This window comes from Rhineura floridana, chromosome 7 (genome assembly GCF_030035675.1).
Source record: "Rhineura floridana isolate rRhiFlo1 chromosome 7, rRhiFlo1.hap2, whole genome shotgun sequence".
Classification (NCBI taxonomy): Eukaryota; Metazoa; Chordata; class Lepidosauria; order Squamata; family Rhineuridae; genus Rhineura; species Rhineura floridana.
The window spans coordinates 138,164,087-138,452,444 of NC_084486.1; the positions used below are offsets into that span (position 1 = coordinate 138,164,087).

General features: G+C 42.9%; 1 protein-coding gene, 1 non-coding gene and 1 pseudogene across 9 annotated transcripts; 2 read left to right on the top strand and 1 right to left on the bottom strand.

Moving 5' to 3' along the window:
• Positions 1-5,069: 5,069 nt before the first annotated feature.
• Positions 5,070-235,627, bottom strand: TBL1XR1 (TBL1X/Y related 1). 8 transcript variants are annotated; one of them, XM_061637358.1, is made up of 16 exons: positions 235,058-235,627; positions 126,689-126,754; positions 58,714-58,816; positions 40,112-40,242; positions 36,582-36,801; positions 32,803-32,935; positions 31,094-31,235; positions 28,912-28,975; positions 28,650-28,747; positions 27,118-27,178; positions 25,415-25,536; positions 23,729-23,803; positions 21,013-21,140; positions 18,432-18,597; positions 14,679-14,780; positions 5,070-12,934 (listed from the first exon to the last, which is right to left on the bottom strand). In XM_061637358.1, the coding sequence occupies exons 3-16, from the start codon at positions 58,769-58,771 to the stop codon at positions 12,908-12,910; spliced, it is 1,527 nt and encodes a 508-aa protein (XP_061493342.1). In that variant the 5' UTR covers positions 58,772-58,816; positions 126,689-126,754; positions 235,058-235,627; the 3' UTR covers positions 5,070-12,907. The 8 variants fall into 8 exon arrangements, with proteins under 8 accessions (XP_061493342.1, XP_061493335.1, XP_061493337.1 ...); XM_061637351.1 differs by having other exon boundaries at positions 40,112-40,257; positions 235,058-235,626; XM_061637353.1 differs by lacking the exon at positions 235,058-235,627 and adding an exon at positions 234,400-234,816 and having other exon boundaries at positions 40,112-40,257.
• LOC133389810 (5S ribosomal RNA) lies at positions 232,102-232,220 on the top strand (annotated as a pseudogene).
• Positions 235,628-264,740: 29,113 nt separating the features above from the next.
• On the top strand, positions 264,741-264,859 carry LOC133389913 (5S ribosomal RNA). The gene has a single exon (XR_009764220.1). It is a non-coding gene; the product is annotated as a 5S ribosomal RNA (ribosomal RNA).
• The last annotated feature ends 23,499 nt before the right edge of the window (positions 264,860-288,358 follow it).

Consider the following 288,358-nt stretch of genomic DNA (forward strand, 5'->3'; position numbering starts at 1 on the left):
AGTGGTCACACAAATGCTCTATGGCGCAGAAGTTTGGGGGTCTGATATAGATATCATAAAAACCCTGGAAATAGCACAGAATAATTTCCCCCGAAAACTATATTCTCTTCCACCAGGAATTCCAGCAGCTTTTCCGAGAACTGAATCTGGTTGGCCGTCAATAAAGATAAAAGCGGAGTGGCTACAGTTAAATTATCTTAAATGAATAGCCACTCTGACAAATGAACGCCTGCCAGCATTGTGCTACATGTAGATGAATAATAACCAAAACTGGAAGTTAATGTCCCACAGGCTCTTAAATAGTTACCATCTTCCTGAGTTGAATTCCCTCCTGGGTATGGATAAGAGGCACCTAAGGGACTGGCTCTTCTGGATTGATGCCAGAAGGGATTTGCAATTAATTAAGACCTCCAGATTCTCTCCATGGTTAGCTTCTGTGAAAACAGAACACTTTAGAGCCAGTTACTTGACAAAATTAATGCCAGTCTCCCTAAGAAATGCTTTTATGGAACTACGTTTCCAAGTTATGCCAACTGTGGACGCTACCAAAAGGTGCCATTTGAAAACAGATTGTGTATCTGTGACCAAGCCCAGGTGGAGGACATTGTTCATTACATGTTAACATGCCCCCTCTGTGGGCACCCAAGAGAGAGATTCCTGAAACCTCTATTGTCTCAGGGAAGCAGGAATCCCTTAGTAGAATTAGTACAGTATCTCCTGAGTGATACTAACAGCCATGTGACTCACAAAGTGGCTTTTTTTGCTCTCACTGCAAAAAACATAAATTAGATAAAATAGCAATAAACTGCTGGGGTGATTCTGATCTTTAAATTGTGCTAGCCGACCCTAAGTCTGAAATTTTTATAATATAGGTCGCAACAACCTGTTCTTTGTATATTTTATATATCTCTGTTTGTTTTATATTTCACGTTTTTACATTTTAATGTATTTTAAGGTATTTGTCATGGCCTTTGGCTAGTACAATAAATATTTTTGGACTTGGACTAGTAAACAGTCTATAAATGGAAACAAGCCAGTCGGTATGTAAATGCAGGTCAATTACATATAAAGTGGAGTAGGGGAGAGATTTCAAGAAAAAAAATGGGTGCCTGGAATAGGCACGCCTTTTCCACAGTCTCCTTCCCCACTCACTGTCTCTTAACATCACTTTTTACTCAGGCAGGATAGTGACAGAGGATATGGTTCAAATGACGAGGAAGGGGACTTTGTGTTATGAGCCCCATGGATAGAGTATGGGATGGGAAGAATGGGGAGGAGTTGGACTACAGGAAGAAGGCACCAGTGACGTGCCTACAGGCGCACTGGGGACTGCAAGTCCCCACACTGCAGCCAGTGACAGTTCTGCCCTTATAGATCCCATTGCCAGCAAGGAAGCCCAACCCAGCCCTCCACCTACCTTTCACCCCCTTCCTTAGCCTGCTCTGCCATCACCACCACACAGCCCCCCTCCTGTTGGGGAGAAGTTTGCTGAGGCAGTCCAGCCATCTTTGCCTTGGACTTAGAGGCTGTGGAGCTGGCAATCCCAATGAGCCCTCACTGTCCCTCTGCGGAGGAGTGCTCACCTGTGCACAGGCTCTCTGCAGTGACACGCAGTCCTTGGAAGTAGGGTGCCTGCCCACCCTTACTTAAGGATGGTAAGGAGCCATGTCTAGTTGCTGCGAGAAGATCTTAGTGCTGTGTAATAATGCCTTATTAATCCTAGTAGTGATGCTGAATCCTATGTAACCTGCAAGCCGATTCATGAAGGGCTCTGAATGGAAACTTTCTATTAAGACTACTGAAGAAAAGCACACCTCCGCATCTGTGCCTGATTTCAGTGGGTTCGGGTAGAACACTTTGGGTAAACATTAGGAAAAATTTCGTGATGGTATGTGACAGTGAACAGACTGCCATGGAAGGTGGTGGGATCTCCTCTGTTAAGAGATTTTTAAGTAGAGGCTGAGTGGTCACTTATCAGGGATACTATAGCAAAGGATTTCCTCCATTGTTGAAAAAATGGACTGCCTTCAAGTCGATTCTGACTTATGGGCAACCCTATGAATAGGCTTTTCATGGTAAGCAGTATTCAGAGGGGTTTTACCATTGCCTTCCTCTGAGGCTGAGAGGCAGTGAGTGACCCAAGGACACCCAGTGACCTTCATGGCTGTGTAGGGATTCAAACCCTGGTCTCCCAGTTCATAGTCCAACACCTTAACCACTACACCACACTGGCTCTCTCCTCCATTGTTAGGGGGTATGAATAATGTTCATTGATGCTCTTTCCAACTCAGGCCAATGGCCCATCTAGTCCAGCATTCTGTTCTCTGCCAACCAGATTCTAGGAAAGCCGTGTGCAAGTCATGTAGGAAGAAGTAGGGAGGTCTTTAATGAAATGCACAAGCCCTACTCGCTGACCCTTTCATTTCTAGCCAAATCATGCCCCACCCTGTAACCTTGAAGTAGCTATGGGGATTGCCACAAATGGTAAGGGGGCTGCCTCCCTGTCATTCAGTCACTGGAAAATAATAACCAGAGAGGCTGTGAGAGAGGGTTGGAGCAGAGCTACACTCAGGGAGATGGGTCTGCTATCATCATCATAATCTCTAATTTGGCCTTCACACATACACACAGTTTAGCCTTCCAAACAGCTTTGGAAGCCAAATTGCACCATCTGCAAAGTAGTGAAGCACAAGTGATCATTATGTGTCTAATGAGATCCAAAAGCCACCTTTGCCGAAATACTAAACTCAGATCATTAAAAAGATGAGAGGGAGCAATATTTCAGGAGAATCACACCAGCAGCTTTTGAAGAAGAAAATAGTCTGCTAATAACCCTGAGATTTCCTCCCTCATAGAATGAGATTAATTATTGCTAAATAAAGGTTTAAGCACAATTCAAAAGATGTTAACAGCCTTTGCAACCTTCTCCCTACAAGAGAACTAAAAGAAGTGTGTGTGGTGTCCATGTGTATGCTCACACTCATGGGGGTGATCTTGTGACTTGTAAGAAGTTTGATTTGACCCTTTAAAGTGGCAAATAATAAAAGCCCTGGGTTCTTGTAACACTGTGTTGAATTGGTTTAAATTAGCTGCTCCTGTGCTAAATTCAGTGCCTATCTGATCACTATGAGCAAAAACAGAGCCCCAGCTGATGAAGCAGCATGGCCCCAGTGACAAAGCATCAAGGCAACAAGCGAGTTAGGCAGCTGGGAAGGAACGTGCAAAAATAACACTCATTTATTAAAACATCAGTTAAACTGCAACAAGGGCACAGTAAAGACACTTTGTGCTAAGGGCTCAATCCCAGTTGGGTAAATCCTGCAAAAACATAGCTTAGATTAGGACCTTCTGATCTAATAGGCTGCACCAGCAATTGGGAAAAGGAGTCTATAAGGGCATCGAGTCCAACCCTCTGATCAATGCAGGAATCCAACTGAAAGCATCCCTGAAAGGTGGCTGTCCAGCTGCCTCTTGAATGTCTCTAGTGTTGGAGAACCCACCACATCCTTAGGTAATTGGTTCCATTGTTTCAACGCTCTAACAGTTAGGAAGATATTATTCTGGGGAGGGGATGACTACTGGTAGAGTGGGTAATCCGATCATTGGGAATATAGATAGCTGGTTTGGTGGTGTGCAGACTGCATTGTGACTTACCTGTCTGGCACAAAGGTTGCAGATATCACACATTGTCTAGATAGCCTGGTAGATTGTGCTGGGGAGGAGTCAGTGGTTGTGGTGCATGTAGACACCAGTGTTATAGGTAAATGTAGTTGAGACGCAATGTTGTGGGGAAATGGAAGTGAAACTGAAAGCCAGAACCTTCAAGGTAGTGTTCTCTGAAATACCTCAGCTGAGAATCTCAGTGCTCAAACAATGGTGTTGGGATGAGGGGTTTGGATTCGTTAGGCACAGAGGAACAATGTGGCCCACTTGAATCAGAATGGAACCAGATTGTTGGTGCTTCAAATCACAAAGGTGCCACAGCAACTTTTCCAGTGCTCGTTGGGGGAAAGCCATCACTGGAATAAATTGGGTGAAAATGTTTATGAGTGTCCAAATGGGAGGGGTACAACTAGGCGATGAAAGTGCAGGGATGGATGGACACAACACACACACTAGTATCTGAAGTCAAAAGTCAAGGCAGAAGTCAAACATGTCTTGCTACGGACATTTAATATATCCCACCTGCCCACAGGCCTCTGTGTGGGCCACAAAAGAGAAACTTGTGGTTAAAGTAACCACATTTCTATACTACAAGGATCATGATGGGAAGGCACGACAGAGTGGAACACATACTTTGCAAGTAGAAGATCCCAGACATCTCCGACTAAGGGATCTTTACTGAGTAGCAGGACTGGACAAGTCCTACAGTATGAGGTCTTGGAGAGTCACTATTAAGAGTAGACAATACTGGTCTTACACTGACCAGTAGTTTGACTTGACATAACACAATTTATTTCATGAGGCCAGGGACATTAAAACAGCCAATTCCCGCAATCAGAGTCATTCAGATTCTTTTATGCTCTGGTACAATATGCAAATATCAAATGTTGGGAACTTATCTGCCAATTAATAAAATCTTGTTTATTGCTATGTTTTTAGTGTGTTTTGTTTTAACATTGTGAAAGTTGCTTGGGACCTTCAGGTATCAAGCAACTAATAAATCTAATAATAATCTTCAGAAGCCCTCTGTATATTCTGGTGGCAAGGTGGATGATGACCAGACAGGCTTCTCTGTGGTGGTGTCCAAACTATGGAACTATCCATTGATATTATTAAATTGATATCTTGCTCTTCCTTCCAAAGGGAGGCCAGTATAGTCACCTGACACCATGTTTGGTTACCTTTTAGGTGTCAGTCAAAGCCCATCCCATTCTGTAACAGTATTTAAGATCCTGGTGTTTTTGTGAAGTTTGTTTCTGGATTTTTTTAGTTCAGTATTGTCTTTTATTGTTTTATTTGATAGGAGAGCTTCCTGGAGGGTGTTCATGTTGGAAGGTGAGGTATACTTTTTACAGGCAAATAAAACTGAAAATGCAACTGAATGTTAAAAGACCATACAGCCAGCATCGTATCAAAATATATTTTATTCTGGACCTCTTTCAGATCTGATTCAAATTACACTTGTCAGAGCAATACAATGCAAAGGGGAAACTGCAACAGAAAAAAAGAGATGTGCCTTCGGGTTTAAGAAAGGGCCATTGAAAAGACAAAACTCATTGTGATGTGGAACCAAAGTACATCATTAACATGGGTCCAGGACAGTATAGAACATCTATATCAGTCTTCTTTAGACAATAAATCATGAAAACTGAACAATAAAAAGTCTTTCTGAACAAGTAAAAAAGAAACAAAAACCTGTCACATGGGCTGGTTTTACACTTGTACAACATTTGTAAATTTAACTGGATATATAACTGAAGAAGTGATGTAGACATTTTTATCCAGTGCTATAGGTAGGCTCACAGAAGTAGACCCAAAATATTTGCAACTCCAAATCGGAACCTCTTTATTTTTTTACAACTACAAAGTCAAAAGTCAGGAGAGAGAGAAGGGGGGAGGAGAGTTTACTTTTGTATTATAGGTGACTGACTTACTTCCCGCAGCCTGTTGAGAAATGAGATTGTGAAGCACACAGGAGAAGCAACCACAAACCAATTCAATTTCCTGAATTTATCCACAAATGCAACCCCCCCCAAAAAAAAACATTAGGGGAAACATTCAGGCTTAGTCGCAATTTTTAGTGGACCACTCTTGCATCACTGAACCCTGCAGTTGTCAAGAACCTGCTGTCTTCACGGGTCTGACAGTTCAACAGTGCCAGTTCATATAGAGGATAAGCCTGGAACAAATTTCAGAACCCTTCTTCCTTAGCAGTTAAGGCTCTGATATCAAACCTTTGCTGCTGTCCTCCAAACCCAGAGGCTTATCTAGAAAATGACTGAGGTTCAGTTTGTGTATATGAATTCGGAAAGGCAGGAAAGCTTTTAAATGGCATGCTTTTAAATCCAGCATGGAAAGAAGTTATGGGGTAGCGGAGGGCGGGACGGGATGGGACTGTATGTGCATTGGATGCACATCCATTCTCCCTTTAAACCTCCAATAGGCAATCTCTCCGACGTGTTGTCCATGTGCCACAATGCTGCCCCCCTCTGGAAAATACATGAAATGAACTCCCTTTCTACTGATTCTGGAAGTAATTTCTAAATCAAGCCAAATGAGTCTGTTAAGCAAGTTTCCATATTTCCTTGCTCAGCCAAAGCAAAATTGGCTCACTGCTGAAGGTCAACCTTTGTGGTGCTTTTATTTCAAGTTCTCTCTCATCTATAGTTGGTGGAGGTCAGTCAAGTTCCACAATATATATTTTCCTTTGAAATGAATGGAAGATCAGCAGAATTTCTAACCGTGAGACTGTGCATCAGGATCCTCTTTTTTTCTTTTCTTTAAGAGAGAGTAACAAAACCTATTTTGCAATGCTGTATTTTTTCTCTCCTAGAAAGTTTTTAAATGCATTCATGTTATATGTAGTAGTCACAAAAAAGAAAACATAAAACTGCCTGAAGTTTACATACACTTGTTTCAATTCTTAAATGCCCTACCAGTGTAGAAAGCAGTAAATAAAATTAAAATTGTACAAATCTTTGGTCTTTTCAGTTGCATTAAACTTACCTTTTAAAAAACCAAAACCCCACTATATTTTAAATTCCCCACATCATCCAAGAGAGTGATGCATTTATATTACGAACCTAAGTGTGGCAATCTGGAAGCAGATTTCCAGATATAGGTTTAGAGTTGCAGGCCTTGAGTGAATTTAGACTATTCAAAACCCATATTAGGCCAATATAGTCATTTAAGAGAATCAAAATAAATGTATTGTGCTTATGTGGATTTCCCCCCCGTTTATGGGCCAAGGCAACTATCTTTACCTTTAGAATATTAATTAGCCAATTAAGCACTGTCATATTCTTTTTGGCAATAGGAGACCCTGAACAGCTTTTCCTCAGTGACAACTGGTGGCTCCATGTCAGGGGAGCAGTGGAATCTGCTCCAGGTTTTAGGCCAACCTTTCAAGGTTTGAAAGTTCATATTAAAACTCACGAGTGGATTCCGCTGCCCCACTGACAGGGTGCCACCATCCGCCACTGACATAGCAAAGCAGAGACTGAAATATTTTTAGCCACATCCTCACTGCTGAGTATATTCGTGCCATTGGGGCTCACTCTCAGGAGCAAGTCCACAGAATTGCCCCATTCAGTTTTTACAACCATCCTCATGATGGTTTGGCTGAAACTTGCCACATATTTCCTGTCTGCCTTTCTCTGTGCAGCACATATCAAAACAATGCTCCAACTTTTTTTTTTTACAAGAGAAAACTCTCAACCTTAATATGTGGTAACAAAATGCCTTAGAACTGGATTTGGAATGCTCATTCCTAAAATGAGATTTCATGACATGCACACAGAGCATTTGTGGTAATGATGTTGCTTTTTCAGTCTGTTGCATGGACTTTCTTCCAAAAGATGCTACAAAAGACTGTCAGGGCAGAAGTGCAGGTAGTCACAGCAAGTGCATACCCAAGACTGTGTGTAGAGATAATGTGAGTACAGGTGCATTTACAGGGTAGAATTGGTGGGGAAAAGGGTGATTGACTCTTCCTGTCTTTGTCAATTCTTCCCTGCAAAGGTCTGAGGCTGTACCCCAAACCCCACCCCAGGTGGGTACTTCTGGAACAGAATGGTGCAAGGGGGCATTTACAGGGGAGGATCAGTGGATGGTTGGACCTGCAAAAGTCCCCCACATCCATGTTCACATTATAAAACTCAGGGCTGGGAGCCCATAATGCATAGGCCTGACCTAAGACGACCAGATAACAATGAGGGTGGAATAGATTTTCCTGCCTGGCATTCCTCTATATAACAATTGGCACTTGAGAGGTTTCTTCTGATCATGCTAACCTGTCCTTTTCTCCCTCTTTTAAAAACACCATATTTTACATGTGTTTCATACTAGAAATGAGAAGAAAGTTCAGAACTGGAGCAGCACTGTGGCACACTGATAAAAAGGACAGCAGCGACAGGACAGTCAAGTTTTGGGCTGAGGTTAAAGTAACCCATACCTGCAGGCCTAAGAGACTGCAACAATATGAGGGCAATTTCCCTGCCCCTTATCACAAAAACTGCACCAATATGCCATTTTTCAAAAGGAGTTTGCACTATGGGCTATAGTGGGATGGAGAGACTGCAATGTCAAGAAAAGTGGTCGGGGGCGGGGCGGAGGGAAGGCCCATGGTGTAAACATATCTGATAAATGTGATTCTCTGAAGTGTAGCCAAAGGCCACAATTCTACTGTGTACTCTTGACAGCCACAACTTCAGTAGGCATAAACACATAGTACTCGGGGCAAGCTTGCAATTCAGTTGTTTGGCCCATGCAAATAGAGCTCCCTCTTGCCTTGTGTGTGGCTTTGCAGTCTGGGATCCAGCTCACGTATCTCGAGAGAGAGAGAGAGCGATTGAGCATCTGGCCCACAAAAAAAAGACAACAACTTTGAATCATATTAAAAGCAAAAAGCAGGGAAAGGAAATCAGCCCAGGATTTAGTGGTAATGAAGCCTTAATAATGTCCTATATGCTATATCATACTTAAAGGCTAGAATCAAATCACAGAACAAAAAAGCAGCTAAAAGATTGCAAAACCAGAAATGTGAGCGTTGCTGTGGAATCTTGCAGCTGTGTCAAGAGTTCAACTCCATCACTGTTTTTATACACTTTTTTTAAAAGTCTGCTGAAACATCCGTTCTATAGCTTGTATGAAAAAACGAACAGACTGTCCATATCAAAATACAAAAGTACTATCAAGAATCACCTCTGACTTTGTTTTTTAAAGATTTAAGTTCAGTGCAATTGACATTTGCGTTGCTAAAGAAAAAAAATGCCGTTTAAATATATTCAAAATAAAAATCCCCCAAAACACATTTGTGTCTATTCCTAGGAGCACAGTTTAAAATTATTGCACAGAATTTTTAAAATTTTTTTACATTTTTAAAACCTTTTTAAAATTATTTTAATAATGACAGAGGTCAGCCACAATTCTGGACCTCCAGCAATAGAAAGCAAGATTATTATTATTGTTTCAAGTGCCAGATACTCAACAGGTTAAATTTCTTATATATTGTAATTCACAGGGAAATTGTCCTGAACTTTTTGAGTCTCTTCCCAAACCCTACAAACAGCTGGCAGGGAGCCATATCAGACGACTGATTCCTTTTATGGGTATAAATCTTCCTTCTGCTTGTTTTGTATTAAGATTATAATATCCCATTAGTAATAACTTGAGTGTACGTATTAAAAGTAGGCTAAAAAGCCATGCCATATAAGGCTGAGCTGAACTCTACTTGCCTCAAAATGTGGTTTCATGTGCATAGAGAAACACCAGAAATCAATGCTTTTTTGAAAAAAGGTTCTTAGGGGGGAAAAGTCTAATAAGCTGCATTCTCTTAGTTAGATGAACCTACAATGAACTATAAAGCAGGTATGGGTAATCTGTGGCCCTCCAGATGATGTTGAGACTCCAACTCCCATTAGCCCCATCCAGCATGGTCAGCTGTCATGGATGATGGGAGTTGTAGTCTGACATTAGACACAGGTTCCCCACTCTGGTTATGAAGGGTGGAGCCATGTGCAACAAAGAAAATTGGGCTCTTAGCACAAGACTGCCAATATGGGGAGAATTCCTGTTCTCTCTCCATAGTGTCGTAGCTCTCATCCTGGTTTTTGATCAACTGAACTAGGTTATAATGCCCATTTCCCTGACTGCCAATAAAGTGGAGCAGAGAAAAGTACATTGTAATGGTGTTGGGACGCAAGTTTAGTTGACCAACCTCCCCTTCCCCAGTCTAGCAGTAGCCTCCCTCCAGCCTGATGCCCTGTAGATCTACAACTCCCATCACCTGCAGCCTGTGTTTTATAGCATCTCTTGGATGAAAGATCTGCAGGTCCCCAGGCTGGGGGAAGGCTAAAGAAGACACTAGACAGGTGAAGGGAACCCAACATGGGGCTCCTGTTTTCAGAGTCAACCCTCTGCTCTTTGTTACATGTCCTTCTGCCCATATAAAGGGGGACAGGAGGAATCCACCAGGATCTGAAGCCTAGTATTTGTTCAGCTATGTCGCTGTGATTGAAATGCTGATATATTTAAAAAATATATCTTTGCAAAGCTATTGACTATAAATCACTCTTTTCAATAAAAAAGGGTGAAATGTTAAAACACTCTCTTAAAAAAAATAACCCACTGGGAGCTGCATGGAACATGATGCATCAAACAGCATTGGCAGAAATCTGCCTTCATGCTATTACTTTCTCAAAACAGAGACACTGCTACTGGCATTATATTTAATCAAACATGTGAGCAGACCAGTTTGCCAGAGTCACCTCTTGCTAGGAAGGAAGGAAAGCGATACTTGAGATTAGAAATAAAGAAACACACTATTAGTAGTGATCATATTTTCCACCCCCCTCTAAACACAAATAGCAGCTTAAATAGTATCCTAATTTTGGGGGGTGGGAAAACTCACAAGCACAAACAAAAATTATGAGATGGCAGCAGCAGGTGAGATTAGTGCAAGACATTTGTCTTTTATAGAAGTTGAATTGCTCAGTATTGAAATAAGACTTGAAGCAAGTCATTTGTTGTCAGATACTCTCCCCCCCCCGCTTTCTTTCAAAACTAAGGCCACATCCGCACCATTCATTTAAAGCACAATTATACCACTTAAACAGTCGTCGTGTTCCCCAAAGGATCCTGGGAACTATAGTTGGTTAAAGGCACTGAGAGTTGTTAGGAGACCCCCAATTCCCCTCACAGAGCTACAATTCCTAGAGTTTATCAATCCTTCCTCACAGGAAATTCTTGGAATTGCAGCTCTATGAGAAAAGCAGGTGTCTCCCAACAACTCTCAGCACCTTTAACAAACCACAGTTCTCAGGATGCTTTGGGGGAAGCCACGACAATTTTAAAGTGGTATAATAGTGCTTTAAACGTATAGTGTACATGTGGCCTAGAAGGGGCACAGTTCATTGGGAACTTTACCAACACAGGATTGGTTGGGCACAGGGACAAAACTGGTCTTCCTCTTCCTCATTTCAATGCATTTTGTATGGACAATGTTTCTAGCTGGATAGTACCTTAAGCAAGCAAATTGCTTACCTCACTCCAGAAGCTTTAGCTAAGAGATGTCAAAAATATTTCAGGTTTTTTAAAATATATTTTTGTATGAAGGGGGGCAGGGTGCCCCAACTCATAATACTTTGAATTAATTTGGAATGTGTTAAAAAATAGACACCCCAGTATCAATAGACAAAACTTGCCCAGAAGCTGAACCAGAATTTGCCCAGATGAATTTAAACATGAGCCAAGCAATTCCTTTTTTTCCAGCATTTAGTTCTATTTCACAGCAAGTCACAACTGGACTCTGACTATAGCAATGGTTTCAAAGAAACATAAGCTATACCCTAAGCATAGTGCTTAGTGCCATGCTGATGTTTGGAATGCACATGCAGTGGTGGAATCAGGACTGGAAGATGGGCCAGTGCAATCCTTGCAGAGAGTACATATTGGGCATATATGTAATGGCTGTGCCTATGTGTAGGCCCCTACGCAAATATAAAACCTTAACACACAAATATCATGAGGTGGGGCAAATGGCATAATCCTGATCCCTCCATTCTGTGCATGTGTTCCAAACTAAGAGAGTATTTTTCTTCTTGCACGCTCTTATGTTTTTAAAACTTTTTGTACCCTTTTACGGTTGCCTGAAATGTCTCGGGAACAGTTGCTTTTTGGAAAGCTCACTAGCCACTCACCCAGGACTAAAGGATCTTATCATGTAAAGAAATGTCAAACTTCATGTTAGGTTCTGCATTGCCTTCTAACTCCCCACCTAAGCTGTGAACAGATTAACCACAATGACTTCTAAATGTCTACACTTTTAAAACAACACATTCAGAAGGAACTGCTGCTAAAAGCCCCCCCCCCCGCAATTCTGAGTGAAGAGGACCACTTCCACCACCCATACCACAAAAACAGATGCATGCCCATCTTCTCTGAGTATCAGTAAAATCAAGGGAGACTGGTGGTTCCAATGTCAGTGGGGCAGTGAATCCGCTGAGGGTTTTAGCCCAACTTTGGAGAGCTCCTTGGAAGGTCGGACTAAAACCCATAGCAGATGCACTGCCCAAATACATTGGAGCCACCAGTCTCCACTGAGTAAAATACAAACAAGAGGACTGGCAGAGCTGGGGTGGGGGGTGCGGGCAGGGGGAGGAGGTTAAAAAGCAATGAACAAACTACTTTTGCAGGAGCCTGCAAGACCCTTTTCCCTGTACACAAAAATTGCATCACCAACCAAGAAAGAAAGCCAAAAAAATCAGAAGGGAGGAGGGAAGCGGGTGGGGGATCCAATCTTATATAGCTTTAAGAAGGGAAGAGATGCAGGAAGGAGGAGTGGGGCATGGGGCAGCCATCTGTAACTTCCCCCAGTTTGGTACACACAATGGGCTCTTCCTCTACAGTTACGTTTCTCTCTCTCTCTCTCTTTTGTCCCGTTTGCTTTTTCCATTTCCAAAAATGCTTACATGTTATATTTGGGGGAGGGGGGCACAGCAGATTCCAGCACTTGGTGAACAGGCTTCACAAGCTGTGACAAAACTCTTGTCATCTTCTTCATGGTGTAATCGTTTTGTTTGTTTTTTGCTTTTAATACACAGTATATGTATATAATTCTTTCGGGTTTGGCTGTAGTGGACTGGCCATGGTTCAGTTGGGACTATAGCAGTACTTGGATCAAGGGGGACAGTCAATTTGGCTATGTACACATTCATAGTCGGTCCATGGCTTCCAACTAGTAGCGCTATTTCCGTAGGTCTAGTACACAAACCTGCAAGTGAGAGGAGAGAGAAGGGGTGGGCAGGGAAAGGTGCCATGTTTAGAAATATGTGCTCAGTAGACTACTCTGCAAGTACACAAAGAACATTATTAGATACATACATACAATGGAAGAGAGACCCATAGCTTCTAGCCATTTTAGCTAGCACTGTAGCATCCATGTTTGGACAGACAGAATACTTCTGATCCACGGATGCTGGGGAATCACAACAGGATGAACGCTGTCGTCATACCCAACTTGAGAATTTCTCCTTGACCTACATGCACTCTCTCCCTCTCACAGCAAACGTAGCCAAGGCACCGGGAAACATGGGTTGCATCCGATGTAGTGCTAAGTTAAAGTCACTTAATGGTATAGTTGTTTTGCACCCATGGAATGTTGCTGCACAAGAGAATGCATAAGTACAGTAGGCTGCAGGTAACTTTGTTGCACAGATTGCCCAATCTGTTGCGCAATTAATTTCTGCTAGGGCAGGTGCTGTGTTGGATTCCTCTGCTGCACATTGTTAAAACTCACCCAACCACCAGTGCAAGAGCCTGTGGGCTAGTGGGCAGTGAATGTTGGGTACAGCCCAACAGCATACCTGTGAGGACCCCAAGGTTTGTAGAAGTCCTAAAAGATGGGTGGGGGTAGGTGGCAAATAAGAGAGAAACCCCTCTCCCCTCCCCAAAAAAAACCCCCAGTCCAAGGAGGATTGAGCATGCTCAGTGTCCACAGAATGCCAAGTGTCTTTTGGGAGGAAAAGGAAAACTTGGAAGGGGAACGAAGGGGAAGAAGTCGTGGCTGACTGACATCCTGAACTTTAGCGCCCCACATTTTTGTTGCAGATCCCTCTTGTCATACACAATACTGAGCTAATTCACAGATCCTGGTGCTGAACCTGGATGTGTTTGTTTCTGTTTTAACCCAACACCACCACAGAAATCTCACCAAGAGCTGAGAAATCCCTGGGGCCCTTCTGTGGTTATATGTGCTCCACGGAGGCACCGTTTCTTCTGTTTCAAAGTTAATAGACCTTTTTGCTCAGTCTTCACCATGCTGGCATACAATCATGAGAATCTCGTAAGAATGATTGGAAATTCTCGCTTTGGGCTGAGGTTTCTTCGTTAGAAACAAGCACATTTGAACTCTCTGTCAAATCTGAATGAGCATAGCAAATGGCAGGTTCTTTTATTTTGTAAGATACTGGGTGTGGGGGTAGAATAACTGAAACATATTTTGGGCTTTCAGGGGTGGACTACAAGAAGCCGTCAGAAAGACCTGGGGAAGGGACATAACTCAGTGGTAGAGCATCTACCTTGCTCGCAGGCAGGGCTGGGAGAGACTCCGTCTGAAAACCTGGAGAGCTGCTGCCAGTCAGTGTAGACCATACCAAGCTAGATGGACCCAATAGTCTGATTCGGAAGAAGGCAGCTTCCTAAGACCAGTCAGAGTCTCTGCTCAAACTGGAAGCCTTTTATAGCCCTTTCTGTTTAGGAGGCCCCAATAGCCAACCTAGATGGGTGGAGCCAGTCCAAAGCCTGACAACACTTCACCGCCAAGGGAGATGTTCATTTATTCATCTACTTATTTTACAAAGTGCTGTGCCAAGCTGCAGCCTCATCTGATTTGTCATGCAGCAACAGGTCTTCCAGCTTGTACTAACAATCCCACAACTCCAAGCCTGCTCGGGTATTCCTTTGGAGTGGCATATTACAAGAGGAACAAGCATGAGATGATGTGCTGTTCTACTTACTGAACCATCTGAAGCACTCGCTCCAACTTTGTCTCCTGCTGCATTCCAGCAAACCTCAAATATGCCTCCTGTTCCCCGATAGCTATGCACTAGAGCACCCGTCTAGAAAAGGAAAAGGGGGGGGAAACAGAAAGCAATTAGAATATATTATCCCCACTCCCACCACCATCATTATTAATATATGTACCAGCTGATCTTCAAAACAAAGTACATTCGAAACACTTTTTTTCCTGTGCAAGATCCAGTTCTTCAATATTAAGGAGTGGAGGGATGATATTGGAGTAATGCACAGATGTCTCATTCCTTGCAGTGCCTCTCTGTGCCTGGCAGGGGAGGGAGGACAGTGGACAGCATTCAACTAAATAGTTGTGCTAGCGTAAGGGTTAGAGCTAGTGCAATGGCATTCCCCTCTGCACGCACCACACGTTATCCCCAAATCTGTTATAGAGGGTTGGGGAACCCGCAGAACATATTTAGGATGTATGCAAGGGAAGGGGGGGAATGTTCCACTGTGCACGGAGAAATCTTTGCACTGGTGGAACAATGTGCTTAGCGCTACGTTGAGTACAACCCTGTGAGAGAAAACTGAACACTCAGAGGTTCCCTCCATTTGCAAATGTTATGCCATTGTGCAGGGAGGGATTGTGCCCAGCCTTAGAATTACAATAGAACAAAACAGCATAATCAAAAGAGATTGATGTAAGAGGACCTTACATCAGTGGTACATGCTCTGGTAACCTCACGTTTGGATTACTGTAATGCGCTTTACGTAGGGCTACCTTTGAAGACAGTTCGGAAGCTACAACTAGTGCAAAATGCGGCGGCCAGACTGCTGACAAGGACCAAGCGGTCCGAGCATATAACACCTGTTCTGGCCAGCTTGCACTGGTTGCCAATATGTTTCCGGGCTAGATTCAAAGTGTTGGTATTAACCTATAAAGCCTTATACGGTGCGGGACCACAATACCTTGTGGAACGCCTCTTCCGATATGAACCGGCCCGTGCACTACGTTCTGCTACGAAGGCCCTCCTCCGGGTTCCAACTCACAGGGAGGCCCGGAGGGTGATGACAAGATCTAGGGCCTTCTCAGTGGTGGCCCCCGAACTATGGAACAGTCTCCCCGAGGAAGTATGCCTGGCGCCGACTCTGCTCTCCTTCTGGCGCCAGGTCAAAACCTTCCTATTCTCTGAAGCATTTTAAGTTACACTGATTTACTTTTTAAAATGTTTATTGTATTGGATTGATGATTGTATTTTAGTATTATTTTGTTATTCATTGTATTTTTATGCTATTTTATGTTCACCGCCCAGAGAGCTATTGCTAGTCGGGCGGTATATATATATATATATATATATATATATATATATATATATATATATATATATATATATATATATATATATAATAAATAAATAAATAAATAAATAATTGCCTAAAAAGGACTAGGAAGCAATATAATCAAGGCTCAGGGAGTAATAGTCATGGCTGCTTTTGCATGTAATGCTAACCCATGCTTACAGTTTAAACTTTAGCACCACACGGATGGGCATCCACAAGCCCAAGTGAAGCCTTGGGTTCATGTGCTTCCTCTTTGCCTCCTGCTTGGAGAAGAGGGAAACAGGAAGTGCACGAGTCCAAGATTTTGCTTGGGCTTATCCATGTAGTGCTAAACCACAGTTTGGTGAAGTGGTGGGGAACCTTTGGTCCTCGAGATGTCATTGGGCTCCAACTCCTATCAGCCCCAGCCAGCCTGGCCAACGGTCAGGATTAGTGGGAATTGTATTCCAGCAACATCTGGAGGGCTAAAGGTTTCCCATCCCTGGTTTAGTTTCACTTGGGTGGGTTAGGTTTTTATTATTATTGTTGAGATTTTTAATGTTTTAATGTATTTGTATGTTTTTATTTTGTACGTCGCCCAGAGTGGATGGACAGCCAGCCAGATGGGCGACTAATAAATTTAATAAATAAATAAATAAATAAAACATGTGAACCAGGCCATTCCATGCTTTTAGGCCTGGGGGCAAGAGGATTTTGATATAAAATGCATTCAGTTTCTGGCCAACATTATGCATGCAGGTTGTCAGGAAGACGTATCTGTGCATGAAGTACCAGATAATAGGAGCCACCACAGAGCAGGCCCTTTTGTATGTCCTACTTGATATTACTTAAGTAAATTGAGAGATAGAAACCAAAGCCACCACTGCTGATCACAAGGAAGGAGAAAAACAAATGGAACGTACTCTCCAAGCTATGCAGAGCCCAGCCTGTTTACTGCTCTGAACTTGGCCCCAGAACCAAATTGGAAAGCAGTCCAGATGAGCTAAAACTGAGCTACATGCTCTCTCGTAGCAAACCACGTTTCTGCTTTACTTGAATTTCTAAAATGTCTTCAAGAGACGCCACTCATTATAAGGCTGCCCTGGACTCCTGCTGGGAGGAAGGGCTGGATATAAACAAACAAACAAATCCAGCCAGTAGATGGTGATCTCCAGCATAGTCCCAGGGGACAAAAAGAAGATATGCAGAATGCAATTCTTTCTGATTCCTCAAAAAACTCCTTTTACAGGGTCACTTCTGGCATACCATTGAATTGATGGAGACTTTTAAAAGCAGTAACATGAATAAAGTTACATGGGAATTAGTAACCTGAGGCTATATTTGTGACCAAGATCTAATGGATATTTAGGATACCGTTTTATGAACCCATCTGGTTACTGTAAAAAGCCATTTTGTGCCTTAGATGTATCATGTTCAGTGTTATGATGAACTTATGTTTGGTTTTATGATTAATTTTTATTGTTTTTCTCAGTATGGTTTGTTTTTATGTACACTGCTTAGAAATGCTAACAATTAAGTGGTAGATAAGTGCCATAAATAAATAAATATCTTAAAAACATAGTTTGCAGAACAGGCAACTGTTGCTTTTGATGACCCCTTAGATGATTTCCTTAGATGACCCTGTTTGTTCAGACACTCTTAGAAGCGAGGCAGAACTCGCAGCTACTTCCTACATTTCAAAAGGAACCCTGCACTTGGCAATTCTCTCTCTCTCTCTATTTCAATCCCAAATGTTGGGAAGACCTTCGGTACAAAGAAGAGGAGATGGTGGGAGAAAGGAAATGAAACACACAAGGTCCCATGGCATGCAAGAGTGATTTTGTATGAATGGTCAGGCCTGCTGGCAAAAGAAGGGCTTGAGGGCAATGAAGAACCATGTTGCCTATCACCAGGACTTCCCATTATAGAAGGAAAGAAAGACCCAAACATCTTGAAAGGCATCATCATAATCATCACTTTGTGTACTGCCTTCAAGTCGATTCTGACTTATGGCGACCCTACGAATAGGGATTTCATGAGGCTGAGAGGCAGTGACTGGCCCAAGGTCACCCAGTGAGCTTCATGGCTATATGGGGATTCGAACCCTGGTCTCCCAGGTCGTAGTCCAACACCTTAACCACTACACCACACTGGCTCTATCAGAAACTTCTAGCATAATTAACCCTGATGGCTATGTTCTCCCTGCGCTGCCAGGGACAGTATGGTTCTGAATGCCAGTTGCTGAAAACTGCAGGAGAGAAGTGCTGTTGCACTCAGGTCCTGCCTGCAGGCTTCTCACAGGCATCGGGTGAGGGTTGGGCACTGTGATAACAGGACGCTGAACTATAGATGGGCCACTGGCCTGATCCAGCAGGCTAGTGTTATGTTCTTACATAACAAACAATTAAAAAGCACCATCACCCAAGTAGGCATACCTGCGTATTCCAGATGTGTACACATTTGTCGAATGAGCCACTGGCCAGGTACCTGCCATCAGGACTGAAAGCTACACTGTACACAGGTTCTTGATGTTTCGTCAAAGTGTGGATGCAGATCCCTCTATCTACATCCCATAACCGAACTGTAGAATCAAAGGATGCACTACCAAGAAGGAAAAGAACAGGAAAGCAATTATTATCAATTTAATGTTGACATTTTAATAGGCCTATAGCAATAGTGATTTATAAAACAAAATGTACTGATTAAGAGTGGAGGAAGAAGAACAAAAGAACGAGGAAAATAAAACTAAAATAAAATCAAGGAGTGCTGCAGCAAACTTGCTTTAAAAGTGCGGACCTTTCATAATCAGGGCTGTGCAAAGTCTATGCCATTTATTTTTTTAAAAATACAAAAAACCCTCTGACTCTAGGGGTGGCATCCAACTAAACAGTTCCCTCTCTTCTTGTCATGTGCACCCTGCAGCAGATTTAGGTAGTTGCAGAGGAAGATGAGAGGGCAGGGAAGTTCTACTGTGTAGTTAAAACTCCCGATGCTCCTAGGAACTGTTTTGTTGGATACTGTCCTGGGAAAGTGACACGGCATTGCCAGTGGTGGCTCCTCATTTGTGGAATGCCCTCCTCAATGCATCTGTCTCCATCGCTAGTGACTTTCAAGAGGAAGTTGAAAACATTCATGTTTATGCAGGCATTTGATGGCTGAAGGGGACTGTTCCTGGCCTCCTGGAGATTACTGGATGGAAGAATGTTCATAAAGTGTAAATGGGTTTTAGAATATTTTAAACTGTTTTGAGAATGCTTTCCTTTTCATTGCTGGTAAGTTGTTTTGTTATGTTTGCCGCCCTGGGCTTCTTCGGGGGGGGGGGGGATATAAATTTAATAAATAAAGAAATGGCTCAGTGTAAAGCCACATATTTTGCACGTGTAAGGTCTCAGTTCCAATGTCCAGGCTCCTGGTTAAAGAGGTCTCAGGTAGCAAATCAAGAGTAGGCAGTTCTAGGCCAAATGGTTTCTATGGGAGACAGAACTCCTTAATCCTTAGTTGCTGTTGGCTTTAAATGGAGCTCAGCGAGCAGAACAGGGAAAGGGTCCTGGCTGAGACCTTGAGAGAGGCACTATCTATTGTACTGTGTTAAATGGACCAATGGACTGGTGCCATATAAGGTCCTCTCATATGTTCAAAGCTTCATTTTGAGATTACTATTTGGGGGAGGGAGTGCATGCGTCCATGCACCTATTTATTTTATTAGTACATTTATATACCACCTTGCCTCCTAGGTGCTCAAGGTAGCATACAAACATGGTCTCTCCTCCTCCCAATTTTATCCTCACAACCACCCTGTTAGGTAGGTTAGGCTGAAAGACAGTGACTGGCCCAAGGCCACCCAGTGAGCTTCATGGCAGAACAGGGAATTGAACCTTGGTCTCCCAGGTCCTAGTCTGATACTCTAACCACAGTCCCACACTGGAGACATCAAAACCAAGTGGCATAGTTGTTGCTTTTTGCTAAGCAAGAAAACCCTGGAAAACCTGGTTTCCCCTTGCTTTGGTTCTGACACTTTACCAGGCACTCTTGAGTAATTTTAGGTTGTGTTTACATTATTTCAATGTTGCATTTTAAAGCTGTTGTAACCTGCCTTGGGATCTTTGGGTGAAGGACAGGTAATTAACATTTCAAACTTCAGGGCTAGAAACTATTACTATTATTAATCAATATTATGTATAAACATTAAAATTTTCATTATTATCAACATCAACAGCAAAAGACAGTTGAGTTTCTTAGCAGCAACCAGCATGTGTAATTATGTGCTGTGGCATGTAATTGTCTATAGAACACAGCTATATTACTATTGTTATAGAGAACTCAGTTTTACTACAATTAAATCTATACATCTGGATTTCTTTGGGCCAGTTGGTACTTATGTAGGCTGTGGCTACTGTAGCATATACACCTGGAAGTACACCAGCAGTATTCTGAGAAAAGATATAGGATATCTCGCCCTGGGGCACTCCTGCATTTGGTCACATTCACACCACACATTTAAAGCGCATGGCTTTCCCCAAAGAATGCTGGGAACTGTAGTTTGTTAAGGATGCTGGGAACTGTAGCTCTGTGAGCGATAAACTACAGTTGTCAGGATTCTTTGGGGGAAGCCATGTGCTTTAATTGTACGGTGGGGGTGTGACCTTCAAAACAGTATGAGCTTGTAGCCTGCAGAGTTCATCCTCTAAAGAAGAGCACTGAGCATGGCTTCTCAGAACATGAAAAGGGGATGAGGCGGGATGCAACTCAAGTCCCACCATAATTTTCCAGGTGGTTCTTCAGATCTTTGTGCAGTTAGCAGGAAGATCAGAAGGTTTTTAAAAAGTGTTCAACTGAATGAGCTTAGAAACCTTCCTGTGAGTGGGACCCCTGGCTGACTGCACATAAATATAAAGAGCAGTCTGCATGCCAGGGCACATTAGGAGTGAGACCTACATGTGCCATGCCCCTGCCCCATCCTCAGTTTAACCCTTCACATGTTGAGAATGAAGTTTGGAGACCTGCTGTCAATATTACCTTGCTAACATAAGATTGGCGTTTGGGTTGTTTGTTCCTGGCCCTGTAGGACTCCATTTGATAGTATAAATTTCTTTGTTGTGTGCTTGTAAATCGTGGACACAACTATCTTGTTTCATACTCCAAATCTAGAAGAGGTCAAAAACAGAAAAGAAAAGGTAAACTGTTGAAAAACACAATGATACCTACTGACTTTTATGCAAAGGGTTTCCCTTCAAATATTGCAATTCTCTTGCTTCCACCAAGCAAAAACAGCAGTTTTTCTTTTTCAAATAAACTCAAATTTCAAGCCTTAGATGTAGATGACAGTACTAGGAATGAAAGAGATACACATCCATATATATACTTAAAAGGAGGGGCTTCCAGTAGGTCAACATTAGTTACCAGGAAAAGAGAACACACAGGAGAAGAAAAGTTAAGGTACTTTGCTCCAGAAGTTTCAGCCCAATTCACATGTAAACTTAGCACAGGAGCTGCAGATGCTCAGCCATATGAAGACGATCTGCATGCAGAAGATTTCCACAGCATAAAATACTGAAGAAGCCTTGTCATGTAGGAGTGGAAGAAACTGCCAAAGATGCAGAAAGGTGCTCCCTGTAGATGGCTTCCCACCTGCAGCAAACTCCAGATGTTTGTATTTGAAGGGGTTGCTACGCTGCTTGTGCAAATGGGATGAGAATGTGCTTTTGTATGATGAAGATTAAAAAAAAAATCCAGTGCGCGGTAACAATACTGCAGGGTGTCCCTCTCCGAAAGCCTGGAGAGCTGCTGCCTGCCATTGGAATAGCCAATGTGGTGCCCTCTAGATGCTGGACTACAGCTCCGATCATCCTTGACTACGCTAGCTGGGGCTGATAAAGTCAACAATGGGGTGGATGGCATCCAAAAGCAGCAGGAGGAAGGAGGAGAGGAAACCCCAAGATGCCGAAAAAAGAAATTCTTGAGTAGGAAATCCAATTAGATTTATTAAAAAGGAAGAAGCCCAACGCGTTTCAGCCACTCAAGACTTGGCCTTCGTCAGGGGATAACAAATCTAAAATGTCTATCTTGAACTGTTTTATATGCAGAATGTGCATGTAATCTCTACACCGATTCTGTGCAATAGGTTAATTTCCTATGTACATTCTGCATATAAAACAGTTCAAGATAGACATTTTAGATTCATTATCCCCTGACGAAGGCCAAGTCTTGAGTGGCTGAAACGCGTTGGGCTTCTTCCTTTTTAATAAATCTAATTGGATTTCCTACTCAAGAATTTCTTTTTTCGGCATCTTGGGGTTCCCCCTCCTCCTTCCTCTTGCTGATGAAGTCCAACAACATCTGGAGGGTACCATATTGGCTATGCCTTGGACTGTGGACAAATACTGAGCTAAATGGAAGAAAAACAACAACCAATGAAGCTGAGTGTTGGAAGATTCAGGACAGACATACAAAGTACTTCTTCACACAGCACACAGTTAAACTATGGAATTCGCTCCTGCAAGAGGCAATGATAGATACCAACTTGAATGGCTTTAAAAGAGGATGAAACAAATTCACGGAGCATAAGGCTATCAATGGCTATGCTCTGACACCACAGTCGGAGGCAGTATGCTTCCGAATACCAGTTTCTGGAAGCTGCAGGAGGGGGAGAGCTGAGGTCCTGCTTGCAGGCTTCCCATGGGTATCTGGGTAGCTACTGCGAGAACAGGATGCTGGACTAGATGGGCCAGTGGCCTGATCCAGCAGGCTCTTCTTATGTTTTTATGACCCATGGTCTGACACGGCATAAATGCCAAGTTCCTCTGTTCCTCTTGTCGCAGACCCTGAGCCTTCTGAGCAGCGACAATCCCTTTTCTGCATCTGACAGAGTAACAGCTCACTGGGGGCAGTAACTAGGGGCTACACAGTAGGAAAACATGTTACCACAACAAAACCAAGTCACATAAGGGCTTGGCATGGTTTGATTCCCATTTCCAAGTGTTTTATAAACTCAGCAAGGTGAAGCAAGTCAATTGAAATGACTGGCCATAGGGGTAGCAACAAAGAAAAGAAAGCCTGTTTTCATGCAACACTAAATCAAGACATGGAACAACATAACGAGGGCTCAGCTTGCTGGGATTGTCACTAGCATAGATGGCTTCAGAAGCAAACTCAGAGGACAGGCTTCTCAACTGGCCAAGAATCATCCATTATCCAATGGCCACTATTGGAGACTGACTTGACGGGATCCTGGGCTGGTCCAGCAAGACGTTTCTTGTGGCATTAAAGAACACTAAGTCCTATTTTGCCATAAAAATGTCACCAATCAAAGAATGCCAAAGCTGTCTTGGAAACATACACCACATTCACATCATCCATTTATTCTACTATTATTCTGCTTTAAACAGTCATGGCTTCCCCAAAGAATCCTGAGAAGTGTAGTTTGTGAAGGGTGCTGAGAGCTGTTAGGAAACCACTATTCCCCCCCACAGATAATTCCCAGAGTTCTCTAGGAAGAGGGACTAACTATTAAAACATTCTGACAATTGTAGCTCTGTGAGGCGAATAGGATTCATAACTCTCAGCATCTTTAACAAACTACACATCCCAGGATTCTGTGGGGGAAGCCATGACTGTTTAAAGTGGAAAAAGTGTGGATGTGGCCATAGCGATTTACACCACCTAAGAATGTGACTGGGAAAGTGCAGCATAAAATGTTTATTACAGACTGAGACTACCAAGCATTGTAATTTACCTTTAAAGTCATGTCATCAGAACAAGATGCCAGAAGATTACCAGTGGGGTCCCATTTGATTGCGTTAACTTCATTCTGAAATGGAAGAGCAAGAGTGAAGTTGATGTCTCCATTTTCTCTATGTGGAGAACAGCGAATTAGAAGGCAGGCTCTCCCAACTCTGTAACAACATGGCAAGCAAATTAAGCAAAGGGAGACATTGTTGAAATATGATGGAGCATGCCAGGCTTGAAATTATTCAGAGACGGGATGGACACAGCAGGCTCCATTGGGTTTGACTATTGCATCCTTACTGGGCATACAATTGCAGGGTAAGGACCCAACATCACTACAGATTTTAAGAACACATACTAAAAAAATTAAGTCCCATTCCATTTAGTAGAATGTAATTTGGAGTAAATGTGCTTAACAGTGGACTCCAAGGGCCCATTTTCTCATGTGTCCCAACCAGAGCTTGGAAAAGTTACTTTTTTGACTACAACTCCCATTAGCCCCAGCCAGCATGGCCACTGGATTGGGCTGATGGGAGTTGTAGTTCAAAAAAGTAACTTTTCCAAGCTCTGGTCCCAACACAATCTCTAGGAACGAACAATGCCTTAATAGCACCATGTTTTGTGTAACAAGGATGCATAGATGGCAGTCAACACAACAGCTTATATGGTGCACACAGCTTCTGCCTCCCCCAACAACTGGCTGATCTCATATTAGGATCTAATAACTTATGCTGTATGAAGTTGAAGCTGAATTTGCCTACGGCAATTTACTTGCATTACTCTGTAATGTTTGAAATATTACTTTCTGAACACTTGCATATTTTCTATATTTTAATGTATTTGTTATGACCTTCGTCTAGCACAAAAAAATTATTATTACTCTAACTTATGCTGTTATTATTTATTACATTTATTAGTTGCCTTCCCCTCCCCCCAGAAAGGGGAACTCAAAGCAACTTATTTATTTATTTAATTTGTATCCCGGCCTTCCTCCCAGCAGGAGCCCAGGGTGGCAAACAAAGCACCAAAAAACTTTAAAACTTCATAAAAACAGATCTTAAAATACATTCATACAAAACACCATTAAAAACAATAAAAAAAAACCTTAGAAAAGGGTTAAAAACATTATTAAAAAAACATATTAAACAATTCTGACACAGATGCAGACTGGGATAGGTCACAACTTAAAAGGCTTGTTGAAAGAGGAAAGTCTTCAAAAGGTGCCGAAAAGATAGCAGAGATGGCACCTGCCTAATATTCAAACTTACCAAAACAGATATTAAAAACAAGTGTAAAAACAGCCTAAAATGCTCACTGATAGTATATATAACAGAGCAGATCCATCTCAACCCCACCCCACTAAAAGACAAGCAGAAAATTAAGGTCCAAAGGCCTGTGTGAAGAGGAGTGTTTTTGTCTGGTGCCAGGACTGTTAGGTATGCATAACTTCCAAAAAAACCCAAGTCTCTTTCTTATGATCTCACTTGAAACTTGGCGATCACATGGGAATTGTGGCTTGAGACTTAAAGTCCTTCCTAGGTTTAATGTATGGTGCTGCGCTGGGGTTACACAGCAGTGCAGAAAGCCCTGATCTCCAGTGGAAGGATCATGCCTCTTCACTCTGCTCCATTATGTGCAGCTGACACTGGATAAGTGGAACACAGCTTGGGGCTGGGGAAAAGATTATACTTACTGTGTGGCCCTGGAAGGTTTTGATGGGCTTATCTTGGCCTAGTTTACAGACATGAATACACATATCTGTGCTACAGGAGGCAAAGGTGTTGTTGCTCTGCCAGTCAACATCTAACGCTGGTGCTGTTGATGAAAAGAAGAAAAAAGAATTACGAAGAAAATTCTCTTCCTCCCTGTGTTTATGAGCAAATGGCATCAAGGAAGTGACTGGCCAGGAGAGTGGAAAGTAAAATCCAGAGTGGATTGGAGGCAGTATACTCTGAACAGCTGCAAAGAGACATTTTTGCACATGCCTGCAATCCTTTGAAGGATTAATGGCTTTGTGTCTTCATAGCCCCTCTTGCCACGTTGCAAGCCTTGGAGCATGTGAGGGTAGTATAGAAGAGATTGTTGTTATTATTATTATTTAAATTTATGCCCCACCATTCCTCCCAGAAGGAGCCCAGGGCAGCTAACAAAAACACTCTAAAACATCTTAAAAACAGATTTTAAAATATATTAAAACACCTTTAAAAACTTATTAAAACAAAACATCTTTAAAACATCTTTTAAAAACATCTTAAAAAGTGATTCCAAGATAGACACAGACTGGGATAAGGTCTCTGCGTAAAAGGCTTGTTGAAAGAGGAAGGTCTTCAGTAGGCACCGAAAAGATGCAGAGACGGCACCTGCCTAATATTTAAGGGGAGGGAATTCCAAAGGGTAGGTGCTACCACACTAAAGATGGAACGGACCTCCTGATAAGATGATATCTGCAGAAGGCCCTTACCTGCACAGCACAGTGATCGTATAAGGGGTAAGATGGTCTTTCAGGTATCCTGGTCCTAAGCTGCATAGGGCTTTGTACACCAAAACCAGAACCTTGAACTTGGCCCGGTTCCCTGGGCTATGCTAGCCCCTGGTTTCTCCTGTGCAAGACCCTTGGTGGAACACGGGGGCAGTGGCAACAGTGAACTCTTACAGTGCTAGAGGCCTCTGGCTACTTCTAGAGTGGGCCACAGAACTTGTCACATTGTGGAGAAGGCCTGGCTCTATTCCTGTAAGGCTTCCACCCTAGCCAACCTCTGGGGTTCACCCAAAGTGCCACCTGAGGTGGAATTTGGAACCATCCTCAGTGTGCAAATGGGCAATCCAGGTTCAAACAACTGCTCAGCCATAAAGCTCAGTGGAAACATTTGAGGAGATATTGCCCAGCCTAACCTACTGCTCAAGACTGATGACATTTTAAGGGGGAGAAAGGAAGGAAGAAACTTCATATAATTACTCTCAAATGGTATCATTAGACGAGAGGTCAAGACAAGATGTGCCATCTACTACAACAGGCTGCTAAAAGCAATGCAAACTGGAGATTTAACCAAGTGAGGAGAAAGACAAAGATACCCTGGCCGGCTCCAGCTGGAAGATAAGTGGGCCAAGGGAGGAAGGGCTCTGAATTAACATGGCAGTGATTCAGGATTTAACTAGGTTTTTCAGTCTGCAACTTTTTAAAAGCTGAACCAACTGAAATAAAAGGCACAAGGGATGGTGCAGTGAATATATCTTCTTCTCATTGTGTAGCAAAGGTATTTTGGGCACAGTCCTGTTTTAAAAAACAGAATAATCCTGGTTTTAATTACGATTAAGTGAGCCTTAAAAGCATTGCCTTCCATTGTTAATTGTCCCTTCCCCTGTTTTTCGAAGGGAATTGGTTCTTTGAATACATACCAGAATGGAAAGGAAACTGCTGTTTGGCTTCTCCAGTATGTGCATCCCAAATAATTGTGGTCTGAATAAAATAAAAAGAACAAAAGACCGTAAAATTGCTTTAAAGATCTCACTCATTGCTAAAATTTGCTAGACCAACATATTTAAATAGTGAACCTACAAAACATACAGTCCTGAATAGTGTCCCTAGCAAATGTTTATCTACCAGTAAGGTACAGGTTTACATGTTTGTATTATTGGAAGGCAGTTCCTAATATCCATCTTATTGCTTCATACTCCCCTAATTAGCCCATATTTGAGGAGAGATATTTATCTGCAGATTGCAATGTCTCCCTTCAGTTACCACTTCATGCCAAACACATTATTCTAAATGCGCGTAACTCACACCGATGGATATCTCTCCTTCACCCCCAAAGTAGCTTCAGCAGTGAGTTGAAGCAGTATTCAATCCTTTCTTCACCAGCTGCTTATCCACGTCAAATTATACACAAACTCCTTTCCCTTGTACAAGGTACAAAACATGTTTGCCTTTGCTGTGACATATCATTACCAGAAAGCCTCCATGTCTACAGGATTAGGAGCTCCTGCAAACATGGCGACTCCTGGCCATGACTTCTCTTTCAGTTTCCAAGAAATTGGAAGCAACAAGTTTTAGATTTGTGTGCTTGCTTCCCAACCCTTCTTCTCAACACAGAGAAAAATAAAGCAGAGACTAGCCTTGTCAAAGCAACCCCATGGGCACGTATAGTTTGCAAAGTTATGTCTGAATGGATTTCCCAGGATGTGGGGACATGGCTTTTGCAATTTCTTGTATTTAAAATTATTTTTGTTATTGTTGATAAATCATCATCATCATCATCATCATCATCTACTACCCAGTTAACTGAGACCACCTTTTTAACTGGTCAAAGGGTTTTTAAGTGATTCATCAAACCAATAAATCAACTAAATGTTTAATCATTTAAGTATTCATTTAAAACTGCATGAATGTGACATCTTGCACATTTGCTACCATGAGCATCTTACGCGTACTCTTGGTCAGGGAGAGGAGACCAATGGCATTTCCCTGCTGAGTGCACGCTGTATAGCAAAGTTGACATTCCTGCTGTGCAATGCAAGAAATAGCCCTTAAGGGAGTAAGGAGAAATCCAAGAGGACATCCTACGTAAACACAAAATTTTCACTTGTCCATATATCTGTCCATACGTTTTTCTGCTCTTGTCTGTTGCTGCTCCAGTCATGACAATGTTCACATGCTCTTCCGAGTTTGACAGTTTTTCCACCCTAATACAGGAGCGTAGTGTGATTTCCACTCGTAGAAGGAATCACATCTGTTGTCTGTACTGCATACAAATCACCTGCTATATTAAGTACCTGATCAAGTCACTGTCAGAGACTGTTATTTCTGAACTCAGACAGACTCTCTCATGGCTTTACTGTCTTTTTGCTGCTAGCAAAAATCTGCAACTGTTTGATACCTCATAATTTAACCTTGCAACGATACATTTTAAATAAACCAGATGCCTTCTCACCTTATCCACGCCTGCGCTTAAAATGAAGTTGCCTTTCTTGTTCCATTTTAATGCAAATATGGGACCTTTATGTTGCCCTAACGTGCTGGCGAGATTACCTAAACAACGAAAGCATTTATTACTATTTTAAAAGGGGGGGGGGGGAATAACAAACAAACTGCATAACTGAAAACAATATGCATAAAATTAAAAAAAAATTAAAGTACTGTATATTACGCTATGTATGAAAAAAGGAGAGTACTGAAAAGGTGTGTGCTCTCACCATCTTTCGTCCATATCCTTGCGAATCCGTCGTATGACCCCGTTGCTAGTAGTGTACCTTCGCTCTGAGGGACAAGAGTTAAGGTCATTATGCTACTTATGCCCGAGGACCAGGGGTTCCCAAACTTTTTCCCCTCGCAGAACACTTGAAAATTGCTGATGGTCTTCACAGATCACTTAATGATTTTTCTGCCTGTTGTAGCAATTGTAGCGAGCTGTACTACATGCTGCATATTCTTAATTCTATTTTGATTACTTCTTTTATTTCTTACATATTGTATTTAACATGTTACAATCTGAATTCCATAGAACCACATCCCAGGGAGCAAACTCCTTCACAGAGCATGTTCTCTTATATGAATATAAACTGAGAATGCAAGATTATGCACACCCTAGTAGTGAGTAAGCTCCACTGAACTTAGAGGGACTTGCTTACTACACTTCAGACTGTCCTATGAATAATGCAATTGCATGCCATCTAGCCCAGCCTCCATGAAGGTACTCAATTCCCTCCAAAAATTGACAATAGTGGTTTTCCTGTTTCCCCGGGCAGGCTGCACATTCCCCCTGTGATGTCAGTGCTTCTTGAGCAAACACAGCTAATCTTGATGCAGGGTTGCTCTTGGCCCTGTGGAACTCTCTGGAGGAATGTTGCTTGTCTTGCTAATAAAACTCTTATTTCTTCCCTTGAAATATCTTGGATTTTTTCCCAGAGCAAAGGGCCTTTGAAACACACCTTGAAATTGCATTTTAGACAAAATGTGGTGGCAACCCTAATTCTGCTAACAAATGATGCAAATTTATCACAGTGCACTGCAGGTGGTGCTTTGATGCTGGAACAGTCTTTGCTCAGGAAGTGTCCATTCAACCCCTTTCCTCCTCATCCCTCAAACCAAACAACTAAGGTTTTCCTCTCAAAATCTGCTACACCCAAGACGTTCCTGAGATATTAGCTAGCCATACCTTAATACTTCTAGGGAAAGAACATCCCAAAACTAATTAATTGCTGTTATAGTTAGGAAGCTTCTTCTTATGTTTCATTCTACAGAGAAAAATTGGGGGCAGGGGTGTGCAGCCATTGTGCTAGCTTCCGGAAAGGTGGGTCACTGTTGCTTACCAGGAGGATGAAGGGGGAGGCTTGCACGATGCAACAATACCGGCAGGAGCTCCAGATTGGCTCCACCGGTGCATTTGAACCACCCTGACCTCCCCACCCCTCTCACTTGTGGTAAACAATGGTGACCCACCTGCTGGTAAGCTAGTGTAGTGGGTCCTGCCAACCTGCTCCTGATTATTAACCTTTTTTGTGGTTTAATCCACCATTTTTTCTTGCCTTCTCTTTAGTAGAGCTTTACCAATTGCTCCCTATTTTTCCTTCTAATAGCTTTTTCAGAATGATCAACATGTTGTCCAAAGTCTATTCTGATACTATTTCAGTGTGGGTCTTTCTTGCACAAACTTGGGGGGAGGGGAAATCTGTTCATGGACTCTGCACCAATATGCCTTTGTTCCATCTAGAACAGGGCTGGGAAACCGGTGGCCCTCCAGATGTTGCTGGACTACATTTCCCATCACCCCTGACCATTGGCCATGCTGCTAGCACTGATATGTGTTGCAGTCCAGCAACATCTCAACGGAGCCCCTGACCCATACCCTTTGGTTTCTCTTGGTACTGGTTTTTGTTGCTAAATTAGGACTATTATAAACAAAGCTTATTTGCAACTGAACTTAATCTTTTAGATTTCCTTCACTGGTTGTCCACTGCCATTCCAGAGAGCTAATATAAATGCTTGCAAGGACTGTGCATGTCTATTAAGACTTTACAACTCCAACACGCTATCACAAGGCACATTTTAAAGTATGCTGAGCTTTGAAACCTCTTTGTTGCACAGAACAGAGAACTGATGTGTTTCTTGAACCAGTCTGAAGCCCTGCTGGGCTTGCACAACCAGTGATCCAGTCTCTCGGATAATGTCCCCGATACACAAAATGCTGACATTTCAGAAGATATCTGCTTTACCAGTCACTATGTGCTTTGGTGATAGCAAAGCAGCAACAAAAGGGATGCTGACAACTCACAATTCAGAAACATCTCCCCATGAACATCCCCCATAACTTCAAGTGTTGGAACTGAAAATTGGATTTTCCCAAGTATATTTGGAACACCTGAAGCTTCTGCTTACATTCCAGTCTAGGGATGTCACATCTTTGTTGCTTGGTACATCTTGGCCCCCTTCTCGTATACAGTGCCGAAGGACCAGTTGTGTGGATCCACTGGTACTGTTTTCACTAAGGTTCCATATTCTTGCCGTTGAATCTCCCGATCTGCAAAATAAACAGGTTCCTTTTTGAGCCAATAATTTATCACCACCACCACCACCACAGGGAGTTCACCATCACCAATCTGCATGAAGAAAAGTTATGGGTAGCACTGTCCGGTTACAACTATTCCAAACATAAGAGTGTTTTTATTACCAAGACTTCAATCAGGTTTTGCATTTCCCCTCTCTATGCAAGAATTTACACAGCCCTCATTTTGTTGGCTCAAATGATGATGTTTCTACAGTCCTAAAAATAGCATGCTTTACCGCTTACCCCACTGCAAAGAGCCAAGAAACTACATTTATTTATGCCAAAGCAAACACAAAAATGTACTTTAAACACAGTTGTCCATGCTTTATCATCTCCATTGTTGAATTCAAAAGTCATATTCCTAGGGCCTTGGGAGAAGGACTGTGCTGCTATTAAGGTATCCACAAGTGGAGGATACCAAACAACTTCCTGTGGTGCAAAATAAATAGGGACAACTGGCAAATAAACTAGTACTATGGCAAAAGCTGTCCTCCAATTTTTCAAAATATTTCTTCCCCTGTGAGAAAGGCTTCTATTTTTCTCTTTCATTCTCTGGGAGCTTTTGAGTTGCTCCAGAATTTTGGTGGGTATAGGGTGGAGTGTACATGAAATGGCTGTGGGTGTTTTTCTTTCTCTTAAATGTGTTTTCAGCACTCTGTAGCCTCCCCAGCTGCCCAATCTGAAAAATCTGCACGTGAGGAGTTACCTCATGATGTCTTCTCCTGAGCTTTAATTGAAGCACAGAAAGTTGTGGAGTGCCTCAGAGCAGCAGGCTCGCTGATTTTGTTTTTTAAAGGAAGTCCTTTTGTGTGTTTTTTTTTGGGGGGGGGTCTGCACCAATTATGTTAAAAAGAGAAAGACTTTTTAAAAAGAATGAACTGCTGTAAGGTGGACAGTAGTCAGCCTCCTCACCTTACTGTGCTAACAGGAAAGCCCACCTGAGGACATCCTGTGTTTTCAGGAAATGTAAGCACACAGAAAGGCTGCAAAGTACAGACCACTACAGAGCACCTTTGTAGAATGAAAGGACACCCCTTGGCCACCTGGAACGTACGGTTAAGAGTATCAAAAAAGCTGCACTCATAAGGGTTTCTCAGAAATTCTCTCTCCTCTTTGATAATTTTCAAATGCAATTTCTGTTCTCATTAATTGGTTGAAAAAGGGATGTGTGTGCGGGGAAAATGTGGGAGAATTTTTCAGCACAGCACTAAAATAAACAGACATGGGACATCCGTGGCAGTCTCAGAAAGATTTAGTGGAGCTAGCAGAGTGACACTAGTATCTTTATAAAATATCTACAAAAAAGATGGAGGACAGGGTGCCACCATATTGTGGGTTAATGTCGCAAGAGATGACAACTAAGGGAGTTCACTCCACCAAAGAAAAACTAGATGGGAATCCCATCAGATTACAAGTGGACAGCCCACACAGCTTAGTTGTCTCAGAGTGCTAACCTTCCCCCAGGTTGTGCCTGTGATGTTATGTGATGATTTACAACCAGAGTAAAGAACAATTTCAGATTTCTGTAGGAGAAACATACCCTGAGGCCAGAAGGTCGCTAACAGGGTTCCATGCGCAGATGAATACTTCAGATTCATGGCCACGAAGCACCACTGCTTTGTTAGAAGGGATTTCAACATCACCGTCCACTTCCATCATATCTGTGTGATTATCTGCATAACAACAACAGAAAATTGATTAGTTATTATTGAGCCACTTGCTCCTTTGTGTCCTGCTTTGGCCCACAGGACCAGTGATGATGCTTCACCTCGGTTGCCTGGAACATCTCTGCCCCGACCCCACCACCTTCTTATATATAGTGCAGATGGGCCAAATCCACTGGCATCGTTTTCAGCAGTTACTAGGTGGTGAGGAGGGCAGCACTGCTTACCTGACCTCCCATCACTGGTATCACTACACTTACTGGGAGGTCAGCATGATGCAAACGACCTGGCAGAGCCAATCTGGTGCTCACACGGTGCCAATTTCCCCTCACCTCTCCTGGCAAGCACAGTGATGTCAAGGCAAGTGCCTCCACCCCCACCCCCACTGACTGCTAGTGGTTCCATATTCTTGCCATCGACTCTGAGCACATGTTCTCTCCTGTTGGGCCCTTCTCTCTTCTGTGGCCCTTTTGCCTCCCTAGATTATTGGGCTTTCTGATACATGCACCTACATCTGAGCATCAGAAATGATGCATTCTTTCTATACGCTGGGGCAACCAAGCTGTTTTCAAAGTGCTCAACCTGGAATTGGGCCCTGGAATTGGACAGCCAGTGTAGTGCAGTGGACAGAACACTGGAACTTAGATTGGGGAGATGTGGATTCAAATCCCTTACCTGGCCATGAAGATAAGAGCAATATTAGGCTACAGATACACTAGCTACTTCAAAAGCAGCCAGACTTTTTCCTCTGGCTTCAGTTTAAAATGTGTTTGCCCCTGGTTTGCACAGGTCTCTTCCCCACTGGGGATCAGACATTTTAGGACCATCCGCAGCAAAGCGTTGGGCCAATTACTGTCTCTGCCCAACCTACAGCAAAGTTGTAGCTGCTTCATTGGTGACAGCATGGAGTGGCAACAGAGTTGATCTACTAAACACTGTGCCCCTACCTTCCCAACCAACTGCTCCCAGTGGTGGTACATGCCCTGGTCTCCTCTCGCCTAGACTACTGTAATGCGCTCTATGTGGGGTTACCCTTGAAAACGGTCCGGAAACTGCAACTGGTACAGAATGCGGCGGCTTGCCTGATTAAGGGCAGCCGCTGGCGAGATCACATTACTCCAGTGCTGAAGGAGTTGCACTGGTTACCAGTTGCTTTCCAGGCCCAATTCAAGGTGTTGGTTTTGACCTTTAAAACCCTGCACGGTTTCTGCCCAGTCTATATAAAAGAGCGCCTCCAACATCATCTGCAATGCCACTCAACAAGATCAGCCTCAAAAGACCTTCTCTCCATCCCACCAGTTAAAACAGCTAGACTGGTGAGGACTAGGGAGAGGGCTTTTTCAATTGTGGCCCCCACTCTGTGGAATTCCCTCCCAAATGATCTCCGCCATGCCCCCTCTATGATGAGCTTCCGACAGGCCTTGAAGACCTGGCTCTTCAGGCAGGCTTTTGGGGTGGGTTAGGTTTTACTATTATTGTTGAGATTTTTAATGTTTTAATGTATTTCTATGTTTTTATTTTGTACGTCGCCCAGATGGCTGGACAGCCAGCCAGATGGGCGACTAATAAATTTAATTAATTAATTAATTAATTAAGCAAGCAAGCAAGCAAGCAAGCAAGCTGATTTCACAGAGAAACACAATGGCACTGCATTTCCTCGGGTTTTGGAGTAAAAAGGGGTGTCTGACTAGCATTCTGTGTTTCTGACTTCATAAAAGAGAGTTGGAGACATACTGAAACCAGTACAACTGCAAGTGTGTCTCTACCCTTAGACCGGTCACTATCTCTCACTTTTGGAAAGAAAATCATAATCAATCTATATTTCCCTGTCAGATTAACATTCTATGTTAACCTCAGCAGTTCAAAGCTAGTGCCAGCACTTTTCTGATAATTCAAAAGGAAATTAAAACACCAAAAAAAATCACATCAAATTAAGTCAAGGGAGATGAAGGCAAGGTAAGTTATTATTAGCATACTCAATCCATTGTACATTTTTGAGACCTATGTCATGCACAACCTCTGCACGTCTGCTGTCTAATTTAAGAGTGATCTTTCTGCACATGTGCAAAAGCACACACACAGGAGTGGGGGGGGCAGCGGAAGGGCCACCCCAGCATCACTGGCTTTGACTACAGCAGCTACGTAAATACTTCTTTCGGTGAAGACAGACAGCAAGCCAATATCATTTGCCTTTTCAGCCAGCAGGGGTGGCTGGCACATCACTTTCTCATTACATCAGTAGCCTGGATTTCTAGCATAAGCTGCAACTCACAGCTAACAAGCATCCCTCTCCCCCCGGCTTTTAAATCCAAACATGGAAAGGAATGAAGACATTGGTTTTAAAAAGAACGTGTGTTTCCACAGGTTTCCATGTACAAGATAAAATGTTAACTTTGCAAAACCAACACAAATAATAGCCGTGTGTTGGAAAAATACTTCAGGACAGAGTTTGGCTCACAGTCTACCTTCTATCACCAGTGGACTGCAAACTATTTTCCAAGGTACTGCTGGCATGTTGCTGGGATTCCTGCATATAATGCTGCGCTAGACAGACCCTGTTCTGATCCTGCAATTTTCAAGCAAGAGTGAACTCAGGATCACTTATTTACTTTTGTCTCAGCTGGTGACAGGCGAGTATGCACTCTCACACTGTAAATCTAAAATAAATTAGTAGACCACAGGGATGCTAGTAAATAAGGAACAGGCCATGCAAGATGGAACTCAACAAAACCTGAATTTAGGATTTTGACTGCGTTTCCCATCTCTATTCACTTTTAAAAAAACTTGTAGGACAGAAGATCACTTTGCACAGACAGGAGCTGCATCCCAACTCTCCTAGAGGACACATTTCACGAATAATGCTCTGTGTGCATAGTCCTTCAATTAATACAGCAGCAGCTACCCAGAAGCCCCCTCATCGATGATCAAACAGTGGATAAGTATTATGGATCAGTCTGGTAATTACTAGCAACAGCGCAAGGATGGAAGGCTGACTGACATGACAACCCAGTTCCCAGTCCTGGGGGAATGATCCAGGAGGAGGCAAGATCAGTGGAAACGGGTGGCTCCTATGTCAGTGGGGCAGTGGATCTGCTCTGGCTTTTAGTCCGAACTTTCAAGGAGCTGTTCACCAGAAAAAAAAAAAAGAAGCCCTCAAAAAATGGCACCAAAGGAGCAGCAGTGAGGGGTCATTAACAGCTGAGAACTGTTGCAAATAAAAGTGCGTGACTGGGGAACAAGACATTTCAAGCTCCCCCCCCAACCCCCCCCCCCCACATCCATTCCAAATGCTTACAGACAATTCAGTGCGGCTCTATCCCGGACAGCAAACACAATCAGTTACTTGAATAATGAGAAACAGCATACAGTAGGGCCCCGCTTACCGGCGCTTCACTTACCGGCGTTCTGCTATTGCGGCGGCTTTCAATTCCCCACTTTAAAGCCAGTTTTGCGTTTTTGCGGCATTTTCGCACAACGCACCCATTATTCTCAATGCTTTCCACTTTACGGCAATTTCCGCTTTACGGCAGCAGTCCGGAACGGAACCTGCCGTATAAGTGGGGCCCACCTGTACTGATATATTGCATGTAGACTGCTTTCCATGAAATTTACAACTTAACAGTAACAGCAAAACTATGTGACCCTTCTTACTTACTTGCTATAGTGTGTGCTCCATTTTCTTCTCCGTTTGCAGTATTTTCACCATTTTTCGCAGACCCCTGCTGGTTGGTTGGAGCTGCTGCTGCTGCTGCAGCTGCCTGCTGCTGTGCAAGTTTGTCTCTATAGGCCTGCTGTCTTGTCTGTACCACATCGGGCATTACGGCGTCTATCAACGAGAGAGACTCTATCGGCCGACCATCAAACAAAGTACCATCCTAATTTGGAGAGCAGGGGTGTGGGAGGCAGATCAGAGAGAAAAAGCAGATTTTTAATGACAGGTGAAATTTCCAACAAGTATCTCAGGATAACAAATACCTCAGGATAAGAGCATAAAACTTGCATTTATTATTAATTATAACTTCTATAGAACTTTGCAAAGTACTCTGTGCAGTAGTCAGTCTTTTTGTCTTTTTCATTCAGATACCACCAACCCTTCCAACCCCGTTATTTCTCAACCCTTTTAAGAAGAATTTTAGGAGTAACGGCAGAGTTCATATGCAGGTCAACTGAGCACTTAAATTACTCTCTAGTATTTTGACTATGAACAAATGAAGTTATCTTACACAGAGTCAGTCCATTGCTCAGTATTGTCTACTCTGGCTCCAACATCACCTGAAGGGCAACAAGTTTCCTTTCCTTTACCTAGGGGTTGCCAAATGGTAGAGTAGGCCACATAAGGTCCATGTGTCATGTCCAGTTCACTCAGGTTGCAGAAGGGCCATAGCTCAGTGGTAGAGCAACTGCTTGCAGGCAGAAGGCCCCAGGTTCAATCCCCAGCATCTTCAGGTAGGGCTGGGAGCGTACCCAGCCTGGAACCCTGGAGAGCCATTGCCAGTCAGTGTAGACAATACTGAGTTGGATGGACCAATGATCTGACTCGGTATAAGGCAACTTCCTATGTTTCTTATGTCTTTCCCCCAGAAAATACTAACAAAAATACTACCCTACACTCAGTGGGTGGCCTCGGAACCTCTGGGCCTCCACATGTTGTTGGGCTCCAACTCCCATCAGTCCCAGCCATCATGGCCAAAGATCAGGGATGAAGGGATTGGTAGTTCAGCAACACCAGGAGGGCCAAAGGTTCCCCAGCTTGGTCTTAAAGCTAAAAAGAAGTGAAGCTATCCAAGGCCATCAGATTAGATAAGATTTTTCAGGCTCTCAACTTCTATTGGATCATTCTCCCTACCCTTGGGAACTGGATCGTCATGTTAGTCAGCCCTCCAGACTGGTGCTGCTGCTAGTAAACACCAGGTTAATGTTCATCCACTATTTGATCAGAGATGAGGGAGCTGACCTGATGTGTATTACCAGGCCATGGATGGATGGATCTGACAGGGCCAGACTTGATCCAGCTCTATCTGCCTGGCTTCTTAGCGCAGGGACTAAGACGTTTTCTCTTAGGCTCCTGCCCTGGATTTAAGATCATCTACCGCTAGTCTCCTCTGCGTGCCTGGAATTAAAGATGTCAGACTGACAGGCATGCATGAGAGAGCCTTTTTAGTTGTGGCTCCTAGGCTTTGGAATTCACTGCCTCAAGAAGCCCGTTCTGCTCCTTCCCTGATGGTTTTCCAGAAACTTGTAAAAACTATCCTGTTCCAGAGGGCCTTTGAGAGAGTCTGATGGGTGAGTTTGACACTGTTTCTACATTTTTAATTTTCTCTTTTTAAATTTTTATCTTGTGGCTTTTACTATTATCTCCCCATATTTGTACTCATATATATACATGTAGGTTTCTGAGTTTGTTTGTATATTTATGCTTATTATTGTATTGTATGTATTTTAAATAATTGTATTTTATATATTTTAACTTACTGTTTTATTCTGTATAATTTTATTGTGTGAGTGCGATTTTATTGTAAGCCGCCCTCAGTGCCCCATTGTGGGGTAGAAGGGCGGGATAGAAATATTTTAAATAAATAAATTTTCATGAAAAATATCTAGGCATGTATTAAAGGGCAAAATAATGCAAATAAATTTGCTTTTGCAATTCAGAAATGGCCTCATGAAATCTTCCTGCGTATACATATCTTTTGGTTTATTTTTAGATGCTCAGGGAATTCCTTGTGATGGGCAGCCTCCCTCATTTATTCTCCATGCTTCCCTTGGACTCATGTCCTTCCCAGATATTTCTTTTCACTGAAAGCTGTGAATGCTCTCTTTCTTCCCATTCAAAGGGAAAGGAGAGGGATATCAAAAGATGATGGAAATGGCTGCTGGGCCTCAACTGACACACTGAAAAGGCTCCTCGTGCAAGACCAAGGGACAACCTGGATTACCAAGCAGAATTAAGGGACCTGATAAAACACCCACTTGGCAGGCAAATGGCTGAAGTAAACAACTGCAAGGCCTCACATCAAAATTTTCCCATCTTGGGAATAGGAGGGAAATAATTTGTTTGGGGATTGTTTTTTTTAAAAAAATCTTCATATGGAAAGGTTAGTTACAAAGGAGTAGGACAAAGTGCATAGATTCCCATTAGACTGGAAAAGCCAAGGAGGAACATAATTACAGTAAGCCATCTTTGCAGAGGCAAGGAACTTTTTTCAGTCCAGGAGATGCACGCAGAGGTGGGCATGGCCCAAGGCAAAAGAGGGTGTGGGTAAAGCAATGGATGTGCTTCTTACCTTTGTACAGTAGTGTACTTCCAACCAGACAACAAACCAGAGATTTTTACACATTCTCTCTCCTCCCCCTCCCTCCAGGCAAGCAAGAGGCATTATCCCAGAGTAAGGACACACCAGGCAAAAGCACTCAAGGAAGGAGTGGAGCAGGGCTGGTGAGGGATGCAGCCTGGGAAGTGTCCCAAAGGCCACATTCAGTCCCCAGGCCTGAGGTTCCCCACTCCTGCCTATGGGACAAATCAGGGTATACATTCAGAATAAATATGCCTTTACAAAAGACTAGGCAGATTATTGCACCAAATGAGAGGAAACTGAAATCACAGTGTCCTCAAATATGCCTCTCCTGCTCCATTGGCTCATTAGGGTTGTTGAATGCCCACAGGATGACCTGTCTGCTTGACGTCTCAGATAGCAATACCCTGAATAAAGTGTATTGTGACAGAGAGTTGAAACTATCTGGATGCTGCATTTCACTCTTTTACAGGTTAGGAGTCCTCCTCATGAAAACTCTCTTAACTTTCTTAGGCTTGCCCAGAACCGCATCACACAAGTTCTAATCACATGAATACCAGAAGAACTTTAATATATGATCTCTGGATTACAGCAGTCTGATAAAGTAAGACTGTTTTGAGGAAGCACGCCACTATGCATCAAACATGGCAACAAATGGCTGCCCTGATTGAACCCCACACATATCTTCATAATATTCCAGTATTCTTCAGCGAGAAAACGTCTGGCAAACACAAACAACAGAAGATCCAGCATAATAATAAACAAACAAAGCAGGAAAGTCAAGAAGGAGGGGGGTGGGGAAGACTGGCAGATATGCCCAACATAATAAACATTTTCTGTAGATCTATGAAAGTATATGAAATTGCCTACAGATGACAAGAGATCGCCTTACCTCATTAATACTGACTTCTGCCTCTACATACTGCAAGCCTTTCTGGATGATGGAAATCAAGGCAGCTGGGGGCACCAGAGCACCGTTGATGTTAGACTGGCTGATATGGCTCTCAATACCAAAGGTAAATGCTGAATGAGAAAACCCTAAAGACAAGGGGGAGGTTATAAGGATGTGTTCATTCACACAAGGAATGTTACATTGCCAGGCTGAGGCCAGCAACAGCTTTGCCTAGAGGAAAAAAAATTAAGGACTGGCAGCTCTGTGCCTTGTCATCCTTCACTTTATTGCACTCTGAAAAGTGGCCTGACTACAGCCCACAAAAACTTATGCCATAAGAAATCTGATAGTATTTGAAGGTGCCACAAAACACTGTTCTTTTTGCCACAATAAACTGACATGGCTACCCTTCTGGAAACTAAAACTTGATTTTGGGCCCTCCTGGTTATTATGGACTGCTGCGAGTTTCACTGTTTTCTACGGTTTGTTTATATTTTATGGCATTTTAGGGGGCAAACCAAATCCCCACTCTGCTCCACCCAGAACAGCTCTGCCGGCCTCTGCCAGTGGAGCTCCCCACTCCATCTACACTGTGCTTCCTGCTGGTGGCAACCTGCAAAAAGCCCCCACTGCTGTCACTTGATTGCACTGGGCCTGATCGTTACTTGCTATGCCACCTCCAAGATAGCATAGCCCAGGACTGGTTTTTGCCTCTCCCTGGCTGGCACGAGTGACAGAACTCCAGATGTGGCAGTGGCTGTGCTGCTCCATCATGCTCAGCCCACTGCCCAGCTGGGGTTTGGATGGATAGTGAAAAGTGCAGTGCACTTTTCACTATCTATCCAGGATCAGCTGAGTTCTCCCTAGCCCTTGCAGCCCCTCTGTCATTATGGTTCTTCCCCACGTTTCATTCTAGTTAAGGGGCTGCTGATGTCTAGTAAGCCACAACTTTCCATGGTCTCTCCCAAATCCTTATTGGTTTTCTCACCAAATACTCCTGCTTCCCTTGAGCTCCTAAATCAAACCCACCTCCTGGTTTCAGACGCCTCGTCCCCATTGTAAATGTGCATAGCGCTCAAACAACGTGATCAAATACAGTTGAGTTGCTGCAAAACAGTGTTTCTACCAACATACAGCTGAGAGCATTTTAAATCCCGTTTGTAATTGACAAGACTTCAGCAGCCTGAATAGTTCAATGGACTGTGACCAATGCTTCAGGTTGCAATGTACAAATGACCCGAGGTAATAGATCTGCAATGCATGCAAGGGCTCCCCATGCACACATATGACCAATCTCTTCTGTGACTGTAGGAAAGCTTTGCTTGCTTAATGGAGAATCCCCATTTGAGCCCAAGAATAGCCGTAGGTTGGTGTCCAAAGCACAGCTTTGGGTGGATATAATTTAACCCAGTTAGCAGTTGATCCTAATGAGGTATCCGGAGCACAGTCTTGTCATGTTTTATTGGATGAGTTTCAGTTGGCTCAGCTCGAGGATGTGGACAAGGTACTTGGAACAGGTGCGTGCAACCACTTCTGTACTAGATCCTTGCCCCTCCTGGCTAATAAAAACTAGCAGGGCTGGAACAGCTGGCTGGGCCAGGGAAGTGAGAAACACCTCTTTACGAGAGGGAGTGGTCCCTAGCTGTCTAAGAGGCAGTAGTGAGACCACTTCTGAAAAAACCTTCCTTGGACCCAGAAGACCTTAATAGCTACAGACCAGTAGCGAATGTTCCATTCCTGGGCAAGATCTTGGAACGAGTGGTTGCTGCCCAGCTCCAGGCGCTACTGGATGAAACCGATTATCTAGATCCATTTCAATCGGGTTTTAGGCCCGGTTTTAGCACTGAGACAGCCTTGGTCGCCCTGTACGATGACTTATGTCGGGAGAGGGACGGAGGGAGTGTAACTGTTGATTCTCCTTGATCTCTCAGCGGCTTTTGATACCATCGACCATGGTATCCTTCTGGAGAGGCTCGTGGAGTTGGGAGTTGGGGGCACTGCTTGGCAGTGGTTCCGCTCCTACCTGGCGAGTCGTCTCCAGAAGGTAGTGCTTGGGGAACATTGCTCGACAACGTGGGCTCTCCAATGTGGAGTCCCGCAGGTGTCAGTTCTGTCCCCCATGCTTTTTAACATCTATATGAAGCCGCTGAGTGCGGTCATCAGGAGTTTTGGAGTGCGTTGCCACCAGTACGCTGATGACACGCAGCTCTATTTCTCCTTTTCATCTTCTTCAGGTGAGGCTGTCAATGTGCTGAACCGTTGCCTGGCTGCGATAATGGACTGGATGAGAGCTAATAAACTGAGGCTGAATCCAGACAAGACTGAGATGCTGTTGGTGGGTGATTTCTCTGATCAGATGGTGGATATGCACCCTGTTCTGGATGGGGTTACACTCCCCCTGAAGGAGCAGATTCGTAGTCTGGGAGTACTCTTAGATCCTTCCCTGTCACTCGAGGCTCAAGTAGCCTCGGTGGCACGGAATGCGTTCTACCAACTTTGGTTGGTAGCCCAGCTACATCCCTATCTGGACAGGGAGGACCTCACCTCAGTTGTCCATGCTCTGGTAACCTCTCGACTGGATTACTGCAATGCGCTCTACGTAGGGCTGCCTTTGAAGACGGTCCGGAAACTACAGCTAGTGCAAAATGCGGCGGCCAGGCTGATAATGAGGACCAGGCGGTCCGAACATATAACACCTGTTCTGGCCCGCTTGCACTGGCTACCTATATGTTTCCAGGCCAGATTCAAAGTGTTGGTTTTAACCTATAAAGCCTTATACAGTGCAGGACCACAATACCTCCTGGAACGCCTCTCCCGATATGAACCTGCCCGTACACTACGTTCAACATCGAAGGCCCTCCTCCGAGTTCCGACTTATAGAGAGGCTCGGAGGATGGTTACCAGAACCAGGGCCTTCTCAGTGGTGGCCCCTGAATTGTGGAATAGTCTTCCCGTTGAGGTGTGCTTGGCGCCGACATTGCTATCTTTTCGGTGCCAAGTTAAAACCTTTCTCTTTGCTCAGGCATTTTAGTTTAATATGTTCAATTTGGTTTTAGATTTGTGGATTTTTATATATATGTTTTTGTACCGATTTATGTGATTTTATTGTATATACTTTCTGTTGTACACCGCCCAGAGAGCTATGCTAGTGGGGCGGTATAAAAATTTAACAAATAAATAAATAAATAAACCCATAAAATAAAAAAGGAATTTTTAAAGAACTAATTTAAGAACGAGAAAGAGTGAGGGGAGCAATCAGACATTACCAGCAAATATTAGTGAAAAATACAAAACCACCATTGACACTTCTCTTTTTTTCTTTATCAACATGCCAGGTTAGATTACCACTCAGAGGTTGAATGTATATCAGTGTGTGCAGTCTGACTCAACCCCCAGTTTAAAAGCAGCCCATGGAAGTCACTTCCCTATAGTGTTCTCTCATTGTCAGGCCCAGGATGCGACTCAGGAACCAGACCAGAGGTTGTAGTTAATTCGTGTTTTATTAGAGTAATGTCCAACAAAGACTGCGCTTTCTCATGAAGCAATACAGGGATACAGGTCCTGCGACATTGGGAGAAAGTTGACAGAGCAAGGGGCTGCTTCCCGCCTGTTCTTTAAGAAGGGGCTAAACGGGCGCGCAACCTTTCGCTCCTCCTTAACTCCCCCTCAGGTACTGCCCGCCTTCCCCCCCTTCTCTCCTGTCTTTTCAACCGTCTGCGTGTGCGTGGTGAGGGGGGAGGCATCACCTCCTCCTCTTCTGAAGTGTCCGATTCCCCTATGGGTGATAAAGGAGGAGCTGAGGGTAAACCATCTCTCCGCCTTTCTGCTGTGATCAGCCCTCCCTCTTGCTCTGAGCTGCGGAGAAGGGAGGGCCTGGGAATGTCTGGGGGGATTCTAAAACTTCAAGGCTCTCAGGCTCCCCGTTGCTAGGCGACCCTATCTCTGGCATGTCCTCTGTTTCGGCTTCGCTCCACAGAGGGTAAGTTCCTCCCTCCTCCCTCTGCCAGCCATTTGAATCCTCTTCTGACAACCCCCCAGGAGCCCAGCTCATCCTCCCGACACCATCCCCCTTCTCAAGCTGTGCCCCCCTCCCCCTGTCTGGCTTGGGGCGGTGAGGAAAACGTTGATGGAAAAGTTTTACTAACTCTGGAGCATGCACATCATCTGCATTTTCCCATGATCTGTCAGCCACTCCATAGCCCTTCCAGTGAATCAAATACTGCAGCTTGTGGCGTCTGATCCTGGAATCCAAGATTTCCTCAACTTCAAACTCAAGCTGCTCATTTATCAGGAGTGGGGACCCAGGAGGCTCCTCCGGCCGCAGCTCACTGGGAGGGGCAGCTTTCGTCAAGAGGGATCGATGAAACACAGGATGTATTTTAAACATGTCAGGTAGCTTCAGCCAGTACGCCACGGGATTAATTTGAGTTTCTATTTCAAAAGGACCCACCCTCTTGTCTTGTAATTTTCTACATTTGCCCGGCATCTGGAGGAAACGGGTGGACAGCCATACCTGGTCTCCTGGTTGAAGGGGGGGGCCCTCCTTCCTGTGCAGGTCAGCAACTCGCTTGTACTCCGTTTTGGCTTCGTTTAACTGCTGTTTCAGTGTTTGTTGCGCCGCTTGCAATTCTTTTAGGAAGTCCTCAGCTGCCGGTACCAGCATTCCTTCTGAGCTGCTTGGAAAGAATTTAGGATGGAATCCATAATTCGCGAAGAATGGGGTTTGTTGAGTGCTGGAGTGCAGAGAATTGTTGTAGGCGAACTCTGCAAAATGCAAATATGATACCCAGTCAGTCTGTTGATAGGACACATAACTTCTTAAATATCTTTCCAAAACAGCGTTCAAGCGTTCCGTTTGCCCATCTGTCTGGGGGTGATGGGCGGAGGAGAGTTTTAATTCCGTCTGCAACTGTTTCCACATTGCTCTCCAAAATCTGGCTGTGAACTGAGTTCCTCGGTCTGAGACTACACTGTTTGGCAACCCATGCAGTCGGTAGACTTCTTTGATGAATAACTTGGCCGTTTCCTTAGTCTCTAAGGCCCGCACAAGGGAGGAAATGCGCCATTTTGGTGAGCAGATCTACCACGACTAAAACGGCTGTCATTCCTTGGGATTTGGGTAGATCAGTTATAAAATCCATGGAGAGATCCTTCCAGGGTTCATGTGGGACAGGTAGCGGTTGTAACAGTCCTGCTGGTTTTCCTGTTTGTGTTTTTGTCCGCAGACAGACAGAACAGGACTTTACATAGCTTTCAATATCCCTACGCATTTTAGGCCACCAGAAGTCCTTGGCCACGTTCTGAATGGTCTTGTAAATCCCAAAGTGTCCCCTGTGATGGAATCATGGCACTGGCGTAGGATTCTGAGCCTTAATTCTCCTTCTGGCACATATCTGGCTGTTTTGAACCATAATAGTCCATTCCTCCAGTGAAAGGTTACTTCTGAGTCTTGACTTTGTCCCGTCTCCTGCCCATATTTTAGTACGTCTGCATCTTCTTGCTGTGCCTTTTTGAGTTCCTCTTCCCACGAAGACTGGCATGATCCCAACATTAATTTCTCTGGCGGGATCACGTACTGAGGCTGGTCCTCGGATTCACTTTCTTTGTACTGTGGCTGTCTGGATAAGGCATCAGCTCTCTGGTTTTTGGCTTGGGCATGGTAAGTGATCTTGAAGTTAAACCTGGTGAAGAACTGGGACCATCTTATTTGTCTCTGGTTCAGCTTTCTGGCGGTTTGGAGGCTTTCCAGGTTCTTGTGGTCGGAGCGCACTTCGATCTGATGAGGGGCCCCCTCTAGGTATTGTCTCCAGTTTTCAAAAGAGTCCTTGATGGCCAGCAGCTCCTTCTCCCAAACTGTGTAATTCTTCTCTGCAGGCTTTAACTTCTGAGAGAAGTACACACAGGGGTGCAGCTCCTTTCCTTCTTGGTCTAATTGCAGAAGGACCCCCCCCCCGATAGCAAAATCTGAAGCATCTGCTTCCACGATGAAAGGGCGGATCGGGTCAGCAAAGTGCAGAATGGGCTCGGAAGCGAACCTTCTCTTCAGCTCCTCAAAGGCCTGGGTGGCATTCTCTGTCCATTGAAACTTCTTCTTTCCCCTTAAACAATCAGTCAGAGGAGCTGTTAATTTGGAAAACCCTGGAATGAACTTTCTGTAATAATTGGCAAACCCCCAAAACCGTTGTACATTCTTTTTGGTGACAGGTTGGCCCCAGTCCAATATGCAGCTTACTTTCCCTGGGTCCATCTCCACGCCTTCCGCTGAGATTCGATATCCAAGGAAGTCTAGAGACTTGAGGTCAAATCCACATTTCTCTAATTTAGCATACAGGTGATTTTCTCTCAGTCTCTGCAACACCGTCTTCACATGCTGGTCGTGGTCTTCCTGGTTCTTTGAGAACACCAGGATATCATCTAAGTAACAGATTACATATGTGTCCAGCAAGTCTCTAAACACGTCGTTCATGAATTTTTGAAAAATTCCTGAACTTCCACAAAGCCCGAACGGCATGACCAGGTATTCATACTGTCCGTAAGCAGTCAAGAGCCCTGTTTTCCATTCATCTCCCTGCTTCATCCTGATCAGATTGTACGCTCCTCTCAAAGCCAACTTTGTGAAGATTTTTGCAGAGCGCAGTCGGTCCAACAACTCTGAGATCAGGGGCAGCGGGTAGCTGTTGGGGATGGTGATCTGGTTCAATGCGCGATAGTCGTTACAGGGTCTGAGTTCCCCCCTTCTTTTTCACAAACAATAGTGGCGCTCCAGCAGGGGATTGTGAGGGGCGTATGAATCCTCGCCTCAGGTTTTTATCCAGGAATTCCTTCAGGGCCTCCCTCTCAATCTCTGTGAGAGAGTAGATTCTCCCTGATGGAATGCTGGCTCCTGGCACTAGATCAATCGCACAGTCGTAAGGGCGGTGGGGGGGGTAAAGTCTCTGCCTCCTTTTCATCAAACACATCTTTGAATTCTTCATACTTTGGCGGCAGGGTCACTTGCTCGATCTCTTGCACTGCCCCCGCTAAGGTGTTCTTGATTCCTTCAGGTTGACAGTTCTCCTGGCAATACTGTGAGGTGAACCACACCACCGCCTCCTTCCAACTTATTGTGGGTTCATGCTTTGCTAGCCAGGGCATTCCCAGAATCACCTCAAAGTTCGAGAGATCTGACACGTATAGCGAAATGAACTCTTCGTGCCCAGGGATTTGAAGTTTCACTTCCTCCGTGGCTTGTGTCACCCCTCCTGACTTCAGGGATCTCCCATCGATAGTCTCCACAGCTAGGGGAGCGTTCAGTTTCCACCGGGAAATTCCATGACGCTTGACTAACTTTACATCAATAAAATTTGTGGAGGCTCCACTGTCAATTAAGGCAGTGGAATTAAACACCACTCCTCTGGAAGTTGTAATCCGAATAGGCAAGACCAACACCCCCTTTGAGGGAGGTTGGATCGTTGGGGGGCCTTTATACAACGCTGCCCCCAGTCCACCGGCCTGCACGTGGACTGGGTGTTCTAGTTTCCCGACAGCTCAGCTTTCCCCCCTTTTAGTCCACAGTCTCTGGCCACGTGGCCCGGCTTTGAACAATAAAAGCATAAACGTTCCCGGCGTCATCTTTCCTTTTCTTCTTCCGACAGTCTTGGCCTAGCCCCTCCCTGTCCCTCAGCTGCATTACCTGCCATTCCTGCAGAGGGAAGTCTTGCTGCGAGATGCCGAGGCTGAGTATCTCGGGACCTCCTGCTTCCTTTCCAGGCGCCTTCCTTCCATCCGGTGATCTATCTGTAGGCATAGCCGGATGAGCCCTGGTAGGTCAGCGGTGGGGGGAGGTCCTGGCCAACTCATCCAGGATTTCAGCATTTAATCCACTCCGGTACATAAACATCAGGGCGGCGTCATTGTAACCAGTTTCCTGGGACAGAATTTTAAAAGCGTTAGTGTACTCGGAAACAGTCCCTTTAGCTTGCTTCAGAGCGCCTAGTTGCCGCGCTACTGTTTCAGCCCTTTGCGGGTCTTGGAACATCTCGGTCATCTCCTGTATAAATCCTCTGTACCTTTTTAAGACAGTATCTTTTCTCACGAGATACGGAGTCACCCATTTTGCAGCTTCTCCCTCCAGGAGGCTAATCACGAAGGCCACTTTAGCCCCATCGTCTGGAAACTCCATGTGCCTGACATCCAGATATAACTCACATTGAGCCACGAAAGTTGCCAACTGATCACTTTGTCCCGCGTATTTTGGGGGCAATCCAATGGGAACCTTTACTGCGGCAGCTGGAGGGGCTGTTTGCATCTGGTCTATCGTGGCCTTCAAGGTTTGATTATCCGTCTTCAGCGCCTTGACTGCTGCTAGCAGGGCTTGGACATCCGTCTGCAATTCAGCTACCTTAGTCCTCAAGAGTTTCACTTCTTCCGTCTCAGAAGTGGGGTTCGTCCCCCCCGCTGCTCCCTTTGACATCTTGTCCCAGTCAAGTGAAGAGAGCATTGAGGGTGATTTAGGTGGCTCTGTCAAGCTGTCAGGCCCAGGATGCGACTCAGGAACCAGACCAGAGGTTGTAGTTAATTCGTGTTTTATTAGAGTAATGTCCAACAAAGACTGCGCTTTCTCATGAAGCAATACAGGGATACAGGTCCTGCGACATTGGGAGAAAGTTGACAGAGCAAGGGGCTGCTTCCCGCCTGTTCTTTAAGAAGGGGCTAAACGGGCGCGCAACCTTTCGCTCCTCCTTAACTCCCCCTCAGGTACTGCCCGCCTTCCCCCCCTTCTCTCCTGTCTTTTCAACCGTCTGCGTGTGCGTGATGAGGGGGGAGGCATCACCTCCTCCTCTTCTGAAGTGTCCGATTCCCCTATGGGTGATAAAGGAGGAGCTGAGGGTAAACCATCTCTCCGCCTTTCTGCTGTGATCAGCCCTCCCTCTTGCTCTGAGCTGCGGAGAAGGGAGGGCCTGGGAATGTCTGGGGGGGATTCTAAAACTTCAAGGCTCTCAGGCTCCCCGTTGCTAGGCGACCCTATCTCTGGCATGTCCTCTGTTTCGGCTTCGCTCCACAGAGGGTAAGTTCCTCCCTCCTCCCTCTGCCAGCCATTTGAATCCTCTTCTGACAACCCCCCAGGAGCCCAGCTCATCCTCCCGACACTCATGATGCTGATGGGCAGGGGTTGATGGGGGGTAGTGGCTTTCCCACAGGCCTACGCCCTTCCACAAATTCAGCAACCCACAAGAAAAGGCAGAGCCAAGGAATTGCTTAGAAACATAGGAAGCTGTCTTATACTGAGTCAAACCCTTGGATGTCTAGCTCAGTGCTGCCTACAATGACAGGCAGAGGCTTCTCCACAGTTTCAGACAGGAAACTCTTCTAGTCCTACCTGGAGATGTCGGGATTTGAACCTGAGACCTTCTGCATTCAAAGCAGATGCTCTACCACTGGGCAATGGCCCTTCCCCTTCTGTCCATGTGCTTGCTGTATTTACATATGGACTGCAACTGTGCTGAATAACATGGTTCCCATGGAAAAGCAGGTCCCCTCATTGCTGGCTGAGGGTCTGGAGGAGATTTTAGTCAGAGCTGGAACAGTTAACGTTGGTGCAGAGGGAGCAACTAGACAAGCTAGTACCACTTGTGCAATGGAAGACTGTACGAAGATCTCCACTTAGCATTTTTTAATTTGATTTTTATTGTGCTTCTCTGTTTGATGCTAAAGGTGGCTGACAATAATAACAACAATCACATTGAAAGAGGTAACAAGCTAAAAACAAAATGAGATACAACCAATCAATAAGAACAGAAGCAAATTAAAACTTACTAAAAATGACCAGCAATAAAATCAGATTAAACCACAGGCCAAAGCCATGCCTTAATAATAGTCTTTAGAAGTCAGCAGAAGGTCATCAGAGACCTACAGAAGACCCAGCAGATGCTATTGCTAAACTCTTCAAAACAGTAGGAGCATTTTGCCAGTGATGTTGAATGAAGACTAACATAACAGAGTGATATAGTAAGGGATGGACAAATCTGTCAATTTCTCTCTCATTTTTCCAACCTCTTGTCCTGCCTGTGGGTTTCCCACGGGCATCTGGTTGGACACTGCGCGGACAGAATGCTAGGCAAGATTGCCCTGTGGTCTGATCCAGCAGGGCTTTTCGTTATGTTCTCTGCTATTCCCCTTGCATTCTGAAGTAGCAGAGTTTTGGAAGCAAGCAAGTGCAGAACTAACTTTTCCTAAATGACAGGATTTGCTCTCAAGATTTATTTACCAAAGTCTGTAGCAGAAAATTTGCTGTAGTAATGCTAGTTATATTTAACTGCTGCTCTGCTGTTATCCGGTGAACCATCCCTTATTTCCTTTGTAAACCTTGGTCAAGTCTATCAACCCAAAAGGCTCTGGTGAGACAGTGATTCATTTGTTTATCCTCCCCCCGTTTCCATTTATTTCTGAATTGCGTAGGACAAGGGAGAATATTTTTCTACACAGGGGAGGATTAACTTCATGACGAAGCATTTTAACTGTGTGCACGCACCAGCACCAGGCATGCATTATTTCTGCATGCCGTTTCAAGAGCAGCATAATTATCGTTTTGCAAATAGGAAAATTAGGATTACTGGATGTTAACTTGTTATTTATTTGCTTGCCCTGGAAAGGTAAATCCATTGTGAGTAAGTGATTCATCTTAAGCTATTGTGGTTTTCCATTCATAGGTAATTAGAACCTCAGAAAGTTCCCCTTTTGTTGCTTACAGCGGAGAACAGAAAAACTGATTTCACAAGTGCTGCAACAGTGACAACATCAAGAGGCAGAGGTCAGGATGGGGCTATGCAAATGAAAGGGTAGGACTATGAATACAGGAACAAATGTGGCCTCCAATGTCTAGGCAGCAAGTTTACTGTGTTAGGAGGGGTGTAAAAAATGATTCACTAGGGGACCTCTGCAAGGAGGGCAAAACCTGCCTTCCATCTTGGACCCTAGGCTGCCTAGCCCTTACTGACAGAGTTACCACAGAGAGGTGCAATGTGTTCCAATGCAGAGAATATCGCAACGTATATGCAACATAGAAGATTGTCAACATAGAAATCAAGCCTTCAGTGTTGGGGCACCTACCCTTTGGAATTCCCTCCCCTTAAATACTAGACAGGCGCCATCTCTGTTGTCTTTTCAGTGCCGAATGAAGACCTTCCTCCTTCAACAAGCCTTTTAAGTAGAGACCTTCATCCCAGTCTGCATCTGTATTTGAAGGTTGTTTTTTTAAAGCTGTTTTTAAGATGTTTTTGTTTTATCGCTTGTTGTTTGCCACCCTGGGCCCCTTTTGGGAAGAAGAGTGGGTTGTAAATGTAATTAACCATCATCTTCATCCATCTAACAACAGCCATTTTGCTGGCTGATATCACTTTGATATTGGTTGGATCAGACAGTTAAAAGTGAGTGTGAGCACTCCTATCTCATTGCCAGCCCATAAGACAGTAATGTTCAAATCTAGGCTATACACATAGAACAATTCCCCACACAAAGTCTGGTAAATCGCTCATGTGATCTGGATTTTATGTGCACAGGCCAAATTTGAATGTTAAGATTCTGTGTGATATTTTAGAGGATAGGAGACAGATATGTTCTTGCTGCATTTTGTGTCTATAGGGTATATCAGGGAAGGGTATAGTTTGATTGACTTCAGGGATCAAATACACACACACACACACACACACACACACCTGGCTCTATACCACTGTTCTTCATCCTTGGGTCCCCAGATAATGTTGGACTACAGTTCCCATAATTCTTGATAATTGGCTAAACTGGCTGGGATTTATGGGAGTTATAGTGCAATAACAAAGTGGAAGAACAGTGCTCTATACTATACTGCACTGGCCTTTTATTTGACCTTAAGTATAAAACACCACCATCTGGGTCAGGATTTGTCCCTAGAAATCAGCTGATAAGACAGCTGCTGCTGTTTCTGGACTAGGATAGCATGTCCACTGTTGTCCATGCACTGGCAACCTCCAGGTTGGATTACTGTAATGCGCTTTATGTGTGGCTGCCCTTGAGGTGGGTCCAGAAGCTGCAGCAAAATGCAAAGGTGCAACTGCTCACTGGGGCAAGGTATTGCCAACATCTCACCCTGCTGCTGAAAGAATTGACTGGCTGCCCATTAGCTACCGGGCTAAATTTTGGTTTTGATGTACAAAGCCCTATACAGCTTGGGACCAGGATACCTGAAAGACAGTCTTACCCCTTATATATCCAGTTGATCACTACGCTCTGCAGGTGAGGCCTTCCTGAACTTATCAGGAGGTCCGTTCCGCACAACATAGGAAGTGGACTTTTAGTGTAGTGGCACCTACCCTTTGGAATCTCCTCCCCTTAAATATTAGACAGGCATGATCTCTTATTATCTTTTTGGCTCCTACTGAAGACCTTCCTCTTTCAACAAGCCTTTTAAATTGAGACCTTATCCCAGTCTGTGTTGGAACTGCTTTTTAAGATGTTTTCAAAGGGTTTAAAAAATATGTTTTTAAAGATGTGTTGTTTTAATATGTTTTTAAAGATGTTTTAATACCTTTTAACATCTGTTTTTATGGTGTTTTAGAGTGTTTTTGTTTGCTGCCCTGCACAGCTACTGGGAAGAAGGGTGGGATGATGATGATGATGATGATGATGAATAATAATAATAATAATAATGACATCAGTCTTAAGTTTAACATGAGATACTGCTGGCTGGGCAGAACATCTGAAGAAGTTTAAGGTCAAGGTCTGTCTCTTCCAAAATGTGCACACTCCCCTCAGCAGACCAGAGAAGCTTTTTTACAATTTCTGTTCCAAAGCTGTGGAAGCTCCAGAAGAGGATAGGGCCTTGTTGCTTTCTTTTCATAAACTCCCTTCCCTACTCCCCACAAAGGATGGCTTTTGATTGAAGTCCTTCTGAGACTATTCAATTTGATATTAAAGTGGATAGAGATAGGTTTTTCTCCCTCTCTCACTCAAGGTACCCCAATGAAGCTGAATATTGAAAGATTCAGGACAAACAAAATAAAGTACTTCTTCTTTACAGACAGCATAGTTAAATTGTGGAATTAGCTACCACAAGATGTACTTATGGCCACCAACTTGGGTGGTTTTAAAAAAGGGCTTGACAAATTCATGGAGGTTAGGATTGTCAATGGCTACTAGTCATTGTGGTTATGTTCTGTCTCCACTGTTGGGGGCAGTGTGCATCTGAATGCCAGTTGCTAGGAATCACAAGTGGGGAGATTATTGTTGTGCCGAAGTTTTGATTATGGGCTTCCCACGGGCATCTGGCTGGCCACTGTGAGAACAGGAACCTGGACTGGAGGGCGTTTGGCCTGATCCAGCAGAGCTCTTATATTCTTGCAGATTTTATTGATGACACTTCTGTTTTATTTATTGTGGATTTATAAATTGCTAATTGTAAGCCTCTTTGAGCATCTGGAAAAGTGATAAATTAAAATTTAATAAATAAAAGTTGGAGGGGAGCAAGCACAGAATCTAAGAAAGGCAGAGCAGCATCTTTTTCCTTTACTGTACCTTCCAACATTTGAGAACCCATTTATTTGTTTAATATTAAAGTCAGCTAGGGTTCAAGAGTATAAGTGCGAGCCGGGGGAAAAACCCACCGCCACCACCGAGCTAGTTTCATTGTGTTTGATGATCTGCTACAAAGACTTTCTAAAATATGAACGTGAAAAATATGAATTAAACTGCAATTCAGAGAGTGCATTTTCATACAACCTTGCACATTCTGAGGGCCAAAAAGTCTGAGAACTCCCAAATTCAGAGCATGCAAGCAAAACAACTGGTCCTCCAAATAAGATAGCTAACTTAATGGGTTGTGTTCAATACAGCACTAATGCAATTGTTCTGCCAACGCAAGGATTTCTCCTTGCGTGACAGAATGCTGTCCCCCCCTTCCTCTGAGCCCTCCCCCAAATCTGTTCTGGGGTTTCTCTCAACCCTCCACAGCAGATTAAGAGATGGTGTGGGATGCGTGTGGGGGAGAAACCCCATTGCACTAGTGCTTACTCTAGCGTCAGCACAAAGTCAATACAATACGTACAATGGGCAAATAAGTTATGGCAGTAATTTCCAAACTGCAGTGGACCACACTAGTGTGTAGCTCAAGATAAATTAGTATGTGAAATCTACCTTTGTTTTGGAGCTGTCGACACAGTGAGCTTCATTCTCCTGTGTGTGTGTGTTTTAAAAGGCATCTGGGCCTTGGAGAAACGAATTAAGACTCATCAGTGACGACTTTCTCAAAATTTAACAAGACTACAAAAGAGCAGGCAGGGCAGCAGAAAGAAGAGAGGGAGTGCAACTTATCTGTCACAGGTATGATTCATTCCATTGAGGAGAAATGGCCTTGGTGTGCATGGAATAATTAAAACAAATGTTATAAGCAGGATCCAAAAATTACTAAAGGTTCTGCAGGTAGCTAGGTTTTAAAAACCACACACCACTGAGTTCGGCTGCTAGACGCAGGCCTTCTGCCATCACTGGAAATAATGCGTGTATTCATCTCTTTCCTGGACGCAGCACTTGTTCGCACTAATGAGCTACTGTTAAGTTGGCACCGCTGTGATTTATCATGGAGACACCCCCTCCCCACTCCAAACAAGCTTCTCATGGTCACAGATCCAGGGAGGTAGCTCTTGGAAAAATCTCTTCCCTTTCCATATACTTCCCCTGAAAGCAACACTCTCTTGAAGATGATCCTATCAGACTTGGACCTTGCAGTGAACTTTTGGGAACTTAATTTACTCCTACGTTGGACTAACATGTTGCAATACAAAAGGGAATACATTTTCCAGTCTTGGCCTGAATCAAGCAGAATGCTGCTTATGGAAATTGTCTACAGGAAAACCGAGAAGCAGGATTTTCCAAAATATTGCATCCTATAGGGTGAGTTGCATGGGGCTCTAGAGCTTAGAAGTTATCAGAGTCCAGGCTGCACCCCAAATTAGATTGGGAGGCTGTGTTCTCCAGTTCACCATCTCTGGAGACAGTGTCTTAAGCTGAAAAGCTAGAGCAGCTGGGGACAGAAACACAACAAACGGATGTGCAGGCTCTAGAGCACTTCCTGGACTGAATATGAACATGCCTGTGCATTAAGACCTGTCTTTTTCTCTTTTCTCTTGAAGGAGGAACATAGGAAACTGCCTTATACGAAGTCTGACCATTGGTCCATCCAGCTCAGTATTGCCTACACTGATTGGCAGCATATCTCCAGGATTTCAGATAGGGGTCTCTCCCAGCCCTACCTGGAGATGTCGGGGACTGAACCTACATGCAAAGCAATTGAGAGGTATGTGGTGAGCAGGCATAGGACCTCCTCTGTGGTGGCACCCTGACTCTCTCCATAAAGAGGTTAGCTTAGCATCCAGTTTGTTGCCCTTTGACTGCCAAGTGGGGGAAACTGTTTTTTTTTTAAATAAATAAATCCCCAGGCTTTTTAGATTTCTTGTGTTTAAATCTGCATTTCATCTGATGAGGAGGTTGTTATAGTTTGTTATCTCTATTGTTAATCTGCCCCGTCCACACTTAAATGGAGTCTGGGGCCACAGCTGTCTATGGTACCTAGATTATGGTCTCAGCCTCTTATTCAAGGCTCTGTCTTGAACATCTTGTAATGTAAAATGGGAAGCCAATTTTATGACATGCCTTCATCCTCTCCATGAGATCCTCCTTGCACTGAGATTTCAAAACAATGCTCTCTCAGTTTGGTATTAGTTAAAAGGGCAGTAGCAGAATGTTCCAACTTAACCACCATTTTTGCACTTCTGGAGTTTGATCTGTTGAAAATGTCTGCTGTTATGTGCTGTGTACTACTATTTGTGCTATTTTTTTTAGAAAGAAGCCTGCTAAGAAACTGATAATTTCGATGCAAAATGCTGATGATTTATCCAAGATGGTTTTATCTTCTTTCTAATCAGGAAGTGTATGCAATGTCAAGAGAGAGTCACAAGATCTGAGGCAGCTGCAGAGAAACTGAGAAAGGAATAAGTATGTTGAACAATGCATTGCCTCCCGCAACCTGGTGCCCCTCAAATACTGGTGGAAAACAATGCCTGTCATCCTGGAGCATGGGCAATGCTGGCTGGGAGTTGTAGTCTAAAACGTAACTGGAGGGCACCAGGTTGGGAAAGGCTGCTGTGAAGTGATCCACAGCCTATATACTAATTATTTATTTATTAATATATACTATACTATATACTATCCTAATTTATTGCATTTACATTCTGCCTTTCTGCCAAGGCACCCAAGGTGGTTTATAATAAAAAATATCGACAGTGAGAGAGAACACAAAATTATCAGGGTTACTTTTGGAGGTGATGGTGCCAGCTTCTGGCTTGGCCTTCTTCTTCTCTGCCTTCTCTTGGAGCACACAAGTCTAAACTAGCCCCGACAGTTCTCTCAGGCCATCGGTGGTCCCTTCAGGAGCTGACGGTTACCTGCTCTCTGGTCTGAGTATCCCTCTGGCACACAAGTCTTAAGTAATCTCAAAGGAAGGGCAACATCCATGAACAAGAGGAAGGTATCACAGATATATTATGGCCAAACTAAGTTGAATTTTTGTTTACAAACTGGGAAAACAATCAATGTTTCAGTACTAATATTTTTTCCATAGAAGGTTTTTAGATATATCTTAGCAAAACTGTTAGAGCACATTTTGATATATAAAACAGGATTGTAGTCAAAAAGAACTGGAGTTTGTGTGCCACAATCCAAGTGACCGTTCTCCTTCCTGTGCAGCTTTATCCATTATTAGTCTTCTCTGTATAATAGCCTTCTGTAGGAAAAGTTATTACTGATGGCAATTCTCACTTGGGGTATGATAGGCTTTTGTTGGAACAGGTGGTTAATCAGCTATAATTCTGCACTAGCACAAAGATTAACGCTAGAAGATTCCCCCCTCCTCTCCCATGCCATCCCCAAATCTGCTCTGGAGGGTTTAGGGGGTACACAGAGGGAGGAGAGGGGGAGATCCTTGTAGTGTCACAGGTATGCTGTGTGGACGGAACAATCTGTTTAGTGCTATGTTGAATACAACCCAGGACGTTTGAGGTTAAGCACATTTTGAGCAAGATTGACTAGTCTTCACAAGTTATGGAATCCAGCTTTTCACAGCACAGCATTTATCCTCCAAGGGAACAAGGGTTTGAAAAATCCGTAACCAATAAAATTAGATATAAAAACAAACAAACCAGGAAAAACCTTTGAAAATAAACAAATCCTCACTCCTGGCAGAATGAAGCCAGGGAGGGCACCTGGCAGGTCTCTTTAGGGTGTATTCCAAAATGCAGGGGCTACCACAAGAAGGCTTCTGCCCCAGGAATGAGTTCTCTTTAAACATCAATGCAGCCCACAGCTGCTTAGGACTAACAACATGTCTGAGCACTATAGGACATAGGGGAACATAGGAAACCACCTTATACTGAGTCAGTCTGTTGGGGTCCATCTAAGCATAGTACTGTTTACACTGACTGGCAGCTGTTCTCCAGGGTTTCACACAGGGTTTCAGCCCTATCTGGAGATGCTGGGGATTGAAACTGGGACCGTCTATATGCTAATCAGATGCTCTACCCTATGACCCTTCCCCAATGTCAACATACAAGATTTTGAGGGGTGGTCAAAACTCACCCAGGAAAACTGTAGGTGCTTTGCAACAACACAAAATGGTGAAACGAAAACCTTAAAGCTCAGCTCTTGTAATGCCAACGCTTACTAGTATTTGGCATCCATACAGTGTTATAGATTAGTCTAAATGCTTCATATATAGGGTGTTCAGTGCTAGTCCTACTCAGAGTAGACCCACTGAAGTTAATAGACATGGCTAACTTATGTTTGTTAATTTCAATGGGTCTACTCTTGAGTTGAATGCGATCCATATTCTTTATCTATTTACTGTATTTTTAAACTGCCCTTTACCTCAAAAGGATGGTCTACAACACTGAAAATAAAATACAACATTGAACCATAAAACATAAGAACACATACCCCAAAACCATCACTAGAAGTATACAGCAAATAATTCAACAGGGAACAACCAGTAGTCAGCTCTGTGATCTCCAAGAAAATAATATAAAAATTTCATCAAGTAATGTCCAAAGGCCAACTTTGTGTGCGCCTGTGTGTGTGTGTATATAACTGTATCTCCACTCTAAGAGAACTGCACAACAAGCGGCCTGTAACAGAGAAGGTTCTGCTCCACATCATTGCCAAATGAACCATTGTCTACAGGATAACCAGCAGAGTCTCCCCTGAAAATCTTAAGATGTGGGCTTATAGATAATGGGACAGTATTAGGGTGTTATAATTCCTGCAAATAGCCATGTAAGATAGGTCAATATTATTTCCATGTTGCAGATTTGAAGGCAGGGGGAGTAACAATAAGAGAAAGTGGCTTGTCTAAAGCTACTTAGTGAATTTATGGCAGAGCTGAGAAGGTAGTTTTGAATAAAGAATGTCCTGAGTCATACCCCAGTCTTTCAGCCACGGCATATAATACTCTACAGATCCTGCAGGATGTCTGAACATTTGTTTGCTCTTAAAATGTTAGCCCCAAAATGAATCCCTCATAGAATTATTAGCCAAATACTCACCGGACTCTTGCAAATATCTATATACGAGGAAGTTAACCTCATCACTGCTTATACTCATCTTTATGCCCGCTTAAACCATGAGGTCACAACGAAGGATATAACCCTAAAACAGAATGACAAAATAAAAGTGCAGTAGGTTAAAAATCTGAAGGCATGCTATATGCACCAGTAACAGCATATAAATTGTGGGACCTGCACTTTTATAAGTGCCACAGAAAGTTCGTTCCACGTTTGCGAGAGCCATTCCTTTAGTGTGGCAGCACCTGTTGCCTGTAGAACTCTCTGCCCATTGACATTAGGCAAGCACCTTCACTATGCTGTTTTAGAAGCCTGCTGAAAATGTTTCTCTTTCAGCAAACCTATCCACACACATGATTTAGTTACATTTCACTTAAATTACCTTCATTTTTAATTATGGCTTTATGTATATTTATGCTTTTCATTGGTTGTGTATTTGTATCACGTTCTGTATATAAACTGGACTTGTATACTGCTTGGAGAATTTCTTTGACCAAGCAGTTTATACATTCTCTAAATAAATAAAGTGGCTGCAGTTGTAAAAACAATATATATGTATAACTGGAAGGACTGTTTTCAGGGTGGGGCGATATCGCAGATGGAAATAGGGCCAGGCACCATTTATGTGCAAAAAACATGTGTTATCTGCCCTCTCCATGTGATTCCACCGTTGAGATGTTACCAGTGTACATGTGGGAATCAAGGCACATGGAAGCAGCTCCCATGCTCCATTGGTAATGGTTGAAATAGGGTCTCAGGAAAGCACAAAGGATACTTCACTTGCACTGTATATTTCTAGAATTTGAGTAATTTATTGCTCAGACTGCTGTTTTAAAAAAAGAAAGCCACCATCATTTGCCTGGGCCAAATACATTTTTGCAAAGGTTGGATCAAAGTGTTCTCTTCCAAGATTGATCCAGGAAATGGGAGAATAAAAACCTGGCATGCATCCAACTTGACAAGAGGTTTCCTATCCAATGGACAAAAGGTGGCAGTGTAACACAAACACTGAAAATGATTGTGGTGAATGAAAAATAAAAAAGGAAGACTGAAATAAATGGGCAATTTTCCCAAGGAGGGCATCACCGAGCAAACTGCATATACCTGCCCAATCTCTGCATTCAGATTTAGAATATTTCAACAGACTTCCCAAATAAGCATGCCTCCCTTCCTCCAAGCTGATCCTTTCATCCTTTTTAATAATGGCACTAGTAAGTTTCAATCCGTCAAATCCATCCCTCTTAGCACAAGGTACTCTCCTGCTCCCTCCAGCCTGCAGCAGAACTTCAAAGAGATGATTTATCCACTCTGTTACAAGGGACTGTGGCTGCTTTCACACATGGGGTTGATTGCGTTAGTTTTAATGGATTAAAAAGGTAGAACTTCTGTCCCGATTTCTAAAATTCCTTTTATACTGCAGTACCTGTTGCGTTAAGGAAGAGCAGCTTTTTCAGCCAATATATCAGCGTTTTGCACAACTGTCTTTCACACGGCTTGTTTTCGTCCCTCACCCATTATTATACATACACACTGTTCCCTACTGTGTAGGAGGTCTAACATCTCATCTCGTCGCCATGCAAGCCCTCTCCTGACTTTTAAAATTATTCTAGTTGTATCAACACAGGGGTGTGTGTGGGAAATGCTGCTGCTATCTGCCCTGATGCCAGAATACTGTTACAATTTTCGTCAGGCAAAAAAACCTGTGCAACTAAAGGGCAGGAACACACTGTATGCTGGGATGCCTGTCACGTGAGCGGCTGCAGCTAGCAAAAAATTCCCGCAACTTTCTGGGTTCCCAGCCTTGCAAACACATTATTTAGTGATTATCATGAAAATTAGTGCTAAACTTGCACTATATTCCACTAGAATTCCAGAACTAGCTTGTACGTCATGTGAAAGGTCAAATATAATGCGCAAATTACCAGGTAAGAAATTGTCAGCATAACAGAATAAAGTGCAGTGTGAAAGCAGCCTGGGACCCAGGTCCTTCCAAAGATAATGATATTAGATATTATTAACGAAGTATATTTTTTACCTCTCTTCTCCCAAGTCTTCTACTACGAGGCCACAAAGCCACAGATATGGTCATGCTTTTGATTGCAAAAGACCTGAAGGTATTCCCGCACCGGCAGTTTTCCCTGAGATGTGTCCCCGAAATCCCAGGAAGACTTGGTGCAATCAGCACTCTCCCCCCCCCCCCGAAGTCACCCTTACTGGGTCTCTGCTTATGAGTTTTTGTTATGGAAAGAATCTCTTAAAAGAGGCATTAACTTTTCTATAATGTTTCCCATGGTGTCAAATCTTACTCCTGCTATATGAAACTACATATCCAAACAACACTTCTTGTATTCCATATTGTAGGGAATGAAGTCTGTACTGGAATTACCACACACAGGGCCTCCCAACTGTGCAGAGCTTTACCTTCACAACAACCCTGGGACAAAGTGAGGCTGAGAGATAGTGACTGACCAGCGTTATGCAAAAGTGAGGTCACTGATGACAAAAAACAGTATACAAGCATGTTAAATAATAATAATCTATCTCTCTGTTCCATCTGAATCGGGAGATGCAGTTGAGGTGCTGGACCGGTGCTTGGAGGCAGCAATGGGCTGGATGTGGGCCAATAAACTGACGCTGAATCCTGAAAAGGCAGACGTGTTATATGTCCAGAGCTCTCATGTGTCGGATGTGGGGAGATCGCCTGTTCTGTGGTTGCTCTCCCCTTGAAGGAGCAGGTCTGCAGCTTGGGGGTACTCTTGGATCCAACATTCTCACTAGAGGCTTAGGTGGCCTCAGTGGCCAGGAGTGTCTTTTTCCAGCTCTGGCAGCTTTGCCAGCTTCAGCACCTTTTGGAGAGAGACAACTTGGCCGCAACACTCCATACTCTGGCAGCTTCCAGATTAGATTATCACAATGCACTCTACATGGGGCTGCCCTTGAAGATGACTTGGAAACTTCAACTGGTCCAAAATGCAGCAGTCAGATTACTGGCTGAGGTTCCCTCTAGATCTCATATAACCTCAGTTTTAAAACAGCTGCATTGGTTGCCAGTTTGTTTCTGGGGTCAATTCACAGTGCTCACATTAGTATTTAAAGCCCTATATTTAGGTCCCAAATATTTAAAAGACAGCCTCCTTCCCTACAGATCCTCTCGGGTGTTGAGATCAGCGCGCACGGGGGGGGTGTCTTTTGGTTGTTCCGCCACTTCTGGAAGCTCGGAGGATAGTGGAGAGGGCCTTCTCTGTGGTGGTTCCTACGTTGTGGAACTCACTCCCCACCAAGGTGTGTCTGGCAACTTCATTGTACAGTTTTAGGCAAATGCTGAAGATGCACCTCTTTACCTTGGCCTATTTTGTGACTGTAAGTTGTTTTGAATGCTATATTTTAAAATTGTTGTAACCACCCTGGGACCTTTGGGTGAAGAGCGTGTAATAAATAAATGTTAATAAATCATCATCATCATCATCCAGTGAGCTTCATGTGGCTGAGTGGCAATTCTAATCTGTGTCTCCCTTCTCCAACTCTATTGCCTTCACTCCTTTCCTGGCTGTCGGTGGGTGACAGCAGCAGTTCTAGCTGGGCAAGCCAAATTACTCCAAATAGTTACTTCAGATTTCTATCTTTGGTGCCAAGTTTCAGTCTTGGGTATGGATTTTGTGGCCCAATTATAAGTATCTAATTCTCAACAGGGGAATGTAAAAAAAAATGCTGACATAACACATTGCAGTGTCTGTGAATTGCATCAAGTGTTGGCAACGACCTTCTTCACATCTTAAGTTTGGGAAAGTTACACTTGGGATGTCTTTTGCCACATATCTCAGAGCTCACTTTGTGAGAGGTTTCTGTTTTGTTTTGTTGTTTTTTTTTAAAAAAAGATCTGCTCAAGGTGCAGCCAAAAAACAAAACAAAATCTGCACAGGCTTCGTGATGGAAACTCTTCTATTGCCACAGTTCATAGCACCTGTTTGAAAGCTCCAGCTACAGATGTTATGGGTACATTTATTATTCAGACTGAGCAAGTTTCCTCAAGGGAAGGAGTATTTGGATTTCTTTGTGGGAGGCCCAAGTTCAAAATGCCTACTTGAAGCTTTCTAAGTGACCTTCGACAAATTGGGTCTCTCGGCCTATCTCATCCTACTGGGATTTTTTTTAAAAGGAGAAGAAAAATAATAAGAAAATAAGAAAAATGTACAGTGACACAAGGTGGGATTTTGAGGTTCAAAAATCTATCCTTCCATCTGCCTGGCTGCCTTCTTCCAAACTGCTTTGTCAACACAGGCAGTCAAGCAGCGGAGGCTGGTTCATTAGAATGAATGCAACACTGCCCCAACAACCTCAGCCTGCCCTCAGCCAGCCCACCACCTGCCTGCCCTCTTATTTACTAGTCCAGGAGGTGGCACAGCCTGCCTACTCTGGTCTCAGATTGCCCTTGTAGAACTCAGCAGGAAAGGGGGGAAATGAGAATGTGTTGGCTCTGCCTTCATTGGCTCTGGCTCCACCCACTGCTGGTCTCCCTGTCTTCCATCCTAACAGTCCCAATGGGCACTGGCCACCACTGGAGGAGAGATAAATCCTGGAAATCTAGGTGGGGCATCTTGAACAGACTGTGCCTAGGAGAACCGGCATCTCTGTGGAAGAGCATACTATATGCTTGTCCTGCATGGAAAAGACCTGAATTACCTCTCAAGTTTATTATGAGGAGCAACTGAAAGCTCACTGAAAAACAAAGACACACCGAGTTGCTGTTTGATAATAAATGCAAAAACAAAATCTAAAAGACTGATGCAGCTCAGCACTACTCTTGGTGAATTTGCTCAATTGTTTTCTTGGAGATGTGTGTGCCAACAGTATGAGCTAGCAGGCAACTCTAAGAAAAGCAAACAAAACTTTTGCCCCCTAAATGCTCGCCAAGGAGCCTTGTAAACACCAAGTATTTCACAGGCGAACACCCCTGCATGCCAAATTTGGAGCCGATTTTGAGCAAGATGCCTACCCTGATTCTGCTTGGAGATATGGATGCATATAAGAACATAAGATAAGCTCTGCTGGATCAGGCAGTCCAGCAGCCTGTCCTCACAGTGGTCAACCAAATACCTATTGAAGTCCACAAGCAGGATCCTAGTTGCCAGCCCAACCTGGTCCTCAAGGGAGGAAAAGCTTACCTTGGGAGCCAGACAGATTCAGCAGCACCACGTTCTTGGATGGAAGAGACCCACCCGGCCCCTCCTCCTTTCCCCGTGCTCATTTGAAAACTGTAGAAGACTATGCCAGATTCTTGACACTGCAGAATCTTCTTCTGTCTGAGATCCTGGTTGCTGAACTACAACTCCTATCATGCCTGGCAGAAAATACTACTGGCCAGGATGATGATGGAAGCTGTTCAACCACCAGGATCCCAGGCAGATGCTGCAGCTTACTACTTGTAAGCTTCCTCTCCCCTTGGGGACCAGCACAGACCTGTATTGGTGGGACTGCAGAGCAGAATAGCATTCCTTTCCCATTTAGGGAGGCATTACTATGTGTGCAACACTAGACAGCTACTGTCTGGAAACACCACCGAGTGACAGGGCCAGGACATGGGAAAGAAGGAAATAATAGGAGCCCCCTCACCCCCGAAAACACTACAAACAGGGGATCAAGAACTGCTAGTAAAAAAGATGGGGCAAATCCAGCTAGAAAGTTTGAAGCTTGCACTTGCTCACCCATTCAGTTACAGCCCATGTCCATGGCCAAATTTCCATGCACATTCCCACCCTATGGTGGGTGTTTCAAGAGCAATTTATTCAATGACAGGATCAAGGCCTCTTCTGATTTATCTATGAAATATTATAAATTGTGTTAAGCTTATGCAGAAGGATAACTTCCAATGAGCCTCCCCTTAAGTTTCAATAAACTGCCCTAGCGTAACTCAAAGGAGAAATGAAGCTGGGTGGAAATCATCCATCTAAAAGTCATTAAGGAAGCAAATTTGTATAATGAATAGGTGGTTCATACATTTTAAATGCATTACATCTTTTAGCGGGATGTATTTATTAGGTATCAATTTGAATTAGGACTGACATCCCTCCCTCCACTTCCTCCTGCATTCTTAAATATTGCCTCCTGCTAGATATTGATCGACACATCCAAACTGTTGCATTCAGGCTTTCAAATCTTTCGTGTGTGTGGAACAAATGAATTTTCTGAGGTGCTTTTCTAAGGTTGAGCAAGGCTGATAGTAGAAAGCTTGTGCTTTGATTTTTGAAGAGAGTGTTTTTATATCCTTTGTGCACCACAATACCTAAAACTCTTGTCAGGGAATGCCTTTTAAAAAGAAGTATTTTTCACAAATTCCATAGATTAGGAACAGCCTGAAACAAAAGCTTTAGCTCAATCTTGTTTGAGCTGGACTATCTCAATCTTTAGCGTTTCTTCAAGCATCTTGTTCAGGGATGAGGAATCTGTTGTCACTGGCCTCATAGAGAACTCCTGGCAAAATGAGCAACAAGAGGAAGAGGATGAGCAGTGGGACCTTGGGGAAGGCCCTAGTGGGCTGCAGAGGGAGGGGACTGAAACTGGAGAAGACTAAAGTAGTCTGGCCAGCTACAGCCCCACCCCCAGATGGGGCCGGCCAAACAGTCTCCTCCCACCATGCCTACAGAGTCCGTCAGCCCTTCTGAGCTGCCCCAGCTCATCCTCCAAAGAGAGAGGAATAGGGATGGGGAGTGGGGAAGAACAACCCAATGACTCTTCTCCCCCATTTCCAAGGGTGCGCCAGTGGTTGTGCAGGTGCGAACAGATTGGGTCCTCTGCCCCACCCATGTGACAGAGCTCCCACTTGCTTGCCCAAGTCCAGATCTGAGAGACAGGTCCCACACAAATAGTGAGTCTGACTTGACCCTCTTTAAGTGGTCCCAGGGGTGTATCAGGTTGCTGTGACGTCTTCAACTGAGTAGCTGTGCCTAGTAATCCCCTATAATGTTGCAGAGACCCGCATTACCTGTAAGCTGATCTATAAAATGCCTTGGTGCTAAGTTTTGCATTAAACATAATGGGAAAAGCATACCAGTGGCTTCGAGTCTGATTCCAACAGTGCAGTCCAGGACATCTGTGGCCCTCCAGATGTTGTGGGACAATTATTCTACATAAATAATGTAGCCCAACAATGTTTGGAGAGCTGCAGGTTCTCCACCCTTGGTCTAGATACTCCTACAAACTATCCCCTTCTTTGTGAGGAGAAAGGTCTCAGTCCACACAATTTTTGTTAAGTCATGATATGTGGATGATATACAGGAGGGTCCTCTTAAGGACTCCATTCCAGGTACCAACCACCCCCAGACATACTTAACATTTGCTTTAAAATTTGCAGCCCACTTTTCAATTTGTTAACAAATATCCAAAGCAGGGAAATTTAGCAAGATTGCTACATCATGTACCTTCAGACAATACTTTGGGATCTTTAGTATTTCCCTTTCATTCCCATTACGCTGGCACACCAAAACTAAAATGATCTTCATATCTTTTTTTTAAAAAGCCCTTTAATTGCTGTCCCAGCAATTAACATACGCCCTCACCAGTGAAACTATTCCTTATCAAGTCAACTACCGACAGCTTTAGGTAACTAAAGGTTGTACCCCTAAGATAAATATACCTTTTTCAGCATATTTTTATTACTTGAATCACAACTTATTAAATATTCAAATATTTTTCAGAATAGTGGACATCAAAATGATCTGATCATGTCAATTCATTCATAAAACTAGCTCAATGTAAGAAAATCACAAGAACTGCATGCAAGAAGATTACATTCCAGAAACAGGGTTCTGTGGAAGAAAACTTTCTCCAATCTACATCATCACAAAACCACCATGTTCCACTACTGTCGTAGAGCTACCACCCTCCCCCACACATGCATATTCTTCCTTTGGATTGTGGCTTTAGCTCAGGGGTGGGGAACCTGTGACCCTCCAGATGTTGCTGAACTACAATTCCCACCAGACCCAGCCAGCTTGCTTACTGGTCAGGTACGATGGGAATTGCTATCCAGCAACATCCAGAAGGCCACTCCCCCTTCCTGCCTTAGCCAATGCCTTTTTAACAGTACATTAAACAGAAAGCCACTGTTTCAGACTTCAAAAAGTAATGTAATCCTAAATGCAGCTTATGCTTGTGCCTGTTAGCTGTTGTTATTTTGACACTCGATACTTTCTTTCAGAGACAAAGAAATGTCAAAAATGAATGCACATTCTAAGAACATCTTTTATAATTGGGGATGATTCACCATTCTCATTTCAGAGAGCTTTGGTGGCATTTATTACAGGCAGGAATATAAACCATGAGTTGCTTTGTTAATATCATTTCCTCTAACACTTTGGCGTTCAAATCAACAAGGTATAATTTTTTTTAAAAAAAGCTCAATTCAAACCAACCCAATTCCAGGTTTGCTTTCCCCCCCTCCATCAAGTGTTATTCTCAAAAGCAGTATCTTCTTGTTTTATCTCAGGCACTCTCTTGATCGCTCTTTAGCTTCAGCTGTCAAGCTGTCTGTCGAGCCCAACGGATGCTTATTTAGAAGTTCAACAAGCTAAAGCTGCAATCTTATGCACGCTTACCTGGGAGTAAACTCAACTGACATCAGTGGGGCTTACTTCTGAGTAGATATGCATAGGATTGATGCTGTAGTCCTGCGCTTTCAGACCTTGTACCATTTGATTTCAAAACAGACACCTCCTGCGTTACACGCCTCATTAGCTGTAGTCACAATTATTTTTAGAAAATTAGAAACAGAAACAAAAAGCTGTTCTTCAGTTACTTGTAATTAAAAGTGTCCGCACATGCCAGCATACAAGATCTAAGCTGCAAACAGTGCAGCCACATGTGGAAATATATATACTGTATGTATTTGTGCCAACTTGTGCTATTCAAGCTTTTGTGATATTTTATTATTATTTTAATATGGCCAAATATTAGTGTCCCATCTTGACTCCTCTAACTTAGTCCACAACATAGAAGATACAGAGGTTTTCTTTTCATTCCTTTTAAAAGACAAGTTTCTAGCCTAGATGGGGTCTACAAAACCCTTGAAAGTGTGAAAAGAGGCTCTTCAACTTTCAGAGGCTAGAGGATGCTGACTACGTTTTCAGGATTGAGGTTGTACAGATGCAGATCCTATCCAACCAACGCACCATTTTCATTTTCCTTACAAGTCCACATACTCCCCGTATTTATACTCCGCACAATCCTTAGCAGAAAATACACACAAGTGCCTTGAAAACTTCATCCCTGAAAGCTTGTAAGAAATTATGCAAAGCAAGCAAATTGACTTACTTGCATAATGTGGTGAAGGGCAAATAACTTGCTGAAGAGTGTGTGTGTGTGTGTGTGTGTGTGTTCACACACAATCATGTACAGCTCTGATTATACTCTTAAGCTTTAGTGACCTAATTTAAGCCAGCCAACTCTAGCTCTCTGGGCCAATCTGAACAGAGAAAGCAAATGGTATGACACAACCGGTTTGGAATGTTCTAAAGAAAGAAAATGACAGGTTTTTGTTTATTTTTGTAAGAGCTGCGGAGAGCTTAGTTTAAGGGAAACAAATGCTATATAAATGATAACCACATCCTCACTGGCTGCCTGCGAAAGCTGAGCACAACTTTTACATTTCTAGTGTAACAGGCGATAACACATATGTCTACTTTTCAAATATGCCTAAAGCAAAGCATTATTCTCACAACTGAACCAGTACAGCTTTTTTTTTTTTTTCATTTTTGGAGACAGAGAGAGGAATCATAGGTGACCCAGCAAAATCTCTGCACTCAGGCCATCTAGATAGAAAACTGAATCACCTTCCAATTCAGAAATGGATTTAAGTAATTATTCTTACCAGCATGCTGACATTTTGCAAGGGAACAAAATTCTGGTGACCATGAAAAATAACGGAGCATGAGAAGTCAGGTTATTAAAATGCTCTTCTCCACAAGACAGTTTGCAAGTTCTCTAGAAAGGGTATTGGGTCTTTGGAACACAGGGATCTGTCTTGCACTGAATCAGATCATTGGTCCATCTAGCTCAGTATTGTCTACACTGAATGGTCCTCCAGGGTTTCAGGCACGGAACTCTCCCAGCTGCCTATCTGGGGATGCCAAGGATTGACCCTAGGGTCTTCTGCATGCTAAGCACATGCTCTACCAATGAGCTATAGGCACTTGTTACTCTGTTGCCACTATAGGTGCCTTCCAAGTAAACCAGCCCCTTTGGGGTTGCAATTGTACCCTGGTGCCCTTTTTGTTACAGAGGGCTGTATCCCACTAAATCCTACTCAGAGTAGACCCACTGAAATTAAAGAACCTACGTTAGTCTACTCCAGTGAGCCGCACCAGCACCCAGAATTTTACATACAAATAGATTTACAATATAGCCCTTGGACAGGACATTATCACAGCATTTATTATTACAATTATTTTTATTATTTATTCAATTTATTACCCGCTCTTCACCATCAGCTCCCAGGGTTGGTGATTTACACACACAGAGTGGTAAATATGGCCCCAAAATTACAGCCATTAACTAATTTACAGTTTTCTGTTGGGGTAATTTTTTCATCCTCCCCTCCCCCCCCAAAAAAGAAAATTGGGGTTGGGGCTAAAAGCTGATATGTAATTTGCGAGTAGGGCTTGGGTGTGAGCAGGACAGTGTATGTAATGAAGATTTAAGTATGCAGACACAATTTTCTGTTTGAAAACCCAAGAGAGTCTAGGACAAAAAAAAACTCCAAGAAAAACTTGATTTTTTCAAGTGAGATGCTTTTTTAAAAATTTGCTACTAAGTTGATTTCTGCAATGACCTGGAGGTTTGATGGATTTTTTTTTCCCTCCTAGGGAAAATTCCTCCTCTTTTGGTGGACCTTGGGCCAGTCACTGCCTCTCAGCCTCATGAAAAGCCTATTCGTAGGGTCACCATAAGTCGGAATCAACTTGAAGGCAGTACATTTACATTTAACGTTAATGTATTGAGATAAAATGTGTCCAATGACTTTTTTTAAACAAAAACTGATCCAGAGATACTATGTCTTCAGATGCCCTGGTTACAGGACATTTTATTATCCAGACATTCACTGGAATAATGTTTCAGGCTGTTTAATCAGCATGGATGAGGGTTAAGGGATGGTCCCCCAGCCCCTTTTTCTACTGATATCGGATAGCTTTTGACATACCGATATTTTACTGATACCAATATCCCCTTCCCCTGGCCTGCCTGCATCATCCCAACCAGTTGCCTGCTACTCAAACATCACTGCCCTTCCGCCAAAGTTTTTCTCCCTCTCTTGTAACACTAGAACTCGTGGACATCCAATGAAGCTGAATGTTAGACTATTCAGGACAGACAAAAGAAAGTAATTCTTCACACAGTGCATATTTAAACCATGGGATCAGCTCCCACAATAAGTAGTGATGGTCACCAACTTACATGGCTGTAAAAGAGGACTGATTAAACAAAGGAGCCCAGGGTAGCAAACAACAAGTGATTTAAAAAAATCTTAAAAACATTAGACAAATTCATGGAGGATAAGGCTATCAATGGCTATGATTTACCCCTGTTGTCAGGGGCAGTATGCCTCTGAAAAGCAGTTGCTGGAAACCACAGGAGGGGAGAGTGCTCGAATGCTCATGTCCTGCTTTTGGGCTTCCCATAAGCATCTGGTTGGCCACTGTCAGAACACGATGCTGGACCAGAAGGGCCAATAGCCTGACCTAGAAGGGCTCTTCTTATGTATTCCTGTGTGCACAGAACAATCCAAGTGTGATTGTTCTGTGCTCTATCTAGCATACGCTAGTAATCATACGTTAACTAGTACTAACAGCAGCAGCAAAAGTCAGAATGTGACATGTGTAAAAGAATCTAAAATTGTACTAAAAAAACCACTACAGGAACTTACAATTTGTTGTTTTTTTACGAATCAGTTTTCCCATCCGTCTCAAGGTGATTTACAAATGTACCATAAAAACAACTAAAAATAGTTTCAAAAACACTCCAGGTTTTAAAATAGAAAACAAGCACCTAAGCACCTTTTCCTCCACAGCGAAGTTTTCAACTTCACAATATTGCTCTAGAGATGTTGCCATAAATGGCTTAGAACATATCTCTCTCTCTGGCTCCCAAACTGCGGTCTGTGGAACACTGGTGGCATGTACACATTAAGTAATTATATTGATATTTAATAGTATTTATTTATTAAATTTGTATCTCGCCCTTCCTCCCAGTAGGAGACCAGGAGAGCAAACAAAAACACTAAAAACACTCTAAACATCTTAAAAACATATTTTAAACCATATTAAAACAAAACATCTTTAAAATGCCCTGGGCTCCTACTGGGAGGAAGGGCAGGATATAAATAAAATAATAAATAAATAATAAAATAAATAAAAACACCTTTTAAAAAAAGCTTTAAAAACATATTAAAAAGCAATTCCAACACACAGGCTGGGATAAGGTATCTACTTAAAAGGCTAGTTGAAAGAGGGCCTTCATGAGCGTATATGTGAAATTCAGATTTTTTGCTCCAATATGCATAATTTTACACTTGTTTATATTGAATTGCATTTGCCATTTTTCTGCCCATTCACTCAGTTTGGAGAGGTCTTTTTGGAGCTCTTCGCAATCCCTTTTTGTTTTAACAACCCTGAACAATTTAGTGTTGTCAGCAAACTTGGCCACTTCAGTGCTCACTCCTAATTCTAGGTCATTAATGAACAAGTTGAAAAGTACAGGTCCCAATACCGATCCTTGAGGGACTCTACTTTCTACAGCCCTCCATTGGGAGAACTGTCCGTTTATTCCTACTCTCTGCTTTCTGCTTCTTAACCAATTCCTTATCCACAAAAGGACCTCTCCTCTTATTCCATGACTGCTAAGCTTCCTCAGAACTCTTTGGTGAGGTACTTTGTCAAACGCTTTTTGAAAGTCTAAGTACACTATGTCCACTGGATCACCTCTATCTATATGCTTGTTGACACTCCCAAAGAATTCTAATAGGTTACTGAGACAGAACTTTCCCTTGCAGAAGCCATGCTGGCTCTGCTTCAGCAAGGCTTGTTCTTCTATGTGCTTAGTTAATCTAGCTTTAATCATACTTTCTACCAGTTTTCCAGGGACAGAAGTTAAGCTAACTGGCCTGTAATTTCTGGGATCCCCTCTGGATCCCTTTTTGAATACTGGTGTTACATTTGCCACTTTCCAGTCCTCAGGCACAGAGGAGGACCCGAGGGACAAGTTACATATTTTAGTTAGCAGATCAGAAATTTCACATTTCAGTTCTTTGAGAACTCTCGGGTGGATGCCATCCGGGCTTGGTGATTTGTCAGTTTTTATATTGTCCATTAAGCCTAGAACTTCCTCTCTCGTTACCACTATTTGTCTCAGTTCCTCAGAATCCCTTCCTGAAAATGTTAGTTCAGGTTCACGGATCTGCCCTATATCTTCCACTGTGAAGACAGATGCAAAACATTCATTTAGCTTCTCTGCAATCTCCTTATCGTTCTTTGGTACACCTTTGACTCCCTTATCATCCAAGGGTCCAATCGCCTCCCTAGATGGTCTCCTGCTTTGAATGTATTTACAGATTTTTTTGTTGTTGGTTTTTATGTTCTTAGCAATGTGCTCCTCAAATTCTTTTTTAGCATCCCTTATTGTCTTCTTGCATTTCTTTTGCCAGAGTTTGTGTTCTTTTTTATTTTCTTCATTCGGACAAGACTTCCATTTTCTGAAGGAAGCCTTTTTCCCTCTAAGAGCTTCCTTGACTTTGCTCGTTAACCATGCTTGCATCTTCTTGGCCCTAGCGGTACCTTTTCTGATCTGCGGTGTGCACTCCAGTTGAGCTTCTAATATAGTGTTTTTAAACAACTGCCAAGCATTTTCGAGTGATGTGACCTTCTGGACTTTGTTTTTCAGTTTTCTTCTTACCAATCCCCTCATTTTTGTGAAGTTTCCTCTTTTGAAGTCAAATGTGACCGTGTTGGATTTTCTTGGCAATTGGCCATTTACATGTATGTTTAATTTAATAGCACTATGGTCACTGCTCCCAATCGGTTCAACAACACTTACATCTCGCACCAGGTCCCGGTCCCCACTGAGGATTAAGTCCAGGGTTGCCGTCCCTCTGGTCGGTTCCATGACCAACTGGTCTAGGGAATAGTCATTTAGAATATCCAGAAATTTTGCTTCTTTGTCATGACTGGAACACATATGCGGCCAGTCTATGTCTGGGTAGTTGAAGTCACCCATCACTACCACATTTCCTAGTTTGGATGCTTCCTCAATTTCATATCTCATCTCCAGGTCTCCCTGAGCATTTTGATCAGGGGGACGATAGATCGTTCCCAGTATTAAGTCCCTCCTGGGGCACGGTATCACCACCCACAACGATTCTGTGGAGGAGTCTGCCTCTTTTGGGGTTTCCAGCTTGCTGGATTCAATGCCTTCTTTCACGTATAGAGCAACTCCGCCACCAATACGTCCTTCCCTGTCCTTCCGATATAGTTTATATCCAGGGATAACCGTATCCCACTGGTTTTCTCCATTCCACCTGGTCTCTGTTATGCTCACTATATCAATGCTCTTCTCTAAGACCAAGCACTCCAGTTCTCCCATCTTGGTTCGGAGGCTCCTAGCATTAGCGTACAGGCACTTGTAAGCAGTATCTCTCTTCAAGTGTCTTTGGCACTTTTGGTTTGGCCTGTGGTAATTTTGTCCTTCTGAATTTATATCCTGTGCCCCTGCTCTCACAATGCCTACTTCTAGACCTACCCCTTTTAAAATTTCATCATTTCTTTGGTCTTTATCCCAGGGGGGAGGTTTATTCCGAACCGGACCTTCCTCAGCTCCTGTCAGGTTTCCCCCCTCAGTCAGTTTAAAAGCTGCTCTGCCACCCTTTTAATTTTAAGTGTCAGCAGTCTGGTTCCATTCTGGTTCAAGTGGAGCCCGTCCCTTTTGTACAGGCCTGGCTTGTCCCAAAATGTTCCCCAGTGCCTAACAAATCCAAACCCTTCCACCCAACACCATCATCTCATCTACGAATTGAGACTGCAAAGCTGTGCCTGTCTGGCTGGTCCTGCGTGTGGAACCGGTAGCATTTCAGAGAAAGCCACCTTGGAGGTCCTGGCTTTCAGCATCCTACCTAGCAACCTAAATTTTGCTTCCAGGACCTCACGGCTGCATTTCCCCATGTCGTTGGTGCCAACGTGCACCACGACCACTGACTCCTCCCCAGCACTCTCTACCAAACTATCTAAACAACGGGCGATATCAGCAACCTTCGCACCAGGCAGGCAAAACACCTTGCGGTCTGCACACCCATCACACACCCCACTGTCTATGATCCTAATGATTGAATCACCCACTACAAGGATCCCTCCACCCCCTGGAGATATATCCTCGGCATGAGAGGATAGCTGCTCATCCCCCAAGGAATGGGTCCCTTCTAAGGGATCGTTTCCCTCTTCCTCAGCTGGATGCTCTCCTTCCCTGAGACCATCGTTCTCCATGATAGCAGAAGAGCTATCATCCTTGGAGTCGGACACAGCTATAACATCCCTGAAGGCCTCCTCCACACACCTCTCTGCCTCTCTCAGCTTTTCCAGGTCTGCCACCTTGGCCTCAAGGAAATGAAGTCGTTCCTGGAGAGCCAGGAGCTCATTGCACCGAGAGCACACCCACGACTTCTGTCCAACAGGCAGATAGTCGTACGTGCTGCAGGCAGTGCAAAACACTGGAAAGCCCCCACACCCCTGCTGGCTTCTTACCTGCATAGTTTTGTTTAAGGTTTATTACGTCAATGAATTGGAAACTGCGATTTAGTTGAGGTCAGGGAACAGATGGGCAGAGTGGGGGGGCCCTGGCCTCCTCGCCCTGCTGCTTAACTCGCCTTGACGCTTTGTCAGCTGGGGCCTTGACGCTTCTCTCTGACTGGAATTTAGCCTTGTTAACAGTGTCCCCTGAAGCTTTCCTGCTAGGGTGGTGTTGAAAACTAGGTTTCTATAGGCTTCCTTCTCCTAGGATCTGTCTCCTAAGATATAGGTTCTTTCAGGATTTGGCTCCTAGCTCAGGGTGACCCTAGGCTGCCCTTATTATTGCTCTGAGCTGTTTTAATTCAATTAAATAATGAAATAAATGGGAACTACTTGCCCTCTTTTCGCTCTGCTACTTAACTCACCTTGACGCTTTGTCAGCTGGGGCTCCCTCTAGCTCATGGAGCCACACAAGTTCTTCCACACTGTCTACTGCCTTACTCCCCCCCACACACATTTTTTTTCAACTGGAAATGCCAGGGATTGAACCTGGGACCTTTTGCATGCCAAGCATGTGCTCTAAGCTTCTACCACTAAGCCACAGTCCCTCCCACTATTAATGACAATGAAAATGAGCATGCATAAATCCTGAGCATGCCAGATGGAAATGAAATTTGAAGAGTTCCAAAGGGAGGGCAAGGGAGAAGGGCTGAAGCTGACAATTAGAATTATCTATGTGAGATTATTATTGTTGTTGTTATAATATTATTATTATATGAAATCCGCCCTTCGTCCACAAGGGACCCAGGGTGGCTAACAATGTAAAATTGCATAAAACTGCCTACCACCGAATTTACATGGATATCTATATTAAGATTTTTTTAAAAAAAGCACAGACATAATTAATGTGTTTATAGCAGCAGAATGAAAAATACTTCCGAATACTAGGCAATAACATCACAATTTTAAATCAGTTCTTCACCAACTTTAAGAAAGGTCTGAAATTTCTATCCCCCATCCCCTTCCTTACAACAGCAGCTCAAAATAATGTAATTCCTTATAGTACATAAACAATTTTCTTTCCAAAGAAAAGGCATACATCGTCATTTTTGTCTTGTCTTTTTTGGGACCTTTGAGATAAGGAAAACACAGTAAATACAATTCTCATTCAAGATTCTTTAATGGCTAACGGCTGCTGAGCTAAAAATATCTTTTTAATGACTTTATATTAAGGTATTTATTTAAATGGTTTATCTGAGCCAGAGGTTAATAAGATACTGCTCTGTGTTCAAACAGTGGAGTCCCATAAGGCTATGCCGTTAGCGTTAATAATAAAATAATAATAAATTTAATTTCTTCGTCGCCTATCTGGCCAATGGCCACTCTAGGCGACTTACAAAATTATTAAAATACAATTAATAAAATACAGTAATACAATAAAAACAATAGATCTACAACAACAATATTAAAACTGGGTAGGAGGCATTACAATTATATCGATTAACCCTCCCCGGATACCCCGAAGGCCTGCTGAAAAAGCCAGGTCTTTAAGGCTTTCCGAAATACATTCAGGGAAGAGGCATGCCAGAGATCTTGTGGGAGGGAGTTCCAAAGAGTGGGGGCCGCCACTGAAAATGCCCTCTCTCTTGTACCCGCCAATCTGGCTGTTTTTGTTGGCGGGATTGAGAGAAGGCCCTGCGTGGCCGATCTTGTCGGGTGGCATAATTGGTGGCGTTGAAGGCGCTCCGTGAGATAAACTGGGCCGAAACCGTATAGGGATTTAAAGGTCAATACCAACACCTTGAATTGGGCTCGGAAAACAACTGGAAGCCAGTGTAGGTCGAACAACACTGCTGTGATGTGATCTCGGCGGCGACTATTCGTAAGTAGTCGAGCCGCCGCATTTTGTATCAGTTGTAATTTCCGGACCGTTTTCAAGGGTAACCCCACGTAGAGCGCATTACAGTAGTCCAAACGAGAGGTGATCAGGGCGTGTACCACCAGTGGGAGGGGAGCTGATGAACAGGAAGGTAGGGTTGCAGCCTTCGTATGAGGTGTAGTTGGTACCAGGCTGCCCGGCTCACTGCCGAAATCTGAGCCTCCATGGACAGCCTGGAATCAAGCACAACCCCAAGGCTGCGGACCTGGTCCTTTAGGGGTAAACTCACCCCATTGAACTTCAGGTCAATGTCACCCAACCTTCTCTTGTCCCCCACAAGTAGTACCTCGGTTTTATCAGGGTTCAACTTCAGCTTGTTCCTTCCCATCCATCCACTCACGGATTCCAGGCAGTTGGACAAGGTCTCCACAGCCAACTCTGGTGAAGATTTAAACGAGAGATAGAGCTGAGTGTCATCCGCATATTGATGACACTGCAGCCCAAATCTCCTGATGATTGCTCCCAGCGGCTTCATATAGATGTTAAATAGCATGGGAGAGAGGATAGAGCCCTGTGGCACACCACAATTGAGAGGCCAAGGGTCTGATACCTCCTCCCCCAACGCTACCTGTTGGTACCTGTCGGAGAGAAAGGAATGGAACCACTGTAATACAGTGCCTCCAATTCCCAATCCCTCCAGGCGAAGCAGAAGGATACTGTGGTCGACAGTATCAAAAGCCGCTGAGAGATCGAGGAGGACAAGAAAGGTGGATTAAAAGTTACAAAGAGATGTGCTTTATATGCAACTATCTTATTGTGGAATACTCCTCCAGAATATTAAGCACAGTTCTCAAGTATAAATTCCTTGTGAAGTTGTAATAGAGTTGGGCAATAGTAAAAAAACAATCTGTTTTTAGCCAACATTTGTGAAAGTGTAAAAAGGAAAAAAATCACAATGCCTCATTTGTCCAATGTCTTTTCAGCATTCCTTGTAAAACCATTCACCTTTTTAAAATACATTTTATTTCTTCTTTGCCATACAAATATCAGAACATTATAAAACAATACATAACACACAACCAAAGAAAGATAAAAAGGAGCATTATTCACATTGTTGCATATAAAGAATTCATTTTTGTGTTAATAGCCCTTGTTTAATAATTGTTCTCTATTCCACCTTGAGTTTTCCTGTAGTCTTTTTAGAATGGTCCATGTACACACACGTACACACACACACACAACTCCATATACAATAAGACTTGACCAAGATGCTCAAAATTTGTCTACTACATTTCTTAAATTCGTTCTTTTTTGTCCTTTTTCTTAATCAACTTCTTAAGTGTATAAATCAAAAGCTTCGTAACAATTTAAATGCCTGTTACAATGTACCGACATATAGCTTACACAATCAAAACATATATACATAAATAAATTAAAAAGGAAGAAAAAAATAAAAAAAAATTTAAACTATAATAAAAATAAGAAATCAATAAATAAAAAAGATGAAGTGAGTTACTGAGATTAATGTAAGCTTTAAAAAGCCATAGAGATCTAGGAATTTCTTTTTTGCAGATGGATTTAGTGCAATAAACTACATAGACTACCGAAGACATCCCTCCATAATGAGGCATGAGTTGTTGGCTTATAGAAATCATGCTCCCCCACTGCTACATAGCTTATAAACATAAACCATTTAATATGAAAGTTGTCTTTTTTATTTGGATCCGGCCTCGCCGATCTTTGTTGTGCTAATTTTTCCATTAAAGCTATGTTCCATACCTGAGAGTACCATAACTCTATTAAATTGTAATCAATCTTTTTCCAATGACGAGCAATTACAATTCTTGCTGCCACTAGTAAGGTTACTATTAGATTCTTAGAGTACAGTGATAGATTATCTCCTTGGAAAACTGACAAGAGAACCATTACAGGATCAGACTTGATGTTCTGTCCTGTAATCATCCCAATTTCATGAAACACTTTTTTCCAAAATGCCTGAACAGCAGCACATGTCCACCACATATGAAAATAACTTCCAAGCTCTCTACACCCCCTCCAACACCTGTGTAGCAGTATTACTGATTCTATGCAAAACTAATGGAGTTAAATACCACCTATGAATCATTTTATATGAATTTTCTTGCAGTTTTGCTGATATTGAATGAAATGGGAATTTATCCCATAAATTTTCCCATTTTACAGAATCAATCTCCATACCAACATCTTCCTCCCATTGTTGTCGTAGACTATGTAAAGTCCCAGTAGTTAGATCTAGTAATATTTTATATAAAGATAAAGAATCCTTATTAGTGAAAGATGTTCCCACCAGATACTTCTCAAATGAGTCAATGATTTCTGTCCCTGCTCCTCCACAGAAGGTATTGTTAAGAAGTGCTGAACCTGAAGTAACTGATACCAAGTACATTTATGTGGATATAATTTTTCCTGAATTTGTTTAATGGTAAGTGGAACTCCATTCATGAATAAGTCATGTAATCTGTAAAGCCCCTTCACCTCCCAACAAGCAAAGTCTGAGAGCTTATTTTGATGGTAAAAGAATGGATGGTGAAGAAATGGATTAATAGGAGTTGGCTGAATATCAAATGCTTCCTCCACAACCTCCAGACAGACAAGTCTGCTAATAAGAAGGGGTTATCTAGGAAATGAATATCTTTTTCCCTGTATGCTAAAAAAGGTAAAATTCTAATTTTCAATTCCCAGCAGGCTGGACATTCCATAGACAACCATGAACGATTCATATCTTTCTGAATTACTGGCATCAAATTTTTCAAGTGAGCAGCCTCATGATAGTTTCAAATTGGGTATTCCTACACCCCCCTGCGCTGCCCTCTTATATAAAATAGATAAACGAAGTCTAGGCCTTTTCCCTTGATGAATGAACCTCAGTAACAAATTTTGCCAACTTCTTAATTTCTGGGTGGTGATGGCAATTGGGATTGTCCTAAAGAGAAACAGTAACTTTGGGACAACCATCATTTTCACTGCTGCAACTCGGCCCATCCATGAAAGAGACATGTGTTTCCAATCCAACAACAATTTTCTTATCTTCTTTATCAAAGGAGTGTAATTAAGTAATTCAGTAATTTTTGCTTATTTTTTTTAGGAATGAAAACCCCAAGATATTTGAGTGTAGAAACACAAAGTTTTAATTGAGTTTCCCGTTGTAAAATTGCTTGTAGTTTGGGAGCCAAATTAAAACATAACATTTCTGATTTATCAAAATTAATTTGTAAGCCAGCCAGAAATCCATATTCCTTTATAATTTCAATTAGCCTAGGAATAACCTGCATAGGATTTGTTACCAGAACAGCAACATCATCTGCAAAGAGATTTAATAGATGTGATTTACCCTTTAAGCATAATTCCTTAACAACATTATCAGTCCTCAAAATTTGAGCTAATGGCTCCATTGCCAAAGCAAAAAGTAAAGGTGATAGTGGGCAGCCCTGTTTTGTACCTCTTCCAATTTCAAACATCTGGGAATCTGTTCCATTTACCCGAATACACCCTCTTGAGCCCTCATACAGACTCTGTATTGTGCTTATAAAATTCTCACCAAGATTCATTTTAAACAAAACTTGGAAAAGGAACTTCCAGAGAACCTTATCAAAAGCCTTGGTTGCATCAAGTGAAATGATTGCCAATGGCCTCTTTGTACGGTTACTATAGTGTACTGCATTAAATAACCTGCGTATAGGGTCCACTATAGTCCTACCCTTACAAAATCTACTTTATCTTGGTGCAGGTAAGTTGGGATCACATTTGCCAACCTGTCTGCTAATATGGAGGTGAATATTTTTGCATCAATATTAATTAAAAATATTAGGTGGTATGACTCTACTACTTCGCCATTTTTATCTGGCTTTAATATAACCGTGATACATGACTGCTTCCAAGTTTCTGGGATTGTTCCTCCCCTCAAAATATCATTAAAGAGCAATTTCAAAAATGGCATTAATTCAGTGCCAAATACTTTGCAAAAAAGTCCAATGTACCCATCAGTTCCTGGTGACTTTCCCAACCTTAATGTCTTAATTGCCCAATCTATTTCCTCAGTTGTGATAGAATCATTAAGCCTCTCTTTATGTTCCTCGGAAATACTTTTCAATCCTGCTCTCTGTAAATACTCATTTATGTTATCAACATTTACATCCATCGATGAATATAATGATTCATAATATTCCTGAAAGCGCTGTGTAATTTTATCTCTTGCAAAAGTTCTAATTCCCCATTCTAGCAGAATGGAGGAGACAACATTCGTTTCTTTTTTTTAAGCCTATTTGCCAAGAGTCTTGAGTTTTTATTATCAAATTCATAGAAAGTCTGATTAACATATTGCAAATAAGTTAGTACTGTACTTGTCCTTAAGGCACCATATTCTGCCTTTTTCCTTTTCAAAATGTGATATACCCTCATGCTGCTGTTCCTCTTATACATATTTTCCAGAGAAATTATTTCATCAAGAAGTAATTTCCTTGAGTGTTCCCTAGCTTTCCTGAGTCTACTATTTTCTGAAATGAATTGTCCTCTGAAAACTGAGAAGCATTTGCCTTTTCATTTACATTACAGCCTGTTTTCAGTTGCCCTTAGTGATGTCAACATTTAGCCAACCCTTATTGGCTAGTAGTATTGATTACCACTCCCATTCACTATGTGATCAGTGACTGGCTGGGATCACCCACGTGAAAAAGAGCAACAGCAGTCTAAACCAGTCTGGGGTGGTGGGGAGAGTGGTGGTGAAACAGTAACAGCCCAGGGTAGCACCACCAAACGGGTTGAAAAAGGGTGAATATTGGGCACAAAGGAGTGGGGGTTTGGGCAGGGGGAGATATTCCTACTCTGCCAAAATGGTTATTTTTAACATGAAAAAAATGGAAGAATATTTGTTGCATCCCTAAACAATGAAAGACAATTACCTTCAGTGCATTCAGGAGAAGTTATGGTGCTTCTTAATTTACTTTTTGTTGATTTTTTTAGTCTCCTTCACCATCAGTATCATTCCAGGGCCAGCCTTTAGCAAGTGATAAATAGCAACAACGTTGTTTTCTACAACAGCCGCCATTTGCGCTGTTCTAACACCTGCAGAAGTCAAAATTCTGCTGCCTGTATCTCCCGACTTATTTTCAGGAACACTGTCCTGGCGTCACTTGTAGGACTTCAAACAGCTAAATATATCAAATCAAAACATATGACCTATTGGGACTGCAGAGCTTGGAAAAGTTACTTTTTTTGAACTACAACTCCCATCAGCCCAATCCAGTGGCCATGCTGGCTGGGGTTGATGGGAGTTGTAGTTCAAAAAAGTAACTTTTCCAAGCTCTGATTGGGAGGCACCATTTTGTTATCAAAAAGTACACATGTAACGTAACAGCATTCATAGGGTGTGAAGCCCACCACTAAAATGACCATATATGCACATTAAAACCACTGGAAATAGAATGTAGCAGAATGCCTCCAGGACCTTTACTATAGAGGGTAAGGAAATCTTCAAGAATTCAGACTAGTCAGTCTCTAGTTCTTTTTTAAAAAATGTTTTTTTATAATAAAAAAGCAAAAAAGTTGAAATATAAATACACTGAGACATTATACATTCTATTAATTTGTTAATTCACCCCATTACAAAGTTAAAAAGAAATAATTGCAAGAATAGTGATTAATTTTTTGTTCCAAAAAATTTATACATAAAGCCCATCTTTATATAAATCTGTATTTTTGAGGTCTACATATTTCTCTGTTTTGATACATAAGTTTGGTCAATAAAGCAGTTTCTCGTATTTTCTTTATCTAATTTCCTCTTAAAGGGAATTTTGTCATTTTCCCAGTTCAGACGTAAAGATTGGTGCAAGACGGTGTATTGCCACAATCAGCTAGCCTGTCTCTAGTTCTTTCCATGTCACAGAACAGGCTTTTGACAACTCCCAGGTTTCTTCTTGGAACCACACAGACGCCCTGCTCTGCACCCTTCAAGTGTTTTTGCCTGACTGGGATGTGTGCCTGAGCCCTGACAATGCCTGGATGAAGGATAGTGAACTGCTTGTGAATGTGTGTAGAAACTAGCCTATTGTGCAAAGGTAACATTTACATTTGTTGCTCTGCTCACTTCTGCTTCTAGCCCCACTCACCACTGGGATGTGGCCTTCAGATGGTTCAGAGGAAGGGAATGCGGCCCTTGGGCTGAAAAAGTTTGCTCACTCCTGAGATAGAGTGCTCTGGAGTCTGAGCCACAGGCCAGAGGTCTCCCCAACCCTTATGCAGCAGGAACCTCTGCAGGCAATAGCCTACTTCATCAAATGCTCAGTGTGCAAGATGCTGGACATTCTACTGCTTATAAGCTGACTTGTATGTATGTTGTACTTGGTTTATTGTTTTACTGGCTGTTTAATTGATGTTTAAACTTGCTTTATTTTTATGTTTGTTGAAAAATTGTACTTTATTGCTTTTCTTTGTATTTTCTTATCTATTTTATTGTTACTTACATTACTGCTGTTAAATGCTTTGGGCACCATTTGGTAGAAAGGTGAGACATAAATTTAACAAACAAATAAATAGTATTTTTTTTAAAAGAGGTTGCACTTCTGTGAAACCTGTTTTAAAGAGATACTATTGAAACTTGACATATGTTATCTCACTGCAATTTAAACTGCCAGTTACAAACTGTTTGCTTACAAACTATATATTAATTATGAAGTAAATAAATAAAAAACCTTTCCAAAATTGCACTAATATGTCTTTATTAATTAACTGATTTTAAACTTTCTGAAGGGCTTGTTTCAATGAGTAATTAATAACTAACCTAGCCCAACAGCAGCAAATCCCATTTATTAGAATCATGACACTTGTATTATTCACTTGACAGTAATGATGCAGAACCTACAGTCATCAAAAGAGTTTTCTACCAAAAAGGGCAGCTTAATATTCCTACAGAGGAGTATTAGGAAGGTAAGTGGAGAAGCAACCAGCTGTGCTAAGGAATAAGCTGTTCAGCACCCATCAAGTATAATTCAGCAATGCTCCCCATATCTAATTTTCTTTTCCAGTTACTCTCGTGTCTCTATAGCACAAGGTAGACTGTTTTAAATCAGAGATCTAATTCATGATTTAAACTACCAAGAACAAATGTTGTGTGGGTGGGTATTGTAGTGTAGAGGTTAGACTAAGATCTGGGAGACCAGTGTTCAAATCCTCACTCCGCCATGAAGCTTGCTGGGTGACCTTGGGCCAGTCACAGCCTCTCAGCCTAACCTACCTTAAAGGGTTGTTGTGAACTATATCAGCCACCTTGAGCTCCCTGGAGGAAAGGTGGAATATAAATGTAATAAATAAATAATTAAATATTATTAAATTTAAATTTATTTTTATTGGCCATGCAGTCTATATGCCTTTGACATTACAGATTTTATCAGCACAGAACAGAGGTCCCCAACTGTTTTGGCCCATGGGCACATTTGGAAATCTAAGAAACTGTGGCACCACAAGATACCCATTTCACAGAAGAAAAACTGGTGATGCTCAGACCCCTCCTCCAAACCCAGACCTACACACCCCAAGGAAATAAAACACCAACAAAAATATCAGAGCCCCCCAAAAAACAGCCATTCCCTCAATCAAACTACTGTCATTTATAAAATTAAAAGGAACAAGTGACTTTGCCAGACACTAAGAGGGGAGTATGAAGGTATCATGGTGCCCATGGGCCCCATACTGGGGACCCCAAACGTGCAGAGACAACTGGTGCAATTATTTTGTTCAGCTTTCTCTACACACGGTGCAAGGCCTCTAACTTACTTGACGATAGACACTACTATGCACACTTGCCCTGGAGTAACCTCCATTAAACACAGTGAGACTTCTGTCTGAGCTTCGCAGAAAAATAAAAAAAACATTCAACAGTGGAGGGTAGAGCCTATGCTTTGTATGCAGAAGGTCCCAGGTTCTATTTGAGATGTGAAGGCCCGGAATAAACAGGAGAATACAGGAAACTTCCCCTCCACAGTTTTTGTCCCTTTCCCCTAATTTTTTCTATTTTCCCCCTGAAAAATTAGGGGGGGGGGAAACCCCACTCCCCTGTAAAATAAAAAATCCCCTGGGCCTTCACATCTATAGGTTCTATCCCTGGCATCACCCGCTAAAATGAACTACGTTAACTGAGCTGGGAAAGATTGCTGCCAGAGACCTCAGATAAGTGCTACAAATTAGACTCAACAATACTGGGCTAGATGAACTAATGGCTTTGCCATGAGCCTAGAGTCCAGGAGTGACCAAGGCAGCGAGGCAGAGACTACAGCATCACCGGCTAAGGATTGAGATCACATCCCTGATTCTGAGCCTGATGTCAGTGATGAGCAGACCACTGAACCCAAGGCTGGCAAGCAAGAGCCCACTGATCCAGCATCACGGACCAGAGAACCAGGGTCAGGACCCCTGCAGTCATTATTATTATTATTCACTTTATTTATATACCACAAATACATATACGCTCAAAGCGCTTCACACAAACAGTCCAAATGCTGTAGCACAACAATACAATATAAAAAGTGTAATCACTACAACATTAAGAAAAATATATATATACATCAAAGTATAAGTGAGCATAAAGCTAAAGCCAAAATATTTAAAAACTAACCCCCAAGCTGATATAAAAATCTCTTCTATCCCCCTGACCCTTATGGCTCAACCCAAAGGGCCAGAAAGTCTTCTGAAAGAAGCTGCGTTTGAAGGCTTCGAGGGCTGGAGGGTGGGGCGAGGTGGGTGGAAATGGCCCTTCCCTGATGACAAACAGAGTCTCTCTCCCCTCATCATCTCCTGGGCTTGAGGAACTGAGTGCCTCTCATACAGCTTGCCAATCCAAAGGCAGAGGGAGCACACCAGGCAAAAGACCATGGAACACAGGAGAAGAGCCTGTTTTAAGGCCACAGGGTTTGTTTGTTTGTTTATTATCTAATTTATATCCCGCCCTTCCTCCCAGCAGGAGCCCAAGGTTGGCCCTTTAAGGGGCTCTAGTTCTGCAAAAGGTGGCAGACACTAGGCGAGGCAGACTGGAGGCAGAGGCCCAAAAGCCCTCAGTTCACTTCTGACACTTCTTGGATCAAATAGTTCACCAGGACCTCTCCATGGTGCTGTGTCAACAAGACCTGCTTTACCCTGTGGGCTCCTCCATGGTACCAGAACAGGGCAGGTTTCACTCTTTATAAAGCGGTTTGGTATGTTCACCATACTGCTTGTCCACACATACCAACCGATTGCATGGGGCTGCTCCAGATACCCTCGCCAAATGAAATGAGGGACTTCTCCATGACGGCATCCCTGGCTGTGGAATATTCTGCTCCCATACAGGCACACCTTGCACCTTCCTTGTGGTCTTTGAGGCACCAGCTGAAGACTCTTAAACTCACCGGTTTTTAAAAAGTGTGGGAGAATAAGTATGTGATCTTAATGTTTTTAGTTATTGCTTATGAGTGGTATACTTTTGTATATCTGTATTCTTTCTGCTGGATAAAGTATTTACACTACAAATTACTATTTTATGATATTAAATTTGTTTTATTACTTTTTGTGCACTACTGAGACAATAGGTGACCTTATATAAACATAGTAAACACACACACACACACACATTCGTGTTACAGGAAATGTAAATTGAGTGGTTAATGTGCACAAGAACCACCCACTGTGCATTTTCATCAGGCTTCAGGGAGAACATGCACATAATCCGTCCATGAAGAGGGAATTGTACACATTTCCTCGTCATTATGCATAATCTCCAACAGGCTAAAGAATGTACAAAATGAAACTGAGATATGCACATTCTCCAAGGACTGTTGGAAACTATGTATAATGACTGGGAAATGTGCACAATTCCCTCTTCGTAGATGGAGTATGTGCACGTTCTCCATGAGGCCTGATGAATGTTCACAATGGCCAATTGTTAGCGCAGATTAACTACTCAGCTTACATTATCCCTAATGCATATATAATCACAAGATGGCAACTCTTATTGTATGCCCTTGTGTTTCCAGGCAGTACTTCTAGCTTCAGAAAGCAGGGATGAAAACAGACAACTGTGTCATGAGAGGAAATACAAGCAGGAACTGGGTGTCTCCATTTACAGGTGGGGGAAGAGACAACTATTCTAAATGCAAATAAAACTGGCACAGTTCCATGTTATTAAGCTTGATTTCTTCCTATAACTGTTATTCCCAAGGGGAGGAAGGTTTTGAATTTTACCAGCCCAGGCAGTTTCTAGGCTGGAAATAAGAAATCTCTTCCCCCCTTTTCTGAAATTTCTCTGCTGAGTGCATGAAAGCTGCCAAATGTTTCCCGAAGCAGGTGTTCTGTTGAATACTAACGACTCTCTCTGAAAGAAGGAAAGGGTGAAATAGAAAAGCCCTTCAAGAAAACACCATAATGGAAACAACACAGCAACTCGGGGGAAGGAGGAGTCAGATCACTCGGCTGCAAACAATTCAGTGTTTTGCACTCTGAGAATGGAAAGGAAATAAAACTAGGGAATTACAAACTCCAAATTAAATTACAATTTAAAAAGCTATGCTCTACCTCCATACAGCTGGTATAGCACAGTGGAGAGGACAGCCTGGCTTGGAGTCCAGAGTCTGTGAGTTCAAATCATGTCTCCTGGGTGTCAAGGGCCAGCTAAAGATCACCCCCACAGTAAGCCGCTCAGAGGTTATGTGTCCTGCCACCTGTGCAGCCGTGGGCAAGCTGCATAGTCGCAAGGAGCCCAGCTGCCCCCCAGCTGGCAGTTGCAGACAAGGAAGGGGCTGGCTTGTGCAGCTGTGGCAAGCTGAGAAGGCCCTAGCCAGCTGGGGAGAACTAGCCTCAGAGGAAGACAATGGTAAACCCTCCCTCTGAGTACCGCTTACCATGAAAACCCTATTCATAGGGTCGCCATAAGTCGAGATCGACTTGAAGGCAGTTCATTTTCATTTTCCACCTCCACAGAAGGAGGCAGTATGCTTCCAAATACTAGTTGCTGGAAACCACAGGAGGGAAGAGTGACTCAGGTCCTGCTTGTGGGTTTCCCACTGGGTCATCTGGTTGGTCACTGTGAGAACAATGCTGGACTAGATGGGCCACTAGCCTGATCCAGCAGGCTTCTTCTTACGTACATTGTAAGAGGGCTGCATCTCTACATTAAATGCTGAAAACTATTTGATTCGTTTTAAACTAGTTTGCTGTTAAACACACTATTTGTGAATCTCTATTTTCTACTCACTCTCCTTCCTTTTCTCTCTCCATCTCATAGTGTGTTCGCTGCAACCCCTTTCACACATGGTGGGGTGGATGTCTGAAATGGAAAGCCTACATGCCTAGTCTTTCCCCTGCAGACATGATAGGGCTGAGGAGCCATGGAGGTCCACAGCTCCTGACTATGTGCGATACCCATTCATATACACACAACAAAGGCTTCTTTCTCTCTCTACCTCTCTCTGCTTATAGATCTGCCCCAATTTATTATTATCAGCATTATTATTATTTGCATCCTGTTCCTCCTCACAAAGGGGCCCAAGGTGGGAAGCACACAAGGGATAAAACAATTAAAATGTCTAAAAACTATTCCAATAGATGCAGACTGGGAAGTTATGCCACTCTTTTTCTGTTTCTTAACCTGCCCTTCTCTCTGCAGCCTCACCTCAAAATAATCCCTTTTCTGCTCCTCCAGTTCACATCTACTTTTTCTTCTTTCAGTCCTCCCCATCATCTGTTTCCATCCTGCCAGCCATATTTACTCTCCCTTGCTGAGTTCAACGGCAAATACACACAAGGCTTTCACTCTCCAGCAACTCAGATCAGCATAAGGAGTCTTGGGCCACATCCGCACTGTACATTTAAATACACCACATTAACAGTCATGGCTTCCCCCAAAGAATCCTGAAAATAGTAGTTCGTAAAGGGTGTTTAGAGTTGTTAGTAGACCCCAATTCCCCTCAGAGGGCTACAGTTCCCAGAGTTCCCTGGGAAGATGGATTGACTGTAACTAGGAAAACTGCAAGGGACTCTTAACAACTCTCAGCATCCTTAACATACTCTAGCTCCCAGGATTACTGGAGGAAGCCATGACTGCTTAAAGTGGTATAATATTGCTTTAAATGCAAATGAGGCCTGAGAGAGTAACTGGCCTACAATATAAGTAAAAAAATAAATAAAATATAAACGTAAGAAATGTAATGTTTGGAAGGTGAGAAGATCTTACACAGTTTATTACGGTGATCTGCACATCATCAAGGGTACACAGTAGTTCAGCATTATTATGGGAATCAGGTTTGAAGGAGTGTATGGGATTTTTATATTAGCAAAAGAGGGAATGGGTTAAAAAAGGTTGACAAACCCTGTTCTATAATGTCTAGGGCATTTACAAATAAAGTGGTAAAGTACAAACTGAAAACGGAATCCAAAACTAGTCATCCATTAAAAGCAGCAACAGCACCACCACCACCACCGCAAGGGAAATAAATCTTTCAACCTCTCTGGGTAGCTTCAGCCATTCACCTGAAATGGTAGTGGTGATGAAGGCTACCATCACTTTGACTTGGGCAGCAGGGTGGGAAGTATGTGGCACATGCTTCTTGTACCAAGATGAGTGTTCTGTCCACATAAAGAACAACATGTGTGTTTACATAAGGAGAGATACCCACACCTATCCCCCACCATTCCTATTCAGACATGATAATGGAAGAACAAGTTATGTTTTGGGGCTTATGCACAAAGCCATTCTCTTTTGCCCTCTCTGGATGAGTGATCAGCCTTGTTGCCACACAGGCCCTTGGCATGCAGATTCATCCCGGCTCTGCCGGCTGCCACTGCAGTAATTATTCTGATGTCAGTAAGAGAAGCTTGCTGGCCTGAACCAGCTTCATCCTTAAATGTCTTTTCAAGATCTTTGAATGTGAAATCTGAGATCCATGGGCAACCTACATGAAATTAAAACCCCTCAGCCGGGTCACTATGCCACCCTGATTGTACAGATCATTTCAGTAGTCTCAAGAAATATGAAAACCAATGGGCAGGGCTTATGTATGCACAGAGGCCGTATTACATACAGTTCATCTCCTGGACTGATGTCAACAAGCAGTTTATTGCTTGCTAATATTAGCGCAAGAAATAACATGTCATTTAGGCTTCAGTAAAAAAAAAAAAAAGGAAGAAGACGACAAGAATAGCCATTATATTAATGCCTGAAGCATTTGAGAAATATAGCCACTATGAGATTAAACCACATGACCAAAAATGTATCACATTTGCCATTCAAAGCTCTACTAAAGGGGGGTGGGGAAAACAGGATAGAAAAATTAGAAGACCAAAATAAATTTAACATCATCTGTCAGACAAACTTCCCTCCTGGGAGCTTTCAAGATTATTCAACAACAGTGACGGGAACAGAGATTTATTAATTCACAGTTCCAGTGTTCTCAGCTAAAATGTCATTAAAAAGCGGGGGGGGAGATGCATTCATACACCCACGTGATTATGCAGAAATTGAGAGGATGTAAGCACAGAGGCAATGACTTACTCACATAGCTGCACCATACCTGTACGTACAAAAGGAAGCAGCACAAGGAAGAAGTCTTGGATTAAGTCCTAACTTTCTAAAATGACATAAATGCCACATTTGTTGCTTTTCTGGAGCAGGGTGATTGGGTTGCCACCTTTTTATATCTGGCAGGCCTCCTGCGCCTTTAGCAGTTGCATGACAGCCAGAAGTTCGACATGGCATAGCTGCTCATGGAATGAAAATGCCAGGTTCTACAAGATGGTTATTTATTTGGAAAATTTACTTCCTGCTCTGCAAAAAAAAGGGGGGGGGAGGAAACAAACCATGGTTGCCATGGGCAGCAAAGAAAGAGGTGCCAGTAGTCCACACCAGTTAGTACTGTCACAAAAATAAAAACCAAAAACAGTGGACAGCCCTATTGTCAGCCACCACCTGCCTTATTTCTGATGCTGGTGGGACTCTAAGAAGGATTTCATATGATTATTTTGTCATCCTAGATAAGGCAAAACTCCTCCTCTCTATAGGAACATGATAGGGGGTGCATTTATTATTTATAATTAGATCTCTTACTCATTGACTGAGCCACGTGAAGAACAGTTGCACACAACGGCAAACTGACTCAAACTGAGCCACCCGCAAACATGGACTGGGAGGAGGAAACAAGAAGGGGGGGCTGTGAAGACCATCACCATTTGAGTCCTACTGGCAAGGCCTAGCTGCAGGTCCATAGGTCAGTGCCTGAGTGACTGCCTTCAGTCCCTGGCATCTCCAGGTAGGGCTGGGAAAGAACCTGGCCGCAAACCTTGAAGAGCCACTGCCAGTCAGCAACCACATGAAATCCAAATTAAAACAGAAGACATCTAAAAGGCCTGGAGAATTTTTATTCTTAAAAAAATCCTCCCCCCACCTGGCAATCAAAGGACAACATATTTAGCGCCAAGCTTACTTCTTTGAAGAAAGACCCGGTGCCACCACAGAGAATATCCTGTTCCTAGTCACCACATACAGTGTCTTGCAAAAGTACTCAGACCCCTGACCAATGCTCCCAGGCTATGGTCTGAAGGCGCATGAGGCCACCACCTTGCTGAAGCTAAGCAGGTCTGAGTCTGGTCAGTGCCTGGATGGGAGACCGCCTGGGAACCACATCTATGCCGCCTTAGCTTCCATGGTAAAAGAAAGGCGGGGTATAAATGTAACAAATAAATAAATAATATTACTGAATTACAAATGGTACATTGTAATTTCATTCTGTATGATATTTTATTTTGAAACACGGACTCAAAATCAGTTATTGTAAGGTTTAATGTTGGGAAATGTTTGTAAGAAACATAAAAAACTGAAACATGTTCCTGCATAAGTATTCAACCCCCACACATTAGTATTTGGTACAGCCACATTTAATAACAGCTTTGCGTATTTGGGGGTAGGTATGTACCAGCTTCGCATACAGTGTCGGAGGGATTTTGGCCCATTCTTTTCGGCAGATTTGCTACAGGTCATTCAGGTTGGTTGGACGTTGCTTGTGGACTGCAATTTTCAAAGAGAGCCACAGATTCTCAATGGGATTAAGATCGGGACTTTGAATGGGCCACTGTAGGACATTCAACTTTTTGTTCTTGCGCCACATCAATGTTGCTTTGGCCTTGTGCTTGGGATCAGTCCTGAATTTCCTCCCAAGCTTCAGTTTTTGAGTGGACTTGAAGCAGGTTCTCTTGCAGTATTTCCCTGTATTTTGCTCCATCCATTCTTCCTTCAGTTTTAACAAGATGCCCAGTCCCTGCTGATGAGAAGCATCCCCACAGCATGATGCTGACACCACCACTGTAGAGATGGTGTGTCTTGAGGCACAGGCAATGTTAGGTTTGCACCACACATAGGGCTTTGAGTTTTGGCCAAAAAGCTCTATCTTGGTCTCAGCTGACCACAAAACCTTTTCCCACATCACAGCTGGGGCACTCTCGTGCTTTCTGGCAAACCCCAGATGTGCTTTCAGATGGTACTTTTTCAGTAACAGCTTCTTTCTTGCCACCCTCCCATACAGGCCAGTGTTAAGAAAAGAAGGGGCATCACATCTAAATGCTGGATCTTCTCAGGATTTTCCTGAAAGACTAGCACAATCTGAAACACATTGAGCTAATAGATAGCTCTTTTTCCTATTCCCTTGCTTTTTGCTCCTACGTCCACACCCTGACAGCATGCCAAATTATTCAAAATGTGAAAATGTTACAAAATTTCATTTTATCATAACAACTGTTGTATTACACCCATTTGGTGCTAGCAAGTCAGATACTTCCACACCCTAGACTGCTGAATGGGGTGATGATGATGATGATGATTGATGCCATACAAACATGAAGGAAACACACCACTTCAAACTCACTTCCCCTTGTGACCCCATTGGAAGCTATCTTTAGTCCACTTATGGAATGATCTGTCCTAGAGGAGTATTTTTTTAAATGGTCGTCCTGCCTTTTGGCAAGACTTTTCAAACAATTTTACAAGTCAACATTAAAACTAACATTAAAACAATAAAACACTGACGTAATTGTAAAAAGGGTTAAAAAACATAGTAAAATAGCAACAGAAGCAGAGTAACAGCTGGAACAAAATGAACGCTGCAGTAACCGATAAGGAGAATAAAACTATATTCACCTGGCACAGAAAAACTAGCACAGTACGCAACTGCCAAGTGTTTCTGGAGAGCAATGCCAGAAGTGGGCACCAAGGCCAAAAAGAACCTCTTCTCTGGTCACTACATACCTCACCTCTGGTGCCTAGACATCAGAGCCTCCAATAGAGACTGGCGCCTTATGGGGAAGGACTGTAGCTCAGTGGTAGAGCATCTGCCTTGCGTGTAGAAGGTCCCATGTTCAATCCCCAACATTTCTAGGTAGGACTGGGAGAGACCCCAGTCTGGAACCCTGAAGAGCCATTGCTGCCTGTCAGTGTAGACAGTATTCAGCTAGATGGACCAATGGTCTGATTCAGTATAAGGCAGCTTGCTATGTTCGTATATTCCTAACACGTATCTTAAAAAGAGCACACAGGTCCATCTGGGAACAGACAATCCTATAGATACTCTGGGTTGGGGTTATGCAGAATTCATTTATTTTATTTTATAGTCAACAACACCTTGAATTATACTTAGAAATGAACTGGAAGCCAGTGAAATTTTTTCAGTACTGGGGAGATGTATTCCAAACAGCCATTGTTGAATTCAGAACCAGCTGAAGTTTCTATAGTTTTCAAGGGCAGTCCCATATGCAAGGCTTTGCAGTAAGCAAGTCTGTATATGTGTAACTGTGACAAAACTATATGTGAGGGTCCATAGGTGGCACACCAACCAAAGCTGGTGAAAGGTGTTCCGGGGCACAAATGACACTTGGGCATCCAAAGGAAGCACTATACAGCTGGAATTGCGAAGAGGATCTTCACTGTCTACAAGACACACTCCCTCCACCAAAACAGAAACCAAAACAATGAAACTTTGTAACATTAGTTCTGAAACACATTACAGAAAAAGGGAGTTGTTTATAGGGCTCCATTTCCTGCCTGGGACATTATCAGATGAATGTAGCGATTGCCGGCAAATTTCTCCGTTAGTTCACCATCCGTGACCATCTGGGCCTCAGAAGCTTGTGCTTTTTCATGAGACCATGAGAACCAAGGTAGCATCAGGAGTCAGGCTAATGTGAAATTTTTAATTTTTTTAAAAAATGTGCCGTATAAGAGAAGATTTCATTTCTGTGCTGAGGAAAAGAGGGGGTCCAGAGAGATTGCGTGCAGGCTTCCCATAGGCATCTGGTCGGCCACTGTGAGAAGAGGCTGCTGGACATGACAGGCCTTTGGCCTTCTTATGTTCTTAGCCAGAGTAGCCATGGAGCCAAGAGGCATCCCGTTTCCTGCAGGCGAGCAGCGGGAGAAAGCAGCTGCTGGCAGAATGTCTCAGAACTGTCCCTCAAATGACCTCCACTGTAGCTTTCAATAGGATGAGGTAATTACTTTAACTACCTCTTTCAGTTCAGTCTTAAGGCTTCGTCTCCTCAAAGGCTGAGAAATCATATGAGACAACTTTTCAAATATAGTTGCTGTCAGCCACAGTGTAAGAGAACCTTGTGTCAGTCATTCATATAATAGTTCCAGAAATGAGAAGATACAGCTCTCTTTGTTTTGGTCTTTCAAATATTATAATAAACGCTACAACAGAGAGGGGGGGGAGGGAGGGAGGGAGGGAGGGGGAGAGAGAGAGACAGACAGACAGACAGACAGAGAGAGAGAGAGAGAGAGAGAGAGAGAGAGAGAAAGAGAGCTATTAATTGAAAACTAAATGAAAATATGTTTTAAAATTAATAAGACAAGATGATAAAAAATTGGCTAGGATCCATCCTCTCTCGCCCCACCCTCCCCCTGCTGTGCAGAAGTATAAAGAGCTTGCTCTTGGGGGGGGGAACATCCCAGGAAACATCTCACAGTACCTCATTATCCATTGATGATTGTCGGTGCTTGCAAAACGCTGTGCAGAGGTTTTACAACCCTTTTGGTTCAGCTGTGTTTTTACATGCCCCATACCTGATGTCATATGTGTCAGCTGTAGGGCACATGGGTGTGGCTTAGCCAAAATGGCCTCACAGACCAAATGGGGATGGCTGCTGGCCAGAGGTCCCCCATCACTGCCAGAGAGTACTATTCCAGAATGCCCCTGCTTCACAGAAGGCAACACTAGGTTCCTCTTGGAAGGCAGAAGCTGAAAAGATCTCCCCCACACACACACACACAAAGTGGAAAATGCCATCCTGACCACTGAATGTTAATCTCTGCCACAGCGGCATTCAGCCCATCACTTAGCCACATTTAAAAACATGAGCTAACCACTTGCAATGTGATCAAAGGCAGAGTGGTGAGAGATAAAGCATGGGGAAAACTGGAAGGCCGGATCCAAGATGTATTTGCTCACGGACTCCTAGTTATAGAATGGAAAGCTAGATTCTGTGAACAAGCAAATCTTGGGATCATGCTTCCAGCTTTCACAGTCCCCTATTTTTTCTACCACCACTCTTTCTACATTTAATTGTTGACCTGTCTGTTTTTCTTAAGTTATTTTATCAAGCACTGTGTATACTGAGGGTGCTATTTAATTAAATTATAAAAGTATTATTTTTACATAATGGAATCTAAACTATTTTCAATTACAAAACAAACAGTTTGAAAACAGGTCACTGCCCCAAAGACCTTACAAGTTACATTTAGACAGAGTGCACAGGGGGAATCATAGAAGAGTTGGAAGGGGCCTATGAGGTCACGGAGTCTAACCCCCTGCTCAGTGCAGGAATCCAACTTAAAGCACACCCAAAAGGTGGCTGTTCAGCAGCCTCTTGAATGCCGCCAGTGTTGGAGAGCCCTAGATAATTGGTTCCTTTGTCTTACTGTTCTAACAGTTGGAAGGTTTTTTCTGATGTTCAGTCAAAAGGCATGAATGCTGGAGAATGCAGTGACACAAACATAATACCTCTGGGGGAAATGATTTCCCTTCTTGTAAATGTAACTACACCAAAAAGTTAACACGAGGCCTTAGATCTCCAAAGTCCCACTTTCTGTTTGCATCTCTTTGCTCCCATACACTCTTCTCTGTCTTTACCAGCAATAAGCTTGCAGTTGCAAGGACTATATTCTGTACAACACTACGTATACACATGCGCACTTGTGAAACCATACAGTGTACATGATATGAAATGTGCAAAATATGAAACAACTAGAACTGCAGTTGTCCTAAATATTGAGAGACTCTGCTGTGACTATTAGGAATGTGTGGAACTACTGAGATGATAAATTGTCATGTTGCACTGGAGGGTGGGGGCAGGGGAGACTGGAGTGACTGATGTGGAATTTGGGGATTTGAAGCCTTTGTGAAGAGGGTGGGAGAAAGAGTTAACTTGTCCTTTTTGCTCTTTCAGTACAAAATGGCAGCCACAGGGGAGTGCTGAAGCCATTCTCAATTTATTGTCAATGTGCTGTCTCCAGCTGCCTATGCTAATCGATGGAGTGACGAGGGCAGTTCATCCTATCAAAAACCTGTTTGCCCCAAATGTCTTTGGCAAGCAGTGGGGGCACTTCCAACATTTTGTGACTAGACTTATATCCACAGCAGCCATTTTATAAATGGCCATGTCCCTCATAGCAGCCCATTGTGACCACACCTACAACACTTTTTAAAAATTGAAATATACCCAAAAAAGGTTGGGGAACTACATCAACAGCACCCACGGAAACTAAAATGGCATCCCAGAACACACTGCATAATCCTTTCCAGATGCATGTTGGGATTCTGTGCCTAATACTGAGTGGTGCCTTTACAATCATAGAGTTGGAAGGGGCCTTGTAGGCCATCGAGTCCACCCCCTGCTCACAGCAGGAAATCCACAGCTACAGCATCTCCCGCAGATAGCTGTCCAGCCTCTGCTTGAAGACATCCAGCGAAGGGGATCCCACCACCTCCCTAGGTAGTCGGTCCCATTGCCGAACTGCCCTTACTGTCAAGAAGTTCCTTCTAATGTCCAATCTGAATCTACGCTCCTGCAACTTAAAACCATTAGACCTAGTCCTACCCTCTGGGGCAGCAGAGAACAAATCTGTACCCTCCTCTATGTGACAGCCCTTCAGGTACTTAAAGAGTGTAATCATGTCACCCCTCAGCCTTCTCTTCACCAGACTGAACATGCCAAGTTCCTTCAACCTTTCCTCATAAGACTTGTTCTCCATACCGGCTATCATCCTCGTCGCCCTCTTCTGAACCCGCTCTAACTTGTCTATATCTTTCTTAAAATGAGGCGCCCAGAACTGAACGCAGTATTCCAGATGAGGCCTGACTAATGCAGAATATAGTGGGACTATTACTTCCCTCAACCTGGAAACTATAGCTCTGTTTATGCATCCCAAAACCGTGTTTGCCTTTTTTGCCGCAGCATCACACTGCTGGGCCATGTTCAACTTGCGATCCACTACAATTCCAAGGTCCTTCTCACACGCACTACTGCTAAGCCGGGTATTTCCCATCCTGTACCCGTGCATTTTGTTTTTGTGGCCTAAATGCAGAATCCTGCATTTGTCTTTTTTGAATGTCATTTTATTAATTTCAGCCCAATTTTCTAGTCTATCCAGGTCCCTTTGGATTTTATTCCTGTCTTACATTGTGTTAGCTATCCCTCCCAGTTTCGTATCATCCGCGAACTTCATAAGGCTTCCCTCCACTCCATCATCTAAGTCATTGATAAAAATGTTGAAGAGTATCGGCCCCAGGACAGAACCCTGTGGCACTCCACTCGAAACCTCCTTCCAGTCCGAAGCAGAGCCACCGACGACCACTCTTTGAGTACGGTTTTCCAACCAGTTGTGAATCCACCTGACAGTACTTCCATCTAGTCCACATTTGACCAGTTTGCTAATCAAAAGGTTGTGGGGGACTTTGTCAAACGCTTTGCTGAAATCTAGATAGATGACATCTACCACATTTCCACCATCTACTAAGCTAGTGACCCGATCAAAAAAAGAGATGAGATTAGTTTGACAGGATTTTTTCTTGACAAACCCATGCTGGCTCCTACTAATCACAGCACTGTCATCTAGATAGTTGCCAATGGACTCTTTTATTATCCATTCTAATATCTTTCCCGGTATTGAAGTCAGACTGACCGGCCTGTAATTCCCCGGATCTTCTTTTTTACCCTTTTTAAAGAGTGGGACGACGTTTGCCCGTCTCCAATCCTCCGGCACCTCTCCCGTTCTCCAGGATTTCTCAAAGATGATGGCAAGAGGTTCCGAGAGTACATCCGCAAGTTCCTTCAATACTCTGGGATGCAGTTCATCAGGCCCTGGAGATTTGAACTCATTTAGGTTAACTAGGTATTTCCTGACTATCTCCTTATCAATCTCGAACTGCAATCCCGACCCCTTACTGAGATTGCTACCGATGCAAGGTTGCACACTGTTCCCTTTTTGGGAGAAAACGGAGGCAAAATAGGTGTTGAGCAGTTCTGCTTTTTCCTCGTTATCTGTCAACATTTTGCCATCCTCATTGAGCAGCAGTCCCACCGTTTCCTTGGTCTTTCTCTTGCTTCGAACATATCTGAAAAACCCCTTTTTGTTGTTCCTCGCTTCCCTCGCCAGCCTCAGCTCATTCTGGGTTTTAGCTTTCCTTACGCTATTCCTGAAAGTCCGAGCCGTTCGTCGGTACTCTTCCTTGGTGATGCATCCTTCCTTCCATTCTTTATACATGCTCTTTTTTACTTTTACCTCCTCCACCAGTCTTCCGTGTAGCCACATTGGCTTTTTCCGATATCCTCCGTTTTTCTTCCTCTTTGGAATTGTTTGCGATTGCGCTTTTTGTAATACGTTCTTCTTCCTCATCTACAAAAAGGTTAGGTGTGGAAAGGGACTAGGAAATTTCAAAATCACAAACCTCTTGCTGTCCTTGATTCACATGGCCTCTAACCATGTTAAAATTATTTTACTCAAAAAGAAAAAAAAGGGGGGGAGGAAAGCTGGTACAATGTGAAATGGATTTTATAGAGGGAGATTTTCTCAATAATGCACTAAATGCAGTTGCAAATATACGTTAAAACCCTCTGTAGCTATAAAGTACATTCTTCTTTATCTATGGGATCAGCATACAACTGTGCTCTTGCACAAGAAAATGGTCATTACTTTTGGTTCCCCATGCTGTATATAATAGAGTCTTTAATTTAAAAATGATGTAATCCTACTCACTTAATGACTCATTTCAGGTGGCTGGCTAAAGATAACAGTAGCATCATGATACAGGTGGAGGGAGGATGCAATAGGTCAGGGGCCACCAACCCATCACCCATGAGTGTCATGGCACCTACAAAGGCCACCAGTAATGCTCCCAGCAGTTAGCCCAGAATCTGAGCTTTCTTTTTCTAAAGAAAAAAAAAGTAAGTTTCTAACCCTTCTAGAAAGTAAGTTATGAAGGAAAATGTGCAGGTACCCTTCTAAACGATATACGTGAAATGAGCCAGCCTGGCTACTCCTTCCTGCCAGTGTTATTAGCCAATGAGTGAAGTCAGAGCTGTGATAGATAAGTGAATTGTTTGGACACCAGACAACAGGAATCCCTATTAATTACTGTTTTCTCTTACCTTTTAGTGTATTTTTCCTGCTTGTCTTTTTTTTTTCTAGTCCTTGGAATCTCCATAGTTTGCCATTCCTTTTCCCCTAGCAACCAGGATACATATTTCCTGTGCTGGGTTCACCTGAGATCAGGTAGTGCCTAGGAATTATTTTCCACAAATACTACTGCACAATAAGAGTAGATGAACATTAAAGAATCACCCTCCCCCCCAAAAAGGCAAAGGTGAAAACTTTGCAAAGACGCTTAAGCACATCTCCTGCTTTGCAAGGACTCATCAAAAATTCACTGTGTAGTTAACTTGCAAGTGCAATAGTAGACATGTCTACTCAGAAGTAAGTGTCTTTAAGTTTAATAGGGCTTACTTCCAGGTAAGTAGATACACGATGACAGCCTAGACTTTGGGTTTAGGGTTGGCACTGGGGGAAAACAGGGTTATTGTGCCTTGAACATCTGTATGGCAGGTAAAAATTCGAACAGGTCAAGCCTTTTCTAGTGTAGAAATACAACTGTGGAGAAAGCTTCACCATGACTACTCTCTAATTTTGTGTTATGCCATGTCCCCATGAAAGCCATTTTGTGACTGGTGCCCCCAGCACACTCTCACAATTTGAAATGTGCCCTCTAGTCCAAAAAGGTTGGCGACCTCTGCAATAGGTGATAGGCCTATGGAGGAACTCCAGCATCATTATGTAAGAGATCCTGGGTTCATATTTTTCATGTGTGGGGCGAAAGGGAGAGGAAAGAGGGTGGAGTTCTAAAAATGAAAGTTTCTGAAAAAAAGTCTCATGGTTGAAAGAAAAAGCTAGTAAATGGAGAAGTTTTTCAACACTATATAATCTGCATGAGGGGAGCCCTTGATGAATCAAGGAGAAAAGGTCCATCTCATCCAGCATCCTCCCTCCCACAGTGACCAACCAGATTTCACTTACTTATTTTCTTGTGTATACATCCCACCTTTCTTCTGCCAAGGAACCCAAGATGGTGTACATGTGTTTCCCAGGCAGTCATCCATCAGGCACTGACCAGACCCAGATATGTTTAGCTTCATCTAAGAAGACCTCATGTGTCTTCAAACCATACCCTGGGACCAGATGCCCCTTGGGAGCCCAGAAACAGGACAAGGAAATCAACAACAACAGGCACTCCAGAGCATTCTACATTCAGCAACAGACACTCGGAGGCATACTACCTCCCAACATGGAGGTACCACATTGCTACCCCTGGTTAAAAGCCATCAATAGGCCCATGCATTTGTCCAATTGCCTTTTAAAGCCATCTACCATAGCAGTTGCATCTTCTGGCAGTGAATTCCACCTGTTTTAAATTGCACGGAATAATCCATTTCAATACATCCAACCTGATCCACACACACTCTGATGTCAAGGGCTTATCCATCCTCTTCAATGGGAACAAAATGAGAGAGCCTACTTGCCCAGATGCCCTTGTGTGAATCAACAGAGTTCATGCTGGGGTCATCTGAGATGACTGCTGGAAGTTTGTCAATAACTGTTTTCATGCTCACCTACTGGCGAGTTCTATGGTATGGCACATGCCTTGCATGCAAAAGGTCTCAGGTTCAATCCCCAGCATTTCCAGGTAGGGCTGGAAAACGCTCCCACCTGAAACCCTAGAGAGCTGCTGTCGTCAGTATTGACAATGAAATGGACAAATGATCTAACCTAGTATAAGGTAGCTTTCTAGGCAACCAGGCAAATATGTTTTACAAAAGTTGTTGCACAAGCACAGGTGCAGTAGCTGTTGGCGTGCAAGCTAATTAAAAAAACCCAAAGTGAGATAATACCCTTTGTAGACTTATCTGAAGGACAAATTACTGTCTATCCAGACTATGTACATGAGACGACATACAGAACAGAAAATTGGTTTATAGGGAGACAGAGCATTGGTCTACCTATCTCAGTATTGTCTACACCACTGTTCTTCAACCCTGCGCCCCCAGATGTTGTTGGAGAACAATTCCCATCATCCCTAGACAGCATGGTCAATGATCAGCAATGATGGGAGTTGTAGTCCATCAGCATCTTGGGACCCAAGATTGAAGAACAGTGGTGTACACTAACTGGCAGTGGCTCTCCAGGTTTTCAGGCGGGAGTGTCTTCCAGCCCTACCTTGACATAGGACCTTTTGTGTGCTCTACAACTGAACTATGGTCCCTCAGACTTTAACACTGCTCGGCATTTTTTAAACCCACATTTTCAAATTAATGCATTCATCATTCATATCCATCCATAATTTCAGAACATTCAAAAACAATTGATGAAATTGAATTGGATAGGAATGTCAGACTACATAGTTTTAAAATTGTTCCACACTGAATAGGTTATCTCCATTCAAAGATCTCCTTCATATTTTTATGTCGTAATTTGTGGCATCCTTTCTTGATAGTTCTTAAAGGCCAGAATGAAAACTTCCAATGACTACAAAAAGGAGATATTTAAAAGGTCATCTGCAAAAACCAGTATTTCCGAATGCATGTGGCCTGATGTGACATTACACAAATGTACCAAATCTCCTCCTTCAAAAATCTAATACAATAATTGAGCATCCTTACCAGAACCACTCTCTGAAACCCCACAAAATTGTGATGGTGCAGCACTTCATATTACATCACACGTAACACAAACCATATGATGATATTGTTTGTCAGTGCTTGTTTTTAAAAGGGTGATGGAAAAATATAACTATTTATTTACTAGCTCTTGCATTGAAACACTCCATGAGCTTAAATACCAGCCAATTACAATGTTATGCAGCTATTTTACCCCAGTGGTGGCTGGTGCACATTGGGACCGGCAGGGCCGAAGGCAGGGAGGCCAACAGTAGGTGGAGCCAGAGCCAATGGCAGGCAGAGCCAACTAATTCTACTCTTGTCCCCATCCTCATCCCTGTTCAGCTCTACCAGGACAACACATGAGACTAAGGAGGAGGAGGAAGCTGACAGCCAAGGCCACCCTGTGGACTGACTGAAAGTAGAAAGGCAGGCAGGTGAGGGCTGGCTGAGGTTATTGGGCCAGTGCCTCATTCACGCTAATACACCAGCCTCCACTGTGACACAGAAGACAAACAATACATATCAAGTAAGTATCATGGATGCTGATGTTCAGTTATAAGTTTTAGTCATTCACCTTTCTGATCTTTTCTCTGTTCAGCTGTATGCCAAGGTTTCTTGTTCACATAAAAGCTTACAGAAAGCCGAGATTATTACTTAGCAACTCTCTTGATACAGTTTTATTTCACTGCCATGGTGTCAACCCAGAGGCTGCTTGGAAGTTACGCCCTTTTGATTTATAGCCTTATGTGTGTGCAGTGGATCCTCCCTGCCTGAGAAATTCCATAGTGGTGACAGGAAGGGCCGGAGGGCCCAATCTGTGCCACCCTGATTGTGGCAAAGGTGATCACAACCTACACTGGCCTAGATTTCAAAGCTTTGGCCCATCTTAACCATGCCAGCTTCCGTTCCCTCCCCCAGGTCTAAATTTCATGTCCAATCTATGTGTATGCTGTGCTGACTGCTGGTACTTCTGAGTGCCACAAGCAGCAGTGGACGTGGTCACAAATCCCCACATCAACTCAGAGGGGATACTCTGTCTAGCCCCATAATGATAATCTGGTATTGCTAGGCAGAATCATGGGAACCTAAGAAGCCGCCTTATACTAAGTCAGAGCATTGTCCGTCTGGCTCAGTGACTGACAGCAGCTGTGCAGGGTTTCAGACTGCACTCTCTCCCAGCCCTACCGGCTTTAAAAACTTTTATGGATTCAGAAACTACATAGGACACAGCCCTTTCAGAGTACAGATGGAGGACTGCATAACATGAACTCATTACTGATGTTCAGGAGGAATTTGAAAACATTACTGTTTTCACCCAGACATCTGATGGCCGCAGGAGCCTGTTCCTAGCAACCTGGAGATCACCGGATCTGTAACTATTTTTGGAATGTTTTTATCTGCAATTCTTTTTAGATAGCTTTTGTTGTTTTTCAATGTCATGTTGATGTGTTTGCTGCTCTCGGCTCCTTTGGGAGGAGGGCTGGGACTTTAATAATAATAACAACAACAACAATAATTCCATATATGCAGGGGCGGGGAAACATGTAAACATGCAAACCTCCACGTCCCTTCTGAAATGGACTTTACCACTTGCTTTTTCTGTTCGTAACACATTGGCTGTAGGTTCCACAGACATGGATGCTCTTGGTGGAAGCTGATGGCAAAAAAAAGTGGGGGGAAGGCACACACTGATTGACTTTTCACAGTATAATTTCATGGAGCAATACCGCTGTGCACTGCAAAAAACATGTTTAGGAATTTGTTTTTAAATGAAAACTAGAACCCCCAGGAGTCTAACAAAAGTCAATGGGCCTCTCACAAAGTTCCAGTATGTGCTCGCTAATGAAACACAGCTCACCCTTGCTTTGAAAATGCTGTCAATTTTCTTCTGCATCAGAAACAGGGAGATATAAAATCTTATTTTAAAAAAAAATTGCTTGCCTATCCTATGAAGTCATTCCAATAGTGCTAGCACAAGCTGCTGTTTACAGTAGGCTCCCCCCCCCTTAGTGGAGTACTTCTTTTAAAAGTTTCAAGTTAACAATTTAATTGTTGTTTCATTAACCTCAGTAATTATTTTTAATTAGCTGGTGTAAAAAGTGCACTAATCTGAAAATCTCTCCTTCCGAAGCTATAGACGCCTAGTGTAAAAATCATCACCAAAATAGCACCAAAAGGTAAGCATGGTGTGTCTCCACTGGACTCTCATCCCTACCTGGACATTCATTATCTGCCACGTAATTGGGTAAAACTCTGATGCTGCACTATATAAAACACTGTGTGTGTTTTGAAGGAAGATTCCTGCCCCAAGATTGACTTTGCCAAGTTTCTATCTTTAGCAATGACTCGCATCAGATTCTTTAACAAAATGTCCAGAACTACAGTGGCCAAAAGAAAACAATGGGATCTAACCTTCCTTAGGACAGTGGTCCCCACAGTCCCCCCCCCATGGACCACTTGAAATTGCTGACAGCCTTGGGGAATCACTTTCTGCACCTGTTATAGTGATTATAATGCTCTGTGTTAGGTTCTGTGTGATTTTTAATTACATTTTTACAGACAAGCTACACACCACCTGAACAAAGCTTACAGACCACTGGTGGTCAGAACAGAAGAATTTGGAAACCCCTGACTTAGGATAATGTTCTGCCCACACAGACAATACTAAATGTAATCAAGTAAAATACCATCCTCAACCATGCATACCATATAGGCTGGGCCATACAGGTCTCACAACCCACAACTATAAAAATGTGGTGTGTACTACAACTATAAAAATGTGGTGTGTACTAATTCATAACCTTGACAGCTCACCTCATCTTGATTGTAACTATTACTGCCTAGTTACAATGGCATACTCAGCACCAATTTGCACACAAATCTGTGGGGGTCCATAACTCATTGGTAGAGCACCTACTTTCCATGCAGAAGGTTGTAGGTTGAATTCCTGGCATTTCCAGATTTTTAAAAAAACATTCAGGAAGCAGAGGTGATGAAGACCCCCATCCAAGAACCACTGCCAGTCCAAGCAAAGAGCACTGGGCTAGTCAGGCAAATTGCATGGAACATTATAAAGGGAGCTTTTATAACAGAACAGCAGTCACAAGGCCCCTTTAGCACATGGTACTGAGGGCCAGAACTCCATATGTTTACATCACTTCATGGCAGCAGACAAATGCTAAGGTGAATTATGCAGCTGAGCACCAAGGTGCCCTTCATACAGTATAGGTTGTGATGAGCTGTGGGACTCCCTCACACCACTGCTGTAACGTTTAAAGGCCTGACAACATGGCCAAGGCCAACTGTGCAGGTCCTTCCCTAAGAATAATCATTGTGCCAGGCACCAGGAATCAGATCTCTTTTCACTGGGTTGGGGGAGGCAAGGGCTCTGAACCAGAAGTGGAAGGGCACGCAGGGCCAGCCTCAGAGGTGCTGCCATCAGAAGGATCTGTGGGGCCAGTGCACCCTCCCCCCAGCCCAAGGATATGGCACTGCCACCCACACTCCAAGGACCCCTCTGTAGAAGGCCCTATTCTATCACAGAAGGAGGTTGCTTGAGAAGGGTGGGTCCCTTTAATTAGAACAGCATCTTGCAGCACAAGCGGTGCTAACAATTAGGTGCCACCAGAGACCATAAAAGGACTGTTTTGGCTTGCTCCTTCTGGAAGACCAGCTTCAGAGCTCTGTGTTTCCCACAGCCTAGCCCTGCATCCTGCCCTATATCCAATCTGAACTCTGCCTATCCTGTGCCCTGCTTGAACCTTGTCCTGCCTGCCTTGTGTCAGCCTGAACTTCACTGACCTGCACCTTGATTGAGCCTTGTCCCACCACACAGCAGGACAGGACTGGGGGTTACAATCAGGTGTGCAAGTACCCACGTGATTTTATTGATTGATTGATTGATTGATATCCTGCCCTTCCTCCCAACAGGAGCCCAGGGCGGCAAACAAAAGCACTAAAACACTTTAAAACATCATAAAAACAAACTTTGAAATACATTAAAACAAAACATCTTTTAATACATTTTTAAAAGCTTTCAAAAATACTTTTTTTAAAAAAGGTTAAAAACTTTTTTTAAAAAAGGTCTAAAAACATATTAAAAACAATTGCAATACAGACACAGACTGGGATATGGTCTCAGCTTAAAAGGTTTGTTGAAAGAGGAAGGTCCTCAGTAGGCGCCAAAAAGATAACAGAGATGGCGCCTGTCTAATATTTAAGGGGGGGTAATTCTACAGGGTAGGTACCGCCATACTCAACGTCCATTTCTTATGTTGTGCAGAATGGACCTCCTGATAAGATGGTATGTGCAGGAGGCCCTCACCTGCAGAGCGCAGTGATCGACTGGGTACATAAGGGATAAGATGGTCTTTCAGGTATGCTGGTCCCAAGCTGTATAGGGCTTTATACACCAAGACTAGAGCCTTGAACTTAGCACGGTAGCAAATGGGCAGCCAGTGCGATTCTTTCAGCAGTGGGGTGACATGTTGGCGATACCCTGCCCCAGTGAGCAGTCTAGCCGCCGCATTTTGCACCAGCTGCAGCTTCTGGACCAACCTCAAGAGCAGCACCACATAGAGTGCATTACAGCAATCCAGCCTGGAGGTTAGCAGTGCGTGGACAACAGTGGTCAGAGAGAGCCAGTGTGGTGTAGTGGTTAATGTGTTGGACTATGACCTGGGAGACCAAGGTTTGAATCCCCACACAGCCATGAAGCTCACTGGGTGACCTTGGGCCAATCACTGCCTCTCAGCCTCAAGAAAACCCTATTCATAGGGTCGCCATAAGTCGCAATCGACTCGAAGGCAGTACATTTACATTTTTATTATATATATATTTAATATATATATAAAAGCACCCTCCCCCCCAAAAAAGTCCTAAGGAAGAGGCCAGTCCCATAAAAGCCATCCAACTGAAAAGGCCTGTCGACACAAGAGAGTCTTCAAAAGATGTCTAAGAATAGGAAGCAAAGATGCTTGGTAGACTTCCTTCAGCATTCCACATTCCTGGACTGGCCATAGAATGTCCTAAAGGATTAGGTATATGTTATGTAGCTAGACTGGTTGACTGTTCTATGGAGAAATGAGAAGTTCTTAAACCCATGGCCTCTACTGGTATCTAAACCTTTCAACAAAAATTCAAAAATCAAGCAAGGAACTTTCTTGGGGATTTTATTCACAATTTCTCCACTGAATATTTGTTATTTAAGTCTGTTCTTCTTCGATCGAAGTCATTCCTAGGTTCATGCTAGAACATTTGACTGCACTGTATTGTTCGCATTTTAATTTACTGGTATTTGTGATGTGCTGTATGCCATTATGGTTGCACCTAGTAGAAAAATAGGTAAGCAGGGCAACCGCCGCCAATCAGAACAAACAATTGCCTTTCATCAGCAACTAGCAAATCAACATCAGAACTACAGAAAGGTTTTAGCACCAGAAATATGTTCATTTAACAGAAAAGCAAAATCATAAATTTTGAATTTTCTTGTACTGATTGCACTCAGGTGCAAATTTAATTTCATGATATTCATCACAGTGAGACCACACACATAACTGAGCAGATCACTGCCAGTGTGAGGTCAAAGCTTAGGTTCATGCAAAGGGTTGCTACTGCTGTCAGCTTTCAAAACTGCAGAAAACTGCTTCTTGGTAATTAAAGGTAAGTGTTTTTGTTTCCCCTATCATTTAAACCAAATGTGTCATCTCCTAAGTATCTGTAGAAATGGGCAAATTCCCCCAAGCCCAATCCACATTGCATCCAGCAATTATAAGCAAAACTGGAGGACTCTTGGGGGTGGGGAGAGGTTTTTTTTTTTAACAAGTGTTCCAAATTTGTTCATACTTGCTGGCCCATTAAGTCAACAGTGTATGCTACCAGAGTACTCATGTCCTGTGCCTCAAACACTTGGATGCACAAAATACTCCCAAGACTTTCTCCCAGTTACCAAGCCTTCTAGCTTTCTGAGTTCATGACACAAGACTCTTCTTCACACCCTCGACATCAACATTGAAGTAAGTGGCATTCCCATATGTCCAAACCAAGCCGGTTTTAATTACTGGAATGGTTTTGATTTCCTGTGGGCTGTACTCTATTTGCAAAACATTTACAGTGCAACTTGCAGGGATGTCTTCTGCAATTCCACAGGTGTGCAGGAAAAAAAGCACAGAGTGTGGCACATAATACAGGTTTCAGCTTCCCAGCAATCACGACTTTCTCATTTTTAAAAGGCAAAAATCTAACACTTATGGATGCAATACAGAAAGTGCCACAGTAACGTCTGACGAAGTCTCACAGGCCATAGGTGAGTGGGTAAGATTTTTAAGAGCCACAGCAGGGTCTCTGTCCATCTCACTGCTTGTAAAACTGGAATAAAACCATGCAAAATGAGAAAATATTAGATTTGCAAAAATTATGGACAGAACTCAGCTTTTCTGGATGCAGAATTTGAACTCCTGGGTGCAGAATTTTCATTTTCTCCCCCTCACATAGGATAGACTTTCGCTGCTTTGTGCCCAAAGCAGATAATTTTATTCATGTAGAATTCATGTAAGATAAAACTGATTAAAAGATTTAAAAATGTTCTAGACAAGTATTTTCATCGTGTTTACAAAACTATTACATCTTCAAATGTAATGAGTTGGGCTTTTTGTTATTATTATTAACAGCATGTCTTCTCCATATACTTGAGCTTGAAACTCTGGGAGATTATTATCAACAATAATGTGAATGTTACATTTTGATCCATCACAAAAGCATTCCCCCCAGGTCTCCACTTTTCTTCAATCCCCTACTTTTTTCTTAATAAGCCCTTTTAAAGGATTAAAGAATTTGGCTTTGTTGACAGTCTAAATATAACACACAAGGGCACACGTATGCACCACACCAAAGTTTAAGACACTGGCATCGTCTGCTGTCCAAGCGATCCAGAGCAAGATTTTTCAGAAGGTTTCAGTAAAGACCTGAGTGAACAGCAAAATGATACGCACTTTCAAGGATATCACTCAGTAATGTTTGGCTAATCGAAAGCCCACCTCATCGAACCTGTAGGGCATGACATTCTATGCACGACAGAGGGACAGAGAACGGGAGAATGAAGCAGCCGAGGCACTGAAAGGTGGAGAAAAGTGTGCTGGAAAGAGAAGTCAAGACAGGCATTTGCCCACCAACCTATTACAGCCCATCCTTATGGTCACATTTCCAACATTTCATGGGCTCACACATTTAACAATGACAGTGCCCTTCAGGACTGGTTCCTGAGAAAGGGAAGGGTGGGAGGATGTTATCTATTTGTTCCATTCATGCTTTTCAGGATACAAATCCAAGATGGAATGAAACATCAAAAAGAATTACATGAAATTGCAACAAGCCATAGCCAACATATAAAATGTCACCCAGATTCTTTGCACAGGATGGGTGGTGACAGATGGCCCTGGGTTTTTTTGGGGGGAGGGAAAGGTGAGATAGGACTGTCCAGCTGGAAGAGAAGGCTCTTATCTGATGTCTTCCTCTCCCCTGCCTCCTTCGGGTAGCTGGTGGCATTTCATCTCCCTTCTGTTACAACCCCAAACTTTCATCAGTAGCTACGAGGGTCCTGACACAGAAGCAGCAACTAACAAGAGCAGGATGACCTGCTGAGCATATCATGGAAGTGCTGAAGCAATCCTGATCTAGAACCAGAGCCTGTCAGTCAAAGGTCCCTGAACCCAGATAACAAAGTATTGTGATCTCGAGAGAGAGTGGACATACACACACCAATGCCTCCAAGCCACATTCCCTAAAGGAACCGCTCCCCCTACACACAATGGTGAAACGGAACAACCTCTGCTTGTGCAATGGAAATTTCTCCCCATATGCTGTCCCCAAATCTGCTCCAGAGGAACCCCCAAAACAGATTTAGGGGGGCACAGGGAGAAGGGAGGGTGGAAGTCCCCTTGAGCAAGCAGAAGTCATTCTGCTTGTGCAATGAATGATTTAGCGCTACTTTGAATGCAACCCCAGGAGCCTCACACTCCCCAGTACCTGCCTTGTCAGCACAAGCAACGCCCTGGGTGGAAGACGACAGAGATGATGAAGAAGTGCTAGGCTATAGGCCAGGCCATCTTTCTAAAGCTCTGTATTATAATCTTTAAGAAGGGGGTGGAGCCTGGGAGGGGTAGACAGGCTACAAAGGGGTATAAGCAGTCAGTTAGCTTCAAGATTTGGTCAGCGCAAGGTTACCAACTTGGGGCTATCTGAGAATCAGCTGTCCTGATTTTACTTCAGTCACTACTGCTGGATCTGCCATCCCTCAGACACCTCCTCACATCCATGAACTCTTGTTGTCTGTAGCATGCAAGGATTTTCAAACATTTCAAGAGGATTGCCATATTCTTAAATGACTAAATATAAGAAACAGCTTTATTTCATTACAAACCAACAGATTTATTTAATTATAAACCAACAGCTTTGTTTCATTACAAGCCATCCTCAAATAGCCTATACATTATTTGCTTCCCACCCCTCAAATGGTTTTATTGTTTTACATTGTTTTTATTGTATTCACAAATACATATTGTTGTAAACTGCTTTGATTTTTTTTTAATAACTAGCAGCATACAAATATAATTATAAATCAATAAAATAAGATAAAGTAAGGTTTCTTTGGACTTCTCCAAAAGTCTCTCACTTGAACCACACAGAAATTAGTTTATGAAAAAGTATAGAAATATTGTACCAGGCAGAAGTCTCACATGTCTTGATTGATATGGCTATGGGGTAAATGTGAATAAACAGATTGGGGGGGTGTTTTTTAAAACCGTTTTGTTTTCTTTTTGAAAAAGTCCCATCACATCCCCACACCACAAACATGTGAAGACAGCAGTGACAAGATCTGACACTAAATACTCAAAAACGTTGGAAGGGAAAACATTTCACAGGGAGCTTTGCAAGTAGAACCCTATGTGGATATAAATTGCCAATTGTGTGCATTTCAAAGTGTGACAGACTTCCTGGCTCTCATAGCAGTTGCAACAGAAAAGAAAAGAAAAAAGAAAAAAATGCCTTAGTTACTATACCAAGTTTCAGATCCAGCTGTGTGACTCACAAGCAGCAACCATCCAACATCCAAGTGGCATCCCAGGACTAAAAAGGATTGCAGGAATATAAGCCTGGATTTCAAAACAGACAAGTCCACTTGAGAAGAGGAGGACCCCCACCCGCCCTCCCCAGGCAAAGACAAGGGCCAAGGCCATCTCTTCTGAATATATCACACTGCACGCCTGAGATTCAGTACAGACACACAAGCATATGGCCAGAATCCTCAGAACCTCATGACACAAATGGGCCTGTGTTTAAAATCCAGAACTGAAAGCTTAGCTGGCAGCCCAAAGCCTGCCTGCCATCTCTTCTATTTGGAAGGGAGGGCCTATGGCCACCTCCTGCTCCAGATCAGAGCCCTGCTGAAACTCCAGATACAGGCAACGTTGCCAGGCCCAGTACAAATGCCATTCAAAGACAAAAAATAAGAACAGTTCCCTACTCAGAATGTAAAAAACAAAAACAAAAACAAAAAAAACCTCCAAGGGTTTTCTTGTAATTGTTCAATTTTCCATTTTACAGAAATTTTAAACAAACTGGAAAACACATCCATATAATCATCCCTAGTAGGCTGAGGGGAGATAGGGGTGCAAAACAAGAGGTTGTTTTTTTAAAGAAAGGATTTGCCTGCCCTAAACGTCCCACGCATGCAAGGCTGCACCAAGAGAAGCTTGTTGATCTCGAATCGTCCAGGTGGTACACCCAATGGACAAGGCCACCCTTGCGTGCACTCAAAAAAAAAAGGGCAGCCAGGACCACGTCTACAGTGTTGCCACTATAAACAACTCTGGAGGGGGGGGGAATAACCAGAAAACAAAGTTTGTGCCAAAAGGACAACCATAGTGGCATGTGGGAACAGCTGGGCAAAGTGCTTCGTTTCTAAGAAGGGAGCAGTTATTTTCTTCAGTTAATTACAGCAAAATTATAGTGTGTGAAAATGTGCAGCCACAGCCAGCTCTGAGAGGCTGCTCTGTAATAGCTGTCAGGAAATGCACTTAAACCTTCAATAATCTTTGAAGGGACTTTTCTCTCTGACTAATCACTTAAGCACTTACCCCCAAAGGATTTCCTTTTGGATACTGGACAGACTCTTGCAGCCCAAAGGTCTATGGGCTTAAAGGACACTTGATTCTGTGTTGGGCTATGTGGGCATGGGATATAGCTAAACAGCACTCCTCATCAGTATCCTAGGATAGCAAGGCTAGCCTTGCAAGATTGGCCTTACTGTAGTGAAGGAGTCTCAGAAATAGTTTGGCAAAGATGAATCAGTATGAAGCCAATAACGCTGCAGCATCTGCATCCTGGTATTTCACACCCGAAGAGTGTCACACCTTTTATGTGTGCCATTGGGTCATGATAGGTGGCAGATATCTAAATGCACCCCGCCCTGACACTTTCCCATGTTACATTTCTTTCTACCTTTTGGTCCTGTTTTAAGTTTCACATTCATCACCATCTATTGAGGGAATGTACAAGAGGGCTTTATCCAATTTTATCCTCAGAGCAATCCTGCAAGATAGATGAGGTTGAAAGATGGCGGCTTGATCAGGGCCACGCAATGAGTTTCATGCATAACTGGAGATCTGAACCTAGGTTCTCCCAGTCCAAGCCCAATACTCTATCCACACCACCACCACCAAACTGGACCTGTCTTTGTGCACTACAAGAGTTCTCATGAAGCTAACTCATGTGTAAAGTCTTGTTAAGATGTTATATGGGGGGTGGGAGGGTTTAGAAAGTGCAATAAGTATCCCCTACCCTTACCTCACATAGCTTCATCCTCTACAGAAGTTTCAAATGAGATTCAAAAGAGGTGATCTGCCTCAGATTTGAACAAGGATGCAACCTCACAGCTGCTCTTTTCTTCCCCTCCTGCAATGCAATCGCAGTGGGATCCTGAATTTGGAACAAGGGCAACAGCCACCACGCATCTGAATTATTTTTGAATTATTATGGGCTTACATTGAACTTAATTAGTTGCTTATTGAATTGTTTTTGCTTTACTTATATGCTTTTGTGCTTTTTGATATGATTACTTTGATGGAAAAGTTGTTTCGTAATTTTTTTAAGCTTTGTTGCTATTGTCAGCAACAATAATTATTGTCAGCAATAATTGGAACCCAACACTGTTATTGGGAAAGTGGCATACAAATAATAAATTTAATATTTTTCTAGTAGGATTTCAGACATGGAAACGAAAATGTGGCAGGACCTCCAAATCACCTATATGTAAAATACTTAGTACATAACATATGTGTTGCATGTATACATCATATCTGGCTCCCGCATAGTTCAGGAAGGATAATAAGGCAGAGGAGTAACAAGCTGGCTGGTACTCAACAACAGCAGGTCTCCTAGTCGCTCAAGAAGAAAGCCCGACTTGGAAGCCTCTAACAGGGGTCAGAAAGCATGGCTAGGTCACCTTTCCGCTCAAGCCAAGTTTGTTCACTGGCCTGGAAGCCATTATTCCTACAAGAGTGACTAGTCTCCCCCAGTTCCCTCCTTTTGGCCAAAGCTCCCTGGGGGCACCAGGCAGAACGGCTACCTAACATCCCTCAAAGTGCCAATTCAATACAAGCTTGTGGGCTTAAGTCAGGAAAGTGTGAAGCTCCAGGCTGAACCTCTGGCAACTCCAGTGAAGGGAATAAGGTTTGATTTGCGCAGAACATCTACAAGAAATTGTATTACCATTCAGTTTTTCAAGAGTCTGTACATACTTTACGATTCCAGGTGTATTGGCTGGAAGTCTTGCGCATTTTCAAAATGATCATCTGAAAACGATTTTGTAGAGAATTCTACTTCTTGCCTTTGGCATCCCAGCTTTCATAACAACAGGAATGCAATTCTAATTCTTGCACATTAGCAACAAACCGATTAAGTTTATTTGGAAGGGATGAAATTAAACCTTTTTGCAAGAGAGGAAAAGATAAATCAGAACGCCCCTCAAATGAGCAAAGAGATGAATGCCTAGCATATGCTTAAATATCAATTTGTTACCAGTGTATGATCTATGGTTTATTTCCTTTTGGATTAGCAATTAGCCTCCCACTAGCAAAATGCCAATTGTAGATGAAGTAGGGGCAGAGAAAAGTCGACTGATAATAAGACTTGAGCTCACTTCCAGCACATAACTCTGTTGTTAAATTAAATTGGTTATACATAATAAATATAGACAAACTAATCTTTAAAAAAGAAAATATCCCCCACATATCAATGCAATGTAACTATATCTGGGTCTTTAAGAGAATAAAACAAATGACTTTATATTTTTGTTGGAGAGAAGAAAGGCAACAAACACCAGCAATGTTTACTGTAAGCTTTAAACTGGAGCATTTAAAAATATAGAAGAAGAGAGCTGTTTAATCAAAGATTCATCTAGTCCTACATACAGTTTAATTGAATAATTCACAAAAAATTGATTGAATAATTGGCAAAAAGGCAGATGATTAATAAAAATGTGTCAATTGTGTGACAGCCGTAGTTTTCAGGAAATGTTGTCTCAACAACCCTTGCTTACACAGGAAAGAAGTGTCTCCAAGCATTTCAAAGCCACATTTTTGTTTATTATCCTGAACCACTTCTAGGTCATAGCACATTCCAAACCCTTCTCCACTTCACTTTGTTGTTCCACATACAGACACTTTTTCAAGTCCTTTATACAAAATGGAGAAGATTCAAGTTCATTAACCAAGGAATACTAGCACTCTATTTGGTTCTGTCTCCAATAAACCTTGGAGCAACCACACAACAGAGATGGAAATGAGTGACAAGGGGATCGTCATCTCACAATAGCAAACCATGTACAAAAGATCTTTCATTTAACGGAGGAGCTGCCATTTATATTTGATCTAATCGGAGATGTTTTTCTCCCTTTTTTGTAACACTGCAACTCGTGGACATCCAATGAAGCTGAATGTTGGAAGATTCAGGACAGATAAAAGAAAGTACTTCTTCACACAGTGCAGAGTTAAACTATGGAATTCACTCCCACAAGAGGCAGTAATGGCCACCAACTCAGATGGCTTTAAATGAGGGTTAGACAAATTCATCAAGGGTATGCTTCTGGAAACCAGTTGCTGGAAACCACAGGATGGGAACATAAGAAGAGCCTGCTGGATCAGGCCAGTGGCCCATCTAGTCCAGCATCCTGTTCTCACAGTGGCCAACCAGGTGCCTGGGGGAAGCCTGGGAGAGTGTTTTTATTGCTCAGGTCCTGCTTGCGGGCTTCCCATTGGCATCTGGTTGGCCACTGTGACAAAGAATGCTGGACTAGATGGGCCACTGGCCTGATCCAGTAGGCTCTTCTCGTGTTCGTATGGCAACAGCATTCCTTTTAGCCTTTTATTTGGGCATCCACAATTGCATGAGGGGGAGAGCAGAAACATGTTCATTGGCCCTGACGCTCTGCCTTCCATCCATGTGGGGAGAAAAGGCCTGAAGACTGTTCTACGCAAGCATGCTCCTGTGCAGTTTGGATCCCTGCACCATCAGAGTTTCTAAATCACGCAAAGAGCGGATGTGCATTATACAGGATTTTCTCTGTGGACGGTGGGGCCAGCGAAGACTCAACACTGGGGAGGTGAGTGGGCATGCCCTCACTCTCTCCTTCATGCAGTTATTACCCTGAGAGGGGTGAAAGCCCAAAGAGGGCTTTACTCTTTCCTAGCCTCGGAGGGCAGCACAGGTCTTGGGGATGCGCAGCAGAGAGACTCACAGGATCAAGAGAGACCACAGCAGCAACTGCCAGAGCTTTCAATACAAAAAGGGGTTGTACACAATCTGGGGGGGTGCCCATAAGAGGCTTCAGAGGAAGGAGAGAGATACTATAAAGGAGTAAGAGGGGCAATGTTTACTAAGAAATTGAAAGGAGCATCTCAGAACAACGAAAAGGTATAATCAAGGTTTGGCCAACTGGAGGGACAGTGAAAGGATGAGTGTACGTTTAGATCAGGGAGGCTCACTCGTGTGTGTGTGCGCGCGTGCGTGTGCACATGCCACCAAAGCTCACTGGGTGACCTTGGGCCAGTCACTGCTTCTCATCCTACCTCACAGGGTTGTTGTGAGGATAAAATGGAGAGGGAGAGAAACATGTACACACCCTTGAGCTCCTTGGGGGAAAGGCAGGATACAAATGCAATAATACATAAACAAAATATATGGTGGGGCCAGTTTCTAGGGACTAACTTTAGCTGGAATGAACGCAATGAGAACAGCACCCACCTAAGACTCACGCAATTCCATGCAGTAAAGGTTAATCTTTAAAGTGAATGTAGTAATATTCACAGCAGATGTAGCAGGGCTGGCATATGAGTCTCGTTGTTACTCTTCAAGAAAATGGTAAAAATATTTCCGTTAAAAAATAGCTCCAAAACCAATCACACACAGTCTCCTCTTCCAGCTTCCTATGTCCCTTCACCTGATGTTAAGTGCTATATTTGCATCATTGGTGCATTTCACGAAACAGAGGGAACAATCTATCAGTTCCCCCACTGCAACCTTAACCAAATGAATGGGAGCAACACAAAAGCACAATACTGGTTGTTTACTTAATATTTATGCAAAACCAGCCTCTTTTAAGTTAAACATCTTTATCTTCAACATGTGAAAGGGTCACAGTCAAGTCAGCACAAAAATATATATGAAGTTACCCAGAAAGTAGGTTGCACTGGAACAGCACCATTCTCCTTCCTACAGCTTAGAATCGACGTGAAGGTACTATTTATTAAAACAATCCTAAAACAATCCAGATTTATTTCTCAAACACCATTTCCTCACTCACCTAAAATATGAAACCTAGCCATACATCATCTGAGAATTTCAAATTGTAAAGATACCAAACTTACATAACAAGTTATGCTTGAAGACTCTCTTTGGGGAAGTGGTAACAAATTGAACTATAATCAATACTGTGAAAACATTGCAACACATATCTGGAAAAGGACTACTTCTTTCTTGAATTTGGAAACGTATTTAGATGGCCTGTTTATATTTTTAAAACCCCTCGACACACACTGTATTTTCCCACTTTAAAGACAACTCATACCTTTTTTTGGTCTCTGTGTTCAGCATATACCAGAAGCAGCAATTACCACCAGAGTCATGTTCTGGAGATCCACCACCTTCAGCTACACCACTAGTAAATAAGCTCTCCTTCCCACCTGCCAATTGCTGCTGCCCACAACACACCCTTACTCATACATTGGAGCCTTAAATCCAGCTTGATTGCTCATTAGCAAGAAATAATTTCTCAACTGTTGCTTGCGACCATGGCCATTGCGAGTATCTGCATGCAGTCTGGGTCGCTGCTTGCAAATTCGGGTGGAATTCCAACATTCTCAAAAGCAATTTCTTATGTGAAAGATGACATTGAGCGTTAAGTTCAGTTGATTATTTCTCTGTGTATGCTCTCACTAATCAGGGGTTTTGGCACAGTGCTCTGTTCCAGTTCAATCGCTCAGCTGAATTACTTGAACTTCTGATGAACTGCACCAAAAAAAGGAAGAAAATTAACTAATGCCTCATTTGATCTTGTGACTATTAAGCTTGTGTTTTCATTTCTGTTTAACCTTTTTCGCCATCTATTTTCTTCTTTAATTTGTCTGTTATGTACCTGATACTCCTGAATGTGTCCCTTGTTGTTTGTTATGAAAAGAAACTGCAGACAGTTTTTATTTGCTGTTTCCTTCATAAAACCATGGCCATGTTTTTTTTTTAAATGAGTACTTTAAAAACCTGGTTGTTCATGATCAGTCAAACTTGTGGCTGCTACACACACGCACGCGCGCATGCACACACACACACACACGGGGAGGAGGGAGGGACAGATATTCTGAAATTGTACAGCACGTTGGCCACATCTTTTCTGCATTGTTTCTAAAAGAGGCGAGGGTTTGTAGAAAGAAACACACTAGTTGCAACTTTCCCCTACAAACATTAGAGAAAAGACATGGGTCATGTAGGGGGGCCCTGCCCATAATTTTCAACTCTTCTTTATGATTTCTGTCCATTGTGTATTCTTGTCCTCTAATTAAAAAAATGTAAAGAGAAAGAAGTCAAAAGAAAGTTGTCACTGCCTGGATGTGCCAGTATATTTGCCACTGGCTTTCTCCAATCAATACCAATACCAATTTTGGAACATTTATTATAGATACAGGCCACTAAACACTTTGACACTTAAAAACCACCTCTCTCCTGCAACAGATGGGTATCCCAACTGAGGAAGCCATAAGAAGTCAATACTAGCCACACAGGCGGCAGCAGTGAGCATCTACTGTAAATGGCAGCTGATTTCCAATGTTTCTGGCTTGCCCAACATTGCCATTTGGGATAACTGAGACAGGAATCTCAGAGGACTTTATATTTATTTGTTTAGACAGTTTGTATACTGCTTACATTTCAATGAAACTCTAAGTGGTGTACAACATAAGTTAAAACATCTTAAACAGCAACTACCAAAAAAAACCCTACATATAATCTATAAAACACAACTAATAACTGAACAGAACATCCTCTTCAGTATCAACATTTTCTATAAACACTGCGTATAAAAATCAACTACAAGAAATACAAGAAAAATTCATAACAAACATAGTAGACTGAACAATATATCCCCTAGCCTTCAAAAAATATATATAATGAAATGAACTGCCTTTGAGTCGATTCCAACTTATGGCGACCCTATGAATCGGATTTTCATGGTAAGCGGTATTCAGAGGGGGATTACCATTGCCTTCCTCTGAGGCTGAGAGGCAGTGACTGGCCCAAGGTCACCCCGTGAGCTTCATGGGTGTGTGGGGATTCGAACCCTGGTCTCCCAGGTTGTAGTTCAACACTCAAACCACTACACCACACTGGCTCTCAACCTCCAAAAAAAGATTAATAAAAATCAAGTAAAAACATATAAATTCATCCTTATTTTAAAGAATAGTAGATTAGACAAAAGAAAATCAACTCATTTCTTAATCACAATATAATAAGAAAGCAAAACAATTAAAACTGCCACCCTTAAAACTTGTACCTTTTGAAATGCAAACCATGTGCTCTGCATTGAGCTATGATTCCAGTTTACAGCCAGGGCTGTGTACACTCTTCAATAATGACAATTTTGCACCAGGGCAACCCATTCAGCACTAAGACTCACCAAATTTTACCACCTGTATAAATGATGCAAAGTGAGCAAATTTGCATGCATTTTTCTTATTTTGCATTAAAGATTTAGTCTGCAAAGTTTTCTATCTTGCATAATGTATTCTGGTCTTGCTAGTTATAGAAAGAAGCCATGCAGGGAGCAAAGCCCTATCACCAATGACTGCAAATCTGATTCACAAAATCCATCTGCTTTGGAGAGTTAAACAGGCCTTTACTCATGCACATTACCCAAAAGAGAAAGGAAGGGGTTAAAAGTTATTTGGAATCATTTCGAAGATTTTTCAGGAAATTGCACTGAAGCATTTAATTGTCTGAGACTGAAGAACTTTTCTATCTTTAACATTTGAAAGAGATCAAGTTGAGTGAGGAATGTGGAAGTTATTTTGCAAGCTCTACATTCTCTACTCAATGTGTATTTTGAACTTGTATTTTCAGCTTGCTCCTTTACCTATTATGGAGCTACAGTCTTACGTTATTGATCTCAGTCTGCAGCCATTTTGATGACATTTCTTGAACTTATTGTATAAATAGAAGGCATGGCTCAATTCTCTTGCATTTCATTGACTGTCTCTCTAGTGATGAGCTTCATGCAATTGTGAGTGTCTACTTGACCGTGTTTTCTCCTTTGTGCATTCTCTGTGCTTATAACCACACCACATTTGAGACCTTGAAACTCTTTTTAAAAAAGAAAGAAAGCTAAGAGTCGATGGAAGATTAATTTTACATCCAAGACTACATTTTATTGTGCACACTTAGAATTGTGACATGCACGCACATAGCCCAGGCAAAGCCTTTGTCAAATGGGCAATATTTCTTGACATCTTAGGAAGAGGGAGAGCCAGCACGGCACAGTGGTTAGTGTTGGACTACAACCTGGGAGACTAGGGTTCGAATCCCCACACAGCCATGAAGCTCACTGGGTGACCTTGGGCCAGTCACTGCCTCTCAGCCTCAGAGGGAGGCAGTGGTAAACCCCCTCTGAATACCACTTACCATGAAAACCCTATTCATAGGGTTGCCATAAGTCGGGATCGACTTGAAGGCAGTCCCTTTAGGAAGAGGAGGCCAAATGGTGCAAGAACAACAACAACAATGGTGTCATGCACTAAGCTTCTTGAGGCTGCAAGAGGATTGCTACTTATGCACCATGTAGCTTCTGCTGCAGGCAAGCGTAATGAAGTTGCTCTATTGAATGGGATCCCAATGTTCCAACCCCACTGCCTACTGAATGGATTGGTTTCGCCTACTCCTTCTGAACTTTACCATTCTACACTATTGTGTTCAGAACAGCAATAACCACATGTGTGTGCTTTGAATCGCTACTTGCTTCGACCTCGCTCTCGCAGTCATTCTTCAGTGCACATGACTCACTGCCTTTATGCTCCAGGCCTTTCCATTACAAAATATGTTGGGGTTTTTTTTACATTATTCTGCCACCTACATTAACCAGCTTTTTGCTTGAATATACAAAGCTGATATATACTGAGCCAGACAATCGGTCCATTTACCGCAGTATTCTCTACTCTTGAGAGACAGCAGCTCAGGGCTTCCTGCAGAGGTCTTTACCATTACATGCAAGGAGATGACAGGGACTAAACATACTGCATGCAAAACATGTTGTTGTTGTTGTTGTTATTATCAACAGCAACAACAACAACTTAAAATTCAGTATTAAAAACAGTTTAAAACAAATCACAGTCACAGGAATTATACTGGACCTAAAAATGTACATGTCAAGTGTCAGAGGCCAGAGGCCAACAACTTAAAATTCAGTATTAAAAAGTTTAAAACAAATCACAGTCACAGGAATTATACTGGACCTAAAAATGTACATCTCAAGTGTCAGAGGCCAGAGGCCAACAACTTAAAATTCAGTATTAAAAACAGTTTAAAACAAATCACAGTCACAGGAATTATACTGGACCTAAAAATGTACATCTCAAGTGTCAGAGGCCAGGGTAAGTGAAAACTGTAGTGAAGGTGACAGGTGCACATCTGTGGCACACCTTTGTGTTACTACAAGGCTATGAGCTTCCCTCCCTTCTAGTTGCATTATGCAGAGACAAATCATCAGTCCATCTGGCCCAGTAGTACTATCCACTCCAACCAGGAACAGCTAAGTAAGGTCTCAGGAAGAGGTATTTTCTAGACTTGCAACTCGTAGGTGCCAGATGGAACCATAGCTTATTTATTTATGAAACTTTTAGACTGTCTTCATTACAAACTTTACAAAAAGGTATATCAAGCACATTATAGAAAAACCATTACAAATTGTCAACCAGCTAAATAAAAAAATCACAAACAACAGCAGTGGCTCAGCATCCCCGAAAATCCTGAATTGCCTAAAATTTCAAATGGCCAAATGCCCAGGAGAACAGATACATTTTAACCTGCTGCTGGATTCCCATCAGAGTTGGGGCATTCCATGCCCTCAGTGAGAGAGTATCCCACAGTTGAGATGCCAACACAGAGAAGACCTGATCCCTAGTCACTGCCTGCCATGCAACAACCTGTGACCCCCCACCCCACCCACTGTCCTAAAAGCCTGCGTCTCAGGATACAGAGAGCTCCAGTGCAGTGACAGATACCTGGGACCCAGGCAGTGAAGGGGTTTATGCATCAATGTCAAAATCTTGAATTCAGGCAGTCAGTGCAGTCTTCACAAAATATGTGTTGTATGATATAGTGTAGACACACCTGTCAATATTCAAACAGCTGCATTCTGCACTAACTGCAGTATCCACACCATCTTCTAGGGAGAAGAACATTACAGCAATTTAAATGTGAGGTTACACAAGTATGCATCACTGTGGCCATGCTGTCCAACTCCATGGACAACACACCAGCCATCAAAGCCAAGTGTGTCTCAAGCTACAGCACTGAATCTAGAAATACCCCCCCCCACACTACAAGCTTGCTCCGTCACGGTGAGTGACGCTATCTAGAATAGGCCATTCACCCAAGTTCCCACCAACACTGTCTTGCTTGCATTCAAGTTCAATTTACTGGTAGTGAACAATGTTAAGTGTAAAAATATTTGACTTCTGGCTACTAGCTCCAAATTGCAGATTATGGTTGTATATGTATTGTACTTTGAAAATTAGCCAGGAGACACTCCTGGAAAACATAAAATCTAGCTGTGATGACATCATCAAAATGGTTGCTACTAGGACTGTGCATGCACACACACAGCCCACCCTGATTTTTGGCTCTGATTTGTAAATACAGATCAGACCCAATCTGGTCTGGGCAGATTCAGTTCTTATCCGACTCAATGCAGATCTGAATCTGAATCATAATCCAGATATTACAACTCTCCAGAAATCCCACTGAGTTACACTGCACGCCAGTGTGGCGTAATGGTTAAAGTGTTGGACTACGACCTGGGAGACTAGGGTTTGAATCCCCACATAGCTATGAAGTTCACTCAGTGACCTTGGGCCAGTCACTGCCTCTCATCCTCAGAGGAAGGCAATGGTAAACCACCTCTGAATATCACTTACCATGAACACCCTATTCATAGGGTCGCCATAAGTCAGAATCGAAGGCAGTCCATTCCCATGCCATTTCCATTGAAAAACTGTAACAGCCATAACTTTGTTTTAGGACCTAGTGGCATGATATTTGGAGATGTGGTAGCTACTATATTGGAGATTAAGCCTGCCACGTTGCAGGTGGATAGCTCCAGGCACTTTCATGCTAGCCACATTTGAATTTCAAAATGATTTCGAACTAAAATGGACATAACATTTTTGTTTTTTCACGCAGGGACATGACCCATGGAGACATGGCAGACCCTATAGAGTGAATTAACCCTGCCAAGTTTCAGGTGGGTAGCTCCAGGAATTTTCATGCTAGCCACCTTTAAAGTTTGCTTTTTCCAAGAGAGATATTGGTTTTTAGGGGGGCAGATTGCCAGCAGCAGTAGTGAGAGAGAGAGAGAGAGAGAGAAAAATTAAAATAATATTTAATGTTAATAATATTCACTGTGGTTAGCAATTGATGATGATGAGGAGGATACCAGCAGCAGCCGTGGGGGGCACCTGCCACTCCCACCCTACCCAATTCCTGTAAGCTGGAAGAAACCAGTGTGGTATTGTGGTTACAATGTCCCACTTGGAGTTCTCTGTAAGAACTTTGGCCAGTGACATCTCTCAGTCTAACCTACCTCTCAAGAGTTGTCGCACAGATTAAAAACTCAGAGGTGGGGAGACCACATAAGCTGCCCTAAGCTCAGAGAAACAGTGGGATAAAAAAAAATCTAATAATACTACTATTATTATTACAGGCAGCCAAAGGTCATTAAGCAAGCAATCATGCAGCATGAAATCTCCGGCAGATGGTCTTCTGTCGACACAACAGAAATAGCACTCTCATATCACTATACAACACTTACAAAATGAAACCCACTGCAAAACAAAGAACTTTCCTACATGCCTCCTTATTAGTCCTGATTTAATAGTAAGTGACTGCAGTACTATTAAATCTTACTGGCTTCCTTCCCCACCTCCACAACAGACTCAGAATCGCCAGCACATCCTTGAAGCCAACATCTGTGGCAAGATGAAGCAGAAAAATGGTGCCCTTTGGGTCTTGCATTGGTAAGCCGTGGAAGCAACAAAAAATGGACCACTAAAACAGGAATAAGTTTCTGATAGGCCACTCCACAACATGGAAGAGGGTACTTAGGCAGAAGAAGCCAATGCTCAACTCTTTAAGGAGCTGGAGGCAGTTTTACAAGGCCCCTGTTCATCATTTCTAGCGCTTGCTCAGTAAACAGGAGCTTCAGTTGGAGTTAATGCTCCATAAGGAAGGACACGTGGAATCATAAAGGAACACCCGCCCCAGTTCTACCCACAAGAAAACCTCACCCTCTGAAGCAAGTGAGGCCAATAAAGAAGCAGAAAGAGAACAGTAAAAACGAAGCAGGATTAAAAAGGGTATCGTTTCCAAAACCTTCCCCTTCAAGAGAGAAACAGCTACAAAAGCCCAAACTAACCACAGTGAGGCTCACATTATTGCAGCCTTTGGCAACCTGGTGCCCTCCGGATGTTTTGGGCTGCTTGGAGCAGCAGTCCAAAACATCTGGAGGGCACCAGGTTGCCAAAGGCTGCACTGTTGGGGTTTTAAAAGACAAAGTACCATCCACCACTTTTATAGTGCTTTTGGGGAGACAAGCAGACACAGAAAGAGGAGCGTACTCCAAGAACCCAGGATCATCCAATGAAGATGAAGAGTGGAAGATTCAAGACAGAAAACAAGAAGTACTTATTCAAACAACACAATGTTGAACTATGGGATTTAGTTTATGGGATGTAGTGATGGCCTCCAACTCAAGACAACTTAAAGAGGGAGTTAAGACAAACAGATATACCAGGGCAGTTTGTATGTTACACTGGTCCATAAGGAGTCATTTTGCAGCAACAGCCAGATCTTTTCCCCATGTCATTAATCTAACATGGTGCTCTGGGAATTTTGCTCTACACACACACACCCAACACAGATACTTTCTTTTGTCCATTATGATATATTGTATTTTATCTTGTTTGTTCACCGCCCCGAGAGCTATTCTGCTAAGGGCGGTATATAAATTGAAATAATAAATAAATAAATAAATATTAGGGGTCACATTCTCCTGGGGAAAATATGCCGAGGTCCATTCCTCCCCCCCCTTCAGCCTGTGCAACGGTTATAAAATTAGGCTGAGGGCCACATGAAATTAAACCGAGGGCCACATGTGGTCCACCCCTGATCTAGGTGTTGGAATAAGAAAGGAACAAGAAAGCCAGTCATTTAATGATTGTTTTGTATTGCAATTAAAATGTTTTTATGTAGACCATAAAACACTGATGTTTTGCAAGAGGGCGGTATATAAATACTTTTATATATAAATACATAATCAAACGGAGCTGGCTTACATGGAGAGGCAGTGGCTCTCCAAGGTTTCATAGGAGTCTTTCCCAGCCTTACTACCAGGGGTTGAGCCTGGGACCTTCCGCATTCAAAGCATATGCTCTACCACTGAGCTACACCCTTCTGCAAGCCTATCTTTGTAGCTACAACGGAGAGAAACTTTCCTTTCAAAAATGTAAATAAATGGAAGCAGAAATTCTTGGGACACTGAATTTTTTCATCTAGCACCAAATTCTGTGCTTCTGCAAGCCAAATTACAAAATATACATAGCCCTATGCACTTTTCTTTTACAAAGGTCTCTTTTTACTGAAGTACCAAAAAAGAAAAAGAAACGCCTCTCCTTCTCCTGCTCCAAGCCGTAATTAAAAATCAGTTATCACTATAGCAAGTAACAGGCCCACAAGACTCTACAAATACTTATTTTCTGGCATAACCTGTAGGGGGAAAATTAGGTGAAAATGCAATAAGACTTCAAACAGCCTCTTCCTGGTATTTTAAAATTTAATGAAGTGTTGGGAGTAGTTTAATATTGGAATGAGTCATGTTTTTTAGAGAAGCAATAATGCAGAACAGTATTTCAATCTTGGCTAAATCGCAGTATGCAACCATTAAGTAATACAGGGAAGGGTCTGTATTCTGTTGGGGAAAGGGCAGAGATGGGGAAATAAACAATTAAAAAGAAGTGCAGAACGGCGCTAGGAGGAGTGGCTGAACTGTTCTCAGTCTTAAGTGCAACTCAGCACTACTCTGCTTAGGAAAAGAACTTTTCAGCCACCCCTGCTGTTATTATTTTTTTTTTATTGTTATCTATTACAGTTATAAGTCGCTTGATACCCAAAGGTCCCCAAGCGACTTACACAATGTTAAAACAAAACAAAACAAAAACACACTATAAATACATGACAATAAAAAACAACAAAACAAGAGCAATAGCAACCCCCATGCAGCCACAGGAAGGTTTGGCAGCATATAAAAAAAAAATCATCATCTCAATCTACCAAATTCCTGGGAGAAAAGGTGCGTCTTTACCTGGCGCCGAAAAGATGTCAATGACGGCACCAGGCGGACCTCACTGGGGATCATATTCCACAGATGGGGAGCCACAGCTGAAAGTCCCTTGGCACTACCCTCCGAGCTTCCCTCCAAAGGGGGACCTGGAGAAGGGCCTCAGAGCAAGATCTAAGGGTGCAGGTAGGTTCATATCGGAAGAGGCGTTCCAGAAGATATTGGGGTCCTGAACCACAAAGAGCTTTATAGATCAAAACCAGCACTTTGAATTGGGCTCAGAAGTGTATAGGCAGCCAATGCAACTGGAACAGGATAGGTGTTATATGCTGTATTCCCCTTGAACCCACCAATAGTCGGGCAGCTGCATTCTGCACTAATTGAAGCTTCTGAACTGTTTTCAAAGGCAGCCCTGCATACAGCTTAGACAAATTCATGGAGGACAGGGCTATCAATGGCTACTAGCTTGGCTTTAAAAGGCTTGGCTTTAAAAAAGGTAAAGGTAAAGGTGCCGCCGCACTTGTAGTGCGAGTCGTTTCCGACTCTTAGGGTGACGTCTTGCGACGTTTACTAGTCAGACCATATATATGGGGTGGGAATGCCAGTTCCGTCCCCGGCCTTTCTTTACCCCCCAGCATATGCCGGGTACTCATTTTACCGACCATGGATGGATGGAAGGCTGAGTGGACCTTGACCCCTTTTACCAGAGATTGGACTTCCTCCTTTCGTTGGAATTGAACTCCGGCTGTGAGCAGAGCTTCGGCTGCATTACCCCCGCTTACCACTCTGCGCAATGGAGGATATATATATATATAAAGTTCTGAGCCACATAGCATGCATGCAACCCCTTTCCCTGCTGCAGACCATTTTGTTGAAGACTACATCAAAACACAAAGAACTGTGCTACAAGCATTTAACTGAACTTACCATTGGCAGTGCATTGATGGGTGGAAGGTTTCCTGTTAGGAGCCTCCCTGTCACAGGAAGATGGTACTGGAGTAGAAAAAAGAAAAAGGAAACTGTAAAGAAAAAGGTTTAACACTTAAAAATAAAAAAGGTGTTAACACATCATACTGTGACAGTGGCGAGGCCAGATTGCTCAAAAGATTTGCAAAGAGGAAAGCTGAAATTTCTCACCACTGAATTTGTAGAGAGGAGAAACTATGTTGCCACATTTCCAAGGATAGAAACAAAGGCAAATGCTAATTAATATATGTTAATACATGTACATTTAGAATAGATTCGTTTCAATATCAGGGATGGGCTAAAAAGAAGCAAGCTGGCATGTCTTGGGCCAATCCACACACCACTGCATTTGGGGATGGGGGGAAGAGCGAGGGAAAGAAAGACCTAGGTGCTGTCATGCCATGTCACCTTCCACCTGTCCTCAGTCCTGATAGGCCCTGGCTTCAACAAGTGTTTAGCTCAAGATGTTTTGCAAAGGCACTCTCCCCCACCCCACTGGCCCAATCCCTGGAAACAAGAAACCCCAAAATCCCACAGTATCCTTCCTCAGGGACTGTTTCTCCAATCAGTAACAGCAACTCTGCTGATTGATACACAAGATACAGGGCAGTATTCCACTAACTTTTTGTGCTAATGCAAGGATTAGTGCTGGCACAAGGGGATGTCCCACCTCTCCGCTCCCTGAACACGCCCCGCACCATCTCCAAATCTGCTCCAGAGAATTGGGGGAAAAGATTTAGGGGGCTCATAGGGGGTGGAGAGGGGGAGATCACACAAGGAAAGCTCCTCACACTGACAGAACCTTAGCCTTGCTGCAACGCCAAACACAACCCAAAAGATATGTGGTCTCCCAACTCCAAAAACATCTCCAGTTTGCTCAAGATGCAAATAGACAACTGCATCAGTGCAGCAAGAACTGCACCCTCTGATCTAAAGTTGCAATCAACTGATGCAGAGAATGATGTGGGAGTTTCACCATATTTGCAACTATTTCCTTATAAGACATCAGAAGAATCTTATACGGTAGCAGCTTCTCAAACTCTTCCCACGAGATGTATACAGACCTTCACCTGAATGTGCAAATGGTCAAAGTGCAGGCAGAGGCAGGGGGCATGCACACAACCTCTAATGTCCTCATGTATATTCTCCCTGCCCGGCCAGTCTCTGACCTTCCTGTGCTGTGTGGGGAAGGTCTGCATGGGCTTCTACTCATGTTCACTTGCATGTGACTGGGGACAAATAAAGCAGGGTCCCGGATCACATGGAAGATTCCACTCGCATTCAAGTGAGCTTCAGTAGAAGCCCCACACAGACCTTTCCTGCACATAACAGAGAAAGTGGCATCCTAGCCGGGGAGGAGACAGGGTGGGACACGCACACAAAGCTGTTACGGGCAAGGCTTGCGCACAGGCCCCTACCCCATACACACTTTGACCATGTGGGTGTTCATGTGAATGCCCGGACACACCTAAGAACTCTTTTTTATGTGAAGGACACCATTAAGAAGAACAATCTGCAAGGTGATAGCCTACCTAAAATAAGCTCCCGCAACCAAGGTTGCATACACGTGCATATATTTTCATCAATCTATGCCCCACTTTTGCACCAATAGCTTCCGAGGTGGCTTATGTAAAAAATTAAAATACAATAAAATGTACAATGAAACAAACCATTAAACCCACAACGTTATTTGTATCTACATTGGTATTTGGGGGGGGGGGGATTCCACACAGTTGCAAAACTATATCCTGCCAAAAGCTTGAGAAAATAGAATAGACCTCAGGAGACTGTTTGGGGATATGTTCCATAATTGGCAAAAAGGGGGAGGGACATTTGGAACTGGGCTGCTGAACTTAATAACTGAGCAGGTTCATATAGGAACTGAAGGCAAACACTATTGAATACAGAGGGACTTCGTGAGGAATCGTGTCTATGATACAACAGAGACAGCTTCTTCTCAAGTGGATCGACACTGGTGTCATGCCCAAGTCTACCTTAATGCATCTTTACCAAGATATAAGCTAGGTTCAAGCAGTGGTCAGGGAAGGGCCCTAGCTCAGTGGTACAGCATCCTACTGAAAGAAAGGGCAGGCTATAAATCTAATAAATAAATAAATCTGCTTTGCAAACAGAGGGTCCCAGGTTCAATCCTCAGGTAGGACTAGGAGAGACTCCCTGCTTTAAATTCTGGAGAGCCCTTGCTGCCAGTCAGTGTGGACAGTACTGAGCTAGATGGACCAATGGCCTGACTCGGTATAAGGCAGCTTCCTGTGTTCTGAACACACATACCGTAAGACCCCGAATGAAGGCAGGGGCATGCATGCAAGCCCTGCCTCCAACTTCCACAGGTACATGGGCTATTCTTCAGACCTTCACCCAATTAGCACAAAGATCTGAACAGAGTCTTTTAAAGTGTGTTCATGCTTAGAAACTCTCCCCGCTATCGGGAACCCTGATAAGTCAGGATTCCCACTTGTGGGAGGATTTCTAAGGCCTTCTCCTGAATACACTTAAAAACTGCCTTTAGCACAAAGATCTGATTGTGTGAAGTTCCAAAGAGCAGACAGTGTAATGGGCTTGCGTGTGCACCCCTTATCAATTTTCCCTTCGGTTATCACAGTTAGCACAAAAAGTAAGTACCAAGCAACATTAACAACAACACCAAATTGAGTATTTACATAGTGGTCAAATTCAGCATTCATATAACATTATTTCAATAAAATAGGTCACTGCTACTTCACACCAGTAACTCCCATCAGCAGATGCCTCATGGCTCAAGGAGAGAAGTGGAAGAAGAGGTTATAAGGCAAGAGTGAGACTTAGGAAAACCATAGAGTAGGTATGGGGAACCACTGGCCCTCCAGACTGGCCATGTGGGCCATGGCTCATGGGAGTTGGGAATCCAACAAAACAGCTGAATGTCCACAGGTCCCCCACCCTTGCCAAAGAAAATTGGCATGCCATCCAAAGGATCTACCAGCCCATAAGGAGCTAGCTATGATGGCGCAATAAATGGTGTATAAAGGCAGTAAAACATATCTACATTATCACAGGATTGCACATAATAACTGGCAATGAAGCAGTGACATTCCTTATATAGATAAGGTGAGTAAGCCATCAATACAAAAAAGGAATATCTCAACTCTGGGAAGAAAGGGAACTAAGGGGTGAGAGGGAGCCTCATTAGTTCATTAATCAAGGACAATAAATGAAACCAGTGATTTCTTTATTTTACTTTGAACTTTTGTAGATCGCTTAATCAACAAAGTCTTTTGGGAAGTTTACACCAAGTTCAAACAATATTCAATAAACAGCAACAACATTGTTTTAAATTAATTTTTCCTCTTTCAAACAAGACTTTTTCTGCAGCTGGGATCTGAATGTAATTGAAATATTTTATTTATCATTTTTATTGTATTGCGAAATCACTTTGCGATGCTTCATACGAAGCAATTCACAAAAGAAATTAATATTTATTTATTTTTCATTTATAAATATATTTGTATACCACTATTTCATTAAAAACATCAAAGAGGTTAACAACGAGTTAAAAAAACCACCTTCATACAATAAAAACATTAGAAATACAATAAAACCAAAGGTCAACTATTCCATTTCCTTCCTAAAAACCATCACAAAAACAGCATTAACAGCATTTAAAAGGCAGCAGAAACAATCTGTTAAATGGACAAAAAAGGAGGGTTTAAAAAGCTTGAGCAAATAAAAAGGTCTTCACTTGCTGCCAAAAGGCATGTAATATAAGGCCTTAGGGGAGTCTCATTGGAGAGAGCATTCAACAAATTGGGGCACCACCACCAAGGTAATCACCTGCCCTGCCTCTTAAATTGGCAGAATTATTAAGAGGTCTCCAAGGCAAGCTTCTGTTCTGAAGCATACCTAAAACCATAGATAAGAATTGAATAGGAAAGTGGAAAGTGACATTTTATCATGTAAACTCTATAGTGGGCTGAAGTGCAAAATACAGTTTTTGTTGTATTTATGACAAAGATTAAGGGCTGGATCCACCCCAAGCTTATGCATTAAGGCCCTTCCTCTTGAATGCAGCCCGAACAGTCTAGTCAATAAACTCTGTGAAAATTGGGGGTGGAGAGGGGAGGTCCCTATGCAGACACACTTACGCACAGTGAATGAGCCCTTAGGATCCTGGTCTAAACAAACCACGTAAAGTTGCAATAAAGCTTTTAAATAAACAGTCTCAGGGATGAAGGAGGACACAGGTTATTCATACCCAGTATTACCAACTGCCACTCCGCGAACACACAAGGCACAACTGCCTCCTTCCATCCCATTCAACTGTTCTCGCACTTCAAACATGCAAGAGGCTCTCTCTCATTTTCCTTATTATATGGAAAAGACTTCCCCTCATTCACAGATAGACCTATATTTAAAACAGCATGAATGTAATCCAGCTGTTTGGAACCATGAACATGGTAATTGCCCCTTCCCCCCAAATGACAGGAAGAAGTCAGTGGTGTGGGAACACGCATACAAATCCTAGAATCAAAACACATCCCCAAGGAGTGGGAAGGTAACTCTTAGATCGGGGATGTGGCCCACCACAAGTCATTGGACTACAACTCCCATCATCCCCAACCATTGGCCATTTTGGAAGAAGGAGTCTAACAACAGACAGCTAGCCCCCATACTGTGGCATTTCAGCAGCAATTAAATGTCTATTCAGCAGGATGTTTTGTACATAATGCAGACTAGGGCCTCATTGCTGATCTTGTGTTACTGCTATTAGCTTGGTTGTATAACTGATTGCTTTTAATTACTGTTGTTGTATTGCATTTTATGCAATACACAAAATAGGTGCACCACCTTCTTTTCTGCAAGTGGAAGGACAGTATATAAATAAAATCACCAGCATCATTGCCATCCTCTTATGGAGAGGCACAAGTTCCTCAAACTGTTGCAGAAGCCATTCCTCCCAAGGCCTTCTATAAGTTCTAAGTAGAATTCCTTGAATACATACTTGCAGAGCTTGACCCTTGTATGGAGGAGAAAAATCACTCTTTAGTAAATGGGGCAGAGGTGCCCAAATGCCTGTGCCATGAGTAAACTGTTGTCACCAACTACAGGTGGCCTTTGGCATTCCACATCTGTTACCACCAACAGATATGGTTCCTCCTTTTATCCAGCACACACAACGGCAGAAACCAGACAGCATCAGAATCGTGAGTTAGAAACACAGGAAGCTGCTTTAGATCCAACTAACTCAGCAGCATCTACAATGATTGGCAGTGGCTCTCCAGGATTCCAGACTGGGCACATTTCCAACCCTATCTGGAGATGCTGGGGATTGAATCTGGGACCTTTTGCACGCAAAACAGATTATCTGAGACTGAGCTGCATCCCTTCTCCAAAGTAAGGGGTTAGGGGGAGTAGAAAGGAGCTACACAGAACCTGCAGAAAGACCCTCAACAGGAACTGCTAAGCAAAAGCCAGCTTGGTACGCTGCAATCTACAATGGAGAGCCAGGGAAGTCTCATGTAATGTAAGGCAGGGGTAGCCAACATGGTGCCCTCCAGATGTTGCTGGACTAAACCTTCTATCACCCCTGACCATTGGCCATGCTGGCTGGGGCTGATAGGAGTTGCACTCCAGCAACATCTGGAGGGCACCACATTGACTACCCCTGATGAGTGCAATGGATAAATAAAACAGTAACCAAAATATGGTTAAAGTAAAGGGTATAGAATGGGGGCTGGGAAGAGAGAGAGGGAGAAAGAAAGAAGACCAGTAACCATCTACTTCACCTGTCATTTTATTTTGTGTTTTCATGTGTTACAATATCAGTGCTAGGAGCTTCTGGATTAAGATTGGCTGGACAGCTTGGGTTAAACAGATAAGTAAGACATAGCCTATTTTTATATTATTGGGTTAAGATCAGGTACACATTCTATTTAGCAAAAATACACTCCTATTGCAACAGCTGAAGCAGCCCCAAAACTAACATAGACTTGAAAACTAATAAAACTATTAAATAATTAACAATCATTTTGCAGTAATATAGAACTATTTAACTTCCAATTTCAGATTTTTTTATTTTAAAAATATTCATACTCCACCTTCTATTTTAATATCTAAAGAAGAGATAGACAGAAGATAGAACAATATCTGCTCCACTATTTGCTTAAATGCAGTTGCCACCCAGTCAATGCTAGGGAAACAGAGGTGACACTAAAGAGGCTTCAGAGTACAGCAACTTCTCTCCCTGAATCATGGTCCTGTCACCCAAATACAGCTTTTCAACTTATTACTGAAGTCCAAAGCTGTATGTGTCACTCCAGAATTCTTCCTAGCTCGACAAAATCAAGATAACAGTATCTTTGATCAGTCAGCCACAGTTGTGGATCCAGCAACTGACCTCTAACTTGTCTGGGGTGCAGAGTACAACACACTCCAGGCCTGGATTCAGGTGCAACCAAAACAAGCCTAGACAGAATGAGCATTTCAAACAAATGCATTCAAATATTAACAAAACCAGGCTTGCAGAAAAATCCAGAACTTACACCAACAAAAAAGGTGGTGTGTATCAAACTTGATTTTAAAGACTTGTTTTCCCTCTGCCAGGCTCGGAACAGGAGTAATGTATGCCAGCTTCCTATATTGAGAATTGGATCTGGGAAATCTAACTGGGTCTACTCAGAAGTTAGTCTACTGACGTCAATAGGACTCACATTAGTAAGTGGAGTTAGGGCTGCAGCCTTAATCTGCTATTCCTAGGCTAGATCGTTTCGACCAGCCAGCATCCTGAAGCTCAGTGTTCTTCAAACTTGGGTCCCCAGATGTTGATGGGCTACAACTCCCATCATCTCAGACCAATAACCATGTTCTCTGGGGATGATGGAAGTTGTAGTCCAACATCATATGGAGACCCAAGGTTGAAGAACAGTGCTGTAGCTGAATACTGGGCAGTCTAACCGTTTGGCTCAAACGGACCTACCCATCAATCTGGAACTCCGATTGCTGCCAGTTTCCTTTATATCCCATGCTCTATTTTGTTCTTGTTTTCCTCTGCCATCTAATTCTGATGTTTGATGTCAGTTTATGGAATGCAACCAAACTAGGATATATTTATATGATGGCGTTCAATCTTCTTAAAGAAAAAAAAGTAATACATAAAAGCCAAAATGTACAGAGGCAATAAGTATTATGTTATGTATTAGCATTACTCATTGACTTTACCTGTTTAATCTGTACAACTATAAATTAATATCTGTGGCTCCCTGAGGCAACAGTCGATCTGAACTTGAAAACGAAAAACGTAGCTATATGTAATCTGCACATAATAATGAAACATGCTTTTAAAAAAAAAAAATGACGGTAGGGGGATATTACTTACTGCATCCACAAAATATCGCATATATTTCAATATCCTGGACCAATCTCTACCTTGTCCAATGGCAAAACTGCATGTGCACTTCTACCTAACCATATACTCAGTTTTTGCCTCCTACTTTAAATTGGTCAGAAACAAGGCAGAATCTGGGGGCGCTACAGCTGAACCCATATCCAAAGAACTGGAAGCAGCTATATGCAAGGAGTGGAAGAACCTAGAGCTGGAGCCTAAAACGGTGTTAACCAGGGAAGGGTAGTCATCTAGCATATTTATCAGGTCTGGCCACTCCAGAGGGTTTATACTGTCTGCAAGTCTCTCAGTCTCTCAGTCTCTCTCTCTCTCTCAGTCTCTCTCTCTCTCAGTCTCTCTCTCTCTCTCTCTCTCTCTCTCTCTCTCTCTCCTCTGTGTGTGTGTGTGTGTGTGTGTGTGTGTGTGTGTGTGTGTGTGAGAGAGAGAGAGAGAGAGAGAGAGAGATCCCTCCCCTCTCCTCTTGGACGTCAGGCGCTCCAAGAGATAGAACCATGACCAACAACTTTGTTCACACTGCCCCGTGTCAAGGGAGCATCCCACCTCTAACAACCTGGGCTGGTTATTGGCACTCCTTAACCCTGCTTAGGCTGAGACTTGGACCAGGCAACAACGTTCTATCTGGCTCCAACATGTGCCTACTCTCACCTCCTGCTCAACAACTGCTCAATCCTTGACAACAAGGTCTCAGGCAGCTCATCAAACTTGCTCCGTTTCAGATCATACGGTTACTGGTTCAAGCTTCTAACAGAGCTCCTGGATCCAGTACTGTCATTAGAGGCCCTCATGGTCTCAGTGGCTAGGAGTGACTAAGTCCAGCTCTGGCTGGTTCACCAACCTACAGCCCCTCTTGGACAGAAATGACTTGGCCACCATACTCCACACTCTGGTAACCTCCAGCATGGACTGTTGCAGTGCACTCTACGTGCGGCTGCTCTTGAAGATCATTCAGAAACTTCAAGTAACCCAAACTGCAGTGGCAAGATTACTGACTAGGGTTCCATTCTGAGCTCATATATACCCTGTTTTAAAACAGCTGCATTGTTTGCCAGCTTTATTCAAGATGCTGACATTAGTGTTTGAACCTGAAACAACATAGGTCCAAGGCCAAAATGTCTGAAAGACTATCTCCATCCCTACCAACCTTCTCTCATGTTAAGATCTGCAGAGGGGGCTCTCTTGGTAGTTCTGCCATCCACAGAAGTTCAGGGAATGATGGCTCAAGAGGAGGACTTCTCTGTGGCAGCCCCAAAATTGTGAAACTCCCTCCTTACAGAGGTCCATCTAGCATCCTCATTAAACAGCTTCCATTATAAGATGAATTGTTTTATAACTGTCAATGGTTTTATCTGTTTTTAAAATTGTATATTATATTCTTTTAATCTGCCATGCGACCTTATGGTGAACAGTGAACAAGAAACCTTATAAATAAATTACTATTTCTTTTTATTATGGGTGGGACAAAATACCCAGTTTAAATTTCCTTCTGCGGCCTTCAGGGAGGGACCATCACAGAGTATGTGTTTTATGTGTGGATGGCATTATTCAATTAAATAACTGCGCGAGCGCAAAGATTGCCAGAAGCACAATGGGATTTTTCCTCCCTCCTCCCCTCCACACATGTCCCACACCATATCCGAATCTGCTCTGGAGGGTTGAGGGGGAACCCAGAACAGATTTACAGGGGGCAGAGGGGGAGGAGAACGTTCCTTGTGTAAGGAGAAATCCTAGTACTAACAGAACATTCGCCTTAGCGCTACAGTGAATACAACCCAAAAGGCCCAACATTCTATCCATGGCATCTACAGTTAAAAGGGAGGGGGAGAGAATATCAGGTAGCAGGTGAAAGCAAAGAACTGTGGATGCAGCCAATCTGATAGTGGGCTAAATGAACAAAACATCTTGGCCTGGCATAAGGCAGTTTATTATGTTGTTCTTACATTTTTATTTAGTGCTTGTACATCTTTTCCAAGTACTTTTTAATCTGTTCTTAAATGTACGAAACTGAAAACAAGTAGCTTCTTTTTACTTAGTACATTTTAATTTAAAATATCTTGCCACTCAGAAGGATGGGGGAAACACATGCCATAGTGGTGTACAGAAGTTAAAAAAAGAAACACAGTAAAACCCAACAGATTTAAACAATAAAGTCATCCTAACAAGCAGGGCCGGCGCCAGAGGGTGGCCGGGCCGGGCCCTGGCCAAGGGCCCTCCTTAGGGTGGGTGGGTAGCACTCCCTTCTGCGATCTGCGGTAGCGTCGGCTCCCAAATGGATCGCAGAGGGAGTTCCCAGGCATACACCCCCACTACTGCACAGGCTTGCAACAGCCACCTGCATGCTCCACTTACCTCTCCCTCAAAGTAGATGCTGGCTGCGCTGTGGGCACAAGCCTGTCATCAACCAAGATGGCGGCTGAGGTTTTCCTAAGGGGCTGATGCCCCTACTGCCATCTTGGCTGATGGCAGCTATGCGAGCGCATAGCATGCATGCATGCATGCCATCAACCAAGATGGCGGCAAAGGCATCAGCCACTTAGGGAAACCCCAGCCGCCATCTTGGTTGATCTCAGCTGCCATCTTGGTTGACAGCAGGCATGTACGTGCAGCGCAGACAGCATTCACCTCAAGGGAAAGGTAGGTAAGAGGGTGTGTGCGTGGGTGCCAGGGCCTGGGAACGGCTGGTGCACAAGGGCCCTGGCATGTCTGGTGCCAGCCCTGCTAAAAAGTCCAGCACTGCAATCTAGACCAAGTAGTAAAAAAAAGTCAGAAGCAGGCAACATCCAGCAAGTCCTGGCCTCCTTTAGGAGTAAGGGCAGGATATAAATTCAATGTATCACCACCACCACCATAGAGGAGTGACCTTTTTAATGCACAGTACACCATGGGTAAACATGATTCTTGCTAGCTATTGATGTTTTTGTTTTTTGGTCCTTTCCATCCCCAGGTCAAACAGTACTCCGGCTTTATTTTCAGCATGCCACACAATTCTCGGGCAAAGTAACGACACCAAACATCCAGGTAGGTAAAGACCTTCAAACTAGCAAGAGGCAATATTTGCTTGATAAAACAGCATGTGTAAACAGCTGGCCATCTATAGGCTACATACACCCACGTACAGTAGGGCCCCACTCATACAGCAGGTTAGGTTCCAGACCCCCGCCGAAAAGCGAAAACTGCAGAAAAGCGGGTCAGCTGTAGCGTGGGGGGTCTGGAACCTAACCCGCTGATTGTGCCAGAGGAGGAGAAGATCAGCTGTAGCGCGGTGGTCTGATTGTCGCGGAAGAGGAGAAGATCAGCTGGAGCGTGGTAGTCTGATCGCCCCCGAGGAGAAGATCAGCTGTAGTGCGCTACAGCTGATCTTCCCCTCCTCCAGCACGATCAGCTGGGGCACGGGGAGCTCCAGCCCCCACTCCAACTGATCGCCCCGCTGGCACCGTATTAGCAGAATGCCAAAAAGTGTAGTGCCCAGAAGCTCATTGTAGGAAGTGCTGCCAGCATGAAACCCTTTGTGAGAAGAGCCCAGTGCCATCGTGCGTGTGGGCAGATAGTGTTTTTAACAAACAGCTTCATTGTTATTTTTAGATTTATTACCCCTGCTATTCACCAGAAGGTCCCAGGGCTGGTCACAGCGATATAAAATAAAACATTACAAGCAGTTTAAGAACAAATTATAATCACAATTAGACTGGATCCTAACATTATACATCTCCAATTGTGAAAAGGCCACGGTAAAGACTTGCGTGTTCAGCATGTGACAAAGGTACCAGATGCACCTCTGTGAGGAGAGAATTCCACAACGTGGAGGCTGCCAAAGAAAAGGCCCTTCTCCCATGGGGGCTGTGAGGCGTCCTTCCCTGGCTCTCCCTGTCAGGTTCCTACCTGCGCGTGGCTACTGCCTGTCACTAGGCACCACCAGGGACTCCACCAGTCCGGACTGTCCTTTTTTATTTTTTCTCTCCCCGCTCTAGCACAGATCTCAACAGATCCCCCTGCTAGGCAACCACCAGTCACGTCCTAATACTAGTATTCCCAGAGACTCTGAATACTGGTATTGTTATTCTCTTCATCGCTGCCACCATTTGTTACAGTTTCCCTTCAGCCTTGGTCATTACCTTACCCTCCCTTCTGGTCTGTGAAACCCCAGCCAAGGATCAGGCCTTTGGTAAACCAAATTAAGTATTTATTAAAGATAACAAAGCTAACAAGATTAACAAGATTTCTTCTTAAGGCACATAAGCATATGGTTTTACTCAATACTAATCTGAACTCCACCCCCCTCCTTCTTCACTCTCTCCTGGCAAACAACTCTCTCAAACCCCACCAAGCAATCCACTCTTTCTCTTCTCCCACCCTACTCCACTCTCACTCTTCCTTTTATACATTCAGCCATTTTAAACACTCAGCCAATCATCTCGCATTCTACTGCCCATTCACTCCCCCTCCTCTTTCACTCCACTTACCATGTATCTTCTAAAACAACAACACTTACCATATATACATTAATATAGGAACATCACATTTCCCCCCCCCCTTAAACAACAGCAGAGTATTATTCCTGTTCCAGGATTTATACGTCGCGTTAACAAATAAAAGTCTCTATGGGGAAAATGTCTTTCTTTGTTCCTCTGTCTGGTCACGTCACTGCAGTCCCAGCCACTTGCCTGGAAAGTCCATCGGCCAGTACATTGTCCTTGCCTTTTATGAACTGGAAGACCACTTGATAGTCCTGTAGGGCCCAGGACCACCTCTGCAGCATAGTGTTATGGTTTTTCATAGTCTGCAACCGTAACAAGGCCCGATGATCCGTAGTCACTGTGAATCTTCGTCCCCACACGTATGAGCGCAACTTGTTCAGTCCCCACACGACCGCTAGGCACTCCTTCTGGACCGACGAATAGTTTTTCTCCCTCGGCGTCAGCTTGCGACTCAGGTACGCCACTGGATGTCTGGTGCCTTCTCTCTCCTGCAGCAAGATGACTCCCAGCACGAGGTCCGACGCATCTGTAGCCACGATGAATGGTTGCTCATAGTCTGGTGCTATTAATATGGGTCCTTGGCACAAGGCTTGCTTCAGCAGATCAAAAGCCTTCTGACATTCATCCGTCCATACCACACGCTCAGAACACTTCTTCTTGGTCAATTCATGCAAGGGGGTTGCTATTTCCCCAAAATTTCTCACAAACTTCCTATAAAAACCAGCCACACCCAGAAATGCCCTTACTTGTTTTTTGGTTAAGGGGATCGGCCACGCTTGTATTGCCTCCACCTTGCTCCATAAGGGGGTGATTTTCCCACTCCCCACCTTATGTCCTAAATAGATTACTTCCTTTAGTCCAAACTGGCATTTCTTAGCTTTTGTTGTGAGGCCTGCTTTTCTTAAGGCCTCCAATACTGTTGTCAGGTGTTGGACATGCTCAGGCACCGACTTGCTAAAAATGGCCACGTCATCGATATAGGCCACTGCAAAATCTGACATGCCTCGCAACACAGTATTGATTAGCCTCTGAAATGAACTTGGTGAGTTCCTTAGTCCCATGGGTAAGGTCACAAACTCATATAACCCATCTGGTGTACTGAAGGCAGTTTTGGCTCTGGATTGCTCGTCTAGTTCCATTTGCCAAAATCCTTTACAGAGATCTAGTGTAGAGATAATGGTTGCTGCCCCCAATAACTCTAACATAGCGTCTACCCTAGGCATAGGATACGCATCTGGGACCGTAATTTTATTGATTAGCCGATAATCAATGCAAAACCTGGTCGTTCCATCTTTTTTCGGAACCAGGACAATACTTGAGGCCCAGGGACTGATGGATTCCCTGATCACTCCTAATTCCAGCATATCTTCCACCTCCTTTTTGATCTCATTCAAAACTTTCCCATTCACACGGTACGGAACAGATCTGATTGGGGCATGATCTCCAGTATCAATGGAATGTATAACTATACTGGTTCGGCCAGGTTTGTTGCTAAAGAGATTCCTATAGGTTTTCAAAACTCTCAGAATCTCTTCTTTTACTTCCTCCTTCACCTCCTCTGACCATTCCACTTGATCTACCCCTCCTTTGTCTTTGCTTTCCTGGACCAAATCTGGAAGTTCAGGCCCACTTCCCTCAGGGAATAAGGTAACTTGCAACACCTGTGCATCCCTGGTATGGTAAGGCTTCAACATATTTACATGAACCACTTTGCTTTTGTTTAATTGGTCTGTGGTGATTACATACGTCACTGTGTCAAGCCTTTCTCTGATGGTATATGGTCCTTCCCAGTTAGCCTGTAATTTGTCATGTTTCCTGGGTATGAACGCCATAACCATATCTCCCACATCATACACACGTTCCCTGGCTGTTCTGTCATACCAGTAACTTTGCTTCTCCTGTGCTTGACTCAAATTCTTTTTCACCATCTCCATCACTGATGTTAATTTATTGCGGAATTCCAATACAAAATCTACTACAGATGTTTTGTACTCTCCCAGGGTTCCTTCCCATGAATTTTTTAATAGTTCCAAAGGTCCCCTCACTTTTCTAGTGAACATGAGTTCAAAGGGTGAGAAGCCTGTTGACTCCTGAGGGACTTCTCTGTATGCAAACAAGAAGCATCCCAACCGTTCATCCCAGTCTTGTGGGTGATCTTGAACATAGCTTCTGATCATGCCCTTCAAAAAGCCATTGAATTTCTCATTAGTGGCGGGATGGTAAGTAGTGGTCTTTAGATGTTTTAGACCACAACATTTCCACATACATTGCATCACTTCTCCCATGAATACACTGCCTTGATCCGCCAGCACTTCATGAGGGAAACCCAGCCTCATAAAGATTTTTAATAAAGCCTCTGCCACTACAGGGGCTTCCACGGATCTTAGTGCTTCTGCGTCTGGGTACCTGGTGGCAAAATCCACCACCACCAGAGGTTGGAAAAGTTACTTTTTTGAACTACAACTCCCATCAGCCCCAGCCAGCATGGCTACTGGATTGGGCTGATGGGAGCTGTAGTTCAAAAAAGTAATTTTTCCAAGCTCTGACCACCACCAATAGATATTTCTTGCCATGCCTTGTGTTTTGGAAAAAGGGCCCACCAAATCTATCCCCACTCTATAAAAGGGTTGTCCAATTATAGGAAGGGGCTTTAAGGATGCCTTAGTCTTTACTCCACTTTTTCCCACCTTTTGGCATATTCCACAAGATAGACAATGTTGTTTTACATCTTTGGAGATGTTTGGCCAATAATAGTGTGCTGCCAATCTCCTCTTGGTCTTTTTTATTCCCAGATGTCCTGCACATGGGACATCGTGGGCTACCTCTAGCAATCTGGTTCTGTATTTGCTAGGTACTATCAATTGCTTCACTGGTTCACATTCATCCTTTCTCTCAGCAGGCATCCACAGTCTATATAAAATCCCATTCTCACACACACCTTGATTCCTCAGTTTGTCAGTGAAAGGAATCTGTTGGGTCAGAGCTTGTTCCTTTATCTGCTTCAAACTTATATCTTTTTGCAGCTCTTCCCTGAATTGATCTGCCTCATCATTATCAGAGACCACTTGATACAGTTTGTCTCCTTCAGCAGGCCTGCTAGTGGTTGCTATGGTGACCTGAGGCTGGTTAACAGATTCCACCCTGTTTGTTTCAGCCCCCCTTAATATGGCTTCTTTTTCTCTGCCAATTTGCTGTCTGGTCACTACATAGATCTTTCGTTGGGCGCCCATTACATCTCTTCCCAGTATTACTGGTTCTTGTTGCTGGGCATTAATGCCTACTTTATATCGGCCCTCTCGGCCTCTCCAAGTCATTTCCACCAGGGCCACAGGCAAACTTCCTGGTTAACCCCTCACTCCTTGGATAGTCACAGTTTCCTGAGGTAATATTACCTCAGATTTTATTAAATCTGACCTCAGTAATGTCTGAGCGGCACCAGTATCAAGCAATGCCCAATAATTTGCCCCTTGTACACTCACTTCCTCTCTCAGACTTGAATCAAGGTCTGTTACTTCTGTCCAGTTTATCTGGCAGAACTGAACCTTTTTCGGTTTCTAAAGCCTTGGGCTGTTTTCACTGCCCTTGACTAAGCAGGATTACTAATGGGGTTGGCAACCTCACATTGAAAACGTAGGTGCCCCGGTCTACCACATTTGTAGCATAATTTCTCCTCACTTTTAGGGTACACAGATCCACTCTGGGGTGTCCTATGCCCTTCAGATTTTACTGGAGGACTCACTCTCTGTGGTATCACATCCCTTCTGCCAGCGTTACATGGTCTGGGTTTAAAATCTCTTAATGTTTTCCCCACCCAGCCAGTTCTATTGGAGGCGAAGTGATCCGCCATCTCTGCGGCCTCCTGCACAGATGTAGGGGAACGGTCTTTGACCAGGAGCCTTATTTCTGGTGGTAACTGATGGTATAATTGATCCAATATCATGAGGTTTTTCACCTCCTCCACAGACTGAGCTTTTGCACTTGTCAGCCATTTCCCAAATATGTCCATCAGTTTTGCCCCCAGCTCCACGAAAGACCTCCCTGTCTGTATCTGGCAGTTTCTGAAAAGCTTTCTAAAATAATCAGGCCCCAGTCTGAATCTTTTAAACACTGCTTCTTTGAATTCAGCATAGGTGACGGGCCTGTCTGAGGGGAAATATTGGTATACCTCAGCCAATTCCCCTTTAATCAGGTTTGATAAATACTGCATGTATTTATCTTCAGGTAGCCCCCACAACTGAGCTGCTTTTTCAAAGGTGCTGAGGTAAATTTGAGGATCTTGACCAGGCTCATAGACAGCAAAGTCCTTTGCAGTAATTTTTATTTTTGCTCCATCTCTGTCTTTCCTTGTTTCATCAGAATGAAACTTCTCTCTTTCAAATTTTAACTTTTCTACTTGTAATTCGGCATCCACTGCTCGTTGCTTCTCCCTCTCCTCAAACCCCATTCTCAACTTCTCAGTTTCCAACTCCCTCTGTTTGTCTTTTTCCTCAGCCTCAAAGACCCGCTGTTTGTCTTTTTCCTCAGCCTCCATCCTCATTCTCTCAGTTTCCATCCTCAACTTCTCTCTCAAGTACTCTATATAAGCGGGATTGCTTGAGTATCCTTCTGGGGTCTCTTCCCTGACAGGTTGTTTTTGCTGGGCAGTTGCAAATCCTGTAAGTGCTACCCTCAATTCATCTACCCCTTTACCCTCATGAGGTAAATTGAATGTTATGCACTTCTCCACCAGCTCCTCTCTTTTCATTTTTATGTATTCAGCCATGGTGTTTGAGTTCACTCACTCTTTGCCACACACTCTTTGCCAGTCACTCTCACAAGAAATCTTGTTTTGTTATTTCTGTTTGCCACACCACTGTTCTGGATTCTCTAGTATTCGTATCTGGATTTTCTTTTGTTCGTATCCCACCTCTACCACCACGTGTGAGGCGTCCTTCCCTGGCTCTCCCTGTCAGGTTCCTACCTGCGCGTGGCTACTGCCTGTCACTAGGCACCACCAGGGACTCCACCAGTCCGGACTGTCCTTTTTTATTTTTTCTCTCCCCGCTCTAGCACAGATCTCAACAGATCCCCCTGCTAGGCAACCACCAGTCACGTCCTAATACTAGTATTCCCAGAGACTCTGAATACTGGTATTGTTATTCTCTTCACCGCTGCCACCATTTGTTACAGTTTCCCTTCAGCCTTGGTCATTACCTTACCCTCCCTTCTGGTCTGTGAAACCCCAGCCAAGGATCAGGCCTTTGGTAAACCAAATTAAGTATTTATTAAAGATAACAAAGCTAACAAGATTAACAAGATTTCTTCTTAAGGCACATAAGCATATGGTTTTACTCAATACTAATCCGAACACCTCCTTCCTTCTCCACTCTCTCCTGTCAAACAACTCTCTAAACCCCACCAAGCAACCCACTCAGTTCTCTTCTCCCCCCCTGATTCCACTCTCACTCTTCCTTTTATACGTTCAGCCATTTTAAACACTCAGCCAATCATCTAGCATTCTACTGCCCATTCACTCCCCCTCCTCTTTCACTCCACTTACCATGTATCTTCTAAACAACAACACTTACCATATATACATTAATATAGGAACATCACATGGGCCACCACTACCCCAGGCTTCTGAGGCCAGAGGAACTACCAAGAGGCCCCCTCCTGCTGATCATAACATGCTAGAGGTTCTGAAGCGAAGCAGGCAATCATTCAGATATTTGGAGCCTTAGGCTGCAATCCAATACTTGTCTACTCAGAAGTAAGCCCCACTGGATTCAAAGGGACATACTCTCAGTTAAGTGTGTATTGGATTGCAGCCCAAGTCATTTAGGGCATTGCACAAGCAACTGAACTTGCAGAACAGACCACTCTGCATCCTCATACATTTAGCATGCTGCAACCCCCTCTGGTCCCCCTGCAATAGTTCTCAGAATTTATCTCCCCCCCTTCCCCGCCATCCAGACCTTTTGCTCCTACTCCATTCAAATTGCCAAAAAAGACAAGGGAAAAGGTTCACCGCAACACTAAGTTGTACACACAAGTGGACACAGATGGACATAATCGCCAGCTTTGAAATCTTGCATCTCCTCTCACTCCTCACTTGTACGAGCGGTCAAAAACAAAAAAGTCTTCAAGTTTGCAAACTTGCAACTAGGAAAATGCAGGCTAGAGCAGCTTCACACTTGCGTCCTACATGCAGCTTCACACTTGCGTCCTACCTTATTTCTAGCTTGTTACACAGGCTTTTACTCCACATCCAATAGTAATTGTACAATTACTAGTGCTTTTTTAGGATTCTAGTGCTTTTGCCATTTGTCAAGAGGCTTCTTATACAGCTAGAACAGCTGGATAGGCTACACTCTGGCTGGCCAGCCAGCTAGGACCCAAGGCCTGTGCCAGAAGCAGGCAGCTGAATCTAGAGCAGAGGTTCCCAAACTGCGTCCCATGAACCACCAGTCGTCCACAAGCTTCAATCAGTGGTCTGCTGCATGGCCGCATTAAGTATTCATACTGATTCTTAATTGTAGTCTTACTGCTGCTTTTATTTCTCTTAGAGGGTTTTTTTTAATTGAATCACAGTTTGAATTCTGAAAATGGAAATGGACTGCCTTCAAGTCGATCCCGACTTATGGCGACCCTACGAATAGGGTTTTCATGGTAAGCGGTATTCAGAGAGGGTTTACCATTGCCTTCCTCTGAGGCTGGGAGGCAGTGACTGGCCCAAGGTCACCCAGTGAGCTGCATGGCTGTGTAGGGATTTGAACCCTGGTCTCCCAGGTCGTAGTCCAACACCTTAACCACCACACTACACTGGCTCTCATTTGAATTCTATGAAGTACAAATTGTATCACATTAAAATACAATATAAGAAATAAAACAAGCAGTAAAAACAATTAACAATCATACAGCATCTAGCACAGTGCATTACGATTACTACAAGCAGAAAAATTATTAAGTGCTCCACCAAGACCCCTCAGCAATTTTGAACAGTTTTAAACAGTCATGACTTCTCCCAAAGAATCCTGGGAAGTGTAGTTTGTGAAAGGTCCTGAGAGTTGTTATGTGCCTCCAAGTCGACTGCGACTTATGGCGACCTTATGAATCAGCGACCTCCAAGAGCATCTGTCATGAACCGCCCTGTTCAGATCTTGTAAGTTCAGGTCTGTGGCTTCCTTTATGGAATCAACCTACAATTCTCAGATTTCTCTGGGAAGAGGGGCAGGCTGCTAAGCAACCCAGGGAAGTGTAGCTCTGTGAGGGGAACAGGGGTCTCCTAACAACCCTCAGCACCCTTAGCAAGCTGCACTTCCCAGGATTCTTTGAGGGAAGCAATGCCTGCTTCAAATGCAGTAATAGTGGAAAAATACATGGTGTGAATGAGGCCTAGATCAAGGTGAGTAACCCATACCCATCAAAAAATTATAACCTATACATTGTCCGGACTAGCTTCATTAGAACTTAACACAGCTGAGTCAGACCACTGACCCTTTCATCCATCTTGAGTGCCACAGGTAGAAAAGGGGGATACAAACGGAAATAAAACCATTCCTTCTAACAGCAAACTCAGGTGGTGAGGGCCAACAGAAATCAAACCAAGCTGGGGAGGTATCAGCATGCTAGTACCCCCCCCCAATTAACCCCTTCCCAAAAAGACAAAAAGGCAGAGGTCAAAGAGGAGCAAGCATGTTCAGTTGTCATGTGATGTTGTGTCATCTGAAAAAAGGAAAGGGGGGAATGGCATATTGCAGGAGGACAAGCGCACTCCTATTATGATGAGGTAAGAATGTACTGCAACATTTTGTTGCAGATCCCACTTACAATATTTACCTACCCTGGTCTCCAACAGCAACCAGATCCAGACGTTGCCACATCAACCACCCAAGTAAAAAGAAGTATCAACCTTATTCCAAGATACACAAACGTCCATGAAACAGATAAGCTCCTGACCCAAGCCTACATTAGGCCTATGCCTGGTTGTTCACCCTCAGAGCAAATTTTACCACTGCTTTGAGACCCAGGTACACACTGCTGTGGCTGAAATGCAGCACAAGCACTACTTCAGATGAATTATTATGCACAAGCTTCTATAAGATCCTGGCAGGGCCAGGCTTGCCACAAGGCAACTTGATCCTTGTGGCTCAGACAACAGAATGGAGAAATGGTTCTGACAGCAGAATGGGAAAACCCATTCACTGCTGCTGCCAACCCAATACCCACCCAAGAAAAAATGTGTTCCAGCTGTGTGGCGTGGCAGCCGCTGATGGCTTTCCCTTCGAGGTGCAGCTGCAATGAGAGGAGAGTGCAGAAATGGCAATGGATGGGGACATCTGTTGGAAACCAGCTGAGCCGCACTTCAGTCCAACTTGAGAAAACCATCAGGCTCTTTCTAAGCTGGGTTGAAAGGTGATCCAGCTGGGTTCCAGCAGCTGCTCTGCTTGGAAAAAAACCCTCTTATTCTGGGTAAACATGTAGCATTGCCCGTGTGTGGGCATCAAATGGGCAATAAGCCTGTGCTGCCACTGCTCCTGTAGCCAACGTCCTGCTTGCCTGATCTCTTTGCTTACTACTTACTCTTTGTTAGGGCTCTCCCAGATAGCACAACAAGCTCTTGGCAGTGGCAGCAATGCCTGCCAGATCTTCAGCCTGGTGTGCCAACTAGAACACCCACCCATCAAGCACAGGAGGCCACACCAGGACCAATAACCAGAGCATGCGTAACTGAGGCAAGTTCCACTCTAACTGGCATCAAAAACAATTCCTTGCAAGATAGGCGAGGTGTGTCTGCCAGCCCAGTGTAACACAGTGTATGTGAGAAAGCATCAAAAATAGGAGATCTGAGCAGACCGTGGCTATGCATCAGGGATGGTGAACCTGGGGGCTGTTGCTGACGGGAGCAGGAGTCCAACATCTGGAGGACCACATGTTCTCCATCCCTGCTGTGATCCATCTGTCATATTGATAGTAAGCTACTTCTTATGTAGTCATAGTCAATGTGATTAAGTAATAGTGAGAGGGCAGATACACACACACACATAGGAAAGCCCCATTAGATTTCCATGCACAGATAGGTCAGCTCTCGATCCGACACATACACTTGCACAGAAACAGAGGGCACTGCACATGCGCAACCAGTGTCCCACAAACACGGACTGCCTCTTAACATGCACACAGAGGATCACAGTGCTTGAAACTGGCAAGTTTCTCATCCAAGATCAGCCAGTTCCCTTTTCTTGTTCTTTTTTTGAAATTGACAACTCCTTCAAGCACCCACCACCACCTCCTGAGCATTCAGTCAAAATGGGTTTTAAGGAGAGAGTCAGTTTTAGTTGTAACACTTTTCCTTATGAAGTTGAAATGTGCTATTTATTTATTTATTTTTATTTAATTTATTTATTTTATTCAATTTATATACCGCCCACAGCCCGAAGGCTCTCAGGGCGGTGAACAACATAGGATAAAATACAATAAAATCACAAAACAGTAGAGCGTAAATACCAAACAATAAACAACCTAATATACGTTAAAAGCTTAAAAATAGATTAAAATGCCTGGGAGAATAAAAAGCTTTTCACCTGGTGCCGAAAAGATAACAGTGTAGGCGCCAGGCGAACCTCATCGGGGAGACTGTTCCATAATTCGGGGGCAGCCACTGAAAAGGCCCTAGATCTTGTTACGACCCTCCGAGCTTCTCTGTGAGTCGGAACTCGGAGGAGGGCCTTAGATGTTGAACGTAGTGAACGGGTAGGTTCATATCGGGAGAGGCGTTCCGCTAGGTATTGTGGTCCCACGCCGTGTAAGGCTTTATAAGTCAAAACTAGCACTTTGAATTCCAGGAGTGCTCCATTATATACCATGCCATGCATATATACATACACACACACACATATATATGCATGCATGCGTGCGTGTGTGTGTGTGTATATATATATATATATATATATATATATATATATATATATATATATATAAATTCCAAACACTCTGGCTGACAGCTTTTTTGTACATAGCTATTTAAAACCTCTATTTTGGGAGTTGGCAAATGTAACTGTTCTTAACTCTCCTCATCATAATCGCCACAGACCAGGGATTTGCGCTCAAATATTTCTCACAATTCTCTCTTTCCTCTCCCTTTCAATCTGGCTGGCAGAGATGGAGGGGATGGGGTAGAGAGAAAACTGCTGTCTCTGGAGACTGTGGAGACTACAAGATTTAACTCAGGTGCCCTGGGCAACGTCCTTGTCTTATTTCAGCTACCCAAATTAACCTATAATGTCTACCAAATCTGCATACTTTTGGTTGGTGAGACCAGTGATGAAACAATGCTGGAAATTTGAAAGCTGGGGGGGGGGCTATGAAAGAAAGAAAGAAAGAAAGAAAGAAAGAAAGAAAAAGAAATTAGAACACACACACTGATTTTCATATCAAGCCTATTTCTTTTACTTACTATTTTAAGCATAAAAATGCATCATTTATAATTGCCTACAAAATTGTAGTACTGCTTGGCCTGATTATGGAATTTGCACAGCAATGCTATACATGCTTACTCAGAAATACCACACACTTTGATCAGTGGAGTATTACCCCCAGGAAAATGCACACAGGACTGCAGCCTTAACAGTACAAATGCCTCAGGCTGCAAACCCTACACACACACTTAGCTAGGAATAACTACCATTGCACCAAAGGAAACTTGCTTCAGAAGACAAGCAGAGAATTCCATTTTTAGTTATGCAGCAGGATGTCTGTGCCACAGTCATTGAGGAGGAGAGGTGAAAAGGTCAACTACAAACCAGAGACCACATCAAAAGATCAGCAGATGCAGGATACTTGAGTTTACACTCAAAATATTAGATCAAAGGTCACCAGAAAGCACAAGAAAAGAAAGGCCAGTGTACTCCTCAAGAAGATGGTAACACCATCAGAAATGTATGTCTGATAACTACCTGCGGTCATTCTGGCCACCTTCAGAAAGAGGTGGGTTCAGGCTCTATCCTCAAGGTGAATGCATTCCTTTAATATTGTCCCAGGCAACGGGCACTTACAATGAGGGCTAATCCTGCTAACATCCTGTCATTAGAGATGCAGTTCTGTGCACAATGATCTCAGAAGTGAGCCATACTGAACAAGATGGGACTTACTTTCAAGTAGGAATGGAGGAGAAATTAGCTTCACCTGCATTTTATTTATTTTGTTGAATTTATATCCTGCCTTTCCTCCCAGCAGGAGCCCAGGGTGGAAAACAAAAGCACTAAAAACACTTTAAACCATCATAAAAACAGACTTTAAAATATATTAACACAAAAACATCCTTAAAAACATATTAAAACAAAACATTTTGAAAAAAGCTTTAAAAACATCTTTTAAAAAAGGGTTAAAAACATCTCAAAAAGCAATTTTAAAGCAAAGTGACATTAATTCACTGGTCCTGGACTAACATACAGAACTGAACGTAGCTATCAATCAGATTGTGCACTTCTCTGATTTTTGTGATGCTGCTTCAGTTTAAAAAAATGCACACAAAATGTCTTATTTGTATGGGGAAATGCACACAAAATTGCATATTTAGGAGGAAATGTACTGAAAAGTATACAAAAACATTTTAGGAATGAACACATACAAAATGTATATAAACTTAAATGTGAAACTTTTTTGGGGGGGAAATCTGCAAAAAACAGGAGTGAATGCAAAACTGTCATGGGATGGAAATAGCCGACTGATCTGTCCCTTCTTCCATGTACATGTGCACACTGTAGGTGAGCCTGTCTGACAGTGATCATACAAGTGAGGGCAGTTCATTTCTCTGCATGTGTCCTTGCACGTCACAAGCTCTTCTTTCACACATTCCTACTCATTGTGACAATGAGCACATTCCCAGCAGTCATCATCATCATCCATACTATGGTGGTATGGAGAGCCACTTGTGGTGTAGTTGTTAAAGCGTCGGACTGGGACCTGGGAGACCAGAGTTCAAATCTCCACTCAGTCATGAAGTTCACTGGGTGACTCCGGGCCAGTCACTGCCTCTCAGCCTAACCAACCTCACAGGGTTGTTGTGAGGATAAAATTGGGAGAGTGAGAACCATGTTTTGTACACCACCTTGGAGGAAAGATGGGATATATTTATTTATTTAATTTGTATCCCACCCTTCCTCCCAGCAGGAGCCCAGGGCCACAAACAAAGCACTAAAACACTTTAAAACATAATAAAAACATAATATATAAATGCAATAATAAATAAACATGATAATTGCAATTGATCTACATGCGGGAAACTCCACCAATGTCATGATAAATGTCCTTTATCATGATGGACATGAGATTGGCCTCCCTCCATTCATCCCCAGGGCTTCCCTTTTTCTCCACAGCCTTGCTTTCACTTCCATTAATATTGCAAACAAACCCTAAACTGTTGTTATTCTTAACTATGGTTTATTGAAACAAGGCAGCTTCACAAACAGTGGCTTATGAACCTGGCTTGTTTCAATAACCTATAGTTAAGTTTAACCAAAACCTATTGGGTTGGGATGATGTGAAAAGCGGCAGTTAGTTGAAAATGCAAGTAAAAGCTTCTAAACATGTTTGAGTTCTATCCTGCCCTTCCTCCCAGTAGGAGCCCCCGGTGTTGCAGAAGCACTGAAGGAAGTGGGGGCCTAGGCTTATTTCTATCCTAGTAAGTCATAGTTTATTGTGATGTCCAAATGTAGCCAGACCTTAAAAGAACAGTGCTTCGTCAAAAACTTTAGAAACAACAGAGAAGGAAGCTTCAGCACCTCTGAGGACCTTCCAGTTTTCACTTTTAGCTTGCAAATGCCATTTTTCAAAGACCATCTAAAGTATGAAATATGCCCAGCTACTGTTTTACATTTCCTTGATCCATTAGGATTCTTTCACATGTCACATCCCCAACTTCCCCCCGTATCAAGTGCTGCAATACCAGTATTGCAGTAATCCCATTTCACCATAATTTTACTTTTTATACTACAGTCCCTGGCAGATAGGGGTGCAGTTGTCCAGGGTGTCAGGGGGTCTTAGACTCCTTTCTTTCTTGGGATCCAGGATCCAGTAGGGTCCCTATGTCTCCAACATCCTATGAGCCAATCAGCATGAAAGAGATGTATGTTAGCCACTGAAAAGAGTCTTCTAACTTGCATCCTTGTCTTTTCCTGCTGATTGGAGCCAATCAGAGTGAAAGGAGTTCCTGTTAGTTCCTTCTTCAAAAAGCCAAGTATGAACAGTGAGAATTCTGCAACTGCAGAAGAAGAGACAATGAATCCTGTTGATAGAATCCCATCTACATTATCAAGCAGTTTGGTAGCAGTAGGAGATAAACATGTAACCACTGAACTCAATAATTCAAGCAATACGTCTGACAGTGAGAAAGAACAGTCAAATGGTGAGTGCCAGAGAAGCAGAAGGCAGTGTTCAAACCTGGCCAGATTATTCTGTAATCTCGAGAGGGGGTGTGGTTGTGACTATCAGGAAGGGACCCTGTACTTCTGAATTTGCCACTATACTACTGCTGGCAGACTTCTTTGAATACTGCAGGCAGCCCTGAAAGTTTGTTTTCTTACACAAACTTTTAAAATCCATCCAGGTGAACACTTGAGCCTGCTCGGACTAAGCCTCAGATAGTCCAAGGTGAAGGCTCAGTTGGTTTGAAAAAAGCGAGCAGGACCCATCCTGGCTGCCTGAGTCACCCAATTCATCTAGGTTGGGGGTGGGGGGAGAATCTATGGCCTGGGGGCTCAAATATGGCTCTCCGGGTCTCTTTATCTGGTCCTTAGTACCCTTCCCATGCTATACTCTCTCCCCCCAGGCCACACACCCCACTGGCCCTGCTACTCACCAGCCTTTGAGTTCGTTTGCAAGGCTGGAATGCGTCCATGAACTGTGATAATGCCATTTGCTTGCCTGAATGGACAAATGGGGGGGGAGGGATGGACGTAAAAGCTGACCAGCTAAAGCCTCTTTCTTGCCATTGCCAGAAAGATACATAGGCCCTGCTGCTAGATTCCATAGCTTTATACTCATGCTATTTATTCCCGCTTAGCACGAGAAAAGCCAAACAGCTGTAGAGAAGCAAAGCAATTTTGAAGGTAGGCAGGGGAAGGCCAAGGGTGGTAATGCTACGGTGCCCTCAGGCACCACTCCAGCAGGAATCTCAAGTCAGTCCTTGCAAACTTCAGGACACAGAACTTAGCTACTGGCCTCTCCTCCTAGGCAAAGAGTCACCCCCAATGCATGATCTATAGTGCCCTATCAGATGCCATCCCTATGAAGACAAATAGACCAAAGCAAACATCTGCTTGCAGCTAAGTCTGCTTGCAATATGACACCTTGACATTTGCTTCAAAATATACTCTCTCCCCCCCGCCCTACAGTTCAGAAAGCACATTATGCATTTACTTGGCATAAATTAGCACATTCTGTCACACACCGCACTCCTAAAATGGGCCCTGGTAAAAGCAATGCTCTCCAAGGTACTCCCCCAGGAAACAGCAGGTGGGTGCTGTCCATTACAGATAATAGTAGATAAAACTCCAACATTTTCCCTGTTGCAAAGACTGCTTTGTTTCACCGGATTTTAACTTTGATTACGTTCCACAACCACCCCTTCTCTGCTGATGTGATGGCCCCAATTTATGGCCTGCCTTATTTTGTTTTATTTTGAGTGTATATTGCTTTCTAACTTTTCTTGTATACTGCTTTCTAACTTGGAAGGGGAGTGGCAGGTGGAAATAGGCCCCAAAGGCACAATACAAAATTTTCCAAATAAATTAAAATTTGGAACAAATTTAACACTCAAGCAACTTGCAAGGAAAACGGCAAAATAATCTTCTAGTCCATTCTAGAGCATCCTTGTGAAACATGGCCATAAAGGTTCATTAATTTATTAGAATAATTCTGCTTTATGGCCCCAAGAAGCTCTCAAAGTGGCTTACAAAAATATTTATATAATAAGGATTGCATCCAAGAGTTATCAGGAACAGAAATGACATGGTGCCCTGATGGTACAAGGATTAGTCAGGTGGCATTTCCTGTCCTCTTTTTTGGTCTTCCCTGGCATTGATCCCACTGATCTGCATGAAGCTGAGCAGCTGGAACTGCTTCAGCCGTGGTGGAGACAGACCTTCCCTTGCTGACTGCAAAAAACAAGAAAACTTTTACTAGCCTGCCAAGTATCTAGAAGCATCCATTTCCATTCTAGAAAGGCTTTCCTTTCTCTGTGACTACCACAAAAAACTATTGGGCTTGCAAAGGAGGGACAATGTGATCCGTCCCTCCTTCATCAGCCTGCACAGTCGCCTGCATGAAATGTCTGATCAACTATGGCAGCCGGGCAAGTTGTTAAATACAACGGTGATCAGTGGTTTGTGAGCACAAGAAAGAGCTGTGGTTCAGTGCTAGAGGGAACGGTCGTAGTTCAGTGGCTGAGCATCTGCTCTGCATGCAGAAGGTCCCAGGTAGAGCAGCTGGGAGAGACCCCTGTCTGAAATCCAGGAGAATTGCTGCCAGTCAGTGTAGACAATACAATACTGAGCTTGATGGACCAATGGTCTGACTTGGTACAAGACAGCTTCCTATGTTCCTATGATCTATCACAACAGTGTTTGCTCTGAAAGGCAGCATTATTTTCCTGTCCTGCTACCACAGACACTTTAACTAGAAATCCTAGGTATCGAGCCCAGGACGCATGCAAAGCTAAAGTCCCTACCTACTAAACCAGACTTCCTGTTTCATAGCACTTTTGGCCACTGGGTGCAAAATACAGCATGCAAATTGAACGTGTGTGCTCAGGAAACTACCATTGCCCATCTACTCAAAGAGGTTGTGCTTAAACACTGGCTTCATTATTTTGCAGTGGCTAAAGTTGTTTTGTTTGCATTAAGCCTCACTGCAAGATGAAAGAGTGTGGCTCGACAGCAGTTATGTATTACAATTGCCTTCTGAGCTCTGCAAATAGGCAGGTTTTGTCCACTGGCACATTTTTATTATGCCATCGCTTTAAGAGACGATTATTACTGGCAGAGGGGAAATTCCCCACTTCCTACTAGTGTGCCTACCTGTATATTACATATTCTTTCTTTTTTATCAAAGAGTGAACAAAGCAAATTTTTAAGCTGCGTAAGGAAGGAGGATGTGATCGCGTCTGATAATTATGCAGGAAATCTGACAAAAAAAGCTTGAAATCATAACAAAATAAATCCTTAAAAATGGAGCATGCTTAAATGCACTTTCACTGAAATGTGTACAGGGGGGGCTGGGCTGGGAGGTGTAACCCTACCAGATGCCTGTATGTGTGCTCAGTAATATAATTACAACCCTGCCACTCAAATTCTACAGGATGTTTAGCAAATATTGGCCCACATATGGTAAATATTCATCACCAAAGGCTCACACCTATGAAAAGAATTGGCAGTTCTGTCGTTTGGGTGACGGCTGTTCCAGCCTATATATGGTCACCATGGTAACCTGACAGCCTGATTCCCCCCCTCATTCTCACCTTGCATGCTTTCTATTCTGGTTTCCATAGTGTAGTTCATCGGAAACCAGATTACACAACCTTATTTTTTGCTATGATGGATGTTCCTGCTGCTAATTGTACCAGATGCTACCAAGAGGGACATTCTATTTTTCTAAACTCATTTCACCTCCAATTAATAGCACAGCTAACCTTGGATTCGTCACGTTCCAAAGTATACTGGAAAAGCAAAACATAAAAATACACAACATGGGGGGAGGTGAGAGGCTAGTGCACTCTCTCTCACTCTCTTGTGCACATGAACACACAGCAGCAATAAAAAAATAAGTCATCTGGTACAACATGTTTTCAAAGAACGTGGGCTGTGGAACGCATAATTTTACTGGTATGCTTATAATCCCTTTGGGGGAAAAAATGAAGTATGAATCATTATAGCATTGTATACAAATCTTTTATTGTTCTCTTTGATGCAAACAAAAAAAATATGCTGTTTAGAAATAATTGAAGGAAACTGAGAAGAAAAAAGGGATTTCAATTCCTGGGTTCAGACACACAGTGGCCTGGTCCGCACGTCACGCTGAGCCAAGCCATGCAGAGCTTGTGGGCTTTGGAAAAGGAGATTGCGGTTCCTTTGGTCCTCCCCGGTCGCTCTGCTGCTGCACTAAAGCCATAGCTTGGCTTAGGGTGTCACTAACTTAGGTTCATTAATTTCAGTGGGTCTACTCTGAATAGCACTGAGCTGAAAACAATCCAAGAGCTGTAACCAAAGATTTGATAGTACTGAAAACAAGACGTTTTTCTTCTTATTCCTAACTTCTGGCTAACGTATTGACCCAGTTCGCACTTAACGCTAAGCCAAACCATGGTGCTGCTCATGGTTTCTTTTGCTCCAGACAAACCAGGAGTTGTAACTGAGAGCTCTCGGTTTACAGCTCATAGTTTGTCCGGAGAAGGCACACCATGAGCCTGGGTTTGGACAACATGTTACGTCAAACCGTGACTTAGCTCACAGCAGCACAAAATAAGCAGGACCAGGGGAGACCCAAAGTGGCCACAATACATCATGCTTCACAATAAGCCATGTTTTGGTTTAGTGTTACATGAAAACAGAGCCAATTTGATGTCACTTCAGAAAAAGGTTCGACAAAGAAATGAAAATAGCCTTGTTCAGATATAACAACAAACTACAGTTTATTGTTATGTGAAGGAGCCTGTGCTCCTTGCTCCTTCTCTACTGAAGCTGCAAGGAGAGTTTAGAAGTTTTGATTTCTGCTTAGCATTACGCCCAGACCTTAAAACTGTGGCTAAACTTAACTATGGTTTACTGAAACAAGACAGCTTAATGAACCAAAGTTTGAAGTTGGCTTGTTTCTGTAAACAATGGTTAAGACTAACCACAGTTCAGAAGTGCTTAATTCAGAACAAGAAATTGAAGCTTTTGAACTCCTCCTCATGGCAGTTGGAGGAGCATCCATGCTCAAGGCCTTCTGCAGCTCGTTCTTGTAACACTCAACAATTGTTGAGCATTATTTCCTAACCGGTCCATTATCATCAATGTAGCTCCAGTATAAAGTTCTGGAAAGCCTAAATGTTAGAGAGAAATTTCACAGGGGAAAATTTCATAAACATTCTATAAAAAACAATCATATCTTATTTAAACAAGAAAAGTGGAACTATTAGTAGTAGTATTAGTAAGTATCAGTGTGTATACACACACCACCTTTCCACCAAGGCATTTTAGAGTTTAAAATACTAGTACAAACAAATGCTGAGAGCCAGTGTGGGGTAGTGGTTAAGGTGTTGGACTACGACCTGGGAGACTAGGGTTCGAATCCCCACATTGGCATCACCAGGTAGGGCTGGGTAAAAACCCTGCCTGAGCTAGTTGGGACAAATGATCTGACTCAGTATAAGGCCGCTTCCTGTATTCTTGTCCTCCACAAGAGCACCCGGTTTATGTTCCTCCCACTCCCTCAAAAAAAGAAGAAAAAAGAAAACTGAAATTCTAAAAATGTGGCACAGATTATAAAGTAATTTTTAGTCTGAAAATTAGGAACTTTTCCATCTATGTCTGTACCAATTTGTATGCCACCACATTTATACTGGTGAATACTCTTTAAAATGAAATCCCAAGTATCTTGTTTACTCATTGCATTTTTTGCCGTGGGGAGTTCTTGCCCTGCAGCAAGAATCTCCAAGGGTTTTCTTAGCCTTGCTAGCGCTCCATAGGTGTTCACTTTCTTTGGCTTGGGCTGTGGCAGCAGGATTCCTAGAATTTAGCACTCTCCGGCTGATTTCAACAAAGTAGGACTTGCTTGTTCTTGCTGCACGTGTGTAATTACCCAAGTATCCACCACAAAAACTGCTAGGATACAGTGCATTGCCTACATTTTGATAAATATTATCAGTGCTTTTTTGGAGGTGTGTGTAAAACTGAGATGTGCAACTCATACCTTGAGAAAAGTGATGTGGATACCAGCACAAAATGGCTGCCACAGGCAGCAAAATAAAGAGGTAATGGTACTCTGTACCAGTGAGTGTTGTCTCACACACACACAAAGCTCTGGGTATTATGCAACGCTGTGGAAAGTTCAGGAGTAATACCAAGTGATCCATTTTTTATATTTTATTATTATTATTAATAATAATAATAATAATAATAGTAATAGTAATAGTAATAATAATATTAGCCCATCCTTCCTCCCAGTAGAAGCCCAGGGAGGCAAACAAAAGCACTAAAAACACTTTAGAACATCTTAAAAACAGACTTTAAAATATATTAAAACATCTTTAAAAACATATTAAAATCTGACTTCCCAGGAGGATCCCTCCGCCTGTGCTGCCTCTGAGACGGGCTCCCGTCTTGGATGAAACTTTTTCAGTTTAAAATCCAGTCAAAGGGGCTTTTTTGACTGGGGATAATTTCTTCTGAATAAGGAAGAAACGTGAGATCTCCCACACAGCTTTGTTGTGTTTGTTGGAGACTGGAATTCATTAGAATTGTCTGTGAAAGAAGGTCTTCCAACAGCTCGGACGGAGCTAGGATTTCTAATCTAGCTCAGCTGAATTAAGTGAGCATTTTTTTTTTTAAGAAAAACGGATTAACAGGCAAGCATCCTCCTGTCTATGCTCATTATTTTGTTATCTATACAGTTAAAGAGATTTGTCAAGGAATCAGCAATTAAGAAAACCTGGGTGAGTCAAAACCTATCTTACTCACGGAACTAAGGGGGAAGAAAATAAAAATAGCCTATCTTTTTTTATTGCAAAAAGCTGGCATATAAATCAACATTATAAAGATTACAACGGATGAGGGGTTTCTGATTGGGTAATTTTTGATTTATAAGACTTCTGTGTAATATATGTCTGGGACTATTTTTTCCCGTCTTTTTTTTTTTTTTTTTGACGAATCTGCTCATTCCTTCTGCAACTAGTTATTTGGATGCCGTGAACTAAAGTTGTTTTTGCACTTCTGGGCATATAAGAGATAAGGAAATCCATACTGTCTAGAGTGTGACGTCAGTTGTTTTGAAAGATTAACTCCTTTGTAACTGGATAAAGAAATAAACTGCTCTTTGCTTGGGACATTGAAAATTGAAGGAGTTTTGTTCCTTTGGTTTTAAGAATGACAATTAAGAAGATCATGGATGTACAAGAAGGGACTTTATCTTTAGATATGTTTCAGAAAATAATGAATGGGATTAAGTCAATAAAACAAGAACTGAGAAATAATAGACAAGCGTTGAGAATTGAATTTGACGAAATGAGACAGGAGCTGAAAGAAATTCAGGATTCTATGAGAAAGGAGAATAAAGATAGATCTGGAAAACCAAAAAAGGATGAAAGAAAAATTAAAGGCAAGGTTCAAACTTTGGAGATTGGATTAAATATGGACTTGGAAAAAGATTTGGATTTCCTGGCTGTGATGGATCCTGGAGACAAATATTATGGTTTGGAACTCAGTGCTGTCCCTGAAGGAATTGATGAAGAGATTGGAGATAAAGATATTATCGGTTTGAAAAAATTCCTGGACTGGAAGGATTTGATGGAACTTGAAATGGAGAAAGTTAACAGAATTAATTCCTGTTTTGTATTAATGGAAAAACCTTCAAGAGATGTGCTAGTGTATTCTGTAAAAAAGAGGAACAGAGATGCGGCTTTGCAACAATATTTCAGTGATATGTTTGGAATTGATGGCAAAGAAATATCTGTGATAAAGGAAATTCCTATCAGACTCTTATTATATGACTATGACAGCAAGATTATTGGGTGCGTAAAGATGGAAGATGGAACCAACACAGATAATGGAAGAAGAGCGATTTGAAATTACTGGACCTAATAGACTTGATGAGTTGGATTAATTGACATGTTTATCTAGAAAAAAAATTGATGGACATATATCTCAAGGATTGGAAACTTCTCTTTGACTTTTTGTGGAAGAATAAAATGATATGATGTTAATGAGATTTGATACCAACTAAGATAACCGCTGGAGGAAGGTGATTTTATAATCTATTAAGAGACAGGCCTGTTATATATTATAGACTTATAGCTGAACTACGACAAATCGGAAGTCAATAGTTTTTATTCTTTTTTTCCCTTTTTTATTGTATTGATCTGTGTTTTTTGTTTTTCTTTTGTATTGTTTTGGTTTTGAAAATCTGAATAAAAATTAATTGGAAAAAAAAACATTAAAATCTTTAAAAAAGCTTTAAAAACAATTCCAATACAGATGCGGACTGGGATAAGATCTCTACTTAAAAGGTTTGTTGAAAAAGGAAGGTCTTCAGCAGGCACCAAAAAGATAATAGAGATGGCACCTGTCTAATATTTAAGGAGAGGGAATTCCAAAGGGTAGGTGCCACTACACTAAAGGTCCGCTTCCTATGTTGTGCAGAACAGACCTCCTGATAAGATGGTATCTGCAGGAGGCCCTCACCTGCAGAGCGCAGTGATCGATTGGGTATATATGGGATAAGACCATCTTTCAGGTATCCTGGTCCCAAGCTGTATAGGGCTCCATACACCAAAACCAGCACCTTGAACTCTGCCCGGTTGCTAATAGCAACTAGTGCAATTCTTTCAGCAGCCGGGTGACATACAGCGATATAGAAATGATTTCAATAAATAATAACAATTTAAAAAAAACAAACCCTTCCACTAGGATTTCCTCAGCAGAACTAGAAAATTTCATTTCAAGGTAGCTGTTATATGTCTTATATTCTCTGCCCTATGACTTCTAATTTTTAATATTTTACTGCACATTACAAAGATATTGACTAAAAAAGCGGGGAAAGTTGAAATAGTTACCGTTATAAAAGTGTATTACATTGCAACCCTCTTCAGGTCTATTCAGAAGTAAGTACAGTTGAATTTCATGAGGCACTGGGTGCAGGATAAAGTGGGAGTTGGGGTTTTGAGTCAGTTTTGATACTGAGAAAAGTCATTCCAAAACAAGTCATTTACAAACAAAGAGAGAAAGTCATTTAAAAACATATAATGCAAATTAGCTTTATAGTGTATTGTTAAATGAAATTGTCAGGATAGGTCCAATATGTAGAATTGTAGTCATCAGGCTGGTTTTGTAGTGCTGGTTAGTGATTGTGATAATTATTCAAAGCTCTGATGATGTGCATTTTTGACAACCATTTTTTTATAAAAAAAACAGTCTTCACATAGCACTAGACACCTGTGCTTGGATGAATACCATATTTTAATTTCATTGTGACAGAAAATAGTAAAATATATTTCAAATCACTAATATGCCTACATAGAAGTCAGTACTGCAGGGATTCCATTTGAAAGGAGGACATTGACTGTATGTACTCAGTACCATGTGACTGTTTGTTACAGTCATTCCATGGAAAGCATAGGGTTCTAGAGTGTTTTTTTAATTAGCAAATTAATAAAAAACAAAAAACTATAATTTTTAATTTTTATAAAACAAAATTTATATACTTCTTGATTGCAACAAAACGACTAAATGATTTACAGGAAATACTGAAATTATCAATAAAACAGTTAAAAAAAGGATTTACAAATATATTAAGACAATTAAAATCAGCAGATACACATCTGCAAATACCAATAAATATAATTTTGTATGTTTTATGTTTATAAACAGTGGGTTGTTAGGATAAAATAGGGAGGGGGAGAACCATGTTTGTACGCCACCTTGAGCCCCTTGAAGGAAAGGTGGGATATAAATGTAATAACAATAGTTGATTAAAACACATCAACATCTAAGCGTTTTTAACCAGTTACCAAAAAATACAGCAAAGGTGCCTGCCTGATGTCAACAGGCAGGGAGTTCCAAAGCAGAGAGTTATAGAAACTCTAATTACTTATTATCTCTCTGTCACCTTCCCTGGGGCTAGTTAAGCCCCGAGGGAAAGCAGAGGTGAAGAAGCCCAGGCTTGACACTATTTTGTTTGTGAAATCGAAATGGACTGCCTTCAAGTCAATCCCGACTTACGGGAACCCTATGAATAGGGTTTTCATGGTGAGTGGTATTCAAAGGGGGTTTACCATTGCCTTCCTCTGAGGCTGAGAGGCAGTGACTGGCCCAAGGTCACCCAGTGAGTTTCATGGCTGGGGAATGAACCTGGGACCTTCTGTAGGCAAAGCAGATGCTCTATCACTAAGCCACTGCTCTTCCCCTTTTAGGATCTGTATCAGGGCTGAGGAACCTGTGCCCCTCCAGATGATAGACTACTATCATTCTTGACTATTGGCCATGCTGCCTAGGGATGATGGGCGTTGGAGTCCTGCACCATCAGGCACCACAGGTTCCCCATCCCTCTCTGTATACAGCCCATCACTGCTTTGATTTCCAGCCCGGCTTGAGCGCTGAAGAACAAGTTATTTTATACTGTAGGGATGCAAAAAGATTGACTTAGCTTTCGTTCAGTTCACACATACCCCTAGCAACTGTGGGATTCAGCTTCCTGTCATGTTACCCCACGGCATGGCTCATGCACATGGTCAAGAATGAGCACTGGGGCCAAGCACTCCTCCTTTTGTATGCTGACTTTGAAACTTCATTCCTGATTTGTATTAAGCCAGAGTTTCCCAGTTTGGATGCACCAGGGGACTCTGGCTTAATAGAAGCCAAGAATGAAGTGTCAAAGCCAATCTGCAACTGGAGAAGGGAAGAGGTGAAGGGAGACCTTGGTCACTAGAACACCTGGATCAGGGAGTGTCTAAACGGCAGTCCTCCAGCTGCTGCTGAACTACCACCCCCATCATCTTTGACCACTAACCATGATGGCTGGGTCTGATAAGTGTTGCAGCCCAACAATACCTGGAGAGCACAGGTCAGCCACCCTTGACGGGTCAAGGACCTTAACTCTATGTGAAGCAGCTTTGTACATTCTCTCCAATTCCAAGAAACACAACCACCAGCGCCGACACTGAATTATTTGTGCTTACTATTTTGTGGGGTTCACACCCATGGGCACATTCAATAACTGAACAGAATAAAACCCTCCATACACTTAATTCAGCCATAAATTCAACACTGGTGTTGCACAGATTGCTGATGAATATTGTGTCTATCATTTCAGAAATGCACTGCATAATACACAAAGATTCTAAAATTAAAAACACTACTGTATCATACAGCAAGGGAAATAAAGAAGTATGTGTTACACATGCTAATGGAGCACTGTACATTTCAAGACAAATCAATATGATAAATCAAGAGTCAAGAAAGTGAATTGGATGAAAACCTGTGTGCGGCAGGATTCCCTAAATTGTGGTGCTTTCCCCAATTTGTTGTCCTCCAAATGTATTATTATTATGTTTATTACCCACTCTTCACCATCAGGTACCAGGGCAGGTTACAGCAATTTTTAAAATGATTAAAAACAGTTAAAACAAATTACAGTCACAGGAATAGGGTGGATTCTGAAAACATACATTTCAGCGGTCAAATGCCAGGGGTAAAGAGGTGCATCTTCAGCGTTCACTGAAAACTGTACAGTGAAGTTGCCAGGCCCACCTCTGTGCAAAACATCTGAACTGAACCAAATTGGGAAAGAGTGTGCTAACATGTTATCTTATCAACATCTTGCTTCCAAACTGAATGAATCATTTTTAGTTTAGCTATCGGTATACGTAAACTGAGAAAGGGTGACTTTACCGCATCACTGCAATGCATCATCGTGACTTACACGTGTAAGTACAAAGCTAGGTAAGAAAACAGCTCAACTCACAAGAACAAAAGAATAGCCCTGCTGGATCAGACCAAAAGCACATTTAGTCCAGCATCCTGTCCTCACAGCAGCCAACCAGAGGCCTATGGGAAGCCCGCAAGCACGATCCAAGCAGCTTCATTAGGATGGAACATGATCAGTGGCAGTCAAAACACCAATCACATAAAAGATCTAGGGCTCTCAGGGATAGTGCAGCCCAGTGACCTTGCTGAGCTCAGCTCCTTAAAAAGGATGGATTTTTCACAACAGTCTCATATATAGCAGTCAGTGGTTGCATTAACTCCTTACCAAGGGTGGAGGCCATCATGTACAGTACAGTTGTGTGCACAAACTTTAAGCACTTCAAAAAGTGGTACAAAAGAATTCTGCAAGTGCCTTTGGCTTCTGGCCCTCCAGGCAATGTAGACTCCAACTCCCACCAGCCACAGCCAGATAGGCTAATGGCCCAGGATGGTGGGAAATGTAGTCCAATAGCATCTGGAGGGCTGTCTTAAAACTTCAGCAGATCAAAAACTTCAGCAGATGCAAACGTAGCAACCAGAAAAGTTTTTGGTGCATATTTACTCCAATTTCGAGTCATCTGCACTAGCTCCCACTTAGATTCTGGCTACAATTTATAAAGTGCTGGACACTGCCTGTGAAGGATGGGATCTGGATTCCTCAATACTGCTTTGCAATGCATCTCACCATCCTCAGAGGCACAATTGGTTAAGAGATGAGATGGGTCCTTTTCTTTTGCGGCATCCAGGTTGTGAAACTTCCTTCCTCAAGAGGTTTTCTTCCCATTTAAGCTATAGGGCCGCGCCAGGCTTTTAGTTTTGTTTGAAGTTCTGATTCCCCTGTTGCTTATGCTTTGTTTTATCCTCCACTTGGTTTTATTGTATTTGTTTTGAGAACCATTTCAGGACCCTTTTTAAGACACTCCACCTTCCAAAAAAGCAGCAACAGTATCTGTATAACAAACAGATCAGGGGTGGGGAACTTATGGTCCCCTCCAGGTGTTGCCAGACTTCATCTCCCATTAGCCCCAACCAGAATGGCCAACCACATCAGGAGGGCCACAGGTTCCACACCCCCTGTTCCTGAGCTCTTCTGATTCCCGCCCTCACAACCAAATCTCTAGAACTGAAACTTCTAAAAGGGGTAGATAATCATTTTATCACAGAGCACCAACTTAAACCATAGATGCACTAGCTTCCCTTTCCACACTACACCCACCCCCAATAGATAACTACCCAGATTATAAATGCTGTTCTGAGCTGGAATTACAGTTGTTCTACTTCCCTATTCAGTAGTTAGTCTCTGCACAATTAAGACAGAGATTCCTAGATTCCTGCACTAACCAGGGGGTTGGACTCGATGGCCTTATAGGCCCCTTCCAACTCTACGATTCTATGATTCTAAGACAGCAGGAAGGGGTGAAGTTCAAGTGGTACAGCATCTGCTTAGCAGAAGCAGAAGGTCCCTGGTTCACATCCCGGCATTTTCAGGTTGGGCTGGGAATGCCCTGTCTGAAACTCCGGAGAGCCACTCCTAGTCACTGTAGGCCCACTGGCCCCAACGAAGGACAGGAGGCAGGAGGGGATACAACAGCAAGGGTGGGGCCAGTGGACACAGCCCCGTTCCTGCTCTCTCTCCCCCATGTGATTGTAATCATGTGAAGACCAACCAATGAAGGGGGCTTATACAATAAGTACAACCAGATCCACATTTTATTATAAGGTACAGTAGGGTCCCGCTTTGCGGCACTCCGCTTTGCAGTGTTCCACCGATAGGGCGGTTGTCAATTGCAGAAAGGCCCCGCTCCTACGGCCCTTGTTCCACTTTTATGGCGTTTTTCGGGCGTTGGGCACCATTTTAGACAATGTAAGTCAATGCGTTCCACTTTACGGCGGATTTCGCTTTACGACGGCGGTCCGGAACAGAACCTGCCGTATGAGCAGGGCCCTACTGTATTCATTTTTTAAAAAATGAAAGCACCAAGAAACCAGCGTAACACAAAGCTATTGCCAAGTACATGAGTGCAGCAAATAAAACAGGTGAAGCAAAGCCTTCAGCAATATGTTATTGTGGGGATGAGAGTCCAAATAGGAGGAGCAGCTACTGCGCAAGCAAGTGCTCGTTCTTTAGTCTGCGAGTTGCTGAAGGCTATGTTCGAATGTGCTCAACTCTCCAACCCAGAAGATTATTGAGAAGAGTTCTGATCACCACCCCACCCCAAAAAATTGCAAATACTTTTTTTTTATGCCTATGAAACTAACTGGCAGAGCAATCCAACCCCTTCTTAAGATGGGCTGTGGGGCTGCAGACTGAGCAGAGGCATCCCCCTGCTCAGCTCTGCTGCCTGAGCAGTCCTCCTGCTGGCTGCCCTCCAATGAAGCGGTGCAAACGTTACTCTGCCGGCACTGACCTCCTCTTTCCGGCCACCAAATAAATCTAGTCTTGAAATGGACCACTCACACGGCTGGAGTGGGGGAATGGGAGGGCCTGAGCCTGGATCCATGGCATTCCCAGCCCATTTCACAGCTGTTGCTGGCCAGCATCGAGCCCAATCTGGGCTTGACTGGAGCTGGCACAGGGGTTGGGCCTGATCATCCTGCTTCACCCACCTTCCCCCCCCCCACACACACACACCGTCAACAGGAGAAGTGAGCCTCAGTGGCAGCTGCAAGGGATTTTGATTGCACCCTAAATATATGTACATTTATTTTTTAATCTCACCCTTTCTCCAAGGAGTAGATTAGGTCAGGACAAAGTGATATACAGCTATGTGAGGATTTGAACCTGTGTCTAAATGTACACTCAGGGAACTACACCATGCTTGCTCTCACTCCACTGTCCATGTTAGTGGAAACCTTAGAACAGGAGTGGCTTCTTGGGCCTTCTTGATGTTGTTAGACCACAACCTCCTTCACTCCTGACCACTGACCATGTTGGATGGGGGTGACTGGGAGTTGGACACACCTGGAGTGGCACAGGCTAGCCATCCCTGCCTTAGAGCAAATTTTTAATTTTTAACAGCAGCTTTGCAAAGGGGAAAAAATAGCACTGAGAAGCAGACGGAGGGAGAATGAATGAGTCAATCTTTCTTGCATGCACTGTTTCACTGCTCTAAAACTGCACTCACACAAGAAGAGAGCTTTGGCCTCCACAAAAGCATCCACTAGGGTTCAGTTACAAGCTTCTACATATTAACACTTGGCTGAGCTCTGACTATGGCTGAACTGAAAAGCCCCCTAAATATTTTCAGCATTTGGCAATCTAAGCAGGCATTCCTTTGTCTCTGCTTTCAAATCCCTAAGCAACTTCTCCTATTGCTTTTACACACATCAGAGACAGTAACCCAGCTATGCAAAAATTACAAGATTGATTGATCCAGTTTTCAATCACTATTTTTTTGCAGTTTTCCCCATGCAAAGAGCTGCACGGAATACAATTTATCAGGAAACCTGAAACTCTGGCATAATTTCCTAAGTGCAATTGACACTGACAAAAAACAACTTCAACCTACACTGAGCTTTTGAGGCTTCATAAACACACACACACACACACACACACACACACACACACACACACACACACAGAGAGAGAGAGAGAGAGAGAGAGAGAGAGAGAGAGAGAGAGAGAGAGAGAGAGAGAGAGAGAGAGAGAGAGAGAGAGAGAGAGAGAGAGAGAGAGATTCCTTAACAACTGACTAAGATTGCAGGTAGAGATGTGAAGGCCCAGAAAACAAAGGGAAAAATTCAGGAAGGGGGAAAAGCAGGTTTTTATCCAGGCCTTCACATCCTAGTCTCAAGTACTCTATAGCAGGACCCACCAATGCTCCAAGTCCATGGTTTACCCAGCAGCAGCAGCAAGTCAGGAAGCCACTATTTTAAGTGGCCTACAATTCTTTGTAGCAATGCAACTTTAAAAAAAATTATGGACACCAACAATTTATCAAAATGAAAGGTAGGAAGTGTCACATGCACAGGAACTTTAGATAGCTGCAACAAGTTAGTGAATTACAGAATTCTTATAGTGCAGGTGTGAGGAACCTTTAGCCCTCTAGAAGTTGCTGAACTACATCCCCCATCAGCCCCATTAAGCATGGCCAATGGCCAGGGATGATGGCAGTTGTAGTTCAGCAACATCTGAAGGGCCAGAGGTTTCCTACAGTTATAGTGGCTAATTTGAATGGAGAACGTCCAGGAAGAGGAAGAGCCTCACGGAGTTGGCCCTGCTCCCCATCTCTCCTGCTGCAGCCTGATGGAAATGTACACAGTATATATGGCGACCTTCAAAACAGAATGTCCACAGGTTGACTATAGCTCCTGCTCCAACCATGTTAACCATGTTAAACATCTGAAAGAGGCTGCTGTCTAAGAAAGGAAACAGAAGGAAGATGGCCAATTATGATATTAGGCAAAGGTCTATTTCCCTCAAGGAAGCATGAAGCAAGGAATCTGAAGTGTCTACATGTGTGCACAAGCTCACAGCTCTCTTAGGGAAGCAAGACAAATGTTTTCATTAGCTGTGGACTGGAGGAACAGTTACCTTAGCTCAAATGTGGGGAAATTTTGGCCCTCCAGATGTTGCTGCGTTACAACTCCCATCACCCCTGGCCATTGGCCATGCTTGCTAGGGCTCATCAGAGCTGCAGTTCAGCAACATCTGGAGGGCCAAAGGTCCAACAGCCCTGCCTTAGCTAGTTGCCTCCCCACCCCTGAACTAGACAAGGCCTGAGTACCACTAAGCTTTGCCAGCAAGGGTTGTTTTCTCTGATCAAAAGGGATATCAATCCCCCTTTTGGGATTCATGATGCAGAACCTTGAATCTCTGAAGCTTGTTCTGTGTGCTTTACTGTGAAAGATAAAACTTCCCTTAAAAGAGAGAGATGACTCTTCAAAACACAATAATCTTATCTTTCCACAAATTAATTTTGTTGCCATTTGCATTTGACAGCAGAGGAAAACTGCTTTCTATTACATACCAACAGTGACATCTACAATTCTTTATCATCTTATTCTATCAAGAATCTGTTCTGCTTTCCAAACCTTTCACTAACAAGAGTACTAATTTATTTTCTTTTTCCATTCCTTTCTCAGTAAAGCCAAAATAACCTCAACAAAACAAGCATGCCCTTAACTCTCAACCATACTTCACCCACAGTGATTAAAACTGGGTCCCAACCCTTAAATTAACAAAAAAATATATTATTTAATACCGCTTAAAATCAATTAAAGCATATGTTCCTAGTAATTAAAGTTAATCTGTGTACTTACAGTTTAGGGTTTAAATAGAAACACTGTCTCACTTGTTTTGGATGGCTTAAAACTTTGACCACATTTCACATTCCAATATTCAACAAAAGTTCTTCATTTACCATGAACTGTGTTCGCTGGTCTTCTGGTTCTCTAAAACTGAGTTCTAATGTATGAATAATCAAGTTATTTAGAACTTTGAGCCAATCAACTGTCAGTTTAGGACTATAGCAATTTCTATCCTTGCTACCATATTTTAAGCATTTAACCAAAAGGCAGACAATTTAAAAACTGCAAATTAATAAGTATGAGGAGGAAGGTGGAGGCAAACAGTGGTGGTGAAGCCATTTGGCTTCACACATAACTCAGTAGTAGCATACAAGTCATGGTGCCTTTATGCTAAGAATCGATAGGTCTCTGAAACAGGGCTCCTATATTAACCCAAGAGCTGTTGTGCTGGATCAGACCAAAGACCAATCTAGTCCAACATCCTGTTTCCTACAACCAGATATACACAGGAAGACCGCAAGCAAGATGTGACATGTGGATGCCTCAATGTCACAAGCAGCCAATGCTATAGAAATCAGCTTCCTAGTGATCGCAACTTTAATAAAAAGCACCTTATTAATTTCTACCTCATATTGTAAAGATATGCATGGAAGCAAGTGAGCAATGCCAGGACTATGTACAGGATGCAGCAGCCTTGTTAAAGCTAAGCAGGTCTGTGTCTGGTCATTACCCGGATGGGAGAAGGCCAAGGAATCCTATATATGCTGCCTTGAGATCCATCACTGAAGGAAGGCAAGATATTTAAAACAAACAATATAATGTACCGCCTGGTTAAATCTGAGACATCAGATGCGCTGCTAAGAAAGATCTGCAGAGGGTAAAGCTTCAAATGAAGTTAAGTGTCATTATACCAAGATGATCCAATGTTCCATCTAGCTCAGAACTATCGATGTCAACTGGCAGTGGACTGCCCATGTTTTCAAACCAGGGTCTTAACCAGGGACTACGTTGGAGATGCCAGGGCTTCCCTTCTGCATGCAGAACAAGCGCCCAACAACTGAGCTCTGGTGTCCTGTACAGTTCCGTAAACTGGCAAATGCAAAATTATGTAAAATAGTTTTCAGCAAAGAATAACAAGGTGTGGGGTAAGTCATGTCACTTTATTTGAATACTTTCACACAAGCTGCAGAATTTGGGTTACATTTTTATAGAAGTTTTTATTTTTTTAAGCACATGACCCAGGGATTTTTTTTGTGATAGAACTCATTGGTACTGAATACCAGCATCTGTTTTCTTTCTTTCTGCCTGTGGTAGCCATTTTGTGCTGCAACCCACAGCACTTTTATCAAGATACAAGTACCAGCACCTCAATTTTCTTTTTTACAAAAAAAAGATGCACAGACCTAAGAAGCACCTCCTGAATCATGTGCTATACACTGAGAATCAGTGGTTCATGTGCATGCCTAGCTAACTTCAGAAGGCTGAAAACAACCATCATTTTCAATGTTTTCCCAACAGCTGCCTCAATGTATGGCCAATAATATAATTTTTTTTATCAAACAGGAACACTGGACATTAGTTTATTGCCAGGTAAACCTCTTTTGCTGTGAAGCACTCCACTGAGAGCGGGGTCAACATTCAAATTGCCACTTTGTCTCAATCAGTGCTGTCGGGACTACTTTAATTCAGCTCAATGCCTGAGAATTTCCAAACAATACCGAAGGAATCTGCCAGGTGATGATAATGTCCACATCACATCATGTATACTTGCTGGGCAGCATGTAAGAATGGGACACCATTGGGTGGGGAGGGAGAAGAGAGAGAAAAGTGGAAAGCATTGAAAAACAATTCTTTAGAGCCCCCAGGAGAAAACCCTGTTCTCAAAGAAAGGCCTCGTGCCGCATAACGGAAAGCACTATTCAGCAGAAATCATCTCCTCCAAACAAACATGGATAATGCTCCAAGAACAAGAGATTACAACATACAGATAAAGCGGCCTAGTCTGGGAGAGGAAAGGCAGGCAGAACTGAAGGACGCTGGCTTTGCACAGTGTCACAAAATGAGAAAAACATGTTCTCCATCAGGACATTTCCTGCTGGCAAGCAGTTTTGAGGAGACTGGCACATCTAAATCTTTCCCGCTGACTTAAGCTGCAAACTGTAAACAACAGCCATAAACATGGCAAGTGAGCGCTTCTATCAAAGCTCTCATTTATGACTTCCTGGTTACTGCCTCCAACAAGCCACTAGCTTCTACTGTAGATAACCAAATCTGAAATCAGACGTTTCTTAATATACATTGTATTATAGAGTTTTGTGATGACATTTTTGAATTGTTTTAATAGTATATGATGATTATTGTTTTATTGTTATTGTTGTTGTTGCTGTTATTAGAATTGCATTTGAAGAGCTCTGTTAAGAAGAGCCTTGCTGTATCAGACTAATCAAGTCCAGCATCCTGTTCTCACAGTGGCCAACCAGATGCCTATGGAAAGCCCACAAGCAAAACCTGAGCAGAAGAGCAATCTCCCCACTCACCAACCCACAGCTTCCAGCAACTGGTATTGAGGCATGAAAAAAATGGAAATGGACTGCCTTCAAGCAGGGCTGTGGAGTCGGAGTCGTGGAGCCGGAAGCAATTTTGGGTGGAGTCGGTAGAAATGTACTGACTCTGACTTCAAAATAAAATTAACATTTTAATATTAATATTAGCTTATTAATATTAATACATTAATATACATTTGCCATTTATGAAGGAGTCAGAGTTGGAGTCAGACAGCAGAAAAATTAATATACAATTGCCATTTATGAAGGAGTCGGAGTCGGACAGTAGAAAAATAGAGGAGTCGGAGTTGAAGGTTTGACATACTGACTCCACAGCCCTGCCTTCAAGTCGATTCTGACTTATGGCGACCCTATGAATAGGGTTTTCATGGTAAGTGGTATTCAGAGGGGGTTTACCATTGCCTTCCTCTGACGCTGAGAGGCAGTGACTGGCCCAAGGTCACCCAGTAAGCTTCATGGCTGTGTGGTAATACAAACCCTGGTCTCCCAGGTTATCCTCCATAAATTTGTCTAATCCTGTTTTAAAGCATTCCCAACTGATTGCCATCTAAAGCACTATTGTTCTTTTGATATGGATATATCGACCAAAATGTTATTTATAATGGTTTGGGACCAAGTTACTTAAGAGGACCACCTCACACCCACATGTAATCCCATCAGGCATCTGAAATGAGCTACAGAGACACACACACACCCATCTGCGTGGAAGGAAGCTCAGACTGGATTTTATATATTTCCTTGTCTTAAATTTATATTCTGCCTGAGATATCCTATCAGCCTCCTCCTTGGTAACACTTAGGTGGGTTCAGGATTAATTTTAGCAAGGGGACCTTATAGGCAGCAGCTTCTGTTTTTAGTGTTCTAACAGTATGGCTGGCTGTGATATATTGACTTGAAATGCTTCTGATGCTGTTACTATTGTGATTATACTGTATATACCTTATATGGTTTTAAATGTTGAAAACTGACATGGAAAGGATCATATTTTGAACAGTGGCTAATAACATGTGTTGCAGATTTTGATGCTGTTTTTGCAAGCTACTTGAACTGGACCTTTGTTGTTAGAAAAGCAGCAACCTAATATTAAATCTAATATAATGATGCAGCGGGGCTATACCTCGAAAGATTTCTTATTCCCATCCTTGCTGCAAAATGTGATGCAGTAATGGATCTGGTGGTGGTGGTGAAGAAACTCCTGGCAGTGATTAGTTGAGCTCTGTTATGTCACAAAGGAGCAATATGGGCAGATCAATCCCTGATGGCCACTGGGTTTGTTGTTGTTATGTGCCTTCAAGTCGATTACGACCTAACCCTATGAATCAGCGACCTCCAATAGCATCTGTTATAAACCACCCTGTTCAGATCTTGCAAGTTCAGGTCTGTGGCTTCCTTTATGGAATCAATCCATCTCTTGTTTGGCCTTCCTCTTTTTCTACTTCCTTCTGTTTTTCCCAGCATTATTATCTTTTCTAGTGAATCATGTCTTCTCATTATGTGTCCAAAGTAGGATAACCTCAGTTTCATCATTTTAGCTTCTAGTGATAGTTCTGGTTTAATTTCTTCTAACACCCAATTATTTGTCTTTTTCGCAGTCCATGGTATGCGCAAAGCTCTCCTCCAGCACCACATTTCAAATGAGTTGATTTTTCTCTTATCCGCTTTTTTCACTGTCCAACTTTCACATCCATACATAGTGATCAGGAATACCATGGTCTGAATAATCCTGACTTTGGTGTTCAGTGATACATCTTTGCATTTGAGGCTATTGGGTAAGCAGATGCAATCCAAGAGGACCAGAGACCAAAGAAAAGCAGAGGGGCAGGGACTGAGAGTTAAGAAAGATATCTTCCAGAGAAGGCCAAGTCAGACAAAAGACTCTCAGAGTCCAGAGAAAACAGAGAGACAGAAAGAGAATTGACCAGAAATGCACATGACCGGGAGGCTGATGTTTACATATTGACTCAAAATAAGTAGCTAAGACTTTGGTAGCTGGCTTTTAAACTGAACTAAAACTGCCTCTTTCCAATCTACAGAATTTACAGCACTGGTCTTCATCTGATGGGTCATGATACACAGGAGTGTGTCCTCCTGACCAAAAGCATCACATCAGCAAAACTGCCACTGTTTCCTTATTTAAGATGGCTTTTCTTCTTGCTACTCATTTGTGTTTTTTTTGGGGGGGGGTTGGGGGTGGAGGACAGGAGAGGAGAGGGAGGAGCCATGCACAACCAGGAGGGGGGAGGAGAGGAATGTAAAATTGCTGCCGCTGTGCACTTTTACATCAGCAGTCAGGACAAAGCCCCAGGGAGGGTTGCCTGGGGAGAAATGCAACAGAAATGACAGAGCAAGGTGAAGAGAGAAAAAGGTAGAAAGGGGGGCTGTTTTTACATGCACGTTATTCTGACCATTTCTTTCCTGGTAATTTGCGCCTTATATTTGACCTTTCACACAACGTGCAAGCTAGCTGCAGAATTCTAGTGGAATGTACTGAAAGTTTAGCAGAAATTTCCATGATAAATGATACCAGAATAAATTTGTTAGCAAGGCTGGGAACCCAGAAGATTGCAGGAGTTTTTCTGCTAGGTGCAGATGCTCACTTGACAGGCATCCAAGTTCCTGCCCTTTAGTTGTGGGGGGGGGGGGCTGACAAAAATTATACCAGTATTCTGGCACCAGGGCAGATAGCAGCAGCATTTCCTACACACACACCTGTGTTGATACAACTAAAATAATTTAAAAAGTCAGATCCTAAAGGGAGAGGGCTTGCATGGCAACAGGACAAAATCTTAAAACCTCCTACACAGTGGAGAAGAGTGTGCATGTGTATAATGGGTGAGGGACAAAAATAGGACATTCATTACAGCCGTGTGTAAGACAGTTGCACGAAATGCAGATATATCAGCTGGAAAAGCTGCTGTTCCTTAACGTAAAAGGTACTGCAGTGTGAATGGGGTTTTAGAAATCGGGACAGAAGTGCTACGTTTTTAATCCGGTTAAATTAACACAATCGGGCCCATGTGTGAAAGCAGCTGAGGAGAGAAAACAGAATGGTTAAACATAAGAAGAGGCCTAAAAATGCAAGAGCACCATGAAAGCAAGAACGGATGACGGTGGTCTCAGGATGGCAGAGTGGCCCAAGGTCCCAGGCTCCTGGCAGAGAAAGCCTTCCCATGGGAAGGACCATAGCTCAGAGGTACAGCCCATGGTTTTGCATGCAAGGAGGTCCGAGGTTCAATCCCTGGCATCTCCAGATAAAGCTAGGGAAGAAGAACAGGGTCTGAAACCCTTGGGAGTTGCTGCCAGGAGACAATATCGAGCTAGCTGGACCACTGGCCTGACTCAATATAAAGGCAACATCTTAAGGCCAGGATTCGGTGTCTGAATTGCATGGCACAGCTCTTTAAATGCCAGCTGTGGCAGGAGGCAGGTACCACCTGGGCTCCCTTCAAGAAGCAAAATATCTCAGGGTAACATTGTGCTCACGATAGTAGCACAGGTGGAGCAACAATCCACTGAGATGCGGCAGAGAAGAGGGTGACATTCTCTCACATTATGCACAAATGGGAGAAATGGGGGTTCATGAAGAGTACCCAAAGTTCCTCCACCACATAAAATAGTCAGTCCACTGTCGGAGGTATTCAGCTTTATTAGATGGCCCTGGGTTCCTAGCATTAAGAAACAGTAAGGGGGGACATTATAGAGGTGTACAGAATGATGCATGTTGTGGAGAAACTGGACAGGGATAATTTTTTCTCCCTCTCTTGCAATCCAGGGACATCCAACAAAGCTGAATGTTGGAAGATTCAGGACAGGCAAAAGAAAGCACTTCTTCACACAGCGCATATTTAAACTACGGAATTCACCAACTTGGATGGCTTTAAAAGAGGATTAGGTAAATTCGTGGAGGTAACGCTATCAGTGGCTATGTTCTACCTCCGCTGTTTGGAGGCAGTATGCTTCTGAATACAAGTTGGAAACCGCAGGAGGAGAAAGTGCTCTTACACTCAGGTCCTGCTTGCAAGCTTCCCATCAATATCTGGTTGGCCACTATGAGAACAGAATACTGGATTAGATGGGCCTGATCAAGCAGGACTCTTAAAACCCAGAATAATTCTTTGTGTGTGTTGGTGGGGAGGAAATACTGTATACAGGCAAGAGGGAAAGTTACCAATACAGAACTTTCCAACTACTGCACCTTAGGCCAGACTGCCCCCTTCCTCCTTGCAACAAGGAAAAATGAATATTCTTGCAAACAAACAACAGAAAAGAGTAAAGAGTTGGCAGCTGGGAAGGAGGGAGAAGAGATGCATTAACCAAAGGGTGTTATGTAACCACAAATATTTGCAGCTTTGTTTGCTCCAATATCAATTGCTTTTAAAATGACAGGGTTGCTTTTAAAAGAGTTCAAACACTATACGCAATTATACATTAACATTATTGAGGGAGGGGGCTCCATTTCTGGTAGAACCCAGGGGTCCATCAAGGGCTAGTAAGCTCAAGGGTTCATGAGAGAGGTAGCTTTGGAGCTGTGTTTGAAATATGGTCAGTGTTTCAGTCCAATAAACCATGATTGATCAGAATCAGGATCAAGCCACATTCCTGTGTGTTGCTCAATAGTCCCTTTCCTTCCAGAAAACTGTAGTTTTAACAGTTATGAAACAAGGATCTGATCCTCATTAACCGGAAGCCCTTAAAACCACCACAGTTTCCCAGTTTGGATATCACAGAAAACTGTAATTAAAGAAAAATCAAGAGTGTCACCAAAGCCAGGTACACATGAAGGCAGGAGCAAGGAAAGAACATAACGACACTTAAATTGGACTGAGATTGTGACATCTAAACCAAGCCAAGGGAAGCCAGGTAGAATCTTGAGGATGTTCTGGGAGAGAGTTATAAGAACAATGGATCAAAAGGAGAAACTGGGAAAGCTAACCAGTTACAGGCAAGCGAGACGGACGATGAGTGATTTTTTCCAGAGCAAGCTTTCACAGCGAACAAAAGACAGAAGCAGCCACGCTGCACGCAAAACCCTAGGAAGAAGAGGGGTCATCACACTGTCATTTAACAGCCGTCCACACACTTGTTTACAAAAAGACAGGAAGGGGTTGACCTAACTGTGGATCTCAAGCCATTCACATTATGGCTCCCGGCAAGTTCCAGAAAAGAACAACAAGAAGCAACTCTCAGGGCAACTGCTGTGCACCCATCACTCAGCCTTCATATTTCCAAAGTTCAATTCTTTTTCAAGCAGTGAAAGAGAAATGCCTTTGCTAAAGTAATTAAGAAAAGCAGTACAAGTTTGCAATTTTATACGATGCAAAGAAATCAAGACTGCAGCATTTTCAGCACACAGAAGAACTCTCTGAGCCCTTTCTTAGTAAAAATGATGCCACAGAAGACTATGCATACAAAAAGGCTTTCATAATGAAAACAGCCTTCATGCTTCACCATACTCCACACACTTCGAAAAATGGAAAATGGACTGCCTTCAAGTCGATCCCGACTTATGGCTATCCTATAAATAGGGTGTTCATGGTAAGTGGTATTCAGAGGGGGTTTACCATTGCCTTCCTCTAGAGGCTAGATCTCCCCAGCTGGCTAGGGCCTGCTCAGCTTACCACAGCTGCACAAGCCAGTCCCTTCCTTGTCCGCAACTGCCAGCTGGGGGGCAACTGGACTCCTTGGGACTATGCAGCTTGCCCACGGCTGCACAGGTGGCAAGGCACGTAACCCCTGAGCCACTCACTGTGGGGGTGATCTCTCCCTGGCCCTTGACACCCAGGAGACACGAGCGGGGATTTGAACTCACAGACTCTGGACTCCCAGCCAGGCCCTCCTCCCCACTGTGCTATACCAACTGTCCCCACACACTTTACCCTCTGCCCAAACTGGTGCTAAGACATCAGTAATCCATCTACATATTAAAAGAGAGAAAAGAAGAAACTCTCAAAAATTACATGAACACAACATTTTAATAAAAGCAGTGAATGGCTATTATGCAATGGTAAGGGTGTGTTGACTCTTCTCTTGTGGATGATCCAGGACTTCTACATTTTTTGGAGCTATTGAATGCCAACAATTACTATTTGGTAACTGGTCGCATTCATTGTTCTCTCTATATATTTTTTCCATAAGTAGTTTTTCCACAGAAATCCTGGTTTGGGGGCAAGAGCAAGTCATTGTTCAGCTATTTCGGTAAAACAGGCAAACTATCGTTTGGTGGCAAAAAAAACCCAGGAGACTAGGATCACATCACAAGAGGGCAAGGAAGCAGCCTGAAACCCTTGGGGATCACCCCCATAGTGATAAACCATGGAAAGATAAAACCATCAACGATGATTTGTCAGCATATTGTACCATAAGCCTTGTGCCAATTTATATTACTGGCCTGGTATGCTCAAAAGGATCCATGAACAGGGAGAAATGGTGCTTGATGGCTTTGCCACCAATTCATACAAGCCATAATACTAATCAGGTGTTTAGAGAGATGGTGCTGCAGGCAGAATGGATAAGGATAGCAAGGTTCAATTTTGTTTTATCTTTGAGAGGTAAAGCAACAATGGTGATGTGGCAACAATGCCATTTCTGTGCCTTCCTCTCCAGCCTTGAGTGGATTGGATCACACAATTACTCTGCCTTAGATGTCTCGGTTAACATAGGGGGAGTTCATCAGAGTGCACCTATCAGTCTGCTCTAAAACACGTTGTACTTGCAAGCACAATTCAATGAGCTCCAATTCTCCAGAGAGTTTCCTTTTTGAATAATAGGGAGAAAAACTGTTATTTGTTCACAGACGGAGATCAATATACTACATATATTAGTATGCATGCTATATTTGCCTTAGTAGCCCAAAAGATCAAACAAAGTTTCATTGACCAACATGGTGTCCTATGTGCAGAGGAACCACCTGTGCTAAAATGTGCTTCTATACCATCTGGATTTTTGTGAAAGGCAGTGGTTTCTAACAAATAAATCTGAATGTCACAACCATTCAAAGTCACTGTGGGAATTTCAAGACCTGCTAACATAAGAGATAAAGAAGAAGCCTGGGGGTGGGGAGCAAAGACATTTATCGGCTACCAATGTTGCAGCCAAGCCAAAATGTTTTCAAAGCTGAACACACGTATGCAAGAAGAGCAGGAGATCTGTTATAGGCACCAACTTTATTACGGACTCATGAAGGTGTCAGTTTGTATGGCCAAATACACTTCCCCACTCCCCAGAATATGGAAGTACATTCAGACAACAGATGCGGGGTGCGGGTAGAGGAAAAATATCACGCATATATTTCTTTATGTAATCAAATAGTTTTTTGATTGTGTCAGTGAATAATGCTGCTGCCTTACAAAGTGTGTTTGCGTATGGACAAACACAATAGGAAAACTGTTAAACAGAACTAATGTAACTTGCAACCTCTGAAAAGCCATCTTCAGTAAGGGACTTCCTTCTGTCTGCAACAGATAACCAAAGTACAAACACAACAATATCCGTCTTGCAAGATAAAGAGAAAACATAATTGCAACAGCTCATTCAGCCTTGGCAACGTGTGCTGCAGTTGTGTAGGTGTGTGGGGTGCTACAAGGAAGTTTGAGGTCACTGCTGCTGTTACTCAGAACACTGTGAGGTTGTGAAACAGCCTTTTCGTCCTCCCTTATCTGTTAGGATGAAAGGAAGTGCCTCGTTAAATCTGTAATGTGGGAAGCTAAGCAACAGCTACAATGTGTTGCCTGGCGATTAGAATATGATTTACAAGTGACCTGCAGGCATCTGCCTGCATCCTTTTTAAGTTTTTCGGCTGAGATGGAAATGTAAAAACTTCTATGCAGGTGTACTGTTCAGGAAGATGAGCCAGTAGCCTCAACAGTACATAAGCCACCCTACAGAATCAGGAAGCAGGCAGGAGTACTTGTTGAAAAAAGGCCTGCAGTATGCCAGCCTTCGCCAACCTGGTGCCTTCCAGCTCTGTTGGGACTACATCCGTGTGGGCTGGGGTTGATTGGGGTTGTAGTCCAACAAAGCTGGAGGGCACCAGGTTGGCAAAGGCTGCAGTATGCCATAGCAACACTTGTCCAAGCATGCCACACTCCTCCTCTGCTTGTGCCACCTGCGGTAGCCATGCTGCACTTAGCACAAAATTTTATCTGTTTCAGAGGAACCTTCTCAACTGGAGATTAGTTCTGACTGATGCACAAATGTGAAAATATACCATGCTAAACTTCCTAATAAGGAAAGCCAAAGAGAAGACTTACTGTAGACAAGGAGTATTCAGCAATCTGCATGACCTGCTTGAACAAGCTAAGTTTGGAACCAGGCTCTGTCAAAATGGTAAGATTCACAGTCCTGATTTAATACAGTAATAGATGTTTCTAATCCTCATTGCTACAGAGAAAAGCTTCACCCATGGTTACATCATGCAGTGTAAAAACTCGGGGGAGGGGAGCTGAAAGCAGTGACATTCTAAAACACATAGGGCTATGAAGCTGCAACATGGAGAGCTTTTAAATTCTACTAAATTTGAGAGATGAGTTGGTCATGACATCTCTCGTCTCTCCCCCTGCCCCCAAATAATTTTGTCCTCTTCTACTCTACCACCAGCTGTAGCAAGTAGGGTTCCCAATGTTGCCCAACAGATTTGGGGGGAGATGAAGAGAAACAAAAGGAACAAAATATGTTTTTATTATTTCATCTCCCAATTGGATGGGGAAATTATATTTTTAAAAGTACAGTCCACCTGTTACAGTTCGATAACTCTTAACATCTCTTCCACATCCAACTCTATTTCCTTGCCCAAGGTTCTGCAAGGCCTGTTGTGACGCTGCACCCTCCCTTTCTGCAATGTTCCTCAGCCCTCATCTGGTCTATTTCTCTCTCCCACCCAAAGCCTCACAACAGTATCCCAAGATGTCTTCCTCGATACCCTGAAGTGGTTTGTGCAGCAAGCATCGCTGCCGTAGGTCACCTTGCTCACATCTGCTTTCTTTTAGTGGCAGTTTGGAACGAAGGAGGCTTTCCTACCGGCTCACAGATGTCTTTAAATAGCAAACCAACCTAATTTGCTCATCCTTGACTTATATGTAGGCTAGAATTCAGCTATCACTAATTCCTTTGAATTTGCAATGCAGTTTTGGTTCAAAATTGTGTATTTTAGGGGGAAATTCACAGAAGAACATAAACAAATGTGTACTGGGGAAGAGTGTGCAAAATCTGTATTGTAAGGACAAAATGTGTAATTTTAAGGGACATCCGCACTATTGAAATACAATTCTTGTGTCTTTTTTTAAATCTGCAGAACGAGAAGGAACAGACTTGTCTTTCAAATAGGGTGGTCCACCCCTGGGCAGAATTCAGCCTAGAAATCGCCTGCAGTGACAGACAACCCCCTGAACTATTTTACCTGGCCCTGCTGAACGTGGTAGAATGCTCTACCAACACTTCCACTTCTGCGTGGAAGTAAAATGGCAATCATAAGTTGCATGAGATACTTTGTATTTTAAAGTGTTACACATATTCAGGGTTAGTATGCTTGAGTACATGTGCTTTGGACGGCAACTCCCATCATCCCTGATGGCTGGTCATGTTTTAGGTCAGGGGTGGGGAGCCTTTTTGGTTCCATAGGCCAGATCCTTATCAGGAATGCCTAGCAAGCCAAATCTGATAGAACAGCAGGGCCACCAACTCATCAATCCCATGGTGTCATTATGATGTCACATGATTGGCAGGGAGATGGGACACCCACTTGCCAGCTTGTCTTAAGCCTCTGCGATCAAAATTTGCAAAAGCATCTTCAGATTCTCCCCACATTTCCCTTTTAATTCTCCGCAATCGGGGATTTACAAGGGGAAAGGGGGAGACTTGGAAAAGCCGCTTAAAAGTCACCCTCTCCTTTCCTTTAATCAGCGATTGGGAAACTTAAAAACCTTAAGTTTTAGCTCCTGTTTTAGCAAACTGTCTTAGGAACTGTCATTAAAATGTTACAAAGGCATCTTTGAAGCAGCTAATGAGTGGGGATTAAAACCTACTCCCTTGGCAGTGTAGTCTTGTTCCCTGCTTGGAGGTTCCTTGTGCCTTTAGGGCAAAGATTGGAACTGATGATCTTGCAATATCTTTGGATCAATTCTAAGCCATATTACTATTTTCTCTGAATGCGGACATGGGACTGTTTTAGAAATTCCTTCCAGAATTCCTCATTGTAGAAAACCCATCCAGATAGCAATGAAAATATACATTATGAACACTTATACTGATATATACCTATAGTTATCAGCGAACTGAAAAATAAAATATACATTTAAAAATAAATAAATAGCCTAACTTGCAACAATAAAGTTATTGGTGTTTTGATTTGTTTCCCCAGGGTCCTCAAAGCTGCTTTGAAGTCTATGTGACAGAGTGAATCCTTGTTACTACACCAAAAACTACATAATCATGTCTGCTACTCAAGAGAAAAGTTATATAGATGTGTTTTGCAGGAGCAAACAGAGTCAACATTGGTATGTGGGCTATTTGGTCTAGAAAGCTAATCTTGCTTAAATGTAACAAAGCAGCATGTCTGAATTCCAATATGAAAATGAATTCCAAAGTATTATTCTATTTAATAAAATTTATATAGTGCTCGATTGTGAGAAACCTCTAAGCAGTTTACCAAAAACATTAAAATGATCAACAAAAAGTTAAAAACAAGGAACATTTAAAAACCATTAAAACAATAGACTAAAAAGAGATCAAAACATATTTATTTATTTATTAGATTTATATCCCATCCTTCCTCCCAGTAGGCGCCCAGGGCAGCAAACAAAAGTACTAAAAACACTTTAAAACATCATAAGAACACACTTTAAAATATATTAAAGCAAAACATCTTTAAAAACAACCAGCCCAACCATTACTTGGGAAGCACAAGAGCAGAAGATGGAGGATGAGGTCAGGTGCCAAAGTTACAACAATATGACAAAAGAAATTCCACTCCCATAAGAGATATTTCTTTTAGAAAATTATAATCATCTTTTTTAAAAAAAATAATTTATCTTTAATGGGCAATACTTGACTAAGTCAAACCTTGAATAGAACCTTTGAAATCAATGGTCTTAAATAACTCAACTGATTTCAGTAAGTCTACTCTGAGGATGAATTAGTTGGATACCAAGCACTTTTTAAAAATGTAAACGTCACGCTTCAGTTTACAGCACCACATACAGGTGGCACTACAAACTAATGTGGTCACTTCCCCCCACCTGAACGCTGCTTGCACCGCCAGCCTCAGCAAGCAGGCAAGGCAGCAGCCTGGCTAAGGGGGATGCCTGACCTGTGCGCTGCACAGCAGCATTTGTCCAGGAGAAGCAGTGGTGTGTGGTTGTGACAGCCTGAGCAGGAGCGTGGTCTGCAGCCTAGCTGCTCTGCACAGCCTTCCTGCACTGCAGCACTGTTCATCTGAAGCAGCGGTGGAGGAACATATGGGACAAGCAGGTTGGCCAGGGGAGTGGGGCTGTGTTGGTGGGGGTTGGTGAGCAGAGTAAGCAAGGGGCAGAATCCCCTAGTTATATAAAAAGGAGAATCTGAATTGAAGACATTATTTTAAAATATTTGGTTGCAGGCAACAATTGAACATAGTTATATGCAGTTAAAGCCATTCATTTCACAACTCCGATTTGTATTATGCCCACAAACACTTAAAGTTGAATTCACAAACGTCTGTTAGACATGTTCAAGGCCGGACAGAAAGTTAAGAATTTTTTTTAAATGGTTTGAGAGAGATTATTATTTATTGTTGATATTTATTAATTGTCTGCCACATACGCTCCAAGGGAATGTACCAAATGCACTAAAAAAGGTATGAAAACAGGACACACACAAAACATCAGAAGATGAGGTTGCACTTCCCAATGTTTGTATAGATTTACAGTTAGACTGGCTGCCTTTAGATGAGATGCTAAGCTTCAGTTTAGTGCTACATGAACAAGAAATCTCAGATCTGTGCACCTCCTGTTCTAAAACAGCCATAATGAGATAAAAAAATTCACTTCCATTTTTGACAACCATCATTCGTCCTTATTCATTCATTGAAATTCGATCCTGCCCTTTCTCCTGAAGGACCCCAGGCGGCAAACACATCAACAAAAACAATTTCAAAAAATTCTAAAAATGCAAACCCAGATTAGCCTTAACTATGATTTAAAGCAAGGATGGGTAACCTGTTGCCATCTCCCATAAGGCTCAGCCAGCATGGCCTACGGTCATAGTTTATGGGAGCTGCAGTCCAACAAACATCTGGAGGGCCACAGGTTTAGAGAAACAAACCAGGATTAGACACCAGGATCTAAAGTCTTCCACTGCTTTAAAACTATGCCCCTGGAATAAATGCTCTGTTTAGTTGCCAGTTGCAAACTAACTGGCTGCTATGAATTATGAAAACCTATTAATATGCACATCTGTTCAGGAAGTATATAAATTACAAAATGGGGATTTAAATAAAAATATTCAAATCATGCTTAGTTTTGTACTTTAGACATTTAAATCAACTTGGTTTAAAGATAAGCCCATCCTGTACCTATATCCCAGCATCTGTTCTGCACAGTATGAAATGTCATAAAATCATAGAAGAGTAGAGTTGGAAGGGGCCTATAAGGCCATCAAGTCCAACCCCCTGCGCAATGCAGGAATCCAAATCAAAGCATTCCCATGTCATGAGCCTCCAAAGAAAATGATGCCCATTGGCAATCCCATCCTTGGATTTCTTATGCACCTGTCTCACTCTCGAGGGTCACAGTAGATCCCATTCACCAATTCCCCAATTGGAGGCATTTATACCCTGCACTTCTCTAGGCTCAATTATGGTAATGTGCTCAATGTGGGGCTGCCCTTGAGGTAAGTCCTGAAGCAGAAGCTGGTGAAGAAGTGGTTGCGCGACTGCTCACTGGGGCAGGGTATCGCCAACATGTCACCCCACTGGTGAAAGAATTGCACTGGTTGCCCATTTGCTACCGGGCCAAGTCTAAGGTATTATTTTTGCTGTACAAAGCCCTATACAGCTTGCGACCAGGATACCTGAAAGACCGTCTTGTCCCTTATATAGCCAGTCGATCACTGCGCTCTGCAGGTGAGGGCCTCCTGCAGATACCATCTTATCAGGAGGTCCGTTCCACACAACATAGGAAGCAAACCTTTACTATAGTGGCACCTACCCTTTGGAATTCCCTCCCCATAAATATAAGACAGGCGCCATCTCATCTTTTTCGTGATCTTCCTCTTTTGAAGATCTTCCTTTTGAAGACCTTCCTCTTTCAACAAGCCTTTTAAGTTGAGACCTTATCCCAGTCTGTGTCTGTTAATATGTTTTAATATGTTTTTAAACCTTCTCCTTTTTTTTTAACAATATGTTTTTAACCTTTTTTTAACAGATGTCTTGAAGGCTTTTTAAAAATGTTTTAAAGATGTTTGTTTTAAAGTATTTTAAAGTCTGTTTTTATGATGTTTTAAAGTTTTTTAGTGCTTTTGTTTGCCGCCCTGGGCTCCAGCTGGAAGGAAGGGCAGGATATAAATCAATAAATAAATCAATAAATAACATTTCCAAGATAGCTTACAAAATGTAAAGATACAATAAGACAGAATTATTAAACATATGTATCACAATATATTAAAAATCATATTCAGAGTAGGGCTATTGAAATTAATGAAACTGAGTTAGTAATATTCATTAACTTCAATGGGTCTACTGTGAGCAGGACTAGCACTGAATATCCCAGTAAAACCATTAGGCACAACTGAAGTATACATTCCTTTTAAAACAAATGCTACTGGGAAATATACATGAACCAACAAAGGGTTTTTTCCATCTCTTGCAGTCTCTCTCAATCTTTTTAAGCCCATGCCTCCTTTTAGCTAACATAACAATCCAACACACACACACACACACACTTCAAACCTGGCTCCCCTAATTATTTTATTGACTTTTAATTATAAATAAAAATTTTGGCCTAATAACAAAAATGAATCAAAGCATTTTTAATTTCTTTTTTAAAGTATTTATTCAAATTGTACTTACATTGTACATTTTTGGAAACACACACACACACAGATCTTCATATGCCCCCCGGGGGAGGCACCCCACCGGTTGAGAAGCACTGATCTATTGTGTTCTCTTCTGAAAAGTATGAATCGCCATGGGCTTCTAAAGAAGATGTGTCAGAATCTACTGGTAAACCTCTGGATGATTTGCAGTAGACACACTGTTTCTTTGTTTAACAACAGCAACAACAAGAATACTTCTCCCCCTTCTAAATTAGCTATTAGACTCCACTGTGTCTCAAATGTAGATTTGGACATGTATATACAGCTACACTCACACCTTACATTTAAAACACTGTTATTTTACGTTTTCTTTAACAAAATGTATGTACCATTGTAATAAAACTTCAAAACGGTTCACAAAAAAATTAAAGAAATAATTAAAATCATCAGTAAAAAGATAGTTAAAAACAGGTACTTAAAACCATTCAAAATCTAACTACAGATTAAAACACATGCAACTTCTACATGTCTGGATAGGGTTACCTAAACAAAGATGTTTTAAGCAGGCGCCAGAGGTCAATTATACCATTTAAAAGTCATGGCTTCCCACAAAGAAGTTTATGAAGGATGCTGAGAGTTGTTAGGAGACCCCTATTCCCCTCACAGAGCGACAATTCCCAGAGTGGGTTAACAATAAATCCCTCTTCCCAGAGAACTTTGGTTCCCTAGCCCTGCATTAGAGCTACCAGCTCAAACATTGGAAGCTGCCTTATATACTGACTGGCAGAGGTTCTTCAAGATTTCAGGCAAGGAACATTCCCATCCCTACCTGGAGATGCCAGGGATTGCACGTGGGACCTTCTGCGTGCAAGGCAGATCCTCAACTGCTGAGCTATGCCCCTTTCCCAAGGACACTAAAAATGAGGCTGGGCTATGCCCATGCAACTTTCCTGGCACTGCTCACTGTCCCATCTCCACTGGCAGCAGCTCTTACAGCACCAGGGGAGGTCCTGGGTTGTTTTGGTCTTCTGCAAAGACTGAGACAAGCACAGGAAGCCCCATGCTAACACCAGAATTAAAGGATGAGGAAAGGACATTAAGATGGACCCCCTCAGAGGTAGCGAGGCCAAGCTAGCTTTTCAGCTTTTGTGTCAAGAGAATTAAGACTGCATGTCTTCAGATGGCAGCGGAGGCAGGGGAGATGCAGTATATCATTTGACTGCGTTCGCGCTTTCCCCTGATCTTTCTGTTTTAATGTATTTTAAGGTCTGTTTTTATGATGTTTTAAAGTGTTTTTAGCATTTCTGTTTGCCGCCCTGGGCTCTTGCTGGGAGGAAGGGTGGGATATAAATCAAATAATAAATAAATAAATATTAGCCTAGATAAGCTATTTAACACCAAAAACGACCAAGAAGATTAAAACAGGAACAAAGGTAATGACCTTAAAATTTCTTGTTGGTAGGATCAGGCTATGAGCAAAACAAAAGGTACTGGAGTGGAAATGGACTTCACTGAGCTATGGATTATGACATATTATTTGTGTGACATTATTTACTGTAGAGAAACTGAGAAACCACAAAAGGAAATAGGTGGAGTTCAGTTTGAGACTGCAGCAACTCCTTCCTCACAGAGTTATTCACGCACAATGACAAGAGGCATTTTCTGAACACAGGTGGCCAACTAGAGCAGCAGTGCAAAAGCCCAGGTGCCCGAGCACCAATTGGTTGCTCCCCAACTGGTGCTTCACACTGAACCTGGCAACTGACAAGCCTATCCCGGGGGGGGGGGGAGAATCCATAGCTCAGTGGCAGAGCACCTGCTCTCCATACACAAGGTCCCAAGTTCCATTCTTGGCATGGCAAAGACCTCTGACTGAAACCTGGAGATCCACAGTCACTAACAGCACACAGTAAACTTAGCTACACAGACTAATAGTCTGACTTGGTATAAAGAGGCTTCCTGTGTTCCTGTCTGCAGAGATGGAGCTGACGCTTTATCAACATTGATGGCAGCCCTCAAGAGAGGACCCTGAGGGCTATGTACAAACATATACACAGTCTGAGAGAACCAGCACTTCTAGCTAAGAAATGAATGGACAGCAACTGTAGCTTTTGCAGTTGGGGAAGCCCATTCTCAGAAATGGCGTGGCTGTGGTCAGCTCAGCAGTCACCCATGTGTGCTTCACAAGTGAGAATCAGACAATTAATTAAAAAAAAGATTATGGATTCTCTTCCTTCCTATCCAGCAAGCATGTATATAAATAACCACCAAGTTGCTCTCTTTGGGAAGTGGGTGGAATTTATGTGACCAATACATTCCTGGAATTAGCTGAGGGTCTTGGCAGACCATTTAATGATTTTCCTGCCGGTTGTAGCCATTGTAATGCCCTGTGCCACATACTGTATGATTTTTCATTGTATTTTTATAGGCATGCCACAGACCACCTGAATGAACTTCGTGGATGACTGGTGGCCCACAGATCACAGTTTGGGAACCCTTGCTTGAGAGGACAGAAAAATTACAGTGTGCTTTTTCTGGGCCATGCATTCACAAACAGGGGCCGTCACAGGCATTTAGGGAATCAATCTGACAAAACAGGTACCAGCTATCAGCTACTAGAGAGTCTGTTATGGAAACAAACATGCCTCCTGGCCTTTTAAAGGTTTTGAAAGGCACCCTCCGGGTCAGGGGAGGGGAAGAGCTAATGAAGAATAGAAGCCAGGGAAGGCTGAACTACTCCTCAGTGGGCCTCCAACCTTGAACCAAATAATGGGCTCAGATTTAAACTCCACTGTGCCTCACAGCACCAGAAAGTGGTAAAACAGCAGGGTGCCTAGAATATCTGTAATGGAAATGACAATGTTCGACACATTCATTAATGATCTGTGTAGTCTGAACTGGGCAACTGTAACATAAATGCATACAAATGCCTTACTTAACTAGATTATACTTCAACAAACCACTGCTCCTAATTACATCACCCTCTTAAGGTACTCTTCCAACTAACAGTGTGCATGTCGTGTGTATTTGATGGCTGAATTTACATACACCTCTTCTCTACCTGTGCTACATCTCCAACCAGTAGCTATGTGACAATCTGCAGCCTGCACAATTATGCAAAACCCTTAAGCCCAGAAAGTGCATCTTGGGTCTAAGCGAGTCCATTGCAAACTAGGATATGGAGAAGGAGTACAATGTTGGAGGCCACATTCACACTCAACATTTATTCCACTTTAAACAGTAACGGTTTCCCCCAAAGAATCCTGGAAAGTGTCATTTGTGAAGGGTGCTGAGAGTTGCTAGGAGACTCCTCTTCCCCTAACAGGGCTCCAATTCCCAGAATCCTCTAGGAAGAGGAGCTGATTGTTAAACTGCTCAGGAAATCGTAGTTTTGTGAGGAGAATAGGGATCTCCTAGCAACTCTCAGCACCCTTCACAAACCACACTTCCCAGGATCCTTTGGGGAAAGCCATGACTGTTTAAAGTGGAATAATGATGAAATAAATGTACAGTGTGAATGTGGCTTGAGTATCGGGGGGAGGGGAAATATCCCATGGTCATTTTTTTCCAAACAATTCACTGTGTAGCAGCCTTTAAAAAGCAGAACTGGAAATGTCAAATATTGCTAGGGGAAAAAGAGGATTGTGTGTGTGTTACATGATGACCTACTGAAGTAGTGTTATTTCAATCCATACTGGCTCACACCTCCTACTGTCTCCGGTCTCAGTCTCTCTCTCCCTCCTCCACTCCTCCTTCCTGTCTCCATTTTCAATTTCTTTCTCTTTTCTGTCATCCAAGTACATCTATAGCACAGGTTCCTTAGTTCGGAGGGCAGGAAGACAAATTTTTGCAAGGAATAGGTTCAAACAAAATCAGGGGCACAGAGCTTCTGAGCCATCAAACACAGCTCAGCCCACCAGTCTGCAAAAAAAAAAAAAAATGTTTTTGGGGAAAACATCTGGCAGGTGAGCAGAGATGGGCTTCATTCGTCTGAAGTTAGGAACATAGGAAAAGTCATTCTGTCCACCAGGGGTTCCCAAACTGTGGTCCATGAGCTTCATTTAAGTGGTCCACATTAAGCATTCGTACTGATTGTAACTGTATTTTATTGCGGCAAACAAAGCACACTAAAAACACTCTAAAGCATCTTAAAAACAGATGTTAAAATATATTAAAACAAAACATCTTTTAAAAAGAGATTTAAAAACGTCTTAAAAAGGAATTCCAACCCAGACTCAGACCAGGATAAGGCCTCTATTGTTGTACTTTATTGTATTGGAATTTGAATTGAATGGAAGGAAAATTGAACATAAGAACATAAGAACATAAGAAGAGCCTGCTGGATCAGGCCAGTGGCCCATCTAGTCCAGCATCCTGTTCTCACAGTGGCCAACCAGGTGCCTGGGGGAAGCCCGCAAGCAGGATCCGAGTGCAAGAACACTCTCCCCTCCTGAGGCTTCCGGCAACTGGTTTTCAGAAGCATGCTGCCTCTGACTAGGGTGGCACAGCACAGCCATCATGGCTAGTAGCCATTGATAGCCCTGTCCTCCATGAATTGGTCTAATCTTCTTTTAAAGCCATCCAAGCTGGTGGCCATTACTGCATCTTGTGGGAGCAAATTCCATAGTTTAACTATGCGCTGAGTAAAGAAGTACTTCCTTTGTCTGTCCTGAATCTTCCAACATTCAGCTTCTTTGAATGTCCACGAGTTCTAGTATTATGAGAGAGGGAGAAGAACTTTTCTCTATCCACTTTCTCAATGCCATGCATAATTTTATACACTTCTATCATGTCTCCTCTGACCCGCCTTTTCTCTAAACTAAAAAGCCCCAAATGCTGCAACCTTTCCTCGTAAGGGAGTCGCTCCATCCCTTTGATCATTCTGGTTGCCCTCTTCTGAACCTTTTCCAACTCTATAATATCCTTTCTGAGATGAGGCGACCAGAACATTACACACTATTCCAAATGCGGCCGCACCATAGATTTATACAACGGCATTATGATATCGGCTGTTTTATTTTCAATACCTTTCCTAATTATCCCTAGCATGGAATTTGCCTTTTTCACAGCTGCCGCACACTGGGTCGACATTTTCATCGTGCTGTCCACCACAACCCCGAGGTCTCTCTCCTGGTCGGTCACCGCCAGTTCAGACCCCATGAGCGTATATGTGAAATTAAGATTTTTTGCTCCAATATGCATAATTTTACACTTGTTTATATTGAATTGCATTTGCCATTTTTCCGCCCATTCACTCAGTTTGGAGAGATCTTTTTGGAGCTCTTTGCAATCCCTTTTTCTTTTAACAACCCTGAACAATTTAGTGTCGTCAGCAAACTTGGCCACTTCACTGCTCACTCCTAATTCTAGGTCATTAATGAACAAGTTGAAAAGTACAGGTCCCAATACCGATCCTTGAGGGACTCCACTTTCTACAGCCCTCCATTGGGAGAACTGTCCGTTTATTCCTAATCTCTGCTTTCTGCTACTTAACCAATTCCTTATCCACAAGAGGACCTCTCCTCTTATTCCATGACTGCTAAGCTTCCTCAGAAGCCTTTGGTGAGGTACCTTGTCAAACGCTTTTTGAAAGTCTAAGTACACTATGTCCACTGGATCACCTCTATCTATATGCTTGTTGACACTCTCAAAGAATTCTAATAGGTTACTGAGACAGGACTTTCCCTTGCAGAAGCCATGCTGGCTCTGCTTCAGCAAGGCTTGTTCTTCTATGTGCTTAGTTAATCTAGCTTTAAGAATACTTTCTACCAATTTTCCAGGGACAGAAGTTAAGCTAACTGGCCTGTAATTTCCGGGATCCCCTCTGGATCCCTTTTTGAAGATTGGCGTTACATTTGCCACTTTCCAGTCCTCAGGCACGGAGGAGGACCCGAGGGACAAGTTACATATTTTAGTTAGCAGATCAGCAATTTCACCTTTGAGTTCTTTGAGAACTCGCGGGTGGATGCCATCCGGGCCTGGTGATTTGTCAGTTTTTATATTGTCCATTAAGCTTAGAACTTCCTCTCTTGTTACCACTATTTGTCTTAGTTCCTCAGAATCCCTTCCTGCAAATGTTAGTTCAGGTTCAGGGATCTGCCCTATATCTTCCACTATGAAGACAGATGCAAAGAATTCATTTAGCTTCTCTGCAATCTCCTTATCGTTCTTTAGGACACCTTTGACTCCCTTATCATCCAAGGGTCCAATTGTCTCCCTAAATGGTCTCCTGCTTTGAATGTATTTATAGAATTTTTTGTTGTTGGTTTTTATGTTCTTAGCAATGTGCTCCTCAAAATCTTTTTTAGCATCCCTTATTGTCTTCTTGCATTTCTTTTGCCAGAGTTTGTGTTCTTTTTTATTTTATTCATTTGGACAAGACTTCCATTTTCTGAAGGAAGACTTTTTGCCTCTAAGAGCTTCCTTGACTTTGCTCGTTAACCATGCTGGCATCTTCTTGGCCCTGGCGGTACCTTTTCTGATCTGCGGTATGCACTCCAGTTGAGCTTCTAATATAGTGTTTTTAAACAACTTCCAAGCATTTTCGAGTGATGTGACCCTCTGGACTTTGTTTTTCAGCTTTCTTTTTACCAATCCCCTCATTTTTGTGAAGTTTCCTCTTTTGAAGTCAAATGTGACCGTGTTGGATTTTCGTGGCAATTGGCCAGTTACATGTATGTTTAATTTAATAGCACTGTGGTCACTGCTCCCAATCGGTTCAACAACACTTACATCTCGCACCAGGTCCCAGTCCCCACTGAGGATTAAGTCCACGGTTGCCATCCCTCTGGTCGGTTCCATGACCAACTGATCTAGGGAATAGTCATTTAGAATATCTAGAAACTTTGCTTCTTTGTCATGACTGGAACACATATGCAGCCAGTCTATGTCCGGGTAGTTGAAGTCACCCATTACTACCGCATTTCCTAGTTTGGATGCTTCCTCAATTTCATATCTCATCTCAAGGTCTCCCTGAGCATTTTGATCAGGGGGACGATAGATCGTTCCCAGTATTAAGTCCCTCCTGGGGCACGGTATCACCACCCACAACGATTCTGTGGAGGAGTCTGCCTCTTTTGGGGTTTCGAGCTTGCTGGATTCAATGCCTTCTTTCACGTATAGAGCGACTCCGCCACCAATACGTCCTTCCCTGTCCTTCCGATATAGTTTATATCCAGGGATAACCGTATCCCACTGGTTTTCTCCATTCCACCAGGTCTCCGTTATGCTCACTATATCAATGTTCTTCTCTAAGACCAAGCACTCCAGTTCTCCCATCTTGGTTCGGAGGCTCCTAGCGTTAGCGTACAGGCACTTGTAAGCAGTGTCTCTCTTCAAGTGTCTTTGGCACTTGTGGTTAGGCCTGTGGTAATTTTGCTCTTCTGAATTTATATCCTGTGCCCCTGCTCTCACAATGCCTACTTCTAGGCCTACCCCTTTTAAAATTTCATCATTTCTTTGGTTTTTATCCCAGGGGGGAGGTTTATTCCGAACCGGACCTTTCTCAGCTCCTGTCGGGTTTCCCCCCTCAGTCAGTTTAAAAGCTGCTCTGCCACCTTTTTAATTTTAAATGCCAGCAGTCTGGTTCCGTTGTGGTTCAAGTGGAGCCCGTCCCTTTTGTACAGGCCTGGCTTGTCCCAAAATGTTCCCCAGTGCCTAACAAATCCGAACCCTTCCACCCGACACCATCGTCTCATCCACGCATTGAGACTGCGAAGCTGGGCCTGTCTGGCTGGGCCTGCGCGTGGAACCGGTAGCATTTCAGAGAAAGCCACCTTGGAGGTCCTGGCTTTCAGCATCCTACCTAGCAACCTAAATTTTGCTTCCAGGACCTCACGGCTGCATTTCCCCATGTCGTTGGTGCCAACGTGCACCACGACCACTGACTCCTTCCCAGCACTCTCTACCAAACTATCTAAACGACGGGCGATATCCGCAACCTTCGCACCAGGCAGGCAAAACACCTTGCAGTCTACACACCCATCACACACCCCACTGTCTATGTTCCTAATGATCGAATCACCCACTACAAGAATCCCTCCACCCCCTGGAGATATATCCTCGGCACGAGAGGATAGCTGCTCATCCCCCAAGGAATGGGTCCCTTCTAAGGGATCGTTTCCCTCTTCCTCAGCTGGATGCTCTCCTTCCCCGAGACTATCGTTCTCCATGATAGCAGGAGAGCTATCATCGTTGGAGTGGGACACAGCTATAACATCCCTGAAGGCCTCCTCCACACACCTCTCTGCCTCTTAGCTTTTCCAGGTCCGCCACCTTGGCCTCAAGGAAATGAAGTCGTTCTCGGAGAGCCAGGAGCTCATTGCACCGAGAGCACACCCACGACTTCTGTCCAACAGGCAGATAGTCGTACATGCTGCAGGCGGTGCAAAACACTGGAAAGCCCCCACACCCCCTGCTGGCTTCTTACCTGCATAGTTTTGTTTAAGGTTTATTACGTCAATGGGTTGGGGACTGCGGTTTAGTTGAGGTCAGGGAACAGACGGGCAGAGTGGGGGGCCCTGGCCTCCTCGCCCTGCTGCCAAACTCGCTCTGCTGCTTAACTCGCCTTGACGCTTTGTCAGCTGGGGCTCCCTCTAGCTCGTGGAGCAGGCTAAAATTGTAATACTATAGAATAATATATGAAAGAAAAAGCAATTAAAAACACAATTAAAAATCACACCGCAGCTGCTATCAGACATGGGGCTTATTGCGTTGGTTTAATGGATTTCAATGGTAGCGCTTCTGTCCCAATTTCTAAAATTCCTTTCACATTGCAGAACCTGTTGCATTAAGGAACAGCCAATATACCAGCATTTCGTGCAACTGTCTTTCACACGGCTGCAATGAACATCTTGTTTTCGTCCCTCACCCATTATACACATGTGCACTGTTCCCCACTGTTGTATAGACACAGGGAAGCGTGTGGGAAATGTTGCTGCTAACCATGCCTACACAGGAATACTGGTACAATTTCTATCAGACAAAACCCACATGCCTAAAGGGCAGGAATGCACTGCATGATGGGATACCTCTCACTTGAGCAGCTAGCAAAAAACTCCTGCGATTTTCTGGGTTCCCAGACTTGCAAGCGGATTATTTCTGGTATTATTTATCATGAAAATTAGTGCTAAACTACACTATATTCCACTAGAATTCCGGAACTAGCTTGTACATCGTGTTAAAGATCAAATATACAGTAGGGCCCCACTCATATGGCAGGTTAAGTTCCAGACACCTGCCGAAAACTGAAAATCGCTGAAAAGTGGAACATAGCCCATCCAGAAAGAGAGAGAGCGAGCAAAGCCTGCTGCTGTAGCGTGGGGAGCTTCAGGGGCCAAGCGCTGTCAGCTGGAGTGCAGCGGCTGAAGCTCCCCACACTACAGCTGTAGCGCACTACAGCTGATTGCACTGGTGCAGCAGCAGGCTTCTATCAGCTGCAGAGCAGGGAGCTCCAGCCGCCACACTCCAGCTGACAGCGCTTGGCCCCTGAAGCTCCTCGCGCTAGTTGATCAATCAGAGAGAGAGAGAGAGAGAGATACAAAACAGTGAAGAGCTGAAGATACTATGCACAAAGGACTCTAGGACCAAGAGGATCCAAACACAGATGTCCAAAATGCTTCTTCTGCGCATGGAGACTTCCCTCCAATTCTGACTACCAGCCGCTGTCTTTTGTGCTGCATGAGATACAACTCCAGAATGTCTGCTACAATCTTGCAGAGCACACAGACGTTGTATGCCCCCGCACTCCACAGCAGTTGCAGAAGCCCACACACATGCTTCTCAATCATGCGTTTTATTTTCTACCTCATGTATATATCCATAGAAACACACACTATTTGCATGCATTTATTCTGCTTGCCATGTTTGGGGTTTTGCGGGTTTTTGATAACTTTCATAAAGTGTTTTTTGTTGTTGTTTATGGAAAGCAGGAAAGGTGGGGAATGATGAAAGAGAAATTGAGAAGGTGAAATTTCAGGCATTGGATGAGCTCATTGTGGTCTGTCTTCAAAGACAAGGGCTTGGCAAGTCTATGCAGGCGGACAGGGTTTTTAACACAAAGCCTGAAAATGATTCCTTTCCCTCCATAATCATACTTAGAAATCAAGATCATCTTAGGCTGTTGCACCAACAGAATCTCTCAGTACACAGTTATTGGAGCAGGACACAATAAGGCCATTCTGTTAAAACTACATAAATTTAAGAGAAAAGAAGAAAAGGCCGCACATCTCTATGGAATTAAGCTAGTTGGAAACTACAAGAAAACAGTGATGACCTGTGCGTCTTCTAAGAAACTCTGCTTCTGTACACCACACTTCCAAAACTGCACCAGTTTCCATGTACTTTCTATTCCTTTTGGTTTCAGGATACTGCCTCATAAATCAAGAACAGCATGACATGTGTCTGAACCACAAAGTAAAATACATCCCCAAATATATTTCTGTGCATTTTGTGGCCTTTTACTGGAACCCTTAAGATTGGCTACGCAATAGGCACATAGGAAGCTGCCTAATACCAAGTCAAACCATTGGTTCATCCAGCTCAAAGTTGGCTACACTGATTGGCAGCAGCTCTCCAGGGTTTCAAACAGGAGACTTTCCCAGCCCTACTCACGAGTTGCTGGGAACTGAACCTGGGACCTTTGGCATGCAAAGCAGACGCTCTAGCAATGAGCTATAATCCGAAGGGAGAAGGGACACAGCTCAGTGGTAGAGCATCTGCCTTGCATGCAGCAGGTCCTAGGTTCAATCCCCGGCATCTCCAGGTAGGGCTCAGAGAGACATCCTGTCTAAAATGCTGGAGAGCCACTGCCACTCAGTGTAGATACTACTCAGTTGGATGGATCTAATGATCTCACTCAGTGTACGGCAGCGTCCTATATTCCTAAGAATATGTATGAACCCTGCCCAGTGGTTTAAACTATGGTCTGTTACTGAAGAACTGGCAAAATTGTCATGTCAAGTCACAACTAGGGAGATGGCTGTGAACTGCAAGGGCATGGAGAAAGGGGTTCAATCCATCTCAGATTTTGTGCAATAGCCCTGCCCCGCCCCCATTTTCCTGCAAGATTTTCTGTACCAACCAATGCTGGAGCAATACAACAGTTCTGCCAGCACCCATACCATTACTTTGTTCCATAGAAGCAACTTGCACCCATCTGCTCCTTCTATAAAGATGCTGCATCTCTCCATCAGCGCCCATCCCAGCACTATCTCCAGCTGTTGTCCTATCAAAAACCCTCCTATGGGACTAAATGACCCACATTTGCTTCTTTGAGGTGAAGTAAAACCACAGTGTGCTGTGCTGCCATACCAAAGCGGACAGGACAACAAGCAAAGCGAACACCAGGCATGACCAAAGTACAGAAGTCAAAATACTGGATGTTAACGCAATACATTTCTAGGCAGAGAAGCCTCAAAAATGAGATTGAAAACCCAGCACATGCAAGCATCAACAAAAAAGCCAAGTACAAAACGCATATATTTCTCAAGATCTACAGGCCAATTCAAGATTGTCAGTACAAAAAAAAAATCTGAAGAACACAGGACCTTCAGACCAATGGTCCATTTCACTTCATATTAACTGATTAGCAGAACCTCTCTAGGGTTTCAGGCAGGAGAAAGAAAGAGGAATAATAATTTACAACTGTGTTAATCAAGAATCCTGATAAACAGGAAGTATGTATCAGAAGCTGTTTCAAAAAGCTATTTTGAAATTTAGCTGAAAATGTAGGAACATTAAAGACTATACATACTATGTCAAAATTTACTGTCAGCTTTTTGGAAGCTCTAAGATGCTCTTTCATCTTTTAGGCCCTGCTGTTAGGTATCCTCGTAAAAACCCAAGAATGGTAACATCTTAAGAAAAGGTTTTGCTCCTTTTATCTTTGAAAACTTCAATTGCACTCCAATTTGTCACTATTTAACTCCGTGGGCCACTTCAAAGGATACTGTTCAAGATCTAGAGATTCATCTTCACATAGACAGGGACTGCGATGGCAGCCTATTTTTGAGCTACAACAGTGGTTAAAACAGATGGCTTGTTATTTATTTAAAACATTTATATACTGCATAATCACTTGCACTTCTAAGCATGTACAAAAAAAACCTAACTAGACATAAAACAGAATAAAATAATAAAACCAAACACTACCTTAAAATGCCTGCTGAAAAGTTTTAGTCGTATGCCTGAAATTCAACAAGGAGGGTGCCCAACTAATCTCAACTAGGAGGAAGTTCCACAAGTTTGGGCCCACTACCCTTGAAAGCTCAGCTTCTAGGCATTAGAAGCCATGCTTCTGAGCCATGGGGGACTACCATGATACAGTCCAACCTACATAACACAATACAACCATGACACAATACAGCCATGGGATGGGGCTCATATCATGGCTGGATAGATCTCCTCTTGCTCATTTTTAGAGAAAAACCCTGGCAGGGCACAATTTGTACCACCAAAGTCTACAAATACAGTCTCCAGGAACAACCATAAACATGTAATCCTAGTAGCCACAAGTGGAAGCCTCAACTGTACTCCACCACAGCAGCAGTAAGCTCAACATGCTATCAAGCTACATAGGGAGACAGAGCATGCATCTTTCAAAATAGAGCCAAGCTGCACTTTGTGTGCTGAGAACCAGCAAACAGTATCATTGACTGGAGGGAAGGGGTTATTGCCCCCCCCCCAAAAAAAAGAATTAGGAGAAGACCACTTCACACCAAGGATTCTATTTTCCCTTTTTCATTTTGTATGGAAAGAGCATTATAATAGTTAGGATGTATTCAGAAGTGTATTTCTGATGTATTTTCCCCTATGTGTCCACTATGATGTTGTCCAAATCAATGTGTCCCCTACAATATAAACTACCTTCAGACTCCAAATAAATGTCAACCAAAAAGGACAGGTATCCAAGGCCTGAAAATGTTTGCCTGGCCCTCCCCTAAGAAGAAAACTTTGCTAATTTTGATATACAAAAATGGTTACATCTCAAATGACCTAAATTTTCAGATGGGGAATTAAACATAAAATACAGTAAATTGATGTCCTTAAAACAATTTGCTATTGCACCTCAACAATTCGAAACATTTGTTCAGTCTTCTCTTCCACAAGATCTGCATTAAACACATATAGTTTTCCAGTAAAAATGTCATTCATGGGTCTTGAATTTGCACAAGAATAAGAAATGTCCAGTCTTTCCAGAACCAGCATAAAACAAACCACCAACAAAAGCACCCAAATTGCTACAGCCCTGCAAAATGTTGCTGCTGATCGCCAGAAATAACTGCAGAGAGATCTAGGCAAATCAGTCTAGGAAGCTCTATTACTGAAGCCTGAAGCTTACCTTTGGTCCTTTTAAGCTTTATCTATTCAAAATGCAGCTTGATTTTTCTAATCACATACTGTTCCTAAAGTGCACCAGTACAATATCTTTGCACCTTGGAAGAAATTTAATGGGTATAATGATCCAATATATTTCTGGAAGACTTTTTCTAACAGCTTCCTCCTTACTAAGGTATACAAATAATTCAAAGATCATTTTATTTTCAACCAGCAGGCAAAGGATGCCTTGGAGATGGGGTGACTTTTATCAAAATAATTTCAGACCCTAATCTCAGAAGCCTTTGTGGCTACTATCTTTGGGTGCTAAATGAATGCCAAAACTTCAAATTGCAACAGGAAGTAAATGAGTATTTTACCATAGCTGCAGAAGTGGCACATACACTTGAACAGTTCTACCTTGATTGAAAGCTCTCTCAAACCTGGTGCCCTCCAGGTGTTGTTGGACTACAGCTCCCATCATCCCCGACTGCTGGCAAACTTATGCATCTTTGAATCGCAGCCATTACGCTTTCTGTGCAAGACTTGCTGTTATTCCCTTCATTCCTTGAAAAACATCCAGGAGGTGTCTAGTGGATCATTCTCCCATAACTGATCATTAGGAGGCTACTTGGAGGCAAGTCCATCCTTTTAAAACATTACATCTCTTCAGTTGTAGAATCGTATTGCTGCGGCTGCATCCGTGTGACTAGTGACTCAGTAGGAAAGGCCAAAGTGGGAGATATGAGATGTGGGTTCAAGGCTCACTCTTGAGAGATGCTGAGGTGTCCTCCATAAACCAGAGGCCATTGATCAGTGGCAGAGCACACGTTTTCCTTATTTCATTTCTACCCCACCCTTCCTCCAAGGAGCTCAAGATGGCATACTTATTTCCCTCTGACCACCCTCTTATAATCCTGTGAGGTTTGGGTTTGAACCTGAGGACTTCTGTGTGCAATCTCCTGTCCAGAAAAAGGTTCTCAGGTACCAGGACTAGGAAAGACCTACGTTCAAGACTTTAGACAGAGTTGCTGTTTGTCAGAGTAGAAAATACTGGGCTAGAAGGGCTGGCTCAATATAAAGGTACAGCTTCATATGTGCTCCATAACCTTATTTACTAGGGGCATAAGTCTGACCATTTTCTAGGAAATAGACGTGTTGCAGCAAACGTGCTTGTAATTCCCAGATCATCCTCCAGAAGGTATATGGGAAGCTGCCCTTATAAGGAGTCAGACTAGTGGTCATTACTGTCTACACTGACTGGCAGTGGCTTTCCAGTATTTCAGACAGGGGTGTCTCCCAAACCTTGGGATCTTCTGCCTGAAAGGCAGATGCTTTACCACTGAGCCACAGCCCTTCCCCAAAGTACAGGAGTTTGGGTATATGTATGTATGTAATTTTTTATCCTGCCCTTTCTCCCACTAGGAGCCCAAGGTGGAATATGAGGCATTTATTTCCTGGCTGCAATGTGTCCTCCCATGCAACTAGTAAAGTAAAACAAACTCCTTCACTGATAGAGAGGCTGGCAAAGACACAAGTGTATTATAGGAGGAATCACTTTATTAATTGTGTAGAAGCTTGAAAAAAGTAATTCCAATTCGCAGAGGATTTTGATGCAAGCAGCTATACAGAGGACTAGAACAATTATTTTTGATGCCTATGCACCAAGGTGATTAGGCACACAGGATTTCTTCTTTTTTTTGCCTACTTTGTTTATAAGGTTTTAAAAATTATTAATTGGAGGTTGTAAGTACATTGTAGATAAAAAGCACTGCAACTCCAATTGTAAGTGTTATCACTAACTGTACATATTACTTTTAATAAAGTATTGATCCACTGAACTCAAACCATGACTGTTAATGAATCCATTACCAAATGACTTATCTATGAACTTCCTCTAAAGTGACAGGGGAAAAAATCCTTCATAAAACACCAGTGAAAGATGCCATCAAAGCTTGCCATCTACCAACAAATCAAAGGGTCACTTAGAAACATAAGAGCTGGAAGGAAGGACCTTAGGAAGTCATCTAGTCCAACAGATCTCAAAGTTTTTCCCCGACAGACCGCTTGAATATTGCTAAGGGTCTTAATGCTTTTTCTGCCTGTGGCAGCAAATGTAATGCACTGTGCTAGGCAGTAGGATTTTTAATTGGCCCAACTACAAGTTCTACTTCAAGTCTATGGACGATGATTTCGGGCAAGAATCCGATGGTGTTGGTGAGCAAATCCTTTACAACAGCTGCTCAATGTTTGAGGACTAAAATTCTTGGAGTGGCAATGCTACATTTTAAGGAGAGATTACCTCCAGGCCTGTAAAGAACCTTGTTTTTTAAACAATGTTAATATTTTGTTGTTTGAATTTTTGTGCACTGAATTCTTTTCTGGTGTGTATTTTGTATTTGTGGGGGGGGGTTGTTTTTTGTGAGCCGCCTTGAGGTCCTTTGGCCAAAAGGCAGCATAGAAATAGAATAAATAGAATGAATAAATAATAAATTGCATTTTTATTGCTTCTTTCATTTCTTATATATTTATTGTATTACAATTTGGATTCCATAGAATTCCAACTGCAATATAAGATAAAACATAAGAAATAAAAGAATACAATTAAAAATATGAATATTTAATGCGATGGACTTGCCAGCTCCCATCTTCAATCACATGTCCACAAACATGCCACCTGAATGAAGCTTTTGGACTACAGTTTTGAAACCCCCTGATCTAGTCGAACCCCCAACTCAATGCAGGATCTTCAAAGCAGAATGCAACCACAGCATTGCTGACAGACAGCTGTCCAGTCTCTGCTTAAATACCTGCAGCAAAGGAGACCATCACCAGCACCTCCCAAGGCTCTTACGTTCCACCTTGTTGTACCAAAAGTAAGTTTATCCTTAATGTTTAGCCAAAATCTGCTTCACTGCCATTTCCATCTATAGTCCTGCCTCTGGAGTGTCAGAGAACACACCTGATCCACCTTCTGTATACCAGGTCTACAGATATTTGAAAACCACAATCATGTCTCCCCTTAGTTTCTTCAGTTAAGTTGGTGAGTATGAGAAGGGGTCCTTTCTACACTGGCTCAAAGCCCCTGAAATGCACCACTATCAGGGCTATATCAGGTCCCATCACTTTAGATCCACCCATTTCAACTGGCTTTTTCTTGTACTTAATTGGACTGCTGCTAGCTTTTGTTTGAAATCATTACTGAATTTTAGTATTTTCTGGGCTGGCTGGCTAACTCACAAGTAATTTTAAAGCGAAGTGTTACATCCAAAGTAATTATTATTAAATAAATAAAACAATTTAAACATTTAAAAAAGAAAAAACAAACAAAGCACAAGCATTACAGGTAATCCGACAAAACAAATCACACACATCTTCAAGGTCAAACTGAGAGGGTCTGTAGGAAGGAAGCAGTCCGTCAGTTATTTGAGGCCTACGTCGCTTAGGGCTTTAAACGTCAATCTGAGCACCTTGAATTTGGCCCAGAAACTAACTGGCAACCAGTGCAGCTGTTTCAAAACAGGGTTTATCCAAGCTCTAAATGGAAGTCCAGCCAGTAATCTGGCTGCTGCATTTTGGACCAGCTTGGTGAAGTTACCAATTCATCTTCAAAGGCAGCCTCACATAGAAGGCATACTGATAATCTAAATCCGGAGGTTGCTAGAACAGAGACTACACTGGGCAACTCATCTCTGTCAAGAATGTAGCAAAACTGGCAAGCCAGCTAGAGCTGAAATAGCCATTCCTAGTCACTGAGGCCACCTGAGACACTAGTGGTAACGCTGGATAATAAGTACTGTATCCCCAAGCTACAAACCTGCTCCTTCCAGAAGAGTACAACCCTGTCTAGAACAGGCTGCTTCCCTAGCTCCCAGACTTGGGACCTCTGAACACATAACACCTCCTGTCTTTTTTCAGGATTCTGCTTCAATTTATTGGCCCATATCCAGCCTATCACCACCCCCAAGCCGTGGTCCAGCATCTGTATTCACTTGTTAGGTTTTCAATCATCCCTAGTCTTTTACATACTGAGATCTTAAATTAATGTAACACAGTACTTGAATAGCACCACATCATTTAATTATGCTGAAAGCCGCTTTGCAATCTTTTCTGATGAAAAGCAATATATAAATACTTAAATAATGTTTGCTATTATTGCTGGCTTTTATTAATGATAGGTACCTACAGTTAACAATGAATCTTATTTTAGACTGGAGTTATGATGACCATGTATTATATATTTTAATTCAGACAGACAGACAGAGAGGACAGCGTTTTATTTCACTCCGTGTACATTGGATATTACACAGTGAGTCTCAGAGTCAGAACAAGTACTCTACAACTGAACTACATTGCATGAACATCACTCATTGCTCAAAGACTGTACCTGAACATGTGAACACCATCCATTTAAAAGCATGATATTTTGAGGCAACTTGAAAGCTCCATCTGCAGCAATAAGCACGCGCCTATGACCTCATCCTTAATTCACTCAGCACAATTCTCAATAAATTTGAATCTGAAAATTGTCACTTCTGCAAATAACTCCAGAATTAGGAAGTATAGCAAGACATGCAAAATAAAAGTGAAATTACACAAGGATTTCCCAGCAGCTCTTAACCATCCAGAGACGTGTAAGCAAGGCTCAGCATTAAACACCCTTAACCAAAGCATTTCAATAGGAATTATGGGTCAACCCCACTTCTCATAGATGGCTTGCCCTCCAGGACCTGCCTCAACTCCCTTGTTGGAGTTGTGGCATTATGTTGAACATAACCAAATACTACTGAACAGAAGAATGCTTTTATTTGCAATTGTTTTAACAGCAACTGTTTTTAACTTTTTTTAAGAAGGTTTTTAATTTTTGTTAGAATACTTAAATTGTTTTGTTTGCCACCCAGGGCTCCTTCAGGAGGAAGGGCAGGATATAAATTTAATCAATATAACAATGGGGTTTTTTGTGAGAGTACCATTTTATGCTGGCCCCACCAGCAGATACGAGTACTGGCACCTCATTTTTTTTTCGCAGAAAAGCACTACTACTAATAATAATAATAATAATTTTACACACAGTACAGTGCTTTATACTGTCCATGACCTTTCACCCAAGTTGTCAATCATGGGGAAAGGGAAAAAGGAGACATGTTGGGGGGGTGGAGAGAGTTTGAGCAAGACTGGAGAACTGACAGGCTAGACAGGAAGGACAGTATTATATTTCACTCAGTAGACATTGGTTCACTGTGTAATCTCCAATGTCAGTCATACTCAAGAGTGGATCTAATGAAAACCAATAGATTCAAATAACTTGCGCTAATTGATTTCAATGGGTCTATGTCTTAGTTGGATATCACCCGCTCGAAGAAAACCTGTGGTTGGTCAATACCCAGATATGTGCCTCAAAAACTAAGTAAGTGGTATAACTGTCCACAATTTCCTCTGTTACACCACAACTAAAACCCAGACTAACGCTGGAACCTGGGAGGGGGAGAAAAGTCCAAAAGGAGAACTTTCTCTCTTTATTAAGAATTGCTTACAGTGGTAAAAGTTGCCTGAAAATAAAAATGTTTCTGTAGTTACACACAAGTTCTTCCATTTCTTAGGCCTTGTCAGGCCTGAGAATAGTCATCACCCCATAAAGACAGATTTGTTGGCAAGCCCTTTCCAACAACCTTTATTGGGGTTTGGGGGCCGAAGAGTGCCTTGAGAAGGGCCACAAGTCATTAGTACAGTGGTTCTCAAACTTCTTTGGTTCGCGGCGCACTGTAAAACATATAAAAAATTTCTGGTGCACTTCATGTACAAAATTAAAAATATATTAATATATTTTAAACTATGAATAAAAATAACTTAAACCATAGAAACTATTACTTACCCTATACAAATGGGTTTCTTCTCATTTTTAAAATATACTTTCATAATATCTGAGGCACACCTAGCCACCTCTTAGGGCGCACCAGTGTGCCTGGGAGCACAGTTTGAGAATAACTGCATTAGTAGAACATTTGCTTCGCATTTAGAAAGCCCCTGGCACCTCCAGGCAGGGTTGAGAGAGATCCCAACCCCAGGTACTGCCCATCAGTGTAGGCGATGGTCTGACTCAGTATGTCAGGTTCTTATCGAGAGCTATTCAAACATGCCTACTAGGCCAGGGGCAAACAAAGAGAGATCCAGGAGGCAGATGTAGCTCCAAAGTAATTTTAGCTGGCTCAAATACCCCTGTCAAATTTTAACAAAGATGTGATCAAAAGTACACAGAGTTTCACCCAGGAGGAAGAGGAGGAAGGGCATTGGACGTTGCAATGAAGAGAGATTCCACATTTTAATGTTACATCCCTGTGGTTTTGAATGCAATATCCTGCTATGCTGGCATGCACATACTTTGCAATTGTGATGCTCTTATTGCCAGAGAGCATCACATTTATTACAGAGCCCGTCCACATGCGAGAGTGTCAGTTTAATATACATCTGTTCTTCAAACATAGTCCTGGGGAGTGGATTTGCCACTACCAACTGTCCTGGGGAGTGGATTTGCCACTACCAACAACACAGTACCAAGTGATATTCCCAAACCAGAGCAATTTCAAGATGGAGGCCTGCTCTTGAAGACATCCCTCTCCTGGCCCAGCCACAAACTGGTACAAAGGAAAATGGAAATGGGCTACCTTCAAGTCAATCCCAACTTATGGCGAGCCTATGAATAGGGTTTTCACGGTAAGCTGTATTCAGAGATGGTTTACCATTGTCTTCCAAGGAAGCAAGGACAAAATAAAGAAGGCATCCACAGAAACACAACAGGGTGTGGGACCCCATACAGATTGTTCCCAAGGACTGGAGACTAACTTGGGGATTGTGAGAGGAGGAGGAGGTGTATGCTTGCCAGAAACTGTGGGCAAACACAAAAATAATAAGGGTGTAAAGGAAGTGGGGGTAGGTAAGCTAAGAGGATAATCAAGAGCAAGATGTCTCCAGTCAGTGTGTTGGGCTGGGACCTGGGAGACCAGGGTTCAAAACCCCAGTCAGCTATGAAGCTCACGGGGTGACCTTGAGCCAGTCACTGTCTCTCAGCCTAACTACCTCACAGGGCTGTTGTGAGGATAAAATCTGGACGGGGTCAACCATGTTTGTACACCACCTTGAGCTTCCTAGAGTGAGTGAGTGAGTGAGAGAAATCCAGCTTTTAGGAACTCTGGTCACCACGACTACAGAAAAATGTAATTTTTTACAGATTTATTTTTATTTATATATTTATATTCCCACCCCCTTCTGAGGCCAATTGACTCTAGCCCTCCAGATGTTGTTAGGACTCCCATCAGCCCCAGTTGACATGGCCAATGATCAGAAATGGTGGCAGCTGCAATACAAGAACATCTGCAGAACAAGATGGCAGGAAACAAAAAAAAATATGTAAAAAGCAGACAAAAACATGAATCAGCTGTTCAAGAGAGAAAGGCAAGAAACCAGCAAAAGACACCTAGCAGAGGAAACTCAGCAACAGGAAAAACTTAACCAGGAGGGAAACCCTCTCCGAGAGCCCCTTAACGGCTCTCTGAAATCATCTTTGCCCAGTCAAATCTCCAGCAAGTAGCAACCAGACAGAACACCTTGCTGGGGAAAGTTCACAAGTCTTGGTGCCATGGCTGAAAAGGCCCTGCCCCATGTAAACCTTACACTGTGTTTCCAAGCAGGGTCCAAAGTAGAGATGTAAAGGGAAAAAACCAGAAAAATTATGAAAAAAACATTTTTTCCATTTTTTCCAAAGCCTTTTGTTTTTTTCTGAAAAATTGGAAACAAAAAAAATTGAAGAAAAAATGGATTATGAAATGTTTTATTTTAGCATGATGAATAAAATGTTTCACTGAATCTTGGTCCTCCCCCCTTTTTCTCAGTTCTTTTTATGGGAATGGATGCTTTATGTCTGCTTGACACTGTGGAGGACTAGCGGAGACATAAATAATTTTCTGTTATTAATGTTGATGGGTTCATCTGTTTTTTTTAATTGTTTTTTGTCTGCTCCTCATAAACTGGCAAAACGAAAGAGGTTCCTTACTGTTCAGGATCTTGTAGATCCATTTGTTACAAAAAAAGTAAAAATTTTAAAAAGTAAATTCAATTTGTAATAATTGTTTGAATAAAATGTACTTTTCATATACCAAATGTGATAATTTTATGCCAAACCAACTTATACATACATTTGATGTTCCCGAAGTAACAAAGTGACTTTCAATCTGTAAAAAGTGCTAATATTGTATTTTTTCAATTTTTCAAAAAAATTCTGTTTTTTCTGGGAAAAAAAGCATTTTTTTCCATAGCTTCAAAATTTCCATAAATTTTACATCTCTAGTCCAAAGTGAGGCCTTCAAGAAAAATCTCACACTAGGGTAGATTCACAGGCAAAAAAAGCCATCTAAAAGTAACCTGGCCCCAAAGTGTTAAAATGCAGCACCAGTTTTGACAGCAACTTCACAGTAATCAGCAAAAAACACAGTGAATACATTGAAGATGCTTTGCTTACAGAGACAAGCTAAACATTGCATCACACTGTAATGTAATGAAAACCCAATGCTCTCCCCTCCTTCCTCCACCCTTGAAAAGTGCCACTAGGAGCAAGCAATGGAGGAGTACTTAACCGTTCCCCTATCAATCACTCCCCCTTGAATTCCTCCCCCCCCTCCCCGGCAGTGCCTATAACCAGCAGGGTTCCAGGCCATGAGGAAAGCATCAGCTAAATACATTGGCAGGGATACAACCAGCTTGGGGTGAGCTTTAGGGGAAAGGAGCAAGCAGCAGAAAGATTAAGCACTCCCTTCCCTTCTCCAATGCAAATCACCATGCACATGCACACGCCAAGACTATTTTGCAAGGCAGAAGGGGGCACTGGGCCTTTTGTTACATGCAACTGCAGTTAGCCCCCAAGTCAAACCACGTCAGAGCCCTGACAGAGTGTTGCATTATAAATGCCTTTTAGAAGCGAACACAGTACACTAAGCCGCCCTAAAAAAGATGCCAGAAAGAAAAAAAGGCTGGCAGAACTCAAGCCAGCTCCAATTACACCATCCCATTGACTTTAACGCAAGCTGGCGCAAAGATTCAGTGCCCAAAGGCATGCTTGTTTATTTTTATTAACTAAAAAGGAATTGCCAAAAGTTACCAGCCTGTTCCTCTCCTGCGTAATTCAGTTCCCACAGCCTCAGACAGCTCGGCAAGCAACACAGGCATCCAACAGTCCTAATAGATGAAGGTCTGTTCTGCACCACACACAGAGCAGTTTTAACAGGTCCAAGTGTGAAAGTGATTGCAGAGTATGACACTAAAAATGAAGGATCCAGAAATATAAACAAAGAGACCTCAAGGTCTTGGTGTAGCACGCATGCCAAGTTACATGTAAACTCCCCTGCTACATAACACACACGTCATATCGTAGTGTTGTACTTACTAGAAACAGCAATGAACCTATAGCATACAATGCAAAAGTGTTCCAAGCTTTTCAACGAGTCATTTATTTATGCTCATGTCAAATATGTTTTCTGAACCATCCCACTCTATTTTAAAGAACACAATGTTGGAGAAAATAAAATGGAAACCATCCTAGTACAATTAAGTCTTGACTTTTACACACTAGGAATAGCACATATTCATTTATATCGTTGTTAGGATCACCCTAGTTTACAATTTTTTAAAAAATAGGTTTAAGACCTTTTACAAGATAACACATAAAAAGACCCCAAAAAAGAAGTTCTGAAATTGATGGAAAATGTCCATATCCATATAAAATTTGATTCTGAACGGGGCTTGAGTGTCTGTGCATTTGGTTGCCGTATTACACACACAGAGCCTTGTAAGTATTTTGGAATCCTGAAAAAAAAATAAGATTATTACTTAATTTACAAAAATAAAACAAGTTTCTCATCCTCCTTTGAGGGAAAGAGCCCAGAAGATAACCTTTCTAAAACATCTCCCTGTCATACTGCCTTTGTTGCCCCAACAATGTTCAAATAATTTTAAAATCCAATTCAAGAAAGAGTATATTGTGTAAAAAAAAAAGCATACACAAGTATACATTGGTGCATACATAAGTATACTTTGGTGCATACATGCTATAATTTCATTTTGATTAGAGAATCCGGTCCTGAACTGCAGAATTTTTTTCTTTATAAATACTGAAGACATGTAGCCCTTGCCAGGGTTAACTGTATTGTACTGGAGAGCATTAGGAAACAACTTACTTAAAAACAGCTAAACTAGAATTCTGAGCAAAGGACACACACACACACACACACACACACACACACACACACCACACACCAAAAAAAAAAAACGGGAACAATATACAGAGCCAGCTCAAGACATGTTGCTGCCTGGAGCAAAGGACAAGATGGTGCCTCCCCTCATTCCATGTACAAAAGATGCCAGAGCAGAAGTTAAATCTTACTTCAACATCCGCTACTGCACCTGAAGGCACGAGTGTAGTGGGGAGGGGCTGTACAATGGGCTGCGAGGCACATACACACACTGCCCATCAACACCTGCTGCCTTGAGGCAGCTGCTTCACTCTGCCTGACAGTAGAGCCGGCCCCTGGTGATATTCAAATCTTCCGGGGGGGGGGGGGAGATTTCAAATTTTAGGAAAAACATTTTCCTGTCCTTCAACAGCTTCTGAAGGTTGACAAAAGTAAATTCCAGCTTTCTCTGTGAGGCTCTTAAAAAGCAAAGGGGAATCAAAGAAGAATGTGCCCTCCTTACTCGAGGCAAACAAACAAACCATAATATGCCATCTACGCAAGGAAGCTACTTTTGCCAGTCCCCCCTTGTCATTTTTTAGTAGAGTGTAACTTCAGTACTGTCGCTTCTGCATGGCCAGGTGAAGACCTTTCTGCTCATCCAGGCCTTTTAAATAACTTTTATAGTCTGGGCCTCTCCATTTTCAACTCTTGTGCTCAAAACTTTTGGGGGGGAGGGGGAGGGTGTGGTGACTTTTGCTCTAGTTGGACTAATGGAGCTTTTAATTGTGTGTCTTATTTTGTATTTAATTTTTAAAAACTTGCTTGCTGTAAGCTGCCCAAAGAACATTATGTTCTGAGGCAGCATTCAAAGGATCAAGTAAATAAGAAACGGGGGTCATTTAAGTACCATGGAGGATAGTCTCAAGCTACCTTCTATTAATTATTAGTTTTATATCCCACCCTTCCTCACAAAGGAGCCCAGGGCAACAACTAACACTTAAGAAGCAGGCTGATGGCCATCAGGGTCTCACTGAATATACACCCAAGACCTGTGGGTTATATGCACGTATCATAAATATACCTACATATTATAATAAAGATGCCTTGTTTGGAGTACCATTTTTTACTTGTGGCTTTGAGGGGGGCAGGTGTGTACCTGATGGGCAGGTTAAAGGCTAAGAACCATTGGGATATACTTTGCATCTTCTAAGGCTGCAATTCAATGTACACTTTCTGGAGAGCAGGTCCCGTTGAACTGAACTGTTTCTCAGTAAGCTTGTATAGGGTTAGACTGCAGGTACATTCTTTGGGGGGATGACATAAGACTTCTGCTCGGGATTCCAGTCTCCCCTTTTCATAAAAAGATATATATGGTTTGGTTTTTACTTTGCTATGCATGCTACAATGCACAGTGGACGCAGGACCCCAGATACCCACCATCGCAATTTGCTCAGAAATCTAAATTTGAAGACAGGAAGAGCTTTGCACATGCATATTTGTGTCAAGAAGCTGTGCCCCAGAGTTGCTTCTTTTATTTTTTAAGCACCCAGCAATGCTCTTTTAGGGCTGCAGGTACTTGAACAGGCTTTTGGTGTGACCCTGGCTGACAGACACTAAAGGACTATTCCTTGTAATGCACTGAAATGGAATTCAAAACATTTTCAGCAGTTGCTGAGTTCAAGCTACCCATCCTTGTGATAGCTTGGAATGTGGCCTAGTTTTTCTTAAAGGGCTCTCTAACATAATTATTTTGAAGTTATACAGTTCTCAGAAAAGAGGTTCTTGTGTTTTTTATTATGGGTCACTGAGCCAAACTGTCCACATGCTGGGTTCTGCAGTGTAAATCAATATGTAGCCAGTAATAGCAAACACTCAGGGTTGAGGGAGTGATGCAATGTGTGGGTGTTTTAACTGGACTTTTCATTTTTTATATATAAAATTAGATTACATGTCCTTTAAAAAAACTAATTTAAGTGTCTGAATGCAATACAGGCACATTAAACTCATCTTTAGAATCCATGATCAAACACACTGGCCCAGCTCAGACTCCACATTACGATTCTCCTAACCACAGGCTGGAGGACTGGGAATGTACCACTAGATGAGTACACAAGTCAGCACTAGCCAGAATTTGAACTAGGTTTGCAAAACAATTTGGAGATTAGCATGAACCACTTTTTCCTCAGTGCTGATATCCAAGCAACGTTTGCTTTGTTTTTTTTTGAAATTGGTTGTTAACAATACCGTATATTATGTATGTACACATGTAGTCTTCTGCTTTTTTTTTTACACTTATTTATTCTGTAAGCACCTTTTGTGCATCTGGCTGATTAAATTATCAATTTTTAAAAGAGAGAGTGTGGTTAGAGCAAACGACAGAGGAGGGATCAGCATACAACAGGAGAAAACATAAGCATACAAGCCCATGGTACATTCCCAACTCTCTCCAATGCATGGTCAGACAATCATCCGAAATGACCCACTGAATTAAAGCCTGCTTTTCTATGTAAAGGAATAAACTAGGGGCATTTTTTCATATATACTGTATTAATTATTGTGTAAATTATGTATCATTCAGACAGCTATGGCATGGACATCTATTTCCCAGGCGATGGAGCAGCACTGTCCTGTCCAGTATCTACCAGCTATTGCATCTTAAGTTCTGGGCACTTGATGTTCAAGTAAATAATCTTGCATGTACATAGTGGTGCCTTGCATGTGCATAGGGAGGCAAGGAGAAATCCTCAATTTCACAAAGGTTCCTCTAAAGCAAATATAGTGTAGAGATGGGGGACCTCCAACACAACAACATGTGGAGGGGGCCAGAACTCCCACCCCCTCTGATCATTGGCCATGCTGTCTGAGCCTGATGGGAAGGGGAGTCCAACAACATCTGGAGGGCCAACAGATACCCCTACTACAGTACTAAAGGGACTGGTTTGGGGGTGAGGGTGGGGAGTAAAATAACCAAATGTTCTAGACAATGCTCCCCCGGGGTGGGGGAGAATAGAATGACTATTTAATTGCAAACAGATACGATTCAATTGCTGTAGAATGCATGCTTGTTCAGAAAAATATATGAGCTAAGAACTGAAAACTTGACTGAAACTGCCTCAATTAAGAATCAAACCTAGGTTACAGTTCCTGGGTAGCATGCCAAGAGGAGGGGCAGGGAGGAGCACAGCAGTTCCAATCTCCTCTCCAGGGACCCATGCATTTGCACTAACCTATGGTTTGGTTTAGCATTACATGCAAAGCAGGTCACGGAAACATGCAAGTCATGGGCAAAGACATCCAACTCTTGAGATCAAGCATTGTAAAGACCACTGGCATGCTGGAAGTGACTTTAAATATGCTCTAATGCACCACAGCTAAAGGATGACCCAGTATTTGGTTTGGTTTCCCTAGGATACGAGAGATTAAGATATCTTCGCGTCTGAGCAAGCAAAGGATCACATCACTACAACCAAATTACTGAGAGAGAAGGAATCAACTTGGGGAAAATAAGGTTCCCTGCTTGTTGGAGAAGTCTGTTCCAAAACTCTAAGCTTCCGTTTAGAGTAATTAAAAACTAACTATATAGAAAGGTAATAAAGAATAAATGCTCGATTATCACATAGTACTTTCCTGTTGAGCGTTCTTCACATTCCATACACACTGGACAGCACTGTCCATGTATTACAAGTAGAAGGGTAAGAGAATATCTTGCCAATGGTCAGTCATCAAGCTCATTATCAGTTGAAAATTGAAAGAGGAAACTTCTAGTTGTAAGGTCTTCCTCTTCACCCGCAAAGTGACACAAGCTCACATAAAGTACTGACATAAAACCTGGATTTAATCAATGGCTAGTCTTAGCTCTTGTTATGCATACACCTTTGGGGACAAACAAACACACACATCTGAACTTCATATCCACAGATCAGTCTACTTGAAGCCTCTTGAACTTTTTTAACAAGCGTGTCTGAAAACTGTGGAGACAACAGGCCACATTAAATTTAGGGCACTCCTGACAGTGAGAAGATAACTGTGTTTTATTTGGCATCCTGTGCAATTTGCTTTTCAGTCAAGAGGTTTCTGAATATATGAATATATATATATTCATATATGAATATAAGAAGAGCCTAGTGGATCAAGCCAATGGCCCATCTAGTCCAGCATCCTGTTTATTTATTTATTTATTTGATTTATTAGTCACCCATCTGGCTGGTTACCCAGCCACTGAGCGACATACAAAGCAAAAACATATAAAACATCAGAACATCAAAGGGGTAAACAGTAACAACTAAACAATAACGTAGAGGCAACTGAGTTTCAATAATAGGGCTTCTCGGATGCATAGTCCAAAAGGTGTAACTTCAGATGGAAGCTCCTGGTGTAAGTCTTCCCACCCTGGCATAGAAACCAGCGTGGGTGATAGTCCGTTTGCAAGATCAAAAGTGGCATCTCCTCTTGATCTTAACGTCCAGCAGCTACAACAGGGAGAAGGGCGGGATAAACAGGCCCCTCGAAGTTGAAACTAACAGGGAAGTTCTTCTCAAAGAAGCTGAGGCAAAGGAGCCAGGGTGTAAGCACAGCCAATATCAAGGTGAAGTGGACGGCGGCCAGATGTAGGATGGCGGCAGCTGCAGGGGCACTTCCAGGCCCTCAGAAGCCGCCGAAAGATCATCACAACAAAGCAGCGTCTCCCGAGGACAGGCCGCAGCACAAGGCCCCACAAAAGGCGGCTCCAGCACAGCTCTGTGCTCTCCACCGCAAGCGGTGGTGGCCTGGCCTAGGTGGAGTATCAAGTCGCGTCCCTGGGTCATACTGACAGCTGGCGTCCAGGTCCAGGTCAAATACGAGAGAGGCAGCATAGGAAGAAGGGGGGCTCCCCTGTATTTTCCGTGCGTTGTAGCCTCTTGCCGAGGGGGAATTACCCTGTAAAAGCCATTGGTGGTGGGGCTCCATTGCCTGTAGCTGTTGCCTCTACCGCCATCTTACCTGTTCTCACAGTCTTCCCCAACCTGGTGTCCTCAGGTGTTTTTTGAGTACAACATCCATCCGTTCCAGCCACTATGGTTAAAGGTCAGAGATGATAAGCCTTGTAGTCCAAACCATCTGCAAGGCTTTGTTAGAATGTTGCACCTGGGTGACCCAGTTCAAATCCCCACTCGCATGAAGCTCCCTAAGTGACCTTGGGCCAATCCCTCACTCTCTGCCTAACCAACCCTAGGGAGTTGTTGGTAACCCCCATATATGCCATCCTGAGCTCCTTGAAAGTGGAAAAACAGAACATGTTGAAAATAGCATTAGCATCCACTGTCGAAGTATTGAAAAGCCGGCCCTGCCAAAGGACCTACGGAAGGTCTAATGCAAGGGAAGCCAACATGGTAATGCTGTTGGACTTCAACTCCCATCACCCCAGGCAACAAGACCAATGGCCAGGAATGATGCGAGCTGTAGTCCAACAACATCTGGAGGGCACCATGTTGGCTACCCCAGTCTAATTTGTGGCTTCAGAAGACCCCCCCCCCAAAAAAAAATCAAGTTTGCACAACGCAGCTCCAGGAACATGGGGCTACATGCTAAAAGCCAAACATGGGATTCTTCATAACATTCATGCCATGGAGAGCATTTGTAGGTGAAGCAATCAATTGGTGGGGGAAGGGACAGGCTTCCCTTTACCAGCTTATTTCCCCTGCAATCCAGCCCAGTTGGGGGAAAGGTTATTACCACGTTACCATCAACTGGCAAGCTTGATTGATTGATTGAAACTTTATTTTTACCCCGCCCTTTTTCCAAACTGGAACTCAGGGCGGCTTACAAATAGAACTACACGTAGTTAAAAACATAAAAAAAATACAATTAAAATACAATTAAACTATGCACAACCTTAAAACCGTAAAAGGCACTTAAAAATCTAAAAACAATTTAAAATAATACAAATAATAATATAAAACAATAAAACAAGCCTTGTAAAGCCCAATCCTAAACACCTATCCCAAAAGCCTGTCGGAATAAAAAAGTCTTTACTTGCCAACGGAAGGTTGGCAAGGAGGGGGCCATTCGTGCCTCCCTAGGAAGGGAGTTCCAGAACCTAGGAGCAGCCACTGAGAAGGCCCTATCTCGCATCCCCACCAATCGCACTTGTGAGGATGTTGGGACTGAGAGAAGGGCCTCTCCTGAAGATCTCAGGGCCCGGGCAGGCTCGTATAGGGAGATACTGTCCGATAGATAGCCTGGACCTGGGCTGTATAGGGCTTTAAAGGTCAAAACCGGCACTTTGAATTGTGACCGGAAACAAACTGGCAGCCAGTGGAGCTGCTGTAACAAGGGAGTTGTATGGTCCCTGTAACCAGCCCCTGTTAACACTCTGGCTGCAGCTCCTTGTACCAGTTTAAGTTTCTGAACAGTCTTCAAAGGCAGCCCCACGTAGAGCGCGTTACAGTAGTCTAAACGGGATGTAACTAAGGCATGCATCACCATAGTCAAATCAGGCATTTCCAGGAACGGGCGCAGCTGGCGCACTAGTCTTAAATGGGAAAAGGCACTCCTGGCCACGGCCGAAACCTGGGCCTCCAAGTTCAGAGCTGAGTCCAGGAGAACACCCAAACTGCGAACCTGTGTCTTCAGGGGGAGTGTAACCCCATCCAGCACAGGCTGAATCCCTATTTCCTGATCTGCCCTTCGACTGACCAGGAGCACCTCTGTCTTGTCTGGATTTAGTTTCAATTTGTTTGCCCTCATCCAGTCCATCACTGATGCCAGGCACTGGTTCAGGACCAGGACAGCTTCCTTGGCTTTAGGTGGAAAGGAGAAATAGAGCTGGGTGTCATCCGCATACTGATGGCACCGAACCCCAAACCCCCGGATAACCTCTCCCAGCGGTTTCATATAGATGTTAAATAACATGGGGGACAAAACTGAACCCTGAGGGACCCCATAGGTCAACAGCCAAGGAGTTGAACAGGAGTCCCCCAACACCACCTTCTGAGTTCGTCCCTCCAGAAAGGAATGGAGCCAACGTAACACGGTGCCCCCAAGTCCCATCCCAGCAAGGCGGTCCAGAAGGATACCATGGTCGATGGTATCGAAAGCCGCTGACAGATCCAGTAGAACTAACAGGGACACACTCCCCCTGTCCAGCTCTCTGCGAAGGTCATCCACCAAGGCGACCAAAGCTGTCTCTGTCCTGTAACCAGGCATGAAACCAGACTGAAATGGATCCAGATAATCCGTTTCATCCAAGAATCTCTGGAGCTGGGCGTCCACCACACGATAACAGCTTCCCTCGCCCCCATCCCCACCTCAAAAAAGCAAACTGAAGGATTTTCTACAGACTGATTTTGCATATTTAGAAAGGAACAAAAAATACAGCCTGCACAGTTACTGCTAGACATCTATCATAACCAAGTTCCCTCAGCTGCAAAATGGAGGAGGGAAATCACAACAGATTAAATGCAAAATGTCAAGCCACAGAGCTGTGGGGTATTCTTTTACAAGCATGACTTCCTGGAAAGATTTATAGTTTTAACAAAAGTTCATCAAAGAGCATTTAGGAGCAGATGCGGAGGGCTCGCTTAATACAATCATCTCTCAAGATTTAAAAAAAATGGGGGGGAGGAAACTGTTCCGAAAACTGTTGGGTTTAATAAAAAAATGTTTAAGCAGCCAAGCAGTACCAGTACTTTTTCCTTCGCAGAATGTCACAATTCATGCAGGGCGGGTGGGAAGTACAAGCTTTTGATGCATAAAGTCCCAGCTACAAACCCCTGCCTACTAGCAGGTATGGAAAAAAAATATGGCTTGAAATTCCAAAGAGCTTCCATTAGTCAAAGCCACGGCCCAGGCTGTCCATTAGCTCAATTGCATCTAAGACAACTCTGTACATTTGTCATGTGTTTAAATGCCCCAAACAATTTATTTATCTGCAGAAGTATTTATATACCACCCCTCTCACAAAACATCAGAGCAATGCAAAGTAACATTAAAAAAAAAACCACTCAGAGCAACACAGAACAATCTTTAAAATGAATGGCTACTCAAGAAAATATTAAAAAACTGCATAGGCCTGTCAGCAAACAACAGTCTTCAAGAGGCGCCCAAGAGTCAAAAGCGAGGATGCCTGCCAAATCTCTACTGAAAGGGACCAGTGACACTATATCGCCCAACTTCTAGGCGAGGCCAGTCAGGCCTCTGTAACATGGGGAACAAAATAAGGAGCTCAAGCCAATCCTACGGAATTCTATGAGGCAAGAGGGCAACAACAGGACTGCAGAACATGCAACTCTGAAATACGAAGGCAGCCCACCAGCCACATGGTACAATGGCCCATTGACGGAAATCTCTTTTTGTTCCCAGTCTAGAAAACAGGGAAGATTATAAAGCGACTCTCCAGGTCAATAATACTTTGCTGTTGGTCTATATTCAACGGTAGGTTAGCCAAGTCTACTACGTTAATTCAGTAAGCAGCCACTGACCTGTAGTGTCTTTGGATAGATGCCAATGCCCCAGCATCCCATAATGGTATACTGTGACTGCCCCATGTTTGCCTACAGATGGTGGGGATGACTGATGCTCCTTCTCATTGCCACCTGCTCTATCACTTACCCAATAAGCAAAGAGGAACCACACGAAAGAGAGGCCTACCCAAGATGTCTTGCCAGAGCCTCCCTGCCCGTACCACCACCCAACAAAAAGAAGCAACTGCTTCCTTGATTGCCATATTTCCCTTTAGACACAAGATCCAGAGTTGCAAGAGGAGCATGATCTATCTACTCTGCCCTACCCTGCCTTTACTTTACTCAAGGTAGCAGAGATGGCATCACCTCCAGATTAATTCTACTAGCCTCCACTGGAAAGACTCCACTAGGAAGACAAGTATGTAGAATGGTTCCTGGCCCCGACCAAAGTGCCACTGCTAAGCCTCCATCCCCCTTGAAAAAAAAGCAGAGTGGCACTTCAAGCACATCTTCTCAGGAAGTGTGAGAAGCCTCGCTTGGTATGTGGCTTTCTTGTGCAGCACAGTCTGAAGAAGCACCCTACACCAGCCTTCCGCAACCTGGTGTTCTCCAGATGATTTACACTACAATTCCCATAAATCCCTACTAACATGGCCGATAAGTTAGGAATGATAGGAATTGTAGTCTGACAATATCTGGAGGGCACCAGGCTGGGGAAGGTTGCCCTGGATAGTAAAGGGTTCCTATGTACTGAAACCATTCCATTCACTCAGACTGGGCATTAGCTTTCGTAGGACTACAAAAGCTTCCTCTTTAGGGTGGGACTTTGCCTGACTAAGGACATGTCTTTACTATTTCTGTTTCTCATCTTGTTCTCAGGTTCTGATACCCGCTTAGCCTTGACATGTTGCCTAACATAGCTTCACCAATCCTCGCACTCTCTCTTCGAGCCAAGCATTCGCCTGACAGCAGCACTTCACCAGCTACTACCATGAGAAGAGCCCTGCTGGATCAGACCAAAGACCTATCTAGTTCAGCATCCTCCCCACAATAGCCAACTCAGATCTGCAGGCTGGGCACTCAGCAGAGGGCAAACTATAATGTCATACCAACCCCAGGGTAAGCATTATGGCACACAACACAAAATATAGTGAATTTATTCCGTTGTCAGTGCCCCACTGAAAGTGCATAATGAACGGAAAGAAATAGCTACCTTGCATATTTTATATCTTACATTTGGAGTTTGCATATTCAGTCTCCCAAAAGGCTTTTGCAATACTTTTCAGTGCTATCTGCACATTTTGTTAATTTCATATTTTTCATAAAGTCGACAAGATATATTATACCACTGTTACTAGGAAAGTTACTCTCAAAATCCTTCAGGGGCTAAGGAATACATGGAACTAGAAGAACCAATTTGAGGTGAAACATAATCTAGGGGTTTTTTTTCACATACCTCCAACTTCAGCCTTTAACTTTAAAAAAAATCTCACATTTTTTCAATTCCTTTGCAACAATGACAATTTTATTTTTAAAGACACAAACAAGTTAAGCTTGTATTTTTAGAATTCTAAAGTGTACCTACAATTTAACATGAACATATATTCTATATCAGTTAGAAATGGACTGATCAGCCCATTTCCATTCTCTCCCAATTTCATGTACGCTAAATCATAAATCTACTAATACATCCCTTGAGAGCAAGGATTTCTGCTTGCACAACAGGACTTTCCACCTGTCCTCCCACACAAACACCCTCCCCAAATCTGCTATGGAGGGTTGAGGGAACCCTTAGAACAGAATTAGGTGGTGGAGGAGAAAGGGGGAAGTCTCACTGTGCAAACAGAAATCCTTGCACTGACTGATGCATTACTTAGCACTACTTTGGATACAATGAATAAGTGTGTTCTGTACCATTTTTTGCAGATTTTAAAAAAAGGAATCTGAGAAATTTGCAGTTATTGTATTTACCCTAAAATAAGCATCTTTGAAAAGCATACAATGCTTTGTCCCGTAAAATATGCATTTCCCCAAAAAATATGCAGTTTTTGCATCTTTTTAACCAAACCAGCATTTCAAAATTCAGTGAAGTACATCGTCCAACTGATAGCCATGTCCCAATCTGCACATAATTCCAGGATGAGTGAATTAAGTCAGTTTGCTTAAAAATGTGGATCAATCAAATTTCTCCTCCATCCTTAGAAATTTACCTTGCTTCTGTTTTATCTCTGTGTTGTCAATCACATCCCATTTGTAACAATTTTTCATCTCCCAAACTTCTTGCCAGGAGTGGATACACCCCAGAGTGCCCTGGAAATAGATGAGTCAGAAGGATACTTCTTTCCAGTACTGAAAAAGTTTAGCCAATTCTTTTTCCCTGGCTGGTCAGACTTAAAATATTTATTCTGAATTCAGCTCAACCTGCCCCTTACAAGCCATCTACATAGCACTAGTTCCATCGAGGTGTCTGAATAACTGCTGAATCTTCCAACAGTACATGATATTTAGCAAGAGACTACTACTGGGATAATACTTCTATGTACTTCAAATCATTCATGGAATGTACTTTGAGACATTCACATCTTTATAACCTCTATGCCAGACTTCAGTAGAGTACACTACAAGAGACTTCTCTTAAGAATGGCAGTGGTGTGAAACAGACATCTTTTTCAGAGCTTTATTTTTCTGCAGAAAGTTTCCCATTAAGTTCATTAGCAATAATGAATGGATGCCAATTGCAATAGGCAAGTTTTGCAGTTTCAATGTTTTTAGATTTGTTTACTAAATACAAGTAAAACAAATATGCTAAATTAGATAATTCATGGGGTCTGACTGGCAGTGACCAACCAGGAGAGAGACCTCGGGGTTGTAGTGGACAGCACGATGGAAATGTCGACCCAGTGTGCGGCAGCTGTGGAAAAGGCAAATTCCATGCTAGCGATAATTAGGAAAGGTATTGAAAATAAAACAGCCGATATCATAATGCCGTTGTATAAATCTATGGTGCGGCCGCATTTGGAATACTGTGTACAGTTCTGGTCACCTCATCTCAAAAAGGATATTATAGAGTTGGAAAAAGTTCACAAGCGGGCATCCAGAATGATCAAGGGGATGGAACGACTCCCTTACGAGGAAAGGTTGCAGCATTGGGGGCTTTTTAGTTTAGAGAAAAGGTGGGTCAGAGGAGACATGATAGAAGTGTATAAAATTATGCATGGCATTGAGAAAGTGGATAGAGAAAAGTTTTTCTCCCTCTCTCATAATACTAGAACTCGTGGACATTCAAAGAAGCTGAATGTTGGAAGCAGGGCTGTGGAGTCGGAGTCAGAGTCTGAAGCAATTTTGGGTGGAGTCGGAGTCAGCAGAAATGTACTGACTCCGATTCCAACTCTGACTCTGACTCCTTCATAAATGGCAAATGTATATTAACTAGTAATAACAAATTTACTGTAGTAAAATGGCAGCACAAGGCATTTCATCACCACCACATGAATCCAGAGCTTGGAAAAGTTACTTTTTAAAACTACAACTCCCATCAGCCCCAGGGATTGGGCTCGTGGGAGTTGTAGTTCAAAAAAGTAACTTTTCCAAGCTCTGGATTCATGTGGTGGTGATGAAATGCCTTGTGCTACCATTTTACTACAGTAAATTTGTTATTACTAGTTAATAAACATTTGCCATTTATGAAGGAGTCAGAGTCGGACAGTAGAAAAATAGAGGAGTTGGAGTCGGAGGTCTGGCGTACCGACTCCACAGCCCTGGTTGGAAGATTCAGGACAGACAAAAGGAAGTACTTCTTTACTCAGTGCATAGTTAAACTATGGAATTTGCTCCCACAAGACGCAGTAATGGCCACCAGCTTGGATGGCTTTAAAAGAAGATTAGACAAATTCATGGAGGACAGGGCTATCAATGGCTACTAGCCATGATGGCTGTGCTGTGCCACCCTAGTCAGAGGCAGCATGCTTCTGAAAACCAGTTGCCGGAAGCCTCAGGAGGGGAGAGTGTTCTTGCACTCAGGTCCTGCTTGCGGGCTTCCCCCAGGCACCTGGTTGGCCACTGTGAGAACAGGATGCTGGACTAGATGGGCCACTGGTTTGATCTAGCAGGCTCTTCTTATGTTCTTAACTCTAATGAGATATGAGAGAACTAGGAAAGGTCCTCAAATGCAAAGATGTATCACTGAACAGTAAAGTCAGGATCATTCAGACCATGGTATTCCCGATTGCTATGCATGGATGTGAAAGTTGGACAGTGAAAAAAAAGCAGATAAGAAAAAAATCAACTCATCGGAAATGTAGTGTTGGAAGAGAGCTTTGAGCATACCATGGACTGTGAAAAATACAAATAATTGGGTGTTAGGATAAATTAAACCAGAACTATCACTAGAAACTAAAATGATGAAACTGAGGTTATCATTCTTTGGACACATAATGAGAAGACATGATTCACTAGAAAAGACAATAATGCTGGGAAAAACAGAAGGGAGTAGAAAAAGAGGAAGGGCAAACAAGAGATGGATTGATTCCATAAAGGAAGCCACAGATCTGAACTTACAAGATCTGAACAGGGTGGTTCATGACAGATGTTATTGTAGGTCACTGATTCATAGGGTCGCCGTAAGTCATAATCAACTTGAAGGCACATCATAACAAGATAACTCTAAGACATCAGAAGATTTCCCGATAAAAATTGACAATTACAATACAAGACCCTTATATGAATGGGAAGATTTCCCCAATTCAAAATTTTCCAGAAGAGCCACATGATGGAAGAAGGGAGGTGCAAACTGGAACAATCAACCTCCCAAAGAAACAGGTGGGGGGAGGGAGTGAATATCAGCCCGAGTAGTACAACCAATTTAGGGGGTTTGCTGGGGGCAGTCATATTGGAACATATTGGACTATGGAACAGTCTCCCCGAGGAAGTACGCCTGGCGCCGACTCTGCTCTCCTTCCGGCGCCAGGTCAAAACCTTCCTATTCTCTGAAGCATTTTAAGTTACACTGATTTACTTTTTAAAATGTTTATTGTATTGGATTGATGATTGTATTTTAGTATTATTTTGTTATTCATTGTATTTTTATGCTATTTTATGTTCACCGCCCAGAGAGCTATTGCTAGTCGGGCGGTATATAAATTTAATAAATAAATTAAATTAAATAAATAAATAAACTTTATGGGAGTCCATGGAATCCAAATGTTGAATTCCAGGATCTCCTGCAATATTGCAAAGGATGAGTAGGCTCACCTTGGACCACGTGACAGTGCTGCTTAGGGACAAGCAAAGGTCTTGGTGACAGTATCAATGCTGCCTGCCTTCTGGGTACAACAGACGTTGCTGACACTTTTGACTAATAAAGCACTCAACTGCCAAATACCCAAGAGGCCATGCATATAGTTATTGTAGCTGTACCAGGCTTTTCAGACAAAAACTGCCTCCCAAAGTGTCTCACACCAATTAAAATTGAATACCCAATGTTACTGCTGAGTGCTGCAATGGAAAAAAAAAAAAAGACAAGCCTTGCCCTCTTTGGCTTACAAACTAAAAAAAAATAAAATAGAATAAAAAAAGGAAAAGGAGTAAAGTGGCAGAGGAAAATGTTTCTATTATGCCTAGATCAACAAAGCATCCTCTTGAACATTCCACCCATGCACTATTTCTGAGAGAAAGGGCACATCAGTTGACTGAGATGCTCCACAGCTCTGGAACTCCCATCCTCTGAAGAACCAAAGCTAGAATGCATTTTGCAAGTACTGTCAGATCTTTTTGCACAAGAGTAGAATTTCCAGAGTGCAGACCCGGCAGACCCAATATAGGCCACCCACCAGTACTGCCAACAATGACTGGCCGTTGCTGTCCAGGGTTGCAGGCAGGGGGGTTTCCCTGCCCTTCCTAGAGATGCTGAGTAGTGAACCCGGGACCTTCTGCATGCAGATGTTTCTGCTGTTAATTTTATTTATTTTATTTCATTTATTAGATTTATACCCCACCGTTCCTCCTAGTAGGAGCCCAGGGCACCATTTTTACATTCTGGTTTTGTAAGCAGCTCTGAGAACTAACTTCTAATAAAATAACAAGTTGCACTAAGGTGTGGCCAGTCTACAAAGGGAACCCTAAGACAGGCAGATCCTACCAAGTTCTGAAAAACAAACAGATTTTGCTAATGTTTTCAGGAAAGCGCTGAAAGCACTTTTATGGAAATTGTTAGGCCAGTAAGGCCAAACCTCTTGGTCCTTCCATATGCTATATTCTGTAAGTCACAGAGAGCAAAAGAGCAAACAAGCTGCTCCATGAGAAAGTGTCCAAAGCCAAGTCTGCTGGCAATTGCTCAAGCCAGCTAAGGGCCACTACACACATTACACTTGCCACAGGGAAGACATAGGAAACAGCCTCCCTGCAACTGGCAGCATAATCCTCTCTATAATCACAATCCCATGAAGAATCTCCAGACACAACACCCGCTAGGATCCCTCATATGATTACGGCATCTTACACCTAAAGCACAGGCCACCCACCCTAGGGATATTTCCTTACCACCATCACATGTGGCAATCTTTTAAAATACATCCACCAAGTCTGGCTAACATGGTATCAGGTACTGGATATGCTTCCCAATGCTATTTCTATCCTGGAGAAGGTTGGGGAGGGTGCAGGGGGGGAATGGGATGATAGCACTCTTCAAAGACACCTAAAGGGCAGCCACACAGAAGTAGACAAGGAATTGTTCTTTGCTGATCCAGAGACAGAGCTAGATCTAATGAGCTTAAGTTACAACAAGGTAGATTTCGGTTGAATGTGAAAAAGGAAATTCTTGACAGCAAGAGCAATTTTGACATTGGGACCAGCTACCTAGAGCAGCTTTCCTCAACCTGGGGCAGTGTGCAATGCACTCATTCTGTTAGCACAAGGATTAAGGGTCATGAAATGAAACTTTCCCCTCTCTGCATGGGATACAAGTCCTTGCGCTCTCCAGATATGTGGGACTATAACTCCCATCAGCCTCAGTCAATGTGGCCAATGGCTCAAGGCAAAAGGAGCTGTAGATCAGCAACCTCTGGTAGGCTGACCTAGAGGCATGGTGATATTTCTCATTCAAGGGAGCTTGCAAGACAATGATGTTGGGTTTGCTCTAGCTCTAGAATTGCCTGTATCAATTGGGGGGTAGCCTACAAGGTTGCCACAAACTCTGTGACTCTCCTTGTAGTCAGTCCCTGATCATCCATTCACAGTTAGATGCAATGGCAAAATAAAACTGAGGCAGTGAGACACTCGCACCTTTTTTTTCTGGCCTCATACTATCCTCATTATAGGAACAGCAGTTCACCCTGATAGAAAAAAAGAGGCAGTCTCCGACATACTGGTGTTAGAAAGTTCTGGAAGGAATAGAGCAAATGAACCAAACCTCTCTCACAAAAGCAGATACTGTTCATATGAATTGTCATTTGAAGTTCAGAGCAGGGCTTGAGTGCGAGAGCTCACACACATTCTCACACACATTAGAACCAAGGTAACATAACAATTCTGTCAGTTCATTGGACTAATGCTCTATAACACTGTATTTGTACTTTAAATGTATTCAAGAAGAAGTCTGATTTGCATGTTCTTTCAAGGCACACTAAAATGATCACTCACGAACCTATAAATTTAATGACGGGGTCCTAGGAATCAGAAATATTTATTCATAGCCGAGACCCAAGAACCTGACACTGGTCAACACCCAACTGATATTGAAGTCTAGGAATTTGAGGTACCTATAAATTTAATGACGGGGTCCTAGGAATCAGAAATATTTATTCATAGCCGAGACCCAAGAACCTGACACTGGTCAACACCCAACTGATATTGAAGTCTAGGAATTTGAGGTAGTACAGACCAATTAGGCCTAGGATTAATGCTACTGCAAAAGAGAAGCGGGCCAGAAGCATGACAACCCAGTATTACAAAGAAACAAATCTTTTAAATCCAGGATTTGAACAAACAGAGAAATACACCTTTTCTGATGGGAAAAAAAACCCACACAGCTCTGGTGTCTCGCATCCATCACTATGAGGGCAATATCATCTGCCTATAAATCTGATTTTGTTACTGTAAACTGGTTGAAAGAAAAAAAAAAGCAGAAAGGATAAATTCAGTAGCAAAGGAGGAAAACGTTTCTAGAAACATAAAAAGCTGATACCATCACCCCACCTAACAGCACTGACTACACCAGCCTTCCCTCAGTCTCGGGCCTCCAGTTATTGCTGACCTATAGCTTCCATCACCTTCCCGCCAAACACTGCATGCTGGCTGGGAATGATGACAGTTGTGTCCAGCATCACCTGGGGACATGCCCAGACTCTGCCCACGTGCTGATAGTGATAATAATAATCACTATCATTTGCATTATCAAATTTATATCCCACCCTTCCTCCAAAAAGAGAGTCCAGGGTGTCAACACATTTCTGAGCCTGCTTTCAGAATTATGTCCATCAGCCCGTAGGCAGTGATTAATAGGAAGAGCCCTGCTGGACTAGACCAACAGTCCCTCTAATCTAGCATCTCGTTTCCCACAATGGCCAACCCTGGTACCCACCAGATGTTTTGGTGCCTACAGGTCCCATCAGCCCCAGCCAGCTGTGCAAAGACATGCAAACAATAGTCATGACAACAGCCAGCTGCGCCCCCTCCCCGAACGACAGGAATTTAGGTGTACATCACTTCTGAACATGAATGTTCCATTTCACACTCATGCCAAATGGCCAATGACAGACCTTCATGAGGTTGGGTGTCCCCCCCCCAATTCATATTTAAAGCCATTGAGGGAAACTAGCAACAATCTCTGCCCTGTGCAGCAGGAATTCTATACATGGACTGTGAGGTAATACTTCATAAAACCAAAGAGCTGGAAGGTCACCTAGCCCAACTGTTGTGGTTGGAGTATCAGACCAGAGTTCAAATCCCCACTCAGCAAAGTAGCCCCCTGGCTGACCTCAGGCCAATCACTGGCTAGTATTACACTAAATTATTGCGCTAACAGAACAACTGCAACTAGTTCAAGCGGACTTCCCCCCTCACCTCCTCCCCCAAACACCCCACTATCCCCAAATCTGCTCCAGAGGTTTGGATTAATGACAGATTTAATGGGTCGTGTAGGCATTGGACAGGGGGAGAACGTTCCATATGGAAAAATCCTTGCACTGACGGAAAGTTCACCTAAATGCTACACTGAACATCTCTCACCCTAACCTACCTCACCAAGTTGTTGCAAGGATAAAATGAGGGCAAAGAGAACCACGTAAGCCATCTTGAGCTCATTGGGGGGGAAAGGTGATATAAATGTAAAAACAAAATACACAAGTAAATGCTGCTGCAGCGTCCCTAACAGGTGATCATCCAGACTCTGTCTGAAAACCTCAAAAGAAAGATTATTTAGTGTACACCACTTTCCAAGGCAATCTGTTCTACTGCCAAAAAACTAGTGCTGTCAGAAAGTTTTTCCTAACGTTTAGTCAAAACAATAACCTCTTTCTTGTAACTTAAACCTGATGAACCCACAAATTCTGATGAAACAGTATACTTTGTGTGCACAAGCCCCACAGACAACCCCTGGCATCTCCAGTTAAAAGAATCAGAGAGCTGGTGATGTGAAAGGCCTCTTGCCAGAGCCTCTGGGTAGCCGCTGCCAGTAAAAATAGACAATACTGGGCTAGATGGACAAATGGTCTGCTAAGAGGAAAATCAACATCAAAGCAGTATTTCACCACATGCCCAAATCTTTAGTCAACCCACCATGGAATGCCAAGCAGAGATTACAGTAGGGCCCCACTTTACGGCGTTTGGCTACTGCAGCAGTCGCAATTAGACGCAATTAGACTAAAGCCCCACTCATATGGTGCTTGTTCCGCTTTTACGGCGGTTTTCGGGCATCGCACACCATTCTATTCAATAAGTTCCGATTTTCAGTGGTTTTCGCTTTTCGGCAGGGGTCCGGAACATAACCCGCCATATGAGTGGGGCCCTACTATACTCATGCAGCATATAAGGTTCTGAAGTGAAACAAAAGCCCAAAGTGTTATGCAGTCAGTCGGGGAGGTGGCGGGGGGAACAGAAGGGGCAGAATTATGGGCAAAAATAGTTGCAGCCTAACACCTTCCAGTTTCTGAAAGACTATCATCTGTTCACAACTGTGCAGCCAACCTGTAAGAATGACCCCATTTCACATGCACATAAAATTCTGCACAAGTGTTCCTCAATCACTACACAGAAACCACTTTACACATGAACCTGCATGGATACCACTGATATTTTTTATTTCTTTTACAGGGCAGAGATACCTGCGCTGCAGGAAAACAGTCATGAGTCCCTCTACTTTAGACATGGCCATTCAGAACTCAGGGTAGCCTTCCCCAATCAGATGCCCTCCAAACATTTTGGACCATAATGCCCATCAGCACCAGCCCAGACAGTCCTGGCTGATGGGAATTGTAGCCCAAAACTTCTAGACAACAGGTTAGGGAAGGCAGGCCTAGGTCTTTGTATTCCACAGCAACAGCCAACACCTGGCAAAGACATGGTTGCTCCAGAAGACTTAATTATTGTTCTCTTGGCCTTATAATTTACCCCCATGATTAATGTTTTACTTGGTGTTATTTGATTCTGTTGTAATTTGTATTGTATTTCTTTTTCTACTTCGTGTATGATGTGCAATAAATGTAAACCACTGTGAATTCATTTTGTAAAGTAAAAAAGGGTAGGATATAAATGTTTCAAGCAAGTAAAATGCAGTTCTTTCAGAAGAGGGAGTAAACGTTAAAGGCTCATTGTTCCATAGACTTAACTAGGGCTATTTACTGCCACTACATACTAAATTTATTTTCACTTACAGGCAATTTAAGTATTTATTTTAGCATTATATAACATTTATGAATCATCTTTCTGCAAGCTAACAAATGATGTATAAGAATATCTGAAATAAAAGTAAAATCAATTAAGACTTTTTTATATATATAAAAAAAGGGATCCAGCAGCTTTTACTGTTAAAAACATTGAAAAGCAGAACATGTTTCAACTGACACCGCAATAGAGAAATAAGAGAACGGGTATGGCAGGTCTTCTTGAGGAAGCTGTTCTACAACTGTGGTGCCACAACTAAGTAGGCCCCACTCCGAGTGCCACAAAAACATAGAAAAAGGTGGTACCCAGAGCGAAGTGGCCAGCTCATTCTATATGCTACAAAGGAGAAAATATTCCCTAGTTAATATAGCCTTAAGAGAAGAGAACAAGCATCCCCAGTTGAGTCCAGCATCTAGTGCTAAGCAATATGGATAAGAGAACACCAGTCTGTATGTTCCGACATCTACTTTGTTTTAATAAACGGGTAGCTGAGTCGTGCAGTAACTAAGGTTTCCAATTCTTTTTTTTAATTTGTAAAGCACGTTACAGGTAAGGATTGTTCACAACGCTCTTTCAACTCTAGACACTCCATAGAGGCTTTATTCTCCACTGATTGCAAGTACTCATTGAGAAGCTTCCTTCCTGCACAGCTCCTCTGTGCAAGAACGCCCATTCCTCACATTTGGTATTATCGCAACTGTACTCTTGTTTTACACCATTAGAATCAAAGGGGGGAGGGGATTGCCAATGCTGTTCACCTGGACAGGTACTTCTCTTTAAAGAATCTCTCCAGCTTGTGACTATGCTCCTGTACATTCCAACTGCACTGATAATTTATTCTTAAATAAATATGTCCTAAATAACAACACTTATTTTTGCAGCACTTTGAGTGTTTAAACCACATCACATACATTATGCTCTGTAATCCTCAGAACAACCCTGAACACTCAGCCAGTATTATTATCATCCCCAGCTGCAGCTATGGAACTTGGGGAAGGAGGCAAAAAAGTGGATCTTACCATGCTTGTGCAGATGCTCCACCGGTTTCAAAGGGCTTACTTCCAAATAAAAACATTCTGGGTTACAGTCCTAGGAAGGCGATATACACCCATGGGTAAGCATTACACATGTGACTATTTATTTATAACAGCTGGCACAGCATCATAGCTGAGTCATGTGAGTGACAAGGTCCACAGTTCAAGTCTTACCCTGAGCCATACAAATCATTAAAGCAGATTTAGGCAAGATAGTCGCTCTTAGCCTCACTCCACCCAATCCCGCCTACAGGATGGAGAGCACAATACTGATCTGGGGCTTTTTAACGGCCACCAAGTCCTCAAGAACTGCTATTATTGCTTATCAACGTTTGCCTCCATCGCATTCAAACAGTAAAACTTCGCAACCTTGTGTCAAATGAAGTTATTCCACATGCTTGTTTATTGCTTACTCAAACACGTGCACAGAGAGAGAGTTCTGAACTTTTAACCAATTCTCTTACGCCAGATTTTTCAGGGTCTGCCATACATGCCCCACCAATTGCCACCTGTGCAGCCGAAGAAATCACTACAAAGCCAGAAGCAAAGTTTTATGAGGCTTTGCACTTACAGTTTACAACAGCGCCTTGGAACTTCAAAGAAAACTATGCAAGCGTTCATCATTACCACCACATAGAGGAATCCAATGGCTTGTAAACAGTTGGCCTTTCCAGAAGTACCCTAAATCACTGGGAGGAGTAGCATTTTCCCCAACTGTTCCACTTTAAGACACTCGCCTCTAAACACAAATGCTGTATGAGGCTTGAAGACACCTCTCTGAACCAAACACCCACTCAAAGCCAAAACAAGTGCTAATGATATCCCCTCTACCTACCCTTAAGAAGGGAATGCTAAATACTTTCCAGGTGTTCTCAATAATCATTTGGGAGGCCTGCCTTGGTGCTCCCAAGATGCACTAACACATGTGCCTTCTACTTTTCTGGGTATAACCATCCTATCCTATAACTAATTTAAGTTATTGGGAAGGGGAAAGAACACACAAATCTCAGGTATTCCAAGACCAACAATAACATGAGCAATCCCTGAACATATTGAGAGGGGCTGGGGGATTAAATGCAGAGTGGGGAACTATGCAACAGAGCCAGTTATTACAGCATTTTTATTCAATGCCAGTTGTTTAAATCAGAGCTTGGAAAAGTTACTTTTTTGAACTACAACTCCCATCAACCCCAGCCAGCACGTGCTGGCTGGGGCTGATGGGAGTTGTAGTTCAAAAAAGTAACTTTTCCAAGCTCTGGTTTAAATGCATTATTCTTCACAGTGAGACTTTCTGTTTCTATCACATATGGATTGCTTTTATTTTTTGTTCTTGTTTTAATTGTTGTATACAATTTTCCGTTGAAAGGCAGTTTATAAATACTATAAACAAACAAGTTTTTTTTTTTAAATGATGCATTACATCCATCTCATCAAACAGCAGTTGACCATTTGCCTCTGGATACTCACAAGCAGGGTGTGAAGATTAGCCTCTCCTCTCACAATTGGTTTTATGTCCCCAGCATCTAGTATTCAAAGGTAGACTGCCCTGTACCTAGGGGTCCTATTTAGTTATCATGGCTAACAGACCTTCTCCATGAATTAGGCCAATTAATTTTCAAAGCTATTGAAAGGCCTAGTCCCTAACATTCCAGGTTTTGTCGGACTCATTCCCCGGGGTATGTACAATCCCATCCCACTGGGGAGAGTGTGAATATCACATGGGGGAGAGTTCAGACTGGGTGGGAACAACCAACATCATCAGCCCTGTCCACGTGGTTTATATATTCAAAATCAGCTGTATGGGATCATCCTGTAGAGAAATGGCTCCCACACAGTTGAGCATATGTACCAAAAGGGTCCTAAAATAGTTGTTGTTACCACATCTTGTGGTAGTGAATTAATTATAACTTGGATTAACAATTACTTTCTTTAGTCAATCCTGAATCCACTGCTATTCCACATTACTGTAACTTTTTCAGCCAGAGAGCCACATTTCCTTCTGAGCAACCTTCTGAGGGCCACATGCCAGTGGTGGGAGGGATCAGTGGCAAAAGCGGGCAGAGCAACAAACATAAATTTTATCTTTATCTTTGTACATCACAACAGTTTCTACACACCACTCACACACCCTTCTATCTTTCATCCAGACAAACAAGGCGCGTTATCAGAGTTGAAGGACACATTCCAGCCAGGCAAAAACACTCGCAGGATAAAGTAGAGTCAGTGAGGAGTGTGGCCTGGGGAGAGTTCTGAGGGCGAGAGAGAGAGTGCTGGGGGGCTACATTTGGCCCCCGGGTCTGAGGCTCCCCACTCCTGTTGTAGGGTGTAGTAATCAGCAAAAGGATACCATGATGATGATGATGATGCTAAGGAAGAAAAAGTTCCTAATTCTATGAATATGAAAGCAGCAGTCACCTACAATTCTGCAAAGAGAAGTGGCCACTGGTAAATAATCTTTGGTAAGGGTCAAGCTTATTACATCAGAGTCCTTCCTTTTTCTTCTTCTAAATGAAGAATCAGTAGATCCAAAATGCTTTGCTTTAATTGGAAGAAAATGGGCTGAATTCTCCTCCACACTTTTCAAGTAAAAGAACAACCCAATTACAAAGAGAGTTAACAATGTCAATCTAGTAATCAATGGTCTCATTCACATGTCACAGTCATAAACAGTCATAAATCATAAACCATGGTTTAAAGAGCACAAGCAAACCACACCCATTTCACTCTTCCCACTAGCACTGGGGGAGGGGAGCTAACCAAGATCCCTAGCTTAGCATTACATCTGAACCAGGGGCTAAGATTTGCTTCACTCAACCAAACTATAATCGGCAAGCCAAGAATAAACCTTGACTTATCATAGTGGTTGGCTTGGAGCCAAACAAACCATGATCCCTGGTTTGGATGTAACACTAAGCCAGAGATTATGGTTTGTTTCCTCCCAGCACAAGAAGGGAAGAGCAAAATGGCACCTGTCCATGGTAAGCCATGGTTTATGGCTCATGTCACTTAACGTCCACATTAAGTCAAGTCCAACTACTGTTATTTAATAGTCATATGGCACCAACAGCATCCCCGATACTGTTCACAATACAGGGGTGATATGCCCTCTGCAGTCTACAGCCATACTACCCTGAACACGCCCAATCTCATCCAATCTCAGACGCTAAGCAGGGTCAGGCCTGGTTAGTACTTAGATGGGAGACCGCCTGGGAGTACCAGGTACCATAGGTTTAGCAGTGGTTCTTAACCCGGGGTGCATGCACCCCTGGGGGTATGAGACACTTTTTCTAGGGGTGTGAGGTGTTGTTCAAGAGATTTTGAAAAACTGTCATTTATCTTAGCTAAGTTGGGCTAAAACACACATTAAAATAAATTAAAATTAAAATTAAATAAAAAATGAACGGTATTTTTTCAGGGGGTGCAAGAGCATATTTTGGAAATCCAAGGGATGCTGGGAGTGGAAAAGGTTAAGAACCACTGGAGCCTTAAAGGAAGACAATGGTAAACCACCTCTGAACACCTCTTACCATGAAAATCCTATGAATATATCCAAAAAGATTCATAGGGTCAAGTTGTAATCGACTTGAAGGCATATAACAACAACAATGCCCTCTGCTTATAACAAAATGCTTTCCAAGAAAATCCTCCAAGTTTCTAAGCAGCCAATGCTGTCAAAATTTATTTTGTTTGTTTATTTATGGCAACACCTCATAAAATAAATTCTCTAGGCCCTGCAATAGCAAATGAGAATAAAAACATAACTATAAACCTGTACTACTATAAAACCAAAATAAGACTTAATAAACTTTCAATGGATTACTATTCAAATTAATAATGCTGCCAACAAATCAGCAACTTCTCCAACCTTTTCCCAGAATACACTGTTGAACCACCTCTGAAGTAACTCAAAATTCATGCAAGCAGCCCCACACATCTCCAGGAGCACTCCTTCACCTGTCTTTTCACACTTCCGACATCAACAGCAATCTACTATGCATGCTTAATCAGATGTAAGCCAGACAAGTTCGATAGGGCTTACGCCCTAGTGAGTGAGTTGAGGATCGAGGTCAAAAGCATTCTCCCCCCACCCCATCCTTGGAAAAATTAATACCAAGATAAAGGCCCAAACCAACATCATGAAGATTCCATCAAAACTGCCAATAAGGTCCCAACATGTGGTCTAGCTCAATTATACACAAATATAATTTTTGAAAACAAAACCTCTCTGTAGCTGGCCAACCCAAACCTTGTGCTTTTGAAACTTTGGGTGGCACAGATGTCTCCAACTTAACCAAACATACACTCCTTACAGCATGCTTTGTGGTAGTCTCATATATTTGTTAGAACAGATCATGGACACAAGACATAAGTAAAGCCAACGAAAGCAGTTGTAAGTCTTCTTCCCGTCTCCCCCCACACCCAATCCCCGTTTGCTAAAAAAAAAATGAGAATTGTGTATGTCCTTTACACAAGCAGGAAAAAAATGAGGAAATAAAGCACGTGTAAGAGTCAGAAACTCCACTAGGCAATTCAGGGACACCATAAAAAAAAAAGTTCTCTTCAACACCAATCTACTGACCAACCGTCTGTGTTTGTTTTCTTAAACTTTCATGCTCAAGAACATCACCAGGATTTATTTATTTATGCCCTTATTTCACCTCAGAAATCCATTTCGCCTGAGCCATCTTTAATTGATACTTTCACGCCATGTCGTGGAAGAAGAAGAATGAATAGTTTTATCCTTGCCTGCAGAAGATAAAAACCACACATTGCTCTGCACTGGGAACCACCTCCCTTAATTTTAAGTTGGGTAAAGTAACAGATATGCATATAAACAAAAGCACCGCCATTTCACACTCCTTACTTCACTAACATTTCCTGAGACTGTATTTACACGTGGACACAGAGCCCCCCCCCACACACACACACACACAAAAGGTGAAAAATCCTGACTGCAGAAACAGGAGCCTTTAAAATATATAAGCAGTTGCAGCTATATTTGTTACTGTTCAAGTGCCACGGTTCTTCCCAGAACTTAACAAATTCTCCAACAGCTTTGCAACTTTTACAGTTTTTAAAGGCACCTTCCCTTCCCCTCCCCCAGTTTTCAACGTTCCACTCTAAAAAGCAGGGAAACCAGAGAATCAAATCATCCATAAGTTATACATATTTAACAATAACAAACGTAATAATAATAAATGTGAAAAAGCAGACGCTGTTTATTGTCACGGTTTGCAAAACTACACCAGAGGAAATCCTAAGGCCCAGAGTCCCATCCCCCACATGAGTTCAGCCAGAGCTACAATCCTTTCCCTTCCCCCACCGTTCCTCGCAAACACACATTTCAGACACAAGCCCCTCAAACAAAACTTTCCCTCTCCCCCGCTTTTAATAGAAAAATCCCACTGACCTTTTGTATAATTTTGTGCTTGTAAAAAAAAAAAATCACACTTCCGAGCGTGATCTTTTACAGACGCATACGCGTGTTTCCTTTAAGCAGGAAATAACAATATATAGAGAAAGACATGCATGGAAATAATAAACTCTTCTTTGCACAAACAAACAAAAAAAATCGGTCTAAAAATAGGCTATAAAACCAGCTCGCTTCATAATGGCTGCTGGGTTGCATTTATTTGCGCAAATCCCTTTTTGCCTTCAAAAACGCGGTGAATCAACACTTCCCCCACCCCCACCACGAAAAAAAAGAGGTCAGAGGCTAGGGAAGGAAAGCAAAACACCATCGCCAGAGAAGGAACGATCGAAAAATATTAAAGTTAAAAGACACCGACTTCCAAGAAGGTGGAGGGGGGAGAGGGCCAAGTTGAAAAATGCATCCCCCACACACCCTCCTCCAACTATCTACAAACACAGGCGCCCTCCCCCCTACCTCTGATCTCAACCCCCCCCACACACACACACCGCCTTCAAATCCCTCCCCGCCCCCCACATAATAACCCTTTTAGATCTACTTTATGCAAGCCCCAGATATTCTTCTTGCAAATACATAACCAGGAATGATAGACATAAACACGCACATATTTAAATACAGACACACACGGGTTCCTTACCTTGCAATTGATGGCTCGCTGTAGCCCGTCCTCACCCCCTCCTTTTGCAATGGAGGCAAAAGAGGGCGAGGAAAAAAAACATAGAGAGATGTGGAAATGCAGTTTCCTCCTCTTCTTTTATACAAATATATATCGATAAAAAATATATGGATCTGCAATTGCTGCTCCCTCCAAAAGCAAAACAAAAAATAAAAAGACCACAAATCGCCACCAAAGAATGCAGTGTTCAATTATATCCCAAGCCTGGGTGAGGTGTGTGTTGGGGGATGGGGATATTAAAAAGGGGGGGTGGAGAGGCTGATAGGAGGGGGAGGGGTGAAATTAAGTCCCAAGGAAGGAGAAGGTAATAATAATGATGATGATAAAAAGTAACCTCTCTGTATATATGTGTGTGATTTAGATTGAAGAGGAATTGAGGCAAAATGTTAAAGCTGTTACTAAGGGAAGAAGCCAAACGGTTCAGAGCAGCCAACGGCTCTCAGACACTCAGCGCTGGGGAGAAAAAGGTGGCCAGCCATACAGAAATGAGCAGAGAGAAAAGGGAAGAGCGTGCGCACCCCCACACACGCACGCGGACAGGCAAGGGCGGGAGGGAGAGACAGAGAGGGAAGGGAGGAGAGGCAGGCAGGCAGGCCTGGTTGTTTCTGTTGCCTGCTTCCTGCAAAAACACACAGACAAAAACCAAGATTGCGTGCAAAAGGAGAGGCAGCAGACAGTGAGAAGTAAGCAGATTTGGGGGTTCCAGTGCTATAGAAGGTGGGGGTGAGGGAAAAAAGGGCTGGCGCACAAAGCAATTTGGGAAGGGGTGCAAGAAGGAGTGGATGGAAGCCTGTTTGGGTGCTCTGTAAGGAGTGCCAAAAAGAGGAGGGGGGACAAGAACGTGTAGAGTTCTAGTGCGGGAGGCAGGAATAAGATACCCCAAATCACCCTCTCCAAAATCTGCTACCGGAAAATAGAGGAGTGTGCAGAATTAGGGTTTCAGATCAGGCAGGGATCAGAAACTGCGAGGGCAGGAAGAGTTTTCCCATCCCAAATGCACTGGCCCCCTCCCCCACGGGAAAAAAATCTATACACGGATAGAAATTTGAAGGGCGATGACAAATTAGAATTGAAATCTGCCAGTCACTGGCAAAGGTTACACATTGGGGGAGACGTATTTGGGGTGCCAGCGTGGGAAGGATCAAGAGTTCTGAGTCCATGAGAGACAAAACACACCCCATTCCCACATGCACTGGCAGAAACCCTCCAGCAAATTGACTTGAAGATCCGTGAACTGAGTGAAGACATTATCAGGGAGGGACCATATACCAGTTCCTGGTACCTCCAGTTGAAAAGATTAGGAAGTGGGGAGGGGGGGGCTCTGCCTGCAACCATGGAGAGCTACTGCCAGCCAGAGTCGACAAAACTGGGTTAGACAGATCAAGAAAAACAAATGAGGAGGGCTGCATACGGTTTTGTCAACTGCTAGAAAAAAACTGGCCCTCGAAAAGCCACACTGCCACAAAACTGCAACAGGAGAGGCCTAATCGTGGATCTGAGTGGTGTAGGGGGAAATATGCAAGCATGTTGTGAAGTATGCAGAAAAAGAAAGGCACCCTCTTTTCGAAATTGCAGGGGAAGGGGAGTAAAAATGTGCAATGAGCAGCACAAGGCATTGTTTAAATTCTCATTGAAATATACAAATCACCAGCACAGCATTCAGAAGGGGGATGGGAAGTCCCATTACCATCAGAGAGAGAAGAGCGGAGAGGAAACCAGGAAATTGCATTAAGCCAGATCAAGTCATTTGGTGTGGTGCACATTTGAAATGAGGATGTGCAAACCAGCAACAGAGCACTGTAGGAGGAGGGCAAAGAAGGATAAAGAAACGTTGGGTGGGGAGTTCTAACAGGAAAGACACACCCCTCTGCAAAACAGTGTTTCAGGAAACAAACCCAGTGACAATATCCAGAAGAGGTGGGATACAGCTAAGCATGACACGGAGGGGATTTGTACAGGGAGGAGGGGGGGCTCCCTCATTGCAACACAGAAGCAAAATTGGAGGGGGCATGAGCACAGAGGCTGGGAAGGAGACCTTTTTCAACAGTGTTTTCCACAAGACGATCAAAGCTTCGTTGATAATTTCACAGACATAGAAACATAACCTCCAGTAATGTGAGATTGGGGTTCCAGTACTTGGGCCCATTTCTCATACTCCCTGGCCTCCTCCACAAAATTGCCTAAGATCATGCACAGGTCTGCCAGTCAACTAGCGACCCTGCTTGCATGACAAGGAAACATATCAGTTCCGTGAGTCAGTGATACGGGAGGGTATAGGGACAGCGTTACCTAAGGAGCACACTGATGTGGCAGGGCTTCAGTGATAGCAGCTAGAATCACAGAATCATAGAGTTGGACGGGGCCTATAAGGCCATCGATTCCAGTCCCCTGCTCAATGCAGGAATCTAAAATTAAAGAATACCTGACAGGTGTCTGTCCGGCTGCCTCTTGAATGTCTCCAGTGTTGGAGAGCCCACCAACTCCCTAGGGAATTGGTTCCATTGTCATACTGCTCTAACAGGAATTTTTTCCTGATGTTCAGTCGAAATCTGGCTTCCTGTCATTTGAGACCATTATTCCATGTCCTACACTCTGGGATGATCGAGAAGAGATCCTGGCCCTTCTCTGTGTATTTCAAGTATTTGAAGAGTGCTATCAAATCTCCTCTCAGCCATCTCTTCTCAAGGCTAAACATGCCCATTTCTTTCACTCTCCTCATAGGGCTTTGTTTCCAGCCCCCTGATCATCCTTGTTGCCTTCCTCTGAATCTGTTCTAGTTTGTCTGCATCCTTCTTAAAGTGCAGCATCCACTCAAGATGAGGCCCAACCAGTACCGAATAGAGGGGGACTAGTACTTCATGCAATTTGGCAACTGCAGCAGCTTTCTAAATCTCCATTCAGCACCAGGTGGCTGCATCTGCGGCTGCCATTTTAATTTCCCACACTGCCCCTAGCATTGCATTACTCTTGGGCATTGTGGGAAATTTTAATAACAGCTTCTAGTGGGAAAATTTAATAACTCCTAGACACATCTGCCCAGCATAGATCCAAACCAGGAAAATGCATCAAACAAAGGGGAATTAAAAGTGAACATAATGCAGGCATCAGTGGTGGACCCTGTGCTGAGGGCCCCAGCAGCTGCCCAAGGGTGCCATATGCTGGCACCAGGTCTTGGAGGGTAGACATGCTAATTGGCCAGCATTTTGAGGGTTGCCATGATTGCACAAACAATAGCACAAATGATAGCAGAAATTGTGACAGGCACATGCATGAGTACATAAGAGCCTGCTGGATCAGGCCAATGGCCCATCCAGTCCAGCACTGTGTTCTCACAGTAGCCAGCCAGAAGCTCAAGCAGGATCTGAGTACAAAGAGCACTCTGCCCTCCTGTGGTTTCCAGCAACTGGTACTTGGAAGCATACAGCCTTCAACAATGGCAGAGCACACAATAGACAACAGAAGGAGGTTTGGGAAATAGAGACGGGTAAATATGGCAACAGCAACGTTTACTCTGACATCAGTAACAAGGAGCACAGCTCCTGCAGTTGCCTGAGCTCTTATGAAAACCTTGTTTGTATCCTTTGCCAGCTAAGTGTTCCAGCTCAAATGGGATGCATTTATGTAATCCTATAAACTTTTCTTTCCTCCACCCTCTTCCTGCTAGAGTGTTATAGAACTAAAACACATAGTTGGTACCTATATTGGATTTGAATTGAACTTATGTGTGTGCTGCTGTTGTTTTAAACTGTTAATATATGGATATATAATTATTTTTACATTGTTTTTATGTATGCCTTTTTTAACACATGTAATTGTTTGATACATGTTTTTATTATATTGGGTGGTATTCAGCTAACTCATCTGATCAGCACAAGGATTACACCTAGTCAGTGCCGGCGCCAGGCAGGCCCGGGGCCCTTGAGCACCAGCCTGCGGGGCACACGCACACAAGCACACACGCTCCACCTACCTATCTTTCCCTTGGTGAATGCTGCCCGCACTCTGCACGCATCCCTGCCATCAACCAAGGCGGCAGCTGAGGCTTCCCTAAGGGGCTGATGCCTTCGCTGCCATCTTGGTTGATGGCATGCATGCGTGCTATGCACGCACATCCCTCAAAGCTCTATAACTGCCACCTTGGTAACAGCATTTGTATGTTAGCAGCTGATGAAGGCGGAAGCCAAAACGTTTTGGTAATACAATAAAAACCTGTTTTGTTAATCACAATTATATGTGTGTGTGTGTATATATATATATATATATATATATACACACACACAACTGACCTACGCACATGCTTCAGAAACCACAAATCAACAATGTTAACAAAAAAAAAAGTGGAGCAACCAGTTGCAAAACATTTCAACACTGAGGATCACAGCCTGTTGGACTTCTATAACAGCTATAGAGATGGCAACAGATCCAGCAGCATTGACTAAAAGGGAGAACTTTTAGATATACTCTCTGGACACATTGGCACCACATGGCCTGAACCTGGAGGACAGTACCACCACTACTTAGCTTCTGCAAATGAAGCCCCTCTGAGCATTCCATCCTCAAAGCTCTATAACTGCCACCTTGGTAACAGCATTTGTATGTTAGCAGCTGATGAAGGCGGAAGCTGAAACGTTTTGTTAATACAATAAAAACCTGTTTTGTTAATCACAATTACGTGCATATATTTTTAGATTAATGGAATCCTTATAGGGATCCAGAGCAAGCTTGGGTGAAGTTCTATTTGTTGTTTTCAAAACTGTCTCTCTCTATAAATGGCTTCTGATTTACAAGTGTAACATCAATCATAAAATCAATAAATAATGAAAATACCCAAAGAAACAATTCCATCAAAATATTAAAAACACACACATTTAAATGTACAATAAAACAAGCCCATTAAAAAGCATGACAATTAAAACAACTAAAAGAGGAATTAAAACAGCTGAATCAGGAAGTTCAATGCATGATATCATCCATCCTGGACTTAGAGATCAATGGGGGAGAGAGACTTCTTGCCCCATCATCAGCTATTGCATGCTGGGTGGTGATGCAGGATCAGGAATTCTCTGTGATGGCGTCTCAACTGTGGAATTGTCTCCTGCTGGAAATACAGAATGCCCAAACGTTGATGTGATGCGGGCACCACATTAAAACACATCTGGTCTCTTTGGTATTTGGAGGCTGAAATCTTGGCTGTTCATGGTTTTAGGATGTATTGAACTTCTGGTGTTATCTTTGATGAGTTATAATTGATTAATAATTCTAGTTATTTAACTGTTGTTTTTGTGGCAAGATAATTGTTTTATAACACATTAGAAACTGATCTCTCATTCTTTGTAATGAATAGCAGTCTAAAATTCCTTTGATAAATACATATACAAAATGAGTTTCTGGCTTCAGCCATAATGCTGCTATAATGTCTGGGGTGGAGTCAGCTAGAAAACCAATAAAACACAAGATATAGTAACAGTACTTTTTTTAATTCCATTTATGAATCGCTTCTCATAAAATATCTCAAAGTGATTTCACAGTAAAAACATGAATAAAAACAATTAAAAACAATTCCATATGTAAATATAATTAAGAACAATTCCATACATACCAACAATTAAAAACAAATCCATATATCAAAACATTTCAAATGTGGAAACAATTTAAACTGCAGTACAGGTGCAGACTGGGATAAATATCTCCGCTCAAAAGGCTTGTTGAAAAAGGATGGTCTTGAATAGGCAAGGAAAAGACAGTAGAGATGCCACCTGTCTGATTTGTAATGAGAGGAGTTCCAAAGGGTAGGTGCCAGTAGACTAAAGACTCACTTCCTATATTGTACGGAACAGAGATCTTGATAAGACAGTATCTGCAGGAGGCCCTCTCCTGCAGAGTGAAGTGATCATTTGACAACGATGATGGTGAGGATGGTGACGTTGTTGTTAGAGGCCCAAAGTATACACTTTAGCAGTCAGCAAGGACTGCAAATCCTAAAACAGACTTGGGCCAGCTCACTGAGAGGTTATTGAAGCATCTGATTATTGCCTAGCTACCATAGGACTTCCCTACAATTATCTAAGTGACATTTGGACACAGAGTATCCTGCACTTATTGGTTAATTTGTTAAGGTCTCTAAACCTGTGTTAACAAGGCTGGACCAAGACACTTTGCTGCCTGAGGCGAAGGATAAGATGGCACTGCTGCTTCCACCCCCTTCCACATACAACAACTGACACTGGACCCTAAACTAAGGAAAGCAGGCTAGCTCAAGGGGTATAGGCTAGGCTGCGTGGCACACAAAGCTCTGCCCTCCAACATCCTGCTACTGCTCCTCACCCCCAGCAACTGCTACCTGAGACAGTTGCCTCATTCTGCCTAATGGTAGGCTGGCCTTCTCTGATAGGCTTGGTCTGTGTAATCACCAGATTTCTGTGAAAAGGCCAGATTTTATGTGAGAGAACTGGATTGAGGAAACATCTTTCCTTCACTCTACATTAGCAGCGTATTATATATGCCGGATTAACTATGGTGGATCCCCTCCCCCCAAATAACCCTGAGAATTAATGTTTAGTGAAAGTGCTGAGAATTGTCTTTTAAGAGGTGCCTACCCACCCACGCGCTTTCTGTGGTATAATTGCAATCCCCAGGAATTCCTGGGGATGGGGAAAAAATGAAAATTAAATCAATTTAAAGGCCTATCTTCACAAACACATGTAACTGGATTCTAAATGGTCATTTTGTTTTTTCTTCAGGGAAAAAAAATCCCTTTAAAAGACACTCTGGAGCAGGAAAGCCACAGAAAAAAGAGGGGGTCCTTAACTGCTTCCCGGCGCTGCAGTTCTCTGCTCTGTATCAGCTCCCATCCCTGAGACTTTTTTCCCCCCTCTGTAAGGTTTTTGACCTAACAAATGTTTTTGACCTAACAAAAAGGCTGGGGTGGGTGGCAATATGCAGTGATGGCATCAGAGCTGGGGTTTGGAGCAGAAGTCAAGGGCCGCCACTCACCAGAATGAGCAGGACGCACCCAAATGCACACTTTAAAGCTGTGGAGGCTAGGGTTGACAGAGAAATTCCGCCAAGTGAAGGTGTTCTTGCAACACTGTAATGGGAAAAATGACAAGGTGGGATTCTCCCTCCCCCCCCTCTCAACTTTTAAAGATACAAAAGACCTCTTGGTTGCCAGGCCCAGCCTCCAAGAGGTCTTCTGTATCTTTAAAAGGTGTGCAGGAGGAAGGAAGAATTGCACCTTGTGGTTTTTCCCATTACAGAGTTGCAAGAACACCTGCACTTGGTTGACTTTCTCTTCTCCTAAAGATACAGGATCAGTCTCAGGTAGGGTTGCCAGGCTCAGGGCCTGAGACTGATCCTGTATCTTTAGGAGAAGAGAAAGTCAGCCAAGTGCAGGTGTTCTTGCAACCCTATAATGGGAAAAACCACAAGGTAGAATTCTCCCTCCCCCCTGCACAACTTTTAAAGATACCGAAAACCTCTTGGTTGCCAGGCCCAGCTTCCAAGAGGTCTTCTGTATCTTTAAAAGTTATGCAGGGGGAAGAACAAATTCCACCTTATGGTTTTTCTGATTACAGGGTTCTACGAGCACCTGCACTTGGCTGACTTTCTCTTCTCCTAAAGATACAGGATCAGTCTCAGGCCCTGAACCTGGCAACCCTAGTGGAGGCTGGTCCGTAAGGGCAAATGGGGCTTTTCCCACCAGCCTCGGCCTGCCTTAGACAACCCCCACATGCCTGCCTTCTTGATCGTTAGCAGGCCAGGGGGTGGCGCTGGCTGCCACCTTCCCCCTCCTTACTCTCAGTGTGGCCCTTCCACAATTCAGCAGGAAGGAGGATGGGATCGAAACTAGAGTTAGTTGGCTCCGGCTGTAGTTGGTTCTGGCTTCACTTACTGCCTGGGCTCCTTCACCCCACCACTCCCAATGAGCACCAGCCACCAGGGCTTTGAAGTGAGTGAAGTAGTACACATTTCCATTTAAAGAGGGGGGCTTCGGTAAGGCAGTTGAGGCCAGAATCTAAACGTACCTAACTGCACCACTTGCATCTTGGATTACGGAAATGGCAAGGGCACACCACCCTCAAAGTTGCTTCTTTGTTTTCTCATCCCCTCCTGTGGCACGTTTTCCACTCTTTTTTAAAAGGTGTTTGGGTTCAGTGACACAGATCCTCATCCTGTAGTGTTGATTAAGCCTCTGTGTCCAAGGCTAGTGTTGTGAGTTCGGGGGTTGGAATGGATGATCCCTGTGAGTCCCCTTCCAGCATCTGATTTGGAACCCTGTGCTTTGCGGTGAGGGGCTGGCTCTGCTGGTCAGATGAGTTTCTTTTGTTAAGCTAACAGAGTGGCCAGGTTGTTAATGGGTCTATTGGGTGCCCAGCAACTGGTGAATGGGCCAGGAAGAACCTTTTGTCATTGAAACTCTTCAGGAGAGGCTCCCCCCCCCCCGGCAGCTAGAAGAGGTTGTGTTTTTAGTGTGTGTAGAGTGTGTCTAGAGAATGGCTGGATGAGAGCCAATAAACTGAGTCTGAATCCTAGCAAGATGGAGGCACTGTGGGTTGGTGGTTCCCGAGTTCGGATAATTAGTCAATTGCCTGCTTTGGATGGGGTCATACTCCCTCTGAAAGAGCAGGTCCATAGTCTGGGGGTGCTCCTGGATCCATCTTTGTCGCTAGAGGTCCAGGTGACCTTTGTGGCTAGGAGTGCCTTTTTACAGCTTCAGCTAGTAAGACAGCTGTGGCTGTTTCTGGACTGGGATAGCCTGACCACTGTTGTCCACACAATGGTAAACTCCAGGCTGGATTACTGTAATGCGCTCTATGTGGGGCTGCCCTTGAGGTTGGTCCGGAAGCTGCAGCTGGTGCAAAATGTGGTGGTGAGACTGTTCACTGGGGCAGGGTATCGCCAACATGTCACCCCGCTGCTGAAAGAATTGCCCTGGCTGCCCATTAGCTACTGGGCCAAGTTCAAGGTTCTAGTTTTGGTGTACAAAGCCTAGTACAAAGGACTAGGATACCTGAAAGAACATCTTACCCGTTATATACCCATCTGATCACTGCGCTGTGCAGGTGAGGGTCTCCTGCAGATACAAGGAGGTTCGTTCTGCACAATATAGGACATGGACCTTTAGTGTGGTGGCACCTGCCTTGTGGAATTCCCTCCCCTTGAATGTTAGGCAGGTGCCATCTCTGCTATCTTTTCAGCGCCTTTTGAAGACTTTCTTCTTTCAAAAAGCCTTTTAAGTTGAGACCTATCCCAGCCTGCGTCTGTGTTAGAATTGCTTGTTAATATGTGTTTTTTAAATATGTTTTTAACCTTTTTTAAAAAGATGTTTTTAAAGCTTTTTAAAAAATGTTTTTAACGTTGTTTTGTTTTAATTTTAAAGTCTGTTTTTATGATGTTTTAAAGTGTTTTTAGCGTTTCTGTTTGCCGCCCTGGGCTCCTGCTGAGAGGAAGGGTGGGATATAAAAAACAATAAATATATAAATAAATAAGGTTCCCTAAAAACAAGCAAGTTCACAAAACAGCGATGGGACTTTCACGGACCTTGGTCTCAAGCTGACGGAATGGACTGGATTTAGTTCACGCAGCCAGTTCCTTCTCCCGTGGTGATAGTTTGGGAAAGACCACAGCTCATTGCTAGAGTATGTGCTTTGTATCCACAAGATCTGCTAAGGCTGTGAGCACACTAGTCACCTACAGCAAAGCCTTTCCATTGGCCGCATATGGAGGGACAATGGGTTGATCCGCTGATCAGTTGTGAAATCTGTTTGAAGCTGTATTAAAAAAAAGAAAAACGCACTTGAGCTGATCCCACCAGGTTTTACAGTAAAAAGGGGTACGGTTTGACTACCTTCGCGTGCCCTTGTTTTCAGAAAAGAGAGGTGGAGATGCACTGGAACAGAACAGTAAGTATGCCTCTACCCTAAAAGCCTGGAAGAAAAGGGAAGTCTCTTGACTTGATGCTTACAGAATAACAAAGGCATCCACACCTTTTTAAATATCTCTGGGACAGGAATTCTGTACTGAAAAAAAGGTCCTGCCCTCAGTCACCCTCCAATACAGGAAGGTGCCTTGTACTGAATCAGACTACTGGCCCATCTAGCCTAGTACTGTCTACACAACCTTCCCCAACCTGGTGCCCTCCAGATGTTTTGGACAACTCCCATCAACACCAGCCAGCACAGACTTAATGGGAGTTGTAGTCCTAAACATGTGCAAAGCACCATGTCGCAGAAGGCTAGTCTACACTGACTGGCAGCAGCTCTCCAGCGTTTACTTGGAGATGGTGTGGACTGAACCTGGGACTTTCTGCATGCAAAGCATATGCTCTGCCCACTGAGCTATGGCCCAAATATTTCATTCTCAGTCCTGTGCCCACTGCAACTGAAGGGGTGCAACTCTCATATTTTTTCACGGATACCCCTAGAAATGCCTTGATTGCTTGTTGAAGTGGGTGACCTCTCTCTCTCTCTCTCTCTCTCTCTCTCTCTCTCTCTCTCTCTCTCCTTTTTTTCCTGCCCTACCTTTTTGTACTCAGCGAGAGAACAATTATTTACTTTCAAACACTGGGTACATTGTGAATATGAAGCTCAAATGCCAGTTGCCTTCAGCTACTAGGAAAACACAGGTATCTGGTAGGGCAGCATTTCTTCTTATCACTAGTTGCTGTTCTGGAATTTGCTGTGTAACACTGATACACATTTGTAACAATTAAGGGCTTGTAAAGAAGATATTTTCTTTTCTTTTTTTTAGGGCTTGTTCAAAGTCCTTTGGTAGTCTACAGATATCTTCCCCTAGAGGTTGTACTTTACTGCAGAACATTTTTTCATTCTGTATATTGCTAGTTTTTCTTCTTCTTCTAGTGAGTATGCCCTCTCTAGGATGCACCCCTTAACATGGTGAGGGGGTTTGAGAGTGTTGAAGAAGCTGAAGTGCCAGGTAGGGAATCCTGGGGGGGTGGAGTTGGTGCACGCATGAGGTCGTCCCCCAACAGCTCTGTTGGGGCACTTGTAGGTAGAGCGAGCTCTGTGTTGTTGGGAGGACTGTCCGTGGGAACTGGCGGGCTGTCGACTTCACCCACTCCCTCAATGCCTTTGAAAACCTCATCCACCTCTGGATCCTCTCCCTGATCCATCTGGGGAGGCTGGGGCTCGACCAACTCCTCTCCCTGCTCCTCCTGGGGGAGTTGGGGCTCAACAGGCACCCAAGGCAGAATGGTCAAAGCTGAGACACCAGACTAAGATGCATCCTAACTCAGAGGAAGGCAATGGTAAACCACCTCTGAATATCTCTTACCACAAAAACCCTATGAACAGAGTATCCAAAATGCAACACGAGATAGTGCTGGAAGATGAGACCCCCCAGGTCAGAAAGCATGCACCGAGCTACTGGGGAAGAACAAAGGACAAGTATGAGTAGTGCTGTGACTAATGACACAGCTGGGTGAAAGTCGAAAGGAACCCCAGAGGCTGATATGCGCACAGATGTGAAAGTCAATATTACAATACTTGGCGTGAGTGAATTAAAATGGACAGGAATGGGACATTTTCAATCAGGCAACTACAAAATATTATATGCAGGAAATGAGAAATTAAGAAGAAACAGGGTTGCTTTAATAGTGAGAAGTGATGTAGCAAAAGCAATTAGGAGCTACAATGCAAGGTCTGAGCGAGTGATATCAATGAGATTAAATGGGAAACCTATTAACATAACCATCATCCAAGTCTACTCTCCAACGGCAAACACAGAAGAAGAGGAATTGAAGAGATTTTATGCAGAAGTACAGGAAGAAATTGATCACACACCAAAACAAGATGTGATGATAATCATGGGGGACTGGAATGCAAAGGTAGGAACAGAGAACTAGGAATTGTGAGGAAATGGGGCCTAGCAGACAGAAATGAAGCAGGATAAAGACTTATTGAATTCTGTGAAGCCAATAATTTGTTTCTCACAAACACATTTTTTGAGCAACCGAAAAGATGACTGTACACATGGACATCACCAAATGGTCAATATAGGAATCAAATTGATTATATAATTGGTAGCAGAAGATGAAGTTCCATACTTTCTGAAAAAACAAGGCCAGGAGCAGATTGCAGTACAGATCATGAACTGGTCATATCGAAAATCAGAGTAAAGCTAAAGAAGAACAACAAAGCAATTAAATACAATTTAAATACAAAATACAATTTAAATAACATCCCAGAAGAATATAAAGATCAAATAAGGAACAGGTTTGAGGCTTTAAACTTAGTTGACAGAGAACCAGAAAAACTATGGAATGAAGTCAGAGACATTATCAGGGAAGAATACAAAAAGACAATACCTCTAGTTAAAAAGAGAGAAAGACCTCAATGGATGACTGAAGAAACTCTTAAAATGGTTAAAGAGAGAAGGAAAGCAAAAGCAAAAGGAGCCAGAAACATGGTCAGAAGCCTAAATGCAACAGTACGCAGGGACAAAGAGATCTATTACAATAGTTATTGTATAGAAATAGAAGAGGACAACAAAAAGGGAAGAACAAGAGCCCTATTCCAAAAGATAAGAGAAATGAAAGGGAAGTTTAAACCAACAGTAGGGATGTCAACAATCAACAGCAGAACACACTGACTGACCGAGATGAAATAAAAGGAAGATGGAAGCAATGCACTGAAGAACTCTATAAAAGAGATGCCAGGATGACAGATTCATTCATGGAGGAACCGTATGATGAAGAACCAGAAATTTTAGAATGTGAGGTGAAAGCTGCTCTTCAAATACTTGGAAGAAACAAATCACCAGGGACAGATGGCATGCCAACAGAGTTGCTACAAGCTACTGAGACTGAATCTGTCCAAATTTTGACAAAAATCTGTCAAGAAATATGGAAAACTAAACAATAGCCCACAGACTGGAAGTGTTCAATATACATCCCAATTCCAAAGAAAGGGGATCCCAGGGAATGCAGTAATTATCAAACTATTGCCTTAATATCCCATGCAAGTAAAGTAATGCTCAAGATTCTACAACAAAGGCTTTTACCATATATGGAGCGAGAAATGCCAGATGTCCCAAGCTGGATTTAGAAAGGGAAGAGGCACCAGAGATCATATCGCAAACATACGTTGGATAATGGAACGGAGGAAGGAATTTCAGAAGAAAATCACCCCGTGCTTTACAGATTACAACAAAGCCTTTGACTGTGTAGATCACGAAAAACTATGGAATGCTTTAAAAGAAATGGGGGTGCCACAGCATCTGATCGTCCTGATGCGCAACCTATACTGTGGACAAGAGGCTACAGTAAGGACAGAATATGGAGAAACCGATTGGTTCCCCATCAGAAAGGGTGTGAGACAGGCGTATTTTATCACTCTATTTATTTAATCTATACACAGAACATACGGAAAGCAGGATTGGACCAAGATGGAGGTGTGAAAATTGGAGGGAGAAATATCAATAATTTAAGATATGCAGACGATACCATGCTACTAGCAGAAACCAGTAACGATTTGAAACAAATGCTGATGAAAGTTAAAGAGAAAAGCACAAAAGCAGGACCACAGCTGAACGTCAGAAAGACTAAAGTAATGACAACAGAAGATTTATGTAACTTTACAGTTGACAACGATATTGGACTTGTCAAGGATTATCAATGCCTCGGCACAGTCCTTAACCAAAATGGAGACAATAGTCAAGAAATCAGAAGAAGGCTAGGACTGGGGAGGGCAGCTATGAGAGAACTAGGAAAGGTCCTCAAATGCAAAGATGTATCACTGAACACCAAAGTCAGGATCATTCAGACCATGGTATTCCCAATCTCTATGTATGGATGTGAAAGTTGGACTGTGAAAAAAGCAGATAAGAGAAAAATCAACTTGTTTGAAATGTGGTGTTGGAGGAGAGCTTTGCAGATACCATGGACTGTGAAAAAGACAAATAATTGGGTGTTAGAACAAATTAAACCAGAACTATCACTAGAAGCTAAAATGATGAAACTGAGGTTATTCTACTTTGGACACATGAGAAGACATGATTCATTAGAAAAGATAATAATGCTGGGAAAAACAGAAGGGAGTAGAAAAAGAGGAAGGCCAAAGAAGAGATGGATTGATTCCATAAAGGAAGCCACAGACCTGAACTTACAAGATCTGAACAGGGTGGTACACGACAGATGCTGTTGGAGGTTGCTGATTCATGGGGTTGCCATAAGTAGTAATCAACTTGAAGGCACATTATAACAACAACAACAACAAGAGTGTATGTTTCCCCCTCCCCTCTCTCCACCCCCTTTCTCCACCCCACTCTCTGTATGTGTGTGTGTGTGTGTGTGTGTGTGTGAGAGAGAGAGAGAGAGAGAGAGAGAGAGGAAACAAACATTGGACGTATTTAATTCACTCACAAACATTGGACGTGCATTGGACGTATGTACACAGGGGTGGGGAGCAGGATCTCACCCTCTCATGGCAGGAATAGGAGAATCTGTCAGTTTTCATTTCTCTCCATTTCTCACTTTTCCTGTCTTCAGTTCAGTTCTCCACATTTCCACAACTTTGCAATTAAATATACATATATAAAACTCCTCATGAAAAATCAGCAGTGCTTTAGTGCAATTTTCTCCTAATATGCACACTTTTGAAAAACAGTTCATCCTAATACGATGTTCTTTTCAATAATATATGCATTTTCGTACACGTTATGTGATTGGACAACCACAGTGCAAAATTTCCAGACGTGAATTTCAAAGTATGGCTGTTTTGGTTTGCACATTGTTTTGGAAAGTGTGAATGATACTGCCTTTAAAAGCAAACTGAATAGAATTTCTCCCCCATCCCTATCTCACGGTCACTGGTTGTGCCCTGTACACACATTCAGCAGGAAGTCTAAAAGAACCCACACTATACAAACAGTGCACATAGGCTTTGTCCATGCATTTGCAGACTCTTATCATAATTACACCAGCAGCAGGGGTACTGTCTTTAATGCAAAGGTTCCTCCTTGCAACTTCTGCCTGTCATCGCTTCCTGTTCCATGTGGCTTTAATTACTGGTTTCTACCCACAATGTTTTTTTTTTATATTGTGAAATAGTATTCTTTTGCAATAAAGAAGCAAATTGGGAGAGATAAATCAGTTGAGCTCTGCTCTCTGCCAGGATCAGGAGCTGACAAATTAAGGGGCAATTATGGAGCAATTCATTACCTGTGCAGAACAGGAAGCAGTTAAAGGTCAAAGGCTCAAGGGGCAAGCTTCTAAATAAAGTTGAGGTTTGATTTGCTGAATGGGATGTAATTCAGAGTAGACATTACAGAAGGATCTTGACCATGAAGATGATGTTGTCAGATGATATAGTGCTATAGCGCTATGTAGAACCAACATTATAATTCAACTTCCAGCTAATCGTGGAAAAACAATGCTGCAGCAGCACTTGAAGGGCACCAGTATGGAAGCAACCCTTCTTTTTTTCTCACCTTCATAAAGGACCTGTCCTGTCTGAACCCACTGAAGTCAGACATGAACACAGAGGTGTCTTTTTCTTTAGTAGATTTCATGGAAAGTTTCCATTCAGAGCGCTTCATGAATCAGCTTACAGATAACACAGGATTCAGCTTCATTACTAGGAATAACTAGGCATGAGTACACTGCACTAAGATGCTGTCGCAGCAACTATACACACCTCATCAAGCTTAAGTAAGTACTTGTGTGGACTGAGTGTCACTGTGGAGAACGCGTGCGCAGACGAGCGCTCCTCCTCGGAGGAATAATAACAGCCTATTGAGATTGCTGATGCCAACTCCTATGAATCTGAGGGGAGGGCAGCTAGACTGCCTCAGTGAGGTCCTCCTCAACAGGAGGAGGGGGATTGCACAGTGGAGTTGGCGGAGCAGTTAGAAGAAGGGGGTGAAAGGTAGGCAGAGAATCATCTTCCTGAGTAGGTGTTCTTGCTGGTAACTGGATCTAAAGGGCAGAACTGTCACTTGCTGCAGCCCGGTTGCCCGCAGACTCCTGCACGCCTGAAGACATGTCACTAGTGACTACTTCCCACTCAAAGTCCAAGTCCTCCTCTTCATTCTCGCCGCCCCACGCCCAGTCCATGGGGTTCATGACAGGACCCAGTTCAGACTCAATACTGTTACTTTAAATCTTGTTCATTTGCTAACCTTTGGGCTATTTTTTCAATTTACACAAGCTGTTTAACTTGCAGGAGCAACATGACAGCTAGTAAATACCTCTTGGACAACAGGTTTTGTGATATCTGTGGCTGCCATCCTCACCATGTCAACTCAGAAACAAGTCCCACTGAATTCAATAGGGCTTACTCCCAGACAAGTGGGGTTAGGACTGCAGCCTGAAGTAAAATTCTGGAGTCTCTGAAGTGCGTACTGTGGCTGAAATCTATGTGATCAACAGCTCACACATTGCATTATTAATGCAAATAGATTGCTCACATCTAGAGATGTGAAGGCCTGGAAAAAAACTGGAAAAATTATGAAACAGGTTTTTTTCCCTGTTTTTTTTCTGAAGCTGTTTTTATGTTTTTTCTGAAAAATTGGGGGGGAAATGAAGAAAAAATGGATTATGGAATGTTTTATTTTAGCATGATGAACAAAATGTTTCATTGAATCTTGGTCCCCTTTTTCTCAGTTCTTTTGATGGGAATGGATGCTTTATGTCTGCTTGACACTGTGGAGGACTAGCAGAGACATAAATAATTTTCTTTGTTATTAATGTTGATGGTTTCTTCTGGGGTTTTTTATTGTTTTTTGCTCCTCATAAACTGGCAAAACAAAAGAGGTCTCTTACAATTCAGGTGGTCCTTACAGTTCAGGAACTTGTAGATCCATTTGTTACAAAAAAAGTAAAAATTTTAAAAAGTAAATTCAATTTGTAATAATTATTTGAATAAAATGTACTTTTAGTATAACAAATGTGATAATTTTATGCCAGACCAACTTGTACATAATTACATTTTATGTTCCTAAAGTAACAAAGTGATGTTAAATCTGTAAAAAGTGCTAATATTGTTTTTTTCCATGGCTTCAAAATTTCTGGAAATTTTTCATCTCTACTCACACCCCAAGTAGTGTTACTGCTACCTCCTGCTGCCAACGTAACGTGTGAATGAGGCCATATTAAACTACCCATTCAAATTACTGATCCTCAGGTGAATTTTCCTGGTGGGAAGTGGCGAGATGCCATCCCATTACTTTTTCTACAGGTGGTTCCCTCCTGGCTCCAATCCACCACCCATCACCACCACAGAGAGGGAGGAGGCAGGAGAGGAGCCCCCTCTCCAGGCAAAATGCTACAGCAGAGGCCTCTGCAACAGGCTCTCCGAGAAGGGCCGCCAGACAGCAGAGAAGGTACAGTAGCACAGGATGAAAGACAGGCTGGGGCAGGTGAATAATCTGCTTAATTCTGACTGCAAGGGGTTGGAATTAAGCAGAAATTCGCCCACTCCAGCCTACAGCCTGTCTCTTGCTCCACAGCATGGCGCCTCCTCTTCCTGTTCCTCTTCCATGGTCTGGTGCTGCTGGGGAGGCTGCCGGGGCAGGGCTTCCTCTCCTGCCTCCTTCTTCTCCACGGTAGTGGGGTGGTGGATTGGCAGCTCTGGTGAATCTGCAAGACGTGAGGGGGGAGACTAAGAGGGGTGTGGCTGCCTGAAGGGACATGGTATGAAGGGACCCTGCACTTCTAAATTTGCCACTGCACAACTGATGATCACCCCCCTCCCCTCAAAAAGAGGCAGAGCTGCTCATGCAACACCACAGAGATGCACCTATGGTTGCCTCCAGACTATCAGTATTATGAGGGAGGGATTCAAACGCATACCAGCAATTTAGGTTTAAGCACTTTAAACCACTTTAAGTGCTCTGTCACCCTCCTGCAACAACTCCACTTTTTAAAAGATGGACTTTTTGCAGTTAGGAAAGTGACAGGAAAATGCATTGAAAAAGTGTAGGATGAATAAACAACCAATTGGAATATGTATTAACAGCGTGTAAGCAAATCAGGATTAGGTATGGAAAGGTCTGTCAGTTATGGTTCTCTCATTTTTTCCTTTTTTTTTTACAATAATTTTTATTCAAATTTTCATAAAACATACAAAACAAAATCATAAAACATTCAAAGACAAAAAACAAAACAAAACAAAAATGATTAAACAAAAAAATAAAATGTTGACTTCCCATTTGTCGCAGATCAAATCAGTTATAGGTCTACAATATATAACAATCCTGTCTCTTAAATTATATTATAAAATCACTTTCCTCCAGTAGTTATCTTAATTAATCATCAAATCTCATAAACATTACTTTATTCTTTCCACAAAAAGTCAAAGAGAGGTTTCAATTCTTTAAGAAATATATCTATCAATTTTTCTCCAAATAAACATGTCGATTAATCCATCTCGTTAATAATAATAATAATCTTATTGTCATAACCATAGTCCAAATAAACATATCGATTAATCCATCTCATCAAAATCTGTTAGGTCCAATAATTTCAATAGCCATTATTCCATTATCCCTATTAATTCCATCTTCCATCTTCAATAGTCCTGTTAAGTCCAGTAATTTCAGTGTCCAATCTTCCATTATCAGTATTCCCTAATAATCTTGCTGTCATAGCCATAGTCATATAATAAGAGTCTGATGGGAATTTCCTCTCTCCCAAATATTTTCTTGCCATCAATTCTGAATAAGTTGCTGAAATATTGTTGTAAAGTCATATCTCTGTTCTCCTTTTTTACAAAATGCACTGGTTCATCTCTTGACAGTTTTTCCATTGTCACATGGCTGCTGTTAGTTCCATAGATTTTCTCTATATCAAGCTCCATCACGTCATTCCAGTCCAGAAGATTATCCAAGCCATTGATAACTTTATCTCTAATATCTTCATTAATTTCTTCAGAGATAACGTTAAATTCCAAACAGTAGATTTTATTTCTAATATCCATAAACTCCAGATCTTTTTCCAATTCCACATTTGTTCCAATCTCCAGGGCTTGTATCTTCCCTTTATTTTTTCTTTTCTCATCTCTGATCTCATTCTCCTCTCTCACAGGATCCCCTATTTCTTTAAGCTCCTGCGTCATTTTGCTCAGTTCAATTTTCAGCTCCTTACTGCCCTGTCGCAGGGTTTGTTTCGTTATCTCAATCTCATCCATTATTTTCTGAAACATAATTACTTCCAGATTCTCAGCCACTTTCTTGATTGCCATTTTTTAAAACCACGAAAACAAAGCAAAACAAAAATAAAGAAGAACCACTTCTTATTTCAGCAACAATTGGGTTAATATTCCAGGCTTGATGACATCACAGTATAAACAGAGCAGCCTGCCTTATCTCTCTATGTTCAAGAATACAAAACAAATTTAGTTCCCAGCATCAAAACAGTTAGCGTCGTCGTGAAGAAGCAGATTCGTCAAAATAAAATAGACCAAAAAGAGAATAGTCCCAGACAATATAATATTCCTCGGAATAGAAATCCCTCTTCTGTGTATATCTTTAGAATGCACTTCCAGGACAGCTTTTTGCAATAGAAACAGAGATAAGCTGTTAATTTCGTGAATAACAGAGAAGAGTTATAACTCACCCAGAAGCTCTTTAAAGCTGACTAAATTGACAAATCTCTTTTTGCTGCAACAATTTAAACCAAGTAAAAAAAATAATAGAAAGAAGGGTGCTTGCCTGTTAGTCTGTTTTCTCTTTGAAGAAAAGATAAACGTATCGCATTAAACAGATAGAGCTTGTTCGGAAGTCCGTCCGGCATTGCTGGCTGGACCTTTTCTCATAAATTAATGAAATCCAGTCCTCCCAACAAAAACAGGCTTTTGAGGTTGATCTCTACGTTTCTCCCTGCCCGGGAGAAATTTCATCAGTCAAAAAAAAAATGTTCTGACTGATTTATATCTGAATAAGCTTCTTTTGAGGCGGGAGCCCGTCTCAAAAGCAGGCACAAGCGAAGTCACCCTTCCCGGAAGTCGGTTCTCTCATTTTTTCCAATTGTAAATTCAGATCTCCACATTTCTGCAGCAATTTGTGATCGTTTTTTTAAAAAAAAATCCTCATGAAAATTCTTAAGGATTTTAGTGTGAATATCTCCTGAACATATTTTTGTTGTAAGCAATTTCTCCTGATATAATGCATATTTGTTATTTTCACTCATATATTAATTTTTATGCACACCTTCCCTATGTTTATAAACATTGTTTGGTTGGAGAATAGGGACGGGATCAGTTGGCTGGTGTGGTTTGGAAGCATTCTGTCAACCTAACAGGAAGGTATCTATTTGCGTTAATTCTTTGTCCATCAGTCACTGCTTTTACCCATCCATTTTTTCCCTTGCAAAAAATACTGATATTAATATAGATATTTTAAAGGAAATATCAATAATTTTAAAGGAAATATTGATATGTTGAAAGGAAATATTAGCAAACAAAAGGAAATATCAATAAGATCATCATTCTTAATATCAGTGTTTTTAGATATTATATTTTAGATAATATTTGATATTTTTGAAAATAGCCGCAGAAAATTGCTACATAAAAATCCGATCTGCAATGATAGAGAATAAAGCAAATTAATGGAAAATTCAGTACCAAATCCAAACTGGGCAGAATTCTAGCACGCCCTTAATGGAGAACTGCACTATGACATTTGAATAAGTGTTACTTTCAAAGGATGACTATGTTTCAGTTCTCATATTGTTTTGGAAAGTGCTGATTTGATAAATTTGACTTTCAGTGTGAACCAAATCAAATTTTTCTCTCATCCTTAATCATGATGAAAGTTCCTTGTCATATAACCTACCCGCAATCCCTTAATAAAGACTGGACACAGTCTCACTTCTACGTAAGTTTTGTGCAGGCACATCAGAATGACTCCTCAGCAAACACGTCATCTGGAGGAACCCTCTAGCACTGTGCCCTGTGGGAGTGAGAGGTCTTGCTGGTATTACCAACCTTCTTGAAATCACTTGAGAAATTTCTTTCTGTTACCCTGTGCCCTCAAGTATACAAAGGTAACCTGGGTTACTGTGAAAACTGTTAACCTTGAGAATAACAACTTGGGAACTGAATTTTCCCATGCCACACTAGAGAAGCAACAGTGCATTCAAGCAAGTCAGGTAACTAACCAAAGAAAACAGACAAAACAGTGTCCTCTAATTTATGGAAGCTGATTTCCTTATGTTACTTCCCCCACCCCACCCCACCCCTCCCCATATATATCTTAGAGGCAGGCAATAGTAAACCACCTCTGAATACCTCTTACCATGAAAACCCTATGAATACATCCAAAAGGATTCATAGGGTTGCCATAAGTCATAATTGACTTGAAGGCATATAACAACAACAATGCATAACAAAAGCCCTGTAGCTGCTCTAACTGAATCTTGTGCCTTCCTCCAAATATCAAATTACTTTCAGAATTGCACTGTCTATCCCACTTCCAAAAAGAAACCTGAGGGTTTCACAATCTGCAGCAGTCACTGGGAAGGGAGATTGGCTGTGAAACCACTCTAAGAATTGCAGCGCCATGAGGGCAATAAGGATCTCCTAACAACTCTCTGTGCCTGTAACAAACTATCGTTTCCAGGATTCTTTGGGGGGAAGCCATGACCACTTAAAGTAGTATGATGCTGCTTTAAACATATAGTGCAGATGAGGACCATACTGCAGTTCTATAATCCTGAAAACTAATCAAAACAATGTTTGCATCCAGTTTTCTCTCCTAGTAATCAACATATAACTTCTGAAATATTTTATCCTATGCTTCATCTGTAGACTTGACATTTCTCTTTCCTCCCCTTTCTCTCCCCTTATATATCCATCTGCCTCATTTGTTGATTTTTACTATATTCCAACAACCCACCACAGTACCTACAAATATCTTTTGATTCAGAAAATTAATGTGGAATTACACCTTGGAACCAAGAGCATTTATTTCAATGGAATTATACGGAATTAAATGTTCTTAAGATCTTGTTTTTTTAATTATTGTCAGACCTTTCAGGGAGCTAGATCCTAACTCTTTCGCTGTAAAGGTGGTGGTCAGGGATTGCTATGTGTCTATAGGACATGCTGCTTGCAGCAAACTTGCTGTAACTGAGCAAGTCAGGATCTGGTCAGTGAGAGACTGCAAGGAACTCTGTGGATGCTTTCAAACTGTCACATATCGGCAAATTCAAGCTGCACAATTGAAGTTGACTTGGAGCTCTTGCACAACAAATCTGCATCCTCTTCCCCCACAAAAAAACCCCAAACTTTTTGCAGTAAGGAAAGCAATGGGAAAATTCACTGGAGTAACGCTTGCCTGAAGCAGCTTTGTATAACCTCCCTGCAAACACATCAGAATGAATCCTCTATAGCTGCAAATGGAGTGGAAGCAAATCAGGATGAATGCTCAGTGAAGAAGTCGCCTGCTGCCCTGAGGTCCACAATTATCTTATTAGTTATTTAACAACATTTATGTACTGCTTGATTATAACTAAACCTCTAAATGGTTTACAAGAAATGTTAAAATTATCAATAAAATAAGTTAATTAAAATATTTAAAAGACAGTTAAAATCAGCAGTAAATTAAAAAAGAGATTAAAACACATCAATAGGTTTGCCTAAACAAAAATGTTTTAAGCAGGCACTGAAAATAATAAAGCAAAGGCCTCTGCCTGGTGTAAGCATAGAAGAAAGGTAGGCTATAAATGATGGAAGGAAGTTAGAATATAAATAAAGCACACAAATACGGGGACTAATTTCTTTTTCTGCATCAGATGAACATGGTACAGTGCTCCTTTTCAAACCTGATTTGCATGAAAATATTTCAAACTCTATGGCCCCAGTCAATTGCTCATATATCTAATTCATGATTAACCTGATGTTTCATATTTTGAATAAATGAGGCTATCTTCTCAAGTTGTCTTTAGTCATGTCTGGCAATATGCTGGCAGTCAACTCACACTAAAACTTTTCAGATGACTACTCTACTCATGTGAGCAACATGACATCAGAGATGCAAACTCACATGAGATTCAAGCTCCTCTTCCATGAAAAGAAAGGCCACAAGTTCAGTCATGGTGGAGCCCCAGAACCATTTTACAGAGTTGTTGAAGATTCAACTTTTTCTGTGGATTTTCATGTCTTGAATCATGCTTTGAATAGTTCCACACATATTGATAATGAAAATTTTTATGACCTGGATCATCTTCAAAGAGTGGTTCATTGAAGACAGAATAGTTGTGCCACAATTTTAAAATAAGTTGAACATAGTCTCAAGACCTGTTGAACCAGAACAACTCCTCCTAAGAAGGCATCAACTTGTGAGCTGATTGTAATCTTGAAATGGGGTGCTGCATCTAACACCACACCCCTCGCCGCAGGACCAAACTGGCACTCTTTAAGTATTCAGAATTCGAACAAAACGAATACCATGGCAATATGTAAGTCCTCAGTAAAACAAACAGCATATTTGCTGCTTATCCAGTAATTCAAGATTGAGAAGAACATGTTGTCTTGAAAATCTCGTTGCAGTTAGGCAGTCAGTTTAGATTAGGACATAACAGATAATATCATTTAAAGGGATATTTAAACTATCCATCTCTCTCTCTCTCTCTCTCTCTGTCTCTCTCTCATATTTATGCCCCATCCTTCAAAACTAAAACAAAATAGGCTGATGTTCCCTGTGTATGTGCAGATATGCATGAATATACAGAGAGACAGACAGTGTATGTATTAGGGATCTGCTAGAATTCAGCCCAATTCAGATTTGGTGATGAATTTTCCATTAATGCGCTTATTCTCTATTGTTGCAGGTTGAATTTTTATGTAGTGATTTTCTGTGCCTATTCTCAAAAACTTAAAAAAAAAAAAATCTGCCTCTAAAATATCAATATTAAGAATGATAATTTTATCAATGTTTCCTTTCAAAACGTTGATATTTCCTTTAAAATATCAGTGTTAATATCTATATTTTTTATGGGGGGGGAAACCAGATATGTGATATCAGCAGTTAGCGGACAAAAAACAAACTCGAATCAATACTGGCTTGTTAGGTCGATGGATTGTTTTCGGACCGGCACTGGCCAACAGATCCCATCCCTAGTGTGTATGCATGCATACTGTGATGTGTCTATATACACATATAAGTGTGTATGTATGTATATGAGTCTGTGCTGTGTATATATGTGAGCAAATGAGGAATTGGAAAAATTACTAAAGAGCAGAGCTTGGAAAAGTTACTTTTTTGAACTACAACTCCCATCAGCCCAATCCAGCTGGCTGGGGCTGATGGGAGTTGTAGTTCAAAAAAGTAGCTTTTCCAGGCTCTGCTAAAGAGTGCTGCATTCACGTAGGCTAAAGAACAGCATTGAGAAACCTTTGCCAGGGCTGCATTCCCTCATGGGCAACCTTCTGGGGGCCTCAAGCTAGTGGTGGGTGGGACCATGGCTCAGTGGTAGAGCATCTGCTTTGCTTGCAAAAGATCCCAGGTTCAGTCCCCAATGGCATCTCCAGGTAGGACTGGGAGAGTCTACTGTCTGAAATCCTCTGATAGATGGACCAATGGCCCAATACAAGGCAGCAATCACCAGCAATATCCTCTCATCCACAGCAATATCCCAGTTTCCCTGAAAAGAAGGAAATCACTTCACTAGCTGTTTCTTTTCACCTGGTTGGTGGTGGCTGCTTCTCCCTGCTCTTTGTCCCTTTCGAGTACAGGCAAGAGCAGGCCACTGCCAGAAAGGACAAGGAAGGGAAATGGTTGCTGCAGGGAGGTCCTTCTGCCAGGATGTGAAGGCAGTGACGGGGAAGGTTCTTCTTTTGCTGGGAGCTCATGGTGAGATGGGGAGGGTCAGTGCTTGAGGCCTCTATATAACCTAGGAAACACACGGTTTCCAAGGCCACTCTAAGACATTTTGCTGGCCAAGGCTAAGGACAAGATGGCGCCCCCACCAATGTGCAGAAGCCAACTGAACTGACAATGGGGCAGTCTTCTCTGCACCTTGGGAAGCAGGACAGGCCATGTGTCATCTTCCAATAGAAGTGTGCAGGCATGGGGCTCAGGAGGAACAACCAGAGGGCGTCCACCACTGCCCGCTCTCCCAACATGTGCTGCCTGAGGCAGTTGCATCAATCTGCCAAATAGTAGGGCTGGCCTTCATGGTCCCTCATTAAGAAGGCAACTTGTGAACCAAGGTAACGACAAAGTGGGATGAGAAGAACTAGTAGAGGAAACATTATGATTGGATGCACTGCTGGTCGGTATAAGGACAATGGACACAAGTAAATTGATCAGAACAGGCACCTTTTAATTGCTACACTGTAATTTTTCAGTTTCTTCTTTGGCCTGTTTTAGCACACACACACACAAATGTACATTATTTCGATTGCTCATATGGCTGCCAAATGGCCGAGGTGGTGGTCGGCGGGCAGCCTGGTCTGTTTTTGTGCCACAAACAATGACCTGATCTGCAGAAATCAACAGATAACATTTTTCAAAGCATGGAACTAGCTAATGTCTACAGGCCAAAAGAAGCAGAGGACCAGTTGGGATGTGCATTCATTTAATAATGGATGAAAATTGAACCAAATAAGGCCCACTTAGTTCAATTACAAAATGAATGCCACAAATAACAGATGGGTTCATTTTTATTATCCCATGTATACCCATTAGGCATGGAAAGATCTGTCTGCTTCGGTTCTCTCAGTTTCTCATTTTTCCAATGTTAAATTCAGTTCTCTACATTTCAACAGCGATCTGCGATTTCTTTAAAAAAAAATCCTCATGAAAATTCTCCACCATTTTAGTGCAAATTTCTCCAAATAAACACATTTTTGTAGGCAGTCTTGACATAGGTGCACATTTTTGCAAGCCATTTCTCATCATTTCATGATTTTTGCATGTTATTTTCACTCATATATTCATTTTTATGCACACTTTCCCCTAATATATGCATTTTTGTAAATGTTGTTTAGTTGGAGAACTGCATCCCAAAAGTCTAATAAATGCAAATTTCAAAGGATGGCTGTTTCTCGGTTCTCATATTGTTTCGGAAATTGCAAATGTGATAAATTCTGCTTGAAATGCAAATTGAATTGAAATTCTCACCCATCCCTAATACCCATTGTCACTCATTTGGGGTTAGGGATGCATACCTTTTCCCGGTGTCAGCAGCTTTCCCCTTTTCCTGGAAATGTTACTTCTGTTTATGAATATCCTGTTCCAGATACCTATCTTGAGTAAGGTCAGACAACTGGTTTATGGAGGACAAGACCACTGAGATTTAGATATTTCCAGATAAGAAGGGCAGTATTATCTTCCCTTAGGAAATCTAACAGGAGAAGGCAGGCCTGGGGGACAAATGCACCATTCCAGACCAGAGCTTGGAAAAGTTACTGGCTGGGGCTGATGGGAGCAGTAGTTCAAAAAAGTAACTTTTCCAAGCTCTGTTCCAGACAACCCAGCAAGGGGGGCGTTTGCAAGAGCCCACTGGGACATCTCCTCCTCTTCACCATTGCAACCTGCTTGTTCACTTGCCTCTCACTCTGGGCCAGAGCAAATGAGCAAACAAGCAACAGTGGTGGCGAAGAGAAGTGGCTGCTACTGTCTGCTTGCTCATTGGCTTTGTCTAGTAGCAATGACAGGGCACAGGAGCATCATCAGCTGGCAGCAGTGGCACTGAGGGTCCCCTCAAAATCATGGAGCCAGCACTGCCCATGACTTGACATAGCCTTTTCATTTACATGCGTGGAGCTCTTCAAGGGAGTCTCTGCTCTCCTCCCACTATTTTTAACCAAACCTCAAAACCTACACTGACTGGCAGCAGCTCTTCAGGGGTTCAGACAGGGGACATTCTCAACCCTAACTGAAAATGCTGCGGATTGAAACTGGGCCCTTCTGCATGAGCTCTGATGCTTGACCAGTGAGCTACAGCTCAGTAAACTCGATGGGTTTAATCTATGAGAACATTATCTTCTTGAAAACATGATCCATGCTCACTTGATATATGTGAAAGAGAATTAACTTATCTTAATGGAAGTGTAAAGTGGTGCCTTCTTCTAAGTTATGCACAAAGAAGATAAGAAAAGGTCTGCCAGATTAGGCCAAAGCCCATGCCATCCAGCACTCTGTTTTTTCACAGTGGCCAACCAGATGCCTATGGGAAGGAGATGAGCACAATAGCACTGTCTCTCCACTTGCAATTCCCAGCAAGTGGTGCCCCGAAGCACACTGCCTGCAACAGGGGAGGCACAACACAGCTATGGTGGGTAGTAGCCACTGACAGCCTTATCCTCCCTGATGAGGAAACAACACTGCAGAAGTTGTGACAAGGTGAAAGGGACACTGTAAAGCCACTTAACAAATCCTAAAGTGTGTGTGATTTATATTCCAGCAATGTCACAATGCAGGGTGTGGTATGGCATGAATCTATCTTGCATACCTCTCTCTGGCATTCATCAGCCAAGGACCAAATGGCTTTGAAGTGAGACGGAAGGAGATTATCTCAGGATGTCAGCCAGGCTGTACTTATGACAAGGAAAAAAAACTGTCGTCAGGATCCATAGTGTAGTCCCAGGTATTTGATAGCAAGGACTATAAAATAAACAAGTTCAACGATACAAAATGTTTCTTTTATAACTTAAATGAATGATCACACGTTAGTTTTTGTCTTGCTGCCAGGAGCAGAAATTAAACCAAGATGAGTTCCTTTGGAGGAAGGGCAGGATATAAACTTAACAGATAAAGGTTATTCTTGTTGGGACAGAGAAGGGAAATGGAAAATTGTGTTGTCCTAACATCTGCTTTTATTTATTATTTATTTATTTAAAATATTTCTATCCCGCCCTTCTACCCTATAATACTCAGGGCGGCTTACAATAAAATCGCACACATATATAATAAAATTGTACACAATAAAAAACACAAAAACAGAGTAAATTAAAATGCATACAATACAATTAAAATACATAAAATACTATATGGTACTAAAGGGACTAAAAAAGTAAATATAAAAAGCGTAAAGGTCTCAGGCTCTCAGGCTTATACCTCGGTGTGGCCATTTTGCTAGGCCTGTACAAACATTCAATTTGCGAAAAATGTATAAGGATGTGAATCTTTCTCTTTGCACAGGAGGCTACTTTTTAGACACACTCACACACCCTTCTTTGTCCTCCATCCATACAACAAGAGGCATTATCAGAGTTCAAGGACACATGCCAGCCAGGCAGAAAAAAAAACCCCACTCAGGGTTGAACCCTTAGGAAGTAGGAAGCTGCCTTATACTACTGGTCCATCTAGTCCAATGTACTGACAGTTGGGTTTCAGGCAGTGATCTCTCTCTGCTCGACCTGGAGATACCAGGGATTGAACCTGGGACCTTCTGCATCCAGCTCAGTACTGTCTGTGCTGCTTGGCAGCAGCTGTCCAGAGTTTCAAGTACAGTTCGTTTCTGGCCCTTCCCATAGATGGTAGGGACTGAATCTGGGGCCTTCTGTATGCAAAGCAGATGTTCTACCACTGGCAGGGCCAGCACCAAAGGGTGGCCAGGTCGGGCCTTGGCTGAGGTCCCCTGTGGCCCAGAGGGCCCCTTAAAGGGCCCCTCGTTAGGGTGGGAGAGCAGTTCTCCCTTTCTGTGATCTGCGGCAGGGTCCCTGCCATGGATCGCAGGGATGGAGCTTCCAGACCACCTGCCTGTTCGCTTGCTCCACCTACCTCTCTCCTGTGTTCTACTGCTGCACGTGCTGTCCATGCAGCAACAGAACACAGTAGAGAGGTAGGTGGAATAGGCAGGAGCAGCGTGCCCAGGGCAGGTTGGTGCCCAAGGGCCCAGTCATGCTTGGCACCAGCCCTGACCACTGGACTACATCCTCTGCTGAGCAATCAAGCAGTGTACACACCATCTGAACCAGCCCTGGGAAGCATGCCCTGGAATAATAACCTCGCTGCATTTTTTTTCTTGTTAATTTTATTCAGTGTTCAAGCTGTCATTTCTAAACATCATTAGGTGGTTGCTGGTTTTCAGTTGGTTAGTTCGTATTCTGATGGGATTCTGTGAGGTAGGCCAAATGGACAGATGTGTTTGTCAGAAGCGGTTCCAATTTCCATTTTGGCGCCTTCAATCTGTTTTACTTCATCAACTGTCCCAGAGTTGCTCACAGCCTCTGTGAGAGAAGAGCAAATTTGCCCACCAAAATCCATGCTGCGATCAATAGCAATGACTGACTAGAGCAGCAGCAGGTCCCCACGAAACATTTCCAGGATGACATCAAATTTTATGACCTGTGTCAGCTTTTGCTATGTGGTATTTCAAGGAGGTGCATAAAATGCTTCAGGGAATCCACCAAAAAGAGGAGCTTAGTACAAGGTGGCTATAAGGAATACATCAACTACCCTGCCAGAAATAAAATGCAAATGAAAACAAAATCAGGGGCACCTAATAAAGAAGAACAACAGAAAATTATAACCCCAATGCTGGAGTTATTTTACAAGCACATGCATATTTACACCTGTAGATCTTCTATTCATAAGAGCTTCCTTATTAATTTCAATGGAGGCAACAGATGCACAGATACAATTCCCAGACTTTCCCTGGATAGAGAGATTGATTGTTAAACTGCTATGGAAATTATAGACCTGTGAGGGAAATTGGGGTCTCCTATCATCTCTCAGTGTCTACGGCCATACTACCTTGAACATGCCCGAACTCGTCTGATCTCAGAAGCTAAGCAGGGTCAGGCCTGGTTAGTACTTGGATGGGAGACCACCTGGGAATACCGGGTGCCATAGGCTTAGAGGAAGGCAATGATAAACCACCTCTGAACACCTCGTACCATGAAATCCCTGTGAATATATCCAAAAAAAGATTCATAGGGTTTCCATAAGTCGAAATTGACTTGAAGGCATATAACAACAACAACAATAATCTCTCAGCACCCTTAACAAACTACCCAGGATTCTTTGGAGGAAGCCATGACTGTTTAAAGTGGTATTATACTGTTTTAAATGCATAGTGCAGATTGGGCCTCAGTCTCAGTGTTGCCTGTGTAGAACTCAGCAGGGAGGTGGAGGATGGGGACGAAAGCAGAATTAGTTGGCTCTATCTGTCATTGGCTCTGGCTCCATGTCCTGTTGGGCTCCCTGCCTCCCACCCCACCAGTCCCAGTGAGCACCAGCCACCTCTGGATACAATCCATTGCGCTGCCTCCATTTAAATGAATGTGGCTTTTGATGTGCTTTGTGTACACACAAATGGACACATCAGGCTCTGGATCAGGTTGCTTACCTGGAATCCTATTAGGGTTGCCAGGTTCAGGGCCTGAGACCGATCCTGTAACTTTAGGAGAAGAGAAAGTCAGCCAAGTGCAGGTGTTCTTGCAACTCTGTAATGTGAAAAACCACAAGGTGGGATTCTCCCTTCCCTCTGCACACCTTTGAAAGATACAGAAGACCTCTTGGTTGCCAGGCCTGGCCTCCAAGAGGTCTTCTGTATCTTTAAAAGTTGTGCAGGGGGAAGGGAGAATTCCACCTTCTGATTTTTCCCATTACAGTGTTGCAAGAACACCCGCACTTGGCTCACTTTCTCTTCTTCTAAAGATACAGGATCAATCTCAGACCCTGAGCCTGGCAACCCTAAATCCTATGCACAAGTTCCTCCTTTACAGATTACAGCTTCCAGATACAAGATCACAGGCTTGAAGGGGACCCAAAGAAATAATCTATCTCAACCTTCAATTCCATAACAATTTTAAGAAACCAAAGGAGATGGAGTGCTAAATGATAATAACAGAATCCAAATACTCAAAACAATATATCATCAAACACTTCTAGATTTGTAGACATTTACATGGGAGTAAGTCACATTGAACTTAACAGGACTTGTCCCTGAGTAAACATGTTTAGTTAGGTTTGTGCTGTGGACAATTTATTATGGCAAGGAGAGAGAAGAGATGTAAATTGGTTTAACAAGTATTCCCTCTTCCTAGGAAACCTTAGTGAGTACTCGGCATCCTCACTGCATTACCATTCCCAGGATTTCTTGAAGAGAAGCCATGATGATTCTTCAGGTTATCAAAACTGATATAAAACCTATAGTTTTGTGGTGTAGATCCACTTTGACAGTGCAGTCCTAGGCACATTTACTCAGAAGTAAGCCTCACTATGTTCAAGAGGACGTATTCCCAACTAGGTGTGCATAGGATGGCTGCCTAAAGTCAACCTTGGCCCCATACCCACAACCCCTTTTGGTGCCTTGGAGAACTTTTACTTGTCATTGTTAGGACCATAGGAAGCTACCTTATACTGAGTCAGATCATTGGTCCATCTTCCTCAGTATTGTCTACACTAACTGGTAGCAGTTCTCCATGGTTTCAAATAGGGGACATGCCCAGCACTACCTGGGGATGGCAGTGATTGAACCTGAAAATGTCTGCAGGGCAAGCTCTACTACAGAGCTGCAGTCCTTCCCCATTTTTATAGGTTTGCAAGATTAAGTGTCAGTGCTCTCTCTTTTTCACACAGATAACTGTGAGGAACTTGTGCATAGGATTTAGGGTTGCCAGGCTCAGGGTCTGAGATTGATCCTGTACCTTTAGGAGAAGAGAAAGTCAGCCAAGTGCAGGTGTTCTTGCAACACCGTAATAGGAAAAACCTGAAGGAGCAGGTTCGTAGCTTGGGGGTTCTCCTAGAATCATCTCTGTCACTTGAGGCTCAGGTAGCCTCGGTGGCAGAGAGTGCCTTCTACCAACTTCAGTTGGTGGCCCAGCTGTGCCCCTATCTGGACAGGGATAACCTGGCTTCAGTTGTCCATGCTCTGGTAACCTCCAAGTTAGATTACTGCAATGCGCTCTATGTGGGGCTGCCTTTGAAGATGGATTGGAAACTTCAGCTTGTGCAAAATGCAGCTGCCAGATTGGTAACAGGGACCAGACGGTTCGAACATATAAAACCGATTCTGGCCTGCTTGCATTGGCTGCCTGTACGTTTCCGAGTTTGATTCAAGGTGCTGGTTTTAACCTATAAAGCCTTATATGGCTTGGGACCACAATACCTGATGGAATGCCTCGCCCGCCACGAACCCACCAGTACATACGCTCAACATCCAAGGCCCTCCTCTGGGTGCCTCCTCCGAAGGAAGCTGGCAGACTGGCAACAAGAGAGAGGGCCTTCTCAGTGGTGGCCCCCAAATTATGGAATGATCTCCTTGACGAGGAGCACCTGGCACCAACACTGTTATGTTTTCGGCACCAGGTCAAGACTTCCCTCTTCTCCCAGGTATTTTAGCATGTGTTTTTAAATTGCTTTTTGAAAATGTGTTTTTAAATTTGTATATTTGTTTTTAATGTTTTTAATTGTTGTAAACCACCCAGAGAGCTTCGGCTATGGGGCAGTGTACAAATGCAATAAATAAATAAATAAACAAATAAATGGTGGTTCTCCCCATTCCAAATACCGGCAGCTGAATCTTACTTCAACACTGAAAATATGGCTGCATCCTCCACTGTACCTGAAGAAAACAGGCTAGTTTGTTGGGGTGCACATTTCTAACCTGCAGCACCTTCTCACTGGTCCCTATCCCTCAGCATCTGCCACTTGAAGTGGCTGCCTCATTCTGCCTAATGATAAGGCTGGCCCTGACTGGCAGCCTGTGGTTGGCTTGGCAGGTCATGAGTTCTGTAGGCCTGCTTTATAACAAAGACCACGCAATGGTTTGGAGCAGTGAAGGGATAAGCAATACTAGCGCTTCTGAGAAATTGTCTCAAGTAGGGATGGGAGAGGAATTCAGTTCAGGTCATATTTCCAGCCGAATCTATCAAAATTTCACTTTCCAAAACAACTGAGAACTGAAACAGAGGCATTGCTTGAAATTGGTGCTTATCTGAATCTTGCTATGCAGTTCTCCAACTAAGCAATGTTTGCAAAATTGCACAGAGGAATTGCATTAGGGGAAAGCATGCATAAAAATGAATATATCTGTGAAAATAATATACAAAAATGCATTAGGAGAAATTGCTTGCAGAAATGTGTACATTAGTCAAAACTGCCTGCAAAAATGTTTTTAGTAGGATAAATTCTTACTAAATTGCTGGAGAATTTTCATGAAGATTTAAAAAAAAATAGCAAATGGCTGCAGAAATGTGGAGAACCTAATTTAATACTGGAAAAAGGAGAAACTGGGAGAAATGAAATTGACAGATGTTTCCATCACTAGTTTCATTAAGGAAGCAGAAGGGAACTACAGTCCTTTAGGCATAGTCCTTTAGGTATCCTGTCCTGGTTCTGGGCCCACACTCACACACATTTGTTATCTAATTGTATGTGGTTGCAAGCTGCCCGCCATTTTGAATTTCCCACAGTTCCCCAGGGTGATGCTACGCTGGAGCATTTGTGGAAACAGCAGACCAGGATGCTGCTACCATCCACTGCAAACAGTGGGGGCCACTGGCGTCAGGGAGCAGGCCATTACTGTTGTAGGAGGGTTACCAGTCGGCACTTTACTAACCCCTTCAAATTTGGAGCTAGCTTCATAATGTTTGTCATCCTCAGCAAACACCTAGTAGTCAAGTCAGCTTTTGAGGTTGAACTTCATGCAAATATGCTCATAAAACTTGTTCCCTGTAACATAATTGTGATTAATATTCCCGATGATAGCATCAATAGTGACATGCACTGTAGTCAACTCAGGGGTGAAATGCTCTCTCTCATCTTTTTTTCTGTGTCTGCATGAAAAGCTGGTCGTTGCCTCTAGCACTGCAGAAACATCCCACCCCACCACCCTGTAGATGAATAGCACTGAACTCACAGCCTTTTTCTAAGGCAATGGATCATGAGATCAGCTATGTTTTGAAGAGCTTGCTACACTTTTAATCCCCTGGTTTCAATAGCATCTGTGTTTTGGAGGAAGGGGGGAGAAAAATACCGACCGATAAGAAAGCCCTCTCATAAATGCAAAGCTCTCTTCTTTCTAGGCATACGCACGCACGCGGGTGCACACACATACACTCAGAGCTTTATTCTAATTGCAGTGATATTTTAATTCCCTTCTAAGCCTTCTAACTCCTTGTTACATCATCTTGATATAATCAACCATTGGGTTCTGAGTCACTATTGCCAATGAAACACAGAGTTGGTATTTTAGGAAGCTTTTAAGGAGCCGCTGGTTGTTTTCCAGACTTCTGTGATGTGTTTCAAGTGCTATGCCGACAGACCAAAGAATATCCACTGTCAAAGGCAATTATTTCTGCAGCTCCTTGGCTTCTTTTGCATTGGTCACAAACACGCTTCCCGGAATAGCATTATTCATATTGCAGTGGCTTGTAGGGAAACAGGAACAGGGAGGAGGAATTGAATAAATGGAGTCTTTGGATTGCTGGTCTCAGGCCAGGTCTGCAGAGGAGGGTGAATTGGGGCGACGGGAGTCTCAGGTGCACTCATTCAGCACATGACCATCCCTGCAAGCTCATGTCTCTCACACACACCCATGTCCGAATCCTGCAGTTTTGGGAAATGGTGGTTTGAGGAGGCAGAAAAGGGATGAACATAGGTGGGTCAAGAGATAGCCAGGCAGAGACAGTTTATCAGTACCGGCCCAAGACATTTTGCCATCTAAAATGAAGTCCAAATGACTCCCCCAACATCTAACAGTCTTGCTGTGCCATTAAGGATGGAAGAATCTATCAATATTGGCTCTCTTACTTTCTCATTTTTTCCAGACTTAAATTCAGTTCTTCGTATTTCTACAGCAATTTGTGATTTCTTTATTTTTTTTTAAATCCTCATGAAAAAAATTCTCCTAATCAACACATTTTAATGCAGTTTTGACTGATGGACACATTTTTGCAAGGACTTTCCCCCAGTGTAATGTATTTTGCTATGCTGCTTTCACAGATATATGCATTTTGATGCATTCGTGTACACATTGCTGGGCTAGAGGACTGAACAGCAAAATTTTTAAAAAAGTACAAATGTTTTGGAAATGGCAAATTTGGTAGATTTGCCTTTAAATGCAAACTGAATCGAATTTCTCCCCCATCCCTATTCAGACATGAATGGTGCCACTTGAAGTAGGTCACTTTCATTCTGCTGCATGGCCAGGGCAACACTGCAGCCTATCTGGCTAGTGGTCACCTACTACTAGGCCCAGAACAGAGCGGAGACGTTAACATCTCCCCTGGGATCTCCCAGAGGGTTCTCTCTATATCAAATCTCTCCTCCTTGTGCTCTTGCCGACACCCTCCCATCTCCTTGATGCTTGGTGGTCTAAATATATAGGAACCATTTACAGCCAAAGGTGGGGGAAGATTTTTCATCCAGAGGGCGACATTCACCTCTGAGCGTTCCCTTCTAAGAGCCACATAGCAGTGATAGGTGATGCCAGAGACAAAATGTACCTTTGTTCAGTTGAGTAGTTTCTACACACACTCACACCCCGTCCAGATGTGCAAGAGGCTGGATAAAACATTTGGGGATGTAAAGCAGGGCCTATGGCGAAGGGATGCAGCCTGTGACAGTTGCAAGGACCAGACAGAGAGATCTGGAGAGCAGTATTCGGACCCTGAAACTGAGGTTCTTCATCCCTGATATATAGGGACTGTAGGGTTGCCAGGTTCATGGCCTGAGACTGATCCTGCATCTTTAAGAGAAGAGAAAGTCAGCCACGTGCAGGTGTTCTTGCAACTCTGTTATGGGAAAAACCACAAGGAGGAATTCTCCCTTCCCCCTGCACAACCTTTAAAGATACAGAAGACCTCTTGGTTGCCAGGCCCAGCAATGTATCCTTGTCTTATCTAAAGGCTCTGGAAATGCTGCTAGGAGGGAGATGTTTAAGTTTCTAGATGTAATTAAGCCCTCTGTAAAGGATCAATCTCTTAATCTAACCCCAGAGAACAATCTACTGGGTGTACCCCAGAGCTTGGAAAAGTTACTTTTTTGAACTACAGCTCCCATCAGCCTAATCCAGTGGCCATGTTGCCTAGGGCTGATGGGAGTTGTAGTTCAAAAAAGTAACTTTTCCAAGCTCTGGTGTACCCCCATGCAAGAGCTGATCTACAAGTGTAGACCTAGGAGTTCCTAAGTCTGTACTATGTCAGACTCCACATGTTTGAATACTTCTCCACATTAAAAAACAAAACTCTCTCTGCACACAGAAAATTAATATATCAGGAGATTGCTAGGCTAGGCTGATCTCCGTGACACTCTAGTTTTCCATGGGCAGGGAGATTTGGTTATTTCTGCAAAGAGAGAAATATTTGCCTAAGGCCACTCAAAGAGTCTTAAGGCTGAACAGATTGCCCTGATCCTCATCCAGCATTATAATCACTATACCCTGGTTATCTGTTTATTTTTAAGTTTATTTTCTGTTTACCTTCTTGAGGTACCCATGAGGGACAACATGGATTACATGCAGGGCATGCACGGCTAACTAATAACATTTTCCCCCCACTAGCAGTATATGGTGGCCATGTAGGTCACTGTCAAGTTGCTCAAGACTAACTGAGGAACTTGTTAAGACTAAGAGGTTAATATATCCACATTTCACTAATCAGCATCCAAGTAGCTGGTGACTGATCTTGCTAGCCAATCAGGAATCCTAGCACAGCAGGATCCAATGGTTCTCTATATGTTCTGCACCCACAGAACCTCACATGCCCAATGAAGTAATACTGTGGCCATCCCATCCTAGGAGCCTCAAGAACTCTGCTTTTGAGCCTGGAGCCTTTACTACACATCGCAGTTGGTGAATGAAGGTTCTTCCATCTCGGTCTGGGCAAGACAGTAGGTAGGTGATTGACATATGTGCACTGGGGGAAGGGGGTGGCTGCAAAGGAGTAGCATAAGGTATCTGAAATGCCTTCTGTCTTAGCTGTAGGGGAAGGGAAAACAGCTTTGGCACTCTGAATAAGCAGCAGCCACTTCTTGGACGAAAGCCAGGCGGCATGATAATGCAAAACCAAGGCTAGGCACAGAGTGAGGGAAACGATGGCCTTGTGGTTTGAAGGCACCGTGTACACACTAAGCAGTGTTTGATAATATTGCATCCTGGGCTGGCTGAATGCACAAATAATTCAAATGGATGCTTGGGGTGGCAATATTATACGGGGAGGGGGTGGGGAATGAAGTAGCGCCCAATCGGATGGATGCATTTGAGGATTTCTTGCAGTGTCTCAGAGGAGGTTTTAGTGGTCAGGTCTCCAAGTGTGTGTGCGTGTGTGTGTTGTGAAGACCTCAAAGCCTGCTCCAGGTGCACTGCCCCCCTCCACCTTAGTGTCATCTATCACCAAGGGCCCTGGGGAAAGGATCCCAAGAAAGTGAGGAAAGTAGGTGGGAAAGGGCCATAGCTCAATGGTGGAGCATCTGATTTGCATGCAGAGTGCTCCAAGCTCAAATCTCCTAGCATCCCCAGATGGGCTGGGAGGGACTTCCTGCCTGAAACCTGGAGAGATGCTCCCAGTCAGCCTACTGAGCTAGACGGACCCATGAAGCTCACTGTGTGTTCTTGGGCCAGTCACAGTCTCTTAGCCCAGCCTTCCTCACAAGGTTGTTGTGAGAATCAAATGGGGAGGGGGGAAACCATGTTCACTAACCTGAGCTCCTTGGACAAAGGTGGGATATAAATAGTACATAAAATATGTCAGTGTCCGATGTTCCTAAGATGGCCTCAGAGCCTGTTCCAGCTGGACTGTCCCCTCCATCACCAACAGATTTTATATATATGCTGATATTGGGTTGTGTCCAGTGCTAGTTCTACTCAGAGGAAACCCACTGAAATTAATGAACAAGACTAAAGTAATGACAACAAGATTTATGCAACTTTACAGTTGACAATGAGGACATTGAACTTGTCAAGGATTATCAATACCTCGGCACAGTCGTTAACCAAAATGGAGACAATAGTCAAGAAATCAGAAGAAGGCTAGGACTGGAGAGGGCAGTTGTGAGAGAACTAGAAAAGGTCCTCAAATGCAAAGATGTATCACTGAACACCAAAGTCAGGATCATTCAGACCATGGTATTCCCGATCTCTATGTATGGATATGAAAGTTGGGCAGTGAAAAAGGTGGATAAGAGAAAAATTAACTCATTTGAAAGATGTTGGAGGGGAGCTTTGCTCATACCATGGACTGTGAAAGAGACAAATAATTGGGTGTTAGAACAAATTAAACCAGAACTATCACTAGAAGCTAAAATGGTGAATCATACTGTGGACACATAATGAGAAGACATGATTCATTAAAAAATTCATTCATTTTTTATGTTGTGCGTCGCTGAGAGTGGCTGGAGAACCAACCAGATGGGCGACTAATAAATTTAATAAATAAATAAAAAGATAATAATGCTGGGAAAAACAGAAGGGAGTAGAAAAAGAGGAAGGCCAAAGAAGAGATGGATTGATTCCATAAAGGAAGCCACAGACCTGAACTTACAAGATCTGAACAGGGTGGTTCATGACAGATGCTCTTGGAGGTTGCTGATTCACAGGGTCGCCATAAGTTGCAGTTGACTTGGAGGCACATAACAACAACAAAGCTTAGGTCAATTAATTTCAATGGGTGTTCTCTGAGCAGAAATTAGTTGGCTACAATCCAGTGTTTATTGTGGTTTTAAAAATGTGTTTTCATGTTAATAGAAAGGTGCTGTAGAAAGATTTACATTTTGAAAGGTGGGATATAAAAAAATTGTAATTGTTAACAACAACAACAACAATAATTCATTTCATTTGTTAGTCACCTCATATCCAACGGTCTCTAGGCAACTTTGTTGACTTACCACAAATTTAATAACATACAATTTAAACAGATTAAAAAATACAATATAAAAACTTAAAAGCCAGATAAAAAGGAATAACTAAAACAGCCCACATCAAGACCCAAAGGCCTGAGTGAAAGGAAGGTCTGTGCCTGGTGCCTAAAGATGAACAAAGAAGGTGCCAGGCGTGCTTCCCTTAAGAGAGTATGTCACAGTCAGTGGGGCCATCACTGAAAAGACTCGTTCTTGTGTTGCCACCCTCTAAGCTTCCTGTGGAGGGGGTACACGAAGAAGGGCCTCTGATGGTGAATGCAGGGTCCGGGTCAGTTCATACAGAAAAGGGCAGTCCTTGAAATACTGAGGTCCTGAACAGCATAAGGCTTTATAGGGCAAAACCAGCACTTTGAATTGAGCCTGGAAACTAAGTGGTAGCCAGTGCAGCCATGCCAGAGTTGGTGTTATATGTGCAGACCGACTTACCCCAGTCAACAATCTGGCCACTGAATTTTGCGCTAGCTGCAGTTTCCAGACTGTCTCCAAAGGCAGCCCCATGTATAACACATTGCAGTAGTCTAACCTAGAGGTTACCAGAGCATAGAAAACAGAATTTTAGGCTATTCCTATACAGACAGGGGCACAGATGGGCCACCAGTCAAAGCTGAAGGAAGGCTCTTGAGCCTCAAGCAACAGTAATGGATCCAAGCTGCATACCTGCTCCTTAAGAGGGAGTGTAACCCCATCCAGAGTAGGCCACAATCCATCCATCCAGTCTAGAGAACCACCCATTAATAGTTCCTCGGTTTTACCTGGATTAAGCTTCAGTTTATTGGCTCTCAACCAGTCCATTACTGAAGCAAGACACCGATTTAGCACATTCAATACCACACCTGCAGATCTAAAGGAGAGGCAGAGCTGTGTGCCATCAACATATTGTTGACAACATACTCCAAAACTCCGAATGACCTCACTGAGTGGTTTCATGTAGATATGGAGGATAGAATCAAACCTTGCAGGACCCCAGATTGAAGGTTCCACTGGGCCAAGCAGCATTTCCCAAGAACGACCCCCTGAAAACTGCCATCCTAGTAGGACCGGAATCACTGCAAAGCAATGCCACCCACCCCCAACCCAGAAGCTGCTCCAGAAGAACACCATGGTCGATGGTATCAAAAGCCATTGAGAGATCAAGGAGATTAACAGGGCCACACTCCCCGTCTCTCACCTGGCATAGGTCATCATACAGGGCAACCAAGGTAGTTTCTGTGCCAAAGCCAGGCCTAAACCCCAATTTAAATGGATCCAGAAAATCAGCTTAATGCAAGAGAACTATATGTACTATCTGGAATACTGCGTTCAGTTCTGGGCACCTCATTTTAAGAAAGATATAGACAAGTTAGAGCGGGTTCAGAAGAGGGCGACAAGGATGATAGCCGGTATGGAGAACAAGTCTTATGAGGAAAGGTTGAAGGAACTTGGCATGTTCAGTCTGGTGAAGAGAAGGCTGAGGGGCGACATGATTACACTCTTTAAGTACCTGAAGGGCTGTCACATAGAGGAGGGTACAGATTTGTTCACTGCTGCCCCAGAGGGTAGGACTAGGTCTAATGGTTTTAAGTTGCAGGAGCGTAGATTCAGATTGGACATTAGAAGGAACTTCTTGACAGTAAGGGCAGTTCGGCAATGGAACCAACTGCCTAGGGAGGTGGTGGGATCCCCTTCGTTGGATGTCTTCAAGCAGAGGCTGGACAGCTATCTGCGGGAGATGTTCTTGCTGTGATGAGCAGGGGGTTGGACTCGATGGCCTACAAGGCCCCTTCCAACTCTATGATTCTATGAGACACATATGTCCCTAGTATCCTTTGAGGCACTGCAAGTTATTTTAGAGTCTGTCTTGTAGACCAGAGCTGTTTGTGCCTGAGCTCAGCTCTGGTTGCAGTCATAAAAATCTGAATAAGGAAAAGTCACTGCTTATTACGGACATAAGAAGAGTTCTGCTGGATCATGTGAAAGGCTAACCCAGTCCAGCATCCTGCTCTCACAGGGGCCAACCAGATGCCTATGGGAAGCCCACAAGCAGGACCTGAGTGCAACAGGAACTTTCTCCACTTCCATTTCCTAGATACTGGTATTCACAGGCATACTGCTTCTGACAGTGGAGGTGGAACATAGCCATTGCGGCTGGTAGTCATCAGTCATTGATAGCCTTGATCTGTATTAATTTCTCTAATGTTTTAAAGCTAAGTTGGTGGCCATCTCTACATCTTGTGGGAGTTGATCCCATCATTTACCTATGCACTGTGTGAAGAAGTACTTTCTTTGTCTGTCCTGAATCTTACAAATTTCAGCTTCGTTAGATGTCCCTAAATTCTAGTATTATGAGAACGGGATAAAATCTTTTTTCTGTCCATGCCATGCATGATCTTACACAGTACTTTCTGCCCCCTCTTGACTCACCTTTGACTGCCCTTTTCTGAACTTATTCCAGTTCTACAATAACCTTTTTAAGGCAAGTCGACTAGACCTGTACACAGTATTCCATGAGCAGTTGCACTATAAATTTGTATAACAGCATTGTGATATGGGCAGTCTTCACTTACTGAAGCATTCTGAATGCTGATAGTGAGATGAGAGGAGCTGAGTGAGCTGAAGCTAATCATATCCCATTTAAATGCTTTGCTTAATTTGCCAGCAAACATAGGGCCAAACTGCATGTGACGTTATTCACAAACTGGGCACTTTTATTTTGATGGAAAAGTAGCTGTAGGACTCCAGCCCTGCTCCAACAGTATTGTCAGTTTTGATGGTCAGACTAGATGTAATGGTGGTAGACCTGCTTGTTCAACACCAGGTTGGCCCCCAATCATATATCAAGAGGGACATGAGGGAGGGGATCCCATGTTTAAAGCAAAAGGGGTGGGGGACGCTAAAGTTTCTCTGTCCCCCTATTCCCCAAATCCTACCCCCAAATGACAGGACTCTAAGCATCCCAGTTATTGCTGACAGCCCATCTCACATTATGCCCCACAAGAAATTTTGAGATACTGTATAGGAATCCCCCTCCCATTCATCCATTCATTCATAAACCTTGAAAATGGCCAACAATTCCCAGGGGAGTTTACAAAAGACAGACATGCATTCTTCTAAGCTAATAACGCAAGCAAGATTTTAAATCACACCATTGCGTTAAGACTCCAAAATAAATCTGTGTCAATGGCTCTGCCGTACTGAACTGGGCCATTTGGCTTCCGTTTATCCCATTACATCAGCTTGGCGTCTTGCAGCCATGCAAAGTGAAGACATGGGATTTGCAGAATGGGGTGTGCAATGGATTGCTCCGACTGTTGTACAAACGAGAGCAAATTGTGGGAAACTTTGCTTTGCAGACATGTACACAGGCCTGGCAGGATGGCACAGGTTTTCCCCACCTCCCTATGAAAATACCTTCTTCTTCCCTTCCCCCTCTTTCCCCCAGTTGAAACCAGACACTGAAGGCTAAAGTTGCATTCTCATCTCCTTACACATGTTCCTCTCCTGTCTCACTCCCCGACAAGGGCTCCACATGTACTTTGCACTGGGAGAGATCAAGCGAGGGCGATGGGAGTGGCCTCCCTTCTCTGGGCCAGCCAGAAGCTCTCTTTCGTGAGTAGAGCTTGGCATGAATGAGAAGCCAAGACAGTTCAAGGAGGCTTCATTTTAGTTCCATGGAGAAAGGAAGGAAGGAAAAGGGCCCTAATGGCCCCACAAAATATGATGTGGTGCTTTTTTCTTCTTCTCAGTAGTGTCACCAGCCCATGGTCATAATCACCATAAGAAAACTCTGCAGGCAAACCATACACATACTCGGGGGGGGGGGAAGCCGCTCACTCACAGGCCCTGGCAGAAGCTAGAATTGGGAACCTGTAGGTCTGCACACAGTCGTTTCATATAGCGAGGAAGGCCCTAACGGATGGGGAACCTGTGTCTCTCCTGATGTTGTTGGACTCCCACTCCTATCAGTCCCAGCTGGCACGGCCAACGGTCAGGGATGATGGGAGTTGGAGTCTGGAAACATCTGGAGGGCTGCAGGTTCTCCATCCCTGCAGTAAAGGGTTTGCAGGTGCTGGAATGACTCTGCCCACCAAAGCTGGCCATTGGTCCTCATTGACAAGAAGAGCCTGCTGGATTAGGCCAATGGCCCATCTAGTCCAGCACCCTGTTCTCATAGTGGCCAACCAGGTGCTAATGGGAAGCCCACAAGCAGGACTTGAGTGCAACAGCACTCTCCCCTTGTGTGGTTTCCAGCAACTGATACTCAAAAGCATACTGCCTCCAACCATGGAGGAAGAGCACATCGTGGTGAGTAACCACTGATAGCTTCATCCTTGTATTTGTCTAGTCCTCTTTTAAAGCCATCCAAGCTGGTGGCCTATAATGGCTTCCTGTTCAGGCTGGGATTTTATCTGGTAGCCTTCAAAGAAAGCCATCATGGTGTAGCCATTGTAACAGTTGTCAGGCTGTGGTTTGGTAGACCTGGGTTTGAATCGCCACACAGCCATGGAGTTGACTGGATAACATCGGCTCTGTCACTGTCTCCTAGCTGCTCTCCTTTGCCTTCTCTCACATGGCTGGTGGGGAGGGACCACAGCTCTGTAGAAAGCAATTCTGCTGTGTGCAGATTGAAGCATAGAACCACGACCACTGTCTGCTGGTTCAATCCCTGGTGTCTCCAGTTAAAAAAATCATGTAGCCGGTGATGTGAAACCCTGCCTGAGATCCTAGAAAGCTGCTGTCATGCAGTTGGAGCAGACCAGGGATGGGGAACCTCTAGCCCTCCAGATATTGTTGAATTCCAACTTCCATCAGTCCCAGGCCAGCATGGCCGACAGTCAGGGATGATGGGAGGTGTAGTCAGGCAACATGTGGAGAGCCACTGGTTCTCCATCCCTGGAGTAGACCATACTGGGCTACAGGAACCAATGGTCTGGCTCAGTGAAAGATAGCTTCCTGTGCATTGGCTCCTGCTATGTTCTCTGGTTCGGACTTGGCAGCTTCCACTCAATAGCTACCTAGGAGTCAATGCCATCTCTCTCTCTCTGACACACCCATACTCACACACCCCTAGAGGTGGGGGAGACATTCAGTTCAGTTCGTATTTTAAAAGCAAACCTACCTAATTCACACTTTCCAAAACAGTAGGCAAACTGAAACAGCCTCCTTTGAAATCCACGCTTCTCCAGATTTTGCAGTGTGGTTCTCCAGCCAAGGAAAGTGTACAAAAATGCACATACAAACACCGTGTGTAGAAATGAACATAGTAGTGAAGATCACAAATGAAAATGCATTGTGTTGGGGGAAATTGCTTTGCAAAAATGTGCACATTGGGCAAAATTGCATAGAAAAATGTGTACATTCTGAGAACTTTGCACTGAAATGCTGATGCATTTTCATGAGGACTTTTTAAAAAATATGTATCACAAACTGATGTAGAAATGTGGAGAACTGAATTTAAGACTAGATACTGGAGAAACAAAAATGGAAATGGACTGCCTTCAAGTCGATCCCGACTTATGGCTACCCTATGAATGTGGGTTTCATGGTAAGCGGTATTCGGAGGGGCTTTACCATTGCCTCCCTCTGAGGCTAGTCCTCCCCAGCTGGCTAGGGCCTGCTCAGCTTGCCACAGCTGCACAAGCCCCTTCCTTGTCCTCAACTGGGCTCCTTGGGACTATGCGGCTTGCCCACAGCTGCACAGGTGGCAGGGCACGTAACCCCTGAGCCACTCACTGTGGGGTGATCTTTAGCTGGCCCTTGACACCCAGGAGACACGAGCGGGGATTTGAACTCACAGACTCTGGACTCCCAGCCAGGCTCTCCTCCCCACTGTGCTATACCAGCTGTATCATGAGAAACAAAGAGGAAGCAAAATGGATAGATTTGCCCATCCCTATATCTGCCCCCCTGCCAAGGTCTTCATCACATGGTAGCTATTCATGGCCACAGCTGGCTTGTAGTCCCAGTACTATAGTATTTAAATCCCTTTTAACTAGAATGACAAGCAAAGAGAGTCTCACAGCCATATCAGCTGTTTAAGATACAAAGAGCTGCCCTTTGCATATGTTCATGCTATGCTTTGGACTGGCATGATCATGCCCCACCATATAATTGTGGAGGAGATATGCCCTTTTAATTGTGCCACCCAGGATTGTTGCCTAGATGCCCTGCATGGAGAGCTCATAGTTCAGCTCAACATATTCCGTAAACTTCTCCTGCCCCACCCACCCCCTGGAATGGCTGAAATCATCCAGAGCAGCTTTTTAAACGAACGTCCTGATGGATTATGGGGTTAGCATTTACACGCTTTCCATTAGCTCTGCATGACAGCACATCACATATGGTTTCACTATTATGAATATATTGTGTCCTCTTTACATTTTGCATGTGGCCTCATTTCATCCTTGTATTCCTGGAAAAACTGTATCTGATGCACAGACCAAAGGCAAAAAAGTACTCTCAAGTAGGTACTTTGCCCTTGGCAAGGACAATCAGTTATAACCTGACATCTTTGATAAATGGGGCTGCATATTAACACCCCCTCCACATTATTTCTTCTAAATCAGTGGTTCCCAACCTTTATGAGTGCTGGACCCCCTCTGTAACCTCAAGAAATTTCATGATCCCCACATGTTAATTGTTGCTCCTGTTGCTGCTACTACTCTGGCCATCATGATTTGCAGGCAGGCAGAGAAACAGAGGCAGGAGAGAGAGAGAGAGAAATCTGCCTGGCAGGAAATGAAAGCCCAATAAATATAATACATTTAAACACACATTTCACACCCGCTTATAGGCAAAATCAAAATAGGAGCGAACCTGGGCACTGGGGTGGGGGCAGGTGAGTGTGAGTGGGCAGAGAGAGAAATAAAAGAGAGATAGAAGTAATGTGAGGGTAGGGGGCAGGGCTAGAGAGAGGACAGGCATGTCAAGTTGTGGGTGGGGGAGTGGTTCAGTGGGTCAAAAGAAGGCAGCAAGTAAGAGGCGGTAGCGGCTGGAAGAGTGAAGAGGAGCAGCCATGTGGGAGGGAGGGCACTCGGGACCTGAAGGTGGGAGGGACGGTTGGAGTAAAGTGGGCTGCATGTCCAGTCTAGGTGCCTCCTTTCCCGGAGTGACCTGTGGTGGCAGTAAGACCTCCAAACAAATGCACATGGTCTCACTCCTCTTCTTTGTCTCACTCCTCCCTCCTGTCCCCTTACACCAGAGGGAGGGTGTCCTGTGGGAGGAAGAAGAGGGATGCAGGCAGGAGTGTGAGGGTAGAATCCTCCTCAACTGCTGCCTCTTTTTCTCCTTCTGTTTCTGAAGCAAAGGAGTGAGGAGTGACCTTGTGATGTTCCTATATATTAGTGTATATATGGTAAGTGCTGGTTGTTTAGAGTATACATGGTAAGTAGTGAAAGAGGAGGGGGAGTGAATGGGCAATAGAATGCTTGATGATTGGCTGAATGTTTAAAATGGCTGACAGTATAAATGAAAGGATGACAGGTAAATCTGGGGGAATGTGAGGTGGTGAATTGTGGAATCTGGGGGGAGAAGAGAAAGAGTGGATTGCTTGGTGGGGTTTGAGAGAGTTGTTTGCCAGGAGAGAGTGAAGAAGGAGGGGGGTGGAGTTCAGATTAGTATTGAGTAAAACCATATGCTTATGTGCCTTAAGAAGAAATCTTGTTAATCTTGTTAGCTTTGTTATCTGTAATAAATACTTAATTTGGTTTACCAAAGGCCTGATCCTTGGCTGGAGTTTCACAGACCAGAAGGGAGGGTAAGGTAATGACCAAGGCTGAAGGGGAACTGTAACAAATGGTGGCAGCGGTGAAGAGAATAACAATACCAGTATTCAGAGTCTCTGGGAATACTAGTATTGGGACGTTACTGGTGGCTGCCTAGCAGGGGGATCTGTTGAGATCTGTGCTAGAGCGGGGAGAGAAATCATAAGAGAGAGCGGTCCGGACTGGTGGAGTCCCTGGTGGTGCCTAGAGACAGGCAGTAACCATGAGCAGGTAGGAACCTGACAGGGAGAGCCAGGGAAGGACGCATCACAGACCTCCCCTTCTTTTCTCTCCCCCCCCCATCACCACCCCCTTCCCCTTAGCCTGGTAATGGCCTGTGTGAGGCTACCGGAAAATGCACAGGGAGAGGAGAGTGTGCTGCTGCTGCTGCGTGCCTCTTTCTGTGTTCGCATTGCAGGAGTCTGGTGGGTTATGGGAAGAGGTTGAGAGAAGGCCACAGGAACCCGCTGTACACACACACACCTCCCACTCAGTACATGTTTGCCACCATGTGTATGCTCTCCTTCTACTATTGCTGCTGCCGCCACTGGTCCATGCAGCATGCAAAGGCTGGGCCCATCCTTCTCCATAAGGGGTTAAGGAGCTGCGAGCAGCTGGTCTCCTTCAGGGGCGGGGTGAAAAGCCGGTAATGGAAGTTGCTCACATTTGCTCAGTTTGTTTCAGCTGTCCTGAAGACTTTTTTTAAAAAAAATTAATCAATAATTCCTCAGTTGGCTCTTTGTGGCCCCTCCCCAGGATGACAGCCCGGCTCCTCTGGGAGTCATGGACCCCAGGCTGGGAATCACTGTTCTAAATGATACATCTGCTCCAGCAGAAAGGCGTCAGTAAGGCATGTTATGAGAAAGGACTTCAAAGGGTATGGGGACACCATCCGTCTTCCAGTTTCCTATCTCATTTCACTTTCACATCCCGGATCCTCCCTGGATCTTCTGATTTAACCCCAGTTCCTTCTGCAAAGATATCAATTCATGTAGTCTTTCCCTCTCAGGATGTGTCATGAAAAGTTATTTATTTATTTACTTACGTATTTTCTAACATTGATCTCCTGACTTTCTCCCATCATGGACCCCAAGGCAGTATGCATGTGGTTCTCAGGCAGTCGCCCATCCAGGCACTGACCAGACCAAGGTCTGCTTACCTTTAGTGACGTGGTAGACTCATGTCCCTTCAGGCCACACTCTGGGATATCATTTACACCACTGCTCATAGGATATGAATTCACACAGGGCACTGGAAAGAAAGAAGGCAATGACTCCATATGAAGCAGAAAGGAAGGAATCAAGGTTGTGTTTGCATCAATCATGCAAAGTGCTAGTTTCTCTTTGAAGAGGAACAAGGTTTTCCAGGGGTGGGGGAAGCAAAAGAGGAAATTGATGTGATACAAACTATGTACCCCCCTCAAGCAATCACTAATGTGAGACCATTCAATAAATACTTGCAAGACATTATTGTTATTGGTGGGATCATAGAAGAATGTTTTAAAAATATAGCAATTCCCAAAGGTGTTTACAGTTCAGGCCTCCTCCAAACTATGTGTATATATACCTGTAACTCAGGATTACACTTCATGGATCTGATGATGAAGTGGACTGTAGTCCACAAACGCTTGTGCCATAATAATGTGTTAGGGTTGTATCCAACAAAGTCATCCTGCAAGTGCAAGGACTTCTACTTGCACTTTGTATGGGGCTTCTCTTGCCCTTGACCTGGGAACTGCAATTAGTGCAGAATGCTGCAGCCAGATTACTGATGGGGGTGAGACCTTGTCAGCATGTACCATCTCTGCTCAGAGATCTGCACTGGTTACCAATTTGTTACTGGGCCAAGCTCAGGATGGTACTACTTGTATATAAAGGCCTTAACAGCTTGGAACCAGTTTCCTCGCGAGACCGCCTTATCCCATATATGCCCAGGCACTTCGCTCTGCGGAACAGACACGGTTACAGGTGCCACATAATACTCACTCTGGACTTGTAAGAAATTATTCTTTTAGTGTGGCAACACCTACTTTTTGGAACTCCCTGCCTATTGACATCAGGCAGGCGCCTTCGCTATATTCCTTTCTGCACCTGCTTAAAACTTTTCTGTTTAGGGAAGCCTTTCCAGATACATAGATGTCAATCTGTTTTAATCTTCTTAGTTAGCAGCTGTTTTAATTGTTTTAAATATGTTTTAATTGCTTGTTTTTAAGTGTTTTATTGATAATTTTAATGTCTTTATAAACTGCTTCAAGTTTTTTTTTTATAATCAAGCAGTATATATATACTGTAGCTTGAGCAGTAGTTTGAGTGAGGTTCTGTTTGTTGCTTTCAAAATTGTCTTTATATATATATATATATATATATATAAAATAAAGAGGACATCCTCTCCCACTTCTCTTCCCATGTGTCTCTGCACTTCCCCCCAATCTACTCCAGAGGGTTTGAGGAACCCCAAGTACAGATTTGGGAGGTGCAGAAAGTGCGCGGGAAGAGGAGAGAGAGGGGGGAAGTGTCATTGCACAGGTGAAAGTCCTTGCGCTATTGGGACAACTTCGTCTTTAAGGTGACACAAGACTCCTTGTTCTTTTTATTTTAAAAATGTGATCCTCCAGTGCAATTTTAAGTGAAATGTTCTCTTCTACCACTTTGTGGCCCTGCCATCTCATTGTGCTATGTGTATGTATTTATGTACAGTATTTGTATTTAATGCATTTATATACTGCCTTTCTGCCAAGGCACCCAAAGCAGTTTACAATTTAAAACATTCACACAAATAAATTGTACAAAATATTCTCAGGGTACCTTCAGAAGCTGATGACACAAGCTCCCTAGTCTGGGCTTCCTGTGTGTGTGTGTGTGTCCTTGGCCATTCATTCCAAATGCTCATTCCTTTCCTCTTTTTGAAGTAAAGACTTCCATGGCCTTTTGATTCCCTGTGACTGGCAGGGCAAGATTTTCTCTCAGGTTAGTTGAGCCTCTGTGTACAATGTGTGCACCAGGAGAGAGCAAGATCTCCTTTTGTTAAGGCCCACAATATTCCTTTTCAGAGATGTAAGTTTGCTGCTCCAGATGTAAGGAGTGGGGGCTGCAGGGGCAGTCTCTGCTTCCATTCTAATCTACACACATTTTGGATACTGTGAGAAGAACAGACCCTGTACACAGACAAAATACACACATAGGGCCCATCCATGCCTAACTGCAAAATCCACGTTTCCCATATTCGGTTGGTGGCCTTGAGATCCATACATGTCCTGTTTGTGGTCGGATTATTGTGAAAACCCAATTATCAAGCATCCATATGTGTGGGCTTTTTGGGGTCTAAATTGCTTTAGCATTAGCCACTCCCCTAAGTCCACCCTTTTTCAGTGATTGGTCAATAGCAGTCATTTGCTTTTCTTGCGCTTTTTCGGAAGAGTGCGGAAACGTATATGTCTTTTTTAATTCCCACACATGCGCAGGTTTGTGGATGTGCTATTGGGTGGGAAGGAGACAGGGGGCTTGGCATACAGTATGTCAGAGGAATGCCTATGGACTGCCTACTGCAGGAAAGTCAGTGGCATTGTGTCCGAGCACACGGACGTTAATATGATTGATTATCAGTTTAGGAAAGCATATCTTTGTTTTGGGGGTATTTCTAATGCGGATTTGTGAACGTGAAAATCAGTAGTAGTTTACAATGTCATATGGACGATGATGAATTAATGAGGACACAAAGCTATAAGACTGCAGGATGGGCCCAAACTCTTGACCCCACAACAAGGGTCCCTGCTTTCTGCCTGGCAGAATTTGTCACGTTAAGGGGAGGTCAGTAGAAAACCCAAGGGAAAGACAGCAAATGAGCAGATTAAACTGGCATGCCTCTTAGTCTTAGCCTCCCATCAGCAATATGAAGATTATCTCTTTAGGAAACATGCCATACAAGTATTTATTTATTCATTAATTCATTATTTTACACCATGTATGTGTATGGCGCTTTACAAAACATGAAAGGACAAGCCCCTACTTGGAAAACACAATGTATTATTATTATTATTGTACAATCTGCATCTGTGTTGGAATTGTGTCTTAAGATGTCTTTAAAGGTTTTTTAAAAAAGGTTTTAAAGATGTTTTGTTTTTAAGATGTTTTATAGAGGTTTTTAGAGTTTTATTGCCTGTCTGCCACCCTGGACTCCTTTTGGGAGGAAGGGCGGGATAGAAATGTAATAAATAAATAATGATTAAAAATAGTAATAATTATTCTTCTCTCTATTTCCAGTGTCCCGAGTGCAAATGCTGTTGCTTATGTAGCTAAAATGGCACCATCTATACCTAATAGGGAGGTATCAGCAGATTTGAAGGGGAGGGGAATGTTCAATTTTGCAGAAGTATAAAGGGAAAAAAAGTGAGGAAAAAGGGGGGACACCAAAAACATCCCAGCAAGGTCTAGGCATGCTCAGTGGTCATGGAATGTCAACCAATTGTTGGGGGGGGGAATGGGAAATGGGGAGCAGGGCCAGCATCACATGTCGGCATAGTTGGGCACTTGTCAAGGGTCCACATTCCAGAAGGGGCCCACTGACAAACGTCCCCTGCACCTGCTCCCTTCTTCACCATTGCAACATTCTTGTTGAGTGTCTTACTTGTAGTTGTTGCAGTTATACAAAAGCCTTGGTGGGCTAGACACAGCCTAACATGATGATGTAAATAAATCAGGTTTCTCTCAGCATAATTCCTCATAATTCATTTTGAGAAGGGATGTTAGAGCAGAGAAAGGCAACCAGGCAAGGGTCTTGAGAATGTAACACATGAGGGCTGGAACGAAACAGAGTAAGTTTGGAAGTTATGTCCCTTTTCTTTCCTAAGCTGGGGAAAGAAATATCCAAATTGTGCTAAGTTATTAGAGCATAAATAGTTTCCCATAAGGAACAATGGAAATCCCATTGCATGAATCACTTGTAAAGAGATGACAGAAAACACTCAAGAACATGCTGCAGTTGGTGCCTGGAAAAGGAGGATACTGTTAGTTCTGCTGCCATCATCGCTGCACTGTCTAGACACACATACCCTAGAGATGATGCCTTTGCAGTAGAATTTTGGCCACAGATTCCATGGAGAATGCAAAACAGCCTCCTAATAGTAACTGAACGGTACAATTTGGATATGGCAGATGTCTTTGCCATACAGCGGATCAGGATGAAGGAGATCATGGTTGCATGGAGGACCTCTGCAGATACTTTTAGAGTGCTTTTCCCACATTCTCCTTTTAGAATAATGGACTGGTAGTTGAAACATGGCAGCAGCAGCCCCTTGGGATCTTTCTCATGTTGGACTATTCCATTTCAGAGAGCAGGGAGGCATCTTCCCATATGTCAAAGCAACAGCAACCTATACATACAAACAAAATTGCATTTCAGGATGAAGGGCTATAACAAACCTCCCAACAAGCTAGCCTTGTATATGCACAGACATTTTAAAAATGGGTGGATATTCAAGGGCACAATTCCCCCAACAACACTCAGACCCCAGTGAGAGATGCATCATGTGAGGCTACTGATTGCATGTTCCAGACTGGTCAGCCATGAAGCTCCCTGGCCAGTTACTCTCTCAGGCCCCATCTGCGCTCTAAGTTTAAAGCATTATCATGCCACTTTAACATCCATGGTTTCCCCCAAAGACTCCTGGGAACTGTAGTTTGCTAAGGGTGCTGACAGTTGTTAGGAGACCTCTATTCCCCTCACAGAGTTATAGATCTCAGAGTGGTTTCACACCAATTCCTCTTCCCAGGGAACTGAAGCTTTGAGAGGGGAATAGGGTGTCTCCTAACAACTCTCAGCACCCTTAACAAACTACAGTTTCCAGGAGTCTTTGAGGGAAGCCATAACTGTTTTAAGTGGTATGATACTGTTTTAAATTGATAGTGCAGATGAGGCCTCAGTCTAATCTACCTCACAGAGTTGTTGTGAGGATAAGAAAGGAGAACTAGGTACTTTGACATGTGTGCCTTGAAGGAAGGGCTACATTCAAATGAAATAATACAGATGGGGTTTTAGCAGACAAATTGGTGTGGAAAAGGTTGATTGAAGTTACAAAATCTGAAAACCATTCAGGTATCGGCACACTTACAAGTATGAAGTGGGTGAATGATGGAGATTGACTGTGGGTTGAGGGATTGGGAGATGTTGCATCTGCCAGCGGTTCAGTAGAGGAGGAATGCAGAGAAGGACAATTTTTTTAGAGCAGGAACAATGATGTCATCTGCCAAAGTGCCAGGGTATTTGATGGATTGTCCTTGCTCCAGCAGGTGAATGAGATGATAACAAGGCTTTCATCCGCACCATACATTTAAGCAGTATTATATCACTTTAACAGTAAGGGCTCCCTGCAAATAATCTTGGGAACTATAGTTTGTTAAGGATACTGAGAGTTGTTAGGAGCCCCTCCCAGAGCTACAGTTCCCAGAGGGGTTTAACAGTCAATCCATCTTTCCAGGGAACTCTGGGAATTGTAGCTCTGAAGGGAAAAGGAGTCTCCTAAAATCCCACATCACCCTTAACAAACTACAGTTAGTTGTGACCAAATCAGACACATTTGCCTGGCCTGTTAGGCTATAGTGCAAGGGTAGCAAGTGACTAGGGCCGGAGGAGAAATGTGATTCAAATTTGCACTTTCTGAAATAATATAATCTGAAACACAGCCATCCTTCAAAATCCGCACTTATTCAAATTCCACAATGCAGTTTTTCACCACAAGAAAGTTTGCAAAAATGCATAA

Bases quoted from the DNA above. Each gene is read 5' to 3' on its own strand.
- TBL1XR1 (XM_061637357.1), bottom strand. From the start codon at position 58,771: ATGAGTATAAGCAGTGATGAGGTTAACTTCCTCGTATATAGATATTTG. The intron at 31,236-32,802 runs GTATGTTTCTCC...TTTATTTTGCAG, and splicing joins AGCGACCTTCTGGCCTCAGG to ATCGGGAGATTCAACGGCAA. The intron at 28,976-31,093 runs GTAAGCAGAAGC...CTTGTCCCTCAG, and splicing joins TGACATCCCTAGACTGGAAT to AGCGAAGGTACACTACTAGC.